Below are 271161 nucleotides of genomic sequence, written 5' to 3'. Positions count from 1 at the left end.
GTAAATGAATAATGTTACTAGTGATATGGTATTTGACGATGATATTTCTATCAATAGATAGTGGATTTTGTGTCCAATATTGGGTATAGGATCGTCTGCTGTTTCGGTTTATTAATCCTTAAGCATCTGTTGAGGAGTGAGGACGTTACTGATTGTCTACTTATTCTTTTTGCAGGCGCATATTCGTGTTCTTGAAACCACACAAGAGACTATAGCTGCATTGCTGATGGGTCTTGAATATCTTATAAACATCTCATATGTGGATGACACCGAAGTTTTTAAGGTATGATTAATTGTGATGTGCTCTCTCTCTCTCTCTCTCTCTCTCTCGCTCTCTACCCATTTGAACAGATGATTTTAAGATTTGACTTGGACTTGTTTGTTTTGACCAGGTTTGCTTAGACTATTGGAATGCTTTGGTTTTGGAACTGTTTGAGGCACATCATAATCTGGATAACCCTGCAGCATCTGCCAATATGATGGGGTTGCAGGTATTTGAATACTTCCATATTTATACTATTTGTTGCTTTGAGTTTCCGTTTTATTCCTACATAAGTGTATTCTAGTTCAATTGCAAATTTGTCATTTTTTTTTTATGTTCTACTTTGTAGATTTCCTTTTAATTCCATTGCAAGAATAACTCGTCTCGTACATAGATGCAGATGAATTTGCTTCCTAGTATGGTTGATGGCATTGGCTCACAACTTTTGCAAAGGCGGCAAATATATGTTGGTATTATGTCAAAGTTGAGGTTGCTCATGATCTGTCGTATGGCTAAGCCAGAAGAGGTTATCATTGTTGAAGATGAGAATGGCAACATTGTTCGTGAGACCTTGAAGGACAACGATGTTCTAGTTCAATATAAGGTGATAAATCTTATATTGCTGATATAGTTGTAATTTTCTAAGCTATCAAGCTCATGGTAAGGTGATAAATCTTATTGGGAGCAGCCTCTCCATAAATGGGGGTAAGGCTAGCCGACATTCACCTCTCCCAGACCCTGCGTAAAGCGGGAGCCTTGTGCACTGGGTACGACCTTTTTTTATCAAGCTCATGGTAAACTTTTCTTGTTATGAAATTATGGGTGCTAGTATATTCTAGATGAAGTTTATTTGTTTTTCTGAATATAAAGAAGTAATAGAATATTTGATGACATGGTGGGCGATGCGAAAGAATTAGATAGCTTCTTTTTAGGTGTCATTGTCAAAACATTGTAGAGGTGTTCCTGTAATTTTGATTCGGCATGATACAATGGGCGCTTTACCTTAGTGCATTTGATTTGATTTTGGCACGAACTCAGTTTCTATGATATGCTTCTTTGTCTTAATAATAGAAAACTTGTGAATTATTTTTTGTTTTCTCCCTTCAGTTTTTTCATATTTAATTCTGTTATTGGTATTATTCTGGTGTTGCAGATCATGAGAGAGACTCTGATATATTTGTCACATCTTGACCACGATGATACCGAGAAGCAGGTAAAGGGTAGTTTTTTCTTTGAAGTAAAATTAAACAATAACCAAGCTTCATTCTACTCGTTCGATTCCTTTGATGCATAACCCTGCAAGATGATGCTTGTAGCATTACGTTTATCTTGCCTTGATAATTTTTCATATAATTTGAAATAGTCTTCTTTCATATGTGACCTAACTCATCATGCACCGATAATATTCCTTTTAGTATAATCTCTGTTGTATGGAACCTCTAAAGTGGGCTAATATTTCCTATATAGATTTCTACTGATCTTTCTCTTTTCACTGACATTGGAAACAGATGCTAAAGAAATTAAACAAACAACTGACTGGTGAGGATTGGGCATGGAACAACTTAAACACATTATGTTGGGCAATAGGGTCTATATCTGGTTCCATGATGGAAGAACAGGTATGCTTTGTCTTATTATTTGAAGAATTGACGGAAGACATGTTTTTTTATGATGATTTCATTATGACTTCTGCTTTTTCTACAGTTATTGTCCCAGAATGTGTTTTGATGCCTATTACCCTTTGCTCTTCGCAGGAAAATAGATTTTTGGTGATGGTCATTCGTGACTTGCTGAACTTGTGTGAAATCATAAAAGGGAAAGATAATAAAGCAGTTATTGCAAGCAATATCATGTAAGTATTTGTGGTCCTACATGTTGTTTTGGCTTAAGCTATAGGTTCGCTGCCCTAAATGTGTTACCAATAGGTTTCACTGACCTCTATTTTTATACTATAAATATCCTTATAATTTAAGCTTTGCTTTGTTTTCAGGTATGTTGTCGGACAGTACCCAAGGTTCTTAAGAGCTCATTGGAAGTTCCTAAAGACTGTTGTCAATAAGTTGTTTGAGTTTATGCACGAAACACATCCTGGAGTCCAGGTGAATTCTTTTATAATCATGTTTAAGGTTGCTTTTGAAATTTTAAACATAAAATGTACATGTTAACTGTTGCAAATTTTTTTATGATATTGCTAGTGTTATTTAAATATGTATTTATTTAAATATGTATGCTACTCTGGGACTGTCTTTTTCATTGGGGTGGTCTGGGGTATTCAGTTATATGCGCATATTTTTTTAATATTAGTCTTCTATAACTGTTGTTGCATATGTTTCAGGACATGGCCTGCGACACATTCTTGAAAATTGTTCAAAAGTGCAAGCGTAAATTTGTTATTGTACAGGTATTCTCTCTTATAAGTTGGCATTTTAGAATTGTTCTTGTCATCGAAGTTGAAATTGTGTATTTTGAGACCAAGAAGAAAAGTAATTTTGTATTGTGTGTTTCATTGACTGCTTTTGTGATTATCAGGTTGGAGAAAATGAACCATTTGTGTCTGAACTCCTGACAAGCCTGCCGAATACTGTTGGCGATCTTCAGCCTCACCAGATTCATACTTTCTATGAAGCTGTATGCCTTTCTTATGTCCCTTTTTCTACTTAGTTATATATAAAAATTTGTTATGAACAATTGCATTTTTGTTTATCATAGGTTGGTCATATGATTCAAGCAGAGTCTGATCCCAAGAAGAGAGAAGAATATCTACAGAGATTGATGAGTCTCCCAAATCAGGTATATTTGGATATACATACAATGTGCATGACTACTTGCAAGTCCTCAAAATAGCTTGTAGCTTATTATATTTGCTTGTTCACCAGAAATGGGCCGAGATCATAGGGCAAGCACGCTTAAGTGTTGATTTCCTGAAGGATCAGGAGGTAATTCGGACCGTGCTTAATATATTACAGGTATGATTTTTCAAATTCTGTTATCTAGGTATTCTATAGTTGTTAAACCATATCATGGATAATGGAGATGATGTTGATAAGATTATTGACGTAGCTTTATTGTATCTTGTTTTCTCCTCTCTTTTTTCTGACGGTTGTTGTCAGTTGATCTTGTTTATGTTAGATTCTGCAGTCTCTGTTAGGTGAGCTGTTGTCTTTGTAGACAGCATCTTTCTGTGAACTTTACTGCATCCTAAGTGGGCCTCATATGTGGTCCTTTTATCCTTTCCTTTACATACTTGGTGAAATCTTTACTTCTATTTTGCAATGATTGTTCATCCTACTGTGTCATATCAATATCAAATGTGATTGTTCTTGTGGCTTTAGCCACACTGAGTACCGGGTGTAATTCTGTTGTTGATTTACAGACAAATACTAGCGTTGCGAGCTCCCTTGGGACGTTTTTCCTGTCTCAGATCTCAATGATCTTTCTGGACATGCTTAATGTGTACAGGTATGGCCAATGTTTTCAGACGTAGAAAGAATTTCAGATGTTTAATTTGGTTTCTTTCTTCACTAATATAGTTATGCTCGGCTCTATTTGTTTTGAACAGGATGTACAGTGAGCTTGTATCTAGTAACATTGCGGAAGGGGGTCCCTTTGCTTCTAAAACATCCTATGTGAAACTTCTACGGTAGGACCTTTTGTACAAATTCCTTTTCAGTTTAGCAATTAAACCTCAAGTACCATGTTTGATTTATTTCTCAACAGGTCGGTGAAGAGGGAGACTCTCAAGTTGATTGAGACATTCTTGGACAAGGCTGAAGACCAACCACAGATTGGAAAACAAATTGTGCCTCCCATGTTGGATCCAGTCCTAGGCGACTATGCTAGGAATTTGCCTGATGCTAGAGAGTCAGAGGTTTTGTCACTTTTTGCCACTATCATAAATAAGTATGTTACCTTTTTTTTCATTACCTTGTATATTTTGCTTTTATTACTTGCTAGATATGATACCGTCTGGCTAAAAACCACAGCCAACTAAAACAACTTGTAAGCTGCTGCCTACATCTTTCTTCTGGCTAAGGAATTTGTTATTTTTTTCTTTACTCTCTTCCAATTGCTTATGTTTGTATCCCTTGTTTATAGGTACAAGGGTGCAATGATAGATGATGTGCCAAGGATATTTGAAGCTGTTTTCCAGTGCACATTGGAGGTAAGGATGTGGCCTGTTTGGCAATGGTCCAGAAAAAATTTGATTTTTTTTTTATTAGTGTTCAAAGCAATATTAATAAAACTGCCATACATATAGATGCCACATGCATTTGATTTGGCTGAACATGTTAGTATTCTTCCCAAGTTCTTATTCGGTATCCCTTTCTCCATAATGCATTGCTGAAGAGGGATTTTTGCATCTTCTTGTTGGTGTTATGTTTGTGTTGCATCCCCTGAGGTCTGAATCTGATACCTAAGAACCTCTGGAGTGATGGTTAAAATTAGAAAGTTTTATTTGTACCTTAGTTGTTTTCTTTACATGTCTTTATTCTTTGCCCCTGCAGATGATCACAAAAAATTTTGAAGATTACCCAGAGCATCGTTTGAAGTTCTTTTCTTTACTTCGTGCCATTGCTGCACACTGCTTTGCTGCATTGATTCGATTGTCGAGTCCGGTACATGTTTAAATATTTCCCACTTGTTTGTCTTCCATTACTGTCAATGTGAGCTGGTTAGATATGAGTGATTATTGGCTTCTGCTTAAATTTTTATAATTGTCACAAACAGACGATCAAATGTTTGCATATTTTTTGTTTACTTCAGCAACTAAAGCTTGTCATGGATTCAATTATATGGGCGTTTCGGCACACCGAAAGAAATATTGCTGAAACTGGGCTGAACCTGTTGTTGGAAATGCTGAGAAACTTTCAGGTGTGATGTCGTGCGTATTTTTGTTAGTCATATTGTAATGCCATTTAAGCTCACACTGTCTTGGTTGATTTGACAGAAATCAGAGTTCTGTAATCAGTTTTACCGTACATACTTTCTGACAATCGAGCAAGAAATATTTGCTGTCTTAACTGATACATTTCATAAGCCTGGGTTCAAGTTGCATGTCTTGGTTCTCCAACATTTGTTCAGCCTGGTATTGTATCTTGTCAAACCTTCTAGTTATTTTCTTGATTTCATAAGCTTGCATAAATTAAAAGTTAAATATTTACTGGTTACAGGTGGGAAGTGATCTATTGAAGGAGCCTTTGTGGGATGTTGCAGCTGTTCCATATCCATATCCTAATAATGGAATGTTTGTTCGTGAATATACAATAAAGCTTTTGAGTACTTCATTCCCGAACATGACTGGGGCGGAGGTATATAACTATGGATACTATTATGTTTTTTTTGTCAAATGATAGATTTTGTTAGATTAGCCACCGATGGGGTTCAAACCCACGCCGTCCTGCAAGGACTCAACTTCTTTTCACTAGTGTGGTAAAGGGCCACTTGCATGGATACTATTATGTTTGTCTTACTCTTTCTTTTCTATGTATATCACTTACCTGAAGGTTTTCTTGCCAGGTTACTCAATTTGTGAATGGACTATTTGAATCAACTGCTGACGTACCCACTTTTAAAAATCACATCCGAGACTTCCTAGTGCAATCCAAAGAATTTTCAGCACAGGTAGGATACCATAAGCATCCGTTTAGACTCCCAATTCAGAGATGCGCATTTTTTATTTGTTGCCCATTCAGTCATGGAAGATTTGGTATTCACTTACGTTGACTAATTTTTTATGTTGATGTTAAATGTTGCATCTTCTGTTCCCGTAGAACCCCAACGTCTCTTCCAATTTTTCTTTTGCTGGGATGTGGGTAATCTGGATGTTAAACGGAATGTTGTGATTGTGCAGGACAACAAAGATCTTTATGCAGAGGAGGCTGCTGCTCAGAGAGAGAAAGATCGGCAACGAATGCTTTCTATTCCTGGGCTTATTGCCCCCAACGAAATACAGGACGAAATGGTTGATTCCTAGGAGGCTAAGTTTAATGATGAAGCTAATTTTGAGGACAATTGATGGAGATGCAAATGGGCGTGTTGATTCAATCCTCAGATTCTTCCAGCGCAAATACAGCATTTTTTCCCTAATTAGTTTCCGTTTTGTTTCTTAGTTCAAAATTAGTTGAATCACAAAGGCGCCTTTAGTGTGCTGTTTGCACCGTTGCCTTTGAAGTCTATTGGGATATGGTTGTAGAGTATTTAGGTGCTGCTGATTTAGGGAGGAAGATATTGAGAAAGGTTTTGCTGGATCAAAATTAATCTTTTGTAGTTCGAACTCGCCAGGCGGGGTTCTTTAAAAGAAAAGACATTTATGTTATTTGTCTTAGGTGTAATATACACTAACCTCGCTGTGCTGTGCAGAAGTTCCTCATATTTTTTGTTTGTTTGTTCTAGTTTTCAATAGAACGTGGCTGCCTCGTCGATTTCATGAGGTTTAGCGCAGATATTTTTGTTACATGTTAAGGAGGGAAATCTGTGTAATTCGATTGTGTTTAATGTATGTTTCTATTTGATTTAGAAATCCTCTCTCAAGTGTTTGTTTCATGTGATGTTTCTTTCGTTTCTTCTTGGTTGCTTTTGTAGCTGAATGAGTAATCCACTTGTACTTCCCGCTAGACCTGTAAACGGGTCGGGTTTATTGGGTTTGGGTCGGGTTCAACCCGACCCGTTAAGTTAACGGGTCACCCGAACCCAACCCGTTAAGCTAATGGGTCACCCGAACCCGACCCGTTAAGCTAACGGGTCACCCGTTTCACCCGTTAACACCCGTTAACAATTATTATTATTATTATTTTTGCATAAAGTTGATTTTTTGTTATTAAGACTTTACTAAAATTACTAAAATATCCTCAACTAATGGGTGCTAACGGGTGTTAACGGGTGCTAACGGGTCCAACGGGTTGACCCAAAGTGACCCGTTATTTAACGGGTTGTTAACGGGTTCACCCGTTAGCGACCCGACCCGTTAAGCATCCACCCAAATACAAATATTAACGGGTTGGGTTGGGTCGGGTTAACGGGTTGGGTCCAAAATGCCAGGCCTACTTCCCGCGAACTACTCTCACTTGCAGCATCTCAGACCCAAAGTTTCAACCCAATCAAACTTGTTGACGGGCAAAGCTCAATTGGCCTATACTCTATAAACACAAACGAGATATGTCAGTGACCAGTTTATTTACTTGAAACGAGGAAAGTCACGAATTTGGAGAACACTCTTAGACCCCATGTGTTATAACCGCAGGTGAAGGCGGTGTAGTAATAAATGTAGGAAAAACATTGGTAGCTTGATTTCGATACTCGTAGGGTAGATCGTAGCGTGCTACATTATTATTGAGCAACGAACAGCTATTGCAGCTGGTGTGTATTTTTAGTGCTACATATTTATGGTCCCCGTACTATACTTGATAATTGGATCCTGATACGATGTCCAACAGCGATTTGAAGTTCCGAGTGGAGCTCCCTTGTGGTCCAACCGCCTCTACTGCCAGTTGTTTGACCCTCTTTATATTGTCTCTGAATTTCCTCCCACTTTCAGGCGACAAAACCACTTCCAAGCTTTTTACCAGCCCCTCCCTGGTAAAAACTCCATCCTCCACGGTTACCCCGATCTCAAACACCTCCTCCACCATCCTTGCATTAAGCCTCTGGTCTGCAAAATATGGCCTACAAATCATGGGCACCCCTCCTGCTATAGTCTCCATTATCGAGTTCCAGCCGCAATGCGACACGAAGGCTCCGACCGAATCGTGGGCCAGAACATGCGGCTGTGGAGCCCACGGCACCACCATCCCGTTCAGCTTTGACAATGTTTTTGTCAAGAACTCGTTCAGCAACGGTGTCTTGCAGCTGTCCTTGATAGACCACAAGAAGGGTGCTCCGGTGGCTTCCAGGGCCTCCGCTATTGCCATCTGCTCCTTCTCCGCTGGGCTCGCCACTGTCCCGAAGCTGATGTACACGACGGAGGATGGAGCCTCTTGCTTGTCTAGCCACGACAAGCAAGCATCTGATGGCGGCAGCGGTGGCAGCGGGGATGCTACGTTGGAAGGTCCTACGTTGAGGAGTTTGTTGACTTTGGACTTTAGGTCGTTTGGTACGGGGAGTTCCAATTCTTCGAAGCCGTTCATGAAAACTGCGGTGGCACGGGGGAGGAGCCGTCCCATCTGAAGTAGCATGCCGGAAATTACCGAGTCCAAGTTTCCGAAAATGACTCCTTCCGCTAAGTCTTTGATTCGTACATTGGAGAGACCTTGGATGTTGACATTTTTGTCGACGATGAGGTCGTTTTCACGACCTGTAATGCCTGAATGCACAAAATTTGATACTAAAACCTAAAATTGAAATCATTCGATACTTAAAACTTGAAATCCAAGTAATAAATAACCATTATGTATGTTGATAAATGAGAGAAATATTTAAAAAGGAAAAGTGAAGCACCTATTTGTGACTGGAAAGTGCTTTTCCAATAAACACTTGAAAGAAAAATGCTTTCTCGATAAGTACTACCAAACGAACAAGGATTCTCAATGCTTCAACTTTAAAGACAGGATAAGTAAGTGTTAAGTATAACGTACGCACCTTGAGTTCCAATAGTGTCGCGGATGAGATCAGTATGCACATGAACAGAGAGGGATTTGAGTCCGGAGATCCAGAAAGTGACCCAAGGCGCTCCCAACTCGTCAGCCAAGTGGACTCCAAACCAAAGGAAGGCGTCGGTGATCAAGCAGCTGATCTGCTTCCCGATGTCCGCCACGGAAGCGTCTAAGCTCCTCCGGATGTTTTCCGGTGCCGCGTTCATGAAGAGCTCTATGTCCTCCTGCGGCTTGCCCACGAAAACGTACCCCTCCGGCACTCCGTCAGCCACATCGTACACCCTTATGTTACGCGGCATGTTATTAATGCTGTTGTTGGAAAAGAGAGAGCTGTTGGATTTTGAAGTGCTGAAGAACGAGAAGAGAGTGTTTGGAAGGGCGGAGGCTAGGCGGCGCACGGTCTCAAGCAAGGCGCTTGCATGGCTAGAGAAAGGGAAGGCTACGACAGCCACGTGACGGTTGTAGGCGTCGGCGAGATGGGGTTGACCATTAGTTGATGATGGTTCGATTTCGATGGGCAGCGGCGGTGCCATTACAGCTTACAAGGCTAATTAGAAAGGGAGTTGAATAGCAGTAGCAGTACTGATGGAATAATGGAGTTAGCTAAGGTTGGATTGGACTGAACTGGAGTGGACAGGACTTCATATAGTCGTTGCTTTGTCGTTAACAAGAAATGCATGCGCTACTCACCAGTCACCACCTGCAATAACAGAGGGGAAGGTAGTCAGCACGAGGTGACCGACCGGTTGCTATGGTTATCGTTAGATGTCACATCCCAGTCTTGGCTCCGTCGTAGCACGATATTGTCTGATTTGGGCTCCGGCCACGCCCTTACGGTTTTTTTTTCTGAGAACTCAGACAAGAACTTCCCAATGGGTCACCCATCCTAGGAATGCTCAACCCGAACTTGTGTAACTTCAAAGTTACGACGGAACCCGAAATCAGTGAGTTCCCAAAAAGCCTTGTACTATATGGAGGTGGGCATGTACATATAAGGCACATATTCCCCTCTCTGTTTATCGATGTGGGATGTTACATTAGATATTAGCAAATAACAATGCACGTTACAACCCCCGGGGAGCCCACCGAATTATTATTAGGAAAATTAATGAAAAAGGTTTGAAAACTTTAAGTTTTAAAGATAAAGATAAAATAAATGGTAAAGTGAATAGTACCATGATTGACATTTTAGTGTAAAAATGTGGTTCTCCGTTAAAGTGAACAGTACTGAGAGCTTTTCGTTAAAATTCTCATTATTATTTGACTGGGGCCTAGGGATGGCAATATGTTATTGCATTATAGTCGGAGCCTGCTCAAAGGAGATAAATTTTTCGTTGTGATCAGAACACGGAGGGTACATCACGTGTTTTTATATAAGTGGTGAAAATTTTTATTTTTTAAGTTATTACTTTTTAACGTACATATCCGACAATTTGTATAATGACATGTGGTGTACCACCTCGTGTATCGGTCATATTGAAAAATTTATCCTCAAAATAACGAGACATGTGTTTTAAGGTTCACTTTGAACCAGACTTTATATGTTTTTTCATCCTTTATTTTAGGTTTATCTGTAAAAGAAAACTTCTCATTTATTCTACTTTCGAAATGAGAAGGAAATAAAATTTCCTTATTCTTCTAATTATAATAGAGTAAACTGTCGATTTGCCCCCTGAACTATCACCCAACTTTCGATTTGCCCCCTGAACTTTTTAATTGGAAAATTAAGGACTTAAACTAATTTTTTTGGCCGATTTGCCCCCTGCTGTTAATTTTTCATTCATTCCATCCAAATTTCTGTTAAATGGAAGCATATGCACAACATGTGTGGGTAGTTCGGTCACTTCATTCTTTAAAATAATTGAAAACCTTAGATTTCTAAAATATAAACCTATGCAAATATGTGTGATTCTATAGCTTTTATGTCTGAAGGTCTAGTGAAATGACGCTTTTGTCCACAAATGAGAGTTACGTGGTTTGCACATGATAAGAGTTAACGTTAATTTGGATGAAATTTATGAAAAACTAACGGTAGGGGGGAAATCGGCCAAAAAAATTAGTTTAAGTCCTTAATTTTCCAATTAAAAAGTTCAGGGGGCAAATCGAAAGTTGGGTGATAGTTCAGGGGGCAAATCGACAGTTTAAATTGAAAATTTCCTAATTTTATACGGTTGCATAGATGATTGGTAAACTAGATTACAAAATTTCCTAATTCTACTAGTTTAAATTGAAAATTTTATTAAGGTACTACGGAAGGAGATTCGAGCCTCTACATTTATACATCTTGCAATTACCCGCATTTCATCTTTCATTTTTTTCACATTCATTGATACTCAGAATGTGCAAATATAGATATTCGAGATCCGTAGGTAGGAGAGACTTTCTCTAGTATACACCAAAAGTGACACATTTAAGTTATATATCTAAATAAGAGCTATTAGATTATTTAACCTAACGAGATCTAACAACTCTTATTCAAATGTGTAAATTAAATGTTCATTGGAGAGTTGCAGCACATCTACAATTTTCTGCCTGTCTCTTTATGCAATTCGTTAAATTCAACTTTTAACAAGGGTAACAAATAATCACTTTTAGAGATACAAAATATGTACTAAGGGCATAATATTAGACTTGAAAATAAATAGATTTTGGCCTAAAAAAATTGTCGAACAACAAAGTGGCAATACAATAACCATATCATACCAATTAAATTATTTGTCACATCAAAATATGATATACTAAAAATTTAGTACGATAATAATAATCAATTTCGCGGTATCAAAAGTTAGATGTGGCAATTGATAGGAAAGTTTTGGTACAATAACCGTACCAAACCCACCCTACAACTATGTAGCAATTAGCAAAAGAAAAACGGCCGTTCTCACAACACTTGTCTTTCCTTCTTTCAGTGATTCAGAGGAGGAGAAATGGACGGAATATTCTAATTTACCATCATTGTATTTGCATTTTTGTTTCAACATAAAATAAATATTTAAATTTAAATGTAAAAGTTGGATGCGGTCTTTCTTTTTTTGCATCCAATCAATCCAGAAAATAAAGAGCACGCTGTTGTAAAATCGATGGTATGTGCAGTAGAATAAACAAGACACAAAATTTACGAAGTTCCTCTACAGTGAGTGTGACTGAATTACATCCTCGGAGCAGCAGTGATACTTTCATTATAATCTGAAATAATAAAAGTACAAAAATTTTCATTAGTTTTTCTTTTATTTTATAGAAAAAAGTTAATGTAGTAATATTATTCACTTTATAAAATTTTCACAAATAAATAGTAAAAATACTGTATATAAATAGTAACAGACTATTATTCACATATGATTCACAACACACGCGACCTTTCTTTGTTGGATGCGGTCTTTTTCTTTACCATCATTTTATTTTATTTTTCTTTTATTTCAGCAAATTTCTCTGCCAGGCAGGCCAAGGCTCACGTCACGCGGGTGTTGTTTCTCTCTCTCTCTCTAAAAATCGATCGAATCCCCTACTGATTTCTCTCTCTCTCTCGTCGACGATGAGCTCCCGATCAACTTCGTCCAACACCCACGCAGACGAATAGAGAGAGAGGTCGAACTTTCCCTTTTTCTTCGAGTATTGTGTTGATTGTTTCGTGGCCATGGGTCAAGCTTTTCGCAAGCTCTTCGACACCTTCTTCGGCAACACGGAGATGCGAGTACTCCCTCTCTCTTTCGCTATTTCACTCTTTTTTCTCATTTCATTTTATATATTCTTTTGTATTTCGTCCGATTTTTGTAGCTTTTTTTGTTCTGTTTTCCTACCGTTTTTTTGGTAGTTTGATAATTATATCTGTGCAGGGATTAGGGATATCTAGGGTTCATACAGTAATGGTTTTCTTGTTTGCTAGGTCAATTCTTCGATCGGAGGAGTTGATGCCGTCATTAATTAGATAAACATATTCAGTTAGGAATTTATTTGGCGCTATATTTCTAAAATTATTCATGATTAGATAATATTCTACGATCACATTAATACCATACCCTCGCCTGATTAATTGTACATTTTTTTTTGATCAAACGATAAATTTTGTTAGATTAGATATTAGATTAGCTACCAACGGGTTTGAATCCACGCCGTCATGCAATGGCTCAACACCTTTCCACCACTGCATGCAACGGCTCAACACCTTTCCACCACTGTGGTAAAGGGCCACTTGCTTAATTGTACATGTTTGTATTCCTATAAAGGTGCATCAATTACGGCTTGTGTAAGTGTGCGTTCATTGCGTTCATTGTATGCTAAATCATCAATTTCGGGTTTGATTTTCATTGCCTCCATTTGATTATGTTTAGTCGGTGATTAGCATTACGCTGACCCGCTTTTCATATTTGCGCGGTGGCATAGGTTGTAATGCTCGGCCTCGACGCAGCTGGTAAAACAACCATCCTTTACAAGCTGCACATTGGAGAAGTTTTGTCAACTGTTCCTACAATAGGTGGGTTTTGTTTCTCTGATCGCTAGTATCGGACTTCTTGATACATCGGGCTTTTGATGTTGGGGAGTTCTCACCTATGTAATATACATCAGCGGTTGTGATTTAGATTTTTCGGTTAAGGAATTTCTTTCTTTGTCTCAACAGGTTTCAATGTGGAGAAAGTTCAATACAAGAATGTGATGTTCACTGTTTGGGATGTCGGTGGACAAGAGAAACTAAGGCCACTCTGGAGGCATTACTTTAATAACACGGACGGACTGGTAATGGAGCTTTCTCTGGTCTTCTTCTACTGGATCATGGTTCTTGAATATTGCTAGTCAGTTGTCCCGGTTCACCTTTCTCAGCTTTGTAATAGGTCAATGGATAGAAGGTTCTAGATATCCTTAACATGTTTATTTTCCATGTACAGATTTACGTTGTTGATTCCTTGGACAGAGAGAGAATTGGAAGAGCAAAGGCAGAATTTCAGGTTGTATGCTCTGCGATGCGGTACAGTTTAAATACAAGTGCGCCTATTTGTTTCTCACTTATCTTTCTTCTTTTCAGGCCATCATCAGTGATCCATTTATGCGCAACAGTGTCATCTTGGTGTTTGCTAATAAACAGGATATGGTATGTCGTAGTGTTCGTTTATCTGCATATTGCATGATGATGTAAAGTTCATGATTTCAACGAACATAAGAATGTGCAAGTTATTTGTACAAGGGGTGTGACTATTTGGTCTCCAAGTTAGAGATGGGACAGTGGATTATGGCGTTTCTTCTGTATTCTACAATTATTTGTGCTAGGAATTTGGGATTTGGGCTACAATTATTCTAGATGCATGAGATGTTAACCTCAAGTATTGAGGTCCCAAATTAGAGTGCTTAAATTACAATCTACCTATTGAAAAAACAATAATATTTACATCCAGCCTTTTTCATTTGCTTTTGGAGGTGGCCAAAACTTTCGGTCACAAGGGTAACTAAACCCCAGACCTACCTCTTCGTTCCATCCCACTCACGCGACTTGAAACTCACGGGTGATAATGCTTTGCTTTTCATAGTAGTTTAATCAGCTTACGTACCAACATAACAAACGTAATTTAGACTCTGGGCAGTAGGCTTACTGATCCTGTCAGAGGTCATGTACTTATTTCTTGTCCGCAAGTTAGCAGTCCAGAGTGCACATGATTCTGAATTGTTGGTTCCTTCTTGGAAACTTGGTTTGAGTTATTTAATTGTTGTTTTCCTATCCAGAAAGGAGCCATGTCGCCAATGGAAGTGTGTGAAGGACTAGGCCTCTATGATCTCAAGAACAGAAAATGGCACATACAAGGGACTTGTGCCCTTAGAGGTGATGGCCTTTACGAAGGCTTGGATTGGTTATCTAGCACGCTGAAAGAGATGAGAGCTGCTGGATACTCTTCAGTGGGCACCTCGTCATTCTAACAGTTGAGGTTGGTGCTTTGCTTATTAATGTTTTACCAGCTTAGTTGGCAAGCCAAGTCCTCAACAAGTCCTCAATTAAATGTTTATTCCTTGTATTTCCGCAGGTTTATTAGGATTCTTGGGTCTGTCAATCAAAATCGACGACGAGCTGGAGAGTTGGTCATTGGTTCATCCAAAAGTCCCTGGAGTGTAATCAACTTTTCCCCCCTTCTTTTTGAGAGTTTAGTCAGTGCTTCCTCCTGGACTTGCTTTGACATTCAGACATGTAACCTATTCCGATGTATATTCCAAATCGCCAGGTTGTGCAATCGATGAGTATTTGCTGCTACTATGTAAGATTTGGATTTTGCCCCTTGAAAAATATTGTTTTGCATATTTGTAGATGATTGATGATGCTCGACCTCAAGTCCGCAGGTGCCTACTTTTTTGATGGATTAATGGGTATGATTGCTCGTGTTACGTCATTTGTCCGTCCAAGAAGCACGCTAGCGTCCCTTTGCATTCGCGTCCCACACAGGCCTATTCAGTAACAAAATGTTATCGGGCAAACCCGCTATTTGAATCGTGTTGATTTTTCCATTTTTCACTTCCAAAAGGCTCAAAGACATGTTTCTAAATGCGCGCACAAACAATTTTCACGAAAAATTACGTTAAATCAATAGTTAAAGATAATTCTCTTTGCCTTTCCGCATGCATGTCTCAACAGCGAAGGCATTGCACAAGTGGGCAATATAAAGTTGCTGAACAAATGCGTTAAAACAAAGCATCAGAAAAACTGTTACTGCTGCTAACTACATCAGGTAAAGCCGGAACTGATGAGCTCTCAACTACATCGCTGGAAAACTAAGAATCATAGGTCTGCACTGAATTTGCGTCTGATGATCCCACTATATCTTCAAAAGCTTCCATCGCGATGGTCATGTCATTATCGATATCAGCTTGCACTACCTCTGACATAACTTCATCCCTATCGCCGCTTACCATAGGTTCCACCCCATTTTCCGCTACTGAATCAGAGTGAATTTTAGCTTCTTCAATTGCTTTGTCTGGTTCAATTGAATTTTGCACCGTGGATTGTGGATATGGATCCGTTGAGGCTGTCAGCATAGATGTCACCAATAGATTCTACAAGCAAGAGGATGCTAGTTGTAACGCCACAAATCAAAAGTTTCAAGAAAACTAATACGCAAGTTGTAGCTTTTATATCCTTCAATATTAGTTAAATTAAGGTGGCAAGGATTAACTTAAAAGAGAGAAATTGTCAGATAAAAAGAATATCAGAAATCAAGGAAAACATTTCCATCAGGTTTTTGAATAATATACCTTTTCTAATGCAAGAGCAAGCTTTGAGAGATTTGGATAGATTCTTTTTGCATCCAATAGGATCTGTTTGAAAAAAAATCACCGAAAAAAAAAAGATCTGGTAAAGAGATGTATATTGTAACATAGCAAAGGAATGGTAGTATGTTAAACATATCAAACACAAAAATATGTGCAAGCACTTGCTAAAGGTAGGCTAACAGCGCAGTAGAGTGAAAAGAGGGGCGAGAGAGTAGTAGCAGTTTTAGAAAAGATCAGACAAATTCAACCCAACTAATTCAATAATCCCGGAGCTCGAAAAGTGTCAAACAAAGAGATGAAAGACACAATCATGAAGAATTAACACAGAGATGTAAGAATGCACACCTCGCAAAGCCTCTGAAGGGTAAACGGAGGACCTTCGGTAAAATTATGAAGAGCTGCAATGAAGAAGCAAACTATAAGCAATTATCATTGAAAAAAGGAACTGAAAATTCTATAAAATTATAACTGTAACACCATAGACTAGTCCAAGTACATCATCCCACCCATTTTTCATCAAAACTTGGTTCTAGATCACACTGATCTCACCGAATACCAAAAGGCAGTAACACATATAATGACCCACCAATCAAGTTACATGATCGGGCAAATGAGAATACCTTCATCCAACCTCTTCACCAGCTCAGGATAGGTTTCTCCTAAAGAAGCAATTTGCTGCTCACTTGTCATTTCTTCCTCAGGATACTCCAATAGAACCTTCACAAATCAAAGAATAAGAGCGATAGAGAGGTGGAAAGAGAGAGAAAGATACATATATCATAAATGGGGAACCAGAAAGCAATCATGCACATCCACTAAGTCTAAGAGTGTGTGTGTGTGTGTGCATGTGCAAACATGCATACAGTGACAACCATATATAGCTGAAGGCCCCACATGCTGGCATACCTTCCCATACCTGCTTCAGTTGAAAGGATAGCATGCTCTTTAATTTGTCCCAATCCTGCCTGTAACACATGAATAACAAGAACGGTTAACTACCAAGCAGAATTTTTGTTTTTTGTGCATCATACCAGAGAGCAAACACAATCAAATACACATACATGACATGCACCAAAACTAATATACCAATACACTAAACACAGACGAGGGAGTTACAAATTGAAGATGACACAGCTTACCAAAATTTCCCAGTGGATGCAATAACTTGTAGTACGCCTCTAACTTCAGAAACCTCCAGCTTCGACTCTTTACATCTAAAATATCAAGTTCAACAATACTTTCTTAATATGAATCAAAAACAAAACAAATGAGTAACATAAATTGCGGAAGGAAGACTTTTGAGCCCTTAATATGACGTGAAAAAGTAAATTTTCTTAACATCGTCTCAATTATAGGGGAAAACAATTACTGATCCCGAAATGATGGAAGTTACTAAAAATGCATACTGACTAGATCTCTTAACAATTGAATTTCTACTAGGCTGGATAAATATACTATGATGTCTATATGAAAAGTAGCATGATCCCTCACTCCGTGAATGTGAAAGTTCTCTGATCCTTAAAACGTCCCTCGGGGTCAATAGCACATTGTATTCTGTTATAAACGAAGAGCATCAATAAGGCCCTGTAGTGTATAGAAAACATACAACGTGTGCTTTCGCTGTGGTATAATATGTTAAGCTACAAGCGCCTTGCAAACCAACTTGAAATTCAAAATTAGATAAGAAGTATGTATTAAAATGTATAGGGAAAGAAGAATTTACAGCTTATCTACGCCGTCGGGAAGCATGGCCTCCTGTTGATGATCAGCATCACCGGTAGAATTCATTGAGGGCTGTGAATTTTCATTTGATGGCATCTCCATTTAGAGCCCTCTTAACCTACAATTCATGAAAAAAATAAAAATAAAAACCATTTCTCAGCTGAAAAATAACATTCACTTAAATTTCTCAATTTTAACACAAAATTTGAATTCCAGTAACTTGAAACTTGTAATAACTTGCACAAGGAAAAATAAAAATGCTACATCAAGTAAATTTTGAAACTTTATGCTCTCGCACTCTGTTTGGTTGCCGAGAAAAATCGAGCAAGGCTTGGCCAGGTAAATCAGAAAACACTTACTCGCACAAATTCTGTAGTTTACAGCACCTAAAAATAAAAAACAAAAAAGAGGACTGAAGTCTTACATCTTTTCACGGCGGGGCGTTTTCCCGGCAACCAAACAGGAAAGAAAAGATTGAGATAGAGATGAGCAGGACTTACCAAGCTTTGGGTTTTGCTAAGAGCCCAACCGAACCGGATCAAATCGAATCGCCGTTTAGAGAAAGAGAGAGTAGGAGGGGAGACAGAGTGGTGGTAGCAAGTCCGATGTGTTGAACGGGAATGGTCCCTGCGAGGTTGCCAGTAGTGTTGTCACGTGACCAACAACTGCGGCTGCGGCTGGGCAATGCTCATGGAGGCCTATGGTGACTTGGGCCTGACATACCAATTACTGTGACGATATTTTAAGTTAATTACGTAATGTTATAAGTAATTCGATCAAAATGATATTTTAAGTTAATTACGTAATGTTATAAGTAATTCGATCAAAATGTTAAGAAATGACTAATTTAAAATAGTGTTATTATAAAATTAAGTTTTGTAACTTTGAAAATTAATTAGGTGTACTCTCTCCATGGAATTGTTGGGTTGGTGCCAAATGTAGTGGGTGACGCATAATATATGGATTAAAGAATCCATATGAAAAAAAAATACCATATCTTGCAGTAATTTAAGATACCTCAAAAACCTTTTTCTTAAAAGGTAGTGTTTTCCCCCCTAAACTGTAGGAAAAGAGATTTGAACTTGAATGCAGAAGTTAGAGCACACTGTTTTATTTAACTTGAATAAGGCAAGTTTGTCATGCGATAGCGATTAATAGAATGACGAGCATGTATTTGAAGAGCTCTCAAAAGCCCTTCTCTACAAAACCTTAAAAGTGCATTCCTTTCCAACGTTTAATGAAGTCCAAGTTCAAATATATATATATATATATATAAATTATACTATTAAGGGGTAAATAAAACTAGCTAAAACTGCCGGAAGGCAAATTGGCCTTTTCATGGTGTCTTCCAACACATTGTGACGACAACAATATACAGAGATTCACTTCCCCTACAACTTCATTCGACAAAACAAACATAAAAGATATACATACAATAATAAGCAGCCGTTATCCAAAGCTATGGCTCGAATTAACAAAAAAATTGGAAAAGATACTAACTAAAATCCCTGAAAATGCACCACGAAGTTTCTTCTGTCGACTCTTAGTCTCGGCGAAACGTTTCTTTGGTGACAGTTTCATCGATGTCACCATCACCGGGAAGGATGTTCAGATGCTTGACCGCTAGGAGAAGGATTTGACGAATTGGAAGGGCCATTCTCTAGAGGGGGCGCCCCACCCCACTTCAGCTCTACATCAGACGGTTCAACTACATGCACTGAGCCGTCAGTCATGCCAAGTGCAATCTGATTCGGCTCAGATGGATGAGCTGCTATAACCAAAGGGTAGCTGGGGTTTCCGCTGCAGATGATTTTCCATCAGCAAATAGCAAGTGAATTTACAAATAAAAGAACAAAGGTTTCGATTCAACAAACAGCGTAATACTATTTTTGGCTCACCTGAGAGAAAATGATGGTATATAAGCAGTAGGTGCTACTCGACATCTGAGTCTTAAGGTATCAGCATCAAAAACTCCAACAGCACCGTCACAAAATGAAGCATAAACCAGTAGACCATCACATGAATATATTGCACTTGATATGGGAGCAGCGAGTGCATCTTTCGGAGACCACTATCATCAAAGAGGTGAAGAAAAGTCAAATTACAATAAAGGAAGGAAAAGTCAATTAAAAAATGGAAATCAAGTTTCTTGCATATTGATCTGCAAAGCAGAAAAATTAATGAGAAACTATGACACAAGGACTGCCAGGTGAAAACTTACCGAGCGCAAACATTCAAGCTTGCAATCGTACACAGCAATTTGGCTTTCATGGGCAACCAACAGGTGTGTGTGATCATTATGAAACTGAACTTTTGTTTCTCCAACCATCGGGGGTTGACGACCAGCTGGTGCTTGTATGAACCTTGTTTTCTTTTTCTCCCATCCATCAATGCTCCACACACATAACTGTAATCGTGGTACAAATAAAACTCTCATGCAATTAGAATCTATGGACTCAAAAATAAAATAATTGCAATTAAATAAGAGAATTAATAGTGTGCCTAATATTTTCCAGTTAGAGCAGTGGCTCATCATAATGATCCAAACGTTGTATTCAGTCGTCGGATACCAATACTCTATCTGTAAGTGTGTGAAACACCTCCATCCATATTTATCCTTGCCCCTTAATTAAGGCGTAACATTCACCTCCCCCCACCCCACAAAAAAGCCAACTAGTCACACGAAAACAAATAAATGAGCAGCAACCTCAATGTTCCTCTTGATGTTCGGAAATAACTGCCATGCTTGTCATAGAAATAAAAACTTTAACCAGTCACTCACCTGGGTATCAGCACCTGAAGATACCAGTACATTAAGAATTTGGGAAAATGCAAGGCCTGTAATCCGATTCTGGTGACCTTTCAGTTTGGTTTTGACCTGAAAATCTCATCCAAGGTTTAGCTTTTCAGATAACCGGACAACCGAGCTAAAGCTAAAAGCCATCAAGCAACAATTCCAAAGAAAACCAAGGAAGATGCTTTACCTCATCAACCCTAACATTATAAATTAATATAGTAGAATCCTCCATGCCAATTGCAATTATATTATTGTCTTGAGGATGAAATGCCAAAAAAGTGGCAGCGGGAGGGGGAGATACAAATGTTGTCATGACCTGTAAAGCAGTTACCAGGTGGATTCAGTCAACAAGATAAATTAAACAGATTGTGATATGTTAGAATGGCTATGTCAGTAAGGGAATCGGCCCTGTATGTGAAGCCAGACTAAAAATCAATAGAACGAGAAGGCACAAACACAAAAATGTGGTGTAAACCTTTGTACATGGTTCTAAAAGACGGCATCAATAACGTACCTTAAATGTCATCATGTTGAACAAAGAGACCTTTCCACCAGATGCAGACATGACGTAAGAATCATTTTTGGATAAAGCAATGCACGCAATAGATTCCTCAGCTGGTTTATTGTCATTTACATCATTAGTCATAAGAGTTCCATTGGGTGGCTGCCACAACTGTGGTGCAACATATGCACTAGCCTGAAATTTTTTTAATAGAAAAGCATAAACAAAACAAAACTGCATGAAAGAAATCTATAAGAAACACATAAGATACACAAAAGGTACAGATTCACTTGAGGAAAAAAAAGAAGCCAGACCTTCCCGGATGGATTCCTTTCATTCCGCTGCCATTTCCAGAGCTTGTGAACAGCATTGGAGGCAAGGGCTAACAGAGCCAGGCCATTGTTGGTGTACATTAGCCTCACAATCTGCAACTATAAAATAATTTCTTCAATTATGGTATTGTGGAATCTACCTAGTAAAAGTAAACAATCTAGCTCACGACAGTACATAGTATCTGTTGATTAATTGGCACCAGTTTTAGAGACAAAACGAACAAAAGTATGTTCACTAACCAGATAAAATCTGCTTTATTTTGGGTTTTAAAATCGTAAAATTAGGGTTTTCTGTTAATCAGAATTGGCAAGATCCTCTCTTGTTATTGCTGCTAGGTTTTATACTCCCCCACAGACACGAGACATATAAACTCATCCAAGGTCCATCCTCTATACCTTTCCAGCAGTTGTAGAGTCAGGCAGTCGCAGAGCTTTCATTTGAGAGGGATCCGCAACATCAGAAAATTTCCAGCTCTTAATTTTGTCTATATCATCAGAAATCCGTGGTTTAACATCAACAAGCCTGCTGTTCTCCATAGTGCCCTGCAGTGAAAAACCAACATAAACCAACAAACATAAAGAGCTTAAATAATTCCATATAACTTAAACTTACTAGATTACTGATAGACACAACTGGTTGTATTCTATCAGGGCGTTCCAGGGATGGAACAACAGCGTTGGGAACATTCACAATGGCACCTATTGCATTAACCATCAGAGGCTGCTAGAAGAAAATTAACAAAAGGCAAGCAATAAAACTTGACATGAGAATCTCGATGGCAAAGTAGAAATATAACTATTGATAACTAATCAGACAAAAAACAAATAATGTCAGCAAGCATTTTTCAAATATGGACTTAAGCACCACAGAAGAAAACCTACCTTAGAGTTGATGGGCTCAGAAGTGCCTCGATTTTTCTCCATAGCCCTTCCCTCTAACATTCTAATCAAGCGCAAGCCATCATTATTTGCTAAAATCTTAATACCACTGTCATTCGTTGTTACAGCCAACAGCGACCCTTCTTTATTGAATCTCAGCCTAGGACTAGCCTGCAAAAATTAGAAGGGCAAAACATTTAATGTGACTTATTCACTCTTCAAGTTGAATGGTATTGATGAAATGTATAGAGAGTGCTACTGACAGGCAAACCGCCATCTGCATCCACAGCTGCCAACACATTGGTATTGTCCATATCCCAGAACTTAATTTGAAATTCATCACCAGCAGCTAAGAATCGGTTCCTTGTTGTGTCAAACTGAACAACATCTAAACAGCGTTTTCTAAAACCAGAATATGTCCGTTTGATAGCCCCTTCACTCTCATTCCACTCCACCAGATGGGATTCACCGTCTTTACTTGTTCCACAGGAAAAGAGTCTGCATGCACCATATGTATCTTCATTATGTATACGTATGCATTTGGTACATATAATTAATGGCTTACAATTTAAATTGAAATTTCCAGAAAAGAAAAAAAAAGACGAGGAGGGCTGAAGGGGGGAGCTGGGAAAATAGCTGTATTTTTCATCCAATAAAGCTCACATCATTAGTAATGAAAAAGCTTCCGTGCAGATACATTAATCCAATAATTTAATGTCAAACTATAATCTGCAACAGACAAATATACAATGGAGCACAAATTTTACCTGGTTCCATCTGCACTATACGACATCATAGTGCACCAAAGTCCAGGAGCATCATAGTCCACTCGTGATCCCAAGCAATCATATAGCCAAGCTTTAATCTTCCCGTCAATGGCAGTTGAAAAAATGAACTGCCACAACGAAAAATGGCAATGTTCTATACTAGGTCAGGAGGATGGGAGCTTATCTGAAAAGACAAATTAGAACAAACCCCCTAATGAGCTTATAAAGATACTTAGATACATACCTGGATATTTTCTTTGTAGTGAGGGCACACTGAATACACAGGAGCTTCATGGCCTTCAAATGTATACTGTCTGCGTCCGGCTACAGCATCCCATACCTGTTGCACAGATGGTTATAACCAGGGACCCCAAATCTCTTCCAAGTATGAAACCACATCAAGTCTTACAGCTCACCTTAATCACTCTATCATCTCCACACGTGACAATACACAGTTGCTTGTTGGGATGAGCAAATGCAATGTCATTAACACCGCCGACATGAGCATCAATCTAAAAGATGAGACAAATAATCAATAACTTGAACCTTGTCATTGCCCCTAGGAAAAAATTATATGAAGTACAAGCTTACCTCCAAATGTTGTCTCAGTTCTCCAGTTGGATTGTAATTATATATCTGAACAATGTGCTTCGAGAATGCAACACCTGGGAAATGTAAAAGGCAGGTCATCAATGTTATCTCACAAAAAAAAGCTAACTATTTGTCTCCTTCCATCAGGAGTGTACATACCCAACATAAGTCCATCTGGTGCCCATACACAACGATTCACTGATATTGCAGCATCATTCACCAGAGCTGTCTGAATCAGGAAATGATTTTAAAGTACAATCAGTTGATCTTCTAGATCAATATACTTATTGTACCAAAGTTTAGTTCAAGGTGTCAACTACCCTGGTCTTGGTGAAAATATCATAAGAATAAGACTCAAAATTATATCTTCCTTGAACAATGGTTATGAGTTTCTGATAGACCCAACCCCATCGTGTAACTCATTACTGACGATATAGATAACAGGAAAGCAAGTAACAAATCCTATAAAACCATAACATATATTACCTGCAATGGTGTTGACGCAGTTTGTATATCCCAAACCTTGAAAGGCCTATGTACCAACCTCTCCCGGGACCCTACTTCCCAGAGGCTGATATCACCAACATTTGTTCCGACTACAAACAAAATAATTGAAAACTTCAGAAAAATGAACCAAAAAAACAACTGGTGATCAAACTATATCCAAGTACAAACCTAGAAGAATAGTTTGCTGTTGTGGATGGAAGTCCATGCTCATCACATTAGATCCTTGACTAAGGGTACGGACAACAGCCCTAGGAAGATCATCTTGCGAATAGACATTGGAATTATGCATCACACCAGAAAAGGACACCTGAAAGACCATGGTGAGCGTAGGTATTTTCATCATTATTTGTACTAGAAGAAGGGGGAGCAAGATCTTAGTGCTTATTACAAGTAAAACATGGTAATTGAGCTTGCATAAAACATTGTTTCTTGTCACACCTCATCAGCTTGGCCAGTGCGAATGCGCTTCATCAAGTGCTCTGAATCAGCTGATTGATAATCAATCCCTGTAACACCTGTAGGGGTCCTTGGGTGCTTCAAGAAAGCAGCTGCACTAGAAGGCTGCATACCAGGAGGAGCTGCTGGAACAGCAGGGTGGGGCAAAGAAGGATTAGTGCTTGACATCCACCCAGCAATGGCACCAGGAGATGGGGAGACAACGGGTTGAAATGGCTGCACAATGATAAATAGTCAATCCCAAGTACTGTTAGAAATTGTTGCACTCTCTTATGGAGATAATTAGGTGCAACTTACACCATGGGCACCAATAGGAGGAAATGCGCCAGCCTTTGGAATTGGTCCTACAAGGGGACTATTTGTGGGTGGTGGACGAGATCCGTTAGCAGTTGGAGTGCAAGAATGATCCATAAATAGTGTTTTAATATCAGGGTTTGGACGGGGATTCTTGCAAAGCTGGTGCTGCCAATTGAGACTGAAAATTCAAATATGGAAATGAGCTTCAAAAGTTCTCTCATCAGAAGTGAAAGAAAATATCAGGAAATCAGTTCCTTATTAATAAATGTGAAATAACTGTGGACATCCAACATTGGCATTGGCAAAATGTTATTGATCAGATCACTCAGTAATTATCTATCAATTAGCAATTGCAAATGTATCCTACAATCCAAAAGAGGACACTCGCTACAGGATTATCAGGCATCTAGTGGCATAACCAAAACCCTGTATAAAAAGAGGTGATCACAGGTTAATGACAAACTTGCACAAAATAAGTTAACAGGAGATGTGAGAATGACCTCTGGTTTATTAACGTTCGAAGACGCGAACTTTTGAAGGCTGGGAATGCAAGCTTATCACGAAATAATGGGTTCGCCTCAATGAGCTTTTTAAGTTCTATAAGCATGATATTTCGAGCCGATTTTGTGTCTCCATACTTGGAAAGCTGCTCGTTTTGCCTGATGATGTGATACCAATAGAAAGAATCAGGGCCAAATACAAGGCAGACCTCCAGGTTAACAAAGAAGCAACAGAGGAAAACAAGAATACCTAAAATTATCAAGACTAAGCAACTGGGTGATCTCCTTGAAAAGTTCCTCATTAAATGATGAAAAAACCTTAAGGTCCTTCACAAGAATCTCAACAGCCCTTGCCCTATCCTGCCTGAAAGGAGGAAACGAAAATTAAGTTAACTAATCAAATAGCTACGTAAAGGATTATTGAGATCAAATTCTACAGCACTACAAACCGACACGGCTCAGCATTATTTCTATCCTTTGATTAAACAACCACCAGAAACCCATAACCGTTTTAATTGCATTTATCACATCAATTTGGTATGAAATTTGGCACAGTCAATCAATCACAAATTCAGCTCTTTGCATCAACTTCCACACGTTCACCAATGTCAACAGCGATAGTTATGAACCTCACCTGTCAAGAGCTTCCAAATACTTCTGCTTCCTAATTTCAAAAAAAATCTTCATTGAATACCGGTTGTCTTCAACTTTAGTGAAGCCACACAAATAGCGCTCAACTTCATCCCACTCTCCAGCCTGGACTTGGTCCTCGAAATGCTTCATATTGAAGAAAAAACCAGACTCTTGCTCAAGCCTAAATGTCAAAAAGAAGCACATTACATACAAGGACATGGCATTAATATTGCGTTTAAACCCAATTTATCTTGCTCCATTTTTCTGCTGAGGAACGCGGGGAAGAAAAAGACAAATGCAAACCATAGAGCAAGCCACCACTCTGCAACATGTAAGGCTGGCTTCAAACCGGCATTTTTGTTTGGTACGCTTCGTATAGGCCATAATACTCAAAACAACACAAAAACCCGAGAGTAGACAGGTACGTTTTCCAATCTTCTCTTCCCCAAATTTTCCTCAGCAGAACAAACAGGAAATGAGGCAGAACAAAACAGTACTGCGGAACCACACTTACCTATGAACTGTTTCCTTGAACTTCTCCTCATCTAAGAACTGTAAGATCAGGAATACTAGCTCCCTGCTTAACGAAGACATTGCCCCCGGTAATCCTAACCGCTCCAGCGCAAAGATCGGAAAGTAAAATCAACTGCAATTTATTTGGGTTCAACCCGAACCACTACCGGGATCCAAACAGACAATGAGAAGCCTTTAACTCCCAGAGTCTATTTCTTCGTCTTCACCTCACTTCTGGTGCAAAGTAAGAAGCTTTATCTCAAACCACCAAGTTATGCAGAGAGAGAACCCACAATCATCTAAATTTCTAAATACCTCGATCTCCAGAAAAACATCCAGAAAAATTCCACAAGTAAAAGGCACAAAATACCCAAATAAAAAACAAGGCCAGAATATCACTCCTTCAAGCAACCCAGTTGAGATAAACCCCCCAATAAGCCTTAAATTTCAGCTTCTACAATAAAGATCCAACATTTAGCACAAACTCACATGTGGCAGCATAAATTAAACACAAAGAACAAATATGGAGCTGGGATTTCACAAATTACAGTGGAAATCTGTCTTCCTTCACATGGCATGTAAATCAAAGCTGAGAGAAAAATAACAGAGCCTGACTGGGTCACCAGAAGGAAGCAAAATGAAACATTTTTCTAGGGTTAGGGTTTATTTCTGAAGCTCTTTTGTTCTTCCTTCTCCTCTCTCTCTCCTCTCTCTATGTGCGTGCTGTGCCTACTAAACTCTGCAACAACCCTTTACTTTCTCTCTCTAAAAATATTTACTTTGTATCTGTCTCTTTCTCTTTCTATATCTTTATATACTTTTTTCTCTTTGTAGGACAAAGACAGAGGCTGTGCTGTTTTGTGCTTTTTCTGGGGCATTCTCTCTCTCTCCTCTCTCCTCTCTCCTCTCTCCTCTCTCTCACTCACAGTCTTTTCCATCATTTTTTTTAATGTTTTCCATTTATGTTTATATACAACACGTAATCCCTCTGTCTCTCTCCCATTATCTCTCTATGTGCTCTCTCTTTCTCTTTCTCTCTCTACCTGGCTTTCTCACTGATCTATATTGGACTGTAGTGACTAGAGCCGGTACACGACAGGAAACCCTAGGCGAGGCGGAAATGATGGAATGCAGGAGGGTCCACCGTTGCACTGCCTGAGCTCGTCTTCTGATTGGTCATATGGCTGACAAACCATCGGAAAATGTTTGACGTTTGGTTTTAACTTTTGTGTGGCTACCAACGAGCATTCCAACGGTAACATTTGATACGTGGAAGTGATGGATTTAATTGTTTTATTGTTCCAAAGCGCAGAAAGAGAGAGAGAGAGGCCTCATTCAGGTCGGCAGTCTTCATTTGGTTTCCCTTCCAATTTTGCCACTTTAATTCAAACAACTTCAATTTCAACACTTCTAATCCGGTTTTGGCTCACATGTACGAGAGTGTGCTGTCCACACTATTTGTTTTACTTTTCATATATTTTTCTTAAATTTTTAATCGTTAAGTTAAATGAATTAAAAAATATTGAATTATAGATTTTGATCAAGAGTGTTTAAGAAGTAAATATGAGCGTACGTGTAGCAACGTCCTTTATATAGATATATATATATATATCTAATAGTGGATGGCTAGTGAGTTTAAGTTCATATAAAATTTCATAGTATGTGTGTATTAGTTCAGTGTTTTATAGCTTGCATTTGAGTTTGAATCTTCATTTCAATATCTACTTGTGAGGAGTACCCTACCAACTTGTGATTGATTTGTCGTGGTTGCATAATTCTATTGTACCTTAATCATAAAAAATTTAAGCAACCAAGTAAACTTTCATGACAAAAAGTAAGTTAAATTAGTTGATTAGGACAATTTATATGTCTACTTGCGCTTAAATTCAAATATTTTTTGTCCACTTATTATAGTATATTTATTGATGAAAGAAAATATGTGCATACCTTCAACCATAAACATCACATCCACTTTGCATAATGTAAAGGCCATATTAAATTTGAATCCTTTTTGTGATTGAAAATGATGAAAGGTGACCTTCAAAGTTACGTGGGAATTCGTCTTTCCCATCGTATATCTTTAAGCAGAAAACGAAAGGGATGGAAGAAAGAAGTTCGATTAAATTATTTGATCGAGACTAATAGTTGGCAACGAACGATACGTTAAAAATAATGCAATTTACAACATATATCCTATTGCTAGCCATCCATAGTGGATCAAACACACAAGCTTTCATTAGTCAACCTCAACAAAAAATAAAACCAAAGCAATATATGGTCATTTTTTAATTAATTAAATTTGCTTTCCCTCGTCAGTATGCCTTAGTTCATTTTAATATATAATTTTATGTATACAAATCAATTGAAAATCATGAGAATGACGGATGAACAAAATGATTGAGAGATCTTAGTAGTATAAATTGAACTATAAGATTGTTTAAATACAAATCTCAGTAGTGTAAAATTGTAAATAAAGCTAGCTTGTCGTTATATAATAGCAATTGATAATGTAATATCATGGAAAATTAGTATTGCCTAGTTATTAATATTTATTAACTAAGATCTTATTAATTTTCATATTTATTAATATACGGTCTCTACCTATATTGAAATACATTATTAATGTCTATCTGACCGCATTCAAAGTCTTTCTGATATAAACTTTTGCGATCTCTACCAAACATGAAGAAAAAGGAAGTGTACATATGCATGCATGTGTGCATGAGAGAGAGAGAGAGAGAGAGAGAGAGAGACTTTGTGTCCGCAATCCATGTGATTGCTTTAAGTAATAGCAATTGACAATTGACAATTGCATTGATCGGTGAGGATTGAGAGGTAATATCATCAGGTTCTTAGTTATTAATATTTATTAACTAAGATCTTATTAATTTTCAAATTTATTAATATACGATTTCTACTTACATAGAAATACATTATTAATGTCTATCTGATCGCATTCCAAGTCTCCCTAATATAAGTTTTTGTGCTCTTTACCGATCATAAAGAAAAAGAAGTGTACACCTACATGCATGTGTGCATGAGAAAGAGAGAGAGAGAGAGAGACTTTGTGTCCGCAATCCATGTGATTGCTTTTTTGTCGCAATTGCATCATTGTCTATTGGGACCTTTGTACTGTCCTTCATTACCACCTACAACCATCGTACTCAATGACCAATATAATACGTCGATTTTTGTGACTAAGTTTGAATTTATATTTGTTAGTAGTGTTCGTGAGAATGCATCGTGTTGTTTCAGATCATAACATCAAGAGATTTTATACATAGAATCTCAATTGAGACTTTAGGCTACTTTCATTATTGTTAATTAATTTTATCATTAAACGCATGTCTCGTCACTATCAATTGATTTTATCACTGAGGCATGTCTCGCTACTGTCAGTTAATATTTAATTGGACCTTATGTAGATTATCCGTGTGAAGCTCAACAGTCTTAGTATTTCACGCTACCCAATATATTCACTCAATCTTAACGCGACCTCAAGCCAAACACAATTTTTTTCGGTGTTATAAATGCCATATAATTTGCGAAAGTATCTCATTGTTAAGATAGCATGAATATAGATGTCCATTTTTGTGTAGAAAGTATTTGGGTGATAAGATAGCGTGAATATAGATGTCGCCTTGCATAAATTATCCTTGGAAAACATACAAAACCATGTGTCACATGTTGCTCCCTCGCCACTTTAAGCACAATGCGATTACCCTTTTTATTTTTTCTTCTTTTTCTTCGGAATATAAGGCCACCCATAAAATTAAAATAAAAAAATTATTTCAGACAAAAAAACGTGAGAAATGAAAAAGGACCACCATTTTTTTATGGAAGGTAGCGATGGAAATCACAGTTTACAAATTTAACTACTAAACATTTAACTCACAATTATGCGAGGACAATTTATTCAAACTTCAAATTTTCGAGAACAAGAGTAGCTCGTAGAAAATTCTGAACAAAAATGTGAAACTCATGAAGTAATTTTCCCTACTTTGGGAGATTTAAAAAAAAAAAATATATATATATATATATATATATATATATATTTTAAATTATGTGGACTATATCATGTGAGTACACCACCCTTAAATATTAATAAACTAAATACATGCCAACACAAATATATTTTTATTTTATTAAACCCGGGGTGCCAAGTACTCGTTCTTGCACTCACTTCTATTTTATTAGAGTACTTTGTGATTTTTCTTGAGTGGTACTATTTACATACTCTTTTTACTTATTATACATCATTTTAATTCTTAACCGTCAAATCAAATAAGAAGATTAAAATATAAAAATTAACAAAATTATGTAAAAAATAAAAATGAGTGTAAATATCACCACCTGTATTTTACGTCTTGTTAACAATATTTACTATAGTAAATTTTTACAAATAGTATGAGGAATATTTGCCAACAGGATCCTTCCGGATCCTTTTGGTGAGAATTCTAGGGATCTCTAAATCGTATTCGTTTATCGTACATCCTGCGGTTAATTTTTGTTAAGTATTGTTTGTATTTAATTTTAAATAAAAATATTTAAAATAATTTATAACTTCATGATATATAATGAATGGATATTATTCACGAATCCTTATAATCCTCACAAAGATAATCAGACGAGAATTCGGATTCGAATATTTGGAAAAATCCGACTCAAGCCCGCCACGTTACCCTACCCTACCTCGTACTTTATTACTAAATTTACTTCCCACTATTTTCTTCTTTTTCTTTTTTCGCATTTCAGTTGTGGTCCCACTACTTTCCACTTTTCCCATCAATAAATAATTTTGTATTTCAAAGCTATCGAGAATCTAATTTATTATCTACCAGTCAATCTGTCAATGTCTTCCCCAGTGCGGAGTAGCTGTCTGCTATAGGATGATAAGTACGAGTGCTTATCAGATCCGATCTTCGAATTGTGTTCCCACTTTTCTGACGCTTAAATATTTACTCTTTTTTTTACTGCATTCCTAGAAGAAATTTTTAGTTGTAACAGGAATACAAGTGATATACCACGTGTTTTAATAAGAATGGTGAAAATTTTGGGTTAATCTCAGTTTACTACCTGAAGTTTCGTGATTTTCAACATTTGGTACATGAAGTTTTTTTCATCCCAGAGTCATACCTCAAGTCTTAATTTTGGGACAGTTTCATATATCCGTTAAGTTTTCCGTTAAAAGTTCTGTTAAATGATGAAGTGGTGTACACGTGGACAATAACTAAGCGTCACGTGTCAATATGAGTCCCACGTGGATATTAAAAATAATTTAAAAAATACAAAATCACAAAAAATAAAAAATGGGCGTCTTCTTGAACCCCAGACCTCTGCACTTCCGATACCCCAACCCCCAGAAACTCCCACCCACCCCAAAAACTCCCGACAACACCCCTCCAACCATATCACCCCAACCAAATCATGTACTGGAGTATACAAATTATTTTTTAAAAGGCTCAAACCTTTTTTTAGAGAGTTCATCAAGCATCCTCTTCTTTTCGGCCTCTGCCCTCGAAACCTCCAACATTCTGGCCTTCAAATCCTTCCTCTGTCTTTTTACAATGTTCCTCAATTTCTCCACCTCCTTTACCGCCAAGTCCCTCTCTTGCAGCGCGACCTCCCTGGTCTCTGCCGCACTAGCAGCCTCCCTAAGTTTCTCCTTCTGAAGCCATTGCAATATCACTTCCGGCTGAGCCGCAGAGCTCTGCGACGATGCCTGCATTCTTCCGTATAAAACCTAGTCTCTCACGTCTCATCACCATCTGCGGCGAACATCCAAAAACCCTAATTCGTGCAGTGGTGAACTGAAATTGGAGCTAAATTACTTCAAAAGCCTCACACTGACACCGCTATCAGCGTCGGGAAAGTGCGAAGCAGAGCGGATTGAGGGCAATGGAGGTCTCTGCGACGGTTTATGAGAATTAGGGTCTGGAATTTGGGGGGAAATGTTGGAGAGGGAGAAGTAGATCTGAGACTTCGCCGACAAAGAGGTATAGGTTCAACGGTAATTTGATGTATTTAAACAACTGAAACGAGTAGTGTAAATTTTGTTTGGGGGGTGGTGAAGGAAGATTGGGGGAGAGGGTGCGGGTTGCAGAGGGAAGAAGGAATGGAAGGGGTTGGTGCGAGGCAGAAGACGGGTTGGGTTTTTTTTTTTTTTTTTTTTTGTTGTTGTGTTGTTTTTTTTTTATAATTATTTTTAATATCCACGTGGAACTCATATTGACACGTGACGCTACATGTACACCACATCATCAGTTAACAGAAAACTTAACGGATGTATGAAACTGTCCCAAAATTAAGACTTGAGGTATGACTCTGGGATGAAAAAAATTTCATGTTGAAAACCATAAAACTTCAAAGTAGTAAACTGAGATTAACCCAAAAATTTTATTTTTAAGTTATTAACTTTTTAGCACACATATCCTACTATTTATATAGTAACATGTGGTGTATCATCCTATGTACCAATCACACTGCAAAATCTCTCCATTCCTAAAAGAGACTCTTCACTCCTTTTTTCCTCTCCCCTCTCTCTTCTCCTCTCACAGTTATTTTACTTTTTTTTTCTCTCTCTCTACAAGGATGCAAAAACAAGATGAAATCTTGAGGGTGGGTGAGAACAAGAGAAGAAAAAAAGAGGAGAGAATCCTAGTATCTTCCATAGATCAAACCGTCAGAGATTGTTGTATGTAAAACATCAAGAATCCTAGTCTCTTCTTCAAATCTTTTTCCCTCACTGTCCTTCTCTCCTCTTTCATTTTCCTCTTTGTTTTTTTCTCTCTAAAGAAGTTAACACAAGATGCTGACGTGACTTAATCGTGACCTTCAAATAAGAAAGAAGAGGAGAAAAGGAGAATATGAAGAAGAGAGAATCCTACCCCCAAAATTCCCTTTAAGAAAAAAAAAACAAGCTACACTAGCAACTTCCAAACTCTATTTAATTACGAAAGGTCTCAAGTTCGATATAAACATAATTTTGTATGCATGAGATATCAAACTATGCTAAGCATATGTTTTGCTCGTCAAATGATAGTTTAGAGATGTGATTTCAGGCAGCGCATTATTTTAAATTCATACACAAACTTTCTTATTTTAACATATCGAATGAATTAAAAGAAAATTAACAAACACTATATAGAATGACAAAAAAATATGTACAAATTATTTTTCGTATTTTATCTTTATTAAAAAAAATATTGATAGCCAAAGAAATTTGGTACGCCTAACGTCTTGCAATATTGAATGAGAACTATAGTGGTAAATAATGTGGGGACCACTTCAAACAGCTGAAATAGAGATTTTTCTATATGGTTGAAACATGTGATTGAACACAATATGTTAATATACAATGAAAAAAATTATTTTTAGTGTCATTCAAATTGTATAATGATATAAGTTATTTCACTCTGTATTCTAAGCACATCGAAAAATCTCCTCTATTGAAGTGGATTTGACTCAAAATGTGACGTTCTGCTCAGCGGCCTATAACGAGCTTAAATGTTTTCTTGGCCAAGCGACCAAGAAATAATCATTATCCTTAGACTTGAAATCAAATATTTTTTTATTTTTTTTTGAACAAACGATATTAACAATATCAAAAAGAAGGGCGTTGGTTTAGTCTTACAAAGAGTTAGCAATAATGTAATTCAAATTCACATTTGGCGATGATTAAACCTAAGACATCTCACTTACAAGTGAAGAGAAATATCACTAACCGTAGTATTAAGTAGCAAATATTTCTTTATTAAATATGTATTTTTAATGTTTAATCGTAATTTTATATATCAAATTTAATGGCAAGCGACCACCAATTTTTTTTTTTTTATGAAAAACCATGAATTTTTAATAACTAACGAACGAGATTGAAATAGAAATGTTCATGTCACTTGTATTTCTTTTAACAGATTATCTATACTAAGAAGTAAGAGAGTGGTAGACTAAGGAGAGTGATTTAAGCCTTACAATGAGCTAGTAATAACATAGTTCAAATTTACCTTAAGCAAAAATCGAGATCTTTCATTTACAAATAATAAAAAATACCATTAAACCATAATACTAAAAATAGTCACGTTATTTACATTTTAGTTTAACTGACCGTCTTCTATCCTAAAACTATCAAAATCAAAGAGACTTGTCCAAGTTTTTCTCTTAAAAAAATGGAAGCAGATTCTCTATCCTCCCACTTCTCATGCCCTTCTGTTTGTATGATCACAGTTAAATCACGTCAACATTTTATATTACTATTCCTTTTTGTCTTATTATCTCTATAGAAAAATAATATAAAATGTTAACGTGGCTTAACCGTGACCACACAAAACAGGAGGGCACGAAAAATAGGAGGGCAGAGAATCTGCCTCCTAAAAAAATACACCAGCACGTACACACATGGCCCCCACTTTCCCACGAATTTGAAGTCCAACATATTAAAAAAAAAGAAAAAAAAAAGAAAGAATTTTACCATAAAAATAAAAATAAAAAAGAAAGAAGAAAAAGAATGCAACGCGTCTCTCAGGAGCTCGAAAGTTGTACGATGGCCATGTACTCTCTCGACCGCTCAATTCGGGACGCGGCATTTGAGACGTTATCTTATCAACCACACCACCTAACCGTACGGGAAACCCACAAGAGTCGCTCTCACTTTGAGTAACTTACATAAGACGCATTATTTTTCACTATCATATTTCAATTTAATAAAGTAATATTACTTCTGAAAAAACTACTACATAACGCATTATTGAACAAATAATACGTTAATAGTGCAATCCGTTGTATGTAAGTTTTTATTCTTTTCGTTTCTATGAAATACTAAAATAAGATTTAATTATACTAAGGTCAGATTTTTTTTGGTAAATAGGTCGGGAAGAAATCGGTTCGTTAATTGACCCAATTACCATCCTTCCCTTTCCCCTGTTATAAACTCAAATTCAGATACCTTATCAAAATTAAATCATTAGTTGCCACCTAACCGTGGTGAGGACCTAAACCCAAAATCCATGCTTCTAGACTCGACAAATTCAAAATTACGTTTTACTCTTCAAAATCCATCTATGGATTATATGGTATGCCCTCTTTCTGAGCCAAAGCCTTAAAGACATACGAGATACCTTTTTTGTTTGACAATATTCTAAACTAATCTAACTCACGGTTTAGAATTCAATCTCGGTGGAAGAACTACACAATGTATGTATGTATGGGTGTGAAGGCGTGCAAGGAAAACTAACCAGAAACATAATTTAGGAAACAGAACAGAATGATGAATTAAACAAAGATCCATATACAAGCATACATACGTACAAAGGATTAATGTGACAGCATCTTACCTCAAAATCTGCAAACCTTCTTGCATTTGAATGCCCCATTTTCGAAATTCTCTGGTGAAGGCGACGGCTGATTAGTGGTAATAAGCCTCATTTTGTATCAGGAATCAGCAACTTTGGCGAATATCAGGGAGGCGTGATTGGCAATTGTTGATTCCGGAGACTGCCGAAGGCGTCCGATCACAGTGAACAACGGTGATGAACCGAGGAATTGTCTGCAGGGCTGATGCGAACACATATTTGCCAATGCAATCAGAGCTATTTTAAGAGGTGACTCGTTTGCTGAGTCTTTTCTACTCGGCGGGTTCAGTGCTACCACCGAACAATCAGCCACCAACTTCAGTAAAGACTGCAACACAAAAGTGAGGGAGTTCATGATTCTATCCTGGCAATGTATATAGAAACAAAGCTTGAAAAGAGGTTTGATTTCGAAAAGCATAGTTAGTGTGATTATCTAAAGACAGAGACATCAATTAAGACCACAAACCTGCATGGCTCCTTTGGATACAATGTCTTCACAAAGCTGATCGGAGTGGCGGACAAGATTGCTTAGTGCACCTGCTGCATTTGCTTTAGTCTTGTCTTCTTCGGACGAAACCAACAAATTCACAAGAGAGGGTATGGATCTTCGTAGCTCTTCATATAACATCTTGTCATGGTAGGCAGCATTCCCAATCTGCAGGGAGAAATTAAGTTCAACAGTTAAGGAAGACACATAATCTTCATAGGATGGTGAAGAACAAAACCTAATTGATCTACTGCAACAGACAGCTCAATGTAACATAAGAATTTTAATTCACGGGAAGAGAACTTACAGCAAAGCAAGCAAATTTTCGTGTCCGTTTATCAGGATCAGCACATCGATCAATAAGGAGATCAATGATTTGATTCCTTGCCTGAGATTATCATATTCCATTGTAAGATATAAATAAGTAATCCAATCTCCTCATATGTCTATGTGTGTGCTTGCAGATGATGACTAGGATCGCTTTGATCATCAAGACAGTGTATTCGCAAAACCTTAAAACAATATATCCTTCACTATTTACCAGGGAACTATAAAAGTAGGAGCTGTGCCGGCACATATTTCCTAGAGCACTACAAGCCTTGGAGCGCATATTAGGATTTTCATGGGTGAGAAATTCCTTGAAGAGCTCCAATACAGATGCTCCATTAATGTATTCGTAGAATCCCTAAACACCAAAAGGAGGAAGAATATTAAGAATTAAAATGTTTCTTTTTTACTTTCCTATTACTTAGATGACAAGGATTCCCCTAAACAATTCGATGTTCTTTCCACGGCTCAGACACCAACATTAAAAAGACGAACGTGTATTGAACAACAATATTACATCCAGCAAGAACTATATCCAATCAAAAACCAAATCTGACCTTGTCCATGCGAGCCAAATCAGAAACAATCATTAGAACATCCAGCATCACCTCTCTTGGACTAGAACAGTCCAGCAATCTTCTCATCGTTTTAGGATCCAACAAGCCTTTACCCACAATTTGAACTGCCAATGGTCGGTAACCAATCATTTTAGCAAGAAAGGCCACTGGTCTTCCCATATCCTTTAAATCCAAGTGTTCTAAACACCAAAGAACGATGCCTGGCACTCCTACCTGTAAACTTCAGAAGAAATTGAATTAGAAACACAGATCAAGATTCAGCTTATCAATTCATTCTGCTATCTAATATAATAATGATCTATATGCTGTGTATCCTCCAAACAAGAACGTCAAAGTATCTAATGAATACCATCCTGGAAGACGATTCTAAACGAACTCCACCCCTGTCTTCACAAAGAGGAAAAATAAAGGAACGAAAATCGAACCTCCAAAAGGTTTTTAATAAACTTCCCAAGGTCTTCTTCAATTACTTTCACCATGTCTTTGTCTTTCATGCAAACTCTACCCCCTGGTGAACCCAGGTTGAGAAGGGCCCCGCTATTAACTGAAGCAGTGGCTGATGGCAATCCTGAAGCATTCTGTACAGCCACAAAAGGAAATGCCAAGACGTCAATTACTGCATTTGTTATATCTCTTACACCATCTTTCCCTCCACCGGGCCCAACCCAAGATTTTACAAGCTTGAGATGCATATTAGCTATCAAGTCGGAGATGAGCTTGATATGATTACATCTAAGCAGGATCTGACGAAAAGTTAAGGCTCCACCTGAAAGGCAGTGACATATTGACGATATTGTCCATATGACTCCTATAGGGGTAAGCCCAACTTGATCATTGTTGCTACCAACTTCTGGTTGGTTGTTGGCTAACAAATCCACTAGAAGCAGAGGCATATTGCTTGCACACAGCTGTTTAACAGCTAAGGGTCCTCCCCACCTCAGTCTAGACTCCAGCAAGCCAACACATCCATCCCTTAGACCATGCCAATATGAGAGAGTACCACTAGGACCATTCGAATGCAATCCAATTCCATTGCCTGATGAAAGCTTCAGGTATTCACATAGTGTGGCACTTCTAGGAATCAAGGGCACTGCTACCTCGAGGATAGAAGACTCAACAGAACTGCCAGGTTCAAGGTACAAAATGGAAGCCAGTGCCAGCATGGCCGATGCAGCATGAGCTTGAATGGAGGCGTTTTTGCTCTCATCAGAAGAAAAATGATGAGCAAGAACAGAGAGTCGAGAAAGCTGCTTCTTTGGAGATGTTGTTAGCATAAATAGTGCAGAATTTCTTCCAGTTGCCTTCAAACATTGTGCAACTGTTGCAAGGATGAGGCATGAATGCAGAACCAAGGTAGTGGGATTGGTTAATTTGTTCTTGAAGGTGGCTGTCTCAATTGCTTGGGGATCTTTATTTTGAGATGAAATGCACAAAGACAACAAAGAGAATATCTCTGAAATAATGGTTCCATCACCTCCACCACTAACAACAGTAGTTACAGGTAGGGAACTAGGCAGGCCACAGAGAACACCAGGAACAATTCCATTATGCAAGCAGCACCTCAACAATAACTGAAACATGGAAAAATTTGTGATCATGAAAGCTAGATCCAAACACAAATGTAATTAAAAACAAAATTTCTCAAGAAAGTTTCCTTCCTACTTTACAGTGTAAAAAAAAAACCCTGTTTACAGGTGGATTTCTTGAGAAATTTTAGGTGTTGTCTTTTGGCGTGCATGTAAATAGGATGAGAAAAACACCTGAATGCCAGCATATAGCGAAGCTTCAAGTCGTTGATGAAGGCAATAATGGATAGCAACTTGTACTGCTTTTGATCTAAGGAATGCTCTCGTAATTACAGCAACAAGTTTTGCTGCTTCTGTCCCAATCAAAGAACCTTGATCTTGATCCCTAATGTCAAGTTGGGGTGAAGGCCGGCGCAAAGTGTTTAGGGGGAATAAATAGGCATTTCTTTTCATAGAAAGATTTTCTGATGCATCTATCAGAAACCAAATTGCCGTACATGCCTCACAAGCCGCACACAGCATATTTGAAGAGCCTGAAATAAGACTTGACCCTGCAGTTACTAAGCAGAGACAAAGTTGGTCCACTAAACCAGATGTTTTAGTGTGATCCAGAATCTGTTTCAGTGCTTCATTAGGATCAGAAGCTGCCTCAGGAACTGAAGTTGAGGAAAAAGCTTTAAGGCCCTGTGTGACTCTTCTTAACATGACAGTAATGCAAGCAATGGACTCATACAAAACTCTTCCAGATGCATCTTCACGACAACCAACAACCTACACATTCAACGAGACAAGAAGTTGAGAACTAGAAGCAGGAACTTAAATTGTAGCAACCAAGCAATATGCACTATAAAAAGAATCATACCTGTGAAAAAATATCTGATAAGACAACCCAGTGCCTGAAATATGAGCCACCAATGCTGCTTCCAGCATTGTCAACCAAAATTTTAATTATTGAGAAACTCTGCAAAAGTTAAAAAACAATGTTTTTATCAGACACCTTGATCATCAAACAGAAAGGGGAAAGACCTATCTCCATACTTAATGATCTGTTCAACTTAAAATTTCTTAAGATGCTAAGTTTAAAAAAACATAGAAGGGATAGAAAACACATTGCAGAAGTGTAAGATGACATGGTGGGGGATGGAGAACATAAAATGCTAGAACTTTTTTTTTTCTTTTCAAAAAGTTACCAGCAAACAACGCATTAATTTTACTAACCGTCAATCATCTCCAAGTGAAAACCAAATTCAAGCAAAGGCCATGGGGATGTGGCAAAATTCAAGATGCAATAATCAGAGGTAAGAAACTTATAAATGATGCACTTATACCTTCGCTTTTAACTCATTTACTTCAGAAGATTTCATGCTCACAATGATAGCAGAGTAAGCAAGAAATTCATGTATTATTTCATCAAACAGCTCGCTGGAATGGAAGGCACCAGCTGCAACTAAGTTTGAAAGAATTCTCAAAGACTGTTTTGAATTAAGAATATCTTCATCCCTGTAAATATTTTAAAACAATCAACTCTTACAGATAAAAAAAAAATGTAGGTTTCTGGATATATCATTGTCCAATAAATATAGGAATGCAATGCAGCTTTACCTGCATGAATCTGGGGGTCCATTGGAGCATCTTTTTAGTGGCAACAAAACATGTGCTAATGCTTCATTATCTTGACTTATTATTTGTGCACCCTTGACTGTACGAGAGTTATTTTCCAATCTGTCCAAAATTTGGCAACCTGAAGCAAAATGTTACTAGGAAGTAATAATTGCAATAATTATGCTTCCGTTATAAAACATAAAGCCAGGGCCTCAATCATAATATATTAAATTTTATTTTATTGAAGAAAATAGAGACAGACTATTTTTCCTCAAAATGAACTTTAACTACCTGACTGTTTGACTTCACTAGGATTTGTTAATCCTGGGAACTCATTTGGGGAAGAATTGACTGTTGTGGATTCAGGAGTATTTGCTTGAGCATCATTCTGAAAACTTATCCCACTGTTGTTCTCTGAAGAAGCTGAAGAGTGGACTTTACCAATGACAGTGGAAGTATTTTAATAACAATTCAAAGAAAACCATTTGAAACTTTGAAGTAAAGAAAAATGTAACTACCAGGAGATGAAACAGCCAGACCATCTGATGTTTGAACTTTGTTTCCTTCACTCCTCCATGCCGCAACACATCCCCTTTCTGCAGCAGTTGCAGAACGCATTTCCTGGAAAGATATAATAATTGCTATAGTTATGTAATTCTACAATTGACATTTAAGATGTTACCGTAAGTACAGGACAAAGATGTCTGGACCTCATGTATAGTGAAACATTGTAAAATAACATAAAGGTCTTTTTAGCAGAAGTGTAAAATTTCTATACTTCTGCTAACTTTTCAAAAGTAAATATAGAAAATGCAGATAAGATGAGATATCAGTACCCTAGCCTCCAGTTCGGGAGGCGTCTCTTTGACAAATGGGTGTTCCAGAAGAGCTGGCCAAGTCAATCGATTTTGAGGCACCTGTTTCCCAAAAATAATACACCTGTTAACACTGGAGGCTAGCAGAAATAACTTTTGAAACAATTCAACTGTAAAAGCCATTAGTTCAAATTGTATAGCAAACCTTATTAAGCAATCCCTTAAGAAAGTTTTTAAAACTTGGACTTATGTTGTCAGGATATTTAACTGGATCCTGAAACATTCAATGTAGCATAGATTATACCTTTTATTGACATACCTAACAAAACTCACATAAAATTTGTTGACATGTACCTTAACAATGTGCCTGATGAGTGCATATACAGAGTTTGTATAAAATGGAGGCTGGCCTACAAATAATTCATATCTGTTGTGTACACAAAAATAATATTTGTCAACAAATATGGAAAAAGAAGAGAAATAAAGATGAGACAGAAAAAATGGCCCAACCCAAACAGACTGGAACTTGCTATTCCAACTATATTTATTTTGATTGTGATATATGGTAAACTGGGATGAGTTACAGAAGTGAAAGAATATACTATGACCTGCACGAAATGTCACATGACAGCAATACTAAACAGAAATAAGGAAAGAAAGCGTCTGACATGAAGGAATATATTAAATTAGAGCACTCTTGAACTAAGTTAGAGAAGTAAAAGTATCGCATGGGTCAAAATCTAACAAATCAGAAGCAGAACAGTTTAATCGAAACTCAAGGAAATTATCTTGATTGAAAGATAAAAGAAGGGATGCAGCATACAATATTACTCCTAGAGACCACAGATCTGCAGTGTGGTTGTAGGGTTGTTCCCGTACTAGTTCAGGCGCCATGTACAGAGGAGTACCTAATGCACATTAATGAAAACTTCACCGAATAAGCAAACACAATAACATAGTTCTTCAGGATCTTTGGGGAGTTTCCTATAAGTTAATCAAGAATTGTAAGCTAACCTTTAATGGATCGCAAAACAACAGTGTTTGTGGACATTGCACGTGCAAAACCAAAATCACAGAGCTGTGACAAACAAGAAAAGTTATCTGTACTGGACATACACTTATAAGAAACACCAGATGTATAAAACAGAAAGAGGGGGAAAAGTAAGAATATGAATTAATTTGATAAGTTGTTCCAATGTTTATATTAAACATACAGAGGTTATCAGCAGAATCAACCTTAACAATAGAACCAGCACCAATGAGAATGTTTTGTGGTTTCATGTCACGATGGATGATACGGTTGGAATGCAGATAATGCAATGCTCTCACCTGTAAAATTCAATACAGGAGAAATTTAACAATATATTTTATGGATAATAAAAGAAAAAGTATAAACAACAACCGGAAAAACTAAACTGTCAAATACGATAAATAATTGGGATCGACCCTAAAATTCGTAATAAATAAAGTACCAGCTGCTTTGCAATAGCTTGAACTTGTTCTTCAGGAAGGCACTTATCATCCTCAAGAATTTCAAATAGTTCACCCTGCATACCAAGAAATTCCTTGATAGTTAATGCGTCTGAACACATTCCACAAAAGCTAGATATCCTTGTACATCTGGAAGAGTTTCCAAAATAACAAGCTAGTGTAGATAAATTAATGCAGTCATATTGAAGAAAGGGATCGGTACTTGTGCAAATTCTGTAACAACACAAAACTCTTGTGGGCTTTCAAATGAATCAAGCATTTCAATGATGTTTTCGTGCTTCAACTTTCTTAGGATCTGCACATTTAGGAACATTGGATATCAACTAACTAAACACTGAAGAGGAAAATGTCAATCATAAATGCTAAACGAAATCAAGGATGTCACATCCCGGCCCGGGGTCCACCACATCCCGTGCCCGCTCCACCACCATAGCACGATATTGTCCGCTTTGAGCCCCGACTACGCCCTCACGGTTTTGTTTTTGGGAACTCACACGAGAACTTCCCAGTGGGTCACCCATCATGGAATTGCTCTTGCTCGCTACTCACTTAACTTCGGAGTTCCAATGGAACTCGAAGCCAACATCCTAGCCCGGGGTCCACCACATCCTGGGCCCACTCCACCACAGTAGCACGATATTGTCCGCTTTGGGCCCCGACTACACCCTCACAGTTTTGTTTCTAGGAACTCACACGAGAACTTCCCAGTGGGTCACCCATCATGGGATTGCTCTCGCGCGCTACTTGCTTAACTTCGGAGTTCCGATGGAACCCGAAGCCAATGAGCTCCCAAAAGGCCTCGTGCTAGATAGGAATGAGAATATACATATAAGGATCACTCCCCTGGGCGATGTGGGATCTTACAAAGGAAGTTTTAAATGTAAACTACGTTTGATTTGAGATAAAAAATTAGTCCAATACCTCAATTTCTTGTCTTAAATTGTGGATATCTTTGTCACTTTTGCCGTGCTTCATAATGAATTTCATCGCAACAGTCTGAAACAGTGACAAAAAGACGTCACCGGCATAAACATTAAACATTAAACACAAAGAAGAAGAAAGATTGAAAACAATTACCTGGCCCGTGTGCTTTCGCCTTCCCTTGTATACCTTCCCAAAGGAACCTTCGCCTACAAGCTCAATCACGTGGTAGTTCTCGACACCCATCTTTTGAACCCACCTCTCTATATCTCTACTCTTTTCAGTCCTGTAAGATAAACAAATACGCAAGAAGTACTAAAATCAATCCGGTGCGGCTACCATTAGACTAATTCATGAGATTAAAATTTGAAAACTAATGTTTGATTACCAGTTAACTCCGGAAGCCCCTTCGAGCTGGTTTAGTAAAAAATTGATGCAACTCCCAAATACAAACTCAACCAAACCTAAATTGACATAAATATTTACAAACATAACCAATTTGTGTTTTGAAATTCAAATAATACCCAATTAAACTGGACCCTTTTTCAGCTTAAATGAAATAATAATTTCTTCTACTTGTAGATCCTGAAATCAAAATAAAACGAATACCCTAATCATCCTAATGGATTTTTGGACTGCCATCGGCATTTAAAATCCAACCGAAAAACAAGAGGGAAACAATTGTGTTCGGTACCAAAGCGAAATGAAGTGAAATAAATGAATCGTCGAATAATTTACCGAGCAACTAAATGAAAAAGGTAAGCATATTAGGAAAATGAACAGATGAACAAAAATGCATACAAAACCCTGAAATTTAATCTGAAATTTGACTATATAAGGAAATTATAGATCGTTTTTGGAAACAGGATCGAAGCGTACCTGGAACTCAGAGAGAGATTTGAAAATTGGTATAGACTGGACTGAGAGATGTCAGGTTTTTGTGGATTTTTCCCGCTCATCTTTTATTTTCATTTTTCAAGTTTTAATTGACAGTGTGTGAGCGATGGAAGAGGGTTGGGCCGCGGGCCTTGTTGTAGGATTCTCTAACATCTTGTGTCGACTTCTTATGAACGGCTTTGATTAAATTATGTCAAGATTTTGTGTAACTTTTTTTTATAGAGAGAGGAAAAGAGAAACTGAAGAGTGGAGGGGAGATGAGGAGAAGGAACTTGGAGGGTAGAGAATCATACTCTTATGAAAATATTGGAAATTTTAACTTTGACCTTGATACAATATGCTTGAAACAACACTTTTTTTATTTTGGATAAAGGCGATAGATATATTGATGAGAGAAAGAGGATGACATCAAAGGGAACAATTAGAGCTCCGATACACAATCTTCAAATAAAACATCTAAGATAATGTTCGGAGATTCTTCAAACCAAAAAGCAGGCGTAGTGGACGAGAGACTGTAACGGGCAAGTCTATGAGCCACCTCGTTTGCTTGACGTTTGATATGGGTAAAGCTAACTTCAATGATCTCCAAAGAAATCGCTTTGGAATCCTCAACAATGAGACCAATAGGGGAGAGGTCCAGTGAGGAAGCACAGAGAGCTTGGATAATCTGGAGCGAATCACTCTCAATAATAATGTTTTGAAAGTCCCAAGATGCCAAAGCAAGGCCCTCCCTAACCGCTAAAGCTTATGCAAGGAGGGAGAGGGGATGTGAGGATGACTTAGATAAACCCGCCAAAAAATTCCTTGTCGAGTCACGAATGACCGCCCCTATACCACCAATGAGGCAAGTGGCATCCCAGGCACCATCACTATGAGACTCTCATTCTACATTCTCCCTTCTTTTTTCGATCTTGAATCGTTGCTTGATAATGAAACCCATTTATCCTAAATCATTTAACAATTTTATTCACATTGTCATAATTTCAATATTTAACTAAAAGTATGGTTCGTTATAATCTACTAAATAACAATATCATATGATCGCTAAAATGCGACAAAGAAAATAGACCGTTCGAATCAAGTAGCAATGCAAGTTTAGAAGGGAAAAAGAGGAGGTTTAACGACTAGAAAATTTCCAAAAATCCAATTTGATATGAAAATCTCCCGGTACAATTGCCCACAATTATTCAAAAGTAATCTCAAGGAGGCAAAAATTAAGGAGGCAAAAATCATCATGTAAAATGACTATTCCATCCCTTCACTCAGTCTGTGGTTCTGTTTCAGTTCCCACTGCCTGCCATTTGGTTCTCTGGTACTTCCTGCAATGCAGTTCTTGGCTTCTCTACCGTCTTATCTTCTGTCTTGATCTTTAATTGACTTTTCAGCATTTTCCTTAACTGCCTTAGACTCTTGGCCTCCAATTCACTCTCCCCGCTATCCTTGCCAGTGGCATCCGCGTCTCTCTTGATCTCAACTCCTCCATTGTCATTGCCATCATCAATGTTCTCCTCATTGTCATCAAAGATGCAGCTCGTGACTTCCGATCGCTTCTTGCTTGGAGACTTCCCGGGTTTTGAGAAAGTTGGACGGGGAAACTGAAGCGAAAGCTGCTCAGCTTCCAAGGGTGGCAGTGTTGGAGCCTTGTCCAAAGCTGGAGCCCCTTTTACACAAACATCAACTTCAGAGTTATTGATCTCTTGCACATTTGCCACGGCAACGACTTCTGCGACTTCATTCCCATTGTTAGCATCAACCAAACTTCCATCACCAAATTCTTCTCCTTCCTCAGTGATGTCATCATCAGAACCTTCTTCGGTCATGGATTCCGTTTCCGAAGATTCAAATTCCTCACACTCAACTAAGTTTTCATCCGTGGCTTCATCTTCACTAAATACTCCTTCAGTGGAGTCTGATTTAATATCTCCATCCTTGACAGAGTCTGATTCAAAATCGAATTTCTCGTTATAATCAGCCTCTGGCACCGAGTCCCTGCCACTAAGCATAGGCTGCTGTTCACCAGACAAGCTCAGAGTCAATGCCTTAGGCTTAGCAGCTTCTTCTACATTAGCCACATCCTTAACTACTTCTTCAGTCTCCCCAGCAGCAGATTTCGAGTCAGAACCGTCATTCTCAAGATTTTGATCCTCCACCGTAGTGATATTATCTTCCGGGTTCTCAGCAGCAATAAAATGGTCCATGTCCTCAGCAGAAACATCATCAGAAACTTTAGCAGCCAAACAATTTTCAGTTCCTTCATCATTAGGTTCTGCAGCAACCACAAGCAGATTCAAATAAGTAAAACGACATGGAACCCTGAATTTTGAATTGAGAACCATAAAGTCAAATGCACAAATATCTTGGCCATAACAAAATGTCATTAAACTTACTCTTGTCATATGCTGCATCCATTACTTCTGAAACCACAATGTCATCTGAGGTTGACTTTGATTCATATACCTCAGATTCCGCTTCGGATTTCTGCTCGAAATCATCTACTTCAATCACATCAGCCTTGCTATTTTCCTCCACATCACCTTTCAACTGCCCTTCATTCTCCAGTGAAACTTCAGAAACATCAACTCTCTCTGAGCTCGTCTCCGATACCGTCTGCATACTAGACCCTGTTCCATGCCAACAAACTATGTCAGATAACATGATTTTCCATCCAACTATATTTCTGAGAAACAATACGTTTAGTTGACAAAAATGACAAATTACAAGTAACGAAAACTTGATATGCAAATGAGGAATGGACTTACCCTCATCAACTGAGCCATCATCAGTCTTCTCCGAATCATTGTTCATTTCTGTGGAAAGTTCATTCATCTTAAGAGGCATAGTGTTTTCATACCTCAAGCTCAAGCTAGCCATGGTCTTTTCCAGCAGCCTCACGGATCGCCTGGTGTTATACACGCTCTTCTGCACCGAAGATGTCTCCTTCTGGGTCTCCATCTTCTGGCAAGCGGAAGTGGCAGGAGCCCTTCTCCGGGTGCTTGGTGCAGCGGGAGTCTTAGGCACCACCTCAGTCTTTTCCTGGTCCACCACCTCTTCAGCAACTTCTCGCCTTGTCCCACGGCGACTGCGGGTAAATGTCTGTGAGCTTTCTGGCTCTTCAATGATCGGCTTTCTTCGAACGGAGGTTCTTCCAGCAGTACGAGGGATACTTAATGAACCGTTCATTGTTTTCTGTGGAGATTGATTCAGCAACTCTTCAATTCCTTCCACCTGACATTTTAATTAGCACAACAGTCAGATTGAATGAGAGAGAGAATTTCAGCCATTCTGTTTGGCTGCAAAGAAAATACTTGAATATAAAATCAAATATTTAGACGTTGTTTTCTGATTGGAAATAGGATCAAATCAGCTGTACATTGATTTACATAAAAAACAAGCCTGTGATTCCCAGCTAAGAAACAGAACAGGATTTCGTAGATTGATTCCCCAATTTAATTTTCCTATAAAATTACGATTCAGCTCAAGATGATTATATAGAATTGAATCAGAGGAAAAAGTAGTCAATATCGCTTCCCATTTCCCCTTTCCGGTCATTTTCTCACCAACCAAACACAAAATAATGTAGAAAATGCTATCTACAATCCAAATTAAATCGAACAGCAATCTCCAGCAGATTTGAATCTGGAAATGTACCGATCTCAGAGATTTCACTTTTCACATATCAATTTTCTCCGGATCCAAACGGATACAAACTTAAAACATATTTTCTATCAAATTGGGAAAAGAAAATGGGGGATAAGAGCATTACGAGTTCGAGATTCTTGAGAGAATCAGCCATGGCAACATTGGTGAGGTTGGCTGGGAGTTTGTTCCTCTTGCACAGAGTCTGGAGCTCTCTTCTGGAAAGGGTGGAGAAATCCATGGCGGTACGGAAACCCTAGATGATCAAAACAAGCTGTTTTGGTCTTTGAAAGAGAGACGGCTACAAGATTGAGAGTGAAGGATGTAGAAGCGTTGGAGAAAACAAGTGAGCAATTGGGGATATTTATACAATGAGAGACGTTTGGACAACCCTAGAAATTGTGACCGTTAGAGCGCGGATTTGAAATTTGAAAATTTTTTATTATATTTTTTATTAGGTATGTGAATCGTATCCTTGCGCCGCATAGAGAGTGTAAGTTTTCACGTAGTGACGGGAAAATGGTCAAAACTTAAGTATGATAAATTCGACCAATGAAAGAAAAAATTATGACAAATTCATATTTGGTAAATATATCGTTGTATGAAAAAAAGAATTAACATGGTAAATGAATTGTGTTCATATTACATTGACACTAATTTAAATATGAATTCATATTAGAATTAATAATCGATTTACAATATCGTATCTTTGAAAAAAATTATTGTCGAATTTCTTCAAAGACGTAGAAAAAACATAATTAAGTCGGAAATAATCACATCGTAATAACTTTTTTGTTAAGTTAACGAATCATCTAATTATAAAATTCAGTGCATCAATTCATCGTCTATTGATCATATTAGGTTGGATCAAAATTCGATGTTTAAATGTGTAGAATTAACAAAATGATAAAATTCCACCTAATCAATAATTAATCGAGTGTTTATTTTTTATACAAATAAAAACGTCACTCATCTCATGTATCATGACAAATAAACAATTTTCTAAATTTATTATTATAAAGAGGAGATGGAGAGTTCGAAACTATTATAATAATTTAGAAGAGGGGTGAAGTAAGTTCGAACTCAAGACGCATAGATAGAAACCCAACACCCTATCTACTAGGATATTGGACCACATGCACACACAAACTTATAACATTGTGCAATAGTGTGACATAGGTCAAATTTTATCCATTCCAAAATCTTCACTATGTTATTTTTTCCTTACTTATTAAACATCGACATCCAATCAAAGCAACTCATCCAGAAACACATAATATTTCTTGAGCAATAATAATGAGGTTCCTTGGGTGACATGCTCAAGAAGAATTTTTTGTTTGGGTCAGTTGGGCCTAGAATGTTATTGGGCTTAGAAGTTGTAAAAATAGAAGCCCACACATCTAACCGTCCACGTCTTCGAGATAAAATAGCTTTTGGCACCACGGGACCAAAACTCGTCCGATTTCCGCGTGGTAATTATTTGGCATATTTGTCGATAAGCCCTAAACTTTAGCTAATTTTCACCATAACTTTAATTTTAACTTAATTAATTTTTCTCTTGAACTTTAATTGTAACCAATTATCCAATTGAACTTTAATAAATAGCCATCTCCCTCTGCGGTTAGATTTTAAAAAATTTCATCTAATTTTCTATCAATTTTGATTACAAAAACAACATATGAGAACTGTATGACAGCGAAAAAGATAAAAAATTGAATGAAAAATTTTAAAATATAACAAGGAGAAATTGATTATTTATAAAAATTCAGGAGAGTAATTAGTTAAAAGTTAAATTCATATAAAAATTGACTAATTATAAAAATTTAGAGATAATCAGTTAAAATTAAAATTCAGTAAAAAAATTAACAATTATGTACAAATTTAGAGGATAAACCGACAAATATGCCTGATTATTTATCCTCCCCCACCCCCACCCCCACCACCCCACAGACTGAGACCACAACGACACAGACCCACTGTTTGCTTGCTTAAGCCAGCCCACCTTCTTCAACCGAACCATCCAATATTATAATATTTTTTTTATATAATTTTTCCAATTTTATATAATTTTTTATTTTTTACAGAGAGAAAAGAAACAAGAAGGCCGGAAAAAACAAATAAAATAAGACACAGAAATGAAAAATCCCCAATTCTGAATGGAAACCCTAGCCCTAGCCCTAACCCGAATCCCTCAAATTGGACCCTCCACTTTCGTAATTCTTCGGATCTTCCTTCCCCCACTGCTCTTTGCTGGAGGCTGAGCTCAGCTCCGACTTCCTCCATTGTTCGCCGACCGAGAGAACTACAGAGAGAAAGGAGAGAGTGTGTGGTGCATGCGTTTATGTGTGTTATGGATAGTACGGATTCAGGTGCGGGCGAGTTCAGTGTAGGATCGATCGTCTGGGTGAGGCGGAGGAACGGGTCGTGGTGGCCGGGGAAGATAGTGGGCCCGGAAGAGCTCTCCACTTCGCATCTCACGTCGCCTCGCTCTGGGACCCCCGTCAAGCTCCTAGGCAGAGAGGACGCCAGTGTGTATGTCTCTCATTTTTTCCCCTTTTCAGTATGTACTTGTTAGTTTTAGCACTTTGGGTTGTGGTTAGATGTTTATCCAGAAATTAGAAAAATAATAAAGTTTAGTGAGTATATTATCATGTTTTGTTGTATGAATGAGCCGAAAAATTGCGCTTTTATCTGTTTTACTTGAACAAATCACAACATATTGGAGCAGAAGTAGAAATCCATATCAGAGAAATACTGCAACTTTGTGGCCAACCAAGTTTTTAGGGATAAAAGACACTGAAGATGAGATATGTATGGAAAATATTTGGTTAGACTACTCTTCTTGATCAAATGCAATGTTAAATGCCAGGACTGAAACCCTATTCTATGCATACCTTTAGATACACCTTGTCATGAAATACTTTGGTTATTTCTCTAAGGATAAAGAACCAAGCCCCGAAAATTCTGTATCTTTCATATTTTCATGATGATGTTGTTGTTGTTGTTAAGGTATATCTTTATGTTGAGAATTTATTTGTTAGTCGGTGAGTGTTTGGAGAACGGTAAAATCATGAGAGCAGTGGAATTCTCAGAGACTTTGTACTAGTACCATGGAGTCCCCTGTCATTATTTCCATGCCAACTTAATGAGTGTTCAATGTACATACAATTGGATGTCATGTAGAACTATTTTGCAGAATCCTTCAAATGGTTCTGGCCTCCAGAGAATGATTACATACTGCTGACTCTTTTGGCCTTATCTACCTAGCGGAAAATTTCGTTACAAATTAGTTAAGATGGATTTCATTAACTATGTTATTCTCGCAGAATAGTCTAATTCAAACTGGAGTCTGTTCATACTTGCTGGTTCTTGTACTCTCATGCCTTCTTTGGTTTTATGGTTTTACCTACTGTTTTAGTAATGATATTCAGTGGTATTTCTTTTCAGTGACTGGTACAATTTGGAAAAATCGAAGCGTGTCAAGGCATTTCGATGCGGTGAGTTTGATGATTGTATTGAGAAGGCTGAATCAGCGCAGGGTATGCCTATAAAGAAAAGAGAGAAATATGCACGTCGAGAAGATGCTATTCTTCATGCGCTTGAACTTGAGAAGCAGCTATTGAAGAAACAAGGAAAGTTAGGTATAAATTCTGAACGCTTGAACAGTAAGTTATCTGGTGTTGTGAAAAAGGAGTTAGTTATATCTTCCGAGAGTTTGGGAATTGACAATGTAAAACTTGGAAATTCCAAGTCACATACATCTCATAGAAACGACATTATAGGCAGTCCTATGTCTTTTGAAAGAGTCAAAGAGGGGATTCAACCGAGTGGTGATGATGATCATTCTGAAGTCATGCCTCGGATGAGAGGCTTGCAAGACTTTGGTCTCCAAATTGCCCCTACGAAGCGAAAAATTTCTTCTCTTGCTTCAAATGGTTCTTGGAAATCCACATTTAATGGTACCGATCCAGCTCTTAGTCGCGGTGGTCTTAGCATGGGAAGAACAAGTCATGTGAATGGTAAACATTCTTTAGAGAAACGGAGAAGGTCACATGATGGATTGAGTGATGAAATTTTGGTCAAGAGACCTGATAAACGTCGTCCTCTTGTTCAAGTTTTGCAGAATAGTGCAAAATTAGCAGTCCCACAGTGCTTGCATCCTGACAGTACTACTCTTTCTACTTCTATTTCAGGAGTGGAGTCGACTGGAGTTATTTGCAAGGCAAAGAGGAGTAAAATTGTATATTTGCCAGCTGAGTCTGGTGAATCCTTGGAGTACGAAGCGTCTCCTTCAAACCATGTAGCGAGCTCAGCCTCCCCAGTTGGCACTCGTCCTCATGCTGAATCCATGATTTCAGAGAACACTTCTGGCTTTACAGAGGATGACTGTGATTCTTCTGAAACTGATACTTCCGAGTCCGAGTCGGATTCATCTGAGACCGAACCAGAAATGGATGAAGACATGCCTTTACTTTCAGGTTCAGCTTTTTACTACCTTTATATTTTGAAATTCCATGGTTTATGAGTTGCTAGATTGTCTGATGTAAAATAGCCCTACTCTTCATATTTGTTGGGAAGTTCAGCTCTATTGTTCTTATTTATAATACATATGCTACATGCAATATTTTGAGTTCTTTTTGCATGTACCTCCTTTAACGTTTGGTATGCATATTTTGATCTTCTATGGAAGATTCGATCTGTAGCATGTTTCTCATCTTAATGTGCAGATTGTGATTCGGCAATTATGCTTTTAAATGTTTGCACTTGAACTACGGTCTATTGTTTTAACGTAAATGAAGTCTATCCTTCCTAATTCTACCTTATTTTATTGTTTATATTTGGAAGTATGTGTTGTTATAACTTGTGGAGTATGCACTTTATGCTATTGAGTTGGTTTTACTGGCTTTGGCCTCAATTGTTCATGATGGCTTCGCCACTTCTTTGTGAACACCCTCTAAATTTTGTCTGTACATCAATCTGCAGAACCAGAAGTGGGAAGATATGAAGCACAAGAACACAAAATCATGGTTGATGAGGACCCTGATGAATTCTTGCATTCCGGTGATATGTCTCACCTCTATAGTCATGACTCTTTATTTGCTAGTGAAGCTGTTTCCAAATGGCAGTTGAAAGGGAAAAGGAATATCCGCAATCTTACGAAAAAGTCAGTGGATGCAACTTACGGCAAAGGCTATAATTATGGACCATATTCTGAAGAAAAGGTATGTGCTTTTACCTATATTATTCTTGAATCTCAAGTTTCCATTGATACATCAATGGTTTAAAAAACGATCCTTGAGGTGCGCCTAGGCAGCTTTGGAGGCTGGGCGGTGATGTAACGCCTCTGCCCAGCTGGAATAGGCTTAAACTTGCCTAGACACGGTCGAGGTGCGCCTGAGGCATTCGACTGGGCGTTTTTTCTTTTTCTCAGAAACTGCCCAAGTTCAAGTTCAAGTTCAAGTTCAACTAGACTATATGACACACCCTCTAAGTTCAACTAGACTATGACATACCCTCCGACTAGACTATATATTAATAATTTTAGGTCCCGTGAGACTATCGCCTCATGCCTCAAGGCTTTCCCCTAGCCAGGGCTATCCATGAAACGCCTTGGCATCGCCTTCGCCTTTTAAAACATTGTGATACATTGCTTTTAGTGATTATCCTCATAGGGTTAATGTCGATAGTAATGATTTTCAGACTGAGTTTATTGGACTGGAAGATGAATACTCCATGGCATCAAGAGCTGCAACAAGAAGTCGAAACAGTGTTGGTCAGAATATGATTGATTGGGAGGACTGGACCTGGGAGGATAGGTCTGCTAGGAACGAGTACTGGGACATCAAAAGAGAACGCTTTCACCCGGTATATGATGGCCGTCATCGTTATCGCAGGAGGCCAAAATACTTGATAGATGTTGACTTGAAGGTCCAGGCAAGTTACCAAAAGGAGCCTGTTCCAATTGTTTCTCTGATGAGCAAGTTAAATGGGAAGGCAATAATAGGGCACCCAATCCAAATTGAAGCCTTGGAAGATGGGTCATCCAACTCGCTTCTTTCAACAGTTGATGAATTTGGTGAAGCAATTGACAATAATGGGGTTGTAACTCTTCCACATGCATGGAGGACAGCAAGGAGAACAGCAAATGTTCGAGTCCCACGCCCTCATTTATCATCCGCATTGGATGGTGATGAAACTGCTGACTACCTTCGCTTTTCAGATGAAGAAAGCAGACCACCATTTAAGAAATTAAATATAGGGAGCTTCAGTAACAAGGCAAGCCAGGGCAAAAGGAGCCTTCCTAACAGCTCTCGGCTTCCCACTGACAGAAAGTTCTCAAAAAAAGCGGCCAAGAAAGTGATCCTATCGTCAAGCCAGAAAACGAGGACTATATCTTCAATACCCGTTGAACAGAATTTTAGTAACAAGCCTATACACCATGACAGCAGTAGTTATCAAAGGGATGGGCTGATCAAGCCGGAGTCTTCTGGGGCTGCTAAGACCGTAGCTTGCATACCCGTGAAATTAGTATTCAGTAGGTTACTTGAGAAGATCAATAGGCCGCCATCAAAAGCAGTTATTTTATTGAATAGCGAAAAGGAGAGAAATTCATGATAGATTTACATGTACATTGTTATATGAGTACAATAAGTTCAAACTTCTAGCACAGTATTTTACTGCTATTCTCTTATTTCTGGACGAGACTACCCACAAGGACACTAGAAGACCGTCTTTTTTCTGCCGTCTTTTGGAATAATCGGATGAAGCGGGTTACCGGCCCGAGGAAGCAGCCATGGAAGCAAACAGAGGGGTTGTCAACTGCACTGCATATTTGCTGGATATGGAATTCTGAGGATTTGAAGGAACTAGGCTTATGTAGGGAGGAAGTAGGTATAGATAGAATTCATAGGGAAATGTACATGTGATTCCATACAAGGCTGTTAATTTGTATCTTGGCTGTCTTTCATTAACTAATTTAAGTAACATATAGCTATAAAAGGTGGGGAGTATGTTCGTGAATTTGTAGTTGCTGATATTTCATTCCTTCTACACACTTTTTATTTTCGCACTTTAATTTTCCATGTATATATTTACAAGTAAATTGGATTACTAGTCCATATGCATTAGAAAAATGGGACAACTGATAGCAAATTACGGTTTTTCACCATTTCTAGGATCGGATGAGGCTAATTGGGAATTGCATCCTATTCGTGACAATGATCAAGCAAATTCATAGCTTACAAAGTACCAAACCTAAGACCTTCTGTTATTTTCTTTAGAGAGTTGTTGTTTGCGCTTTTCAACTAGGCCACTTGTCTGTTAGTCCATACACGTCAACTCTACGAAAATTTCCTAAATTATAAATTGCAGTGATTTGTAGTTTTAGTTATCGAATTAAAAAATTATTAAAATTGACAAAATGTTTACGTCAATTCTCCAAAAAAGTTCATAAAAATTGTGCACGTACCTAAAAAGATGAAATTTTTTAATACCAACGAAAGTCCTACTCTAAACTAACACTATTGGGACGAAAACAAATTTAAACATAGAACACATTGAATTAAAGAAAACCACCAGAACAATTCACCTATTGCTTAGAGGAATTTATTTCTTTTTCAATGGCAATTTCCTGTGCTAATTATGCACGTGTCAAAATGTAGTGCAATTTTCCAATTTCCTCCTTTAAAAATTCACATGGCCCTACATTGCTGGGACTAGCCCAACCCATTTAAAGTTGGGTTGATTTAGATGTTAGGCACCCAAATTACCATACTGGGCCAGCCCAGCTTTTGTGGTATATAAGTGACAGTTGACATAGCCCGGTCCAATACCACAGTGAATCCAAACCCTTCGAGAAACTTTTTCGGTCATTGTCTCTTTTCGTTCACAGAGAGAGATAGAGCGGGGAAAGCTTTGGAACCTCATCGGAGAGAGCGAGCGAGCGAGCGAGAACTGCACTGGTGAGTTCGTCTTCCTCCATACTGTAAACAAACAAGAATTTTGTGTTTCTTGGTAACATTTTGACGATGATCAAATTCTATTGCGATCAAATGTGACCTGCGTTCTTCGATTGTTTCGGTTTTTTCTAAATTGAATTTTGGTTTCTTGCACAAGACGCTAGGGGATCAACAGTTTCATTTTTTTTTTCTTTTGGTAATTTCATGGAAAACAATCGATGGAAAATAAAAACTAGAGCTTCAGAAAGCTTACTGAAGCATTGGAATTAATTGTGATTTTTAGCTTAATTTCATGGAAATATTCTTTAATTTCTGTTAATTCTGTTTGTTTTTTTTATTATAATTATGAAGCATTGGAATTCATTGTATTTTTAGCTTAGTTTCTTTGCTTTGGCTTAATTTCATGGAAAGACTCTTTAGTTTCTGTTAATTATGTTTGTTTTTATAATAATTATGATTCCGTAATCTGCATACACAGATTTATGCTTTCGGGTTTGATCAGTTCAAGAAATTGTAATATATTATAGATGAATTGGACAAGGTTTTCCACCAAGGTTTACAAAACTTGTGCGGCAAAATCCAAATGTGGATCCTCATTCTGTCATATCAGAAAACCCCATCAGAATGCTACTGAAGACACCAAAAGCATTTGGGTCCACTGTGGTTTTCAGTCTCAAAGAGGAAGTCTACCTGCTACTTCATGCCCTCAGGATGGATCCTGTGTTGCTACTGTAGCTAAAGATTTTGAGCAGCGGTTGATTGGAGCAAGAAATGTAATTTCAAAGTTTAAAGGAAGTTCTATGTGGTCTGAACAGAGACCGGTATCTTTGTCTCGTCAGTTTGGACACAAGGCTGGTACTGGCGGTGATCCTGAATTGACTAGGGACTTACTTGTACAGCTCTGGGTTGCAGATAGGAAAATGGAACAGTCTAAAAGAAAGAGAAGAGGGAAAGCTGTTAAGTATATTAAAAAATCACCGTACCATTATTCATCCTATGGATGGTATCCAAGTGCACCTTTCAGTCAAGCAGTCTCTTATGATGAGGATGAACCCAATATGACACAACCGCCCCCAAGCCAATCCATCTCAGGATATCTGAAGCCAGAATCTCCAGAAGAAGTAAATTTTTGGCTCCCTGTTTCTTTTCCGCCCTTAGGATTACAGCTCTTAAGTTATTCACATAGATGCAATCACCTAATTTCCATGGCCCCCTGGTAATATTTTGTAGTTAGTATCATTGTTGAAACTTAACTACGGTATGCTCTTAAAGAGTAGCAACTCAAATGTAATTTTTACTGCTGATAGAGACATTCTCTTATATTACTATGCTAAAATTATTTGCCACAGTTTTTCACTTATGCTCATCTTTCCAAGCTTCTAGTATCCAAGCCATTCCTTGTTATGCCTAGTTTGAGTAACATAAAATGTCTTACTTGCCATTCGTTTTATTTTTTTAGGCCCAGGTGATGCCTCTTCTTGCTAGATCAAATCTGCTGATTACTAGGGATATAGAGTGGGCAAATCTTGCTTTTGGATTTGAGCAGGTGATTCTTTTCCCTAATATTGTTCTTCCATGCACTAATTTGCATGTACATATTGTCAGGGCCGGAAGCATCAGATTATGTGCTTTGGTGCTTGCCATATTTGCTGGTTCTAAAACTGTCAACTTAACTTCTTTTAAAAGTCCTTGGTTTTCTTTCTGTTTGTCCCCCTCCCCCTCAAATTGTTTGCCTTGAATGTTCAGAAAAATGTTTTATAAATATAATAGGTCTGATGTTTCTATTCCAAATATATTTTGAGAACTAAGTCACGTGTAAAAGTTTGTAGAATTCTCCATCTCAGTAACTCTCTCTCTCTCTCTCTCTCTCTCTCTGAATATGTTATTTTCACGCAATCTAACATTTATTGGGCATCTCTTTCAGTTCGTCTTCTTGCTAGTGGTACTCTAGTTACTAATTGTATTTGACATAATTCCAGGAAAATCGGTATGGAATAGTGGATGTGTGCTACCCAGAGTCAGTGAGTAATCATTCTAGTTCATGTCACTCTCTTGACGTTTCCCATATAAGAAGTTTAGGTTTTAAACTAATGGACCATATCCTGTTACTCAATGGCTTTTTTTTTTTTTGTAGCCTGTTGGTTTGATTCGTGAGCAGAGTCATGTTATTGCTAGACAGGTACTTTCTAACTCAATCTTTAAATTTTTTTGCTGATATTCTGTCATGTACAGTTATGCAGTTTGAGCATGACGTTGTTAATAAGTTACTTCATTTTGAATGTTAATTTTGTTAAAGTTGATTGCTGATTCTACTATAAAATTACCTCCATTTGACCACTGATTGCTTCTTGTGTTTTATGTTATCTTATAGAGGTTTTCCTGTGCTGATGTTTGCATTTCATTTTGCAGTTGCTTCGTCTCAGGCGCCCTTTTGTTGCTCTTGTAACTGATGCCATGGGTAATGAGCTCTTTAGGGTGAGGAGGATATAGAGCATTTATTTTTTATTTTTTGTGGAAAAAAAAGGAAAACTACTGAAAAAGGCTTGAAAACTTTGAGTTTTAACGATAAGGACAAAATAAAGGGTAAAGTGAATAGTACCAGGATTGACTTTTTAGTGTAAAAATATGGTTTTTCGTTAAAGTAAACAGTACGAGGAGCTTTTCAATAAAGTTCCCAAAAAAAAAAGCATTTTGAATTATACTGACATTTCAGTTTGAGCCCTTATTTTTCTTATTTAGGTTCGCAGGCCTTTTTGGTGGATAACCAGCTCAATTTATGTAGAGATCAATGGTAAGGTAGGACAACTTCACATAATTTATCTGTTGGTCGCCAAGCAGTTATAGAGATTGTTGAGCATGTAAATTAGCATTCAGATTGTTGATAGTGTTGGTTATCTGTTATTTCTAGGAAATCGGTGTGGTTCACAGACGATGGCATCTTTGGAGGAGGGTGTATGATTTGTACCTAGGGTAATTTCCAAATGCTATTTTATTTTAATGCAGTGTTTATTTGAATTCAGAATGTGTCACCTCATATAATCAAGATTAGTGCCCCATACTGCACATTGTTGCCTTATGCTACATGGTTGTTGTAGGGATAAACAGTTTGCAGTTGTAGAAAATCCTGGCTTCTGGCATTGGACTTTTACTTTGAAGGACATTGATGGGGGAGTTTTGGGTGAGATAGATCGTGAGTGGAGGGGTTTTGGCTTTGAGGTCTGTTTTCTTATCTTCAACAACATTACAATATCCTATGAAGAAATTATTTTATGTTTCGGAATATGCATTTAGGGACCTAGATATCTTGTGATTAGCAATTAATGGTAAACTTAGATCTTATGAAATCATGAATTTTTAATTTTAGTTCAGTCTTTATGCGCATATTTGGACTTTTTTTTTTCCGTTAGTTTCTTAAACTTTAAAACATAAAGTATCATATTTGATCCTGAACGGATGTGTACACTCCTGTGGGCCACCTCCGTTTGTTTGTGCCAGCCATCCAGATTGGAGAGTGTGCATATGCCCTTGGGAATTATTTAGTTGGATTGAAGACCCAGATACCCCCAAGCTATGAAAAAAATGCATATTGGGTTTGAGATAGTTCTCTGACTCAACAACATTCACAAGAGATTAATGCTCTATATATTCTTTTACCAAAGATCTTATATATTTTTTTATTTTTCAGTTAAGATATTAGATTTTATGTGGCATTGTTTGCAGATTATGTTGTAGATATACCAACTAACTTCCATATCATACAGATTTTCACTGATGCAGGGCAATATGTGATTCGGTTTGGGAGCTCTGATCCCAGCTCTATTACTGGTCCTTCTAGAATTGAAGAGTTGGAAGTTGTTCGACCACTGACTCTGTTAGAGAGAGCTGTAACTGTTGCTCTTGCCATATCGTTGGACAATGACTATTTCTCAAGACACGGTGGATGGTAAGCCAAAATCCGAATGACTATTTCTTAAGACACCATGGCTAGAATGTTCATTGAATGTTTATTGTAAGCTCTGACCTTTGTATGTAGAAAATGTTCCATAAAAATTTAGAAAATGTTCGGATCTATAGAGTATAGACTCAGGCAAACCAATTTCTGTCATCTTCACATTGTTTGCGTATTCCCATCTAAGAAATCTATGGGAAATTTGGAAAAATAGCCAAATTTTGGCTTTGTCTATAATTTTAGCCTACTGTTTTAGTTTATCATAATTCTAACCAAAAGTTTGCTTGAAAGTACTCGCATACTCTTAATGATTAGATTAATGATTAGAAACTTGATTTCTTTCTGTCATTTCCCCTTCCCCGCCCCTCTATACTCTATTCAGTTCAGAGCCTTCTCTTTCATAGCATACTTGTCTCATAATTCCCAGTGCCGATTAACTTCCATTTTCATGATCTACTTATGGAAACTCCGCCATAACTGGTACCATACTTCCCAACATACTCCTCCGAACTCTTCCAATCCTTTTTCGGTTTTATTGAAAGAGAAAACGAATTAACAATCAGCATAGCTTTGATACTTAAAAGTCTATAACAACGGGAACGTAGGACACCCAATTAACTTGCAGTAGTGTTTGTATAAAAACAAGAAACTAAGTGGGTTGGTAGTAAGGCAAAGGATCTAGAAAACTCAGGGTTTAAACTTTGGTATTCGGGCACAAATAGAACGAGAAATGGTGTTGGCATCATTGTGGACAAGACCTTGGTACAAGATGTTGTAGATGTCAAGAGGGTAGGAGATAGAATCATGGCAATCAAGATTGTAATAGGACAAGAACTTATCAATGTGATTAGTGCGTACGCACCTCAAGTAGGGTTGGATACGAGTTCGAAGGAGAAATTTTGGGAAGATCTTGGAGACTTGGTGCAAGGAATTGCTCAGACGGAGAAGTTATTTATAGGAGGAGATTTAAATGGACACGTGGGCAGGGAGACAGGCAACTATGGAGGTTTTCATGGTGGCCATGGTTTTGGGGAGAGAAACGAGGATGGGGAAGCTATCTTGGATTTTGCAATGGCATATGATCTCTTCTTAGCCAACACCTTCTTTAAAAAGAGAGAAGAACATGTGATCACCTACAAGAGTGGGTCGTCAAAAACACAAATAGATTTTCTTCTAATGAGGAAAGGGGATCGTATAACTTGTAAGGATTGCAAAGTTATACCAGGAGAGAGCGTGGCTAATCAACATCGCTTGTTGGTGATGGATGTACATATCAAAAGAGTAAGACAAAAGAACAAGACTTGGAAGTGCCCAAGGACTAGATGGTGGAATCTAAAAGAAGAAAAACAAGCCATTTTCAAAGAGAAGGTAATCACCCAATGTGTGTGGGATAGAGAGGGGGAAGCTAGCCAAATGTGGGATTCCATGGCTAGTTGTATCTGAAAAGTAGCAAAGGAGGTATTAGGAGAGTCCAAGGGCTTTGCCCCACACCAAAAGGAATCTTGGTGGTGGAATGAGGAGGTACAAACAAAGGTGAAGGCTAAGAAGGAATGTTGTAAAGCCTTATACAAGGAGAGGACCGATGAAAATGGTGAAAGGTATAGAAAAGCGAAGCAAGAGGCGAAGAAAGCTGTCAGAGAAGCTAAGTTAGCGGCTTACGACGATATGTATAAACGACTAGATACCAAAGAAGGAGAGTTGGATATCTATAAACTATCTAGAGCAAGGGAAAAGAAGACAAGGGACCTAAACCAAGTGAGGTGCATCAAGGATGAGGATGGAAAGGTTCTTGCTACAGAGAACGCGGTTAAAGACAGATGGAGAGGTTATTTTCATAATCTTTTCAATGAAGGACATGAAATGAGTGCTTCTTTAGGGGAGTTGAGTAACTCAGAAGAGTGTAGAAACTACTCTTTTTATCGTCGAATCCGGAAGGAAGAAGTGGTTGTAGCTTTGAAGAAGATGAAGCATAAAAAAGCAATAGGCCCAGACGATATACCAATCGAAGTGTGGAAACTTTTGGGAGAGACAGGTATAACATGGCTCACTGACCTTTTCAATAGGATTTTGAAAACGAAGAAGATGCCAAATGAGTGGCGAACGAGCACTTTGGTGCCTATCTACAAGAATAAGGGCGACGTACAAAATTGCATGAACTATAGGGGTATTAAGCTAATGAGTCATACAATGAAGCTCTGGGAGAGAGTCATTGAGCATAGATTGAGGCAAGAGACACGGGTTTCGGACAACCAATTTGGGTTCATGCCAGGGCGCTCAACCATGGAGGCAATCTATCTCTTACGAAGATTGATGGAAAGATATAGAGATGGGAAAAAGGATTTACACATGGTCTTTATAGATTTGGAAAAAGCGTATGATAGGGTCCCAAGAGACATTCTTTGGAGGATTTTAGAGAAGAAAGGAGTACGAGTAGCATATATCCAAGCTATAAAGGATATGTATGAAGGAGCAAAGACTGCCGTAAGAACTCATGAAGGACAAACCGAAAGCTTTCCCATAACTGTAGGATTACATCAAGGCTCATCCTTAAGTCCTTACCTTTTTGCGTTGGTAATGGATGAGTTAACAGGACATATTCAAGATGATATTCCTTGGTGTATGCTTTTCGCAGACGATATAGTGTTGATAGATGAAACTCAGGAAGGGGTAAATGCAAAGCTTAACCTTTGGAGAGAAGTGTTGGAATCTAAAGGTCTTCGCCTAAGCCGATCAAAGACAGAATATATGGAGTGCAAGTTCAGTGCAAATGGAGGCCAAAACGAGTTAGGGGTGAGGATCGGAGATCAAGAAATACCAAAGAGCGATCGTTTTCGTTACCTAGGATCTATCTTGCAAAAGAACGGAGAATTAGATGGAGATCTCAACCATAGAATACAAGCTGGATGGATGAAGTGGAAGAGTGCATCCGGCGTGTTGTGTGACCGCCGTATGCCACTGAAGCTCAAGGGAAAATTTTATAGGACGGCAATAAGGCCGGCGATGCTGTATGGCACAGAATGTTGGGCGGTGAAACATCAACACGTACACAAAATGGGTGTAGCGGAGATGAGGATGCTTCGTTGGATGTGTGGGCACACGAGAAAGGATAAGATTAGGAATGAGGATATCCGGGGTAAAGTAGGAGTAGCCGAAATTGAAGGAAAGATGAGAGAAAATCGGTTACGGTGGTTTGGACATGTGCAAAGAAGGCCTACTGACGCTCCGATTAGAAGATGCGACTATGGGACAGAGGTTCAGGGCCGAAGGGGTAGAGGAAGACCTAGGAAAACTTTGGAAGAGACTCTAAGAAAAGACTTAGAGTACTTGGATCTAACGAAGGACATGACACAGGATCGAGCACAATGGCGTTCTAAGATTCATATAGCCGATCCCAATCAGTGACTTGGATTTTCCAAGTCTCCAACCGAGAAGTTTTCCTCACTCGGAAAATTAAGGGAACACTACCCCAACCTACATGCTCCACTCAGAAAGCTTCAACATACAAGCTTCAACAAAAGAAAATTCAAAGAACTTAACGAAGAAGGCTTTGGTGTATTTAACACAATACGTTGAAATGAAGGAAAGCTTATTTATTGATATCCCCGATAAGCTACAAATATGTACATATACATGAGTCAAAATAAACACACAAGAGGGAGCCTTCACAAAGGTTGCTTAGGAGAAGTCTCAGCAGTCGGTAGAGCCCCAGAAAGAGAAGGCACCGGAGGGGGATCATTTGGAGCCTCAGTACTGGACAGAACCCTAGAAGGAGGAGGCATCAGAGGTTGATCATTTGGAGCTTCATTACGCGGTACAGCCCCAGAAGACGAAGGCAATAAATGCCTTTGGAACAAACCCACAAATCTCTGATGATCAAGTAAAACCTGACCATCAGTTTCCTTCATCTGGTCAAGCTTCCTCTTCATGTTTGTAGCATAGTCATGTGCGAGCCGGTGCAATTGTTTATTCTCATGCTTGAGCCCTCTAATCTCCTGTTTGAGACTCATCACTTCAGCCGCCAATGATTCAACTTGGCGGGTTCGAGCAAATAGGCGTTGGGCCATATTAGACACAGAACCTGCACACTGAACACTGAGAGCCAGCGAATCCTTAACAGCTAACTCGTCAGACCGTTTGGAAAGTAGTCTGTTATCTTTGGGAGTGAGAAGGTTTCTGGCCACCACCGCAGCGGTCATATCATTCTTCATCACGGAATCCCCAACGGTAAGAGGACCAGTTGGGGAGACGAAGGATGGGCGCCATATGTTGTCTGGAGAAGGCGGGGCTGCCTCTTCAACAAGGTTCAAGTCAAAACGACGGTCGGAGGGGCCAGACATTTTCAAAGGTGTTGAAGAGAGAAGAGGTCGGACAAATCAAGATCTTAGAAGTGCAAGAATGAAGCTTCTACTGGTGGAGATTCAAGTGTGCTTTGGAACTTAATGCCAGCCCCTATAAAAATCTGCACTCGACGGAGCTTCAGAAATCGAAGAGGCGCCTGCTCAGAAATCGAAGAGGCGTTTGCTTTCTCAAAAGTTGGGCTGCTTAGAGATCACGAGGGTTGATCTCAGAAATCGAAGAGGCGTTTGCTTTCTGAAAAGTTGGGCTGCTCAAAGACCACGAAGGCCGATCTCAGAAATCGAAGAGGCGCTCGCTTTCTCAAAAGCTGGGCTCCCCAGAGACCACGAGGGCCGATCTCAGAAATCGAAGAGGCACCTACTTTTCCAGCCTTGTCAGCACCTGTCACACGCACACTCAGCTTTGCGGAAATTATGGGCATTCTGTCAAAGACTTCTGGGGAAGTAGAAAACACATGAATCTTACTGTTCAATCACCCACTTCCCACACGCAACAATAGCTCATGGGTACCACAGATAACTTTGCCAAAGTTCTCTGCCAAAGTTGAGCACGTGAAGCTTGCAGCTCCCACTACATCGCTCTGACCAAGAAGGGTAAAAGAATAGCAAAGAAACAACACTAACAAAGTTTAGACCCATAAATTTTGAAGGTCTAGCTACCATATTATTACCCACAAGGGTAAAGGAACAGTACCACTGCTGGATAATTGGAAAGTCCCTGTGTGTCAACCTCTGTGCTTCGTGGCAAGGTAGACTAGCAAACATGCCCAACCTTTACTCACATTCGAGAAAACACTCCCAATAAGATTGCTTGCTCCAAAATCGAAGAGGCACCGTCCTCCGAATCTAAAGAGCCAGACTCCCAACATGACTACTTTCTTAAAAATCGAAGAGAGGGTAAAGGAACAGTACCATTGCTGGATAATTGGAAAGTCTCTGTGTGTCAACCTCTGTGCTTCGTGGCAAGGTAGACTAGCAAACATGCCCAACCTTTACTCACATTCGAGAAAACACTCCCAACAAGATTGCTTGCTCCAAAATCGAAGAGGCACCGCCCTCCGAATCTCGAGAGCCACTATCCCAACATGATTACTTTCTCAAAAATCGAAGACACTGCTCCCCGAATCTCGAGAGCCAGACCCCCAGCATGATTGCTTTCTCAAAAATCGATGAGGCATCGTTCTCCGAATCAATCGAAGAGGCGCTCGCTTTCTCAAAAGCTGGGCTGCTCAGAGACCACGAGGGCCGATCTCAGAAATCGAAGAGGCACCTACTTTTCTAGCCTTGTCAGCACCTGTCACACGCACACTCAGCTTTGCAGAAATTATGGGCATTCTGTCGAAGACTTCTGGTGAAGTAGAAAGCACATGAATCTTACTGTTCAATCACCCACTTCCCACACGCAACAATAACTCATGGGTACCACAGATAACTTTGCCAAAGTTCTCTGCCAAAGTTGAGCACGTGAAGCTTGCAGCTCCCACTACATCGCTCTGACCAAGAAAGGTAAAAGAATAGCAAAGAAACAGCACTAACAAAGTTTAGACACATAAATTTTGAAGGTCTAGCTACCATATTATTACCCACAAGGGTAAAGGAACAGTACCACTGCTGGATAATTGGAAAGTCCCTGTGTGTCAACCTCTGTGCTTTGTGGCAAGGTAGACTAGCAAACATGCCCAACCTTTACTCACATTCGAGAAAACACTCCCAACAAGATTGCTTGCTCCAAAATCGAAGAGGCACCGCCCTCCGAATCTCGAGAGCCAGACTCCCAACATGATTACTTCCTCAAAAATCGAAAAGACACTGCTCTCCGAATCTCGAGAGTCAGACCCCTATCATGATTGCTTTCTCAAAAATCGAAGAGGCATCGTTCTCCGAATCTCGGGAGCCAGATACCACAGACCACTTTTTCAAAGTGCTCTGACAGAGTTAAAACATGTGAAACTGGCAGCTCCCACTACCGTGCTATGACCAAGCAGGGTAAAGGAATAGCATTACTACTTGTTGTTAGGGAGACTCCTATATATGTCGACCTCCATCCCCAACGGACAGGCAGACCTGCAAAAATGCTCAACCCTTCATCATATCTGAGAGGGCACTCCCAACGAAGCCTTTCGAAATATTCAGCTTTCTTTCCCCCCGATAATACCTCTGCAAACAAGCTATACTAGAGCAAGAATATCTCATATCATCAGGGTTAAAAGCAAGAGTATCCCATATCATGCTTTTTCCCTGTCTTTTCTTTTGGCCTTGTTTTTACCTGCAAGACAAGGAGAAAGAGAGCAATCAGTCAGCACTTGGAATCAAGCTTCCAGCCAGGAACTGACTGCCTGGAACCCCTTACCTGATTACTTACCTGGCATTGCTCTCGAGTACTCATCTTCAACATCTTATGTTTCCAGGGAAGATTCCGCATCTGCTTGAGGAACAAATAGGGCAAGTGCGAAGGATACAAGGAAGCATGTGGAGACAAGTGTAACAGCACACGTGCCGATACATCCATTACTCTGTCAAAAGCAAAAGTATCCCATATCAGCAGGGTGGAACGTACTCTAGATTTGATGGACTTGTTTTGACCCTCAAATTCTTCAGTCGGCCTTATACTCTGGAGGAAACCAGAAAACCCTCCAGCTCAGTTCAAGAATAAGCCTGTGGAAAGTGACTTCTTCAAAAGCAAAAGTATCTCATATCATCTCTTCTCATTTTTCTTCTCTTTATCCTTCATGCTGCTGCAAGATGGGGAGAAGGTGAACAATCAGTCGGAGCTCTGATTGCTTACCTTGTCTGTCACCTCTTTCAGCAGACCCCCTAGCTCGGCGACTTGGGGGACTCCTACTACATGGTTTGTATCGCGCTTGACCAAGCCTGAAACTACAAGTAAGCTTCAAGTGAAATTGATACATTACCTTGTGCATCTCCACCAGTTAAAGATACCACCCCTGGATGGAGGAAGAGTACTTCCAGAGAAGATGCCACATCTACCTATGAGACAGATAAGGCAAGTCAAGACGACACCACACTCCGATACTTAGAAGTTTCGTGATTACGAGATCATTCTCCCACAATATTTCCTAATGTCATTTGTACTAAATCATTCACTTGTACTCACTAAAGGAGAGCTTGAACCTATGTACTTGTGTAAACCCTTCACAATTAATGAGAACTCTTCTATTCCGTGGACGTAGCCAATCTGGGTGAACCACGTACATCTTGTGTTTGCTTTCCTATCTCTATCCATTTATATACTTATCCACACTAATGACCGGAGCAATCTAGCGAAGATCACAAAAAGCGACCGTTTTCGCTACCTAGGATCTATCTTGCAAGAGAACGGAGAATTAGATGGAGATCTCAACCATAGAATACGAGCTGGATGGAAAGAGTGTATCCGGCGTGTTGTGTGACCGTCGTAGGCCACTGAAGCTCAAGGGAAAATTTTATAGGACGGCAATAAGGCCAGCGATGTTGTATGGCACAGAATGTTGGGTGGTGAAGCATCAACACGTACACAAAATGGGTGTAGCGGAGATGAGGATGCTTCGTGGGATGTGTGGGCACACGAGAAAGGATAAGATTGGGAATGAGGATATCCGAGGTAAAGTAGGAGTAGCCGAAATTGTAGGAAAGATGAGAGAAAATCGGCTCCGGTGATTTGGACATGTGCAAAGAAGGCCGACTGACGCTCCGGTTCGAAGATGTGACTACGGGACAGAGGTTCAGGGCCGAAGGGGTAGAGGAAGACCTAGGAAAACTTTGGAAGAGACTCTAAGAAAAGACTTAGAGTACTTGGATCTAACGGAGGACATGACACAAAACCGAGCGCAATGGCGTTCTAGGATTCATATAGCCGACCCCACTTAGTGGGAAAAGGCTTTGTTGTTGTTGTTGTTGTTGTAGTGTTTGTATAAAACTTCGGATATTTCTAATTTTTGATCATTGATTGCTCGATAAAGATGAGAAGGAAAAGAGATACTTGAGATGATGAGAACTGGGAAGATGAGAAGGAAAGGGGAAGAGAGATGTGGTTAGGCTGGGGTTTAGGCTAAGATTATCACAAGTCAAAAGAGATGGCTAAAATTCTATATGGGACCTAAATTATGACTATTTTCTAAACTTCCTGAAAACTATGTTCTTTTACTTCTTTATATCCTGTATGTCTTGTAGACTGTTTCAGTACTATTGCTGCCTCTGTCCTTGTTGCCTATTGAGCGAGAGTTAAAATTCTATATGCACGCTAATTTTGTTTGTATGTGTGTGTGCGTGCGTGCGGTTCTTGTTTCGGTTCCAGGGGATTGCCATTTTATGAAGTAGGAGAATAGGCCTGGCTGGCTGTATGCAGAAAGAAACCAAAATCCATATGGTAATGTGTTCGTTCTTAATTGGCGATAGCTCTCAAAGACAAGGCCTTTCCGGCTGTGTTTAGACGTGCGATTCTAGTGGATGATATGATACGCTATTTTTCTTGTTTATTTGTGAATACATTATTGTACTTTTTAAGTCATGAAGTGCCCATCTTGGATGATGAATGAGGATGAATTGTAAAATTGCCATATCTTGGTGTTGAAGGCGGATCAGTCTTCTAATCCTCGATTACAAACTTCTCATTAACTTCAAATTTCGACATCATATCCTTAACTTGTACAAACATGGCTTGATTATCCCGTTTAACTCAGTTTGGAATTTGGAATTTGCATAATATCAACTGGCAACCATGATAACACCACAATTTTAATTTGAATCATGGTTCGTGAGATTGTTATAACTCTTCACTTTGTTTCCTGAGATTTAAAATTGATAGAAGTGATTCTTGAGATTGTCTACCATCAATTATTTTGGTCATTCTGTAAAAAAAATCTTTGTGGTGGAGGGATTGATGTAACAAAATGGTTGACAGTAGACAATCTAGAGACTACTTTATCGATTTTAAGTCTCGGAAGATTAAAATGACTTGTTATGTCAATTTCAAAAATCATTTTATCAAAAAATCTTCCTGTAAATTAGAAATATAAGAGGGACGAATGTGAAAATAAACCATAGAGGGCGAGTGTAAAATACAATTCAACCAAATGCGTGGTTTATGATAAGAGGGACGAATGTGAAAATAAACCATAGAGGGAGAGTGTAAAATCTAATTCAACCAAACCAAACCAAATGCGTGGTTATGATTCGTGATGTCAAAATTGTCAACCTTTATGCTCGTTACCAAACATTTCCATAGCTGGCATGATATCATCGCTCCAAATATCTCATCAGCACCATTTTTCACGTGTAAATTCACCCGACCTCTACCAGCATATGATTCATGAAGCTTGAAGAGGAAGAAGAAAAAGCAGCATTCTTTGCAGATCCATTTGATCGGTGAGCGCGACGAACATGGCTGCAGCTCTCGGAGGAGGTATTGCTTTGCTTTTGGCTGAATTTAAAAGAGAAGTTGGAGAATTTCATATCTGTGTTTGTTTGCGTCTCGTGAAATTGATTGGTTGTGAATTGTACAGGGATAGCTGTTGTGATCATGGGAGTCAGTGGTGCTGGCAAATCGTAAGCCCTTGATCTCAGCTTTTGTTATTTTTCGTTTCTCTGTAAATATATATGTAACACGGTAGCACTGATGAGTTCATCATATCAAACTGGCATTTACATGCGCCCGAGCGAGGTCCTGAGTTCGATTCCCGCTCCCTCCCCAATATTGCTTGTACATGGAAAAAAAAACTAACAATCTTCAGAAGCACCACCACACTGGATGCCAATGACTTTCTCAAATGCCTTGGTGTGATTGGATTTAGATATAAATAGCATCACTTAGGAAAGTTGCAGTTTCTTATGTTCGATCTTCGAATGTTGTAGTTTCTGCTTCTTATGCATTCCGTTATGTGGTTCAACAGCACAATAGGCGAGATGCTGGCGAGAGAGACAAATTCTAGCTTTATAGATGCAGATGATTTCCACCCTCAATCAAACAAAGGTAGATGCTGGTGTGTAATTTACATTCGATGTTGCCAACTTTTCTAGTTTCTAATCAATCTTTTGTCTTCCTGTAATCAGAAAAGATGCGTAAAGGGATCCCTCTCACCGAAGAAGACCGGATGCCTTGGCTTGAAAAACTTCGAAATGGTGTAAGAGACAAGTTGCTCGGTGGAGGAACTGTGATTCTTGGGTGTTCGGCTCTGCAGAAGCGATACAGAGAAATTTTAAGATCTGCCGACCCTAATTATAAACCGGGAAGTTGTGTCAGTCTGGTGAAGTTCGTCTTGTTGGATGCTCAGGCAGAGGTGTTGGCTGCTAGATTAGAAAAACGAATTACAGAAGGGAAGCATTTCATGTCACCTGCACTTTTGCAGTCTCAGTTAGGGTTGCTTCAGATTGATGATTCGGAAGGAATACTTAAAGTTGATGCCACTCTAACTCCTCAAGAAATTGTAAAGACCATTCGAAGATTGATTTTCGATTTAAGAGTTCAGAATTGTAATCCTTAGGCCTGTTCAGTAGCAGCCTCGCACGAAACTGTAGATTTCTTCCGGTTCATAACGTTCTACCAGACGAAACCGTAATTTTCCACATTTTTTATGCAAGTTTGATATTAAGATGCATTCATATTCCCGCCTCTTTCGAATGACAGAACCACAAGTGCTGTGAAAAAAACCTGTATTAATCGCCGGAATGTAGCATAACTATAAGTATCCCACTTGAAGGTAAGGTAAAGAGAGAGAGAGAGAGAGAGAGCAGAAACACACAAAAGTTGCGTGGTTCGGCAATGTGCCTACATCCACGGGAAGCGAGACTGAAAATCCATTACTAAATAATTACAAGGATATGTACAAAGAATGTGGACTGAGATTGCCCTGTGATGCAGTCTGCAACTTTTGATGAATTAAATCTGATGCACCTTTTCATGTTTAACTTCTCATGTTCTTGAATCTTGATCAGCGATGCATCTCAGAGAAAGAATACTACAGCTCCATCTGATGTAAATGTGCAAAGGCGACTGAACGGAACCCTAAACCCTTTATCACGTTCTTGATCAGCGAATACGGTTCAGATGAGCAAAGGGCTCAGGGTTAGCTTTGGGAGCAGGTTTAGCAACCTCGGGGACCCCAAAAACGTTCCAGAATCTGAGTGTTTCATCACCAGCTGCTGATGCGACCGTGCAACCATCGGGGCTCTGCAGTTAATTCACAATATAAAAGGATGAGGATTTAGTGTTCTGTCAAAAAAACCAGAAAAAAAAAGCTTATATACCAAAAAAACCAGATTCATTACCTGAGCCATATAAAGAACTCTAGAAGTATGGCCTGTGAGCTCGGCAATTTTAGCCATCGAAGGGTATTTCCAAAGGGTGAGCTGATTCTGAGTAAACCCATGTGAGCTAAGCAGTTCCCTTTCATTCTTGTTCCACAGCAAAGCGCAGACCTGAGAGCCAGTGTCGACCGAGTTCAAGCATGCACCTGTATGAGTGTTCCAAAACTTTATGCACTGGTCACCCCCGCCTCCACCAGAAGCCAATAAATTGCCCTGGAAAGGACACCAAGCAAGGGCTTTCACTGCAGCTGTGTGATCTTCAAGCCTGTGAAGCCACTGAGTTGGTGAATTTGAAGATGCCACTGATCTGTCCCATATATGGAGGAGGTTGTCGTTCCCTCCGCTAGCCAATTGCTGGCCCGAGGCTGACCACTTCAGTCCACAAACCTCTTGCTCATGTCCTCTGTATGTCTCAACAATGTGTGATCTAATTCTTACATCATTGTTAACAATGCAACCGTCCATCCCTCCAGTTGTAAGAATGTGGTTGTTCCACGCCAAAGAGCCTACTCGTGATCTGTGGCAACCTCTCAAAGTTCTCAGCTACAGAAAGAAACAACATGACAAGAACTGTTAGCAAAAATGGCCACAATGTAATATAAAACAGAAGAGGAATATTATGACCGGTCCAAGGATAAATGACAACCAAACAAACCAACCTGCTTTTTAGCAACCGAATCCCATAACTGTACTTCAGAATTGTCCAGTCCAATGGCAATGTGGCGCCCATCAGGAGCCCAACTGACGCTGGTAACAGATCCTACTCCATCCTCAAATGTGACCAGTTCCGAAGTAGAACCATCGGAAGCATCCCACAAATAAACTGTGCTTGCAAGAGCTATTGCGAGGACATTGCAGCTTCCCCAATCCAACAAATTGAGGTAGTAATCATCCACAAGGTCTGGAGCATCCAATGTCTTCTCTGAAGTCTGCATATTGCATAAAATCATTAGTAGTCAGTTAAACACCACAACAATTTTTCAGGATAACCAATCAAGTTTAAGCAAATATATTCATGCGATCAGAATATAAAAAATGTACGCACTTGAGGAATGTGCCTTCGGGGCTTTGTGGGTTTATCCTGTTGCAGAGAAGAGAACTCGCGTGGGAACATCTCAACAGGGGCAGGTGGCTTGTTCTTGAATGCAAGAATTCTACTCCGGTTCATGTTCATTGCCTCTGCCAACTGCTTCCGATAGGCCTCTCTGGATGGGGAAGAGACAGCTGGGTTTTCCTTACCTTTCCTACCTTCAGTTAACATCATGTTTGCGAAATCAAAATCCATTGCTGACCTGTTTGGTATGAACCTGTCCAACTGGGAATTACAAACGATGCACATCAGAACGTCGGTCAATTATAGAACCCTTAATTCCAGAAATCAATTCGACATCAGAAAAATGGGTAAAACCCCAAACCCCTAACATACAAAATAACATAATAAGAAAAATTAATGAAAAGGGTATGAAAACTTTGAGTTTTAACGATAAGAACAAAATAAAGGGTAAAGTGAATAGTATCATGATTGACTTTTTAGTGTAAAAATGTGGTTTTTTTATAAAGTGAACAGTACTGGGAGCTTTTCGTTAAAGTTCCCTAATTAACAGGGTAATGAGATTCAGAAATGAAATTCCAACCAATAAAAACAATCCAAATCAAAGTACAACAGAACCCTAATTTCCAAAATCAAATTGATTGAGCCCTAATAAAGAACACAAAACCTAATTTCCGAAATCAAATCGATTAAACCCTAATAACGATCTATCGGTATAAAATTAACAACTCACATTTTCCCGAGAATTCTTTCTCTGAAGAAACTGTTCTTGAAGAGGGCACCTAGACTGCGACTTCAGGTTAGATGGAGAACTCATTGATCCTGCATCCATTACGTAAAATACCCACACAAAAAAAATATATGTATATATGCGAAAAATTGAAAGAGCAAAATTTAAAAATCCTGCAAAAAGATTAGTTAGTTTGCAAAATCAATCCTGCAAAAGAGGGTTAGGTTCAAGAAATCCCAAATCGAAAAATTGGACGGCGCGTGATGTGATAGATCTCTTAGCGTTGCAAAGAACTGCAATTTCAGAGAGAGAGAGAGAGAGAGAGAGAGAGAGAGAGAGAGAGAGAGAGAGGGAGAGAGAGCGTAACTGAATAATGATGGGTTGAATCAGTGGGTTCATATAGCGATGAGATGAAGGGGATGGCTTTAGGGTTTAGGAAAATGAGGTTCTGTATTCAGAAGAGTATCTCGGGCTACGGAAAACTTGCAACGGCTATGTATCCCAGAGAGCCGTTGAAAACTTGTGTGACGGAAATGCCCCTGCGTTTGCTTAGAGATACACTGCGCCGTTTGAGTTGGAACGCCTAATCTAGTAATTTTATTTTTATTTTTAATGAAAAATCCCTATATCACGATTATTATGGATATCAACAATTATTCAAGTATGTCTCATTCATTGAAATAATGCTAGATCAAGCATTAATTTTTGGGTGAATAAATTTTACACTTCCAAGTTTGTATGTAGTAATTTTATACAGATATACGATAAATTTTTTGAGATGTCAATAACGGATTCTTTAAATTTATAGCTTTGCATTTCTTTTCAATTTTATAATTTTCCTATCAGTTCACAAGTTTTGAATCATCTTAGCCCCTTTTCTTTATTTTTACAGATGGCCAACACGAGAGATTGCTGGCAGCAAGACTATAACCTAGGTCTTATTCTAGCGAAGAGAACGATTCTTACCAACTCAACCAACCATCGTTAACATTTATTTATTATTTTGCAAAGAAAGAGAGTACATGAATCAAAATATCTCATTTGCTCCATTTCTGCCAAAATCAATGAAAAAATGAGAGCTTATGAATCAAGACATAGTCCATCCATGTAAAATTCGAAAATCTTATATAATCCATCCAGCTAGTATTCATCCACATTGGGTTGGCGGGATCCGAGGTTGCCCCATAGCTATTGCCCCTTTAGGGATAGAACCGCCGCATGACATATCACTGTTCTTTGCTGAGTTTAAGTTGACATAGTAGACAATTCCGAGTACCGCACTTGCAAATGACAAGAGGGCACCTCCAGCAAACACTCCGGGTTTCACAACGTAACAGTCGTAGTTGCCAGCGTACATGCTTCCTACACCATGCCGGTGATTGAGTGCGGCACCAGCAAGCAGCAGAAAAAACGCTATAACGAATACGAACCTGCCCAGTGGAGATCAGAGTAAAACACAGGCATTGTTAATCCAGCCGAAACAGATAGACAAGTTGCAAAACCCAGCTCGAACTGTACAGACAGACAAGTTTCCTTTTTCTTGCAAAAGGATAAAAAAAAATGCACATCTTCTAACCAGAGAAACAACAGCAGCAACAAGAATAGTAAAAAACTGGCAAGATAACAAAACGATGAACTCAACAATCTTGTTTAACATTTCCGCCTGTCGGAGGGCCAAACCATCCAAACCAGTCATGCTTTTGTATTAGCTGCCTTAGTTATTTTCTTCATGAATGATACAACAAGTTGTAGTTGAGAATTACCTGGAAAAAACAATGTATAACCGTGCTACCGTCGAGTTAGAGTTGGAAGGCTGGGGCCTCCTTTTGCAACAATTGCCCCCGGTTGAAACATTTATAATTATTTGAGCTAACATAAGAGCCACCGCAGCAGTTACACCAAGTCCAAAAGCCGGAGTGTCAGGGTATTCACATTGAGTAGTCGAGACAAACTTAACCTGAGAACGCTGCGGGTAGAAAATAAAAGTCACACAACATTTCAGCATCGATTCCACAATTCAAACTGGATGCCAACAAAACAGGAAAAAGCGCGGAGAAGAAAGAAAAGAAAAAAAAAACTAAACTTAGCATCAAGAGGCACTTGCTTAAAAGTTCTAAACAATCACTCCATACTGAAAGCTAACGACTTGTAAGCATATTCTAAACAGATTAAGGTCCATCGACAATAACTTTCAAATGGAGAGGAAGGCGTAAATCTTTCAGTCTCTCCGTTAACTTCCATTTCAGATTCTTATACAAACGCAACTCTTTAGACGTTAAAGTTTCAAATGAGCTATTATCATTATGTGCAACAAAAGAAAGACAAAAAAAAAAATGAAAGGATAGAACCTAAAAATGACAGTTCTGAGTTAAGATTCAAGATTTTTAATTGCATTTGCAAACATTTAACAAGCTTACAAACCGCGCTTTAGTTTATTGAAAAAATAGGCAAATCTTCGTCGATCGGCAAACTACATTAGTGAGTTTCCGAAAGGTCATTTTGGAAACCCGAAAGTTAAAGAATTGAAATCAAATAAAGAATTGAAATTTGGAAGTTGAATTATAGACATCAAAGTTGTCACATTCCGGCCGGGCCCCACCACATCTCGAGCTCGACTCCGTCGTAGCACGATATTGTCTGCTTTAGGCCCCGACCAAGCCCTCATGTTTCTGGGAACTCAGATGAGAACTTTCCAGTGGGTCACCCATCATAGAACAACTTCCCAGTGGGTCACCTATTATGGGATTGCTCTCGCGCGAACTCGCTTAACTTCGGAGTTCCGATAAAACCTGAAGCCAGTGAGCTCCCAAAATGCCTCGTTGCTAGGTAGAGATAAGAATATACATATAAGGCTTACAAGATTCATACTCCTGGACAACGAGGGATCTTACAAAAGTTAGACTGAAAATGATATTAGTTTCAAGTCTTCCCGAAAGGATGGAGAAGTCAGCTAAAACAAGAGCCATTTTATTGATTAAGCTAATCCAAATAGAAGGGCTGGGTCTGGCCCGTCTGAGGTACCAAATAACAATATGACAAGTGCCTCAGATTTCGGACAGGAACTTCGAACAGACACTGTGCAACCCATGTGAAGAAAGAAGATCTAAGCAAAACCCATATGAGCTTAGCTTTTACCTTGATTCTTGTGCTCTCGGCGCCGAAACCCGCAGCCGCAGATAGCAGCCCCAGGAGTCCCACAGCGCAGCAAACCAGAAGCACTTTTCTCTCCATGTCTGGCTTCTGCGTTCAGCCAAAAGCAGCTTCCCACTCACTCTTTTCTGTTTCTGGCTATTGGGCGTAGATTTTGGTGATTTGCCTGAAGATTTAAGAAGAAGAGAAGACGTACAGTTTGTTCTGCGTGAATTATGATGTCCTGTATAGGAAGCTCAGGGACGTCCGCAACGAACCGGACAAGTAAAATGGCGGCAAAACAGAGGAAAACAATAAATGTTAAAACAATAATTTTCCTCGATTAAGCTAGCATTAGCCTCTGTTTGGTTGAAGGGTATTTTAAATGTATTTATATGTGTAAATTGATAAAAAAGAAAGTTAAATATTTGAAGTAAATGAATAATCTTAGATTATGGTAGAAGAAACCCCTCAAAACCAATTAAAGTAATTCACATAATAAAATTGGTCTTTATTTACTTTATATTAAGAATAAAGAAAATATTTAATAAACAACTTATTGAATCGTATTATTGTTAACCTATTGTAAGGTTAAGCTCACCTCCCTTAGTGTAAATAATATCGCTTATTAAAAAAAAACAATCATTTGACGACTAATTTGATCACATTATTATCTGCATGCGAAAATCATTTTTTATAACCAGCATTACACGCCTCTTAAGATGTTTTAAACGTGTTTAAAAATAGAGAAAATAATATTTAATGAACAACTGATTGGATCACATTATTACTAACCTATTGTGAGATACTAATTATTATAAAAAAATTGTACAAAAAAATTAATTATTAAAAAAAAACTGTTAAAATGATGAAAATACCCCTGTCACATTTGATGCTTTTTTTTTGTTGCTTGCTTTTGAAATTTTTTGTTTGAGGGGCATTTTGTCCAATTTTTATTGATGAAGCTTGTGACACTAAAAAACACTATTTATTGAGCTCTTGGCTTTATATATAAAGATTTCTTAATTTGCTGATTTGGTTGTTCACAGCTTTTGTCATCTTGTAAAGCAATTTTGTGATGAACGAAATTGTGCGGGAACTTTGTAGCAGCTTGTTGAGATCCTCGCAAATAACTTTCATAAGTTTTGCCAAATTACGCTACACTAACATCTAATCTAACAAAAATGATTGTTTGACAAAAAAAATTAAAAAAATATAACACAACCAACTTACAACTCATGTAAGAAATTACCACATCTAAATAAGATCTCGGATTATGGAATAACTTGAAGCGGCTAGAGAGCCGTTGAAAACTTGTGTGACGGAAATGGCCCTGCGTTTGGTTAGATGCGGGAGACCGTTTCAGTTGGAACCCCCATCTAGCAATTTTTATTTTGGTTTTATGAAAAATCCCTATATCACAATTATAAATAATTATTCAATTACGTCTCATTCACTAAAATAATACTATATCTTAGGCCCATTTTTGATTTTTACAGATCGCTCACCAAAAGGGAGATTCGAACTTACCCTACATACTCAACCAACCTCCTCTGACATTTTTTTTTAATTTTGTAAAGGAAGAAAGTACATGAACCAAAATATCTCATTTGGTCCATTTCTGCCAAAATCAATGGAAAAACCCGAGCTTATGAATCAAGACTTAGTAGTGTTGATGTGATCCGATTTACGTTGTTCCAAGATGGATCTGATTTTGTGCATTAATAAGTAGTATTCCGCGGTGGGATCCGAGGTTGCCCCATAGCTATTGCCCCTTGATTAGTTGTTTGCTGAATATAAGTTGAGATAGTAGACAATTCCTAGTATCACACTTGCAAATGACAAAAGGGCACCTCCAGCAAACACTCCGGGTTTCACAAGGTAACAGCGGTAGTAGCTGATTCCGCCATTGACTGCGGCAGCAGCGAGCAGCAGAAGAAGCGCTATAACAAATGCGATGTGTAACAGTGCTACCGTCAAGTTAGAGCCGCTGCAGCAGTTACACCAAGTCCAAAAGCCGAAGTGGTTGAGTAGGCGTGACAAACTTAACCTGAGAAAGCTGCGGGTAGAAAATAAAAGTAACAGAACATTTCAGCATCGATTCCACAATTCAAACTGAATGAATGCCAACAAAACTGGAAAAAGCCGGAGAAGCATGAACAGGCACTTGCTTAAAAGTTCTAAACAATCACTCCATTCTGAAAGCTAATGACTTGTGAGGATATTCCAAACAGATTGAGGTCCATCGGCAATAACTTTCAAATGGAGAAGAAGGCGTAAATCTTTCAGTCTCTCCGTTATCCTCCATCGCAGATTCTTACACAAACGCAACTCTTTTGACATTAAAGTTCAAAATGAGCTATTAGAACCTAAAAATGACTCTTGTGAGTTCAAATTTAAGATTTTTAATCGCATTTATAAACATATAACACACTTACAAACCGCGTTTTAGTTTACTGAAAAAATACGCAAATCTTCTTTGACAAACTACGCTAGTTTCCGCACGGTCATTTTGGAAGCCCGAAAGTTAAAGCATTGAAATCAAATAAGAAATTAAAGCTTCAAGCTTTGGAATTTGCACCCTTCAAGGATGAACAAAACCGAATAGTTAGCTTTTACGTCGATTCTCATGCGCTCGTTGCCGTAACATGTAGCTGCAGATTGCATCCCCAGGAGTCCCACAGCCCAGCAAACCGGAAGCACTTTTCTCTCCATCTCTGGCTTCTGCGTTACGCCAAAAGCAGCTTCCAATTCACTCTTCTGTTTCTGGCTATTGGGCGTAGATTTTGGTGATTTGCCTGAAGGGCCAAGCAGAAGGGAAGAAGTAAAGTATGTTGTGCGTGAATTATGATGTCCTAGATAGGGAAGCTCAGGGGCGTCAGCAACGAACCGGACAAGTAAAAAGGCGGCAAAACAGAAGAAAACAAAAGATTGTAACTATAATTTTCCTCGATTACAATTTACAAGGTTGTTTAGATAAAAAGTCCAAGTAAAATTCGTAAATTTTAAATAATCCATCAATCTAGTATTCAATTCATACGCATTGGGTTTCTTGGACAGTACGGCATGCACAGAATTAAATACAACCATAAGAAATCTACTGACGAAACGAATACAGGGATTATACAGAAAACAACCCATTTCCTAGAATTCCAACCATTACATCTTCAGAGACTGATCATAGGCTCATACCATAAACTCTAGTGATGTATCCCCCGTATCATGTGAATTGCCGTCTCATATACGTATCTTCATGGACAAATACTGGTTCTTGGGTCGTAGTACTCTGCGGTGGGATCTGGAGTTGTTGCCCCATAGCTATTGTCCCTTGAGTTGGCGCAGAACCGCCCCATGATGTATCACCGTTCTTTGCTGAATTTAAGATTACATAGTAGACAATTCCGAGTGCCACGCATGCAAATGACAAAAGGGCACCTCCGGCAAACACTCCCGGTTTCACAACGTAACAGTAGTAGCTGCCAAAGTACATGCTTTCTACACCATGTCGGTCATTGAGTGCGGCACCAGTGAGCAGCAGAAGAAACGCTATAACAAATGTGAACCTGCACCAGTGTGGAGATTGGAGTAAAACACATGCATTGTTAATCCAGTTGAAACGGATAGACAAATTGCTAAAGCCAACTCAAATCGTTCAAACAGACATGTTTCCTTTTTCTTGTGGGAAAAATAATGTGCATGTGCTTTTAAACCAGAAAAAAGAAAACAGCAGCAACAAGAAAAGTAAGAAACTGTCAAGATAACAAAAAGATGAAATAACGAATCGTGCTTAGCATTTACGCCTATCAGAGAGCCAAATAGTCCAAACCAATCATGCTTTTGGATTACCCGCCTTAGTCATTTTCCTCGTGAATGATACAAGAAGTTGTAGTTGAGAATTACCAGGAAAAAACAAAGCAGAACAGAGCTACCGTCCAGTTAGAGTTGGTAGGATGGGGGCTCCTTTTGCAACAAATGCACCCGGTTGAAACATTTACAATTATGTGAGCTAACATAAGAGCCACTGCAGCAGTTACACCAAGTCCAAGAGCCGGACTCCGAGGGTATTCGCATTGAGTATTCGAGACAAATTGAACCTGAGAACCCTGCGGGTTAGAAATAAAAGTAACACAACATTCAGCATAAACAACGCCAACAAAACTGGAAAAAGCCGGAGAAGAAAAGGAAAAAAACAAAACAAAACTTAGCATGAAGAGGCACTTGCTTAAATATTCTAAACAATCACTCCGTACTGAAAGCTGACGACTTGTGAGCATATTCTAAACAGATTGAGGTCCATCGACAATAACTTCCAAATGGATAGGAAGGCGTAAATCTTTCAGTCTCCCCGTTAATCTCCATCTCGGATTCTTGCACAAACGCAACTCTTTTGACATTAAAGTTCAAACGAGCTATTATCATTATGTGCAACAAAAGAAGGACAAAAAATGAAAGCACAGAATTCAAGATTTTTAGCCGCATTGGTAAACATTTAACACACTTCCAAACCACGTTTTAATTTACTGCAAATCTTCATTAACAAACTACACTAGTGAGCTTCCGCACGGTCATTTTGGACGCCCGAAAGTTAAAGCATTGAAATCAAATAAAGAATTGAAGTTTGGACGTTGAGCTATAAACAATCGAAAGTCTTCCCGAAAGGGAGAAATGTAGAAGTCAGCTAAACAAAAAGCCATTTTATCAATTAAGCTAATCCAAATAGAAGGGCCGTGTCTGGCCCGTCTGAGGTACCAAATAACAATATAAAAGGTGCCTCAGATTTCGGAGTGGAACTTCGAACACGCAAAGTGGAACTGTGGAAACAACAAAACTCCGTTTCGTCAAAGCAAATAAGAAATTAAAGCATCAAGCTTTGGACTTTGCACCCTTCAAGGATGAACAAAACAGAATAGTTAGTAATAATATGAAATCCCTCTTCTACTTTTCTTAACTTCCCAACTTTTCCCAGCAACCAAACAGAGGGGTGGAGTATAACTAAGCAGAAAGCAAGCAAATTTAGACGAGCCCATGTGAAGAAAAGAAGATCTAAGCAAAACCCAGATGAGCTTTTTAGCTTTTACCTTGATTCTCGTGCCCTCGGCGGCGAAACCTGTAGCCGCAGATAGCAGCCCCAGGAGTCCCACAGCGGAGCAAACCAGAAGAACTTTTCTCTCCATCTGTGGCTTCTGGGTTCAGCCAAAAGTAGCTTTTGGTGACTTGCCTTAAGTGTTAAGAAGAAGAGATGACGTAAAGTTTGCGGTGCGTGAATTATGATGTCCTATATAGGGAAGCTCAGGGGGTCAGCACCGAACCGGACAAGTAAAAAGCGCCTAAAAGAGGTAAACAAAAGGCTAAAAATGTAATTTTAGTCTATTACAATTCACAAGGTCGTTTAAATACAAGAGGCCCAATGTGAAATGCCAGCCCAAGAAAAGGCCCAAAGCGAAAAAATACATTGGTAAACCAAACCGGGAATAAATTTAGGATTGTTTTTCACACGTTCATTTTTATCTTTCACATACTCTTATTAATTTTTGTCGTTAATTTTCTTCAATTCATGTGATTCACAGCTGAATATTAAGAAAGATGTGTGAGAAGTAAAAATGAATATGTGGATAGCACTAACATTATTGTAGTCATGACATGTTCGATTTTCGATTTTTCCACTTAATACCGAACCGGTTTAGCTTATATAATTTTGTATTTGTCTTTACACGTTTTTTTTTTGGGTCTCGTCATCACTTTCACCCTTTTCTCCAAGCCAAACAAAAATAAGCAGCCCAACCAAAACGGCAAAACGTATTGTTCTTGTAAATTGCTTGTTTTATAATTTCAAGTCAAACCAAACATTAAGCAGTATTTTTTTTTTCTTGAGATATATTTAGAATAAATTTATAAGAAATTGTTCTTGAATCTCCAAATAAGGTCATATTGATATTGCGCATAGATCCGCAATTTCATTCAATCGGATACTAACATTACTCTCCAAGAAAGAAAATACTACCCTTCTTGAATATATCTTTTAAATCTCAAAAACTCCATGTTGTTTTAAATGTGTGTTCATTGAAGACCATATACAAGCAAAGCTCCAACACCGGCGAGACCAGCCACCAGGCCAATGATAACGCCGATCGGAGGCAAACTGCCACCAATGGCTTTCCCGGTGTTAATATCGTATCATGCAAACCGCTTCTTTGGTGCTAGACATTGAGGGCATGCGTACGCATCCGGCTGCAAATGAAATAGTATTATGCATTGCTTACCATGCACGTCAAAATCACGTAGTACACTGCTTGTCTAACCTAATTCGTAATTGGGGGAAATGAAGCTAATCAAATACCTGCTCATCAAAGGGCTTCTGTAATGTGTATATGAATCCACAGTCGAGGCATATGTGAGTAGCTCTAGCCTGAAAATTGTTCATGGTCCAATCAATCAATTAGTATTATTTATAGGGCGCGGAAAGTAAAAGATTACGGAATAAATAAAACACTGTCACATCAGTTGATGTCTTAAAAGTTGAATTTAAGTTATACGGACAACAAAATTGACTCTTGCCTTTTGAGTCTCGGTTAGTTTCCATCCAAATCAAGGTGGAGCCAGTCACTTTGGCAGGCGTTTAACGTCTACAGTAGCACCACCTCTGCATTAAAAATGATCACAGCTAACTTCATTTTTCCAATCTAAAACAGTGTTATTAATTAAATCAAAACCAATTTATCTGCTAAGAGGAAATAAGAAATAGATAAGCAACCTGTTAACAACGAAGTAAACAGAGTCTGGCTTGGCATTGATGGCAGTTTTTGTAAACCCTAGTTTATCTGCTGGCCATACTTCATCACCAAAGACGCTGCTAGTGTAGAGGACTTGGTCCCCTGCCTTAAGCCCTGCCTTTGCTGCATTCCCACCTCCATCCACAGCCTAAACACAGTATCAATATATACATATACGTGTGTGTGTGTGTGTATATATATAATATAAGCTGCCAATTGTAAGTGATCATATCCATACGGGAATAGGTATTAGCATTCCAAAATACTCTTTCCTTTTTTATTTTTACCTGTAGGGCGAAGTGCAAATAACCCTTTTGGAGTGCGACTAATTTCAATCTCCCAACTTCATACAATAACATGGGATCGTTGGGACTTTTCTGTGGGAAGAACTTACGTTCAAAAGCACTTTCATTAGCAGTGTTTCTCTAGAAAGTGCTTATACGACTCAAAAACGCTTTTAAGTTTTTATACCAAAAGTAAACGGAATCACTTTTGATAGTCATAGAACACTTATAACTAGCTCTTCAAAAGCAATCTCAACCAGTCCTAAATGGTGCAATGAAGTTAGAAAATGGAAGCTATTGATGTTAACTCACTGTGATGGTAACAGGACCTCCGGGCTTTTGACCCAAAGTGAGGCCTAATGGATTGTCCACCTCAGCCTCAATCGACTTGGGAGCCCCTGCAGTTCTTGCTGTAACCCTAAGCCCTCTTCCTCTCCCTACGTTGTTGTTGCCTAAACCACTCCTGTTATTCTCAGCAGCTACCAGCAAAGAATCAAACACTCCCCTTTTGGCTTCTCCAAGCGACAATCCTTGGAAGCTAGTTTTCTTTACACAGCAAGAAAAAATACAGAATCATAAGGATTGTGTAATGGCGTAGCTCATGACACTTACTTTAATTGGAATGCCGCTATAACACTATCTCAAGTTATAACACGCACTGCAATGCGTTTTAACTTTTTCATATTAGTTGACATCTCCATTGCAGAAAAGTTCTTCTTGTGCTTTGGGCATTGGATTAGAGTAGGTACCTACCTGGCATTGGATTGGTGCCAATTGTTTTGGAGCTGTGAACTGTGGAGTTCTTGTCGAGTGGTGCCTTTTGAATGCGGCGGAGCAAGAGGAGGAGGAGGAGGAAGCAGCGGCAAGCACCGCCTGTGACATGTTTAATTTGGACACACTACAGTGCGACTAGACAAAGAAGCTAGTGTGAGTCAGGCACACACTCTACGGTCTGTCTTGTGTCTGGATGAAATTGTTGTGCCCAGAATTGCAGGGCCAGATAAACTTTGATTAGCCACGATTTGATTCAATGGCCAGCCACAAATTACAAGCACCAATTTTCTCTAGAATTAATTTTTATTTGTTCATTAGTTTTGAGCAAACTCCGTCCGTGTAAGTTTATCTTACATTGCCGGTCCTAAGCCCGGATAAAGGAGGAGGGGGAGGGCGTCAGGTAGTCGACAGCTGACACTCCTCGATTACGTCGAAGCCTTATGAAAATGAATCCAGAACGAAAGCGCAATGAAGTTCTAGGATTCATATAGCCGATCCCACTTAATAAGAAAAGGCTTTGTTGTTGTTTTGTTGTTGTTGTTCATTAGTTTTGAGCAGCAGGAGCATTCTTCAAAGGGTTGGCTCAACAAAGGGGATAAAGTTGGGCCGGCACCACGTTATAAGGGTTAAATGCTAACCAAGACTGGCCTACCACGTACTCAGCCCATCCAATTCCAAAGCCCAAGGTAACGATAAGTGATTATTAAATTTGCAAATCAATATTGATAAAATTATTTAGACACATAAACGGCCTTGATATCTAATAGAGATGAAGCTTATCATGAAGAGGATGTGTTAATAAAGAGTAAACTGCCGATTTGCCCCCTGAACTATCACCCAACTTTCGATTTGCCCCCTAAACTTTTTAATTGGAAAATTAAGGACTTAAACTAATTTTTTTGGCCAATTTGCCCCCTGCTGTTAATTTTTCATTCATTCCATCCAAATTTCTGTTAAATGGAAGCATATGCACAACATGTGTGGGTAGTTCGGTCACTTCATTCTTTAAAATAATTGAAAACCTTAGATTTCTAAAATATAAACCTATGCAAATATGTGTGATTCTATAGCTTTTCTGTCTGAAGGTCTAGTGAAATGACGCTTTTGTCCACAAATGAGAGTTACGTGGTTTGCACATGATAAGAGTTAACGTTAATTTGGATGAAATTTATGAAAAACTAACGGTAGGGAGGAAATTGGCCAAAAAAATTAGTTTAAGTCCTTAATTTTCTAATCAAAAAGTTCAGGGGGCAAATCGAAAGTTGGGTGATAGTTCAGGGGGCAAATCGGCAGTTTACTCGTTAATAAAAGTGTCGGTTTTGTGTGTCTAAATTAGGCGTGAGCAAATAAGGCCAAGACTCGCGGGTCATGATGGGTCAAAAGTTTATAAATCCAAAACGTGGAGGAGTGGGGGCGGGTCCACATATCTCTCAGTCACTCAGTCTCTCTCTATATCATCTATTAGACCATGAGCTCAAGCAGTCAACCCTCGAATTTCATTCTCTTGGTCTCTCCTCTTGAGCCATCTCCTCTCTCTCAAACCTTGATCTCTCCTCTTTTTCCAGACCTCGATCTCTCCTCCTGACTCACTCCTGCTGTCACAATCATCATTAGACCTCGATCTCTCCTCAAGACTCGCTCCCACCATCCCTGCCCTGTCCGCCGCCACCATCATCATTAGACCTCGACCCAGGATAGCTGAAATCCTCTAGCCCTTTTTTCTGTCTACTTATAGGGAACTCCTTCATTTTTTGTGGCTTTAATTTATGAATGCATGCAAGAAATTGAAATAGTGAATGCAATTGTGGTTGAAATTCTGCAAAGTTTTCATTTTCTTTATTTTTCTTTTTCTATTATCCGACCCGGCCCGCTCCATTTTATTTTCAAACAAATTCGGTCCGATCCCTCAGATTTTGGGCCCAGCCCAAGCGATGCCCACCCCTTTCTAAACAGTTTCACTCGAGAATATCTTATCAAAAAACGAGCTAATCACCAAAGGCCACCGCATAACAAACGCCGCCAATAATGTCGCTACGGCATTAAAACGAGAACATTCCAAGAAGTCCGCGTCACGGACGCGTAAAACGAACCCAACCGCCAAAACTAGAAACGACGTCGCTTGGTACTACCGAAGAGTACGGGGCCGTGTAGGTGGCGGTACGAACTGCAAAGAAGCGAGTCCGCTGCTGGGGTAGGTGGATGTAAAATATCAGACACCACCTTCCACTATATAAAACTGACCCATCGTCCAAATCATTTTAACACCAAAAGGCCAACCATCGCTCATTCCCTCTCTCTCACTCCAAACTCTCTCTCTCTCTCTACACGCACACACACACTCACTCTCTCTCTACACCAGTCTTTTACTGTATGGCCGCCAATTCGAGCAGTCGAGGTATCGCGAGCTTGGGGAAGCGACTTATCAACGAGATCCGAGCGCGCGATTCAGCTCAGCTCTCCGCTCTCACTCTCAGGTATCGATTTTGCATTTGATTCGAGCTTTTTCGCGTATTTGCGTTCAATTTCTGATCTATTAATTATGTGATGATCAATTTAAGTAGTTAATAATTTCATGTTAGAGGAGCTGCGATCTGATCATCTGAGTTGCTTCGGTGGTTTCTCGGTTGGAAATTTTGCTTTAATTTCTGGAAGAAAAAAAAAGTTGAAATTTATTGAACAGAAATAAATGATTAGTTAAGAGTGACTTTTGGAATCTATCCCTTCCTTTTGTGTGATCGTGGTGTGAGATTTTTCGCTGCCACACCTGATGCATAATATCGTTGACATTTTGATGCAGAGCTTATCAAATTTTGTAATTCCATTTTGGGATTTTGTAGTGTACTCCGTTAGATTCGTCAAAGATACAATGACCAAGATCTAACCGTTAAAAATTCCGAAAAATAGAATACTCGGGAGCATAGGATTTTCGTTTCATTTCAGTCAGCTTCGTTTTAATCGATATTTTGCTCTTTATGACTTTATCTTTTTAAGGGAAGGAAAGATAAAATTTAGAAACAAAATTAAATAATATATATATAGGCATTTTCGTACCAACAACCAAGGGCCTGTTAGCCGTGGTACTCGCTGGGTGCGGGGTTCGGATAAGGACATGCTGCCACTGACTAGGATCCTCATTGGACAATTGTTCACCATAGCATGAATATAATAAATAAATAAATAAATAAATAAGAGAATTGACGAAGAAAAAATAGAGAGAAAGGAGGTTACTTTTGGTAATTAGGCAACATAATTACTTTTATGGTTTTGTTTCTGGAGTAAACCATGGTGATGATCATATTTCGGAATCCTTAGATCTTTTGCGGATATTTATCTTAGGGTGGTTTTGTTTTTTCAGACATATATATGGCAGTAAACCTTTCAATAGCGATAGATGTGGATGTGGATGTGCATGTGCCTAAAATCTAGTGTCATTTTCTTGGCAAGATTCCTTTAGTGAAATATCAACTTCAGATAAGAACTAGATAAATTTTTAGGTGCCTTGCATTTGCAGCTTCAGATTTATAATCTTGGAATGGTCCGTCTAATAGCATGGTTTCAGTTCGTTTTTATTTCGTTTTCTTGAGATGTATCCAATTGTATGACGGTAATCTGTTTTTGTTTTTGTTTCTGGGTTTGATTATCTTTTGTTTTCTACTCATGTTCATAGATACATACATGTTTTGGACCGAGTGTTTTTGGTATAACAATAACGGAACTGTGAGACTCCACCGTCCACAGTACCATACTTGTCGCCTATTAACATTAATACTAGTAATCCGCTTACTTTGACTGAAGATTCTTTATTTCTTTGGTCAGATATTTTATTTATAATTAGTCGTATTACTTAATTCGGATGAATGACCATATACACACTTGCCTGCTTCAGGACAATAGGCCGGCGAAGTTCTGTGTGAGAAATGCCATACCATACAGTATTAGTTTTGGAATATAAAAATTGTTGGGTCAGTCTAGTAATTATCTACTATTAGATAACATGTTGGGTGACACTATCTGGTGTAAAGTCACATGGTTGGCATCGATACCTACCCTTAAACAAATCCTTTTATGCTTTGGCCATTAGGGAATCTATTTAAGATAAAACCGATGCCCAACTTGTTTGGAAAGCAGGTAAAGAGTACAAAAGTTGAAAATAACTAGCTAGATAGGGCATTTGCGGTATAGTTTGTTCCCATGCTTGATGGGAATGTGTTGTCTGTCCCCATCTTTTAAACATGGCTAGCTTAAGCTGCACTATTTGTGGTAAAGTTGTCCTCATGCTTAAGCTGCATATTCCTAATTGCTTCCTTCATCCTTTCTTAAGTTGCCTTTTGTTTACTATTGGGAAGAATTAGTATCTTAAGACATTTTTAGGAAGAGCGGGAAATAAGTGCTTTTACTTTTAGTTTTCTTTTTTCGTAGAAATATTAGCCGCTAGGCGGACTCAACTACCATCTCAATTAAGTTTGGCCTAACTAAATTTAAATACCCTCTTGTATGTATATATATTTGATCGTGTCCTTTGTATGTATTGATATTCAGGAGGGCTGCTCACACCTCGACCTATGACAAGAACCCAGAGGAACAAACTCGACCCAGCTTTGTTCCAGATGATGTGATCCCGCCCCAACCGGACAAGTACTGGGCTCCACACCCCCACACGGGGGTGTTCGGGCCTGAAGCTGAACACACATCTTCCGCAGGCAGGGAGGACGGCTCCTCCCCGGGCGATGGTGGGGAGGGATCTTCGGTGCTGGAGCAGGAGGCGTGGTTTCGTCCTACCAGCATCGAGGACTTGGAGAAGCCTCACCTTCCCTAACTCCGAGGCAACATATGAACTATATATATTATAGATAAATAATGTATAGGCGTGCTGCAGCGGAGGCTGCCTATATATGTGCTGTAGTGCTAAAAGTAGTAGTATTCTGTGTGCAAATACCGGTTGGTAGCAGAGCTGGAGTTGACTGTGTTACATATTATATGCAACTTAATGGTTACCGACCCTATGCCTATGGCTGTGTATTTCTAATTTTCTACGGTATCTTTTCCGTGAATAGAGGGATATGCCTTGTGAATCAATCAATGGTTAAGATGCCAATCAGTTAGTGCCACGTGAAATTTGGCAAAACTCAATTTCCTTCATCATGACAAAATTGCTTTACAATGCGTGTAAAGTTTCAGCTATATTAATGAACGTGTTCTTTCTTATCTGTAAGAACATGTTTATATATGATTATCGTCCTATTTCATACTAATTTCTAAAAAAATAATTTTAGGCTATGGGGTCTACTCAATCCTCAGAATGAGCAGATAACCGTGACTTACCACTCATTGCCCCTAAAAAAAACAAATAAACAAGAAACGCAAAATGTTCATTTCAATGCATCTCCAATCTCCAAAGCAACTTTCCATATTGCTCACAGATAATAAATACTTTAATAAATATTAAAATTATATACAAGAGCTGTAAGTGCGTGCCAAGAGGTATTCAAAACTTGAAACAAACAATGATTACATGGGTGTGTGGTGGAGATAATAATAGTCAGGACTCAGGGGGACAATATAATGTCGGTAAAGTTATATATCTCATTGCTCAAATCGCGGGAGGACCGAAAACTGGCACTTCGAAACGCCAACTTTTCCAAATTCATTCCATGTACGGAACGGAATACTGTTTGAGTTGCAGCACTTCGAAAGCCCAATTCTTCCAAGCCAATGGCTGCACAGGAACCAAGTTGGTAGCTCATGAAAGCGACTCGTCCTCTCAAGTCCGAAGCGAGTGCTTTCGTGTTGCACGTCCCCGGTGTTGTCCACCTTTCCAACGGCTAAACCTGAAGCATGTTTCATCATCTATACAACATATGCGCTCTTGCTGCCCGTTGCGATTATCAGTTGTGCAGTATAATGTGGCAAAATCAACACCCCATCTGGCTTCAAGTGTTTACGCTAGCATCATCCCGTAAGGCCTGAGGAAGCATTTGATAAACCAAAATCAAGGTCAATCTGGTACAAACCCATACGAGTAGGAGTCTAGGAGTCTGAAACGTAAAGTGAACAAGAAAAGAAACGAAAGAGAAGATAAAAAGGCTCACCCTAGTTGGACTGCTGAAAGGATCATAGGCCGTGTCCATACCAGACTGCCCTAGCACATTGCATCACAAACCAATCCATTCACTATTACTCACAATACCTCTGTTGAAGGACCATTAAAGCAACTTGTAACACCTGTCTAGCCTTTCTATCCGGAGTGCATCCGGCACGTTCCATTTCCTTGTATATCTCCAGGACCTGATCAAGAAACCGCTTGCAATTTGAGAGATTTAGAAAAGAAAACAAGCTTCCTACTCTCTCTTGAGATGAGAGTTGGAGTGGAGACTAGAGAATTTAAAAGTTCAATATATAGCACCTTATCAAACTTCCTTGCCCGACTAAACGCCTTCATAAGTGTAGTATAAGTAACCACATCAGGGCTAAAACCCTTCAAAGAAAACAAAAGCAGCACCATTAGAAACTTAGCTGAAAAGTATCACGAAAACTGAATTGGTTGAAAAAATTCAAGATATTTGACATCGCAACTAGAGAAAATTTAGGCAAAAACAAGACTTACACTTTCTTTTATATAGTGATAAATGGATAACGCCTCTAAATATCTACCAGCAACACCGAATGCATTGATCAGCACATTCAGCATTATGACGTTCGGTTCGATTCCCTCAGCTTCCATAAGCTGGAGTACCTTAACTGTCTGATGACATAATCCCTGCATTAAAAAGAATAAAGACATTGTGATATGCACAAGATATGGATATGTTTCGAGATATAATGAAATTCAATGAAAACAATGTAAGAGAATCGGAAAACCTGCTGAGCGTAGGCATTTGCTAAGACACAAAACATGCTAGCTGAAGGAATAAGACCTTCAGCTTTTAGGGCAGATATACACTCTTCAGCATCCTGAAATTTTCCATACTGCCCATAAATATCAACCAAAACAGCATAAATTATCCCACTTTTCTTATGCCCTCGGCGTTTCATATTCTCAAAAGTCTTCTGGATCACATCCCACTTCCCCTGCTCCCCCAATCGGCTGATAACGGTGACAAAGATCTTTGGATCAGGATACAACCCCTGTTCCTGCATCTCTGTAAACAACTCAAGTGCCTTGCTTATATTCCCTGCCTTACAATGCCACCTTATCAATGAATTAAATGTCGTTATATCAGGCTTCACACCTTCTTGTTTCATCTTATCAAATACTTCCAAAGCTTCGTCCAATTCACCATATTTCCCAAACGTATCAATAATGCTGTTGAAAATCTGTTTATCCAATGCCATCCCCATCTCCCTTATCTCTCCCACAATGTCCATTGCCTTCTTCCACATCCCATTGTCCCTGTAAAGTCCTATAACCTTGCTATACACAAACGAGCTCAACCGAAACCGCTTCCGCTTCATCTCATTAATCGTTGACCAAGTATCTTCCAACCTCCCGGCACTGACATAGTAATCAAGAAGAATCTCATACGTCTCTTCATTTTTCTCCGCAACCAAATCGCCCATTACTGCCAAAACTCTAGTTGCAAGTTCTAAGAGGCCTTTCTTCAAACACCCTCTGAGCATAACATTGTAAACCCTGATTCTTGGCCTCAACCCAGAACATATCATTTCCTGAAGCAACACATCGGCCTCCAAAGTCCTGCCATTGCTCCCGAGGCCCTCAATCAAATGAGCGTAAGACATCGAATTGGGTCGGACGCCGAGAGCTTCCATTTCTGCAAGAACAGCCATTGCCTGGTCGATATGCCCTGCTCTGCAGAACCCACTTATCAAATTGTTGTATGATTCGCCGGAAAGTTCCTCTCCGGTGGTTTGAGCAATTAGGTAGTTCGGAATTGAAGTGTTTTCGTCACTGGGTGCTGTAAATTTGAAATCTTTCGCGTTCTTGGTACGATTCGAGTGAGTGAAAGAAGCGTGGAAATTGTACGTCTCGGAGTGTTTGAGGCATCTCGGACAGAAGAGAGAGAGTGGAGTGATTGCGAAGCTGCCTGCGGATGAAAGTGAAGGTGAGTTACGACACCAAATGGACTGCACCAGCATTGCCATGCTCTCATAGGCGCCAAAGATTTCAGTGTTTTTGTTTGCTTTTATAGGACCGCGGTTATATAGGAGGCTGACCCAACCTGGTGTCTTGGATCGAGTCCTAAACATATTCCAACAACGGAATCTTTTTAATAGGAGGGATCCCTATTTTTCTAAAAAAATAGGGACACCTTCTTAATCATTGGATTTGATTTTAATGAAATTATGTGGTCTGAGATTTAATCGTAACCACACAATTTCATTAAAGTCAATCCAACGGTCAGGGTGTCCCCATTTAAAAAAAAAAATGGGGATCCCTCTTGTTAAATGACCTGTTCCAACTAGGGGTGGATTTTTTTGCCAAATTGCCATGCCAACCGAATTGCCAACCGTGCCATACCGATTTTGTGCCAAATTTTTTGTACCAATCAGTAATGGTACGGTATTGTACCGTACCAAAATATCATGGTATGGTATTGGTAATGGATACCATTACCACGGTATTACCGTACCATACCGAAAATACAATATAATTTATAATTTATAATTTATATAATACATAATTATATAACACATATTTATAATATTCCAATAATTTGAAAATAATACCCTACTTATATTAGCATTGTTGTTGGTGACTTTGATCTCTTAAAATTGTGGAAATCAAACACAAAAGAGTTCCTAATTCTTTCACAAATAGCCAAAATATCTTTGTAACCCCCACTTCTACTGTTGCTAGTGAAAATGCATTTAGTCTAGGGAGGAGGGTTGTGAACCCTTTTAGGGTATCCTTGACTCCTAAAATAATGGAGGCACTAGTGTGTACTAGTGGTTGGCTTAGGGCAGGTGAAGTAAACTTCTACAAGGACCAACGGAAGATATGCTTCAATTACAAGGAAATAGAAGAAGAGAAAACAAGAAAGATATGCTTTAATTTTTTTAGTAAATTTGTTATTAAATGGTTTTCAACTTTAATTCTTCTTGCTACTAATTAATATGTTTTCTTTATTTGTAATGTAGGCTTGACACAAACTCAATCATCTACAAGTTCAATGCCTCCTCCAAAAGCTTCGACATCTCAAACTTGAATAACTGATCAATGAATTCTCTTTTTTGAAGTTTACTTCCAATTTTCATTTGGTTTGAAACTTTAATTTCTATTTGGATTGTTAACTTCTATTTGTTTTGGTTCATAACTTCTATTTGGATTGTAAGCTTAATTTTCATGATGAATCTTGATGCTTCATTTGAATTATTATGTGTGTGAATTGTGAATGATGAATAATAGATGAATTTAATCTATAATGTATGAGATAAAGGTACAAAAACAAAAGTTTTGCCCTTGAATTAGGTTAAAAAAACAAAAACATATTTTGTCCCAAAACAAAATGGCAATTACCATTGCCATACCATGCCAACCAAACTTTTGGCAATACCGAACTTCGGTATACCGAAAGTTTGGTATGGTAATGGTAATAGATTTTACCAAACCGAAAGTTTGGTACGGTAATTGGTACAAGGGTTTTGGTACGGTAACCGTACCGAACCCACCCATAGTTCCAACAACATCTACTTTTGTTTGTCCAAAAATAAAAAACATCTATTGTGATTTGGAATAAAAAAGATTTATTTTGGACATGTGAGACTTAGCTAACTCCTCTACTCCTTTAATGTGGGTTTAAAAAAATATTAACGTTTAGATGAGAAAATTTAAGGTTGCTAGGGAATTTGAAATGACGGAATTTTTTTCCAAAAATTTGTAAATTTTCTTGTGACGAAAAGAACAATGACATTTAACTATGAAATTTTATGTGTATATTGTCATTAATATATAAATGAGGCATTGTAATTAGGAAATGCGTTAGTAGTAGTGGCAGCAGCGATGGTGATGATAGTAGCGACATGGGTATGTGGCAGTGATCATGTTGTGTTGTGGCAGAGAAGACGGCATCGAGTATGACGATTGTATGGCGATGACATGTGGTGGTGGTGATGGCCACTCATGGTTGTATTTTTTTATTTTTAAACTCTCACTCATGAAAATAACAACTATTTACGTCAAGGGTAATGCTAGAGAGACTAAATCTATAAATTTAATCTACCTAGTATTACTCTTATATAAAATTTAAACTTGAAAATTTGAGGTCTCAAATTTCAAGTTTTTATTCACACGAAAAATTCCAAGTCTCTATGTTTATGAATTCAAATGATGCATGTTAATTTATAAATTCTAATTTTTACCAAATTCCAAGTTTATTTTCTCGCATCTAAATATCATAGCGTGTGAGTATATTTGCAACATTCTTGATCATGATGAAGAATCTGTAAAAATATGAACGGTGAGAAGCTAAGAAGGCAGGTTTTTCACTATAATTGCTTGCCCTCAACGTTGTAGGGTGCAATCTATTTATAATGATTTCCATATTACATCAGGGTTTCAAAAACCCTATTTACAAGTGTACAATTCAAAATTCAAAAGTCAAACAAACCTAACATAATTCCCATTGGATAAGAGTTGTTGACTGAGTATACAAACTGAAGAGTTTGTATCTAAAGAGGAAACCTGACACGGTCTAACAGGGAATTGGATCCTCTCCTGAGCAGGAGATCAGGATCCTCCTGACCCACTAACATGGGTCATTGGATTTCAATCCAACGGTTACAATTATTAAAACTTTTAGAGGGGCACCTGTTTGTAGTTGTTGGATCAAAATCTAACAGTCCGTGTTGTTGGATCAGGAGGATCCTGCTCAGGAGAGGATCCAATTCCGTCTAACAGAATCAAGACTCAGAAGAAAAGAAAGAAGTAGCCTTGGAAATAAGAAAAGCAGCCTTGGAAGTAGTTCCATCATCAATTCTGGATGGGGAAGCAGCACTACTAGTACTACTACTATTTGTTGAATCTGCAAAACTATTCCCCACAGACCAAACCCTCACAGCCTGCTCGCTCACGCTCGTGCCTCTTTTGCAATAGCTGGCAAAGTCCTCGCAGTTGTTGTTAAGCAAATTGTATTCACCGAAACCCGTCCCATGAGTCGGATCCTTGTCGAAAATCTCTGAGGCACGACGAACCGTTTCGCCTCCCGGATAACAACTCTCAGTGCTGCAAGTCCCCCTGTTTTTGATATTGAAGCGATTGTGAGACACGTTGTATTCGAATCGAAAAAGGCCGTGACCTTTCAGGAAGCAATCGACGCAGGTTTTCACCACTCCGCGTGCCGTGTTTGGGTCGTTCTTGCAGTCGCTGCATCGAGGCTTTCTCTTACTACTTATTTTCCCTTTTCCCTTTGTTTTAAAAAAATGAATAACCCTACCTTCCCCCACGTATATACCTGCATGCATGCAACCATGCCATAAATTTATATGCACATATATGCTTAAAGTGGGATTTATGCATATATCTGTAAATTTTTGTTATTTGGATTGAATAAATCAAGCAAATTCAAGGCACATAAATAAATGAGAGCGTGCAAAAAGAGAAAAAGAATGCAAAATTACCATGGTGGGAGTATGTATGCAGTTTTCTATAAGTATAGATGTGATCTCCCGGCTGGAGCTCCTCCTTGGAAATCCTGTTTGACAATAGACTCATATCTCTCTCTCTCTCTCTCTCTCTCTCTCTCTCTCTCTCTCTCTCTCGGTTAGCATTCAGCACTCCAATTATCTTCTGCTAAATCGAAGATCCCCTCACTCAAGTTAACTTATATATATGCGCATCGTATCCACCCAGTCCACTGAGGTCGTTTTTAGAAGAAAACGAAATGGAACGACATCCCTTGAAGTGGAGAATATTCATCCTACTAGCTTTGTACAATTTTATTTTGATGAGTTTCATCTCAAACAATTGTATTATTTGGACTAGCTTTTTGTACAATTTTATTTTGACGAGTTTCATCTAAAACAATTGTATTTTGAATGACATCATTTGTCCTATTAGTTTTGTCATTAAAATTAGTTTTTGTTGGATATTGACGAAATGATTTGATATGATTCGTATATCCATATAAAGTTAGAATCATATGCTGATGGAAGATCAAGCTCGCATATTTTAATTACCAAAAAAGTTTGATTACACATATTTTGATTACCATAATCTCCAGCTAGTTACAGATCCTATTTATGATAAAAACTCCTTACATGATCATACAACAGTAAAGATCTAGGTCATGGAAGCTTACTATTAACCTATGAAGGCGTAATCGACATTGGGGTTTTAAGTTTATGTTTATGTTTTTTAAATTGGAATTAGTTGAGTCTGTTTGTATTAAAAAATGGGAGTTTAAAGTTTTAATAAAATATTTAAAAAGAAATGATATATATGGAAGTAAATAAGTAAAAGTAGGATTCTCTCACCCATTAATTAAAGCAAAAATAAAAAAAATAAAAAAAATAAGGCTTAACTAGATTTAGTGTGGATTATATATGGCAAGCATTGAAAGATGTGGTAAGCATACCCTATAGTTAGTGTGAGTGAGCAAAAATGCATCCAAAATAAAAGACATCTATTGTGATTTGGAATAAAAAAGATTTATTTTGGACATGTGAGACTTAGTCAACTCCTTTACTTTTGTTTTCTCTTCTATTATGCAACATTAATATTTCATTTTTTCGGTAGGAGACACAGTGAGTTGGAAAAATGCTTATATTTCTTATTTTTGGAACTCTTTATCTCATTGTTTCTTGAGTAGTTTTCTGGAAGTAAGAAAAGATGGGCATTTGTAAGTCCTATCAATTTTCAATTTTTATTTTTCTTGCTTTTATTTTAGCTTCTTATTACTAATTTTAATTTTGGGTGTATTTTTTACGATGGTTGTCAAACGATGTTGTTTTGACAGGTTTGATCATGTATACAAGCATTTGATAGTACATACATGCAGAGTGCTTCACAATTGAAATGAAGTACAATGGTATTTTCAGGTAATTGTCGAGATTTTTGTTGATCCCCTTTTGTCTTGATGCCAATTTACGGTTCTTATCATGTAAATTGGTTGATTAAAATGTTAGTGTATGCAAAAAGGCTGTTGATGCTGCCGGTTTTTTTCTGTAATCGATTTAAGAGTTGCTATTGTATTCTTAAGCATAACGTCTGACTGCCAATGACATATTCTATTGCTCTCTACAGCTGCCAGTGCCTAAACCTCCAACAAAATGGAAACTTTTGCCAAAACAAAAGGTAAATCGTTACTGCAAGAGCCGAACAGTACCTTTCCTTTGTTTTTTCTTTCTTTCTTCTACTCCCCCTTCAAGGCTTTGTTTTGGTTCTCATATGTGGCCATTTGGTCATTGAGAAATGTAGTTGGATTTAAGATTTTGAGAAATTGGAACATCTTTAGGAAAGTGACAGAATTTGGGATTGAACTTGTCAAGTTGTTATAAGAAAAGTCATTGGTATCCACGGACATGATTGCTATCCGTTTGAATTTTGTTACAATAATTTCCCTTGAGCATAATGGTTGCACTGAATTCGTTTTGTGATGATTCAATTTTGGGTTTGAAAAAATGCTCACTGTTTGAAATTTGAAATTCTGTTGATTTTCCATTCAGGGTGAACAAAAATATCTCTAGGATTCCCATTTTTTTAATGGCGTTGTTAAGGTAAATTTTCGTTATCCTTCTTGCAGATTAATTTTCGATGGATTATGTCTTCTGAGTAGTATACAAGCCGGACATTGTATCTTTGAGAAAGTTTATGGTGTATAGTTTATGCATAAGTTTATTTTGGGAGTGTTATATAACCGTATATGGAGCTTCGTGGTGCATGCACTGGAAATTTTCTGATTTAGGATATTTCGATTTCCTCCCTGTAGTTGTTTTATGTATGGTGGATGAATTGAATTTGGAAGGAAACCAACTCAATGGTTGTCTTTTTCTTTTTTATTTATTGCAAGAATGCTACTATAAGAATGGCATATTTTATCGTATGACTGTCATTGAAGATTTATCTTGAATCTGGACAGGTTTTTGTCAATTGTTATTTACGAAGGTTGTGACTGTTCGTGCTGGCACCAAAATAAAGTTTGTAGAAGGTTGCTGACTGACGATAACAGGTAGCTTGCAATTTTTATTTTAATGAATCTTATTAAATGCATTTGAGTACCACATAAATTTAATCAATTATTTTAGCAATTAGGAAAATCACTCTCTTCACTAAAACTGTTATTCATTTACATTAACAACTTTTATTTTTCCAAATTGTAACAGAGAAGCATGTATATCATGAAAAATAAAAGACGGAAGTTCTGAAGTGACGACCAAGAAAGTTTAGAAGTGTAATATAGTTGTAAACAGGAATGTAAACCAGGGATGAAAAATGTTAATATAATTCTAATTCTGTATGACTCATTTGCGAATTTTATCTAAATTTGAATAATCTTTTATCTACGTGTATAGTTACATTTGTGATTTGTTGTTTATGTGGTAAAAAAATAAGATGGCTTTATACTTTTTTATGAGACTTAATTTTGAGTTTTGAATTTGAGTTCTCATGCAAGAAGAAAGGTCACTTGAGTTTTGAGTTCCCATATATTTTCATTGTTTCATTTATACATCTGTTGGAAGATTGGAGGGGATTGGGAGGTAGATGAGTGAGACTTCTGAAGGTTACACAGAAATAAATGGGAATATTCTGTTATTAGAAGCAATAACATAGAGTTAGGCCAACTAAAATGGCTGGACAGAAAAAATGGTCCTAATTGTTCACTCTCTAATGATGTTGGCAAGTAACGTTGATTGTTCTAAACGCTGGCGGTGCTTCTGCTTTCCACAATGTAAGCCCAAGATTATGCAATGGTGCTCAATTTGGATTTGTTGCATAGCTAGAAAGATGATCTTGTAGGAATTGTTGAAGACAGTTATATGCCAAGGTATTGATTCTTTCCAATCCCAGTTTTAAAAAATAGTCAGATTTATATATATTTTGCATCATTATAATTAGTCTACTTGGGTTATCTTAAGAGTACAGAGAACAGCCAACTACATGGGGAATAAATCTTTCTTATAGCATGCATATCCATATATAGCAAGCAAAGTTTCACTTCGTTGGTTCTTAGGCACTAGTCCGTCTTTCCTCATGAATTCTTGGCATCTTATTTTCTTCTTCTTATTGGGGTGTTTTACAGCACTTCAAGGAGCTTCCTTAGTTTGTTGTCAAGGCTGGTTCAATTTTAAGTAATATTTATGGTGTAGATTTGGAAAATAAACTTGAGGTATTAATTTTTCAGAGATAGTTTATGCTTGAAATTAGCCGTGTTTTTATGTCTTCCAACATTCTGTTCGTGCATGTTTGGTCTCTGAGATTTTGTTTTTAGCCATTGTTGATTTATAGTTTATGTCTCCTTTGGCTACATATTGACACATGTTTATTCTCAGCATTTTTTTTGTTGGGCTAAGTGGTTTGGTGAGTTCTGTATTTATTATTTAATCTTAGGGGCTATTTTAAGTAAAAATGAAATGTTGGCATTGATATAGCATATGGCACACTTAATCCACACTCCTATATTCTGTCTTCTTGCTTCCATTGCAACACTCTGCATGTCCCACCCAATGGTTTTTTTAATAATGATGTAGTTAAAACGCAATTAGGTGCTCTATCAAGTATGTTTTGTTTATAGTAGTGGTAGTTGCAAGGAAATGAAATATTTGTGTAGATAATTGGTAGTTTAAATATACAGAAATAGAGAATAATTATAAATGGAGCACCTAGGATATTTAACATTGATTTCTTTTCCATGTAATTTTTCTCATGTTTAACATCTGCTTTTGTTTAAGCATTTGATTCAAGTGCTATTTTTATTAGTGTTAATTTCGGGTTGCATATCCACAAACTAACCTAGTTTATTTTGCTTAGTGCTGATGTATAAGTAGAACTCTCATTGCATCAACTTGAACAAACATTCTTCTGCTTAGTTGCTAAGCCTGTTAATTTTTATGCTCTATTTGCCTTCTCCATTTCCAGTTGAATGAATTGGTTAAAGTGTCTTACTATATAACTTTCTTTTGTATGATCCTATACTATATATCTCTGTTGTTGCACTAGATTTAACCTTGGTTTTTGACTAATGTCTAATGGTGAACCATGCAGTGCTTTTATTGAGGAGTTTCAGAACTGGGACATGGCATGGGCTTTGCCTGCATTATATGTCACACTTATGAGATTAGGGTTCTAGCTGTGAGGGTAAGACCAATAATTTAGTTTTGTTTAAATAACGAGATATATGCTTTATTTCGTAATTGGTTGTTGATATCTTGGGAAGACAGATCAACTAAGGTTGTTATGCGTAGTTTTGTAGACTGGTTTTTTCTTTATTGAACATTAGCATGTAAATATATAGTGATATGGATGAGAATATATTTTTATATATTTCACGCATTTAACACAATTTTAAAACCTGCGGCATCGCGCGGGCTCAATTTCTAATAATTCCTATTGGATAAGAGTTGTTGATTGAGTATACAAACTGAAGAGTTTGTATCTAAAGAGGAAACATGACACGGTCTAACAGAATTATGACACAGAAGAAAAGAAAGAAGTAGCCTTGGAAATAAGAAAAGCAGTCTTGGAATTATTATCAGCATCATCAATTCCGGATGGTGAAGCAGCACTACTAGTACTACTACTACTTGATGAATCTGCAAAACTGTTCCCCACAGACATAGCCCTCACAACCTGCTCGCTCACGCTCGTGCCTCTTTTGCAATAGCTGGCAAAGTCCTCGCAGTTTTTTTTAAGCAAATCGTATTCACCGAAACCCGTCCCATGAGTCGGATCCTTGTTGAAAATCTCTGAGGCACGACGAACCGTTTCGCCTCTCGGATCACAACTCTCAGTGCTGCAAGTCCCCTTGTGTTTGAATTTGAAGCGATCGTGAGACACGTTGTATTCGAATCGAAGAAGGCCGTGACCTTTCAGGAAGCAATCGACGCAGGTTTTCAGCACGCCGCGTGCCGTGTTTGGGTCGTTCTTGCAGTCGCTGCATTGAGGCTCTCTCGTACTTCTTGTTTTTTCCTTTGTTGCAACAAAATGAATAACCCTACCTTCCCCCACGTATATACCTGCATCCATGCAACCATGCCTTAAATATATATACACATATATGCTTAAAGTGGGATTTATGCATATATCTGTAAATTTTTGTTATTTGGATTGAATAAATTAAGCAAATTCAAGGCACATAAATAAACGAGAGCGTGTAAAACGAGAAAAAGAATGCAAAATTTTTATTTTTTTTGTAATTAAATAATCACCATGGTGGGAGTATGCATGCGCTTTTCTATAAGCATATATGTGATCTCCCGGCTGGAGCTCCTCCCTGGAAATCCTGTTTGACAATAGACTCATCTCTCTCTCTCTCTCTAGGCTAGCATTCAGCACTCCAATTATCTTCTGTTAAATTGAAGATCCCCTCACTCAAGTTAACATATATATATGCGCATCGTAGCCACCCACCGCAGTCTTTTTAGAAGAAAAGGAAATGGCTTCATTTCTCTCTCAGTGAAGTTTCTCACAACTTGCCACTTCAACCTCGACTTAGCCCTTGTTATTACCAGGAACTCACCCAAGACTTGGTCTTTACTAGACTTTTACACTTGGTTGAAATATTCCACTACGCGTTGTTTGGCAAATTTGGTGTTTGGTGTGATTATGTACAATTTAATCACCCGATCTATAAGGGTAGCTAGCCTGTTTTTATATAGTTTTAATAGACTCAAGACCAAAAAAAAGATTGGGCCGAATTTAATTTCAATTCAATTAAGAGAACTAACAGTAAGTAATTACTGGATTACAGAGTATCCATTGCTTCGAATTCGAATTTGATCTCCTTCCATACTTCACAAGCAGCAGCTTCCGAACTCCATTTACTAGCCTCACGAATAATTTCATTACCCTAAAAAAAAATCAACTTTTGACCAACATATTACTTTCTTTTGTGGACTGTAACTGATCCTAACTGTTAAAAATGAATCACACATTAATGAGGAGAGAGACCTTGTTGGGGCTTATAAGTAAGTTGGGCTCATTCCTATATTGCCAATTAATTTTAGGGAGTTTTAACAAAATACTCCCGATACTGTTTACTTTTAACGAAAAACCACATTTTTACCTTTAACTGTCACTATTCACTATACCTTTAAAAAGAGCTTTTCATTAAAATAGAAGTTTTTTTTGGACTTTTCGTTAGTTTTCCTTTAATTTTATGGTGGAACCCCAAACCCCAACTTTCTTCAATAACTATAAAGCCTAAATTTTAGACTCAGCAATTTTTTGCACAACCCATTAACACACGACATAACATTGCACGACCCATTAACACTCGGCATAGCATAACACGAAAATAACAGACTTTGAGTCAACTCGTTAACGAGTCAGGTCGTGATTGGGTCACCCTTTAATAACTCAATAAAATATTATTTGTCAGACCTAGACATTAGGCATGACAACTTCTTACATAACTCATTAACCTAACACAAAAGGACACAACCGTTAACAAATTGGGTGGTTATCAGGTCACCTATTAAGAACCAGTTAAGATAACAAATTTGATACAACACGACTTGTTAAGATAACGAGTATAATATGAAAATGATATGAGTTCGGTTTGGGTGCTCCAGGCTAATCAATTTCTTTTTTATGCTTCTCATCTCTTCAACTTCTTTTAAACTTAAGATTTTTTGATTGTTGAATGTTAACACATAATGGAAATTTATAATCATGTTGCACATGTTGTAGAGTCTTATTGGGTATTGGGTCCCACATATGTTTTAGGATGCGACCTATAAGTTTTAAGAAGAAAAAAGAGTCTACAAATGAAATTGAAACACATTTTGAGTTTCAGGGACTAAGGTGATGACTTTTGAGTTATAGAGGCAAAATGAGATCAAAATCAAGTTCCAAATGACAAAATGAGATAAAAAATTGTCGTAACTAAAAATAAGCCAAGAATAAACAAGCCGTATGATATGCTGGGCCTACAGCGGCCAAGTTGAACTAAGAACGAAGCACAGGGTGGGAGAAGACGAGGCCCAAAACTTCCGACCCAATACGAAAGACACACTCGGGTTTTCTCCTATCTATCATAAACCCTAGCTCTCACAGTCGTTGTTGAGGCCTGATAAGGACCAGATCCGGATCCAGATCTCAAACCTGCAAGTAGCTCAGATAGAGAGGGAAACAATGGTGGAAGAAGATAGAGAGAGGAGAGGGAAGCCGAAGCCAATATTTCTAAATTGATAGTTTTTAATTCCAAATACAAAATCCGTCTCCCACAAGCTCCATATGAGCCTTTAATACATTATTTCAATTCAACTCATGCCACCTGTCACTACTTAACTACTAATCACCCACTTAAGGACTAACCCTGATATTACTTCTACTAAGTGAATTAACCTATCACTTATTATATTCATATCATTACCCTTCCCTTAGAGAACAACCTTGTCCTCAAGGTTTAAAAAACAAAGTTGGGAAATCTGGCAGTGAATTCATCATAGTCTTCCCAGGTAGCTTCCTTGTCCGACAAACCCTCCCACAACACCAAGACTTGGACTCCCGCAACATCACCCTTCTTGTACATACGCCTCTGCAGCACACTCTGTGGTTTCTTCACGTCCAAACCATCCGTGACTTGCTCTGGTAAAGCAGCTAGAGGAGTGATCTGAGAACCCACATTTTTCTTCAAACAACTCACATGGAATACAGGATGGATTTTGGTACCCTCAGGAAGCTTAAGTTTGTAAGCTACTTTGCCAATTCGTTCCATCACTTCAAATGGCCCATAGAACTTAGGGTGTAACTTGTGGAAGGTATGAGAGTTTAATGACTGCAGCTGATAAGGTATCAACCGCAAGAACACCCAATCTCCCACTGTAAACTCTCTCTCAGTGCGATGTTTATCAGCTTGATTCTTCATTCGAGTTTGAGCCCATACCAGATTAGATTTCAACAATGCAAGCATCTGATCTCGCTCCAATAGAGCGTGCTCCACAACTTCCAGTTTAGCCGTGCCCCGTTCATAGGTGATAACAAGTGGATGAGGAATACCATACACAATCTCAAATGGAGTGAGCTTGGCAGATGTGTGGTATGAGGTATTATAACTCCATTCAGCCCACGAAAGCCAATTCACCCACTTCTTTGGTTGATAGCCCACAAAACACCTCAAGTATGTTTCTAAGCACCGGTTCATGACTTCGGTTTGCCCGTCACTTTGGGGATGATATCCAGAACTCATGCGCAATTTAGAGCCCTGCAACTTGAAGAATTCTTGCCAAAATTGACTGAGGAACACAGAGTCTCGATCACTAACTATATTAGAGGGCATGCCATGAAGCTTAAACACATGATCCACAAATAGGTGGGCTACACTAGCTGTAGTGAATGGATGAGAGAGTGCAATGAAATGAGCAAACTTAGACAACCTGTCAACAACCACCATTATCACAGTCTTGCCCTTGCAGTTCGGTAAACCGACAATGAAATCCATGCTGATGCTAGTCCATATTTTCTCTGGAATAGGAAGAGGTTGAAGTAAATCTGGTGGAGCTATTGTTTCGTATTTTTTTTGTTGGCAAACAACACATTCTGACACAAAGGCCTTAATATCTTGCTTCATGCCCTGCCAATAAAAACACCGTTTAAGCCGTTGGTAGGTTTTAAGCACCCCTTGATGTCCGGCAGTGGGCGTGCAATGATGTTCCTCCAGCACTTTGGGCTTCCAACTCGAAGTAGGACTAAGAACAATGCATCCCTTGTACTTCAGGAATCCATTATCCAAGTGAAACGCATGATGGGCACCCGTCGAAAGGTCGGCCGATAAGTGAGCCACTTCCTGTGATTTATTCTTAATCCAGGGATCAAGCTCCAACTCTCTCCTTAATTCATCTAATCACCCAAAATAGGGATAGGTGATAGCCCTACATTCCAACATTTTAATTGACACTTCCACAGGTACATCGGAGCTATCCTTGGGCAGGGGAATTCTTGATAAGGCTTCAGCCACCACATTTTCCTTGCCATGTTTGTACTGAATTTCATAGTCATAACCAAGCAACTTGGAAACCCACTTTTGCTGGAAAGCAGTGTTGGCTCGATGATGCAGGAAATATTTAAGGCTGTTGTGATCAGTCTTAATGATGAAGTGTCTACCCTGCAAGTAGTTCTGCCACTTTTTAATTGCATATACTATAGCAATAAGCTCCCTCTCGTAGGTTGAAAGGGCTTGATTTTTTGGTTGTATTTTTTTATTTTTAAACTCTCACTCATGAACATAACAACTATTTACGTCAAGGGTAATGCTAGAGAGACTAAATCTATAAATTTAATCTACCTAGTATTACTCCTATATAAAATTTGAACTTGGAAATTTGAGGTCTCAAATTTCAAGTTTTTATTCACACGAAAAATTCTAAGTCTCTATGCTTATGAATTCAAATGATGCATGTTAATTTATGAATTCTAATTTTTACCAAATTTCAAGTTTATTTTCTCACATCTAAATATCATAGTGTGTGTTAGTATATATGCCACATTCCTGATCATGATGAAGAATCTGTAAAAATATGAACGGTGAGAAGTTAAAGAACAGAAGGCAGGTTTTTCACTATAATTGCTTGCCCTCAACGTTGTAGGGTGCAATCTATTTATAATGATTTCCATATTACATCAGGGTTTCAAAAACCCTATTTACAAGTGTACAATTCAAAATTCAAACAAACCTAACATAATTCCCATTGGAGAAGAATCTATTTATAATGATTTCCATATTACATCAGGGTTTCAAAAACCCTATTTACAAGTGTGTAATTCAAAATTCAAAAGTCAAACAAACCTAACATAATTCCCATTGGATAAGAGTTGTTGACTGAGTATACAAACTGAAGAGTTTGTATCTAAAGAGGAAACATGACATGGTCTAACAGGGAATTGGATCCTCTCCTGAGCAGGATCCTCTTGACCCACTAACACGGGTCATTGGATTTTGATCCAACGGCTACAATTACTATAATTTTTAGAGGGCGCCTGTTTGTAGCCGTTTGATCAAAATCCAATGGTTCGTATTGTTGGGTCAGGAGGATCCTAATCTCCTGCTCAAGAGAGGATCCAATTCCGTCTAACATAATCAAGACTCAGAAGAAAAGAAAGAAGTAGCCATGGAAATAAGAAAAGCAGTCTTGGAAGTAGTACCATCATCAATTCTGGATGGGGAAGCAGCACTACTAGTACTACTACTATTTGTTGAATCTGCAAAACTATTCCCCACAGACGTAGCCCTCACAACCTGCTCGCTCACGCTCGTGCCTCTTTTGCAATAGCTGGCAAAGTCCTCGCAGTTGTTTTTAAGCAAATTGTATTCACCGAAACCCGTCCCAAGAGTCGGATCCTTGTCGAAAATCTCTGAGGCACGACGAACCGTTTCGCCTCCCGGATAACAACTCTCAGTGCTGCAAGTCCCCTTGTTTTTGATATTGAAGCGATCGTGAGACACGTTGTATTCGAATCGAAAAAGGCCGTGACCTTTCAGGAAGCAATCGACGCAGGTTTTCACCACTCCGCGTGCCGTGTTTGGGTCGTTCTTGCATTCGCTGCATCGAGGCTTTCTCTTACTACTTGTTTTCCCTTTTCCCTTTGTTTTAACAAAATGAATAACCCTACCTTCCCCCACGTATATACCTGCATGCATGCAACCATGCCATAAATATATATACACAATATGCTTAAAGTGGGATTTATGCATATATCTGTAAATTTTTGTTATATGGATTGAAAATAAAAGGAAAACTAATAAAAATGGCTTGAAAACTTTAAGTTTTAACGATAAGGACAAAATAAGGGTAGAGTGAATAGTATCAGGATTGATTTTTTAGTGTAAAAATGTGGTTTTTCGTTAAAGTGAACAGTACTGGAAGCTTTTCGTTAAAGTTCCCGTAAATAAATGAGAGCATGCAAAAAGAGAAAAAAAATGCAAAATTTTTAAATTTTTTGTAATTAAATAATCACCATGGTGGGAGTATGTATGCAGTTTTCTATAAGTATAGATGTGATCTCCCGGCTGGAGCTCCTCCTTGGAAATCCTGTTTGACAATAGACTCATATCTCTCTCTCTCTCTCTCTCTAGGTTGGCATTCAGCACTCCAAAGGTTGGCATTCAGCACTCCAATTATCTTCTGTTAAATTGAAGATCCCCTCACTCAAGATAACATATATATATATGAGCATCGTATCCACCCACTGAAGTCTTTTTTAGAAGAAAACGAAATGGTTCATGTCTCTCTCGGTGAAGTTTCTCACAGCTTGCCACCTTCAACCTCGACTTAGTCCTAGGTCTTCATTAGACTTTCACAGTTGGTTGGATTATTCAACTTCGCGTTGTTTGACATCATGTCGGATTCGGTGTTTAGTGTTATTATGTACAATTTAATCACCCGATCGATAAGGGTACGTAGCTAGCCTGTTTTTATGTAGTTTTAATACACTCAAGACCCAAAAAAAAAAAAAAATCAACTTTTGACCAACATATTACTTTCTTTTGTGGGCTGTAACTGATTCTAACTGTTAATAATGAATCTTACATTGATGAGAAGAGAGATATTGTTGGGGCTTATAAGTAAGTTGGGCTCATTCCCATTGTGAAATCTCGTTCTCGGATTTCACTGTTATAATCTACGTATTTGTACTATTGAGATTTTATATTATTTCTCGATAATTTATTTTAAATCGTTTGGATTATATTTTAATTAAACTAGTGACGAAGAGTGAAGTTTGGAAAATAATTATTTAAAATTCGTTGACCTTTTGAGGTCACAAGTAACATTTTCGAATAAGTCTCGAAGCCACGAGCGTACAGGCGAAAGCCGTTTGTGAGTTCGAGTTATAACAGTATAGTTACGGACGTTTGAAGTTGTGAAACTATAAATTGTGGGAATTATTTTAATTTCCACTTATGGCTAAAAGGCCCAAACATTTATTGGGATTAAAGGGACCGGATATTATAAGTGGAATTGGGCAAAAAAATTAAAAAGAGGAGAGGAAGAGAAAAAAAAACAAAAAAAAACAAAAAAAAAACAAAAAGGGGGAAGACTCTAGAGCATTCTGTCGTCCCTCTGTATCTCATTTTTTTTAGTGGGGGGTTGGAGAGGGAAGGAGGTCGTCACTTCCCACCACCTCCCCCAAATTCATCGCGTTGTTGATCACCATGACATCTTGCTTTCCTCCATCTATCAACCCCATCTCCCTATGGTATAAATCAACTCTACCACCCCAGCTTAAATCCAATTGTATAAGTGGAGACACAGGACAACAAGAACTGAAGGGAAGGAGAGAGGGTAAGAGAGAAGGCAGGGATGAGAAAAGAAAGAAGAGGGTCGCAGAAGGTGGGTTTGAATCATGAAATAAACATGATTTCGTATGTTGTTATCCAATGGGTGGAAAGCTTTGGTAATTATTCTCTGATTCTCTAAATTTCTTTTATGGTCATTATTGGATGCTATTATGGGAAATTAGTTTTATATGTAGTTGTTGTATGTGCAAGTTTTTATATGATATATGTTACAAAAGCTAGTTTTATACAAAAATACCTAAACCCTATTTTGGTATAATACCTGAAAGGGATATTTGTATAACATAATTAATTGGGTGGAGTCAATTGCATGTCATATATTAGCCACGTTTTTTTTCAAGACTAGTATTATGCAGATGCTTGCTTTTATCTATTATATACACAAAAGCTAAATGGGCTGCTTTGGTATAAAAGTTGAAATGACTATGCCATTTGTTGATTCACAAAACCGGAGGTCTTGGAACAACGTAAATCCGACTGTGAATCTGCATGAAATGTAAATAACACAAGATGTATCGTGGTTCACCCCAAGATTTGGGCTACGTCCACACTGATTGTATTTTGTGATAACTGAGAAGTGAGGGAGAGAGAGAGATCTGAGAGTGAGAGCGTTGAGAGGGTGAGGAGCCTTAGGAATTGGCCTCTCCTAATTGTGAGGGTGAGGGGTCATTTTATAGAATAAAGACTCATCACTTATTACATATTTGCCCATTCCTTTATCACATAATTACATTTAAGTTCCTCGAGTATTTGTACGAGATCTAAATACGATGCCCTAAATATGGTATAAACACTATTCTTGATTCAAAGATTGTTTTCACAACGTTCACATTGATACCTATGAACTCGTTTATTGTGTAGTAAAATATGACATAGGTATGCTCTGAAAACAACACTTAAGGAATGTCAAAATTTGCTTTTGAGCAAAAGTAAGCATATAATAGATGATATGGAAATAATTTGAGTCAAATTTGATCAATTACTCATAATTCGGTTCATTTGTGATCACTTGGTATTCTTCTTCCCATTACCTAGTGATGTGATTGGAAATTCCAATAATTTTGGTTGGAATTTTAGAACTTGATTTATCAATTTTAATATTTAGGCAACAAGACTTATGGCTTAAGGTTGATATTATTTTGAAAGGGAATGTGTCTAGAAATTTTGAGAAAAAATCGTAGTTACTACTATGTATAGCCAATGATGGTGGATGGTTTACCAATTATTGTAATTATTATGTTAGTATCTGTCTAACCAATAGTAAATGTGATTTGATAATTTAAAAAAAAAAGACACATTGAAATATGAAGGAAGCTTAAAAAAAAAACAATAATAAAAAAAAAACTAGTAGTATGCTTCAATAAAAAAAAAAGAAAAAAAAAAGAAAACTAGCCGTATACTTCAATTAAAAAAATACTTATTTTTAACTACATCTCCTAGAACTTAATTTTAATTTCACTTTGCTTTTTATAAAAGTCACCACTTTATTATTTGAAATTCAAAATTCGCTCCACTTTGCCACTTAGAACTCGATTTTAGTCCAATTTTGCCATCTAGAACTCAATTTTGATCTCATTTTGCCCATGAAACTTGAAAATTGTCATTATAAAACTCAAAAGTCGCTCCACATTGCCTTAAACCTGTTAATTTCTTATTTGAGTTCGGTTTGGGTGCTACAAGCTAATCAATTTCTTTTTTATGTTTCTCATCTCTTCAACTTCTTTTAAATTTAAGATTTTCTTATTGTTGAATGTTAACATATAATGGAAATTTATAATCATGTTGCACGTGTGGTACAGTCTTATTAGGTGTTGGGTCCCACATATGTTTCAGGATGCGACCTATAAGTTTTAAGAAGAAAATAGAGTCTACAAATCAAATTGAAACAAATTTTGAGTTTCAGGAACTAAAGTAGTGACTTTTGAGTTACTGAAGTAAAATGAGATTAAAATAGAGTTTCAATGGACATAGATAAAAATAAGCCAAGAATAAAAAGCCGTATGATGTGCTGGGCCTACAGGGGCCCAGTTGAAGAAACAAAGGGTGGGGGAAGACGAGGCCCAAAGCTTCCGGCCCAATACGAAAGACGGGTTTTCTGCTATCTATCATAAACCCTAGCTCGCACAGTCGTTGTTAAGGCGCGCGAGTGGAGGGAGTAAGAAAGCATTTCATCGCGAACTCAGATTTCAGGTTTTCCTCACTTTCCCTTTCCCTCTCTGTTTGTCCGTAGAAATCTTCGATTAATGTTTCTCATTTCATTGTTTTCTTCGTCTCACTTTTTTTGGGTCTCCAAAACCGAAGATTTTGGCGTTTAAATTTGCTTATGCTTAGATTTCTAGGGTTTTATTGCTTCTGATATGGTGTGGATTTTTCTTCATCTTGTTTTTGTATCCTTTTGGTCGCTGAGTTTTTTATCGGATTGGAATAATTATCGTGTGCTGGATTCTGTTTCTGCTAGCAATGTATTGCGTTTTCTGAACTTTATGATTTTTTTTTTTTTTTGAGAAAGATGAACTGTATGATTCTTATTTTTGAGGTTTAATGGGAGTTTTAACGAAAAGCCCGTAGTACTGTTCACTTTAACGAAAAACTATATTTTTACACCAAAAAGTCAATCATGTACAAACTCCAAGTTTTCAAGCCCTTTTCATTACTTGTGATTGATCCAGGGAGATGATTGTCTTTGTGTTTTTCGTTGGATATTCGGTTTTTGTTGTGTTATTTGTGCATTTGGAATTCGGTATTTGTTGTGTTATTTGTGCATTTGGAATTCTGAATTATGCGATTTGAGTACCTCGTAGGTAAGCCATGGTGAAGCACAACAACGTTATCCCGAGCTCTCACTTCAGGAAGCATTGGCAGAACTATGTCAAGACCTGGTTTAACCAACCTGCTAGGAAGACCAGGAGGAGAACTGGTGAGTTAAAGTAATCGTTTTTATCACCTTTTTTTCTTGTTTCTTAGCTTTTCATGCACTCTTTTTTGTGTGCCGTACTAAACATTCTCGCTCGTGTTATTTCACAAACGATAATTTGTAGTTTGACTGACTCGACTGTTTTGAAATATCATCAGCTCGCCAGAAGAAGGCTGTGAAAATCTTCCCTCGTCCAACCACTGGTCCCCTCCGTCCCATTGTTCACGGACAGACTCTGAAGTATAACATGAAAGTGAGAGCTGGTAGAGGCTTTACTCTTGAAGAATTGAAGGCAAGTTGAGTCGTTTTTCTTCAATGGTTAAACTTTTTGGAATTAGTGTTATTTACTCATAGATTCTGATTATGGTATTGCGTGTTTTACGTAAATCTTTGACATAGTGCTTCATTTCCTTCATTTATATTTTTGCTTCGGAATTAGAGTTGGAACTCATCCAGCTTGTATTTTCAGTTTTGAGCAGTTCGCCAGATTCCATAAAAATATAAACATGGTCTTAAAATTGGAATTGTTGATCAGCTTTATTTTGCTTCTGGCTTCCACCCATGCACTTTTATGTGACGATTTTAACAAGTTGTCTACCTTGTTTGCTTACCAGTCTGCTGGAATTCCAAAGAAACTTGCACCTACCATTGGAATTTCTGTTGATCATCGTAGGAAGAATCGTTCTCTGGAGGGTCTTCAAGCTAATGTTCAGCGTCTGAAGACATACAAGGCCAAATTAGTGGTCTTCCCAAGACGCGCTAAGCATACCAAGGTGATGTTAAGTGGTTGATGTAGAGTGGTTTAAGAAATTTGATTCTCTGTGGGCATGGTATCTTATCTGCACAAGTACCTTTTTTTTTTTGGCTACAGGCTGGTGATTCTTCCGCAGAGGAGCTTGCCAACGCCACCCAGCTCCAAGCTCCCTACCTTCCAATTGCACGTGAGAAGCCTACGGTTGAGCTTGTGAAGATTACTGATGAGCTGAAATCATTCAAGGCTTATGACAAACTCCGTGTGGAGAGGATGAACCAACGCCATGTTGGTGCCCGGCTCAAGAAAGCAGCAGAGGCCGAGAAGGAAGAGAAGAAGTAGAGAGAGAGAGCTTGGTTTTGGAAGGATTTTTGTTTAGGTTTTGATCTGTTTCCTGCCGGACTTGTTTCATGAACACATGAATTTCAGAGTATGTAAACCTAATTAATCCAAGTTAGGGAGATGCTGCCATGGCTCTTTGTTTTTGTATCCCTTTGGGTTTTGTGATTTGCAGAATCATTTTGTGTTTAAACCAGGCATTTTGGACCTGACCCGATCCTGATCCATTAATATTAGTATTTGGATGGATGCTTAATGGGTTGGGTGGATGATTAATGGGTCGGGTCGTTAATGGGTGAATCCGTTAACAATCCGTTAAATAATGGGTTACTTTGGATCAACCCGTTAGCATTCTTTAGTTGATGATGTTTTAGTAATTTCAATAAAATCTTAACAAAAAAAAAAAAAAAAGCTCTATGCAAAAAAATAAAATAAAATAATTGTTAACAGATGAAACGAATGATCTATTAAGCTAATGGATTGGATTCGGATGATCCGTTAGCTTAACGGGTCAAGTTCAAGTGACCTGTTAACTTAACAGGTCGGATTGAACCCGATCAAAATCCGATAAATCCGATCCGTTTACATGTCTAATTATGTTTTATGATGCATTTGATTTCGAATGATGCGGACTCACTAAGGGCTGGTTTGGTATTGCTGTGCTTTGAAAAAAAACTGCTGTGAGAATAGGCGGCTGTGCTGTGAGAATAAGCGGTTGTGAAATAAATCAGCAGAGTGTTTGGTAAACTTTTTTGTAAAAGTGCTTTTAGAAAAAAAAAGCAGTCTAATAGTAGGTCTTTTCATTAAAGGAGGACTGTAACTCCGTGTGCTTTGAAAAAAAAGCCAGTTTTCCAAAGCTGCAAATAGCAGCTTCAGCTTTTTCCTTTGATTTCAGCTTATTCTCACAACAGCTTCCAAAATAAGTTTTTTTTTTTTTTTCAGTTTACCAAACCCCTAAAACTCTCATAACTTTTTTTCACGGATGCTTTTTTTTTTTTTTTTTTTTTTTTAAGCACCTCACTCCCAAATCCCAAACCTGGCTTAATGTAGAATCGCTTGCGAAGGGTTTTTACATTCCCTTAACGCGCAAGCAAAACCGCGCGCAAAAACTCAACAGTCTCATTCTGTACAAACTAGAAACGAGAAATGACTTGGATAATTTACTGTCAAAAAACATAACGCTAGTACAAAAGAAAAAATGGTTTCCAAAGGTTGAGATTGGATCATTTCCTAACCACTTCTCTCTTAACAAGGGCTAAGCTTTCAAGACGAGGGAACCATCTCATTAAAATCACGTCCAACGACTGCGGAGTCTACTACCAGACGTGCCAAGAACTCCACAAAAATGTACACCACCTCCTCATGTATTGCTTTCGGCGATGACCAGAGATCAGTGCTTCAATGCCTGAAAAAATTCGTCGTTAGCAAGCCTAATTCATAGAAATATGATGTAAAATTAGTTCACCCCCTCTACAATAGTTACGACTGCCAAAAAGCTCGGTGAAACGTGGAAAGGAAGAAGATATAGCACGATTTAGTTCATAGTTGCCACAACAACCTAGTTCCTGATACACCGGCAGTCACAGGACTAACTGTAATGAAATAATCTAGCTTTGATTTAGTTTCAACCGCGGAATAGGTTTAAACAAATTTGCAGTTCATATCGAAACAATCTAAATATTTTGACTAACAGATGGTAAGGTCCTAAAGGGAAGATCTTCAGACGAAGAAACATGCTTTAACATTGCATCAACGAAAGCGAGTGTTTAGAAGTTATACCTGAGAAGCCATAACCCATGTTCTATCTATCCAATCCTGGCGTGGCCTCAAATCAGAGTGCTGAAGCAGCAGTTCGTCGTCTGTACCCTTGAAGTAAACTTTGTACCTTCGGCCGTGAAGGACCTTGCGTATGACACCTTCCCACCAGCCATCATTATAGAAGGCATCAACCTCTTCCGTCAGACTGAAATTTCCAGCCACAACAACTTTTGGAGGACGAGGCCTTACCTGCTTTGCGTCGACCTCTTCCGTCAACAACTCTCTGTTATCATCTGTTTTTATTGCCTTGTATCGAACGAGAAACTTGTCCTTTTCCATTACTTTGACAACATTTGCAGCAAACCAAGCACCTTGAAATCCATCTTCGTCAGTGCAAACCTCAACCGCTGTTCCTTCGATCAATTCCTCTTTCGTCGGAATCTTTGGTTCTTTGGCATCTGAGACATCCTGCAGCACATTGGGAAAAAGCATGTACTAGGAAGATGTCACTACAAATTGTACTGGGATTAAGAAATCATCCTAGATCATTGGAAAAAGAACATAAAAACAAAGATTCTCAAAACCCTAACCGGCAACAATCAAACACCAAGAAGATGTTACTTACGCCTTGTTGAAGAGGTGGGATCCAGGACCCCTTGACCCACTCCCGGTGAAGGCGTAGCTCCTCCGGCTCGAACTCAAACTTCTCCTTGGCGAACCGGAAGTAAACCCCGAACGTGTTGTTGTCCACCAAAACGTCAGTGACCACGACGCCCTCCCACCACCCGCCGCAAAAGAAGGCGTCAACCACGTCGCCTAATTTGAACCGGTAGTCGCTCTCCCGAGGCGGCGGCGGACGGAGGAGCACAGCGTCGACCTCTTCCCTCAAGGCTGCATCGCCACCCTTGTGGCCGGCGCCGATCTTGCGATCGATCCGAGCCTTCGCTCTGTTGTATTCGACTTTGAATTTCGATTTGGTTCTCGACTTGGCGACGATTTTCGCCGGGAATGTGGTGCCGCGCATGTTGTGGATTGGGGATGTGACCTCCACCTCGTCGCCTACCTCGAAGTGGGCGTCCGCCATGGCCGTCGCCTGTAAAGCTCTCTGTCTTTGTCTACTGGAGGGCTTTTAGGGCCTTTTGCCTCGAGGGTTTCGAGCCTTCGATCACTGTGGCGGGAGATGAAGTTGAAGAAGCGCCAAGACGGGGATTCGTTGGACGAAAATACCCTTACTTCAACCGCTGGAGGGGGTTCCATCTTCGCTAAAATTTTCACTTTTTTTTCCTATTTTCTTTTGTCCAGTTGTGGGCCGGCGCATGTTAGTTTGGGCTCTGGCAGCCCATTGACCCCGCTTCGAAGGGTGAATCACTCTAATGAAGGATCTTATGTAGACTTATTTGAACTTGATCCAAATTGCATGTGAATATTTTCAATTTGTATTTCAATGATTTAAACTAGACTTAATAATTTCTTGCACGACTCGTTAATTTGACATGAAATGATATAAATATAACAGGTTTTGAATCAACATGTTAACTAATTGGGTGACCCGTTAATATAATGGATCAGAGCGGATCTAGAAAAGAGAGTGTTTAAAATCAAGACACAGTAGGTTGAAGAAAGAGACCGTAACCACTAGGACAATACACCCAAAAAAAATAAAGCTATCAAATGATCAACGTGACATAGAATGCAATGCAACATCTGCAATATGAAACAATCGTTGGACATGGGCACCCAGCTACTGCCATCAAGTTTTGCACCATACAACCCTACTGCCAAACTAATTGCAGATAAATTCAATCTAAGTTAAGTAGCAACTTCTTCTACCTAGAGCTTTTGCCGCCTTTCCTCGAGTAATTTAGGCCGTCTCCAATCAAGAGCTGGGCAGAGGGCTTGTTTTAACCCTCTGGTCCTCCAAGAAATTAATATTTTAATGAACAGTGCATGACTATATTTTCCTCCGTCTCCAACCGAGGGCCAAAGGGCCATAGGGCTTGTTTTAGCCCTATCACAAAAAATTGTCTCCAAACGAGGACCAAACATTTTGTTTAATGTTGTTTCATGTTACTTAATTTAATTTAATGTTGTATAATGGCTTAGGAAGTTATAGGAAAAAAAAATAGAATTTCAAAAAAATATGAAACAAATTTTGTAAAATAGAAGTTATAGGAAAAAAAATAGAATGAAGTGAGATAGTAGGGAATGGTGAAAATTATGTGAGAAATGGTGTAGGAATGACTTAGGTATTTATAAGAAAAAAAAGTTTAAATTCATTAAAAAAATTGAATACAACAACTAGTCAGCTAGCCGTTGGATTCAAATTTTTGTTTAAGTATTCATGTCGGTTATAGGATTGCTGCAATTTATGGCCCCTTTGGCCCTTTCAGATTCCGTGGGACCCACGAGCCCTCTGGCCTAGCCCTCAGTTGGAGACGGTTTTCGGGCAATTTTCGGCCCTCTGGACCCTTTGGTTAGAGATGGCCTTATATCCTAGTTTTTCTATACCATGCCAATTAGGCATCTGTCTGCCCAAAAACGTATAACATTTCTTCCCCTTATAAGTTACACACTGGCAAACAAGTCCTTGAGAGAGTAACATGAGACATTGAGGAAGGGCATCCTATAAGAACAGTATCAAAAGATACACTCTTCAGATTACCATGGAACCTAATCAGAAGATTCGCTTTCAAGAGCTGGAATTCTGTGGAAACGTGCAAAATATCGAGAGTAGGACGACACATCAACGTTATTTGACGCCGCCGATCTCTTCTGCCTTGCCGAAAACCACTTACCAGAAAGTGAATCGTATAAGTCACCCAAGTCCATCAAATATAAGCACTTACTTGGCAGGTAAACCTGTAACAGATAGCAGAGACAGCTTTCTCAGGGTCTGGAAATAAAAGGGAATAAAGATACATGCATCGAAACCTAGCTTTAATAAACCCTGAACGTAAAGTCCATAAAACTATTACGTTCATGCATGTTTTATTTCATGGTTTTGTGAAATGATCAAAATAATATAGTTCGTCAGGGTCTCATAAAACTTTACGTCCATGCATGTAAGAAACCCTGAACGTAAAGTTGATAAAACTGTTACATGGAACAGGTGCTGTAGACATTTCTGACTGAAATGATCAAAATCTGCATACGCAGACACTAATTCTTGTTCGTAGCCTAGCTCTCCCCGCCAAAGTTTCAAGCTCTCACAGGTACGCCTAGGGGAGAGCAGACTGAGGCACCGAGCAGTGTGCTGGAGTGTTTGCACCTAAAATGTGCACCATTTTACTTATTTGGGCTATTCGGGTAAAATATGGCATTTGGAGGATTAATGTGCAAGAGGGCTAACTTTGAAGATATTTGGCTGCATCAAGTGGGATAGTTTGACACCAAAATAATGTGTTTTCCATTTGTTTGCGGTGGTGGAGGTGTGCCAAGAGCTTTGTTTAATCAAGACAAATGCATGCTTTTTCATCACAAGTGGATGGGAAGACACTCAAACAAACAATCAATCAATCAACTCTACTCAAATCAGCAGTATTGATCCCTTGTAGTTTTATCTTTAGCCAAGCGCCCTTTACTTTCCTTGTTTATTAGCTCTGCTGCTCACTCAGCAGTATTGATCTCCCTTGTAGTTTTATTTACAACCTTCAAAGCCATTCCCCAAACCATCAGAAATTACCACAAGACTATAGCAACTTGCTTGATCCCTCGGAAACAAGCTCGAACCTTGTATTTAGCATCCCTTTGTACTTAAAATGCTTTGTACTTTAAATAAATACATTTATGTACAACTCATTTCCAGTCATTTAGTTTACAAGCAATCTACAATACCAATCATTTACTTTCTTCTATCATTTACACTTCCAGCAACCTTGTCATTTACATATTGTTACATTTCTCCACATAAGTAAAGTCCTTATCTTTAAGGCAAAAAAAAAAACCTTGATTCGAGCCACTCTCACTCAATGACATAATCTCTTAGTTAGAAGTCGAACTCAAGCGTAATCTCAATAATTCAAATCCCGTCCACTAACGATATCTAGTAGTGGCACGCTCGCATCCGTCAATTTCATGTTCGAGTAAATTCTCAGCATGCCCACGACGGCCATGACGAATTTAGGGAGTGAACAACACGTTAACATAAATAGTTAGAAACTAAACGAGACAACGTGTGTTTTGTTAGCTCGTTACAAATAAACGACATGTCGTTAAGTGTGGAGGTGAAGTGCTCGCTCAGCTAAACCGCTTATCAATACAGTTGAGAAACTCTCTCTCATATCTCTAATGGCGACGACGCTTCGGTGCCCGCAAGCAGCGGTACCGCTTCCGTGGAGGGGGAGAAGGCCCAACGGCGGCAGAGGCCCCCGCCACTGCCAGGTGCCGAACATCCAGGCGTTCCGGCGCAGCGACATAGGAAGTTTCGCGAAGGACGCGTGGCGGAGCGCCAACGACGGATTCGAGCGGTTCCTTTTCGAGGCGAAGAAGACCGCCGAGCGCCTCGACCGTCAGTACGCCCTCTCCCGCCGCTTTGACACAATCGCTCGCTCCGCCGTCGATCGCGCCAGAGAAATCGACAGAGAACTCGAGATTGGAACGCGCTGGCGCGCCTTCAGCGTGGATTTCAGCAGAAATTGGCCTAGGGTTTGTTATTCTCTCGCTCTTACTCTTCTGCTTTCAGTATGCATGTACGCGACATGTTGTTATGTTTGCTGAATTTTCTGGTTTGTTTCGGTGTTTGGCAACCGTGCAGTACAGGAAGCAGCTTTCTGAATTCATGGAGGCCCCATTGGGAAGAAGCCTTGCGGTAAGCGTATGAGCTCACATTCCGAAATTATGCAAAGATTTTGTCTTGTCTTGTTAATCATTTCGTTTTCGACTAATTCGCATTTTTGTTTCATTATTTTGAATGATTTTGAAGACAATTTTCTTCCTGTGGTTTGCATTATCCGGATGGCTTTTTCGGATATTGATTTTCGCTACTTGGGTTCTGCCGTTTGCTGCTCCTCTTCTCATCGGAGCGGTTGCCAACAGCCTTGTTATTAAGGTATTACTAGTTGCATATGTTTGTTGTGTTAATGTTAGCGATCTGCTAGTCTTCAACTAAATTGAGTGCGTTGTATGGAACACAATCAATTGGATCGCTATTCGGATGGCTAAGTGTGTTTGTTGTGCGAAATTTGGACAGGGCGCTTGTCCGGCTTGTAAGAGGCAATTTGTTGGTTACAAGAACCAAGTAATCCGTTGTGGAGGCTGTGGAAACACCGTGTGGCAGCCAAAATCAGACTTCTTTTCAAGAGACGGTAGAGGAGGCCCTTCTTCGTCGTCAAAGTCAGAGCCGGAGATTATTGATGTTGAATTTGAGGAGAAATGAAGAGAAACCCAAGATGTGGGGGAAGATCGCGTATGGTAAGACTTTTAGATTACATACATAGAGTAATGAGAAGGCATACAAGCTTTTACCTTGCATTTACTTCGATATAAAGTCTTGTTCTTTGCTTTCGTGTCTGTAAATTGTGCCTCCTGTATTTTTCTCTACTAGGAAGATCGCGTACTCTCGATCGTTGCATATGTTTCTTGTGAGAATTGTGCAATCATGCCGTTTTGGTGATCGATCAGCTATTTTGGTGCTTCTGTTAGCTCTAATCTAGAGAACGGATAAATTGTCGCGTTTTTACAAGAAATCTCCCTTTGTGTCGGAGACTCTAGCTTGTATCATCATCTGAATTTTGTGAAGAATGTCTCGTTTGATGGACCAATCTTAAGAGCAATACGAATGACATAATGCAAGCGCCGGCATCACACGATGAGTTTGAATATTTAGAAACTATATAGCTTTTGCAGGTTTGGTAAAGATCCAACTACGCATCTGTAAGAGATTAGAAATGCTTGATGTCCAGACCAAAGTTTGCTTTTCGTCTTTAAACAAGGGCTTGATATCTCCGTTGTTGCTCCTTCTGCAAATCCGACCAATACGAGTGTTTTCAGTAGTAAACTTGTTTACTACTGGAAAGACAAAATTCGGCAATCTTGATGCTAACCAAGGGAATACAAAAAGACGGTACTGATACTGATATCGCGTTACAAAAATACGGTTGCAGAAGGCCAAAACCACGCAATTGCTTTAAACCTATACATGAACCATAACCGGTATTCTGCCGCAGAAAGGCTTAAAGCCCGCAGATGTCCAATAACGATATGATAGCGATACAATCTCTTTTTCTTTTTCTTCGTTGCAGACAACGCCAAGACAGGCAGGTCATTCATTTCGGATAGAAACGTACTTGTCACCGAGCGCCGGAGATTTTATAATTTCATTCATAAGGTTCTTGAACTTAAGGCTGCAATCTCCGCCACTGCAGGATAACAACATATAACAAAAGCATTACAAGGTTCATTCAACGTCATAAGTTCAAAACAAACCCATACGCAAAGAGCAAGGAAAGGAGAACAAACATGAATTTTGTTATGGACTAGAATATAAAGCAAGGGCGAAACCTTATACGGTGCAAGGACGCAATAGCTCTCAGGGCGCTGCGAATCATGTCTTCATTGCGGTCTACTTCTTGCTTGACAGCATCTTGCTTTGGCTTAAAGTTGATAGTTTTTTGGAGAGGATCCACCAACGAGTCCAGCACTGAAGGATAGAAATATTTAGATTGCAAATAAACTGCAGAACTTCTGAATCTCAGGGAAGAAAAATCGATGAATTAACCGACCTGCCAGTACCGCAGATGGACACTTGTCCGCAAGCTTTGAGAGGATAAGATGGCAAGGCATCTTAACATCATAATGATCTGGAAAAGCAAATCCAATTCAGTTTAAAAGGCAATAAATTTAACGATTCATCTTCAAAAATGCATGAACAAAAACGAAACTCACCATCCAGACCAGATCTAAGATGTGGAACAATAAAAGACGAAGGGTTCACTTGATCAAGACAGCTATCCAGCAATGTGTCCACACATTCAAATGCAGCCTTCCTTAACTCAAGCCCATCATCTACAATGTGCTTAAAAGGGCCGAGATCAACTGTCCTGATCAACTCTTTCTGCATCCAGGATTTTCAAGCAAAATAAGAGACCAACCCATGGCTAACACAAGGTTAAACAAATGAATGAATGATAGATGGTGCTGTTACATATAAGATGGAGCATCCATGATCGACTGATGCAAACCAAATGACAGCAGAAGAAAAGGAACTCGGACTTCTACGCAAGACAGATAATAATGCTAGAAATGTAGTAATACCATGGATGTCCTATATTCTGCAAAGGCAGTCTATCAACCACATAACACAGGGACAAAGTTCAGAACACTCAACCAACCTTGATGACAGTTTGATCATAAAGAAGCGGCAACAACTCTGGCAGGAGCCCCTTGATCAGATTTGGCTTATTGTGGGCAAATGTACTTAAAACCAACACAGCCGCACGCCTCACATGCTGCATTAGGCCATACCAAATCAGTCACCACAAAGTCTAAAAGTCCAAACCAACCAAGAACATAACAGCCAACACAATACTGAAAACAGCAACAATCAAGGGAAATGAAAAAACTAAAAGATGGTTTAAAACCCAAGCACTTTATTTAGCATATCAAGCATCAGAAATCTAAGACTTACCCGGTCATGATCCTTAATAAGCATCAGGAATGATGAGATTTCAGGGTATAAGACCTCATCTATCCTCTCCGGCCTCTCAACTATCGAATATTTAACTGCAATGACAACAGTAGCTCTTGTGAAAGCAGCTGGACTGGTTGTTCGTTCCTATAGAAACTTAGGATTAGAAACCATAGATATGAAACTCCAGCTCATCAAATATTTTAATCATAAAGATTATGCAGAGGGCACAGGGTCATTTGATCAAATACCTTAAGTGCAGGAACAAGTTTTGTGGGTTCGATAAGTGCAATTTTACCGAGACACTCAGCTACTACGTTGCGAACACCCTCTTCCTCGCTTTCACAGTGATTAAAAAGTAAATTAAGTATCTTCTCAACACTGGAATCCAGAAACTCTGCTTTATCTACAGACTGCCTTACTATGACCTGTAAAATGGATGAATACAAACTTAAATACGACAAAACAGACAATACAGTAACAAAATCAGGCTTTAAAGTTCAGAAGAATGCACCTCCTTCAGAGAATGAAGCAAGAGATACTGTTTTTTCTGCTGATTGTCAATCTGGTCCAAAATAAAAGGCAAATACTTGAGTAGGTTACCAACAGCAATATTGCCAAGAGCATAGGAGGCGGCAGATTTGATCTCTTCGAAAGGAGATTGAAAGGACTCAATGACAATATTCTCTATATGGTCGTGGGAGCCTAGATCTTTCCGCCTCCCAATCTCCCCGAGACACAGCAAAGCAAGGTGCTGCTTAGCCTATATCATAAGAAAAAGAAAGCAATTATACTGTGGGCTCAAAAATAATTATAGTAATAAATAATAATAAATCAACTAAATCCCATCATTCTACCCCAAACCACCGCCATATTTACAAGGATCTCTACAATCAATCACCAAAGATGACCGAATACTAATAAATTGTCTAAAATCTATTAGTTTACCTCAACTTTACAATGACATTTTGCTTACAACCACCAAATCACCGTCATCTGTGAATATAACCTTAACTGAATAAATTTCCTCTTTTTTTCCCGAATAGGACTTACTGAATTTGTAGTGCTGTCATCTTTGAGAATTTCAGTGAGCATTTTCACAGTAGATGAACATTGCTGGTCACCAGCAGCAAGGCAAAGGACGGCCACACATTGAGCTATTGAATACAAAGCTTGCTTTGCAACCCCACCCGACTGAGGAGAGGGCTTAGCACTCAAAAGAAGAGAGTCTAGTAAGGCATCAAAACTTGTATTTGCAGAATACACCAAGGAAGCAAAAAAGTTTTGCAATGCCTGCATAATTCAGCGAAGAATGTTTTCAAACATGTGCAAAGTTTCTATATCATAACACCAGATAGAATTTTTTTTACCAAAAGGGCTTGCCCCTGCAGCAATGAGCTTCTAATTAACGTTAGTGCTTGCAGAAGAACTTTGCTTCTAACAGCCAAACCAACAACTGGGCTTGACCTGTCCGCCATCAAGGTGCAGCAGAGTTCCAGGGCAAGGGCCGTCATGTGCAAGTCCGAATCACTGTAAAGGGGTAATGAAACTAGGGTTCAGAAACTAAATCACCCAGCTAATGATCACATGATATTATAAAAAGAACAAAAAGAAACAAAATGGTGAAGTAGCAACAGAACCTTATCAGTGTAGCAAGTTCTACAATAATAACTTCATAAGCTGCTGCACCAATTTTGTCGCCGTAAGCAACAATTAGGGAGTTCAAGGTCCCTAATGTTGCCTGTCTTAAAGGCCGATTAGCCTGATTTCCACAATAGCACAAAATGTCAGAAAAAATTCCATACACCTTTGGGGGGTTCTAAAGCAAATGTCATAAAAATTATTTGTAAAAAGATTATCAATTCAACATCAAATTAAACAAATTACCGCACCTTTCTTAAGAATGCAGTCAATTCTGCAATCACTTGCTCCAACACACAAGATAGATCTATTTTCAGTGGAGAAGCAGCAATGACAGCAAATGCCTGGAAGAAAAGCACTTACGACCTTAATAACTAAACACAAACATTGAAATATAGGACCCCGTATGTATGTCTTGAGAGAAGAAAGCCTGAAAATGAACATGCACATAATCACAAAAGTGAGCAAACAAATTACCTTCACTGCTGTAAGTCGAGTAATCTCATTTCCCATTCGATCAACAAGAACAGGAAGACATACAGGTAATCCAGCATCAAGGTTATCACCAAATGTTGACACAACTAGACCCATGCAAGATATAGCACATTCCTTGACCTCCTGAATAAGAACAGACATAAGCAACAATATAGACAAAAACATTTAAGATGAATTATTTGTAAAGTACAATCCACGAGAAATTATACTGACTTGATCTTGATCTTGGTTTGTCAAGCGTGACATTATGGCATTATATATTGGATGAACATAAGGTTTGAAGTCAAAACCAATTCCCTACATGAAAAATCCAAATAATATAAGCAGAGTGGTTTGACAATGCATCAAGCCTCCTAAGGGTGCCAATTAATTCACCTCAATATTTGGGCGAACAACACGGACAAGTTCCCCACACACTCTTAATGCCTCAGCTGTGACTTTGTAATAACGCTCCCCCACAGCAGATAAAACAGGACTAGAAAGAGCCTGCAATAATATCAGTTTATAAATGATAATGTCACCATACCTACACAAAGTGCACCTTGTGGTCTATTTCTCACTATCATAATGTATCATATCAGCATATTCATAGCATATCATAATTGTAAGAATTACTGTACTTACCTTGATGTACGAATTACTGTACTTACCTTGATGTAAGGATGGAAAACAGAAGGATTGTGTGATGCCAACACCAATCTTGTAAATATAAGAGCTTCAATCTTCAAATTGGAGGTAGAGGACTTATCCTAAAACAAAATTAAAGAGAACAAATATCAGCATTAGAGAAACTTATATTAAACTTTAGGGAGTAAGCTTCCAGTTTCAGAGAATAGGATACTTACATTTAATGCTTTTTCAATTCCAGGAATGAGTGAGCCAATGTGATCCGCCAGGCAATCTGGCAAGACCACCACAAGTTCTTTCAAAACGGAAAACGCGCCAACCTGTAAGTAGATAAATGTTATATAGTTCACTTCATAATATGACCATAATGAATCCATCCGAAAGGGGCATCAGAAATTCCTACCTTTGTCTTGATAGATTTCTCACGTAGCTGCCTATTTATAGATCTGATGATCTTTGGCACTTCTTGCTTCAGTAGCCATCTTGGACTGCAAAATATGCCAATAATTTAGCCATTATTACATCATATATTCTTGATAACCAGAAAAACCATGCAACTCAAGCAATGGGAAAAATGAAATAGAGAGCCCAAGGAGTTGCTGACAGGTCTCCCTAAAGTTGTGGAAGGAGTAAAATAAAGCAGTAATGAGAACTATACACAACCTTTTTAATAATCAATTCCCCAGTTAAGAATAAAAAATTTCTAAAATCATACTCATCCAAGAAAACACTAGAGAAGAGGTAAGAATGAAAACAAACTGCATGTGATTTGACAATAGGATAACACACAAGTATACAACTAAGTTACCTCTGTTCATTTATATCATTTTGTCCTTTAGTAACATTTCCAGTTTGCTGCAACAGTTCAATGAATGTATTGAAAACGTCCATCTGCAGAGATATAATATCAGACAACCAGCCCCATGAATCTCAAGGGAAAACTAACAGATGTTCATTCTGGCATACCTTGACATTTTCCTCCCTCTCTTTAAATCTGTCAATTAATTTTGGACAAGCCTGCAGAAAAGCAGAAACCCACATATTAATAATATCATGGAGAAAACCAAAATCATGCAAGCAACTACTTTTGTGTGAAAGAAAAATTAACATAATTGAGCTATTTCAAAGATACCTCCCCATACAGCTTTGAAAGCATCTCAGGACGAGATACAATTATTGCCGATAAGCATTTCGCTGCTGCTCTTCGAACTTTCCAGCTGACATCTTCATCATCTGTATATTCTGTCGCACTCCCACTACAACATAATAAAGAAGCCAGCATAAGTAGAAATTTTATTGTATAGCTGTTGCTCTGTGACTATGAATCAAATATAACCTCAAACACACATACTCATCTTCCTCCTCCTCGTGAGATTCATCATCAGTATCTTCCTCCATGTTATCAGTGAAGTTCGGGTCATAACTTAGATATTCCAAGTTAAGATGAAGAATTTCATCACAATAGGGGGAAATGTCCCTGGGGCACCTAAGCAGAAAACTCTCCAATGCCTGCAGTCAAAAGCATATATGAGTATAAACCAAATTTATAAATATAGTATAAATAAAATCAGTTTATTATGCACACACCTTTTATATAATCCTGGAAATAAAATGAAAAATACCAAAACAATAAAGAACCAATATACAGTACCTGCAAGCTGTATTCACGAAGCTCCTCATCATTCTCTGATGCACTTGTGCAGTAATTAATTAACACTGGGACAGTGTCAGCAAGATGGGGTCCAAAACGATATCCAACAGCACGACTGCACACAGTGATATAAACTAGTTACCAAAAGTAAGTTAACTCTAATACTAAAAGCAGATACTTGTATATCCATGGGAACAGTCGTGTACCCCAATTTTTGGCCATACATTGCTCCCCACTTGAAAGTGAATAACATCAGCCTCTATTACCTCAACTATAAACAGGGAAATGGAACCAAAGGCATTTCATTAAAACCCACAAAGCTCACCTTAAAGCACCAATCATCTGAATATTTGTACGAGTCATTTCTGATTTTGTGCCTTTATTTCTCAATTTCTGGACAACTTCAGCGGTTGCCTTTGCTAACAGATCATCTGACAAGCTCGAAGCAAGAGATGCTGAAGGCAAAACAATTTGTACGGTTTAATCAACAATTTTATTTATGGAACATAAAAATACAAAGCTGCATCTAACTTGTTAATACCAACTTCCACAAGAATGAACTATTGTAGCATGGTAGCACCAAATCAAACAGGTTTCTCAATACATGGTATTTTGTACATGTTTACTTGGAAAGGATGATTAGTTAAGCTTGGACAACTTTTAGATTTCAGAAATAAATAATAAGAACCCAAAATAGTATAAACAGACTAGTTGTGACTGGTCGCAACAGTCAATAGATTTTCCAAAGGGCCTTCAGATCTTCCAAAGAACTTGTACTTGTTTCAGGCAAAGCAAAATAAAGTTGAGGTAATCAAGGAAACGACCCTCTTGAACTAGTATTATAAGTATAAGGGAGTACAACAGAACCAGTGAATCTTACCAATGCATGACACAGTTTTCTTCCTCACGCTGGCCTGATTGTAGCTCAACTGAGACAAGAGAGCACTTAATAGCAGCTCATGGTCGGTTGCCATTAGATTGCCAAACTTATGAAGAACGTCACATAAGTTATCAAGACATTCACATTTTATCTCATGGTTCATTCCCTGGGATTACCGCACAACAAATCAGAAATTAAAACCAAAGTTGGCATCTGGGAATAGTAAAGCAAAAATGGCAAAACAGATGACAACAGATGAAATGAAAGATAGCATAGCAGGAATAATCCCTTTTTTATTGAATTAAACCCTAGTTTATGAGCCTTTATTCAAACGAGATTACAGATCAATTAACTAGAGGATATTAATCACTCATTTCCTTTCCCTTTCAGGTATTACCCCAATTTTCACTCTGTAATTCCATTTCTTCATAGGCATAGCCTGCAGAACCAATTCCCCTTCTACTAACACAGTTGCTAAAAAGAAAATAAAATACCAAGATAAACACACATCAATTCTTTGTGATAGTAAAACTGCAAAGTTATAAAACCTTATCATTGTTTAGACAGCCTTCACACTTTCCAAAGTGTGGCTACTTACAAATTTCAAATTTATCTAAGGTCACCATGGATGTGAATTTGTAGAATGCATGTGCAAATCATCAATCTCGTTAGTTACTTCATCTCCAAGTTAGTAGTGCAGAACTTATTAACTAATAGAAAGAGTAAGTACCCAAAAGGGAAAATTATCTATGATAAAGTAAAAAGTATGAGATCTATTAACTCACTGGATCAGTAATTCCTTTAACCAACTGTGGCAAAATAGATGATAGAATAGACTGCGCAAGAGACTGAGTAGAAATTTCAGCAATAATAGTCTTCAAAGCTATGCTTGCTATATCACGATGCTCCTTGTCCTTTAGCAATTTCTCACAAAGCTTATTTGTCATCTCCACAACTCGTGGCTCACTGACCCTCTTAACTAAGGGAACGAGACTGCAGTATCACATAAAAATAACAAACAAAGAATCAAATTAAATGTTGCATAAACCTTCTACTGCAGCATTTCTGTATCATAAAATTTTATTCCAGATATTCCAATTATAGACATTATACACCAAAACAAGATAAGACGTCAAAGAAAGATCATGACTAGTTTTTTATGATTACTAGGACACTTCAATTTGGAGACGTGAGTCAGACAATTGAGGACATGATACTTGAAAGCATCCGTGCCTGAAACTTCTTCAGACTTCCAGAACATTCTATTAATCAACCTACAAACTGTGCCAATATATCTAAAATTTAAACAAGTTTACTTTACTAGCAAAGAACTAAGAAAGCATTATAATTTTGTATGATTTTTATTACAATTCACCAACAACATTTAAATAACAACTACTTGCACAACAATGAATGGTGAACCGAATTAAAGGAAGCATGGTGTGTAACCAACAGATAAGAGCAAAAACAACTGTTTGTGTAATAGGTCATACCATTTCACAGCCAACCCTGATACATCACCAGCAACATCATCAAGTTGCTGTATAATAATACTTGTCAACTTTATCTCAAGATCAGAATCAGCTTTAAAATTATCCTTGTTTAATTCGTTCAGCAAATCAGAAGTAGCCATATATCTGAAATCCTTATCCTTGCCGGTCATCTGTAAAACAAACTCAAACAAGTCAAAACATACATAAACACGTACATCATAGCTGAAATAACGGGTAAGAATTCATCTTCCTTTCACCAACAAACATGCTCCCACAAACAAATTAGTGCATATCATGTAAACACAATCTTAAAAGTGACATACCTTCTCCAGTATACCGGTCATTGCTAAGTTCGCCATCTTGGCGATGCTATATGAAGGGGTGCTGTCCGCAGCGAACTTGAAAAATGTCACTGCCTACTTATATCCAAATCTAACAGGAAACCAAAATGAAATTTCAAAGATTATACAATAAAAAATTACAAAACCCAGTACACATTATATACAACACAAAAGAAATTAAACAAATACATCGTGCAACCCAAAAGAAAAGAAACCCTAGCTGCATAATCAGTAATCAATAACAGAAACAACTGAATCCATGATAAACACTAACCCTAGCGACATTGCCAAACTAAACGATATCGGTTAACAAAACTATGAACAATCTACAATATATCGTTCCTCAAACGCTTCTCGAATATTGTATCACAAACAAATAGAGGAAGAAAATGAAAACGAGAAAAAAAAAAAGAAAATTGAACAGGAGAAAATTGAAACGAGTTGAATCGCATGGGAAGAAAAACAAAAGACGAAAGCAAAGCTCACCGGCGGTTTTCGGCGGCCGGAGACGACGGAGCTCAGTGAGTCAGTGTGGTGGGTGGGTATTTTGGGCAGGGTGGAGGAGGGAGTGCGAGGAAACGGAGGGGTTTTGATATACTTGGACAATTAAAGCACTCGACTTGTATCCCGAGATCCGCAATCCCCTCTGTTAAGAGTATCAATCGCACTGAGTAAAGGAGAGACCACAATCTCAACTTTCTTCGTAATATCAATGCAGGTTGTCTTGCGGGTGAAGTTCAAGTGCCCCGCTTTGTTCACTACATTAATGAAAAGAGATGGCCTTTGTACGAGCTTATAATTAAGCTGTGATGTTTCTCATGTTAGGTTTGAAAAATCGCAGCAAGTGGAGTGGGTTGAGAGTCGAAAAAATGAGGATTCTTATATGTGCTTGTAAGTAATTTGAATACTTATCATATTGTTAAATAATTTTATAGTTGAACTTAAATTTTTTTCATCCTTTCACCTAGAATAATTTGGTATTAGGTGACAATTTTTGAAATGTATATGAACTTATACATACTTTTAAATTCGTCATATGAAATACAATTTTAAGCAATTTTTCTTATGATTTGTTTGAAATCATTAATTTCTCAACTCATTCTAAATTTGGTAAGTTTTTTTCTTTCTAAAAGAATGTTATTTTGTACAAAGATATATGTACTACAGTACTAGGGGTCAGTGATAAATTGGTTTTCAACTTTTGACTTTCTTTTTACAAGTTTTCTACTTATCTATTAGTACGAAAAAACTGTTACATTTTCATAAACTTATGGTGATTCAGTGAACTAGTAAAAAGTACGTTTGGCTTACTGACATGGTGTTTAACTAATTACAGGCTTTGAAAATACATGTTAACGCTCGAAATTGGGAGATTAACAAAAACCAATGTGGTCAGCCATTGATGGTATCTACGTCCCACGTGGATTAAAAAACTCACGTTACGGTCCAATACACAACAATGAATAGTATCCATGTCCATTCTATTCATAGACCCATGGGCCTTTTCCCGTTGAAGCTTAATGGGCCTTAAATCCAAAACCACATGCCCAACCCAAATAGAGATAAGGTTCGATTTCGCCGACTGTTTGTTTGATGTGGGGGACTAGTGAACGGTCTCGTGTCGTTAAGAGGCTCGAATAAGCGAAAACGACATCACACCGGACCAGACAGCGATCCACTGCGTCGCGCTCACAACTACGTAGCCTGAATCTCCCGCAATGCCGGCCTTTAATTTGAAATAAAAGGTCAAAATGGCGACACTTCAATGGGCAACTTTAATCGGACGGCCCAAACGCCATCGATCGTCAAACGGAGAAAAAATTTGAAAAGTAAAACTGGAGTAAAATTGGAACGGCAGCCTCGTAACGCTTCTGCCGTCTAAATAGGAAAGGATTCTCACCGGCTACGTTTCATCAAGTCCAGCGAGTTCACGTAAGAGAGTTGAAATTTGATCAAACGACTATAAATAAGAACTCTTAACGGTCCGGACAGTGGACTTGGTGGACTTATTGGAAGGAATCAGAGAGATCCCTTTCCGTCTAAATAAAGCCAAACAGCAACAGCGGGTCATTTTCTCTTTCTCTCAATCCAGACCGTTGAAATTTGATCAAATGATTAATTTCGATCCGGATAGTGGAGTTGGCGGAAGGAATCGGAGAGATCCCTTTCCGTCTAAATAAAGCCAAACAGCAACAGTGCGTCATTTTCTCTCTCTCCTCGATTGGGCGCTCCCTCTTTCTCTCTCTTGCTCTACACTCTATGGTTACAATCTCTTTTTAGGTTTTGTTCTTCGAATTGCTTTTTCAAAAATTCTGGATCCCGATCTGGCCCTGCGCGCTCTGCATTTGCATTTGGGCGGATCAGATTGTTTGGGCACGGAGATTTTTCGGTTTTTTGATTTGAGAAATGTCGGAGGAGGAGAAGTTGTTGAAGGAGGCGAAGAAACTGCCGTGGGATGATCGGCTCTTCCACAAGAACTGGAAGGTGAGGAACGAGGCCAACATTGACTTGGCCGCTCTCTGCGACTCCGTTGCCGATCCCAAAGACTCTCGCCTCCGTGAATTTGGTGAGATATTACACTCGGGGGGTAGTGGGGTTTGTGTGTTTTTAATTTTGTTTTAATTTAATTTTTAATTACTGGTTGTGAACAATCTTGGTCTGCATTATTTTGGAGTGGTTATAATTTTGTTTGTGTGTGTGTTGTTTTGGTTAGGTCCGCTTTTTCGGAAGACTTTGGCGGATTCCAATTCGCCTGTGCAAGAGAAGGCCCTCGATGCATTGATTGCATTTTTACGAGCTGCGGATGCTGATGCCGGAAGGTTTATTTTTTTCTTAATTTTTTTTTGAACTTGTTTTGTTAGAAGTCTTTGTTCGAATTGCTAATTTTAAAGTTCGCGTGCTTGCAGATTTGCCAAGGAAGTTTGTGATGCCATTGTGGCGAAATGCCTCACTGGTAGGCCGAAGACGGTGGAAAAGGCTCAAGCTGCATTTATGCTTTGGGTTGAATTGGAGGCCGTGGACGCTTTCTTGGTAAGTTATGCTTTTTGGGTTGGTTGTTTGCATGGTAATACGCTTCAGTGTGGACTCGAATTTTTTTTTATAGTTGCAATAGTTTACAACTGAACTCTCATAGATTGTAGTATTAGTAGTAGCGGCAGTAAGTTGTGAAGAGTTGGTGGCTGTTTCCGTTAATTTGGTTAGTCCCGGTAGCTGTTTCTTAGTTTTGGTCTTGGCATGAAGGACTTGTCGAATGTAAACATATGAGCTAAATGTAAATTATTAAAATTTAGAAGCAGAGGGCTTTCTGCATGTAACATAATGAGGGCATTGGTATTCCAGTTTTGTGGTTGGAAGTTTTGCTTACTCCTGGTCCGTATGTAGGCATGCACGGACTGTAGGTGAGAGAAATGAAGGGAGAGAGGGAGTGTGTCTTGTTGGGTTGGAGCCATGCTAAGTAAGCTAAGTCAAGATTAGTGCCTTAGGTTATAATTGTTTTGTTGATTTCCGTGTACTGTGTTTGGCATGATAGTGAAATCTTAGAATAATCATATTTTTCTTTGCTGTGGTTGATGAAGCAAGTTTTTGGACATTTACAATGGTTGCGGTTTATTGTAGGATGCTATGGAGAAGGCAATAAAAAACAAAGTTTCCAAAGCTGTTGTGCCTGCAATTGATGTCATGTTTCAGGCCTTAAGGTTTTTTCACAAGATTTCTTTTCTGAAAACTATTTGTCTAGTCTTTTACTTGTTCTTCTAACTGGTGTATATTATTACTCGCTGTTATAGTGAATTTGGCGCAAAAGTTGTTCCTCCAAAAAGGATTTTGAAGATGCTCCCCGAATTATTTGACCATCAAGATCAGAATGTTCGTGCATGTTCCAAAGGGCTTACTCTTGAGCTCTGCCGTTGGATAGGAAAGGACCCTGTTAAATCAATATTGTTTGAGAAGATGAGGGATACAATGGTATGATAAATTTTTATATGTTGCATGCACCTTTTTGTTAATTTTTTCTTAGCAAAATGAATAACTCTATTGCTCCCTTTTTCCTTGAAGAAAAAAGAGTTGGAGGCTGAGCTTGTAAATGTTAAAGGGACAGCCAGGCCATCTCGCAAAATCAGGTGAAAAGTCTGCTGTTAAATGTGTTTTTAACTGTAGGCAGGACACATCTATGTAGCTATAACTTATGTTGGATTATCTTAATTCTATTTATTAGATCGGAGCAAGACAAGGAGCCAGAAAAGGAAGCTGTTTCTGAAGCAGTTGGCCCTGGTCCTTTGGAGGAATCTGCAGCAGATGGTATGTGATTGACTCTTGCTACTTCTAGATGCTTTACCATTTCGCAAATGATATTTTGGTAGATTATGTAGATCTTCTTGCAGTGAGAGAATAATTTTATATGTTTGGCTTTAGACATTCTAGTGCCACTATTTTATCTGTTGTGCTTATATATTTTATCAATCTTATCTGAACGTATCTTGATTGTCAGCTCCTCAGGAAATAGATGAATATGAGCTTGTTGATCCGGTTGATATATTGACTCCTCTGGAGAAGTCTGGTTTTTGGGACGGAGTGGTCAGTGTTATCTCTCTATTTTAAAATGCAGTTTATTTTTTATTTTTGTTTTCAATAATGAACGTGAATTATTTGTTTTCATAGTGGATGTGAATTTAATATTACATTCATCAGAAAAGGTGATCTAAGTTATGCATGCTTTCTTCTAGCTGCTTATTGCTATCAATATTGTCACTGTGTTCTAGAAAGCTACAAAGTGGTCAGAGCGAAAGGAGGCTGTTGCAGAGCTAACCAAGCTTGCTTCAACTAAAAGAATTGCCCCTGGCGATTTTACAGAAATCTGTCGGACATTAAAGAAGGTATTTTTGTGTATTTTAGTTGAAACAAGTATTTTTCTGCTCGCTTCAACATTGTTCTTTTTACATTGCCTATGGGTACGGATGTTTTATTTTTACAAGAACAGTACAGATGATTTAGTACGTAAGTGATTTATCTCTGCCCAATTCATTTCTCTCAATGAACTATATTTCTCCTGCAGCTTGTAACAGATGTGAACATAGCTGTTGCAGTTGAAGCTATTCAAGCTATTGGTAATCTTGCTAAGGGTCTAAGGACTCATTTTTCTGGAAGTTCACGATTTCTATTGCCAGGTTTACTTGTAAGTTTATTCCTATACCGTTTTGAAGGTTCATTGTTAGTTTAATGTTGAAATGTGTTTAAAGAAAATCTGACTATGGCTCTTATGAGGTATCCCAGAGCTCAGTTACTTCTACTGCCATGCCTATTGTCTATATTCGTTTTATTTGATTATTTTTCAGTTTTTAAGTTGAAGCTTTGCATTTCAAGTGGTTTTTTATATCTTGCACTCTTGATATTGCCATGCCTGCTTTGATGTTTCGAAGTGGAAAGCTTTTATTCTGCTTGTTGGCATGCTTCATTACCTTTTCCCTTTACTTCTCATGGTCATGTATTATGATGGTTTTGGTCCAACAATATTTTGTCTTGATTAATTTATTTCACTGAGGCTATGTTTGGACGAATGATTTGCAAGTATGAAGGGGTTTTGGGTAAATTTGTCTGAGATGAACTACTAAACTTTAGATAGAGGGATTTAAACTGCACTGCATGAGGGTTTAGCTATGTTTGGATGAAGATTCACAAGTACCAAGGGGTTTTGGATAAACACATTACAAAGACTTAAACAAGGGATTTACAAATGACTTCTTTCAAGTAGTCCTTTGCAAATCCATCTTAAAGCATTATATCTACAAGCACTGCAAATCCCTTGGTACTTGCAAATCTCTCCTCCAAACACAGCCTGAGGATTTAGCTCATGAAGTTTATTTTATTCTACATCATCTGTGATGATTAGAAGATATTTATGATTCAATACTTACCTTTCTTTATTGTTTGGTATAGGAAAAATTGAAAGAAAAAAAGCCAACTATGACTGAGGCACTCTCTCAAACTCTTCAAGCAATGCATACTGCTGGCTGCTTAAATCTCATTGACATTGCTGAAGGCGGGTTTTATGTTTTAGTCTGTAATTTATGCATCATTTTCACGTTGTGTATTTTATTTGTATGCTCTGACATCATCTATCACTTCTTGGTATTGATTGTTGTCTTAATTTACTGTTTATGCAGTTTTTGAGGTTAATGTTTGATGAATGCTTTTCATTGCAGATATTAAGACAGCAGTAAAAAATAAAGTACCCCTTGTGCGTTCATTGACTCTGAACTGGGTGACATTTTGTATTGAAACAAGCAACAAGGCTGTTGTTTTAAAGTTACACAAGGACTACGTTCCTATATTTATGGAGGTCAGTGTGCACTTGCCTTTGTTGTCTGCTGGTTTTTTTTCTTGTTTTCTTTTTTAATATTTTCGTAATGTTTTGAAATATGAATATTATGTGCTCAATGCTTCCATATATGTTAAAAAAAAAAAAGTAAGAAAAAACTCTATATTTATTGCATGGGGGGTTGGAATTTCATGTCTTATGATTTGTTTGGTCAGTTTAAGCCAATCCAGAACAGTCCACAAAACCAATCCTCTGGGATACATTACTAAAATATAAAAATGAGTATAGGTGGAAACCTTTTAGAACAATTTCATTTAGCAGGGTTTAAACTATACATTGCTATTTTTTTTCATTTAGCCGACCCCACTTAGTGGGAAAAGGCTTTGTTGTTGTTGTTGTTGTTGTTGTTTGTAATTGTATGCAATGGCTGAAACAAAACAATCTGGACCTTGTAGTGCCTCAATGATGGAACCCCAGAAGTGAGGGATGCATCCTTTTCAGCTTTGACAGCAATAGCTAAGGTAGTATGTTCAATGCATTAAACCGGTTTATGTTTTGTGTTTTATGCTTGGATAGCAAATACTGACATTAATTTCATATCTCCCATGTCCATTTTCTTTAGATGGTTGGTATGAGGCCCTTGGAAAGGTCACTTGAGAAACTTGATGATGTCAGAAGAAAGAAGCTCTCTGAAATGATTATGGGTTCTGAAGGTGGTGCATCCACTACTGCAAACTCAGGTTCATTTTCCTTTTTTGGCACTTCTAATGACTACTTCTCTCTAAATTTCCAATTTCTCACTCTGCTCTACACCTCATGATATGCCAACTACAGCCCAAAGCTCTGGTGTGACTGCACCCTCTTTGGAGGTAGGTTTCTTCTTGTCTGTCAATTTAGGTTTCACATTACATACTACAGTTTGGTTGTCGGAATGCCTTCTATTGTCTATTGTCTTTCTGCTCTTATTTAAATAAATATATCCTGTTACATCTTTTGCATTGTTAGATTACCATAACCATTCTGGACACCAGACTAACTTTGATCCTAAAGGTTTTTGTGTTGACTAAACTGTATGCAGACTACGGACAGTGCGTTTGTTCGAAGGTCAGCTGCAAGCATGCTTAGTGGGAGGAGGCCTGTTCAAGCAGCTGTGAGTTCATTTTCACTCTAACTTGTTAATCTGTGTTTACCTTTTTTGAAATTATGTGGGATAAATTATCATCATTATGTTTCATGGTTGACACATTGATATTTTCATTAGCCTGCAAAACAAAAAGCGGGATCTGTTAAATTGGGTGGCAGTAAGAAAGGAGATGCAACTGTGCAGCCAAAAGCTTCTAAGTTAGTTGAAACCCCTGAAGATGTTGAGGTACTTACTTTTTTATTAACATGCTCTTTGATTCTTTTCCTAGAACATTAATAAAGATGTTTTCTTTACTGCACCTTTGGTCTGTGAAATGTTACAGCCAGGAGAAATGAGTCTTGAAGAGATTGAAACCAGATTAGGCTCTCTTATACAAGAAGAAACTGTCTCTCAATTAAAAAGTAGCGCATGGAAAGAGCGGCTTGAAGGTTGGTGATGAGCTTATTCATTAATGTTATTGATTATGACATTAAAAGCTTATGCCTCTTGTTTCTAAAAAATTTCATGTGTAGATATGGTTATATTTACACTAAAATATTTATTTTAGGCCAGCATTGATTGTTTAAGATCTGCTCATCAATGCATTCTGGATACATGCATGTCAAAATGTATAGTATGTATTCCTAGTATTAGATTAAGTAATTTTTTGACCTTCTTGCATTTTCTTCTGGTAGTAGGAATTGACATCATGATCTAGGTACCAAAGCTACGTGTTTTCCCCATTTTAGCCTTTTGAAGTTATGTTATGATGATGAGTTATATTGCTAGTAGGAAAGCTACCATGACCAGTACCAATGACTCAATTATTTTTTGTTTAGATTTTTCTTCATTGATGCTAGGACACATTTCTTATTAAGTAGCATAAATTGATATGATACTTTAAATTCAGAAATTCCATGAACTTTTTTTCATTGTATTGTGTGTATATTTAGTATTTTCTTCAATGGTAAAATACTTTTGATTGTGTCCTGTTGTTGATTAATGTGTTTGCCTTTTGTCTTTGGTGGTCAATTGACACGGTTGATGTTCCCATGTTTTCCATGCAATATTCGGGTTGAATTTATTATAATCATGATTTGATTTTGTTGCAGCCATATCCTCATTTAGACAGCAAGTCGAAGGTTTACAGGACATTGACCTGTCAATTGAGATGTTAGTTCGTTTACTTTGTGCTGTCCCTGGTTGGAGTGAAAAAAATGTTCAGGTAGTTTATGGTTGAATAGTTTGTTAGGCAAATTTAATAATCTCTTGCTTGCTTTTATTTTTTATTAGTGTTTTGGTGTAAAATTTATTAAGACACGTATTTTGAGTAATGCAGGTTCAGCAACAGGTTATTGAAGTTATTACCTATATTGCGTCCACTGCAAAGAAGTTTCCTAAGAAATGTGTAGTACTTTGTCTTCTGGGTGAGCTTTCTTTAATTTAGATTAGACATCAGGATTGGCGCTTGTTTGCTTTCTGTCTCTCCTTGGTTTTTTTGTGGATGAGCGATACGGTTGTCAAATCTACCTTCTAATGGTGTTGTGCACTTTAACAGGTATTAGTGAACGGGTTGCAGATATCAAGACTCGGACTCATGCCATGAAGTGCCTCACTGCTTTTTCTGAAGCCATAGGTCCAGGATTAGTTTTTGAAAGAGTAAGCTCAGATTTGATTCTTCTAATAGCCATCGTTTTTCTGGATGCCTTCTGTTTTTCCTGAAGCAAGGATGCTTAATCGTATACCCATGAGCATGCACTATATTTTGCTTGTTCTCCAATGATTGATTGGTATTTCTGCCTATTGTAGCTTTATAAAATTATGAAAGAGCACAAGAACCCTAAGGTTCTCAGCGAGGGAGTACTGTGGATGGTTTCGGCAGTTGAGGACTTTGGTGTCTCACATGTGAAACTTAAGGTTTTTAGATTCCGTTCCGATTTAGCTGATTTTGTTTTCTTCCATCAGTTCCAGTCATCAATAGTAATTTATTTACATAAAGGGGATATTATGTTTTACAGGATTTGATTGATTTTTGTAAAGAAACTGGACTTCAGTCCAGTGTTGCCGCCACTAGGAACTCTACTATTAAGCTTTTGGGTGCTATACATAAATTTGTTGGTCCAGGTGACTTGTCTTTTTAGTTAGAATTCTCCATATACGTCATCTTCATTTTGGCACTTCTAAGATTATCTTTATGTTTCAGATATTAAAGGGTTTCTTACTGATGTTAAACCTGCACTACTCAGTGCACTGGACACGGAGTATGAAAAGAATCCATTTGAGGTATTTCTTATGATAGTCAAAGTTGCGTACATCAGTCTTTCTTGTTTATTGGCAACTCATGTCTTTTATTATTTTCCAGGGTGCTTCTGTGGTTCTGAAGAGAAGTGTTAGGGCAACGGAATCTACTTCATCTGTCTCTGTAGGCGGGTTAGATGGCCTTCCACGTGAAGATATTAGTGGAAAGGTCACACCTACTCTGCTGAAGAGCTTGGAGAGTCCTGATTGGAAGGTCTTGTTTTTTGAATTATGTTGTTTCTTTATGCTGTGTATAATGGTTGTTTTAAGAAAGTTGTCATTTGTTAGAAGCTATATTGAGTGTGTGTTTTTTTGGGTCTTCCAGGTTCGCTTGGAGTCAATAGAAGCCGTCGATAAGATTTTAGAAGAGGCTAATAAGCGCATCCAGCCAACTGGAACTGGTACAAACCATATATATATTTTATGTATTGTTATGTACAGAATAGTTGCCTTTCAGTTTCTTGAGAACTTGTTTATTGTTTGACTGCCAGCGGAGTTGTTTGGTGCCTTAAGGGGGCGCTTATATGATAGCAATAAGAACTTGGTCGCTGCAACCTTAACAGTTGTTGGTCATATTGCTTCTGCAATGGGCGCACCAGTTGAAAAGTTCAGCAAGGTTTGTTTATAACCAAATTGACAACTACTTCCATGACGCATCTGTTTTGTTGTTTTTAATACAGTTGAACTTTTGCATTAATTGGTTACTTGCAGGGCATTCTGTCGGATGTTTTGAAATGTCTAGGAGACAATAAGAAGCATATGAGAGAATGCACTTTAACTGCTTTAGACTCGTGGCTCTCTGCTGTTCATCTTGATAAAATGGTGACTCTTTTATCTCTATTCGTGTTTTGGAATTTGAGTCTCATGTCAGGTAGTGTAACAGTATGTTGTTGTAGGTTCCTTATATTACAGCAGCTATATCAGATGCCAAACTTGGTGCAGAAGGGCGGAAAGATCTTTTCGAGTGGTTGACAAGACAGCTTTCTGGGTTAAGTGAATTCTCTGATGCTGCTCATCTTTTGAAACCAGCTTCCTCTGCTTTGACGGTAAATTGTAATTGAGAATGAGTTATTTATCATAAGAAATTCTTGTCTTATTTATTTTAACCCTGTCCATCCATCAAAGCACACATTGAAAACATCTTACAATGATGTAAAAAATTTAAGTTAAACAGACACTCTCTGTGTGACACGGACACACAAATGTGTATATATACATATACATACATGCACATAAGATAATACATTTATATAAGCTTAAGTGCTTTCACATATTACTCGCTGCTGAAATCACTTGAATGTCTGGAATCTTTTATAGGATAAATCCTCAGATGTTCGTAAAGCAGCAGAGACATGTGTTTCTGAAATTTTGAGAGTTAGTGGGCAAGAAACGGTAAGCGTGCTGGACAACTATGGTCAACGTTTTTTTCCTTTTCACATTTCCATTGATTGATATCTTCTCATTTATTTGTTTATATTACTGTTTAGGTTGAGAAGATTTTGAGAGATATTCATGGGCCAACTTTAGCTCTTGTTGAACGATTGAAGCCTAATGGATCTTTTCAAGGTGTGATTGTCAAATTCTTGGCTCTGTTGTTTTTGCTTGTAATGCATTGAACTAATTTGAATGGTTTCCGCTTAGAATCTTTTGAGTCAGCCAAAGCAATATCGATGGCCCCAACTTCCAAAAGCATTACAAAGGCTGGAAAGCCTGCTTCCAATGGAGTTTTGAAGCATGGAGCCAAAGCTACTTCAGTACGTCCCTCTGATGTAGTTGATAGCATTTATTCTTTTATTTCTCGTTATTCTTATGATCATATTAATTGATTGTCCTTTGAATTGCAAAGAGGACCATTCCCACAAAGGGATTAAATTCAATGATGTCCGTCCAAGATATAGCTGTGCAGTCACAGGCCTTGATAAATGTTAAAGATTCAATTAAGGTACATATGGTGGTAGCATGGAATTTGAACTTGTATACTAATCTTGAGTCTACTGATGAATGGGTATTTGAACTGCAGGACGATAGAGAGCGATTGGTAGCTAAGAAGTTTAAGTTTGAAGAGCCTCGGATAGAACAGATTCAAGATCTTGAGGTTTGTACTTGTGCAGATTTCACCTAACTTCTTGTGTTTTCCATTGTCATTGCATTTATGAAAGAATTTTACTCATGCATTTTCTGCAGAATGATATGACGAAGTGCTTTAGAGAGGATGTGCATAGGCGGCTTCTTTCTACTGATTTTAAGAAGCAAGTTGATGGCCTTGAGATACTACAGAAGGTATTTTTCTGCTATTCCTAATATCCCAATTTGTATCAAATACACCTGCTTAGTTTGACCAATGTTCTGTGTATGCATTCCAGGCACTTCCAACCATTAAAAAGGAAATTATTGAAGTATTGGATATACTGCTAAGGTGGTTTGTTTTACAATTTTGTAAATCGAACACAACATGCCTGTTAAAGGTATGGTCTATTTATTTTCGTTCAATCTTCTTTCCTTGCTGCTTTTTAAGTGCTACGGTTTTCTAGGTGTGTTATCCTAACCACATATGTTCTGATTTACAGGTGTTGGAATTTCTTCCAGAACTTTTTGATACATTTAGGGATGAGGCATACATGTTGACTGAATCAGAAGCAGCCATATTTTTTCCATGCTTGATAGAGAAGGTTTCTATTTTAATTGCCAGACTTTGGAAGATTTGAATATTTTTGTATTTAATAGAAGGCTTGAATGGAATTTCACTGACAGAAATGCTGAATCTTGTGCTGCAGCTCGGGCATAACATTGAGAAAGTGCGAGAAAAAATGCGGGAGTTGACCAAACAAATTGTGCAGGCATATACCGCTGCAAAAAGTTTCCCTTATATTTTGGAGGGATTGCGTTCTAAGAACAACCGTACTCGAATTGAGTGTGCTGATCTTGTTGGATATTTGATTGATCACCATGTAGCTGAGGTAGGCCTTTGCATACTTGTCTGTTTTATATCCAATCATGTATACACTACATTTTTCTTAGTTGTGTTAGAGGATACTTACATCTACATCTTTCTGACAGATTAGTGGACAACTGAAGTCCTTGCAAATTGTTGCGAGCTTGACAGCAGAAAGAGATGGTGAAATTAGGAAAGCTGCTTTAAATACGCTAGCTACTGGTTATAAGATTCTTGGTATGTCATGATGCAACATAATGAGCTAAAGTTGTCGGTCGTAATTCTAAACTAATAGTTAATATGTGCCCAAGGTTATTTACTGACATGATATGTTCTCTCATCAAGCAATTTTTTTTATCCTTTCCTTAGGTGAGGACATATGGAGATATGTCGGAAAGTTAACAGATGCTCAGAAAAGCATGCTAGATGATCGATTTAAGTGGAAGGTCAGTATATTTTTATGCTCTCAATTTTTTTTTTTTGCCGAACTTTATGTTCTCAATTAAGTCTAGGTACTGTGATTTATTTCTTCTTCCTTTAATTAGAATTTTTTTTATAGGTTCGAGAAATGGAGAAAAGGAAGGAAGGAAAGCCTGGCGAAGCTAGGGCTTCTCTGAGGCGTTCTGTCAGGGAAATTGGGTATATGCTTTTGCTTTGACTTTTGCACACTAATAGAAGATAGAGAAGTTACATAGTTCCTTTAAGAGAACGTATAAATCACTTATCTGTTCAGTTAGAAATATGGAACACAGCAGACTAGGAATCCTTCGTTTTGGATAGGAAACTTTAACTAAATTGCATGAACTGCTACTGCTATAAATTGTACTGTTAGGTTTTAGGGTTATTACAAGTAATGTACTAGTCCAGGGTCTGGTCCAAGGTACACATTTTGCTCACTTTTTATATCATTGGACTTGAAGACTTTGGATGGTTGAGATTGCATCATCTTAACTGTGCATCTATTTTATTGTTTCAAGAAAGTTTAATGTCTCTTGGAATTTTAAGCACCTCCTCTCTCTCTCTCTCTCTCTTTCTCATCCAAAGTCCAAAGGAAATGAAGACTGGCAGATTGATGTGAGATGAGAACCTCAACCTGAGGGTTAAGCTGAGAACCTCAACCGGATGGTTAATGTCATATGTTCTAAATTTTCTGTTTGCTCTTTCAAATCCGATGGCAAAGATTACCGAAAAGCAAAAAAGCATTTTAATTTTTGGTAAAGTACCCAAATAAAGAACCTAAAGCTTCTTTATACGACAAATCAGTATTCATATCAGCTTTTCTAAAGATTGCAGGTCTGAAGCTGATTTTGGATATCATATTGTTTTAATGAAAAATCACTATAAATAATGTTTTTCCAACTTTCCTGAAGCGTTAATGGCTGCTTGTATTCTCTGAAATCGTACCCAAATAAACTTTAGGTACCGAAAGATCTCAGTCAAAAGAAAATTTCAGGTTGAGAATCAGAAAATTCTCTTCCTTCAGAAGATAACCATCTTATAAGTGTTTTGAATTGTGAAAAAATTTGTCCCATGACCTGACCCCAGTCTATTGCTTGATAAAAGTTATGTAAACTTAAATCTTTCTGTATTTGTCAATAGGCTGGATGTAGCAGAGCAAAGCGGGGAGGTTGCACGATCTGTTTCTGGTCCAACGCTTTCTAGGTATACCCAAAATTTTCAGTTTTTTATATACTATATCTCGTACAAGTACATCTAGTTTTCCAGTGTGATTACTTCTCTAATTTGTGGGATATGTTGATATTTTTCTTCTAGGAGAAACTATGGCCATCCTGAGCCTCACATGGAGAGGCAGCTGGTGCCACCCAATGTACTCAGTAGTGCCAATGGCCCCACAGACTGGAATGAAGCTTTGGATATCATTTCTTTTGGTTCTCCTGAGCAGGTATGCAACTTATCTCGTTTAGTTTGGATGTGATAACAATCTATTACTTATAATCAAAGGGACGTAGACTGTGGTCAAGGTTTTCATATCTTAATTTAGTTGTTTCTTTCTTGTGCATATTTCCTTGTTACCACCTTTCACTTTTTCCTTTGTTTCTGTTTTCTGGTACTGCAGTCAGTTGAAGGAATGAAAGTTGTGTGTCATGAGTTGGCACAGGCGACTAATGATCCAGAAGGCAGTGCTATGGATGAACTAGTGCGGGATTCTGATAGACTTGTTTCTTGCTTGGCAAATAAGGCAAGTACAGTAACAGTTCATTATAGATGCTTCTCCATTTGGACTTGTCGAACTCTGGTGTTTATTGAAGTTTCTCCGTCCTTTTATTCTTCAAATAGGTAGCAAAGACTTTTGACTTCAGTTTGACGGGAGCTTCGTCTAGGTCATGTAAATATGTCTTGAACACTCTTATGCAGGTAAACATACCATCAAATTCTTGCCTTGGTTTTCATTCATGCTCATGTGATCCAAATGTACTATGTAAAAGATTATTACCTTTTACGAACTTATTTCCTAACATTCTGATTTTTTGGACTTCTTTGCAGACATTTCAAAATAAAAGACTTGCTTATGCTGTCAAGGAAAGTACTCTTGACAGTCTAATCACTGAGCTCCTACTGTGGCTTTTGGATGAAAGGGTTCCCCATATGGATGATGGCAGCCAACTCCTGAAAGCCTTGAATGTTTTGATGCTAAAGATTCTGGTTAATATCTAACTGTTTTTGCATTTGCTTCCCCATGTTAATTTTTGGTATTACATCAGTTATAACTGTCATTTGTATTCTTGCAGGATAATGCAGATCGGACTTCGTCCTTTGTTGTTCTCATCAACCTCTTACGCCCTTTAGATCCCTCAAGATGGCCATCACCTGCATCCAATGAATCATTTGCTTCCAGAAACCAGAAGTTCTCCGATTTGGTTGTCAAATGTTTAATAAAACTTACAAAGGTATTGCCGAATTCGTGGCCGTCTATTCAGCTTCTTTTTTCATGAGCTGTGTTGTCTGTGAAAAAAGTATCCCACATGCACCTGCATACGTCAAGTATTTCTTTCTTTGTTGCCATTTCATAATCTTTGTGTTCGATAATCTTTAGGTTTCTCTTAAATCAGCATTTCTCTGCCGCAGGTTCTTCAAAGCACAATATATGATGTCGATCTGGATCGTATCCTTCAAAGCATCCATTTATACCTACAAGACTTAGGGATGGAAGAGATTAGGAGAAGGTATTGTTTAAAAAGATTCCTGAAATCCAACCCCCGCCTCATCCTCTCCTGGTCATTTTCATGCAATGTTATTCTCTCCTGACTTGTGAAAAATAAATTCATTACAGAGCTGGTGCTGATGACAAACCACTGCGTATGGTGAAGACTGTTCTACATGAGCTTGTGAAGCTTCGTGGAGCTGCAATTAAAGGTCACCTTTCCATGGTTCCTATAGACGTAAAACCGCAGCCAATCATTCTTGCCTACATTGATCTTAATCTTGAGGTAATAACTGAATTCTGCAGTCCTATTTCTAATTATACAGGGACTTCGATTTATCCTTAATTTCCTTTTTTTGCTACAACCTGGCAGACTTTAGCTGCGACAAGGATGCTGACATCAACTGGGTCTGGTGGCCAAACTCACTGGGGTGATTCAGCAGCAAACAATCCTTCATCTGCCACACATTCTGCTGATGCACAGTTAAAGGTAAATATTGTAACCTAGTTTATCTTTATCAAACTTAACGGTAAATTCTTTTGTGGTTCCTCACAATTTCAGTCTGTTTACGAGTCTCTAAAATGGTTAAATTTTTTTATGCTCATTCTTTGGTTCTGTTTCTCTTTCAGCAAGAACTTGCTGCCATATTCAAGAAGATTGGCGACAAGCAAACCTGCACCATTGGTCTGTATGAACTATACCGCATAACCCAACTATACCCAAGAGTAAGTAATGTGTGTCAATGGTCTTTAGGAGTTATTGACGTGATTTAGGTTTTTGCCCCCTGCATGGCATGCAATTGATTTCTGTGCATGAATCTACTGTTTCTTAAGTTTGTAATACTTATTTCAGGTTGATATATTCTCTCAACTCCAAAATGCTAGCGAGGCTTTTCGGACATATATTAGAGATGGTTTGGCGCAGGTCAGTATCATCGTTATCACCGGCAAAATGTTCCCTCTGGCACACACTTAATGATTCCTGAAAAAGTAAATTAGGTTTCCTTGCCATAGAAATAAATTATCATTTTCTTTGTCACAGATGGAAAAGAATGCCGCAGCTGGAAGGACGCCTTCAAGTTTGCCAATGCCGACTCCTCCCCCAGCTACTCTAAATGCTTCTTCTCCTGAATTTGCACCCCTGTCCCCTGTACACACAAACTCCTTGCTTGATTCAAAATCATTAAATGTGAAATCTGAACCAACTAGCTTTAATCTACCGCCATCATATGATGAAGAAAACAGGCTTAATAATGCCATTACTTCTAGAGGTCTCACCGAAAACTCATTGGTAGACCAAAGGAATGAGAGATATATTGGTGGAGGTAATTGTATTTTGTTTTTTACGTTGTTTCCTTCTGCATTGTCAATTCTTGTTTCTTTGTTGACCTTAATGACCTTACACTAGAACTCATCTTGGAAAATGCAGTGACCAACGGAACCTTAGATTCGATTAGAGAGAGGATGAAGAGCATGCAATTGACAGCGGCTGCTGGGAACCCGGATCAAGAAACTAGGCCATTAATGTATGTGAATGACAACGTAAACCAGAGCCTCTCCGGTCAGATTCCTCGTGCATCAGAGATTCCCCTCCAGGGCGGGGTTCTCCCTATGGATGAGAGGGCATTATCCGGGCTTCAGGCTCGGATGGAGAGACTAAAAAGTGGGACAATCGAACCCCTTTAAGAGGAAGAGTTAATGCGAATAGGAAGCGGATTTCTTGTCACGCCTCTGTTCTTGTAAATGGCCGGGAGGTGGTGCAGTGCAAGTTCAGTTGCAGCTTCGGTACTGGCGTCTCATTGCAACCTTCGATGTTGTGGCAGAGTTTTGGGGGAGCATGTGTTCGAGCAATTTGGCATTTGTATATTGTAGAACAAGCTTTTAATCGGGGAAATGGGCGGCTGCGTCGTCGACGATTTAATTTAGTACCAGTTCAGTACAGACCATTTCCTAGATCCTGAAATTTTTGGCCAAGGTTTTTTTCATGGGATGTAGCACTGTCTCTGCTTTTGGCTTATTTTTTTCACTGCAATTATTTGTCAATTTGGCGTTGTATATTATTGTTTCAGAAGCATTGAGTTAGTCCTTAACAGTTATGCCACCTTCCTTTTTATTTAGGGTGGTACTGTTCACACTCCTTTTTACTTCTCACACTTATTAATTTTTGTCCACTGATCTTCAATTCATTCGATCTGATGGCTGGAAATTGAGAGGATGTGAGAATTAAAAATTGGTGTTTGGATAGCACAACCAGTTATTTAATACAAAGTACAAAAAACTGATTGTTGCATTCCGATGTTGATTTTTGTTTTGTTAATTGAGAAAAAAAAAATATCGTCAATCATTCTAATTTCTGAGAATGTCTTTGTTTACTCGCAGAGGAATGAATATATATCAATTTAATTATCATTTTTCTGTTATTTCATATCACTCGTTCTCAAAATGTAAGTAAACGGGCCTTGATTCTCTGTAATTTATGGGACACTTTGGAAGTGGTCTCTAGTCAACTCAAACTTTGTATTCTATGTTTTTTATTCTCGTCCTAAACTCTTAATACACTTTTTATTCTCGTCCTAAACTCTTAATACACCATGCCACGTGTATTTTTTATTTTAGAATTGTTTTTTATATCATTTAAGCAATTAAATCTTGCAAAAATTGTTATGAAAAATCCAACATAATATGAAACTTAAAATTAATTCCACAATTTAAGGGGATTTGAAGTCCCTTTGTGGCATGTAAAAGCCTCCCAAGAGATAAAAACGTTAGAAACAATGTATAGTTGCATTTCAAAAGAATGTATATCTATAGATTCCATACATACATAATATGGATACATATAATCAATTAATGTACCCATATTAGTATGTGTATAATAATACGGGTATATTCTGAATGATTGACGACTTATGGGTACATAAGCTACAAGTAAAAAAATAAATATTGTATTCATTACATAGTACATGAAGAACATTGAGGGAGAGGGGGGAGCGCAAGATACAAATTATTTATTTGAATTTGAAAAAAATAAAACAGCTGACGTGGAAATACATTAATAGTGAAATAGTGATGTGTACAAAGTTTAGGAACTTCTATAAAAAATTGAAAACCAACAAAGTTTCAGTCATAGAATATTGGTATTAGGACGAGAGGATGAATTGTAGGAGAGAAATGAAGTGCGAAAATCACTTTCTGGACAAAAAAAAAAAATAGCATTTAACCTAACTGCATCAGACACAAATATCATGCTACAACCTATACATGTCTTAAAAAATCGACGTTGAAAACCAGGAACTGGTTACTCTCGTCCGCTATATAATTCGGAAACGTCTATAAGACCAAACCTAGTACAGTAAAATCCTCCAAAAACAGACTTTGCCAGCCAAATACAAATATCCGTTGGATATGCTTTCGGATTAACTTAATTACTAGTTAATTCTCAATCAAATACATATGAATATTAAACAATGTCACCATCTTAACTTAACCTACTTATCCAGATTCTAGCTGATACAAGGCAAACAAATTAAACAAATCCGACTTTGATCCGTTCGATCGTCAGCCTCCAGTTCCGGTTGTTTTCGATGCCTCAGATTAAGAATATTGGTAACTGTTAATTCATTGATAACAATTTCGTTTTCAGATGAACGTTCGAAAATCGTTAAATAATGATTCAGGAGTTAGCAGGGTTTAACTTATATACAAATCATTAACTTCTTGCCATGCAGTATCTTTGTTTCCCTCTGCATTTTCTATGCACGTCGTAGGAATCGAAGACTAAGATGCAGCCAAGAAGAAGAGAAACCAGGACGTTTTTTTACTTGGTTTTCGACGTGGAATATTCCGAGATATACCTTCTGAGCATCTGTATACACGTATTGTTTTCATAAATTTTGAATAATTTAAGCAGTCTAGTGATCGGCATGCAGCCAAGCTGAAGCAGACCTCTTTCAATTTTATTGCAACGATTGTAAACATATATAACGAAACACGCAGGCATGCAAATGGTGAAACTTTAACTAACTCAAGTGCCCGAAAACGTGAAAAGCTGATGCAGATGGGGAAAAAGAAAGGAGCAACCGTGGAGGACGAGAAGGCGGAGCTTGTCATAGCCGAGACTGTGGGATTCAGCAAGCTGCTGAGCTATGCAGACGCGCTGGATTGGACTATGATGCTATTGGGGACGTTGGGTTCTGTTGTCCATGGTATGGCTTTTCCAGTTGGATATCTTTTGCTCGGAAAAGCTCTCAATGCGTTTGGAAGCAATATCAACGACACTGAAGGCATGGTTAAAGCCCTGAAGAAGGTATAAATATGTAATTAAAAACTAATCAATTCATTAATCATGTGCTTGAAGCAGCTTCCATGCTAAAACAGCAAATTTTCAAACGCAGAAAAGTAGAAAAACCATGCTTCTCATGAGTTTGTTCACGTTGTTTGTTCTTCAGGTTATTCCGTACGTGTGGTACATGGCCTTCGCCACATTTCCAGCTGGAATAGTTGGTAAACTTCGTATTCTTTATCTGCAATTTATATTCCATGCATATATGGGTGACTACTCTAAGGGAGATCGGGGCGATGAAACCATATTTACCAAAATGGTTTGATCGGGATCACTTTCCTAGAGTTTACCATGATGATCTATGTAGCGGAAACATAATAAAAGCCGATAATCTGTTTAATTAGTTACTTTACCTGCTGCTTGGAGTTTGCAGAAATCGGGTGCTGGATGTACTCGAGTGAAAGGCAAGTGGCACGGTTAAGATTGGCGTATCTTCGAGCTGTCCTTAGCCAGGAGATTGGAGCTTTTGATACAGATTTAACCAGTGGAAAAATCATCAGCGGAATCAGTAACCACATGAGTATCATACAAGATGCAATTGGAGAGAAGGTATACAAAAATGCCACTGCCCTCGCTCATAAATGTGTGTGTGTGTACGTGAGCGCGTGTTTGACAAATTAAATTCATGACAAAATATATGCTAATTAGTTAACTATGAATTTCGGGTCACTCACAGATGGGGCATTTTCTGTCATGCTTGGCAACTTTCTTTTCTGGAATTTTGATTGCTGCCATATGCTGTTGGGAAGTGGCACTGCTGACCTTGGTGGTTGTTCCTTTGATTCTTGTAATCGGAGGCACTTACACAAAGAAAATGAACTCCATCTCCGCCACTAGAGTGCTTTACCAGTCAGACGCTACGGCTATGGTAGAACAGGTAACTTGAGCCAAAGAACAAATCTAATTCAAGGAAAAAAAACGATCCAAATGAACTAAGTTACTGATCATATTCCTGCATCACAGACAATATCTCAAATCAAAACCGTATATGCATTTGTTGGAGAAAGTTCTGCGATCAAGTCCTTTTCGGATTGCATGGCAAAACAGTATTTGCTAAGCAAAGGAGAGGCTCTGATAAAGGGAGTTGGAACAGGAATGCTTCAATCTGTGTCTTTCGGTTCTTGGGCTTTCATCATTTGGGTTGGTGCTGTTGTAGTCACAGCCAAGAGAGCAAGCGGGGGAGACGTTCTAGCAGCAGTGATGTGCATTCTATTTGGAGCTATGTAAGTAAGCAGAGTAAAAAAAATCCATGACTGGCGGAAAGTTCTTTGAAAGAACTAACCCAACTTGGTTTGAATTTCAGATCACTGACTTATGCTGCACCAGACATGCAAATCTTCAATCAGGCAACAGCTGCAGGAACTGCAGTTTTCCAAGTGATCAATAGAAAGCCGGTTATAAGCTACAATTCAGAAGGGAAGATACTTGAGGAGATTCATGGCAACATTGACATCCATGAAGTGCACTTTTCCTACCCGTCCAGGCCGGACAGAGCCATCCTTCAAGGGTTTTCATTGTCGATTCCAGCAGGAAAGACAGTAGCCTTTGTTGGGAGCAGTGGGTGTGGAAAGAGTACTATCATCTCCCTAGTTGCAAGATTCTATGATCCCTTAAAAGGTCTGTTACCTCTCCTCAAATTAAATGTTTGAAAATGGTTGCTTGATTTACTAACACTGAATCACTGATCATCGAGTGCAACCCTCAGGAGAGATTCTGATCGACAACCATAACATCAAGGATCTTGACCTGAAGTTCCTGAGGAAAAACGTAGGAGCAGTTTCGCAAGAACCGGCACTGTTTGCAGGATCCATCAGTGGCAACATGAAAGTAGGTAAGATGGATGCAGAAGATGAAGAGATCCAGAAAGCAGCAGTCATGGCTAATGCACATACTTTCATATCCCAACTTCCAGACCAATACTCAACAGAGGTTCGCTACTCTAACCATATATCCGAATTAACTGAAAACTTGGATTATGGACGATATTACGGTAACTCATACATTTTGACTGAAATGGGGTACAGGTGGGACAAAGGGGAGTCCAGTTATCAGGAGGGCAAAAACAGAGAATCGCCATAGCAAGAGCAATTCTAAAAAATCCTCCAATTCTTCTGCTTGACGAGGCCACGAGTGCTCTTGATTCGGAGTCAGAAAAGGTGGTTCAAGATGCCCTTGACAAGGCTATGCAGGGAAGGACAGTCATCTTGATCGCACACAGGCTCTCAACTATTATCAATGCAGATATGATTGCTGTGGTAGAAAATGGACGAGTTTCAGAAACGGGGACGCACCACAGCTTGCTTGACAGCAGCAAATTCTACAATAACTTGTTTTCTATGCAGAACATCAACCCAGTTCGCGACTCGAGGTTATTAATTCACACCTTAAAATCCCCCTTGATTAATTGTTACTCATGTAATCTGCATAAGACAAAAAAAACATATCTAACCATACTACAACGTTAACTGAATGACAGAGAAACTAGTACCTCTGAAGAACCTACAAACACGCAACAACAGATTTCACTTGAAGAGATGGAACAAGACAAGGAAACTTGGGAGCCTGACAGCAATCTTAAGGAGTCTCCCAAGCATGAAGAACAGGAAAAAAGCAAAAGAGCTATATTCTTCAGGATCTGGTATGGCTTGCAAAAGGAGGACCTCGGAAGGATTGCTCTCGGTTCCTTCGCAGCAGCTTTCTCAGGCATATCAAAGCCTGTCTTTGGGTATTTCATTATAACTATTGGAGTAAAATACGTTAAGCCAGACGCTAAGAGGCACGTTGAAATATATTCAATCATCTTCTCTCTAATAGGATTTCTTTCGTTGTTCTCTCACACCGTGCAACATTACTTGTTTGGAATAATTGGAGAGAAGGCCATGACAAACCTAAGACTCGCTCTCTATTCAGGTATAATACACTACCAACACAATCATCTCATGTTTTCCATATCAGTAAGTGGAATCTTTCTGCTTTAATTATGTATCAGAAAGCTGAAAAATTTAACCCGTTCCTTTGAAATCATGCAGGTGTACTACGCAATGAAATCGGATGGTATGAGAAACCTGAGAACGGCATTGGTTCGCTTACTTCACGGATCATCAATGACACCTCGATGGTGAAGACTATAATTGCTGATCGTATGTCTGTCATCGTTCAGTGCATCTCCTCCATACTGATTGCAACAGGTGTCAGCATGTATGTTAACTGGAGAATGGGATTGGTAGCTTGGGCCGTGATGCCTTGCCACTTCATTGGTGGTTTGGTTCAAGCCAAGTCTGCCAAAGGGTTTTCGGGTGATGCAGCTGCTGCACATGCTGAACTTGTTACTCTTGCTTCTGAGTCTGCAACCAACATAAGAACTGTGGCATCCTTCTGTCACGAAGATCATATACTCAGAAAAGCCAGAATATCTCTAGAAAACCCCAAGAAGAGGTGCAGGAGAGAAAGTATCAAGTACGGCATAATTCAGGGTATTTCCCTTTGCTTATGGAACATTGCGCATGCTGTTGCGTTGTGGTATACGACAGTTTTGGTTGATAAAAATCAAGCAAGCTTTGAGAATGGCATAAGAGCCTACCAGATTTTTTCTCTCACAGTACCTTCAATTACAGAGCTATGGACATTGATTCCCACGGTCATCTCTGCCATCGGTGTGCTAACTCCTGCATTCCAAACCCTTGACCGCAAAACTGAAATCGAACCAGATACACCAGAAAGTTCAAATCCTGACAGAATTAAAGGGGATATTGAATTTCAGAATGTCAAGTTCAATTACCCTTTAAGACCGGAAGTAACTGTCCTGAACGATTTCAGTTTACAAATTGAAGCTGGAAGAAAGGTTGCTTTTGTCGGCCCAAGTGGAGCTGGAAAATCTTCCGTACTGGCCCTTCTGCTCCGATTTTATGATCCAATGGAAGGAAGAATACTCATCGACGGAAAGGAGATAAGGGAATACAATTTGAGGTGGCTGAGGAGACAAATAGGACTAGTGCAACAAGAGCCTCTTCTTTTTAGCTCCTCAATTAAAGCCAACATCTGCTATGGGACCGAGGAGGCTTCTGAAGCTGAAATTGTGGAGGTATCTAGAGAAGCAAACATAAATGAATTTATATGTAACTTGCCTGACGGATATGAAACTGTTGTTGGGGAGAAGGGCTGCCAACTTTCAGGAGGACAAAAGCAAAGAATGGCCATAGCTAGGACACTGCTAAAGAGGCCTGCAATTCTGCTCCTCGATGAAGCAACCAGTGCCCTTGATGCTGAATCTGAGCAGTCCGTGGTGAGTGCATTGGAAGCAATAAACTTGAGAAGTCTGTCAAAAACCACACAAATTACAATTGCACATAGGCTTTCCACAATAATACACTCCGATACCATTGTCGTCATGGATAAAGGCAAGATTGTGGAGACAGGTTCACACTCAGCCCTGATAGTAGCATCAGAAGGAGTTTACTCAAGATTATATCAGCTGCAGAACTTGGGAGAAGAGTAACACATACATGCATCGAGGGTTCTTAGGAAATATTTAGGGCTAATATATATCTAAAGGAGCTTCAAGTTTAAGCCTTTTTTTATGACAATAAATGTTGAATAGAGAAGCACAAATGTAGCAGTACATCATATACATTGATAAATGAGTAAATTTGTTCTCAGGGGGTACAATGTATGTATACAAGAGAATACACTCGCAAACCAAGTGGAGGGCACAAGCAGTCCTTCCATCCAAAAACACTAACAAAGAGTAAAAGTCTGTGCTCTTGAGCTCCAGCAAGCTTTATTCCTCACCCTCAAAGGTATGTTTTACACCGGAAAGCAAGCATAAGTGCTTTCCAAGCTACATGATTGTGTCGGCCGCCAAATCTTCCAGGCATCTCTGACCTCTCTAGCACTCTTTCCATGCTGCCTGATTGTGTAAGCCACCAAATAACCAATACGTCCCAGATTAAGAGCTGGCCAAACAGCACAGCTCCCTGGCCACTGAATAGTAAAAAAATCTGGATCCCTGATTCTTTAACACTCTTGGCACATAAAAAATCCATTAACAGCAACGCATTTACTCAAAACCAACCAATCATTCTAGATCACTTGTACATCAGAGGTCAACAAAAAAACTGCAACCGCAATATCTTCAGAAATCAAAATTTTCTTTTGAAGGGTGGGGGTAAACCTTCAATTTTCTCTTTCAGGGTGCATTGATCCCAAACGTATCTCATCTGTCTCTTTCCTGTCTCATTGTATACACGCGAACTATTTGTTCCTTTAGCCAAAAACAACTGGAAAAGTTTCTGCCCGGGTGTCAAATGTACAACAGGTTCCTCTAGAATTCAAGAAAGACACTTTCCATTGCCTTAAGCAACCCCTTTTCCTCCCCGCTTGCAACTCCAGGATCGATATAGCACAACTGAAACAAAACCGTTACATCAGATCCAGTCCTAGAGAGTAATCAAAACCAAAGGCAAATTTAAGATTGAAATAGTCATTACCTGGTATTGTGCCTTTTTCAGTGTCTGAACCCCTCGTTTTACAAACTTCTGCCATCCTACCTTTTCTCTTAGTGATCTTTCCAGATCTGCCGTTCTCTGCAATTATGTGTCACAACTCACAAGAGTGAAAATCCAAATGTATTCGATGGTGAATTGTAAGATAAAGGATGATAAGCCTAAGATGCACCACGGAATCATAAAAACAGGCGGCAACTTACATGGCCAGGGTCTAATATTAAGAGATTGTGTTGCTGCACACCATTACGTTGACCCTTGACTTGAATCCCAACAATCATTCTCGAATGTCCATCGTGTTGGAATTACAAGGGTCTGCTCAAAAAACCTCTCTACAAATTAGACCAAATTATAAAACGTACTGGTTTTATGCATATTGCACTCTTGGTACTATAGCTACTCATCAAAACAGAAACTTACGTTTTGTCACTGACAATGACCTGATGATTGCCAGATTTGGTGGAATTATTATCAGAAAAGTAGTTCCAGATCCAATCAATGAGAACCTGATGACCCTTTGCTTTTCCTTGTAAACTTATTTCCTGAATTCTCATCACTAGGGCTACCCATAGAGTCACCAAGCTGGATACTAGAACATCCCGACTTTTCAAGTCCACTGGAACTTGCTTGAGTAGTATCATGATTCCTTACCAACAAATACATATCCAATGAGCCACGAACCTGGATTGCTTTCCTCTTTCCGCCATTATGTATTCTCTTGAGTCTTCATCTCTTTCCCAAGACTTGAACGAGGAAGAGAAGGATAAAATGATTCAAGTTCCTTGGGATCAAAATCCACTACCCTTCCTCGAAGTCCAAAAGAACGGAAAAGGGCAGCACATTCAGTAGCTCCAATCCATTTTCTCGAGCCATAAACGTTCTCAGCAAAATGATCCGAACCAAGTGTATCAAAACCCTTTCCCCAAGCAATCTCAAGCCACCTTTAAAGTGATGGGATATCAGGAACAAAACCTGAACCACGAAACAAAACCTCCCGAGCTTCTTGCCTTTGCACAAGCAAGTGGGAGCTAAGCATTTGGATGTTATGCCACCCGCAACCCCACCCCTTGTCCTCGGATTGAATGCTCTGAAAATGATCAATATAACCGGACAAAATGGTGGTTGCATTTCCATGTTCTAACTCCAAACAGCCTCTAAGCAATGCCATTAAGCCACCTTCAATCTTGTGGAAAGTAGTCCTAGTCTGTAAAGCAATCAAGCAAGAAACTTTTTCCTCCATACTAATTTCTGCATCACATCTCCAAAATGGCAATTCACCGATTGAACAAGAACATAACAAACAAAAAATAATAACATATTTTCTGAGAAAAACGAATAAAAATCTGTTCTTTTATCCTATATGCTTTCAATGAGCAAGGAATAAGGGCTTGTTTGGGACTGCTTCTGTAGGAATCACTTCTGCTCAAAAGTGTTTCTGCTATAAGTGTTTCTATGAGTCTACGGTTTTTCTTTTCCATTATAAGCGCTTTTGATTGTCAGAAAACACTTTCAGCGCTTCGAAAGCAATTCCGAAAAGAGTAAGGGGAGAAAGTAAAAGAGTAACTACCATGGCTGGTGGAGGTGAAGAAGGAGCGAGAGCAAGCTGTTGGGCAAACTCCAAATCCCTCGCCAGTTGCTTATCGACCTCATCATCCTCAACCTCCTCGGAGTGACCGTTGGCACGCCTGCAATTCGAATTCATACAATCACAATTTTAAACACATCAAAAATCCACCAATAAAAAGGATTATCAACCCGATACACTATTTTCACAGCGGCGGAGCTGCTGAAGAACGCCGAGGGCCTCCGCCGGTGCGCGCGCTTTGCTTTGCTCTTGCTCGAACAGCGCGGTTACTCTTTCTTTTTCAACCACGCACGTGTGTTTGTACACCTCACGTGAGAGTGAATATTCGGCGGCGCAAAGATACCGCAGCCGAAAGAGTCAATTATACCCTTACTATTTTGTACTAATTTTACCTTATTCTCGTACCGACCTCTGGGTCATTTGTCGTATTTTGAATTCTGATGTATTTGCCAATTGGGGTCCAAAATTATTTCTTTGGCCCATCTTCTTTGTCAATTTGTCAATTTAAATAGCTCAGCAAATTAAGAGTTCAATTTAGACCTAGCAAACGGTTGTGCTTATCATGTTCATGTTGTTTTCGTGTTATACTCTTTAACTCTTTATCTTAACAGATAGCCCGATAACGACCCGATTCGTTAACTAGCCGTGTCGTTTTGTGTCGAGTTACCAGGTAATGCAAGAAATTGTCATCTTAATGTCTAGATCTTACAAATGATATCTTATTTGTTTCTTAACAGATGATCCGATAACGACCCGACTCATTAACAAGTAGATCCGAAACCTGTTATTTTCGTGTCAGGTTAACAGATCGTACAAGAAATTGTCAGGCCTAATTCGGTTCCTTCAAGTTCCATTTTCTTTTTCAATATCTAATTTGTTATTGATTCTAATTTTGTTGCTTTCAAAATCATTGTTTAAGCAAAAGCCTGCAGCTGCATGATTCCATTATTTTTTTTCCATCGTCAAAAAGATTATCCAAATGTGTCAAATTCTAAGTTTTTGCACGGATGCTCTGTGTGTGTGTGTGTGTGTGTGTCTGTGTGAGAGAGAGAGAGAGAGAGAGAGATCAACGTAAGGTATAAACACTTTCTAAACATTAACGGCCATTAAAATCGCAGTAAACAGATTTAACGACAATAACTAAGTTTTGGGTCATGATATATACAGGCTGTTAGTCCTCCATTCATTCTATTCACATGAAAATGTATGTTTTTTCTTCTAAGACGTTGAAACTATAGCGCGGCAATGGCGCTCAACTCAGGCAATACTAGCAGCAACTCTGACTCTTTATGATTCCTCTTTGGCAAGCACCCTCATTCCGCTTTTAGAGAGAAGAAGGTCTTTCATTTCTCGGTAACTTCTGAGCTCCTCCAGTGCATCAGATGTCTTCCGAGGCATAAAGAAACCAGAAGCCGTAGCAACTCCTCCCTCATGCTCATTCTTCCCGGACTGGGATGAGTAACAACTTGAATCTTGGCGCAGAGGCGGAGCTGTCCTCAGCATCTGAACCAGAACGCCGACAGCAGCATCTTGTGATTTTCTACCCATTGGCAGTGACTGAGATGTGAACTCTGAAGGCCTTTTGCAGTCACTGTTCACCCAAAATGTGAAAAGAGAAATATAAGATGATACGGAGCAAGCTATGCATCTTTGCAGCAAGCAATATCCCAAATGTACATTCAGATCAAGTGTATACGTTAAGGTTAGAAAAAAGAAACGTCAATTCAAGTCATTAAAAGTAATTAACCCGTCAATTATAGTAATCATATGTTTCCATTTCTTACGTTTTTCAACATACCATAGCACATTACCATAAAAAATTCTAGTTAAGGAAACTACAGTAACAATCTCTAATGGAGCTGAAAGTAATAGAACCGAGTATATCAGATTTTGGGTGCAGTGCTTGCAGACAAAGTGAATTCCGTTACAAGAGATGAACCAGGCAAATGATAGATCATGTACACAAACACACTGGTTTTAACTTAATCACAGGGATCCGGGTAGAAATAGACCAAACCATATTCTCTTTTATGCTTCTTTTATCCATCATAAAACCCAGCAATTTAAGAAGCCGAAAGCAAATAAACATTAAGGTGAGAAGCATAAAAAATGCATGTAGTAAAGTAGTCACAACAATGGTGGTGGAATTAATATAATACAATTGCTGGAAGATTCGATCAAAAAAGGGCCATGACTACATATATAGATATAGCATAAAGATTCGACCAGAATAAAAAGTATACACCATAAAAATTATTAAGTACCTGGTTTGAGAATCTGATGTATCAACATCATCCACGTCGAAAGGACATGAGAACTCAACATCATCCAAATCGTCCTGGAAAGACAGTCTACTCGAGCTTCTAGAAAATCCAACACGTGGTGAGCCACTAGACGACAACAATCCTGAGAAACGCCCTGAATCATCTTTGCTGTCTTTCGTCATCTATGAAACAAACAAAAACTGGTGTTACTAGAAACCATGAGAAACAATTAACTTCAAGACCAGAGGTTGCTTAATCGGGAAACAAGGACTACCTTCTGACCAATGTAATGATTCGAATTTCCAGGGTGAGTCTCTCCAGCCCTTGAAACCTCCAATTTTCTGATTGCCCTGATTCCTGATGGAGACTCTTGAGAGGAATGATCATTTCTTGTGCTTCTGGATGATAAAGGAGGAAGAGAATTTCTACTTGGATCAGACAAATTGGGGGATAAGTATCTAGGGCTTCTGCCCCCCCTTGGAAGGGGGATGCTTACAGGGGCAGTTCCTGAACGAATTCGAGTTTGCATAGGACTGAAATTACCACTGGATAGGTATGTTGGGGGAGATGGCGATGGGGATGCCGAAAATGGAGGTGAAAGCTGATACTCATCAGAATTCATATTTCTTTGATGACTTAGAGGTCTAAAGTTTTGACCTCTGTTAGCAAATGTATCAATAGGAGGAGATCCAACATCATATGACATAGGAGATGCACGATATGCTGGTGGAGATCCAACTAAGGGTTTATTGTGCACAAAGGAAGGTGATCTGTGGAAGCCACTTGTCCAGCTGTGTGGGCGTTGGTGTGGCGCACCAGATGGCGGTCGTGCTCCTCCCACCGGAAAGGAAGTTGCACTAAAACCCTTCTCTGATGAGGGGAAAAACCTCATGGGGTCCGTGGCAGGACTACCAACATAATCAGTAATTATCCTCGGTGGCATTGGTAATGAAGGCTCGAGATTGAAATCAGCTAGTGTTGAACGGTAAGTCACAGATAAAGAAAGGCAGCCAGGATGAGCCTCTACGGGAGCAAAACTGTGCTCCTCCATTAGTTCCTCCTCCGCCCTTGAGAATGGATCTCTAAGTGAAGACACCTTGTAGATGATATCAAAATTGTAAGTCTGACTAGATGTACTTAGCTGTTTAAAGATCCTATAAGCTGGAAGAAGCCTCATATACGAATAAAGGGTACGTAAAAGTATGATGGACTTCTTGTATGTCTTCTTGTAAGAGGCCGAAGTGTCACCAGTTTGAGGAGCCACAACCCGTGGAGTTTCATACTGGACAACCCACCTCTCTATGATCGTCTCAACAGATGTCCCCTCCACAGAATTCACATACAGATTGTCAACAGAAGAAGAACTAGGTCCTCCATGAACAAGTATTATGTCAATTATCATCGGATCCATTACACTTCTGTGCCAAGAATTCAAATTCTCAAGAGCTGCAGGGCGGTCCCCTAGTATTAAGTTAAACCACTTGTCACTCCTTCTCACTCGAGTAGCAGATGACAGGTCACCGCTGCGATCATGCGGGTGAAGAGAAGGAATCCTAGAGTCCAAAACAATATGCAAGCTCTTCAACAGAAATTGGGAAACTATCTGTTCCATTTTCCCCGATTCTAGCTGAGAATTATTCTGAAAGTCCATAATTCCTCAAAATTAAATCGTTAACTAGAGTCCCACTCCCTCTTTACAGCATTTCACTCAGAAGCAACCGGTACCCAAAAAAACCACTCCTTGCCCAAATCACTCAAAAACAACAACATGAATTCGGATAAAGTCTCGATCCTGCATTAAACTATAGAATTATTTGATGTGCACCAATGCAATTATCGGATTAAACGAACAGACGAAAGCAGTGAAAATTAAACACCCACTTCAAGAAACCTTTTTCAACCAAAGGTTAGTACTTCAGAAGTGCCAGAACAAAATTAAATCAACAACTGACCGAGATGATAATGCAAGAAACAAAAATGGAGCAGAATCAGATGACCCAAATAAAACCCACATCCAAAATTCAACATGCAAAGCATTCAATGACCCATTAAGCATCTGAAAGTAACGGATCAAGCATATCGGGTAAATGGGTCCTCGGATGATCCAACATGAAGATGACGAAATTCGTAATAAATTAACAATCTTAATGAAACTATAAATAATCAGATTACGTTAAAAACGAGAGATCTAATCTTCCCAGATGATATTGAAAACGTAATCAGAAAAATAAATGATGCGGAAACAGGAAACTTACTGAAAGGGAAGAGTGATGGTAAATTTGGAGTTTTCTTCTGCAATGCAAGAGAGAGAGAGAGAGCCCACGTATTCCCCTTCTTCTTCTTCTTGTTGCTCAATTTGTTTGATTGTTTTGAATTTTAAGTAAACATTTCAAGTTTTGATGAATAAAAAAATGGCTCAATCATTTGATTTGAGTTATGTCATTGCAAGTGGTCTGACTACTGTAGGCGGAGGGGGAAAAGGGGGATGAACTCGAAAGATGATGGTCGATTTATTACGAGGCTTTAACAATAAAAACTCCCGAGAATGTTCACCGTAACGAAAAATTATATTTTTATTCTAAAAAATTATATTTTTATCTTAAAAAATCAACTCTGTTATTATTTACTTTATCTTTTATTTTATTTTTATTATTAAAATTCAAAATTTTCAAGTCATTTTCATTAATTTTTCTATATTAAAATTAAGGTTTTTTTTTAGCCAAAATGGTACTTAAAATTAGTATAACTCCTTACTTTGAGTTTTAAGATTTAAAATCGATAGAAGTAGTGATGTATGAGTTTGTCCACTATCAATCATTTTGATCTTTCAGTGAAATACATATAAGGACTAAATGATAAAAATGCATTCAATTTATTAAATAGAGATTTTATCTTTATTTAATAGAAACACTAAATGACTAAAATGAAAAATTATATTAATCTGACTATTTGAGTTAAAAATCCTTTAAATTTTAAGGAAAATTAATGAAAATGGTTTGAAAACTTTGAATTTTAATTATAAGGACAAAATAAAGGGTAAAGTGAATAGTATCATATTTGACTTTTTAGTGTAAAAATGTGGTTTTTCGTTAAAGTAAACAGTACCGTAGGCTTTTCGTTAAAACTTTCCAAACTTTAAGCTCAAGATGAGGACAAAAAAGAGAATAATATTGGGCATTTGGGGAGTCGAACTCGTAAGCCCAATCCATCAAATTCATAAACTGCACGGGAGTTTAATCTCGTATCGTCTTTTCGGCCCAACGTCCGTTAACCATTTCAAAATTAACATTTTTAGAGCGATAATTATTTTATATTTACTCTTTGTATTTGAAATATATGAAAAGGAAAATGCTTTGAACAACTTAAAATAATCTGTGCTCCTTTAGTTTTAAGACTTGTTTGGAAGTGTTTTTGAAATAACTAAAATCGAGTTTAGAGAAAATGTTTTTGGATTCCAAAAATACTTAAAGTGCTTTCTGTAAAAAGGCATTTTAAGTGTTTTTTTCAAGATTTACTTACATTTTTATTAAGAATTTGTTCTAAAAATATTTTCACCGAAAACTTTTTCAAACGAGCTTCTAGTTTTAATTATTACACGGGGCCCATCGGGCTTTAAAAAGCAAGAGTTGACAATAGCACATGATGGCAAGTTGTGTTTATTGGGTGGAGGGCATGTCATAATCCATAAAATCATACATGGTAAAGGGAAGATTAGAATGATTAATCGTCAGGGTGCCAAATATTCATTTTAATTTTATCTCTTACCGACACCAACTAATTCTATTAACGGTCAGAAATATAGGTTAGTATACAAAGTGTCATAATACAAGTGATTAAATTATTTTTTATTTTTTTAGTATCCAACCACTTTTATTATAAAATTTTGTGTCTTGAAGACTAGGTTTCCGTGACATCGAAAATTTTCTTTCATAAATTGTATGCTAGCTCTATGAGCGTGGTTTTAGTTTAATTGCTCATAAATTTGGTCTTTCTTTAAGCCGCTAGTGTGATTAGATGGGTTGGCCAAAATAATATACTTAGCAACTAAGCACTCGAGGTCAATCGTTATTTTCGTAATTTTTAAAGTAATTAATTTAAAAAAATGATTTGACAAACAAAAGTTGGCACTGGATGTTGGTCCAATTCGAAATACCACTTATGTCACAATTAAAAGGACGACAATGGTACGAATGGCCACAAACCTTCCACGGACCCGCGTTGAGACGGAATAATACTATCCACACAACTTTTTTTATTTCTCACGCATCATTCTAAATTTTTAATTATCATATCAAATAAATTGAACAAGATCAATGAAAAAAATTAACAACAGTATGAGGGAGGTAAAAATAAGCGTGTGATACTGTGAATAGCACTACTCGTTAAGATAATATAGCGAAAAATAATCAGCTTTTAGAAAGACGTACTCATTTGTTTACCATTTATGTTCATATTACATCCACATAAATAAAAGTAAACATGGAATAAATCGTCGGTAAATATTGGAGATCTAATGTTTTAGATTACATTTGTTCACATTTGCAAAGTAATTTGATCTGAAACTTTCTTTTTTTGTCTAAATTATGGACAGAAGATGGAATATACCTTTATTCAACTTAATAAACTCATGAAGTACAATGCTCATAAGGGCGGATGGACATTGAAACCAAGTGGTCCTACGACCAACTGTATTTTTGGTACATGCCCTTTCATGCCTACTAAATGTTTGATTGTTCGTAATGAATCATGAGGTTTTTTGGCTGTTAAATGTGAGAAGTTTTCTGATATCTTCTCACCCCTCCAAGCAGAGGCTGTGACGGTCCGGGTTGGCTTGATTTGGGCATTTGAAAGGGGATTTACAAACTTATTATGTGAGAGTGATTCGCTTTTGTGGAGATTGTCTGTGATTCTTCTGTCAATCTGTCTTCCATTAGACAAGTGATAGAAGACATCAAGGCCATTGTTTCTACAGTCACTAAAGTTTCTTTTACCCACACTCGCCGGCAAGATAATGGGGTTGCTCATAGGCTAGCTCGTATTGGTTTATCTGTGGATCAATTTTGTGAGTGGTTGGGATCTCCTCCTAGTATTATCATGGATGCTGGTTGAGGATTGTTCCTTTCCCTAATTTTCCTTTGATTCATTGTAATGCTTTATTATTGAAATACAACTGCTATCGTTTCCTTAAAAAAAAAAATGTTTGACAATACTCGACAAATGGATAGAACAAATTAAATAACTCTATTTCTTTACACAAAATTTTGAAACACTACATATCTAGTATGTATCGAAAAATTAATAACATTTATTCGTTCACTCGGAATATTCATCGTGTCGCAGCATGCTTACTGCGTAGCCCAACTTTATGAAGATAAGGACGGCCCGCCCACTAGTATGTCAATCAAGTGTCTTATGCAACCACGAAAGGCCACGATGCTCCTTTAAAAAAAAAAAAAATCCATTTTTTACACAGAGGGTTAATACTAATACAATTTATTTAAAAGTGTTTTTAAAATAATTGAAAGCGTTTTTAATGAAAGTGTTTTTATGTTTCAAAAGTGTTTTTTTTTTATGATTTACTTACATTTTTACTAAGAATTTGTTTCAAAAATACTCTAATCTAAAATATTTTCAGTCATTTTAAAAACACTTAAAACGTCAATATTAATAATGTGAGATGACAATGAAAAATTTGGTCAGCTATATTGACGTTAACCAAATGAATCTTCTTTGTTATTTGTTTGTATTTACATATAATTTGGTAGGGATGTGATATCCACATATCATTTTTTACTTCTCTCACACCTTTTTAATTTTCGGCCGTCGGATCGGATGAATTGAAGAAGATCAAATGATAGAAATTAACAATAAGTGTGAGAGAAGTAAAAAGAGGTGTGTGGATAGCATATCCCAATTTGGTAACAAAAAACGTTACTAAATATCTAAGTGAGGAGATGATTAGTTAATCGGATATAACCACATACAAATTCTATTATGCTTGTGGTATCTTATATTTCAAAGTTTTTAATCGTAACAATTTTAATTAAAAATTAATAATCAAGATTTGTCGGCTAAAAACATTAAAATACATTATGAGCTCATATGGTGGTCATCGATTTTTGGGCCAAGACTTGAACGTGCTCGATGACTCATCTCTAAGGCTATCTCCAACCGACTCGATCAAAGGGTCATAATGTTAAAAATAGCTAAGAATAACACGAAAATCGTCTCCAACCGAGGGTTAGGCCAAAAGGCTTGTGGGCCCCACCGGGCCCAAACCCCCAAATCAGGCCAGCGGACTAGCCATTTCTAGCCAGCCAGCCAGTCCTCTAGCCCAGCCCCCCAGTGCTAGAATGTCAAGCTTGACATTTTGCCAGGCCTCCAGCACCAAAATGTCAAGCTCGATATTTTGCCAGGCCTCCTGCTCCACAATGTCAAGCTTGACATTCTACCAGTCCTCTAGCTCAGCCTATTTGAATACCAACGGCTACTTGGCGTCAGTATGACGCCAGCTAGAAACGATTAGCTAACATCACGTTGTCATCAGGTTACCGTTTAACGACGTATCATTCCATTAAAGTTGGTCCATGCACGTAATAGACATGGAATTACACTAACTTTTAAGTCCAATTCAATATAATAAAAGTTAGTAATGGCATACGAACGCATCTCAAATAAAATAGAATTTTGGCACTACAAAGAGTTAGGATGACAGATGCAAATGCGTAAGCAGAGTCACAAATTCGAAACCAAAGCATTTCCATTGAACCTGGACACCTGTTGTTGGCCTTTATAAACGTACTCTGCGCACCGCTACTCACAAAACACTTTGTATTTTCCATAAACGTACTCTGCGCACCACAACTCACAAAACACTTTGTATTTTCGTTAGCTGAGACCTGTGAGCTTCTTCGAGTCTAACAAAAATGGCGGTAACGAAGCAACTGCAGGCGGCGGAAGAAGAGAAGCTGCTGAGGCAGAGGAACGAGGAATTGGAGAGGGAGTTGAGGAAGAGCCAGGAGAGGGAGGAGCGGATGAAGGCGGAGCTCCAGAGGGCCCGCGAAAGGCTCCGAGTCGCCGAGGAGGCGGAGGAGCGCCTCTGCTCGCAGCTCGGTGAGCTCGAAGCCGAGGCAGTCGATCAGGCGCGTATGGATCATGCCCGGATTCTGGCCCTCGTGGACAAGCTCTCGCAGGCCCAGCGCCTCCTCCAGGCTTCCGCCGTCGCCCTGCCGCCGGGACTCGCTTCCAAATGACAGCCTGGTTAAGTCTTCTCGTGAAAAAGTAGACGAGTTTTTCGTTGTAATTTGGGCGTGTACGTGTTGTATTATTATGTTGTTTGACGATTTGAATCATTTGATTCATTTTCTTGCCCTTCAAGGAAAACAAATATATAGGGAAGAAGAGATCAATATTGCTTTGCAATTCTTGTTCTTGGTGTTTGCAATTTCTCCGTCCGGTTGATAGTCTTAAAATGCTCATTGAGTGTCGATTATATCATATTGGATTGGATAACTCGTCAGGTTTAATGCATATTGAATTAAAATTTGATGTCTATTTTGTTTAAGCTGAAATGGGATATCTTCATTAACTTACACTGAATTTAGTGAGGAGGCCACAATAGTTTGTGGCTGAGATTTTTCAATGTGTTCAGAATACGAGCACATACATCATGTATTATTATATAAATGGATGAAACTTTAAGAAAAGAAGAAGAAGAAAGGAAGGTTTACTCCACTTTTATAATAACATTGACATACCGGTCTGTTTTTCCGACACATTAAGAATATGTCACTTTTAAGGTTGTAAACAGAAGAGAATAATTAATTTTGTAGGGTAATTAACTGATTATGATTAGTAATTGAATTAATTAGAGCAAAGGAGAGCAAATGGTGGGGTAGATTGGTTGGTGCATGGAATGGTACCACCAGATTTTGGTTGGTTAGTCGATGATCTCGGTGAAGATTAAAGAATTAGGTGAAAGGTGAATAGTTTTTGTGGACAAACTTGCGACTTTCTTTTTCTCCCACCGAAATGAACATGGGGAAGAAAAAAATATCTCTAGGGTGACATCACAATCACAATAAAATAAGTAATTTTCTTGTACTTCACAATTTAACATTATTTTTTATGTCAATATTATAAAGTAATGTGCTAAGATATGAGATGACAGATAGTTCATGAAGAGTTATACTTTTGAGCGTCTCCTTATCATTTCTCATGCAAAAAATGATGAAAGTCTAATAATTGTTTGTTCCGTTTGACCAACTCTATCTCTCTATATGCTTTCCGAAATAGTTACAATAAACGGAAATATCAAGATGACAATGTCAAATACACCATGCAACGTCATATAAAAAACCCAAAACATGTACCGACATGTGAATTGTTTTAAACATTACCATAAAAAACGTTTTCGTGTAATGTAAATGTCTCTCATACTCCCTGAAGAATGCAATGAATAAAAGAGGGTATTTCGGTAATGGCATGACAGAAGACACATCAATGATCTCTTGACGTGCTCATAACAATTCAAAAGAGGGTATTTCGGTCTTATGACCGTAGGTGCTGACACTGAACGGTGGAAACGAAGCCGGAGGAAAGCCATAGATGGTGCCACATGGGTCCACACTCCATTCCAATTTACGTCCTCTTGCCTAATCCTCTCTTTTTTTTCCTATTTACTTGCATAAAATAGATTCACCGTCAAATAATATCACAGTTCAATAATATATTACTACGTGTAAATTTTTCTTCACATGACAATGTATTATTGAATCGATACGTTATGTAGTGGTGAACCTGTTTCATATAAGTTGCTCTTCATATTTCAATTTTTATGTAATTGAGACATTATTGTGATTATATCTCAATTTAATTAAACACTATCATATGAAATAAGTACAATATAAAACAATACTCTATTGGAATAGAATATGGTTATAGCAAACACTAGTTGGGTTAAAATACCATTATAGTGACAGTGACAGTAACGTTCCGATTGCAAGTAACGTTCCGATTGCAAGTAAGTTTCTCTTATGCCATATGAACGTTGTACAAGTAACGTTTTTGATACAATATAAGAACACTACGTTCGTCTGTCATACGTGATCGTATGACATCTTGCAATTCAGACTCTGTTCATAAGTCATACGTGTTTGTGTAACATAATTGCTACGCATTTCTCCGCATTCCGCTTCTTACTTCATGTGCGTTCAGTTTCCACCTTTATCCGATTCAGAAAAGGACGGGACAACGGCGATGCGAAGCTACACGTACAGTGCAAGCAATTACCTACGCAAGAAAAGATCACGAAGAAGACAATGGTGTCCATGTGAAACCGCATCTGCCATCTCCAACGCCCATGTGTAATGTCGTACGAGTGCATATTACTACACATGTTCCTGTAAACAATAAGATACGCTCACTTCATGCATCCAGCGCGATCAAAGAGTACGATTTTATGAACGACTCCATTGAAATGTTTAATTCAAAATACGCAAATCCAATCATCCACTAAACCGGTGGAAGACGCATTGTAAAACTTTGGATTGATCAACTTGCCTGTTGGAACTCGGGATTTTTTAAGATACCCCGAGTATGGGATACTCTCGATGTTTTAACCATTATATCTTGGTGTTTGTATCTGGTCTGTAAATAGAAAAATTATGCAATCATTTAATTTAATCTAAGCAAATTGTAGCAGTTGAATATTTAAGGGCAGTCAGACAACAAAATCACACTATCTCAACTCAAAACATATCTCACTTCTCAGTCCAAGGTTTAGATCTGGAGATGGAAGGGCTCTCCTTTAGGATGGCGATGCAGACTAAATCGACAAATACGCACTTCAACTATTCTGTCCTCGCTTCTCTTTTATCTCCGGGTCCCTGAAACCAAAAATTTAGTCATAATCCAAACCAACTCACAAGTTTGCGAGTGCGATATAAGTATTTATGGAGCATGACTGGTACCTCTGAATGTGATCAAGAATGAGAAGCCTGGGTCCGGGAGGGATTTTCACGTCTCTAAGAGCACTGAAACGAAATGGCAGGACAAACGGAATGGCGTTAATTGAAGTGGTTTATAAATACGGACATACAAAGTAACTTTTATGATGGTAAGGAATGATAAAGAATTTGAAAGTCCTGCTACTTGCCTATCGTTGAGCAGAGGCAAAGTGTTGTCGGATAATAGGCCTTTCTTGAAATTCTTCTCGTAACTCTGGAGGCCAAGGTTGTTCAACATGCTTCTTGTTTTAGTGTAGTAGATATCTTCAGTAGGTGGTTGAGAAAATTTTTGTCCCAACTGCATAACCATGTGAAAAGTGCCTTCAGTGCGTATAAGTACAAGACCCCGATACAAACAAATGTGCATGCAATGCAAGCAGTACTAACTCATACAGGTCGCATAGTATTAGAACTATGAAATTGGAATAGCATGCAACCGCATACACCTTCATTTACATTTGGTATTTTCGAAAGAAAAGAAGAAGTGAGTTCCAGATTTTCAGCTGCTTCATTGCGTTTCAAATGACATGTTTGTTTTACTAATGTCTCCCAAAACCGCAATGCAATCATGTAGCTAAGGACTAGAAAATGAAAACACTTCACTTTCCAGCTATTACCAAACTGATAAATCATATCTTGTGGGAGTCTCACCTTGAAAAGTCCACCTTGAACAAGTGCAAAGAAGAGTCCAGAAGTAACTGCATTTGCTGCTTGATTGGGGCCACCCATGCCACTCACCAGTGAAAACAGGGCTCCCGAACCAAAAGCAGCCACCATGCTGCAGTACATAGAAACAAAAATAGGGTTTTCACAAAACAAAGAAACGAAGGCCACTTGGAACAGAAACACATGAAATCTATAATAGCGGCACATTGAAGTAGTTATATAAATGAAGAACAATTTGATAGATGATCCATTTCTAGATAAAGAAACACTTTTTCACGGGAAAGAAAAAGGAGTGGTGGGGTGGAAGAAATAAATCGACAGGAGATCTCCTAGGGACTTGCTGAAAATCTAGGCAGTGGTGGCACGCCCTTGGCTTATACAGGGGCAAAGAACCCAGAATTCGCATCTCACCCTCACAGTAAGTTTCAATTTTACCAAATGAACCAATCCATTAAAGTCTGTTCCTTACTCCACATGACCTAAATACAGCCTAAAAGGCAGCAAGGCAGCATCCACATAGGACAGGAGTTAAGATAAATTTTAAAAGAAAGGTTACCCTAATATTATTTCACAATTCATATGGTTTTGGCTAAGTCACAAAACAGAATAAATATGGCCATATGAGACCAGGTATCCACACCGACTTCAATGTTGTTAACCACTGCCTATAATTCTTCATCAAAGCAATCATAATCTCAATTGAATGTGACCGGAAATTTATAAACACCAAACAGTGTGGACAAATGAATACGCTCACCTAGACTGGACATCCTCCTTGCCTCTCACTCTTTTCATGACACAGGATATGCCGGCATTGACACCAGTCATTACAGCAAAGTTGCGAGCTTGGACCAACGGACCACCAGCAAGGGCCTATAATCAAAGCAAACAATTTGTGTATATCAGCGGAACAGCTCCACCAAGTAAGAGCAACTGCTCAAACTAATTCAAACGGTAGCCATGTTTCAAAATTTATCTGTTACAATTGAGAACCTTAAAGAATGTTTGGGGTTCATACTAAAATACACGACTACAAGAACAAGTTTCAACTTCTACAAATGTTTAACAGAACTACCAAATAATAGTAAATTAGAAAAACACCCTGACAACTATAAGTTTCATAGAACAAATACTTCAGTTGATTCTTAGTTGCGAAACTTCTTCAGTGTCCTCCCATTGCAATGTAAGCAAGGTTGGGTTTAAGTGTTTTTCTTTGAAGTGTAATATTTTAAAGGGTTATATGTGAAAAGCCGAATAATTAAAGTACTAACGCATGTAAAGTGAAAAGAATCAAATTTTAGATACGTAGTCTCCGAGAGGAAGAAAAAGATGTAGCATTTTCCGGCACCGACAGCAATCACAGTAAGCAAACACACAGAACAAAGCAATAACTTTTCCCCAATAAATTAACTTTCTCTGTGTTTAATTACTGAAAATTACTACAAACAAGAAACAAAATATTGGGATTAATCATCAAATCAAAATGCCAAATGGGGTGCGCAAAAGTTTCAATCTTTCTCCAAATTCTCCGCGCAGTTCCCAATAGAAATCCAATCCAAACAAAGGGCAATTCGTAGTTTAAGCGAAAATAGAGTGAAATTTGAGAGAGAGAGAGACCTGAGCTTGCTTGAAAGAGGCCATGGCTTGTGGGTTAAGGCCGGCCTGAGGAGGAGGAGTGGGAAGAGAGGAAGACACGTCATTGGTGAGAGTACCCATGAAGGCACCGATGGCGGCGCCCTGAGCGCCGCTGGTGAGGGTGACGACGGCGGCCTCGACGGGCAGAGACTGCTTGGCCAGCCAACCCCTGAAGCCAGCCTCCAGCTCCTTGAAGCGAGCCTGCAATTGCTCTATTGGGTTCTGAGGAGGCACCATTTTCGCCACCATAACTCCCTGTTTACCTTGTTCCATGCAAGATTTGACTCCCCACAATTCGCTTTCTGCTTTTTCTCCTTGTTCTGGTTCTGTAAATGCTAATGGAGCATACAGTCCCTCTCTATGGATGGATAACGAGGTTTCTTTGTTTTCCTCACTCTTTTATCTTTCCCTAAAACCCTGCCCTAAGCGCTGTGGCTTAGACCTGGCAAAAGTAAGCCCCCCAAAAGATAACTTCCACCGTCAAAACAGTTGTGTAAACCCTCGTTAGTTGCGGTAGATTATTAGATTTATCTTCTTTTCGGGTAGATAATATCGTTTGTTGAAAAAAAAAAATTTGCCTTAAAATTTCCATTTACTTTGGTAATTTACAATGTAATTTCACAGGTTCATTTTTTTTTTTAGAAATCTCACTTACAGATGATGTTAAAATATCTTTAATATTTAAAATTTAAAATACCAAAAAAAAAAAAAACAAAAATAAAAACCTACCACTCCCCCACCCCCACATTCTCTCTCCCTCTCTCCTTCTCATTTTTCTAAAAAAAAAAAATGTGTTCATACACACAAAGTGTATATGCAAATGCTAATATGAATGAATTCTTTCCGTTTTAACAAATTTGTCGTCGGAGAGTTTGTTTCTCTCCAAAACGCATTAGCAGTATTTATACGAGATACACGACTCCCTATTAGACTATCCTGAATTAGTTCAGAATCTTCTTACCTAAATCTAGCATGTAATATAGGAATGTAATTTTTAATAATTAGTGTAAAATTCATACCTAAATAGGGTTTAGTATAACCCTATATATTGCAATATTTTCTGAACATTAATACAAGGACTCATATTTCTACAAGTTTCATTCAGTTGACATTCAAACTTTGCTCTTCTGTTTCGTACTTAATTTTCCAATGGTTATCTCCTCTTCTTCCACTGCTTGTGATCTTCCGAACGTCTCTCACGTTACCAGCGTCAAACTCGACTGCAACAATTACCCTGTTTGGCTGGCCCAAATTGTTCCGGTGCTTAAGAGTCACAAACTCATGCCCTTTGTCGATGGTTCTTCTCCATGTCCACCTCAGTTTCTCCCCGACGACGATGATAGAATCAAAACCGACGACACTGTCAACCCCGATTTTGAAGATTGGGTCCAAAAGGACCAGCTTGCTCTTTCCTTGATCGATAGCACCTTAAGCGCTTATGTGCTTGGCTGCATCGCTCAGCAGGACCGTACAGCTCACAAAACTTGGCTAACTTTGGAAGAACGGTTTGCCTCAGCCAGTCAGACACATGTATCGCGGCTCCGCCGTGATCTTCGTCGTACTACTCATGTGGACGGGTCGATTGCTGAATTTCTTTCTCGCGTCAATGCCATTGCCCGCGAACTAGCGTTAGCTGGTTCTCCTGTTCCTGAGACCGAAATCGTTGATGTGATCATGGAAAATGTCGACAGTTACTATAAGAATGAAGTGATCCGTTCTGCTCAGTCTCGCCGCGAGCCCATTACTTACAGAAACTTGGAGGCTCTACTCCTCGCGGCTGAAGCTAGTTAAGAGAGTTGCCGGAAAAAGACGCGTGGGGCGGTAGCTGGAGTGTTTGTTATCATATTTTTCGTCGGATTTTGTATCTTAACTGTCAAATCTGGAGCGGCATAGTTTAGTCCATAATTTTCTTGTCATGGGGTTTTATTCTTGAACAATACTTAGCTACTTAAAGATTAGTAAGAACTTCTGTTTAAAAAAATTTAAAATTGTTCGTTGTCAATTAATAGAACTTCGTCTTTATAATCAAAACCGTTTATATTATAAATCATCCTATAAAGATCGCATCTGAAAAAAAAATTAAAATAAAGGTCGTTTAAGCATCAAACTATTTAAAAACAAACGAACGGTATTGGTAAAAGCATTATGAACCGTCTATGTATTTGCTACGATAGATTGACTAAACGACCTTTAGTTTTAATTTATTTTTTGCAAAGGTCGCACTTGGTGCGATGGCAAGTGCTTTCGCCCATGAGCAGTAGGTCTCGGGTTCGAGACTTGGGAGCAACCTCTTCATAAATGAGGGTAAAGTTAGCCGACATTCACCTCTCCCAGACCCTGCGTAAAGCGGGAGCCTTGTGCACTGGGTACGATCTTTACAGTGTGATTCATAGTATGAACGGTTCTGATCATAAGCACAAAGCTATGTGATTAAAACACTAAGTGTTTTAAGTAGGAGTTCCTACTCATCTTTGAGAAGTCTAAGTATTGTTCTTTATTCTTAGGCTTCAGGTTTGGTTTCGTTTGTATTTGCTTTTAGTTTTAGTTTTTATTGTTTCTTCTGTTTATGGTTGTTTCTTGCCCTTGGACAAGTCCGATCAAATTTAATATATCAATACCATCATCACAAAGTATATATAACATATAGCAATACAACTATAACATTACTTTATTCCAGTTGCATTTTATTCAATACATGTAATCAAGATGTCCATCCATGGTTGTTTGTGCTTCTCTCTCAATTCTCTCAATTTCCATACTTTATTTCTTGATGATCATAAAGTTACGTGACTTAATCGGCACTTTCTGTGGTTTTTTTTTCTCGTTGATTGGAATGTTTATGCTATTTTGTTAACTGCGTTTCAATGATATAATCCACATGCGAATGTATAGGGGAGGCTATGGAGGCTTATCTCCTGGATTCTCTGAAAATGCATTTGTTGTCACCTGCATTCTCGTTAATTGGATTGTTTATGCTATTTGGTTAACTTAGGTTAGAGCAATAGGATTGTAAATTCCGGTATTGTTCATCTTAACGAAAAATCATATTTTTACATTAAAAAGTCAATTATGATACTATTCACTTTACTCTTTATTTTATCATTATCGTTAAAGAAAACATCAGCAGCTGACCTAGTTCTGTGACACTAGGCAAGCAAGTAAATTCAACCTGCGAACGGTCTTCTTTATATTTATAAGAGAAGGGATGCTTCAGCCATCAAACATAGTATGCCTGACCTGGTTGAAGATTGGGTGAAGGTTCCGTGCCAAAGGAATGAATCTTCGGAAAGAAGGCATAAAGGAGTGGATGTGTAGAGGTCTTTCTTTTCTTTGCCCGTTAGAAGCCCCTTTAAGGCCTGTTACTCTGATTGAGACTGTAATGTAAAAGGTGGGAAACTACAGATTTTGATATTTCAATGATATAATCCACATGCGAATGTATTGGGGAGGCTATGGAGGCTTATCTCCTGGATTCTCTGAAAATGCATTTGTTGTCATCTGCATTCTCGTTAATTGGATTGTTTATGCTATTTGGTTAACTTAGGTTAGAGCAATAGGATTGTAAATTCCGGTATTGTTCATCTTAACGAAAAATCATATTTTTACATTAAAAAGTCAATTATGATACTATTCACTTTACTCTTTATTTTATCATTATCGTTAAAGGAAACATCAGCAGTTGACCTAGTTGTGTGACACTAGGCAAGCAAGTAAATTCAACCTTCGAATGGTCTTCTTTATATTTATAAGAGAAGGGATGCTTCAGCCATCAAACATAGTATGCCTAACATGGTTGAAGATTGGGTGAAGGTTCCGTGCCAAAAGAATGAATCTTCGGAAAGAAGGCTTAAGGGAGTGGATGTGTAGAGGTCTTTCTTTTCTTTGCCTGTTAGAAACCCCTTTAAAGCTTGTTACTTTGATTGAGATTGTAATGTAAAAGGTGGGAAACTACAGATTTTGATATTTCAATGATATAATCAACATGCGAATGTATAGGGGAGGCTATGGAGGCTTATCTCCTGGATTCTCTGAAAATGCATTTGTTGTCATCTGCATTCTCGTTAATTGGATTGTTTATGCTATTTAGTTAACTTAGGTTAGAGCAATAGGATTGTAAATTCCGGTATTGTTCATCTTAACGAAAAATCATATTTTTACACTAAAAAGTCAATTATGATACTATTCACTTTACTCTTTATTTTATCATTATCGTTAAAGGTAACATCAGCAGCTGACCTAGTTGTGTGACACTAGGCAAGCAAGTAAATTCAACATTCGAACGATCTTCTTTATATTTATAAGAGAAGGGATGCTTCAGCCATCAAACATAGTACGCCTGACCTGGTTGAAGACTGGGTGAAGGTTCCGTGCCAAAAGAATGAATCTTCGGAAAGAAGGCTTAAGAGAGTGGATGTGTAAAGGTCTTTCTTTTCTTTGCCCGTTAGAAGCCCCTTTAAAGCCTGTTACTTTGATTGAGATTGTAATGTAAAAGGTGGGAAACTACAGATTTTGATATTGGACAAATTTCTTTTCATTAGTTTTCTTTTAATTTATTAAGGAACTCTTAATTGTTAATTATATTGTTTATAAGTAAACATAATATTTTGTTACGTAAATTTGTTAATGTGCAATTTTCTTTTAAAGAGACTATCGGTGACATTGACCTCAAATGAAATTACATCAAATTTTAGATACTTTTGGCGCAAATCGAATCACGCTCCGGTGGCTAGCAGCCGTCTGATTCACTCTTGCGCCGCCGGCGTCTCATCGTGGTACCTTCTTCCTTTCACTTCCAGATACTTGTATTATTTGCTTCACAAATGTAGTTCGATATCAATTTTATGCCCAGTTTCTGGTTTGTGGTGTTGGCATTTTCACAAACACTTTGTGAGCATGGCTGCTGCTGATTCTTTAGCTTCACATTTATGCATACGGATTCTCTCCCTGCAATATTCTACCGAATCAGCTTATCTTATATGTTAATTTTGTATTACATTGTCTTTTTCCTGTATGGTAATCGTTTGATGAAATGCTTTAACAAATTTCATGCAAGAAGGTGGAAAGGAGGAGGAGGAGGAATCAAAGTTTAGTGCTTTCGAGGAGCCGGAATGAGCTCGTCGAGGGAGGAGTCGCCAGATTGGCTGCGCTCTTTCCAGGTGAAGACTCATTTTCATTCATCCTCTTTAGGGTTAAAAGTTGAAGCTTTCATGCCCTGATGGGTATATCTTGTTCATGTTACTGGTTAAAGTTGCTTAGCAGATTTACCGGATTTGGGATTTGATTGGATTTTTATATCTCTCTCTACTTTTATATTTTTCGTAAATTTCATTTTTTTTTTGGGGTGTTAAGTGCAAGGTTTTCTTTGTTTTCAGGTACCGGAAACTCATTCATCGGTGGAATTATCCTCAGATTCCGAGGCTTCACTGAATGGCGTTCCTTCGGGGGAGGATAAAACTGATTCCCCAGAATTGTCTCCACATAAATCTTCTAAACTTTCTGATGAAGATGAGAATTCGGGTAAAGTTCTTGGGGAAAGTGCTGCAGAGTCTCCATCCGATAAGAAGTTAAAACGAAACTCTCCAAAACAAAGGAAAAAAGTAGAAGATCAGAAACCCCTGAAAAAGAAGAAACTTGAGATATCCAAGGAAGGAGAAGGTAATGCGGAGGGTTTGGTTGAAAGTTTTAGCACCCTGATCATGAGGTTTATAGACTTTTAAGAGAGAAATTTTGGTTCAGGAAACAGTGATGATGTGGAAGTTGCAGAGGAAGAAGCATCTGGCAAGCACATTGAGCCTCATGTAAGAGCATATAAGCAACAATGATTTCCTATAGAATCTTTTTATAGCTAGTGAGTTGCTTCGGTTATATGTAATTTGCAGGTCTCCACCTCAAGGTTGCCTTTGGTGCTCTCTGAAAAAGTCCAACGCTCAAAGGTACATTAGGACATTGTTCTTCTCACTTGGTTATAGGTTGTACCTATAGTCAGCAAGATAGCGCTCTTATCGAAAGTAGAAACTAATGTTGAAGAGATATTGTTCTATAGCTTGGTGTTTTACCTCCCCAATTACTTTCCCTTGTAAAAGAAATGCTTTTTTTTTTCTTTTTGTATAGGCACTTGTTGAGTGTGAAGGAGAATCCATAGATTTGAGTGGTGATATGGGTGCTGTAGGACGGGTAATTATTTCAGATTCCAAATCTGCGGATCCTGAAATGTACCTGGATTTGAAAGGTGTGTCTTGTTTATATAGATAAACAAATGGGTGGTTGTTCAGCCTTGTCAGTGCAACTTATTGTGCCGCATGTGTCTTCATTAGCTGCCTACATCTGATTAGTTTATCTTTGGTTTAACGTTACAGGAACCATATACAAAACAACAATAGTTCCTTCCAGGACATTTTGTGTTGTAAGTTCTTGTCTCTACATAGTCCCTTGCAGAAATCAATTATCTTTCCGATTAATGAAATCAGATGCACTATAACAGTGATGTGATATGGCACATTTTTTTTTGTTCAGGTTAGCTTTGGTCAGTCGGAGGCAAAGGTTAGTTAAAGCATAAACTGGATAACTCAATGAAAAAGGAATCGTTTAACTCTGAATTGTATATTCCTTGAGCAGATTGAAGCTATCATGAATGACTTCATTCAGTTGAAACCACAATCAAATGTTGATGAAGCTGAAACAATGGTTGAAGGTTGGTTTTCGTTGTGGTGGCTGTTTCTTTATTTCCATTTTCTCTTTAAAAGTTTTGAAACAGTAATTTCCTCAACATCTCATCATTTTGAATGAGTAGGAACCCTAGATGGTTTCTCGTTTGATTCAGAAGATGAGGGTGACAAACTTCCTAAAGCCACTCCTCAACAAGCTGATCAAAACGAGGATGCTGAAGAACAAACTAAGGGGGCAACCACTTCGAAGGCTAAGAAAGCATCGGTCTGTTTAAGAAACTTAATTTTTCTAATTCGTTTGGGTAAATGCAATGAATTTTTTGATGATATGAAGTTTTCTGTCGACAGACTGTTGTAAGGAAGAGAGCTAAACCTGCCGGAGGGAAGCCACAACCAGCGAAGAAACCAAGAAAGAAACCTCAAGTTTCCAAGAAAGCTAAGGGGAAGAAATGAGGGACACAATTTTTTTTATCATTTATTCTGCCGCAAAATCGGGATATTAGTTCTCATAGTCGACAGGAGTAGATTGGTGATGTAGAATACCTAGCGGATCAGATTATGTAGCAGCTCAACAGACGTAATCACAAGAATAACAAGGTTTGAGTTCTATGAAGTGGCGGCCCACCGTGTCTGATTTAGGCCGATAATATGCCATTTCGAAGGGATTGATAATACGCGGATGTATCGTATTACTGTCATTGTTTTAAGTTGGTTCATGGAGTATTTAGTGACCATTGCTGTATAACAATGCCGATTGGTGGCCTATATTCCTTTGAAAAGTTTACATGTAGGATCCATTGTTCATGATTAGATACAAGTATTGTATTGCAACGATTGATCTACTACATTTCAATGCAATTTGGTGTTCCTGAATGAATGATCTAAGACTCAAAAGTAAGTTGTCAAAGTCTCTGTTTGTCGAAGCCCTCCGATCCCATGTACTCGATCATAGACGAGGGAGGTTCTCGTCTACAATGTTGCTTCAACACTCCCGGCTTCACAGTTGCTTTCAAACGATCAAGATAATATGTAGACGATGAGAAGAAGGATTAGCAGCGGAACTGGTAAGAGCCTGTTTGAAGAAGAATAAACCATCGACACAACCTTCCTACTGCCAAGCACTTCATATCTCGGAGGAGCTAGCGCATCATCTGAATTTCTAATCCTGCATCAGGGATGTATTTTCGTGTGAAAGCCGAGAGTTGAAAAGAAAATAAGCAGTTGTTGAATTTATGCGAAAGATGATGATGAGGAGAAAAAATGTACCCGTTGCCGTTGGGGCAGAAGAAAATGGCGTAATCAAAAGCCTTGCATGTAAAAGTGCTTGTGCCATCATCAAAAGCATAACTGTAAGCTCTTGGACAAGCTCTTTTGAAAATGGTGGAATAATTGGAAGGCTGGCATGTCGTCGGGTGAGCAAACTGGCCGCTGCAGCAGTACTGGTCCAAGCCAAATGCCTCGCAGGCGCTCTTGCATCCGACCACGCTCCCTTCGCTTCCTCCTCCCACCACCTGAAGCTCTTTCGGGCAACCTGCATGCATGTTGCATTTACGCCTTCAAAATTTTAACCATTTGGCGCCCGAAAAATTACGAAACTAAAACTTGATCAAGAACTTAATTTACCTGTGTTGATATCTGAAACGCAGCCGGTGGCATTACATGCACCAAACACTCCGCGTGGGGCGGCAATGAGGGGCAGATTGTAGCCGTCCACAATGCTGACATCGTAGAAATCTAAACCATTGCCGTTGCCAAGAGTTATCTCAAATAGCGAGGCAGGTGGAGTGGCACCACTGCCACCACATTCCAGCCTGCCTCCGCAGTCGCCGGTTTGACATGTGCCAGCTCCCAGCTCATCGAATGTGCAACCTGTCCTAGCCCATATACGCCCTGACCATCCTGGAGTAGAAGGAAGTTTCACACTCTGGCCGGGGTCCAACCGAAACCCTGTTGTTGGGAGCTGAGGGGTGCCAGAAGCCGCTAATGTACCGGGCCAGATGGTTTCCGGGCAGTTGTTTGTTATAGTGAATGTGGCTGAGTACGATAAAGAGATGAAAAAAGGAACGAGGATGTAAGAGAAGCGAAGAAAAGTTTGAGGTCTCGTCGTAAATGGCATTGTCTAGGCTTATAGGTTTTGGTTTAGTGTTCGGCTTTGCAGGTGGAATGGGATTTATGGAAGGATGGGAAGAATCTGTGAGGGAAGGAGACGTGCAATCTCAGCCGCAAGATGACCTTTTCGGGTTTAGGATTTCTTTTATCTTGGATGGCCTCTTCAGGAAGCGATTCCTTTTCTTTCTACCAAGAAGAAACTTGGATTAATCAAACTCCAAATCATATAATCTTCCTCGAGGAAAATAAACGATATTCTTTCGAAGATGTCTTAGAGAACAAGCAACATCTGTTTCAACACTTGGATTGAATTCGATCTCTCTACATGTATACAGGCAGTGTCTGATCTATAAGCTCGAGCCAAAGTAAAGAACAAGAAGACGGAAACACTGACCATGAACATGTAATTCCTTGCTCATAAATTGTGTCGGTTACAAACTCGCAATGTTTTTACAAACTGACGATGCCAACTTAATAAAAACATCTTGGCATCACTAGAAAATTTACAAGCAATGAGAGGACTTTCCTCCGTTCGTCTAGAATAAAAGGACTTCGAAGTTAACAGTAACCTAAAAGATAACAAGTAGCCTAGAAATGGTTCAGTGAAAGCTAAAAAAAGGCTGGAGGCAACACTTCTGCCTGGTTACAACTTTCGATACACTTTCTACCTTATCAGCACAGTTACTTTCAAACATGCCGGTGCAGAGGGATTTGCCTTACATGGAAACATTGACGACCCAAATAGGCATGGGCCAGATCTAACACAATTTATGTCGAACCACAAGCACAAGATAAGATGGATGTAATGCGACTCAAAAGTAGTTCAAGGTGGCTACCAGGTGCTTTGATGGCTGAGCAGACAGTGCTGTATTGTACTTCACCAACAAGGCAAATCGAAGGGATTGATAAATTACCATATTCTGGAAGTTTTACCATATTTCTGCACGTGGTAGCTTTGCCTGTGTAAGTTACAACTTCATTCAACTCTCCAGCATCACCAGGTGTAGCTTTGTCCTCCAAGAAATTATACAATTACCTACACGAGAAAACAAAACAAAATTCATAAGAAGCCATATCAAAAAATTTCTAAATAAAAAAAGACATTATTCATTATTAACAAGCATATCTAATATCTCCTCGATAGCACATGCTTCAAGTCCTGCAAAATTGACCAATTTCAGATACATTCGATCAAATAACCAGAGCAAAGAACAATGTAGATGATGCAAACATATAAAACAAGTGAAATACGGATTACTCCTTCATAACCTGTACTAAACTAGGGAAAAGTAGCCCAACAACAATCTATACTGCCTGCAATCGTAGCGAACAAGAACCAATAATATTACAGATCCAAATTAATACAAATAATTGCCTTTCGACGACATAAACATCATAAATTAAAAGAAGTCAAAGCTAAATCATGACAAAAGTCGTAAAAACGACCTGAAAGCACCCTGCAGCAAATAGAGCCAAAATTCCTGACCAGTAAGGCTGGCAAGAATAAGAATTGAATCCAAGATTCTTAAGCAGTTAAACATACCCTGATCACCCCTAAATAACATTCTTTTAAAGTCAAGAGCTTATGGAGGAGTTAAATTGCAGTAAACAGGACAACAAATATAGATTGTTCCTACAGACGGGTAGGACACATTAGGTCCGCCACTTAAAGTACTCATCAAGTTCATCGTCCATATCCGTTCCACGAAATGAAAATAGGGAAAAGTTTAAAAGGAACAAGATTAAGATAAGCAATAAAGGTCTTTCATTTATCTTATATAAGCCTAGCTCATATCCATGCCATCTCCAACTTTGCTGCAGATCAGACTGGCAGTAGTGAAGGATCGCTCGAAGGGAGAAGGATGGAGCTGGGCATCCCGTCTGCGCTTAGAAGAGCAACTGTCCGCAGAAGAGTTCTCCGACTCATGCTTCCTCCGGACCCCTCTCACAGCCTGTTCCTCTACTTGTGTAAGGGGGAAAATCTTTCCGCTTGCCCGGCAAAGGGAGCTATGGTTATCATACAGGATCCTCTGATCACAGTTTTTGTCACAGATGTGAGTGGCTCCAGTTAGCTTGCAGAGGTACATATTCGCGCAGACGTGCTCGTTCTGACATTTCCAGTCACATTTGTGCACAGGATTTGACCCATCACGGCCCAAAATTGTCGACAGATAAACAACATTCGTTGGTCCTGCCACCACAGAATTGCCATCCACCTCCATTGCAACTGCGAATTGATGAGTTTCGGAACGTCAATTCAACAGATTCCACCAGCAAACATGGTCCCACGTAAACCTTGTTTGCATTTCTTAATGTTTTAAGAATCAAGCTACTCAAAACATTTGTTTTAATTAAGGAAAAAAAAAACATGGTACTTTGTTAATTAAGGGGAAAAAAAAACAAGGTACTATGTACAAGATCACAGAAACATGACAGAAACACCGATCATGTTCCATATGAAGCCAACAACTCACTTTCTTCATCAGATCTGATGCATGCATCAATGTGGGATGTAAAGTTACACAATTTAATTTACTGCCCCTAAAATTTACAGAAAAAAAATGTACTTACTTTTTGTTTTACTCGATTAATCAATCATAAAACATAATTATATACAAGCAATTATCTCAAACAAAGCTAATAAATTCCAGGAAAAAATAGAAAACAAAGAAGAAAATGACTCACTTGCGCTGTTCTTCAACGCTAACCCAGCAACCCAGCACCACCACCACCTACTCCCCACAAATCTCTCTCTCTCTCTCTCTCTCTCTCTCTCTCTCTCAAAGACTCAGACTTTCTCTCTCGTTATCCAAAATGCCTAGCAAGCTAACAAAGAAATTGTGAGTGTGGGGGTTGATTTATAGAAAAGTAGAGAGAGAAAGGGAGGAGAGAGAGAGAGAGAAAGTGGGGTGGAGTAGTTGACGTTGTAGGTACTGTAGAGAGAGGAGAGGACAAAAATCCAAAAACTCCAACCCAACTAACCCAAACTGATAAAGCGCCAAATTCCCAAATGAAATACGAGTGAAATTTCGGGTAAATTGCGGTTGAAATTCACTTTGTGCCCCCTTTTTTCCTGTTTAAAGTACGACCCAATTTCTCTCAAGTGGACTTGACTTTTCAAAGGGTTCACCTATAAAAGAGGATAATCCAAGCATGTTATCTATTTTCTTTAAACAAATACTAGATCCACCTTCTATTATTGCATAATATTATAAATCAACGATACTGCAACACATGTCTTTTTTTATTATCAAATTTATCGATATTCGAATTTAAAATATCCCACTCCTAAAAAAATAAGAAATACATTAAATCGTAGTACTATGTAGCAAGTATTTGATGTTTTTAAATAGTTTTAAAAATACAATCCAAAAAATTATATATATATATATATATATATATATTAAAATGTGAAGCTCGAGGTCGGAGTGTCATGTGTTCCCGGTCCCGCCTCCAACGGTCTCTCTCTCTTCTTCGTAAAGATTCAAACGCTCTCCCTCTTTTTCAAAAGATTTTTCAATTTGATCGTCACATACACCACGTGTCGCTATATAAATAGTGAGATGCGTGTTAAAAATTTAATAATTTAAAAAATAAAATTTCTCATCACTTACATAAAAACATATGGTGTATTAATCATATTCCCGTCACAACTAAAATTTTCTCTTTCTCTCTCTCCCTCTATGACTTTTTACACGAACCACCATTCGCCACGTCTATTTCTCCCCGTCTTCCTCGCTGGGCTGTTCCGAACTCCCACGGGCCCAAATTCACAATTCGGGACCTCGGTCCCCCGGCCCTTTTGGGTTTAAGCTGTGGATCTTGACCCGAAAACCATTTTTCAACCCGGCTAAGCTCCGTTGCTCTTCGCTCCTCACCCTGTCTACACTGTTTGCTAGGGTTACGGTCTCGGAATCGCCACGCTTGCTCCTCCCTGCGCTCGGATACCAGTTTCAGACTCGAATTTTAGGTCTGCCTATATCTCTTCTGCTTAAAATGATTCAAATTTTGTTTAAATTCGTCACCTTTCTGAAGAATTGGTTTGGAAATTATTGGCTTTGTCATTGACTGTGTTTTTTTCCCCTCAATGTTTATTTTTAATCAAATTGATAGAAGTATGATACTTCAATTGATGTTAATCATGGTATAGATGTTTCATGTGTATAATCTTTGCATGTATTATCATGATTTAAATTCTTAAAATAAAGAGCGACCTCAAGACAATAAAGCTGTCCGTTTTGTGAGTGGTTGGGAACGTACGCAGCCTTATCCCTGTTTTGCAAAGAGACTGTTTTAATGGCTCGAACCGTGACCTTTTGGTCACAAAGAAATAACCTTTCCGTGAAAGTATGCAATTTCAGGATTCTGGAAAGAAAAAAAACCAATAGTTTCTGTTTTGATAATTCAAGATTTTTTAGGTTTCTAGCATGTGTTTTCGATCTCTATCTTTCATATTCGATCAAAAAGTTAATTGCTTGAACATATTTTCGCTGTGAAGTTACTTGTTTGTTGAATTTGAGATTTGAAATTACAGTTTAAGTTAGCTACTAAGTTTTTCGTATGATATTTTTATCTAATATTCTTATTAGATTTGATATATCAGATGTGGTTTTGTTGTAAGCAGGTAAAGGATCATGGTGGGATTTAAGAACAGGTATATGGTAGTGGAGGTTATCTTGGATCCTAATAGAGAACTGGTGAGAAAAGATCCTGTTATCATTACCTCGTACAATGTCATGAAAGCTATCCGAGACAGCATTCTGGTAAATTTTGGGGAGTGCGGTCTGGCTTCATCACTTGGATCATTCCAAGGTAAGTAGTATGCGCTTTTGCAGTTAATTTTCCGTAAAATGGCCTCTCTCAATTTCTCCTTGTAATTTTGTGCAGTGAAGTATGTGAATGACATTACGAGAATGTGTATCATTAGAGCTTCAAGGGATGAGTATCAGAAAGTGTGGGCTGCAATTACCATGGTCAGGAGTATTGCAGATTGCCCGGTTCTATTTAATTTGTTGGACCTAAGCGGTGAGTTGAGTTGCAACAGATTAAGTCTTGTGGTTGGCTGATATTTTTCGAAAATGCACAATACCTTACAACTAAGTTATTCATTTGACTCTTGAATTCAGTTACTGTGCTCGGTTAAGAGGTCACATTTAATCTCGTAGTGTTCGTTCTTTAAGCTAATCTGAAGTTACTGTCATCACAAAGACACAACATAGTTGTCTTCTTTCCCATCTGTTAAAGAAAGTTAAATACCAATGTTTTCTTTTGTTTTCTTTGTATCAGGAAGTATCAAAGCTTGTAAAGAAACCGCATTGAAGTGTGATGAATCAAAATTTGAACAGCACAAGCTGCTTGTTGGATCTAATCTGTCGGCTCAAGATACTCAAAAAATGCAGTACTATCTCGACAAGATCAAAGGCCTGGAGCACTAAAGTTCTACTCCATCTATGGTGACATTCCGTGTTCAAATGCCACTCCGATCAATCAGCTCTTCCGATCCAAAATGAATACAGTAGAAATTAACGTCGAATTTAATTCATATAACCAAATGAGCACCAGATTACAGATATCACATAGCTACCAAAGTGGTATTTTTAAACTCCTCCTATAGGCTTCTTGGCCTGGTGTAAATTTTGTCTGTGCTGGTGAAGTAATAGAGGATGATAAGCTTTCGGCGGATACAACATCCATTCACTCTTTTGAGGGATCAGGTTGAAGAGAGAAATGATTGAATGAATTTGTACTATATTTATACTTTAAATGGATGAAGCATATCGAATCGTGTTACTTGTCAAATAATTGTGTGAACTTGGTAAATGCTAAATCCGCTTCTAAATCGCTTATAATATTTTTCTTAACGCATGCAGACGTAAATTCTCATCTGCATTTTTCACATAAAGTATGAGCATATTTTCATTTCAACGAAGGAGGGACGAATGTTTAATGAAAATCCAAGCTAACTTGGCTAATTTTTGTATTTATTTTTCTTTAAATAGCCGTTAATTCGATTTTCTTGCATGTACAAATACAAATGATCAAAACGTAAGCACAAACTTGTAGCCGTATATATCCTCCTCTATAAATCAAAGAATCTTCAGTAAGAGAGGCCGTTACCATATCAAGGATAACCTAATCAAGAAAAAATTAATTAAAATACAAAAAGATCAAGAATTTCTTGCACAACACGCATGTCCTCATGTCCTTTGTATGTCTCTATGTTGCTGATCACAATTGAAAGATATGGTCTCTGCATTGCAAGAAATTAAAAAGATTAAAGCTTTCTTGACAACCAAGAAACCAGCAAAATCATCATCGTCAACTAGGTCGTCTTTGTCGACTCAGAAAAGCCCGAAAAGAACCGAGAAGCCGAGGACGATCAGCCAAACAATGTGAACCAAAAGCAGCGCCTGAGCAGAGAGAGGGCCGGCAGAACCCCCGCTGCCAACTTCACAAAACCCTAATTTCGCCACTTTGACACCGGCACATTGTGCCTCTTGGCACCCACACCAGTAGGTCACCCCGTCCACCCCACACACCGGGTCCGGCCTAAAGCAGTTTACCGGACACATGGGGCGGGACAAGGGTGACTCCAGTTGTGCGCTGCATCCATCCGCGGACGTGGCATCTGAGGGCAATCGGAGATTAATGATCGTTGATGATTCGTGGTCGGATTGAACCGTGGAAAAGGAACAGAAGACAAAGATTGGGAAGAGGCTTAGGAGGATGAGGGGAACTGGTACCGATTTTGCGAAATGGGTTTCCATTAGATCAATCTACCCCGCAAAGGCGAGCTTTTTCCTTTCTTTCGATGAATTCCGAAAGAAAAGCAAAGTCAAGCTCGCCTTTATATTTCGCAAAGAAAATGATCTTTGCAAAACCTTTCTTCCCAGAAAATCATCTCACCTCAGCTCCCCAAAAATCCTTGTTGATCTTCTTCTTGCTCCCTGAACCTTCCCCAAATTTGAGAGATGTGATTCTCCAAATCAGGTCAGGTTAGGTTTTGCGGTTTAATTATGAAGTTCCCGAATCTGAGTTTACCATGGGAATGTTTCTTCCCTTTTGACTACTTACTCAATATATCCCCTCCATTTTCTGGTATAATTAGGGAGATGATTAGCTTAACTTCCAGTTCGATCCCTAATTTTTCGGTGTTTAATGAAGGGAACAAAGATCGGACGCGTAATGTGCCTCCTAATTTTGAGTTTGATTTGTGCATCTACGGTGTCGTCTTTGCTGCTGACGGATTTGGACACTGAACGCTGATATCGGCCGGATTTTTGGGACAGCCATTGTCCCCGCTTCTTGATTACAACTTTTACGTGTAATGATAGAGGATTTTGGCGCGTATGCCATTTCTTTTTACCAAGTATACTATTTTTTCTTTTTAGTTTTCCAAAAACTCGAAGGAATTATGGTCTAAGAGATTTTAAGTTCGATAACTGATTATTACGATTGATGTATTGTGTGACTTAACCTAATTTTTTCTTTTAGTATAAACATGTCGTTATATTAACGAGAAACGAAGAAAACACACTGCTTTATAGATTGCTAATATTATGTTTATGTACGAGCTAAGTCAGCTAATTAGATAAGTGTATCCCTTTAATCAAACGATCATATTTCTAATACTAAATTAAGCACCGAGATCAATTATGCATTTGACTAATTCTTAAATTTCTCATTCTTTTAATTAAACGGTCATATGTATATTTACAAATATTTTTTTCAATATGATGAGACCAAATTTACACATTTACATCCTCAAGTAGACATTCTTCCGGTAAAGACAAAACATGTTTATACATATCTTTATTAGAGATGTATATATATCAAGTAATTTTCTTAATAATTTCAGTTTAGTGGTTAATTGGTTTTGTTTTTGGAGGCGTCGTTGATCTAAAATGTTGGAACAAGGGACACTTGGTGAAGGGGGCAGCCGCACAAAATTGGAAAACAACCAACGGTATTAACGAACTGGAAGACCACCATCCTCTAATTTCCCAGCAAGAAAATCGGAGAAGACAGAGAAATGGAGTTGTCGGGTTTGAAAAAGTCATGGAATATTTATATAGAAGAGAATGTTGGTACCAAGTTGCAGGTAATTGCCAGGCTGATGACCAACGATTTCTCCTAAACATAAGACCCATCTTCCACTATATGAACCCTTTCTGTCCTAAAACATTTTCCCTCAGCCTCAAACACCACCCTCCTCTCCTTTGATAAATACCTAATCCAGGACCCCGGCGTCCAACTCCAGAGACTCGCTCACTCATCCCATCGACCCAATCAAATCATGGGAGGCTGTGCGAGCAAGCCAAAGGAGTTCGACACCCCTCGCCCAGAGACCCTCCCCAGCGAGACCACCAGCCCCAAGAAGGCTGATGGTGCTCAGGAGGGTGAGGCCACTACTACTACCACCACTGCCACTACCACCGAGGCTGCAAAACAAGAGGAGACCACCAATGAAGCACCATTGATAGACCTCTCAAAGCCAAAGGAAGAGGAAGCTGAGGCTGCGGCTGCACCTGCTGTTGTCCCTGCTGTTGCGGCAGAGGCTGAGGTGGTAGCAACCGAGAAGCCAAAAGAGGAAGCGGAAGTTGCTGTCAAGCAATTAGCAGAGATCAATCTCGTTGAGGCTGTGAAGGAGACCAAGGAGAAAGAGCTGGTGGAGGAGCCTGCACCGAAGGCAAAAGAAGAGAAGCCAGCGGCGGATATCAAACCAAAGGCAACAGAGGGGGATGTAGCAAAGGCAGCATCTCCTGTCGCCTCAGAGGACAAGGCTAAAATCTAAAGATGCACCTCTTGTCACTGTTTAATCGCATCGCACGCGTTTCCAATCCAGCTATGCATTAATTAATGTATCCCAAAAAACAAGAACCCTAAAGCCATGAAGTGCAACAACACAGTGTTGACGATGGATATTGGCGCACTTTGTATCTGATGAATTTTTGGGACTCCAAAAGTAGTGAAAATCCTGTATTTTAATTAATCTATATGTATATGCCAGAATCATATATTAACCATCTATGTTTTAAGAATAAAATTTGTCGCAGATAATGTTAATTACAACCACCATTTCCTTTCTATGAAGAGTCGGATTCAAACTCAGGGTGCAACTGGGCAACTGACCTATGCCAATATTCATTCCCTTAGCCTTAGGAGCCCGAGCCTGTTTGAAAACTGGAGATCATTGAATTTCTAAGCATGAAAGAAGCAAGCCTGTGGTCAGGAACTAATCATTCCAACATTTTATCAAAACGTGAACTTTGATTACTCAGTAAAATACTTGACAATTTGAACATGGTACATAATTTACACTAATTCGTGAAGATTCGATTGTATGAATGTAATTAAATCAAATATTCAGATGGCTTATGACTAATTTGATCTGCTAATTAGGCCGACGATCATTATGATCACTTCTCTGAGGCTGCAGGCTCAGCAACCTTCTCCTTGGTAAATTCCTCCACATCAGCCTTACCTTCATCCTTCACAGCCAGCAAGATCAGAACCAGCAGCAGCGGATAACTGACGGTGTTGAGCGCGAAATTGGTAACCAATTGGGAGAGGAAGGATGCCTTGCGTGTATCGACTTGCCAAGCAACTGCTGCCCCTGCACTCTGTATTCCCTTGTAGAATCCAACATACCTGTACAAAACATGAACAAAAATATGAGTTTTTAGCATCACACTTTGTTCTGTGACTGTAACTAAGGCCACATTTCATGCGCATGATTGGATTGGATTGGATTGTCCACGCCTGCGCACGAAAAATTGCCTAAACGCACGAAGATCATTGAGAAATGAAAAAGTTGAGAAGCAAGGAATATCCTGTTACCTGCTTAGAATTTCAGAGTTATCAGCCAAGGCTCCAATGACCCAGTAAACCATGCTCTGGAACATGGCATCAAGCAGTCCGAAACTAAAATACAACACGAAGGGTCCTGCAAAAGCAGAGCCGGAGTCCTTAAAATCCAACTTCTCAGGCAAATCACTGCGAGAGTAGTTGAGCTGGTTGACAAGTCCGCCAATCCATATTGTAGTCCCGAGAACACCAACTACTGAAATGCCAGCGAAACCCCTCGTCCTCCTGCTCTTGAAGCTGAAATCCATAACGTATCCAATCCCGACGGACCCCAACATCTGCGCTCCCCAGTAGAACACATTGTTCAATCCTCTAGTCCTCAGATTAAACATAATTTGATTGACGTTGTTGAATTGGTAGGTGTAGAAAAAATTGCTCGACCAAGAAGCCGGGATTATAAGAAGCATTTTCCAATTTGTAAACAGCTTGGCAATCTCAATGGCCTCAGTCGTAACATTTGAGTACTGAATGTCCGTACATTTAGTCCCGTCGTCCCGGACAACTTTGCTGGGGGGCAGGATAGCGAGGGATAAAAGAGTCCCAATGGACATGAAAATCATGAACCCAATGTAAGTTGCATCGTTGACGGAAGCCGCTTCACTCCGGTGGTAATTAAGAACGAAGGGAATTAGTCCACCGATGACGCCACCCATGTTGAAAATGCTCCAGAAAATCGAGATGTATGTCCCCTTTCGGTTTGGGGGAGGGTATGACGTCATGATGGCACCTTGGCCGGCCCAGAGGAGGCCGGCGCCGATTCCGAGGATTGCTCCGGCGACAATAGCGAAAGCCTGGTGTTTGTGGTGGTTGTAGTAGAGGAATGAGCCGGCGTAGAGAACGTAGGTGGAGCAGGCGGAGAGGAGAGTGAGGCGGGGGCCGAGGATGTTGTAGATGCCGCCACCGAGGATACCGAAGACGGCGAAGGTGGTATAGAGGGCGGTGGAGGCGTTGTTAGCGGCGGTCGGATCGACCTGGCCTCCGCCGCCCATGCCGGAGAGGGCGTTGAACATGCCAGGGCAGCAGAAACAGACCAATCCGATCAAACTCACTTGGACAAACGGCGAGTTGTACCTGAATTTCGACTGGGGCACCTCCGTGCCTCCCGATTCTTCCACTCCTTCGGAAACCATCGAATCCCAGGTGATAAATTTTACGACTTTTGTGTGATTTTAATGACAAAGTTCCTCCCTTTGAATGCCAAATGGAACTGGGATCCGAACTTTTTCTCGAGCGATATTCTAAACTAATCTAATTTATGGGAAGGATGAACTGACATATGTGGTTGTGATTAGCAGAAGGATTTAGCTCGGGACGATATAGTCCGCGACTAATTGCAAGGGTCAAAACGGACAAGGACCCTTGGATTGGACAAAGAATGCAAAGCAAATGACAATTTCTGGAGGCAGGCTTTGTCTGGGTTTTCAGAGTCCAGCGGGGCGTGCGAGAATGATGCTGAGAAAAGTCGGATTATAAATCCTTAATCCCGACGGGACGGGATATGAATACGCATAAAAAAAATAAAAAAAAACTGGATTTGGCTGCTGCAGATTCAGCAGCTGCTCACATCCAATTTCGACTGAACACGTGTTCAAATTTTAATTTTTTTAATCAAAACTGGTACACATCCAATTGAAATTGGATGAAAGCCGCAGCGAAGTTAAATCCATAAAAAATTCAGTCAATTTCAAAATTTCAATCATTCGTTAGATAATAGGTGGAAAGGAATCTTGTATTTTAATTCCCTAGTGGGATGGGTATATGAGTATACTGTATATGTCCATGCCAAACTGTCCTTGATTCATGGTCCACGGAAAGAGAGACAAAGAGTGAAGAGCGAAAACAACTTAGATGGTATAACCAAGGAGGAAAAAATCAATAATATCGGCGAAATATCACCGATATTATCGTTTTTTTGAAATTCCGATATTTTTGTAACTATCTAACCTATTTTCGTCAAAATATCACTATATTATCGATAATATCACAATATTTTCAAAATTATTGATAATATCGCGATATTTTATTAAAAACATACTTAAATATGTTGAGAAAACTCAACACATAGTTAACTTGATCATGGCCCAAAAGCCAAACAAGTTTTGGTTATCTCATCAGGGGAGTGTGAGTTTTATAGGAAAAATTCATTGCTCACTTCCTTGCATGGGCGATGTGGGACTCGCCCAATGGGGGAAAAAATCAAAATTTCGGCCGAAATTTTACACCCACTTTAAACGGCCATAACTTTGTCAAAACTCAACGAAATCAAGCAAGAAAAAAACAAAAGTTGTATCCCTCGAAGAGACGAAGAGAATGGTACCTCACATGATGTCTGAATCGTAGTGGTTTGGCCGGAAAATTCCTCGAAAGTCACTGAGGTCGCTGAGGTCGTCGGAAACTGGGTAAGATTCAAATGAGTATAACTTTTTCAATACGCAACGAAATTGAGTGAAACAAAAAGAAAAGTTGTAGCCCTCGAAGAGACTAAGAGAATGGTACCTCACACGATGTCTGAATCGTAGTGGTTTGGCCGGAAAATTCCTCGAAAGTCACTGAGGTCGCTGAGGTCGTCGGAAACTGGGTAAGATTCAAATGAGTATAACTTTTTCAATACGCAACGAAATTGAGTGAAACAAAAAGGAAAGTTGTAGCCCTCGAAGAGACGAAGAGAATGGTACCTCACACGACGTCTGACTCGTTGTGTTTTGGCCGGAAATTGCCTCGAAATCTACTGAGGTCGCCGGAAACTGGGTAAGATTCAAATGAGTATAACTTTTTCAATACGCAACGAAATTGAGTGAAACAAAAAGGAAAGTTGTAGCCCTCGAAGAGACGAAGAGATTGATACCTTGCACGTCAGCCAAAATTCAATTGACACACTCCTAGCTTCCAAAATTCAATACTTTTACTTTATATCAAGTTGAAAAAACATAATCGGCATCCAAATTAAAGTTTAATCTTATTCAATGTATTGATTTTCAATCGTTAATTGATATACTATAATTTGGAACTTCAACGCCTAGACGCATGCTTATGTGTAAGAAATTTAAATTGTCAAATTCGGCACATTATTCTTCATCATTTTATTCACTTCCCTTTTTTTTTTTTTAATATCCTAAATAAAACCTCCAAATATTGTACTAATTAATTATATATAAATGATTATGGTGTGTTTAAACTTCTTTCATTAATTACTACATATTTTCTACACTCACAATGTTTGCCAGCTCGCTATATAATCAACTTAAATAAGTTAAATCCATCATGCAATGCATTTCCTTCCAATTTTTTGTGATAAACTAATAGATAATTGACTAAATAAACATCCTACAAAGTTTCATTAAAAATTTCCAAGTTTTTCTTACAATTTCCGTGGTTTCCATGTAATTTTTATCGATATCGATATTATCCCGATATTTCCATCGATATTTCCGTGTTTTCGGACTACCGATATTTCCGATATTACCGATATTTTCTTCCTTGGGTATAACTATAAGCGTTAAAGAAATAAAGACGCGCGGATAAAATATTACATATACTTCTAACTTATTGGGACGTTATGCTAAAGTGGCGGTAAATTTTTCAATGTATTTGGAACACGTTCGGTACACAAGTGTAATAATATAATTGGTTATAATATAATTGGTTGAAAATTTATTTTCAATTTTTAACTAATTATATTATTATATTTGGTGTACCAGGCCGGATTTTCGACGTACTGAAAAAATCTTCCCACAATAACGGTGTATTATTTATTAGGGTAAATTACATAGTTACCCCTCAAGTTTAAAGTCTATTACAACTCTATACAACATCTTTAAAACATTTCACTTTCATACCTCATCTACTATTTTATTTCAATATAGTACCTCGTCCATTGCAACATTTACTCAGTAAAATACTTGACAATTTGAACATGGTACATAATTTACACTAATTCGTGAAGATTCGATTGTATGAACGTAATTAATAAATCAAATATTCAGAGCTTATGACTAATTTGATCTGCTAATTAAGCCGACGATCATTATGATCACTTCTCTGAGGCTGCAGGCTCAGCAACCTTCTCCTTGGTAAATTCCTCCACATCAGCCTTACCTTCATCCTTCACAGCCAGCAAGATCAGAACCAGCAGCAGCGGATAACTGACGGTGTTGAGCGCGAAATTGGTAACCAATTGGGAGAGGAAGGATGCCTTGAGCGTATCGACTTGCCAAGCAACTGCTGCCCCTGCACTCTGTATTCCTTTGTAGAATCCAACATACCTGTACAAAACATGCACAAAAATATGAGTTTTTAGCATCACTCTTTGTTCTGTGACTGTAACTAAGGCCACATTTCGTGCGCATGATTGGATTGGATTGTCCACGCCTGCGCACGAAAAATTGCCTAAACGCACGAAGATCATTGAGAAATGAAAAAGTTGAGAAGCAAGGAATATCCTGTTACCTGCTTAGAATTTCAGAGTTATCAGCCAAGGCTCCAATGACCCAGTAAATCATGCTCTGGAACATGGCATCAAGCAGTCCGAAACTAAAATACAACACGAAGGGTCCTGCGAAAGCAGAGCCGGAGTCCTTAAAATCCAACTTCTCAGGCAAATCACTGCGAGAGTAGTTGAGCTGGTTGACAAGTCCGCCAATCCAAATTGTAGTCCCGAGAACACCAACTACTGAAATGCCAGCGAAACCCCTCGTCCTCCTGCTCTTGAAGCTGAAATCCATAACGTATCCAATCCCGATGGACCCCAACATCTGCGCTCCCCAGTAGAACACATTGTTCAATCCTCTCGTCCTCAGATTAAACATAATTTGGTTGACGTTGTTGAACTGGTAGGTGTAGAAAAAATTGCCCGACCAAGCAGCCGGGATTATAAGAAGCATTTTCCAATTCGTAAACAGCTTGGCAATCTCAATGGCCTCAGTTGTGACATTTGAGTACTGAATGTCCGTACATTTAGTCCCGTCGTCCCGGACAACTTTGCTGGCGGGCAGGATAGAGAGGGATAAAAGAGTCCCGATGGACATGAAAATCATTATCCCAATGTAAGTTGCATCGTTGACGGAAGCCGCTTCGCTCCGGTGGTAATTAAGAACGAAGGGAATTAGTCCACCGATGACGCCACCCATGTTGAAAATGCTCCAGAAAATCGAGATGTATGTCCCCTTTCGGTTCGGGGGAGGGTATGACGTCATGATGGCGCCTTGGCATGCCCAGAGGAGGCCGGCGCCGATTCCGAGGATTACTCCGGCGACAATAGCGAAAGCCTGGTGCTTGTGGTGGTTGTAGTAGAGGAATGAGCCGGCGTAGAGGACGTAGGTGGGGCAGGCGGAGAGGAGAGTGAGGCGGGGGCCGAGGATGTTGTAGATGCCGCCGCCGAGAATTCCGAAGACGGCGAAGGTGGTATAGAGGGCGGTGGAGGCGTTGTTGGAGGCAGTCGGGTCGACCTGGCCTCCGCCGCCCATGCCAGCGAGGGCCATGAACATGCCAGGGCAGCAGAAACAGACCAATCCGATCAAACTCACTTGGACAAACGGCGAGTTGTACCTGAATTTCGACTGGGGCACCTCCGTGCCTCCCGATTCTTCCACTCCTTCGGAAACCATCGAATCCCAGGTGATAAATTTTACGACTTCTGTGTGATTTTAATCACAAAGTTCCTCCCTTTGAATGCCAAATGGAACTGGGATCCGAACTTTTTCTCGAGCGATATTCTAAACTAATCTAATTTACGGGGATTTGAGTGGAGAATAGAAAGGATGAACTGACATATGTGGTTGTGATTAGCAGAAGGATTTAGCTCGGGACGATATAGTCCGGGACCAATTGCAAGGGCCAAAACGGACAAGGACCCTTGGATTGGACAAAGAATGCATAGCAAATGACAATTTATGGAGTCCAGGCTTTGTCTGGGTTTTCAGAGTCCAGCGGGGCGTGTGAGAATGATGCTGAGAAAAGTCAGATTATAAATCCCTAATCCTGACGGGATGGGATATGAATATGCATAAAAAAATCACAGTTTCAAATTTTTAATCATTCGTTAGATTAGGGGTGGAAGGGAATCTTGTATTTCAATTCCCAAGTTGGAATGGGCATATGAGTATATGTCCATGCCAAACCGTCCTTGATTCAGGGTCCAAGAAAAGAGAGATAAAGTGTGAAGATCGAAAACAACTTCGATGGTATGAGCGTTAAAGAAATAAAGACGTACGGATAAAATATTAGGTACAATTTTATTTTATTAGTGTACCAGGTCGTGTTTCCGACAACTGAAAAATCTCCCCATAATAACGATGTATTGTTTATTATTAAGAGCATGACTTGAAGTTGAGTAAAAAATGGAAACAATATGTTAACCAACTTAAGCTCACGTCTACAACGTATAATCTTCTGTTTTCCGTAACATCAAATAATTCAGTAACTAATTAAACTTGGTTTGTCTAATATGATTATGCAGGCGCAGATAATCAAGTAATTGTATTTTCCTTCCCAAGCGTGAGGGAGAAATTGTAAATTAAGAGTGGCTATATGTTGTTTTCAACTTGTTTGGCATACTTCACAGAAAAGTCTAAGTTTGCTGTTGACATCGACAAACTCTTCAAACGCAAGCGCACCAAGTGACGTTAAAGCATTTTGGCATTATTAGCTCATTAAACGGCAAGTCGGGCGGCTGCAATTCCTGATCGACCAAAAACTCATTTCAATATATTCTGTGGATTTTTTCGGTCTATAAAAAAGTAAATTGTCATGACGAAACCACTAATTAGTCTCATTTTAAAGAAAATAAAAGGATTAAAAACTCATTTCAATAGGAAGTTATCGAGCGTTCTTGAGAGGAAGATATTGTTTTTGTTGGTTTGTGGAAAAAAAAAAAACATTCGACAATTGTAAACTCGGTCTCCTAAATGAATGAGTTTTTGTTTAATAAGTTCATTACTCAAGCAACTTTTATAATCTTGTTCAGAGTTCAATTATTACTGTTGTGCGACTGACTTAAGATACAGACACAATATCATGATGACTTAAACGTTACATATGCCGAGAATATCACTATATTAATATTCCAAATCAATTGTGAAAATTTTAACAAGACGTGATTGACTTTTCATCGGTACTTATGGTGGTCCAAGAACGGACCACCAGCAATAGGGTTGTGGAAAGGATAAAGGGATGACCTACGTTTCAAGATTATAGACTTTGGCTCTACACCATTTTCTACTGTAGTTTTTGGAAGTAGATCCTAATCTGCAACAAGATCCAACGAACACATCAAGTATCAAATCGAAATCTCGGACCATGTATCCGAAAGTCAAACACATTATTGCTCCACGATTACGACGCTTCCTTACTAAAAGACGTTTAACAATATGACGAAAACCCGTCAAGATAATCTAGAGCAATGCTTGAGTCCTGTCGAGGCCCCTTCAAGCGGTACTCGGACCCCCACCGAGGCCTCACAAGGACTGCTCGAGCCTTGCTCGAGTGGTTAAAACTCCAGAAGGCTTTTAACATGTCATAAAAAACACTAATTAGGATTTAGACAGCCCAACTCAATCACATACCAGCAAATACACACTACGAGTAGGGTGGCCACCGAAATCCAACGGGCCAAAGGAAACCTGATCTACTGCTCATATTGTGTGGACACGTCTTACCTTCTGGCTAAAACAACAACGAAAACATCATCCGATGAAAAATGTCTGGTGCGAAAGAACCCAATAACTGATTGAATTGGCAAACAACTATGAGATATCAAACTCTATGCTCCTTTCTTGCGGTTCTGAAGCAAAAACCATGATTCCTTTGCATTATCTTGCTTAGTTGTTTCCTCGATCATTCAAACACCATGATGAGATCCTTCTGAGGAAGCATCATCACTGTGCGTGCCTCCAGTTGGTCCAAGGGTGGAAGGATTGTTAACCAAGCATTTGTAAATACTCAAGGCTCGAGAGATCATAGGAAAATCACGTCAAATATCATCTGGCTCTATCACTAGCTAGGGTTTGACATGAAGGTTCCTCGATGAGTAGAAGACTCTCTCAGTATTCCTTCCAAGCATGCATGAATATAATGGACAATCGTGGTCAAGAACTAGTCATTCAGACATTTTATCAAAACATGAACTTTGATTACTCTTGTTTGGGCCCAAAATAGCAGTTTGGGCCGAGGGAGGTATCACTTTCGGCCCGGGAAGACTACGGCGAGAAAGTCATGGGGGCTTCAGCTCATGGGCTTCTAGGCCTAGATCGGTTAAATCAGAGTGCAAGTCGAGTCCTAATACAATAGGGACCCTCGACGAGATCAGTAAAACTAGAAGGCGAATCCGGCTCAGTTAAGGACTAGATTCGTAGTCCTAGCAGAGGTAGGACTGATTGAGGTAACGTTAATCCGGAGAAGGAAACCTAGTTCGAATAGGATTAGAACTCGGGCTCGGTGTTCTGCTTCTATAAATACAAGACATTCAGCAATGGAAAAGCCCCACAAAAATCAATACAAAATTGCCCTGCGCAAACTCTCACAACTTGAGATCTTTTTCTTTTCCTTTTTCGCTGACACATCTTCCGTTGGCATCAACAGCACTGTGGAAGCAACCGGTGACATCTTAAGTCGGCATAGATAGCTCTGTCACCGTAGAGTCGGTCGGTCTCGCAGTATCTTCCGTTGGCATCAACAGCACTGCGGCGAGAACGGTCGACTGCCTATCCAAGTCTCGGTCGAGAAGGGTTTTCGAATCCTTGTTGGTCGAGGTCATCTCCTTAGCCTTCTCGGCGAGGTGAGGTGTTACAGTTATTACATTCGGCACATTGTAAGCCGAATTCGGTTCGTGAACTTTGTAAGAAATAGCAGCCTTGTCTTCAGGCTCGAGAACCCAAGAGGCCGAGACGCGTTCCTTTCTCGGCCGCAATCGCAAGACGCAGAAGTCAGTAGCGCGACCCAACGCAGCATCATCAAATTTACTCCTCGGCCGAGCCTCGGCCGACGAGTTGGCACGCCCCGCAATCACCAAAGGACGTAGTTAGCTTAGAATATATTCGGCCTGCGCGCCACGTAGGCTTTGTAATTTCTAGGGTCAACATTTTGGCACGCCCAGTGGGACCCAGTGCTAAACTACGAAGTTCATGCCAATTGAAACACGATCGGTAAAAAAAAAAACAGCTATGGGAAAGTCGACAGCCGATTTACCGAGTCAGAGCATAGGACAGAGTGTGCCACAGGCGCAGAATCCCCTTAGCGTTGGGACACCTGAGTCCACGAGCGCGACTCGCCGAGAGAGAGAACTTAATCTCGGCGGTCAACTCCGTGGTTTAGAGATCCCAAACAGAAACACATGCGTTCTCAATGAAGGGATAATAGAGGAATGTGATGAGGATGGTGGTGAAGGAACAGACCCACCAACGAGGTCATTCATCCGAAAGCGACTGGACGAGCAGTCTCGGTCAGTCGAGCAGACGTTCAGTCGAGGCATTGACAAGCTGCAGGACGCGATACTCAGTGCCAATGATCGGCAAACCAAACTGCTCGAAATGCTGGTTAGCCAAGTTGGTGGCAGCAGGCCTTTCGATCTTCGCCAAACTTGCTTACCAGAAAACAATCCGGCACCGATTGTACCGGCCGGGCCTATTCTTGCCCCGCTCAAAACAATTAACTTAGAGAAGGGAGGAGGGTCGAACAGTAGGTCAGACGGGACCGACCAAAGGGTCGAAGCAGCATCTGTTGATATGACCGAAGTTCAGCGGATGATCGACTCCGCTATGAAGAAAGGGCCGAAGTTTCCCAAGTTTATTCATCCATACCCAGCTTACGTTGAGACGTTTGGATACCCGAAGGGCTTCAAGATCCCAGATTTTAGTCTTTTTGCTGGTGAATCGTCCCTGTCTTCGTTGGAGCACGTGGCTCGTTTCACCGCGCAATGTGGAGATGTGAATAGTGATTTCCACAAGTTACGGCTGTTCAATTTTTCATTGACCGGCTCGGCATTTGCCTGGTACATCAATCTCCCGCCTAATTCCGTCCAAAACTGGGAGGAGTTGGTCGAGAAGTTCCACGAGCAATTTTATCGGCCGGGGATGGAGATGTCAGTTTCTTCATTGGCACGGATGGCTCAAGCGTCTGATGAGTCACCAATGGATTATCTTACTAGGTTTAAATCGGCTAGGAATTGGTGCCGAGTGCCCTTACCCGAAGTCGAATTTGTCAGACTTGCTTTGAATGGTCTTGACGTCGAATACAAAAAGAAATTCTTGGGGGCAAATTTTCGGGACATGTACGAATTGGCCCAGCATGTCGAGCAGTACGATTATTTGCTCCGCGAGGAAAAGACTTCGAAGACTCCAACTCGGGGAACGATTTACAAGAACCCTACTGTCAATTATGCATCAACCGAGGATGAATGTGTTAGTGTGGATGCGGCTGAGATAGTAATAGATAAACCATACATTTGCAAGGCATTAACTCAGGTTGATTCTAGAGAAGCCAAAAGTCGCTCGGCCACTGAAGGAACATCGAAACCGTCAAAGGTTTATACTTTTGATATTACCAAGGCTGACGCAATTTTTGACCAACTGTTATCAGCAAGAATCATTAAGCTTCGGCCTGGTCATAACATTCCTAAGGCCGAGGAGCTTAAAGGAAAGGTGTATTGCAAATACCACAATTCGAGCAAACACACGACAAACAATTGCGTCGTATTTCGTGATAACGTCCAAAGCTGGATTGATAATGGCAAACTGAAGTTCCCCGAGAAGAGGATGAGTGTTGATACTGATCCGTTCCCCACGGCAACAGTAAATATGGTCGACGCATACCTACCCAAGGACAAAGGGAAAGGCAAGGCTGAAGTGGTTGAGACACAACGCCCGCGGAGTCAGAATGTTCGGCCACGGTTCATGGTCGATTCGCGTTCAAATAAACTATCTGCGGCCTTAACGGGGCCCGCTATTGTCAAATCTTTGACGGAGTATAGCGCCGATGAAGATAGTGGGACAGCGGTTCTGTGCAGGAAATGTAAAGCGAAGGTCGACAGTGAACCAGAAGAGAAACCTTCTTCGCAACCCGTGGCCGTAACTCGGCAAAAGGTAGCCAATGAAGACCAACATCATGGGGTTTTTGGGAGGCTCGGTCCTAAAGTACGGATGGAAGAGACACCCCCGGTCAGGCGGCGCCTCGATTTTGATGCTTCATTTTATGACGATGATTACTATAAGCGTAATTCTAGCAGTTCAGGATCATCACGGAGTCAAAAGACCTTCAAGCCTCCTGAGCCTAGAGATCAACGTTGGTATACGTACCATTCTTCGAAGGGCGTCTATACCGCGTTGTCCAAATCTCAGAAACGCCGGCATCAACGGATGGATTGCATGGCTCGCCGACAAGCAGCCCAAGAAACTTCGGCCCCTAAGTGGCGACCGAAGGATACAGTTGCCACTAATGAAAAGCGACCACCTCCACCAATTATGACAGAGTTGGCTCAGGGAAAACGGCTGGTCGGTCAAGACGTCGAGACCATGTTTGAAGAAGCCGATAAGCGGATCAAACTTCTCATTCGACCAGGGGAAATGAAGGCACGTGTTGAACATTTCAGGCAAAAGGCCGAAAGTAAATTATCCCCGATAGCTATCCAAGAGCCTTTGGTCAAAATTCGACGGAATTTGCACCCCCCGTTCCTTGGGGAGTCTTTGGAATATATGCGAGAATTTCATAAGGAACATTCGGCCAACGATTTGTATGGTTTGCCGAAGGCATGTCAGGACACCATTGATCTTGTCTTGGCTTGTCCGGATGCTGAGCGGATCATCCAGAAGACCTCAGATCCAGGATTGAAAGCAAGGTTCCAGCACATACGAGAAGCTCGTGTCTTTGGATTTGAAGTTGACCCGTATACCGATATCGATGTCGCTGACCTTCCTTTCTCGCTAGAGGACCTTCAGTATTTACGGTATCACTTTGAAGTATTTTCAGCAGTTTCTCTCTTCGGCCTTACGACCGATGAAATCGCCCGTATTGCCCGTCTTGATGCTTATCTCGACACTAGGGATGCTCGGCTACACTACCAGGAGCAGGTTCAGGACTTGACCCCAAGCTCATTGTCAATCTCGACCTTACCTGAGGCGGTCACGCGGAGCCAACAAGTGGCCGAAGCAGCTCCGCCGGGTGACATTGTTGAAGGGACGGAAGAATCTCGTTGTCCGACTCTGACGACAACCAAGTCCGTAGTCGCTAACCAACCGAACGAGGAGGGTCTCGACCAGATAGGCCCGTCCGTCCTGGATAATATGGAAATTAGTATGGTTCATGTATTACCTGCCGATTTTCAATCAAGCACGGCTCAACCAAATTTCCTCGATGGAGATGTGGTTGTCGAGGAACCTGGTCATGTTGATTTTATATCGATTGCTGAAGGCGAGTCAACAGCAAGAAATGATAGCCTAAAGGCCGCTTTGGCCGAATTGTTCCCTCGTTTATCATCGGCCAAGCTTCACCATTTAAAGCCATTGTATGTAACGGCACACATCGAGGGATATCCGGTTTCTAAGGTTTTTGTCGATTGTGGAGCTACTATCAATATCATGCCCCTGAACATCATGAAGGCCTTACGCCGTTCCAATGACGAACTTATTCCGTCAGGGATCACAATGAGCAGTTTTGTCGGCGACAAGTCCCACACCAAAGGTGTGCTTCCGTTAACTGTGAATATTGCCGGTCGCACCCATATGACCGCCTTTTTTGTGGTTGATTCCAAAACCGAGTATAATGCATTGCTCGGCCGAGATTGGATTCATCAAACCAGCTGTATTCCTTCCTCATTGTACCAAGTGCTTGTCTTTTGGGACGGCAAATCGGTCACTGTTCATCCGGCCGATAGCCAGCCCTTCGAAGCCAACATGATTCAAGCACGGTATTATGACGATCACGTCGGCTATATTACGTTGCAAGGCTTCAATGAAGAAGGACGGCCGACTCGGATTTCCGTTCAGAAAGCTATCGAGGTTGGCGCCGAGACTGTCCAGCAGGATTCGGCGAGACTCGGATTAGCTAACTTTCTCCCCGAACCCGATGTTTGACGCCGATCGGGAAGCACGTAGGGCCGCGGTTTCATCTACTATGGAACGACTGCTGGCCCATTGGTATACGATATCCAAACAACCAAATTCGGGTGTCAACCTCGTCGAGTTCCTTGCTGAGGGAGATAATGGGCCTGTATTATCTTTTGATAAAATTCGAGCCGCCCCGGCCAAACTCGAAGATCATCGGCCCCTTGTCAAGGACCCTTTGGAAGAAATTAATGTTGGGACGGCCGATGACCCACGACTTTTGTTTATTAGTGCGTTACTTCCTCAACAAATGAAGGACGAGTTGCGGGCTTTGCTTACGGAATTCAAAGATTGTTTTGCTTGGAGTTATCATGAAATGCCCGGCTTAGATCGTGCTTTGGTCGAGCATGAATTACGTATTAAGCCCGGATTCAAGCCTTTCCGTCAGCCACCTCGTCGATTCTCGACCGAAGTACAACTCAGTGTTAAGGACGAATTAGTTCGGCTTTTGAAAGCCGGGTTCATTCGGACAGCTCGATATGTCGAATGGTTGGCGAATATTGTTCCTGTATTAAAGAAAAGTGGTGCACTGCGCATCTGTACCAATTTTCGCAATCTGAATCTGGCAACGCCCAAAGATGAGTATACAATGCCGATTTCAGATCTGTTAATCGATGCCGCGGCGAATCATGCGATCTTATCTTTTCTGGATGGACATGCCGGCTATAACCAAATATTTATTGCCGAAGCCGATGTGCACAAAACTGCTTTCCGGTGCCCGGGGGCACTCGGCACTTACGAATGGGTTGTCATGCCATTCGGCCTCAAGAATGCCGGCGCCACGTACCAACGGGCGATGAACACCATCTTCCATGATTTAATTGGCACCATCGTCGAAGTTTATATCGACGATGTTGTCGTCAAATCTAAACGCCGACAGACACATCTGGACGATCTCCGACAGGCTTTTCTCCGTATGCGTCAGCACAACCTCAAGATGAATCCTGCCAAGTGTGCCTTCGGTGTATCGGCCGGGAATTTTCTTGGTTTCCTCGTACATCATCGTGGGATTGAAGTCGATGAGAACAAGGCACGCGCAATCATCACCGCCCCACCCCCAACAACGAAGAAACAATTACAGTCCTTACTCGGCCAGATCAATTTTTTACGCCGATTTATTGCTAATTCGGCAGGTAAAATGAAAGCCTTTTCCACACTTTTGAAGCTTAAGGACTCCGATAAGTTCATGTGGAATGAGGAGTACCAGGCGGCGTTCACACAGATCAAGGTTTCCCTTACAAACCCACCTGTCCTGGTCCCTCCTCAGCGCGGTAAGCCTCTCAAGCTGTACATCTCGGCGGCCGCCGAGTCCATCGGTTGCCTCCTCGCGCAAGACAATGATGCCGGCCGGGAACAGGCTATCTTCTACCTCAGCCGTAATCTGAGTCCTCCGGAGATCAATTATTCCGCCGTTGAGAAGCTCTGTCTCGCCGTGTTCTTCGCTGCATCCAAGCTTAGGCATTACATGCTCCCGTCGGTCACCCAAGTCATTGCCCAGACCGACGTTATCCGGTACATGCTTACCCGGCCAATTGTGAAGGGCCGAATTGGGAAATGGACGATGGCGTTGTCCGAGTTTAGTTTGCAATACGTGCCGCAAAAAGCTGTGAAGGGACAGGCGTTGGCCGATTTCCTTGCTCAGCACCCTTCGCCTTATGATTTCGGGGGTGCTGATGTTGAGATTGGCATGGTGGTGACCCGCGACAACTATTGGACGATGTATTTCGATGGTTCCAGTACTTCGTCCTCGGCCGGTGCAGGCATCGTCATTCAGTCTCCTCACAACGATCGTTGGTATTTTTCGCTCAAATTGGATTTTGACTGTACCAATAATCAGGCCGAGTACGAGGCTCTGGTCATTGGTCTAGGCCTCCTTCTTGACCTACATGCCACTCGTGTCCTCGTCCGCGGGGATTCTGAATTAGTAATTAACCAAATTAATGGGTCTTTTCGCTGCATGAGTTGTACTCTGGCGCCTTACCACATGATCGCCAGCTATTTGGCCGAGTCCTTTGACGGCATTACATTCGAGCATATTTCTCGGGTTCATAATACCGACGCAGACGAGTTGGCTCAAATCGCCTCCGGTGCACAACTCCTGGGGGGCAAGCTAGGCCGGGAGATACCAATATTACAACAATTATACCCGGCCTTGGTTGATCAGCAAATCCTCCGTCGAGACAATGTGATACGCACCAGGGTCATGTCCTTGCCTTCGTTGGTGGATCGGCAGGACCAGGACTCTATAGAAATTTGCGCGGCCGAGGCAGTACCAGATGATTGGAGAAAGCTCATTATGCAGTACCTTGATAATCCTAACGGAAAACACAGTCGCAGGACACGGGCTCACGCCACGAACTATGTCACGTACCAGAGCGAGTTGTACCGAAAGGGTGAAGATGGTTTGTTATTGCTATGCCTCGGCCCTCAAGAGAGTGCTCGAGCGATCGCAGAGGTTCATGAAGGGGTATGCGGAGCTCACCAGTCTGGACGAAAAATGCGATGGCTACTCCGACGACACGGTTATTTTTGGCCGAGAATACTGAAAGATTGTATCGAGTTTGCACGAGGATGCGTGCAGTGCCAAATCCATGGGCCTATACAAAGGGTCCCGGCCGAATCGCTACATTCGGTCATTAAGCCGTGGCCGTTTAGAGGATGGGCCATGGACGTAATCGGCAAAATCACGCCGACTTCTGGAGCTGCTAAGCATGCATGGATAATAGTCGCAACTGATTACTTTACTAAGTGGGTCGAAGCAAAATCATATGCCGAATTAACGTCTAAAGAAGTTTGCGATTTCGTGGAGGAACACATTGTGACCCGGTTCGGTGTGCCAGAAACGATCATAACCGACAATGGAACAATCTTCACAGCCGAAAGGTTTAAGGAATACACGGCCAATTTGAAAATTCGGCTGGAACAGTCCACACCGTATTATCCACAGGCGAATGGGCAGGCCGAGGCAAGTAATAAAGTGTTGATTGGCATCCTCGAAAAAATAATAAAAGAGAGGCCTGGCATGTGGCATTTGAAGTTGAACGAGGCATTATGGGCATACCGAACGTCGTCCCGATCGGCGACTGCAACAACCCCGTACGCATTGACTTACGGACACGATGCGGTGCTACCAGTCGAGTTGAGCATAAATTCGTTGCGATTAATTGAACAAAGTAGTTTGTTTAGCGCCGAATATAATCAGTCCATGAGACAGGAACTAGAAGATTTGGAAGAAGCGCGACTTGACGCTTATAACTTACTGGTGGCACAGAAACAGATTGCCGAGCGAGCCTATAACCAAAGGGTACGACAGAAAACGTTCGGCGAGGGTGAATTGGTGTGGCAAACGGTGTTGCCCGTAGGAATAAAAGATCCTAGGTTCGGCAAGTGGTCGCCGAATTGGGAAGGGCCGTTCATTGTGCATAAGGTATACGGTAAAGGGGCGTATCATCTTAAAGACCGGACTGGAGTAGTTCACAAATTACCAATTAATGGGAAGTTCTTGAAGAAATACTATCCGGTCACATGGGAAATGCGTGAATAAAAAGTTTGTTGTAGGAAAAGTCATTCCATTAAAATTGACAGGTATTACAAAAATGAGTAGGTCTAAATACATTCAAGGAGACGAGGGAAGAAGAGTGCTGAGCAGAGCTTTCAATTCCAACCACCGCACGTCGGCCATGATGACTTCGGCTTGTCGATTCTTTTTGTCTAGCCTCAGGCGCTCGACCCATTTTTTGGCCGCCGCATACTCAGTTAGGCGATCCTTCCCGCCTGACTCGAAGTCCCTCGCAAGTTCAGAAGCAATGACCGACCGGCGTTTTGCTAGTTCGGCCATCTGACGGTCGAGCTCGGCTAACGCTTCTCCTTTTGCCCGTAGATCGTCAATCTTCGGACGGAGGGTGTCTTGAACGGCCGTGGCGGCTTGCAGGTCCTGTTCGGCCTTCAGAGCAGTCTGGAAGATGCCAAATGTCTCCCGAACGCGCTCCAAAGCAGACGATGCCCGAACAATGGCATCTCCGCTTAGGCGACCGTCGGCCCCAAGGTCGTTCAGACACACGCCGAGCAGATCAAGACCGTTGCGCTCAAGTACTTGCGATGAAGAGAGCGACAGGACTTCTCGCAACTGGGTTAGGGCGCTTGGGTCGGCAGCCTCAGTTGGAGCGGCCGAAGGGCCAGACTCTGCAGTCGTACTGGAGAGGAGAGCTTTGAATTCAACCTCCCATGAAGCCTGCACGAATAAACAAGGTTAAGCTTAAAGGAAGTCATGACAAGAATAGCAAGAGGGTGTCGTTTTTTAACCTGCTGAGAGGAGACTTCGGCCATGTCCCCAGGGTCGTTGCTCGAACCTAAAGAACTCAATGGCCGAGCCCAGTGTCTCAGATTGCTTCTCACTTCACGAGGCCGATGGAGGTTATCTACGTTTGATGGCCACTGAGGCGGCCAGGAAATATAGATAACGCCCTTCGGCGCATAGAATTGACGGTGAAAAGAATGTACAGGCACCTGACATTTAGTTTTTCCTTGTTTAGAATTCTAAAGCAGAAAAGCAATCAGGAGGAAAATCGAAGGTACTTACAAAAGCCGAGGTAACCTCTTGTGGAGGGATGTGGAAGCCTTGGTCTTGAGGATGGATCGGCGATTCCGCCGTGGCCTCGGGTTCCTCGAGCAGGCGTTTGCCACGGTCGGCTGCCGATGGGCCGATTGGCGCAGCTGCTTCAGTGGAGGCAGGGACGTCCTGGTCTTGAGAAGGAACGAGAGGTTCGGCCGCCGGGGTCGGTTCCTCGACCGTGTGCTTGCCACGATTAGCCGAGGAGGGGCCGGGTTGAACCGCCATCTCGGATACTGGAGGAGTTCGTTGACGAGTAGGAGGACGACGCGCCAGCGGGACCTCGTCGCTCCCCTCACTCTCTTCCAGCACGAAGACCGTGGGCTTTGGATTCTTGGGAGAGGTTTCCTCGGTCGTAGGAACCGCCTGGTGTGAGACAGGTGCCTTCTCGACAGAGGGAGGTACGACTGATTCGCCGGCCACAGAAGCAGGCCGCGCTGGGATCGTCTCTATGGCTGAAGCCGGCTGTTTCTTGACCCCAGAATGGCCGGCGGCGGGAGAAGGGGAAGCACTGGGAGTCGTCGTGTGGCTGGAAATAACGTGGATCTCCCGTGCACCTTTCTTCGCCAGTTGCTTTACCCGCTTGGCAGGCGGGGAAGGCTTGATAGCCGGCCCGGCCTCTTGGCGAGGCCGTTTGGTCAGCCCGGCCCTACCAGCAGGTTTGTCCTTTTTGGCCACGACCGATTTTTTCCCGGCCATAGCAGCGGCAACTACCTCTGTCTTTCTCAAAGGCCGACTACCTAAAAGGATAAAGACAATTCAGTAAGGCGTACAACAGGCAAGGTTGAAGAAAAAGGGGGAATTGAACAACTACCTTGAGAATGGGGGGCCGGGGCTTTCTTAGGTCGGTTACCGAAGAGCCTGTTTAGTACATCCTCGACCGGCGCACCGAAGAACTCTTGAGTGTAATTTTCCCACCACTCACCGAAGGTGTCAGTGCAATGGGTTTCTGGGGTGGCCGGTCGTAGACGAAATCTTTGGCAGTACTCTTGAAACTCCTTCGCAGCAGTCCTGCACTCGTTCTCTGAAGAGCGAGGCTCGCGTCCGCGGCTCAATACTGTGCGGGAAGAGAGAAGGGGGACGGGACAGCCCTGAAGATAGCCGAGCTGACGGGCAAGGAAGTTCGGATGGTACACTTCCCACCCCGACCGTTTCCCGTCGCAGCCGAGAGGAAGGTCGCGAGCAAGCACGAACGACCCCCAGGTTCGGCGAAGAGCGGCGTCCTCATCTGCCGCCCACGTAGAGGTAGGCAGTTTGATGGAGGGGGGGTAATCACGACGACGACAAATCAGGAATTCGTCGCTTGTGAGATCGTCAATGGCAAAGAGGTACCTAAACACCTCTTCGGCCTGATGAGGAGGCGTTGGTCGGGAGGCTAGCTGAGGACCAAGAGCCTCTGTTGCTGAGAAATCAGCTATAGCCGGCCGAAGGGAGGCGAAGTACACCTGCAACCAGAGCTGGAAGACCCAGAGAGGGTCATTCTGGTGGGGGTCCACCGTGTGGAGAGTCGCCTCGGCCAGGCAACGGAAGAGGTGGGCAAGAATATTAGAACTCAGCGCCAGGACGCGACCACTGGCCAGGGCTTCGGCCACTGGCATATTCTCGACCAAACATTTGTTTGATTTGGTACAACAAATGTATTTATTGTACCAGTAGAAGAGGAAGGCTTCATGCTCTCCTTCTCGCAGGTCCTCTTCCCCTCGACCGGCGAAGTGAAGGTAGAGGGTGTTGTAGTTAAGAAAGTTCTTGTGGAGCTTCTGTATTTCATCCCTCGACGGGATGTGACCGTCACTATTCAGGGTCTCGAAGGCTCGACGGTCGAAGAGCGTCTTCAGATCGATATTCGACGGGTGCCCGGAGAGGGTCGCGTCGATAGGGATCCCGGTGGCCGAGGTCCCCAAAATGGCGGTGATGTCCAGGATGGTGGGACCAATGGGACCAAGGGGAAGGACCATTGTGTTGGTGGCTGAGCACCAGAAGCATAGAGCGGCTAGGAGCAGCTCCTTGTCAGGGATAATGTCCATCGACGAAAGGAGGATGGCGTCGTAGATGCCCAGGATTTTCCATTTTTCGCCGAAGAGCCGTTCCATTCGGACAACCCAGGTCGCCCAGGTGGTGGTCGTCGAGGGCCAGGAGCCTTGGGGCTTTGCCGCCTCCCATCTCGACCATTCAAACCCTTGGAGCAAGGGTGTAAGGCAGTGTTCCTGGAGAAGACCAGTGATGGTCGGCGGGATTGTTGCCTTGAAGAGAGGACCCAGGATTTGGTGGACGGTGCTCATGTCGTTCTCGAACCGTATATTCTTGATCGAGCTCCGATCAAGGATCTTCTGATGCTGGTCGCATTCCCGGGAAAGCTTGGAGATGAAGGAGGCCATTGTAAAAGCACAGCGTAAGGAGGTTTTTTGGGTTGGGGATTTGAGGACGAAAGCTTGGAATGGAGGAATGCACTTGAGAGCAAGAGTAGGGGATTTCAGGAAGTTTGAGAACGTAAAGAACAAATGAGGAAATTTCGGTATTTATAGAGTAATGGGAGGAAGAGCAATCGTTCGAAATTCAAAACAAAGGGCAAAATCGACCGGAGGAATCGTTGATCATGATGAGCATTTGGGGAATGCGGTTGAGAAGACCGACGGTTTTAGGTTTTGGGGGCGCACGATCGCGTGTGACGGCGAAGTTAATGACGAAAGACGGTTCGACGCCTGCACGATGACAGGAGGACTTACGGACTGATGAAATGGCTCGCGGATTGAGATAGTGGTCATAATGACGAGACGGTTCGGGCAGGCGCACGCTTCAGACGTCATTATCGGGGATTGGCCATGTTAGGGGATGCCACGTGGCGAGTGGTTTAGCAGGATCAAGATCGTGCGAACATGTTCAATAAATACGCCTTGGAACTCGGGTATTGGGATCCTGAGTGGTAGATTCGCTTCTTCAAGGCCGAAACTCGGCCGAAGGTTTCAGGCCGAGGACCTCAAAAGCGAGGGGGCAATGTTTGGGCCCAAAATAGCAGTTTGGGCCGAGGGAGGTATCACTTTCGGCCCGGGAAGACTACGGCGAGAAAGTCATGGGGGCTTCAGCTCATGGGCTTCTAGGCCTAGATCGGTTAAATCAGAGTGCAAGTCGAGTCCTAATACAATAGGGACCCTCGACGAGATCAGTAAAACTAGAAGGCGAATCCGGCTCAGTTAAGGACTAGATTCGTAGTCCTAGCAGAGGTAGGACTGATTGAGGTAACGTTAATCCGGAGAAGGAAACCTAGTTCGAATAGGATTAGAACTCGGGCTCGGTGTTCTGCTTCTATAAATACAAGACATTCAGCAATGGAAAAGCCCCACAAAAATCAATACAAAATTGCCCTGCGCAAACTCTCACAACTTAAGATCTTTTTCTTTTCCTTTTTCGCTGACACATCTTCCGTTGGCATCAACAGCACTGTGGAAGCAACCGGTGACATCTTAAGTCGGCATAGATAGCTCTGTCACCGTAGAGTCGGTCGGTCTCGCAGTATCTTCCGTTGGCATCAACAGCACTGCGGCGAGAACGGTCGACTGCCTATCCAAGTCTCGGTCGAGAAGGGTTTTCGAATCCTTGTTGGTCGAGGTCATCTCCTTAGCCTTCTCGGCGAGGTGAGGTGTTACAGTTATTACATTCGGCACATTGTAAGCCGAATTCGGTTCGTGAACTTTGTAAGAAATAGCAGCCTTGTCTTCAGGCTCGAGAACCCAAGAGGCCGAGACGCGTTCCTTTCTCGGCCGCAATCGCAAGACGCAGAAGTCAGTAGCGCGACCCAACGCAGCATCATCAAATTTACTCCTCGGCCGAGCCTCGGCCGACGAGTTGGCACGCCCCGCAATCACCAAAGGACGTAGTTAGCTTAGAATATATTCGGCCTGCGCGCCACGTAGGCTTTGTAATTTCTAGGGTCAACAACTCTGTAAAATACTTGACAATATGAACGCGCTACATCATTTACACTAGCATTTCCATTACACTAATTCGTGAAGATTCGATTGTATGGACGTAATTAAGACAAACATTCGGATGGCTTATGACTAATTTGATCTGCTAATTAAGCCGACGATCATTACGACCACTTCTCTGAGGCTGCAGGCTCAGCAACTTCTCCTCGGTAAATTCAGCAACCTTCCCCTTGGTAAATTCCTCCACATCAGCCTTACCTTCATCCTTCACGGCCAGCAAGATCAGAACCACCAGCAGCGGATAACTCACGGTGTAAAGCGTGAAATTCGTAACCAATTGGGAGAGGAAGGATGCCTTGTGCGCATCGACTTGCCAAGCTACTGCTGACCCTGCACTCTGTATTCCCATGTAGAATCCAACATACCTGTACAAAACATGCACAAAATTAAATAAATTTTTAGAATCACACATTGTTCTGTGAATGTCACTAAGTCCACATTTCGTGCGCAGGATTGGATTGGATTGTCCAGTCCTGCGCACGAAAAATTGCCCAAACGCACAAAGATCATTGAAAGGTTAAAGACTTGGGAAGCAAGGAATATTCTATTACCTGCTTAGAATTTCAGAGTTATCAGCCAAGGCTCCAATGACCCAGAAAACCATGCTCTGGAATATGGCATCAAGCAACCCGAAACTAAAATACAACACGAACGGTCCTGCGAAAGCAGAGCCGGAGTCCTTAAAATCCAACTTCTCAGGCAAATCGCTTCAAGAGTAGTTGAGTTGGTTGGCAAGTCCGCCAATCCAAATTGCAGTCCCGAGGACACCAACAACCGAAATGCCCACGAAACCCCTAGTCCTCCTGCTCTTGAAGCTGAAATCCATAACGTATCCAATCCCAATGGACCCGAAAATCTCCGCTCCCCAGTAGAACACATTGTTCAATCCTCTAGTCCTCATATTAAACATAACTTTATTGACGTTGTTGAATAGGTAGGTGTAGAAAAAAATGCTCGACCAAGCAGCCGGGATTATAAGAAGCATTTTCCAGTTTGTGAACAGCTTGGCAATCTCAATGGCCTCAGTTGTGACGTTTGAGTACTGAATGTCCGTACATTTAGTCCCGTCATCCCGGACAATTTTGCTGGGGGGCAGGATAGCGAGGGATAAAAGAGTCCCGATGGACATGAAAATCATGAACCCAATGTAAGTTGCATCGTTGACGGAAGCCGCTGGGCTCCGGTGGTAGTTAAGAACAAACGGAATTAGTCCTCCGATGACGCCACCCATATTGTAAATGCTCCAGAAAATCGAGATGTATGTCCCCTTTCGATTCGAGGGAGGGTACGACGTCATGATGGAACCTTGGCCTGCCCAGAGGAGGCCGGCGCCGACTCCGAGGATTGCTCCGGCGACAATAGCGAAGGCCTGGTGCTTGTGGTGGTTGTAGTAGAGGAATGAGCCGGCGTAGAGGACGTAGGTGGAGCAGGCGGAGAGGAGTGCAAGGCGGGGGCCGAGGATGTTGTAGATGCCGCCGCCGAGGATGCCGAAGATGGCGAAGGTGGTGAAGAGGGCAGTGGAGGCGTTGTTGGAGGCAGTCGGATCGACCTGGCCTCCACCGCCCATGCCGGAGAGGGCGTTGAACATGCCAGGGCAGCAGAAACAGACCAATCCGATGAGACTCGCTTGAACAAACGGCGAGTTGTACCTGAATTTTAATAGGGGCACCCCCGTGCCTCCCGATTCTTCCACTCCTTCGATACCCATATAATCCTTATCCCAGATGATAAATTTAACGACTTTTTGAGAATTTGATTATAAAGTTCTTCCTTTATGGATGCCAAAGCCAAAAGGACTTTGGGAACTCGGCTTTTTTTTTTTTGTTTAAGCGATATTTTAAACTAAACTAATTTACTAAAAGAGGGATTTGAGTGGAGAGTGGAAAGCAATGAAATTACGGATAAAGAGTGTGATGAAGGACCAGTTTGGCACAGTTGAAATTATAAAAAAAGCAGCTATGAAAAAAAAGTTGGAGTGTAAAATGTGTTTGGTAAATGTAAAAATAAGTGCTTCTTTTCAAAGCTTCAGCCAAAATAAGCAGAAAAATGGAAGCAGCATTTTGCTGCTTCTCAAAACCTGATTTTTTCGAAGCAAGTGGATGAACAGTAAAGTTTAATGAAACCTTCTTAAACCCAATCATACCCTTTTCGTTTCTCCTTTTCGCTTCCTTCATCGTATCAGATCTTCGAATCCAATTGTTCAAGAGGACGAGTCGAGTCCGGCTTTGCGAGGAATTTAAGGCCACTAGCGATTATGTTATTGGGGAGGATGAACTTCTGGAGATTTCTGCTTTATGGGAACTATTCTAGGGACGAAACGCTTGCGATCCAGAGGGCTAGAGCATAGGCTAAGCTACAGAATGATAGGAGGGGCGGCGCACCCTTCCCTTCGTCGGAAATGAAGCCCAGGTGCCCCTCTGGTCTCGTCGAATAATCTACCCCTTTTGAATCAACCACAAAATCGGAAAGCAGGATGCGTGGGCGGGACTAGGAAGGACTAGGCGGAGGTATGCGAGTCCGGGCAGGGGCTAGGCGGGCGTACATGAAGACGTCAAAATCGGATTTTTTTTTTTTTTTTCTTTTGTAAAGTCGGGCACGAGGAAGAAGGTGGCTTTGGTTTCATTTTAATTGCACAATTCCATTTGAGATGGAGATGGAAGATAACAATATAAATAAATATAAAACAAAGATAAACGAGAGAGATTGAAGCTAAAATTATAAATAAATAAACAAAATCAAGATAAATGATGAAGATTGAAGATGAAATTATAAATAAAAATAAAATAAATTATTATGTCACATTTAACATTATACCATTTTAATCATTTAACATAGTCATATCAAGTTTACATAAAAGTTTACCAAACACTTAAACACTGCTACAAAAAAACATTTTTACAATAAAAGTTTGCTAAACACTAAACTGTTTTATTTTACAACTAATTATTTTTACAGCACAACATTAAAAAAAAAAAAACACAGCAATATCAAACTAACCCGAATTGACGTGTGGTCGTGTTTAGCAGATGGATTTAGCTCGGGATGATATTTGTCCGGGACTAATTGCAAAGGTCAAATCGGACAAGGACCCTGGGATTGGACGAAGTGCATAGCAAATGACAATTTCTGGAGTCAAAGGCATTTTCTGGGTTTTCAGAAACCAACCCGGTGTGTGAGAAAGGTCGGATTATAAAACCTTAATCCCGGCGGGACGGGATTTGAATATGCATAAAAAATAATATATTTTACTTCAATTTGAATTTTATTTAAATCATTTGTTAGAATCCTATATTGGTGGAAAGGAATCTTGATTCATGGTGTAAGAAAAGAGAGACAAAGTATGAAGGACAAAAAAAACTTAGATGGTACAAGTACTACTAAAATAAAAACACAGAAATTTTTTAATGTGACATAAACACGTATCAGTAAGTCAAATGTAATAATTTTTTTATCTTCAAATTTATGACTAATTGTATAATTACACTTAGTGTACTAAACCGTGTTCCCAACATATTGAAAAATCTCTTTACAAAAGCGGTGTATTCTTTATTACTAAGAGCATGACTCGAAGTTGGGTAAAAAACAAAAACAATATCGTAACTAACTTAAGCTCACGTCAGCAAGATATAATCCTCATTTTCATAACATCAAATGATTCAATAATTAATTAAACTTCGTTTATGTCTAATTTGCAAGCACAGATAATCGAGTAAGAATAATGCTAGGAAGATTAAATTTTTAAATCAAATGTCTCCCTAGCATTACCCATCGAATAATTGTATTTTTTTTCCTAAACCTAAAGGCGTAATTGTTAAGCAAGAGTGGCTTGTTGTTTTGAACTTGTTTGGCATATGGCTCAGAAAAGTCTTAATTTTCTGTTGACATAACGAGACTGAGATCATCTTCGGATCCCAGCCTGCGGAGTCAACTAACCAAAAGATCTCATCCTTCCATTTTTTATCCTGTGACCAGGAATCAATTTAAATATAAAAAAAAATTCACGCAAAACAAGGTAAGATGAAATTGAAATGTTGAGATCGTTTGGTCAGTTGGCTCTTCAAGCTGGGATCCGGAGGTGATCCCAGTCCGACATAACCTTCAAACGCAAACGCACGTGCCAGATGGTGATGTTAAACACCATTTTCTACCGTAGTTTTTGAAGTAGATGCTAATCTAAGACAAGATCCGACCAACACACAAGTAGTAGGGGGTGGGCTCCGGAACCCAACGGCCCAAAGGAAAACCTGATCCACCTTAAACGTTCACCATTGAACTAGGTGAAAGGACAATATGCAAAATAATGAGTTCCAACCCAAAAATTTTCAGTTCCTTTATACGATTTGGCATCTGTCATTAATATCATTGCAAACATTTAGACACCCTTTTAGTTAATCACAGCTCAAATTAAGTGGACACGTCCTACCTTCCAGCTAAAACAACAACGAAGCATCCTACAAGAAAAATGTCTGGTGTGAAAGAACCTAGTAACTGGTTGAATTGGCAAACAACTGAGAGAAGTCAAACTCTATGCTCATTTCTTGCGGTTCTGAAGCGAAAACCCTGATTCCTTCGCATTATCTTGATTCTTTGTCTCCTCGATCATTCGAACACTGTGATCAGATCCTTCTGAGGAAGCATCATCACTGTGCGTGCCTCCAGTTGATCCAAGGGTGGAAGGATTGTTAACCAAGCTTTTGTAGATACTTAATGTTAAAGATCAACACTAGCCCATTAAGATCAGTCGGTACAAATGAACTAGATTGGTCTAGTTCAAACATGCATGGTTTTCTCTAGAAGATTCTATAATGGGAATATGCTATTAAACTCTAGCAAAGAAGATTGTTCCTTAAGTTGGTGGAAGATTATAGAAGAATGGTGAGATTTCCACCAACATGCAAGATTAGTGTAGATAATTCTAGCTTGGGAAGTTAGTAGAATTATCTAGATAACTCTAGCATAATGTTTCCATGCTTCTCCAAGGTTCCATCCATGCCTATAAAAGGAGAAGGCATTCACACCATTTGTATCAATCAAGCAACCAATCAACCAACCAACCAAGTGAGAGTGAGAAGTAAGAGTAGTCTTGTGAGGAGTGTGAGTGATCTAGAGTTTGTCTCTAGAAAGTGAGTGAGTGTCATAGCTTCTCAAGTGTGTTCTTGAGAGTTTGAGTGTTGTAATATTTTGTGAGTGTAATACAAGTAATTTATTTACTTGTTTTGTCTCTCCAACACTTGTGTTAGAGTTGTGTACTCTAAGTTTTTCCCCAACACTTAAGGCTTGAGATATCATGCCAGCAGGATTATTTGAGCGTGCTACATCAATTACACTAGCATTTCCTTCCAAGCATGCATGACTATAATGGACAATCGTGATCAAGAACTAATCGTTCAGACATTTTATCAAAACATGAACTTTGATTACGCCTAAAAATACTTGACAATTTGAACGTGCTACATCAATTACACTAGCATTTCCATTACACTAACTCGTGAAGATTCGATTGTATGGACGTAATTAAGACAAATATTCGGATGGCTTATGACTAATTTCATCTGCTAATTCAGCAACCTTCCGCTTGGTAAATTCCTCCACATCAGCCTCACATTCATCCTTCATGGCCAGCAAGATCAGAACCACCAGCAGCGGATAACTCACGGTGTAAAGCGCGAAATTTGTAACCAATTGGGAGAGGAAGGATGCCTTGCACGTATCGATTTGCCAAGCTACTGCTGCCCCTGCACTCTGTATTCCCTTGTAGAATCCAGCATACCTGTACAAAACATGCACAAAATTAAATAAGTTTTTTATAGCATCACACTTCGTTCTGCGACTGTCACTAAGGCCACATTTCGTGCATAGGATTGGATTGGATTGTCCAGTCCAGCGCACGAAAAATTGTCTAAACGCACAAAGATCATTGAGAGATTAAAAACTTGAGAAGCAAGGAATATCCTGTTACCTGCTTAGAATTTCAGAGTTATCAGCCAAGGCTCCAATGACCCAGAAAACCATACTCTGGAACATGGCATCAAGCAACCCGAAACTAAAATACAACACGAACGGTCCCGCGAAAGCAGAGCCGGAGTCCTTAAAATCCAACTTCTCAGGCAAATCGCTTCGAAAGTAGTTGAGCTGGTTGGCAAGTCCGCCAATCCAAATTGCGGTCCCGAGGACACCAACAACCGAAATGCCCACGAAACCCCTAGTCCTCCTGCTCTTGGAGCTGAAATCCATAACGTATCCAATCCCAAGGAACCCGAAAATCTCCGCTCCCCAGTAGAACACATTGTTCAATCCTCTAGTCCTCAGATTAAACATAACTTTATTGACGTTGTTGAATAGGTAGGTGTAGAAAAAAATGCTCGACCAAGCAGCCGGGATTATAAGAAGCATTTTCCAGTTTGTGAACAGCTTGGCAATCTCAATGGCTTCAGTTGTGACGTTTGAGTACTGAATGTCCGTACATTTAGTCCTGTCGTCCCGGACAATTTTGCTAGGGGGCAGGATAGCGAGGGATAAAGAGTCCCGATGGACATGAAAATCATTATCCCAATGTAAGTTGCATCGTTGACGGAAGCCGCTTCGCTCCAGTTGTAATTAAGAACAAACGGAATCAGTCATCCGATGACGCCACCCATGTTGAAAATGCTCCAGAAAATCGAGATGTATGTCCCCTTTCGATTCGGGGGAGGGTACGACGTCATGATGGAACCTTGGCCTGCCCAGAGGATGCCGGCGCCGATTCCGAGGATTGCTCCGGCGACAATAGCGAAAGCCTGGTGGTTGTGGTGGTTGTAGTAGAGGAATGAGCCGGCGTAGAGGACGTAGGTGGAGCAGGCGGAGGGGAGGGTAAGGTGGGGGCCGAAGATGTTGTAGATGCCGCCGCCGAGGATGCTGAAGATGGCAAAGGTGGTGAAGAGGGCAGTGGAGGCGTTGTTGGAGGCAGTCGGATCGACCTGGCCTCCGCCGCCCATGCCGGAGAGGGCGTTGAACATGCCAGGGCAGCAGAAACAGACCAATCCGATGAGACTTGTTAAAGGTGTTAAAGGTGCTCCACTACATCACAAACTGGACAGCAGGAATATTATCATTCCTTGACAGCTAGGTTAGCATGTGTAGATGTACCATTATCTGGACAGCAAGGACACATGCATCATGGACAGCAAGGCCACTGCATGTGGTTTCTGACTGCTGCAACAAGGACAGCATGGATGCCACTTCCAGTCCTTTTGTTTATTGCATGCGTGTGTAACAAAGATGTATATAAACTCTGCTGCAATTGCAGCAGAAGATTCATTCAAAAATATATATTGGATCCAAATATTAAGATGGTATCAGAGCACCGATCTTGGTGACTCTAGAAGGCTCATCTTTGCTTCCACCACAAACACAACCAGTTCCTCTTCATCAAACCCAGCCACCATGGGCGACGAGATGATACCTCATGTATCTGATCCTCTCATTCTGCATCATTCAGACTCACCAAGTCTTGTTTTAGTCTCACAACTTCTCGATGGACACAACTATGGACAATGAAGCCGCTCTATGCGAATTGCTCTCAGCGCAAAAAACAAACTAGGGTTCGTTGATGGATCAATCAAGAACCCTGCAACCACTGATGCTAAATATTTAATTTGGCAGAGATGCAACGACATGGTCTTATCTTGGATTTGGCAATCTGTGCAAGGCAACATTGCTCACAGTATACTCTACTGCAAAACTGCGACAACGCATGGAGGGACCTTGAGGATCGATTCTCACAAGGCAACGATTCCAGGATCTATCAAATTCGACAAGAGATTGTCGAACACCGACAAGGACAGCTATCTGTTTCAGATTATTACACAAAATTAAAAGCTCTTTGGGATGAATTAGCATTATACCATGAGCCCATTGCTTGTGAATGCGAAGGATCCAAGGCACATGCAGACAGGGAAGAGAAAGAGATAGTCATGCAGTTCTTAATGGGACTGAACGAGAACTACTTCACCATACGAGGCTCTATATTGATGATGAGCCCACTCCCGGATACACGACGAGTCCATGGATTGGTCATCCAACACGAACGCCAATTGGATGTGGTGAATCGTCGTGAACCCACTGCCCATGCAATGCAAGCCAGTCGTTCAACAGCACCAAAAGGAGGCTATGGCGCCCACAACCCTAGTTCACGAAAGACTTTCAAATGCAGCTACTGTGACAGAGGACATCCAGTTGAACGTTGTTTTTTTCTTATTGGCTTCCCTGAAGGACAAAAATGGCACGGAAAGAATGTGCAGCCCAGAAATAGGCGTACACCTCCAGCCTCCAACAATGTTGAGACACTACCATTGACAACTGCTCAGATTGACACAACCAAAGCACCCATCTCCAGCAATCAACCAACGTTCACAACCGAGGAATATCATCAACTCATGGCCCTTCTTCGCAATAAGAATGGTACCAATCTGCCACTTGTACATGCAACAGGTATCTATACGCCCAACTGGAACTTTACACAACATTCTCCGCATTCAACATTGTATTGGATCGTGGATAGCGGGGCCACATATCATATTTCTCACTCATCACCCATCCATAATCACACTAGACCCCAACATGATTTTGTTGGGTTACCAAATGGTGGACAGGCTACGATTGAATCCATTGGGTTTATTAAACTGTCACCCAAGATAACCCTTGATAGAGTTTTGCATGTACCACAATTTCGTGTGAACCTATTGTCTGTGAGTAAGTTAACTTGGGCATTGAAGTGTGTTGTGATTTTCTACCCCGGTTTTTGTGTTGTGCAGGACATGGCTACGAAGAAGATGATTGGCTTGGGTAAGCAGTTTAATGGACTCTACTACCTCACTCCAACACAAAACCCTCATCTCGCCAACCATGTCAACCACACCTCGACACTGTGGCACCAACGTCTTGGGCACCCATCCTCGGCTCCTCTTCACTCTTTATCCCAGACCATTCCAGAAATCATTTTTGATTCTACACATGTTTGTGATATTTGTCCTTTAGCAAAGCAAACTCGTTCATCTTTTGTTTCCAGTTCAATAAAATCAATTGCACCTTTTGATTTGATCCACTATGATATTTGGGGGCCGCACCAAACACATACACCCTCTGGGGCACGTTACTTCCTCACCATTGTAGACGACTTCACTCGATTCACATGGGTTCATCTCATGCGATTTAAATCCGACACACAAACCATAATCCACTCGTTCTTTTCTTGGGTGAAAACACAGTTTAATCGTGACATTAAAACCCTTCGTACAGACAATGGGGGGGAATTCATATCTCTGCGATCCTTCTTAGACACTCATGGCACCTTTTTTCAACACACCTGTGCCCACACCCCTTAACAGAACGGAGTCGTTGAACGCAAACACTGTCACCTTTTAAATGTTGCCCGAGCCTTACGCTTTCAAGCTAACCTACCCTTAAAGTTCTGGGGGGAGAGTGTACAAACTGCCTGTTACCTTATCAATTGCCTTCCAACACCCCTGCTTTCCCTTCAATCTCCCTATAAACTCTTGCATGAGACACTACCTGTCTACACTCATCTTCGAGTTTTTGGGTGTTTATGCTATGCTACCAACCTTACTCCCTCACACAAATTTGATGCTCGTGCTCGTCGCTGCCTTTTCCTGGGATATCCCCTTGGTCAGAAGGGCTATCACGTTTATGACCTTGATAGCAAGCGCATTTTTACCTCTCGCGATGTCACCTTCCATGAACATCTTTTCCCTCTTGCTAACTTACCACCAGAACCTGACCACAATACCCCAGTCTTACCTGTTCCCCATGACGACCCCACTCCTGCACCTTCAGACCTCCTTCCCACTATTGATCTACCTGCCTCATTCACTCCCTCCCTTCCTCCTGACATACCTCCTCCAACCCCAGACACTACTACCTCGCCAACTCCTGCACCATCGTCTCCTTCGCTGCCCCTCATTCCCCTTCGTCGCTCCGAACGCATTAAACAACCACCTGCCCACCTTCGTGACTATCAAACCCATCATGCTGCTTTGCTTCAGCCCAACGCCATCTCTTCCACCATGTCCGGCACACGATATCCTCTTCACCGGTATGTTTCTTATGCTCGTCTCTCTCCTGCTCATCGCTCTTTTGTTCACAATGTCTCTCACTTAGTTGAACCAGCCTCTTATGAGCAGGCACGCCATGACCCTCACTGGCTTGCAGCTATGAATTCTGAGCTTGAAGCCCTTGAAGCCAATCACACCTGGACTTTGGTTCCTTTACCCCTCCACCAAAGCCCCATTGGATGTAAATGGGTCTTCAAAATCAAGTATCATTCCGACGGTACCATCGAACGCTACAAGGCTCGCCTTGTCGCCAAAGGGTTCACGCAGCGCGAAGGTATTGATTACAAAGAGACGTTCGCCCCCGTTGTTAAGCTCATTACTGTCCGCTGTCTCTTGACCATTGCTGCTGTTCGCAGCTGGTCTCTTCACCAAATGGATGTCCAAAACGCTTTCCTTCACGGTGCACTCCATGAGGAAGTCTATATGTTACCACCTCCTGGTTATCGTCGACAGGGGGAGACTATGGTTTGTCGACTTCACAAGTCATTATACGGACTCAAGTAGGCATCTCGCAGCTGGTTCCAACGTTTTTCATCAACCATTCAAGAAATTGGCTTTCAACAGTCTCATGCGGACTACTCATTATTCACTAAGGTTTGTGGACACTCCATTACTATAGTATTGCTCTACGTCGATGACATGATCATTGCAGGAAATAATGAGGAAGCCATTAGTCAACTCAAGCAATTTCTTAGTGGATGTTTTCGAATTAAGGACCTCAGACCATTAAAATATTTTCTGGGTGTCGAAGTTGCACGGTCCAAAGCTGGGATCTCCATTTGCCAACGAAAGTATACTCTGGACATATTGGAGGAAGCTGGCTTGCTTGGCGTAAGACCTGCCAAGGTACCTATGGAACCAGATTTAGTGTTGACAACAACAGGTGGTGATGCCCTCAAGGACCCGACTCGATATCGACGTTTGGTTGGAAAATTAATATACCTTACCATTACAAGGCCAGATATTACGTATGCAGTGAATAATCTCAGTCAATTCATGCAAGAACCAACACTCCATCACCTTAAAGCAGCACATCGTCTCCTCCAATATCTGAAAAAAGCACCAGGACAAGGGTTACTATTTCCTACGGAGAACCAACTTAATTTGATTGGCTACTGTGATGCGGATTGGGCTAGATGTCCGATCACACGTCGATCAGTGACAGGTTTTTGTATCTTCCTTGGTAAATCACTTGTATCGTGGAAAAGTAAAAAGCAAGTCACGGTGGCAAGATCTTCAGCAGAAGCCGAGTATCGCTCCATGGCTGCAACCACTTGTGAGCTTACTTGGCTGAGGAATTTGTTGAATGATTTGCGTGTAAACCATCCTGAGCCAGCAAGGTTGTTTTGCGACAATCAAGCTGCTCTACATATTGCAGCGAACCCTGTGTATCATGAACGAACCAAACACATAGAGCTGGATTGTCATACTGTTCGTGAAAGGATTTAGAGGGGAGAGATCAAGACCTCTCATGTGCAGACGGGACGTCAAATAGCAGACATGTTTACAAAGCCACTGAGAGCACCTACCTTCCATTCACATCTTGGCAAGTTGGGTGTTATTGATATCCACACTCCAACTTGAGGGGGAGTGTTAAAGGTGTTAAAGGTGCTCCACTACATCACAAACTGGACAGCAGGAATATTATCATTCCTTGACAGCTAGGTTAGCATGTGTAGATGTACCATTATCTGGACAGCAAGGACACATGCATCATGGACAGCAAGGCCACTGCATGTGGTTTCTGACTGCTGCAACAAGGACAGCATGGATGCCACTTCCAGTCCTTTTGTTTATTGCATGCGTGTGTAACAAAGATGTATATAAACTCTGCTGCAATTGCAGCAGAAGATTCATTCAAAAATATATATTGGATCCAAATATTAAGAAGACTCACTTGAACAAACGGCGAGTTGTACCTGAATTTCGATAGGGGCACCTCCGTGCCTCCCGATTCTTCCACTCCGATACCCATATAATCCTTATCCCAGATGATAAATTTAACGACTTTTTGAGAATTTGATTATAAAGTTCTTCCTTTTGGATGCCAAAGCCAAATGGAATTTGGGAATTCGGTTTTTTTTTTAACGATATTTTAAACTAATCTAATTTACTTGAAGCCGGATTTGAGTGGAGAGTAGAAATCAATAAAATAAAATTATCGATAAATGGTGTGATGAACTGACATGTGGTTGTGATTAGCAGATGGATTTAGCTCGGGATGATATTTGTTCGGGACAAATCGGACAAGGACCCTTGGATTGGACAAAGTGCATATAGCAAATGACAATTTCTGGAGTCGAGTCATTTTCTGGGTTTTCAGAAACCAACCCGGTGTGGGAGAAAGGTCGGATTATAAAACCTTAATCCCGGCGGGACGGGATTTGAATATGCATAAAAAATAATATATTACTTCAATTTGAATTTTATTTAAATTCAGGGAATCAGTATCATTTGTTAGAATCCTATATTGGTGGAAAGGAATCTTGTATGTTTAATTCCCATGTGGGAAAAACGTCCATGCCACACTGTCCTTAATTCATGGTGTAAGAAAAGAGAGCCAAGTTCTGAAGAACAGAAACAACATAGATGGTACGAGTGCTACTAAAATAAAGACATCAATGAGAAATTTTCTTAGAGTAACAGAAACACGGTTCGATACATCAAATGTAATTTTTTTTTCTTCAAGTTTCTGACTAATTGTATTATTGCACTTATACTTAGTGTATATGTGTTTCTAACATACGGAAAAATCTCTTTACAAAAGCGGTTATTATTTATTATTAAGAGCATGACTCTAAGTTGGGTAAAAAGCAGAAACAATATCGTAATTAACTCAAGCTCACGTCAACAACGTATAATCCTCACCTCTTGTCTTTCATAACATCAAATGATTCAATAATTAATTACACTTTGTTTATGTCTAATTTGCAGGCGCAGATAATCAAGTAAAAATAATGCTAGGATGACTAAATTTTTAAACCAAATGTCTCCCTAGCATTATCCTTTGTAATTTTTTTTCCCCCAAACCTAAAGGAGTAATTGTTAAACAAGAGTGGCTTGTTTTTTTTGAACTTGTTTGACATATGGCACATAAAATTCTTAATTTGCTATTGACATAACCGGACTGAGATCACCTCTGAATCCTAGCCTGCGGAGGCAACTGATCAAAAGATCTCATCCTTTCATTTTTTATCCTGTCGCTAGGAATCAATTTAAATATAAAAAATATTAATGCAAAACAAGGTAAGATGAAATTGAAAGGTTGAGACCGTTTGATCAGTTGGCTCTGCAAGCTGGGATCAGAAGGTGATCCCAGCCCGACATAACCTTCAAACGCAAACGCGCATGCCAGGTGGTGATGTTAAATACCATTTTCTACCGTAGTTTCTGGAAGTAGATGCTAATCTACGACAAGATCCCACAAACACATCAAGTATCGAGTCGAAATCTAGGACCACGTACCCGAAAGTTAAACCCAAATGCTTGAACCCTCTCGATGCCCTCAAGCGGCACTCAGACCCCCGACGAAGAATTGAAGTGTCACTTTGAGTGATTAAAGACTAATTTGAAATTACTTTTAAAACCACTGAAACCGTTTTTGGTAAAAATATTTTTGAAATCAATCCTTAGTATAAATCTAAATGGATCTTGGAAAAATATTTAAGTACTTATTGCAAGAAACACATGTCTGGTGTTTGTTCTAAATAACACATTTGGTGCTTTTGTAACGCATCAATTTGTACCGAAAACAATTTCAATAATTTTGAAAGCATTTTCAAACTGGCCCTGAAACTCTCCAAGTCTTTTAACATGTTATAAAAATCCAATAACTAGGATTTAGACAACCCAACCTAGGGCTGGGTTCGATTCAAATTGGTTCGTTTTTTGTCAAAACTGAAATCGAACCGAAATTTCGGTTCGGTTCATTTTTTTTCGGTTCGGTTTCGGGTTTTTTTTTCTTTTAAAAGAAAAATGAAAAAATTTTAAATTTTAAATTTTAACATCTCCAACACAATCATAACATAAGCATTCCAACTAAATCAACACATTTTTATTGATGAGTAAATTAATTAAGGGGCATCACATGCTGCCTTTAGCTTAGTTTACTTGCAAAATAGATGTTTGTTTTATGGTCTTCTGTAAGAAAAAATGTGAGAGTTTATAACCAAATGTACATTTTTTGAGACCAATCCATACAGCGCTTGATGAATTAAGCATTCCAGTTACTGAAGCTGTGTGCCTTTTCTGTCTCGCGCTTCTTTATGCACTGTTCATGCAGGTACTGCTACCGCAACCCAAGTTTCTTCCTTCTCTTGTCTATTTGTATCTCAAATAAAAACTAGCATACATGATCAAGAACTCAAATTCTATCCCACACCTCCTAAACTTAGAACAGAAAACAAGAACCAAAAGAATTCGATTCGGTTCAGTTCGGTTATTTCAATCACCTACCAGCAAAAACACACTACTGAGTAGGGGGGCCTCCGGAACCCAACGGCCCAAAGGAAAATCTGGTCCACCTTAAACGTTCACCATTGAACTAGGTGAAAGAACAATAAGACAATATGCAAAATAACGAGTTCCAACCCAAAAAATTTCAGTTCCTTTATATGATTTGGCATCTGTCATTCTCATTGCAAACATTTAGACACCCTTTTAGTTAATCACAGCTCATATTAAGTGGGCGCGTCCTACCTTCCGGCTAAAACAACAACGAAGCATCCTACGATGAAAAATGTCTGGTGTGAAAGAACCCAATAACTGGTTGAATTGGCAAACAACTGAGAGAAGTCAAACTCTATGCTCCTTTATTGCGGTTCTGAAGCGAAAACCCTGATTCCTTTGCATTATCTTGATTCTTTGTCTCCTCGATCATTCGAACACCATGATCAGATCCTTCTGAGGAAGCATCACTGTGCGTGCCTCCAGTTGATCCAAGGGTGGAAGGATTGTTAACCAAGCTTTTGTAGATACTTAAGGCTTGAGATATCATGCCAGCAGGATTATTTGAAGCACTAGGAAGCAACACTGTTGTGCCCTGCAAAACCGTTCACGGAAAAAGAAGGCAGAATACTTAAGCAATCACTTGAAGCAGCACATATGTTGCCCAAAGTTAGAAGGTTTGGTTTTCACCTGTTTCGCGATATTACCAAAGGCATCAACATACTGCTCAGCAATTTTCAAAGCAGCTGCCTGCAAATCAGACCTTAATATTAGTTGCATTCCTCCACAGGTACAAAGCACGCAACAGGGAGTTTCTAAAATCTATGCACCACATGATCCTTGCTTGTAAGGAAAAACTCTTGGCTCTAGAAGAGGCGATGCAGAAAGGTTTTACGGGGGATGAGCAAAAACAGTAGATTATAGTGAACAAGGAGAAACAGCGAGCAGTTAAAGAGCCAAGAGTTTTTCCTTATAAGAATGAACAAACAAACGGGTTGAACAGAATAAAGTATTGGCAAAAAGAATGCATCATCTCCCCCAAAATTTCAATAACTAAGATGAAGAGCCCAAGTTTAGCAATATTCTTCCCAACTAATAGTAGGCCTATTTGACAAGATGCAGGAGAGGAAACCATATGATGTTACATATTTTTATATGAAACATAAGCAAAATAACAGTGTAATCATTGTAGTGGCTGACAAGTGTAATGTGTTGGACATGCAAAGTATATTGCTAACAGCCATGGAGGGTTAAAAGGTCTGCAAAGGTGGGAATGTGAATGTGTAATACATACAAAAGTTTGTAGTTTTGCAATTGCTGCATTAAGATGTCAAAAGTTTCTCATGAAGAAAAATGAATTTTCCAATTATACACCTTTTAACAAACATTAACACTACTTGTAGCTGAAGGTGAAGTATCCCAGCTTGAATATTCAAATGGATTGATGGCTTCATATTTCTAACAACCAAAGGAAGGCCGCTGTACCCTGAATGGAATAAGAAAACAAGTGCCAACCAACTGCATGCCTCTTTCAAAACAAGCACAATGAAGGGAATTGAAGAACCTCACCTCTGCACCCCCACTTTCCTTGAGAGTCTTTGACACAAGGGAAATTCCTCGAGATGTTGCATTCGCTTTAGCAAGAATGGATTGCGCTTCTCCTGTAAAATGAGAATGGGGAATTCAGTGGAAGAATGTTTGTGTCAAATCTATGCGACTAAGGGACCATGAACATCAAATTAGTCCACAATATTGTATACTACTGGGACTAAATTATTTCAGAGAACTGTATCTACCTTCTGCTGCTAAAATTATAGAACTCTTCTTTCCATCTGCAATATTTATGTTGGCCTGCCTTTCTCCTGTGAAAGATTAGAAAACATTAGTCTCTGCCAGCGCATATTTCTACTTTATAAAGTGACTGAAAATACTTCAGGTAAAGGAAATCCAGAAATTAAAAGAGAATGCCATCATCTGTTTGCAATCATTGCGCTTAACTATAGCATTTCACTTACATGTATAATTGAAATATCAAATAGACATGAAGTTCCTTACCCTCAGACTCAAGAATTTGAGCTCTCTTTTTGCGTTCGGCTTCTGCTTGCATCTCCATAGATTCCCTCACCGCACGAGGAGGAGTTATGTCCTCTAACCAAGTATGAACAGTCAGGCATTTAGAAAGATTTTGGAAGAAGTTAACAAAGAGTATCAGAAGAAAAACTTGCAAAAGGGATCTCTTACTTATTTCATAGCGGAGGCACTCCAACCCCCATGCTGATGCAGCCTTGTTGAGAACTGTCTGCAAAATGATGCCACTCATATTATTTCTTAACCTAAAATGTTAGCTCACAGAGAAAATGAGGTTTCATTAAAGCTGCTGAAACAATATTTAAAAAGACTCGTGTTAAGGCATGCCACCCATTGACATTTTCTTGTTACCAGAAAATTATCACAGAAATATCATAAAAATATAGGACAAAACGCTTGCCAGAGGCCCAAACCAAAATTATTACTCCAAACAAGAAGAATGATTCATTTCCAGAGTATTCATCTTTACAGTTATTAGAAGCAAAAAGAGGAGATAAACATACCACTATCTCATCATTGAGGGATTCCCTTTCCTCAAATGTCTTGTCAAGGGTGATTTTCCCGATAGCAATACGCATGGTAGTCTGTGCAAGCTGAATAGCTGCATTAATAGGATCGTCAACTCCATAGGAGGCCAGCATAGGATCCACAATCTGCACCGGCACAAGAAATAATCGAAAAGAAGCTCTCAGGAACCCAGTAAAGAAACATACACACAAACCCAATTCGAGAATGTGATATTACCCTAACGTAAAGCACACCATCAATCATAAGGGCGACATTGTCTTTGGTAATGGCAGACTGGTCAGGAACATTGATGACCTCTTCTTTCAGTGAATGCACATAAGCGATTCTATCCACAAAAGGAATTAAGAAATGGATTCCAGAAGGCAGAGTCTTGACATACTTTCCGAACCGCTCAATCACAAAGGCCTTCTTCTCAGGCACAATCCGAATGCCCCAATTCTTGGGAGGCGTAATCCCATAGTTTCTACACATACACCCCGAAATAACTCACTCAGACGCACAAACTCCACGAACCCATGATTTAAAAAACCACAAAAACGCAAATCCCAAATCAAATCTGCAAGTCATTTCAGATTACCAATAACCCACCAACCCAATACACACAGGAGAGCAAATTACCTGAGATCGCGGCTGCTCCGGTAGTTCCGAATGGCGAGCAGATTGTGCGACGGTGCGAAGGGAAACGGCGACGGAGATGGGGAGAGAAGTGGGTTCGACTGTTTGAGGATTAATGACGAACAGGTGGTGAGCGCTCCGACGCCGGCAGATTGGGAAGCGTGGAGGTGCCTCAGAGCTCGCAGCGAGCTGAGGGAATTGAGCTTGAACATACTCATCTTCTTGGCTCTTGGGCGGACTTCTGTGGCGGAAGTAAGAATTTCAATGGAGGGTTTTACAGAGGCGAAGACGAAGACGAAGACGAAGGCGAAGGGTTTTATAAAGCCCTTGTCTTGTTGGAGAATCAAATCTAACTACTCTCTCCCAGCTTTCTTATTTTCCTGCCCTCCAAGAACAATTCCGCTATTTTCTTCTCATTTTATTTTGTTTACTTTTCGTTTGGACATGTAATTAATTGCGGTATTTACCTGAAAATTTGCTTCGCCAACAGTATGACTATTAACAACACGATTAATCCTAATCTAATGTTTTGTCCAAGAGAAATGTTACCGATTCTTTCAAAGTAATACTTTTTATATATTTTTTATCATATCATGTTTTTGGTAGAGTATTTTATTGACACAGAAGTAACGTTAAACTGTGATGTGATAGATAATTCATAAAAAGTCTTAAAAGAAGAATGTCATTAGTACTTCTCCTTGTTTAATCATCATTATTAGGCTGGTTTTGTTGGACGGGTCTTCCACACGAAGCTCTCAATCACCGCTTGCAGCAAAGCCTAAATCGTGTAAGAGCGTTGATTGAGAGCTTCTTAAGGAGTAAGCTTTGTTACTTCAATAATTATACAATACAACTGATTGCAGCAAAAAATTTAGATCAACAAGCAAAACCTAGTCTGCAAAAATAGAGATAGAATGTTTGTTAATGATCTAGACAGGGAAAGTGGAGAGCCGATGAAAGGTGTTGGAGCATTGATTCAGAACTTTGAGGGGAAGACTGTAACTGTTAAAGGTTGGGGGAACGAAGGAGGAGGGAGGAGGGAGAAAGGAGAATGAGAGGACTAGTAAAATATACAACGGTGATGGTATCTTAAACCAATCATATGCTTTCACGCTGGCGGTATCTCTCCCAATTACGGTATCATCGTAGCAACATTATTGCTCAAGATTGGCAATTGGCATAGATGTGGTTGCACATTGCAGCTCAACTCTTCCAAACTCAAAAATCTAATTAGCACATCTTATCACATCCATACTAATAGACCAGCAATTATAATAACAACAACCAAGTTTTATTCCACTAAATACAGTCGGCTGTATGAATCCTAGAACGTCAATGTGCTCGATTTTGCGCCTATTGCAATTGTGTGTGCCTTACAAAACATATTGACTACATATAGGAATGAAGCACATAATATTGCTAATTGGTTTCACATTTGCAATTTCATTTGAAAGAAGCACATGAATAACCAGTGCAAAGGGCGCCGGTGCTGCTGTAAGGGAAGAGAGAAACCGGCCGACTCGGCGGCAACTCGGGGATTTGTCTCTCCATGCAAAGAAACTCCACCACTTCCTCCATGCAAGGCCTACCTTTGGTCGCATTCAGAGTGCAGAGCAACCCTATTTGCATAACCCTAATTGCTTGCTCCAAATTTATCACAGTGCCCATCCTCTTATCCACTACCCTCACCATCTCATTAATCTCATGCATTCTCCATGCAAAATCCAACAGATCCCTCTCCTCCAATGGCCCCGAATCCGCCTCCAATCGCGGCCTCCCACCGACCACTTCCAACACAAACAGACCAAACTCGAAAACATCCGCACTTTGGCTCACTGCGGACTCAAACCTTCTTGATTCTGCACCACTTAGCACAAACCCGAAATCGCCTAAAACAGCCCGGAAACTGACGTCAAGAAAGACACTAGTTGTCTTCAAGTTCTTGTGGGATAATTGCTTGGAGTGCAGGAAACTGAGGGCGTCAGCCACATCTTTCACAACCTTGAACCGCCGCGTCCACGGAAGCACCCCCACCCCAAACAACCATTTATCAAGGCTTCCATTGGGGAAAAACTCATACACAACCATGGTTTCCTTCTTGTCTTGACACCACCCTCTGATTGGAACCAGATTCGGATGCCTAACCCGGCTAATCCCCTTTATTTCCTTGAAAAGTCTCCGCCTATCTAGCCCTTCCGAGCTCAAAAACAGAGAAGAAAACCGCTTCACAGCCACTTGACAACCATTTAAAAGCTTCCCTCTATAGTACACGCCTCTTTCGCCGCTACCAAGAATTTCGTACTCGCTGAAGGACTGAGTAGCCAAGGAAATTTCGGAGATTGTGAAGTATCGAGGCTTGTTCGGAGGCCTCGGCCTCTGCGTCTTCTCCGGCAACACAACGGGAGTGTCTGATATTCCGGTGGTTTTGCGCCTGCCGCTATAGTACAGACTAACCACCACAGCCAGAGCCAAAACCACCACAGCAATGAAGATTAAGAAAGTGCCGCGAGGCTCAGCGCTCGCGGCACTACTTCCTCTGCCAGCCACAATTATGTTACTCTCGCACGCTTCCATCGACGGCATCCAGAGAAAAGCTTGACTAGTGGAGGTGAAGTTCCACGAGAGGACGCTGTGGATTTGCGTGTGGTTTCCCGTTGAAGCAGAGAATCCGACAAACATGTACTCATTGAGAAATGGTGAGAGATCCAGAGGGCCAGAGAAGATTGGTTTTCGTGGCGGGTGATTAGTACTGTCTTCTGATCCTAAACGAATTTCCATCCAACGGTTCGGACCATCGTAGCTAATCCACGCTCGGTGGACTGAGCCGTCGTTGAGAAATACACCAACGTCGGATGCGTTGATTGTTTCGGTGGAGACAATTGTTCCCAAGTTGATTCCAACATGGTTGTCATTCGGGTCTCCGAATTCAGGATTGAGACGGGTGTCAAACTCGACTGCAACCGCCTTGTAATCATCCTCGCAAGCGTCGTTAAGCATGGCGAGCCACGGGCCAGGCCTTCCGACAGTGAACTCATCAGGGACAATGATGAAGGTGAGGCCACTACCACCATGATCAGAAGCGTTTAAATTGGAACCGTTGTGGAATTGGAAAGAAAATGTTGTTTGAAAAGAAGCAGGAGACTGAGTGTGAGGGTCGAGGAGTCGGATGGGAGAGGAGTAGAGGGCTCGGCCTGCTCGCTGCCTTAGATGATGGATATCATCGCCGCCGTTGACGTCGGAGTACTGATCATGATCATCGGGGATTTGTATGGCTGACGATGAGCTTGAGATTTTGGCACTGCCTAGGAGCCTTACATCTTCCAAAACTCTGGGGTTTTTGACAAAGTTAAAATCTTGGAAATTGAGATGCTTCGTCACGTTAACAACGGGTCCATTAAAATGGTGCTTCTTCTCACTACCTTGAACGAGAACCAGATAAGCCAAGCATGTCAACCACAGGAAGTAGCACTTGTAGGTGCAGCAACCCATTTCCGCGGCGGCAAAGAAGAATTCCGATCAGGTTTCCACCGTGCAGAACGTCGCCGGAAATCGTCTCACGAAGTTGGAATCTTCGGTCGAGCACGTCTCTCTTAACAAGTGAGTGAAACATTTGGGTGGACAAGCTTGTAGTAGCACTTATTGTGATAAGTACGTAAGGACATTGGAGGCCTACATGGGTGGCTTTTTCATTTGTTTAATTATTGACTGATCATCGACAGATACTGACAAATATGCGGGTACGATACACAAGCAAACAAGTTAATCTAATTGATTAGGACGCATCGTGGTGCATTTTTGCGGTGATGATCATTCCCATTAATTATCGTAAGATACGTTTAAATTTCGAAATTATGCCTTAATCTATTAAACTACCAAATTAATCTAAAGCAATCAACGGGTGGTGGGATTATGATAGCTATTATATATATCACATCCTTTTCTATAAATGGACTCGTTTGAAAATACTTTTAAAATAGCTGAAAATGTTTTTAGAACCAATTTTTAGTAAAAATGAAAGTGAATTTTGAAAAAACACTTTAGGGCTTCATGTAAGAAGCAAATAACTGATGTTTCTTTTAAGAAGTACATTATGTGCTTTTGAAACTAAAACATTTTTTTCTAAAAGCAATTGTAATCATTTTAATTGCAATTTCGAACAAACCTATATATTTCTAGAGTTGTCTTTGGCTAAATGGAGAAGGATTATGATAGTTAATCAAGTGGATCTATGAGAATATAAAAAAAATTATTCTTTTTATCGCGGTGAGACATTTCTATCTAGAATTTTTCAGCTACGATGGAGATGGCTTTTGGGTCCATGGATGTGATGTGCTTAATTATGTTCTTTTCCCTCTACTCAGACTTCCTTCCACAGCCACCAATTTTTCTTTCATTTTTTTTTGGACGGTGTCATTCGCACTCTCATTTTATCTTCAGTATACCTCTTAATTCTTGGTGCTTAATTATGTTTTTTTCCCTCTACTCAGACTTCCTTCCACGGCCACCAATTTTTCTTTCATTTCTATTTGGGTGGTGTTATTCACACGCTCTTTGTATCTTCTGCATGCCTCTTAATTCTCGGTCATCAGATCCAATAAATCGAAAATAATCAAATGACAAAAATTAACAAAGTGTGAGTTAAAATAAGGTGTATGAGCAGCACCACCCTTCTTTTTTAGTTCTTTGTCGCGTTGTTGTAGACCGCCAAACCATATAAACAATAAAACAAAGGAAATATCATCAACGAGATATTGGCAGGGGCACATATCGCATATACGTATATTAAATAATAGCACCAACAATTCATCTAAATATTTTGATTAGGCATAACTAATTAGCGCATGCTTTCGTTTTTTGGCATCAAGAGGAAGGGTGAAGTCCTTCAAATATTTCGATTTTGGGACACTCTTTTGTGAAGAGTTGCTTATACGGAATAAATTCATCGTCACATGTGTCTCGATCTAACCCTAATTTAACTAATATAGGATACTACAGTAGTTGTGAACTCGTTCTATACAAGTCATTCTCAACTTAATAGTAAGACATCGTCGGTAATAATTCATCAATGATTTTCGAATCTTGTAAAACAGCTGGTCTTCTCGACCGATGGCCATTAGTACTCATTAGTTTCAAAAACAAAAATTTAGAATCAAGAAGTTTTATCAAACCTAAATTTACCAAATGAACAAGTGATGGTCGGGTGGTGTATATGGGGCGGTCCCGTGATTGGAAACTTGCAGAGAGCTCGGTTCTGTGAGCTCGTCAACAGGTTCATGCTTTGTGAAGTAGTAGGAACAAAAGTTATCACCCAATATATTTAGGTCCAACAGAAAACCAAAACCTAATGAAATATTACTTTTCAACACAAAATTATCGAATCCAAAGTCAACCAAACTTATATAGTCGTCCACACGAACTCTCGAACAAAAGGAATAACTAGCCAATTCGATGAAGAAATTAAACTACATCAGAAAGTACGCAAAAACAAACACCCTTCATTCATCCGTAAGGATGGTTCCCCTCTCGCTCACATAGATACCATCAAGAAACTTCCTGATATCCTTGTTCTTGACATGGCATTTCTGTCGAAACAAATACAATATTATCAGCAAGTGAGCATAGCATTATACATGATAAATATTGTGTCTGCATAGAGAGAGAGAGAGAGAGAGAGAGAGAGAGAGAGATAAAAACTAGATCAATAGAGTGGGGAGAGAGAGAGAGGGGGGGGGGGGACCTGGTTGATCAGGGCACAAGACCGAGAAACAAGCTCGATATCATTTCCATCCAAGATCAGCTCATCCTTGACCTTCTCAGATCGGGTGATGGAAACACCATCAAGCATATCCACCTTTCTCACCTGATTGAGCAAGCACACAAATCATCAAGACAAATACACTAGAAAGCACAACGTTACCAAATACTAAAAGTTGTTTCACGTTTAAAAGGTAAAAACAGTTTAACCTAACCTATGACATATTCATTAATAATATACAACCGCAATCTGCATTCAGAACTTTTCATTTCTCATAACCATGTCATTCGGCTCTTTATATTCCCATGAAATATTGCCAACACCTTATTGCATTCAAAGAGGGCAAAAATCACCAAAGTCTAGCAGAAAAATGAATGTAAATGGTATAATCCTAATTGGACCTAAATTAAGAATACGGGCTACTACCCCTTGGACTTAACATAAAACACGAATCAAGCAATAACCAGAAACGGACACATTTCTACAACAACAATAGGAAAGATTCATTCTTTTGGTGTCAATTGCCATGGAAAATGTCGATATGCTATATTCAGGGACTACATTACATATGCCATCTTCAAGAACTAAATTACACCGATGACAGTGAGGACTACAATATCTAAAGTTGCCTTATGCATAACACGTAACCAAGTATTCAGTCGAACAAAACTTAAGTAATCACGACAAGCATGCCCAATCTAAACCCAAACCCGAAATAAAAAGCCTACCGTCACCACAGTTAGTGCAATTCGACAACATCAACAGGAAAATAATCATAAATCTCAGCCTACAATCGCAATGAAATCTCACATACAAAATCGACTTTCACAAATCAAACAGTTGCAACAAATCATTGAGCAAACAAAACCCCAAAATGCACAACAAACAATCACACTCCAATAACCACAAAAACAAATCAAACCCAGTTAAAATCTGGCAAACGGGTGCAAAAAGGTACCTTCTTTTCACCCAAAAAGTTACGGATCTCGATCGCCTTGGCCTCATTAGTGATGGAGGCATTGATGGGAAAATGAGCATACACGAAACGCATCTTGTAGCGGTACCCCTTGGTGACCCCGGTGATTAGATTTCCGACGTGGGAGAGGGCGGTGCGGATGGCGGCGCTGGTTTTGCGGGTGCCGAACCAGGCCTCGACCTTCAGCTTCCGCTTTCCGGTCTCCTCGTCGGTGACGAGCTGAAAGTCCAAGTTCAAGTGCTTGAAGTTGCGGATGAGCTTCCCGCGAGGACCTTCGACCTCGATCATCTTAGCGTGGACCTTGATCTTGACACCGTCGGGGATGTCCATGGTCTCGGAGGAGAGGATGGTCTTCATCTCCGCTGCTCTGGTTGTTTATCTCTCTCTCTCGCTCTGCGGCTCCGGTTGGTGTGTGAGTGTGATTTGGGCGAGGCAGGAAACCCTAACCTCTTGTCAAATGTATATATAAGAATGTTAAACCCTAGGACTTATTCTTGTAATGGGCCGGGCCGATCGTAGCTCAAAGAATGAAGGTGATATGGACTTGGGCTTGATTTTTAAATTACAGTACAAGATGGGCCTGTCAAGTTAAGAAAGTTGGTGTGTCTATTGATTAGGTTCAAGTGGTAAAGGTTTTGGGCTCTTCCAAAATAGTAAAATTATTTACGGCCCATTTGGGATTGGCTTCTCGAAACTTTTACTTGCGAAAAAAGAAAATTATTGAAACTTTCTTGAAAAAGAACAAATGCTTCCCTGATTCATTAGCAGTTTCATGTTTTTCTGTGAAACACAATAAATTTTTTAGCGAGAGCTCATTATATCTCATTAGAAATTTAAATTAAGAGAAATTTTAACGATATTTGCACTAATATTTGTATTTGGACATTTTCACTTCTTCACATGACTCGTGTTATTTTTTTTTTTACACAAGCTGACCTTCACCATTAATTTATAGCCAAAAACATGAAAGGTATCCTTTTTTGGAAAGGGATCATCTCTGGATCCATTTCCACCAAATCCATCTAGTTGGATCCGGACCGTTGAAATTTGATCCAACTGCTACAAACAGGGGGCCATTTAAAAGTTATAATAACTGTTGCCGTTAGATCAAAATTCAATGGCCTGGATTCCATACTAAGTGAATTTGGTGGAAACTTTCCTCGTTTTTTATGTAAAAGAATTGATATGTGTCATTTAAAGAACTAAAAATATTTAAATACAAAAGTTGCAAGCACTCCCGTTTAATTAAATGACAACGCAATTTGTTTTCTGTTGGGAGTGTGTCATTTGAATTAAATTAAAATAGTGTTCATGAAAAATTAGTGAATGAGTTTGTTTGAATAAATTAGAGGTTTTAGGGACTAAGTGCATATCAATTTTTTTTTTCTCATCGTATTAAATAAATTATAAATGAATTAAGAAACACAAATAAAATGAATTTAGAGCTAAAAATATGAGAGTGCAAATATCACCGCTCTAGAAAACTGATACGAAAATCTTCTGAAAAATCGAAGAGTTTACAATGGCTCATATTAAATACATACTCTAAGTGGGTCCCAACCAGAATGATCATTTCATATAAGAAATTAAGAATTGCACATATGAAGAGACATTCGTGATTCAATCGAAACTAGTTATGTAATTTCCAAGATATCTAGCAGTTTGACCAACTTATGAGATTGAATTTGTGGAACTTTTTTTTTTTTTTTTTTTTTTTTTGGAGAACCTCGGCGGTACGAGGGAAATTTATTGATAAGAAAAAAGAAGATACACCTAGACAGGGGGGACATGAACCTAACCCCTCATAGAACAAGAGAATTGTGGAACTTTTTTGTTTTGGTTTTTTTTTCTATGTTTCCCACGAACATGTTTGGTTGTGTTCTTTTTTCCAAGTATTTCTTTAATTTTTTAGGGACTGGCTATCAAATTCAAATTAATTAAAAGAAGAAAATAAGGAATACAAGTGTTATGTTTTGATTTTCAATAAAGGCTACCTGGACGATATCTCATAGTAGCTTTAGCTCTATACAATGTGTTTGAACTTTCCCACATAATAACGTGTCGCCAACTAAAAAACAACGTCATGATCGTGTCTTAGTTGCATAGTTCTTCTCGAGAAGTGTTGGATTTATTGATTAAGCATCAAAGCTGATATGTTTTATCATAGTTTGGTATTCGATATTCTTGTTGCATGATTAACAACACACACTGTCAGAAAAGGGCAGGGCACTGATAAGAGCCATCGACGTACAAAGGCTGAGAGCGTAGTAGCATTGGCTGTGACTGATTGACACAGAGAGGTTCCTAACGACGAATATCTATATGGCATCTGTACCCATCTGTGAGGGACACAGACTGACCTAATTCGATTTTCCATTTCCTATGTGCATTTCCATTCATTTCTTTCCTTCTTTCTCTCTTTGGAACAATGTGTTTTGGGAACCATCGCACCGTACAAATAGTCAATCGTACTCTCACTTCATGCATTGTCGTTTGGTTCTTCTCTCCATACATTGATATCATCAATCAAATACAAAGTGAGTCATTGAGACCAGTTGATTAAGGTAGTGTATCCAACGCTTTGCAACTTAGTTTGGTCCATCACGTACATAGAGTTCATCAGGTTTAGGCACTATTTTAAAAATTTCCGCCTAACACTGCCTAGGCGTCAGGCGGCTAGCCATTGCCCTGATTAATGCCTAGACGTTTGAAAATTAAGAAAATACGCATTGACCTGCTGAGGTGCTCGCCTAGACCGACTAGAGACCTGCCTAGGTCACAACTCACTTAGACAGAAAATATATCACTTTCATTTTGCATTTTATTATTTTAATAAATTGTAAGAGACTTGTTACATACTTAAATGAACACACATTATATTATTGTTCCTCATGTTTTCATTATGTTTCAATACTTCATAATTTTTATGTCATTTTATTTTGTAGTTTATGATGAAGTTATATATACCGAGCAGTGTTTTCGGCCTTTTGCACTCTAGTTCGACATCATCAGATATATAGAGAGCTGTTAAGGTATTGGCCCGTTGGTAAGGCCGCGTGTCTGACTTATCGCCTTCTAAATACGAGAGAGCTATCAAGAGACTAGAGAGACAGGCATGGAAATGGGGTTTGTGAAAAAATGGTTCAAGTGGTCACAGCTAGTGTTGGCCATGTTGATGGTGCAGATATTTGTGACAGGGATGCAATTGCTTTCCAAAGTTATACTGAGTGAAGGAACCTTCATTTTGGCACTCATCACGTACCGGCACATATTTGCCGCCATTTGTGTCGCCCCTTTCGCCTTCTTTCTTGAAAGGTTTTTGTTCTTTGCTAGCCCACATTCTTCCTGTGATTTCTCGTGTCTTTTTCTTTGCATATTCTGAGTGTTTTTTGTGGCATTTTTGTGCAGAAAGAAAGAAAAAAAGTTTGGTTGGTGTGTTTGGTTCTGGCTCTTTGTCAATGCCTTAACTGGGTAAGCCTTGTTTGGTATTGTTTGATTTTGCATGGAGTTTGGTATTGTTTGATTTTGCATAGAGTTTCGTATTTGTTATTTCAAATCACTTGAAAAGTGGAAATTCAAAGATTAAATGCATTCCTTAGAAGTATGGCAAAGAACCTAATCACAACAAATGTAAATTGCACAAAAGTAGTCTACTTCTTCATTTGTATTGATCGAACTGCAGTATCACAATAGCAATGGGATTGTATTACTACGGCCTTCGGGATACCGCGCCTGCATATGCCACCAACTTCCTCAACTTAATTCCGGTAGCTACTTTCGTGCTCTCCATCGTAACCCGGTAGATATCTACATATTGTGATGGAAACTCCATAATCGAAGTTATTTCTGCGTGTCCCTTTTTCATTAGCAATGTGTTTAAAAAGATGTTTCTATTTTTATGTTTGAATGGTTGTAGCATGGAGAAACTGAACCTGCAAACTAGGGCAGGCAAGATCAAGACTCTTGGGGTAATTGTATGCGTGGGAGGGGCCATAACTGCGAGCCTTTACAAGGGAAAGGCGTTGTATATGTGCCAGCACAGTAATCACCCTCATCGATACACTGTCAATACATCTGATGCTCATTGGACTCGCGGCACTTTCATGCTCGCAGGTAGCTGCCTGTCCTATTCTGCGTGGTTCATAGTCCAAGTATGTATTCGAAATTGACACCAAGTTCTTTTTTGTCACGGTGATTAGCGACATTGCAAACCTGTTTGATATTTGTATCTTTCTCAACAGGCTAGGTTTCTGAAATTATTCCCCCTGAAATATTGGGCAACAATGTTAATGTGCCTCATGGCAGCCGTGCAATCAACAGTCATAGGCTTATGTATGGACAGACGGGCAGCTTCATGGCGGTTAGGGTGGAATTTGCAACTCGGTACTATAATTTATTCGGTAAGCTGAATTGGTTTGTTCTCTTGGTTGAAATATAGGATAAGTTGTAGGCTAGCTGCATACTAAACGAAGCAAATTAAATTGCATAGGGAGCACTAAACACAGCTGCAACATTCTGCTTACTTTCATGGGCCATCTCAGTCCAAGGACCTCTGTATCCTCCCATGTTCAACCCATTGTCTCTAATTTTGGTTGCCTTATCGTCAGCTCTCATACTCGGCGAAGAGATCAGAACCGGAACGTATGGTTCATATGGTTTGTTAAGTATTTTTTGTATGTCAAAATTTTGTTACATTACGCCAAAAATGTCAATCAAATACTTTGCTTGAACTCAAATTTGTGCAGCTTGTTGGGGATGGTTATGATCATAGTTGGGCTGTACTCATTTTTGTGGGGTAAAAGAAAGGAGAGGAAAGCCTCAGCTTTGCCAGACTCACAAGCTCAGCCAGAACCGGCAAAAACAAACGATGAGCCGGCCGCCACAGGGTCACAGTTGACAGCTGTTGTAATGCCGACTACTTCACCAGTTCACTATCACGGAGGTGGCGTTTGAGAGATGTTGGAGGAAGTGGTGATAAACACAGAAGAAAAAGCCTAGGGATCTCAGGATTCTGTTTCAAATGAGATCGATTCCCATAACTAATTTTAAATAAAATGGTAAGTATACTAAATTTATGTCAAGATTTAAGAGAGACAGACATCTGACGCCATTAAGAGTGGAACAATTCGTTATATATCGTAATTTATCTTGTCAGTTCACGGGCGTAGGATTTTGTATTCTTAAACTATTTATGCATCTCAAAACATTATGTAAGGAATCAACATACAAGAAAATAAAATTAATTAGTACATAAACTTAGGAAAGCATCTCTAACAATTTCATGAACTTCTGATGAGTTAAGAGCAATATAACAGTAAACTAACTCCTCCATATCATTCCAATCACAAACGCCCTCGGACTGAATCATCTCCCGTATCGATTCTCTTATATCAAAAATGGGGTCTTTACTGTGCTTGACCACACACACACTACCTGCAAAAACACCACAAACATCTTCAGGCAAGCTTGCTGAAAGACTGATTCTGTTATTCCATCTCTGCTTCTCTTTCTTTTCTCTCTTCTCATTGTGTTCTTCGGTGACATACATGGCTCCTGTATAAAAATTCTTGGAACGAAGCTATTGAGTAGCCAGCAAGAAGTTGACAATTTGTAGTGGCATTCAGTCACTGCGAGATATGAGTTAATGCAGCTGCTGCTACTTGTGAATATAGAGCAGGCGCCAAATGACAAATCATGTGAAGATTTTAATGGATTGGCAGCAAGGCACAAATATTCAAATTTCAAACACCTGTATGATAAAACTGAGTGCAAACTTTTGAGCTTCAAGCATCTCCTAAATCCAACATGCTCAATCGTAAAACTAACAAACGACCTTGTTCTGCAACTTACGGAGTGTAATAACTAACGTCTTCAAGACCAGCGCATTAAGTAGTAAACTCTTTATTGCACGTTGTGTCTCATGAATCATGATCTCCGTCAAATTCAATAACTTCAACCACCTTTAGATGCGACAAGAAACAGTGAGGCACAAGTCTATATCATCTTGATCTAACGGAAGATGAAATCCCTGATTATCACCATAACAAGATAAATTAATTTGACTTTTAAACACGATAACAGACGCTAGAATAACCAATACTACAAGCTTGTATATTTTTGCAGAGCTTGAAGGCAATGAGAGCTTTGTAATCAATGTTTTCTGTGACATCTAATGAAGAAGGAGAAATTATGCAAGCCAATGTTTGGATTGAGCTGCCATATGTATTGATAGGAATAGTACCTGCACAAAGAGGGTTAAAAAATCACACAAAATACTTGCAAGAGAACAAGGTAGTTGTAGTAAAAATATTCAAGTAAAGTATTGTGCTTAGTGTGGATGCAAATTTCTTCCTCCTTGATCTTGGACAATTTTGCACCTACAAAACAATTAACACCTTAGGTTAAGGCCAAGAGCCTTACGCGCCCACGATGAATGGGGGGGCTTTGGCTGAAGAACCTCCGATGCCAAAGTTAGAATTTAGAGAGAAAGAGTGTTTAGAGAATTTTGGGATTTTTGCCAAAGTGTTGGAATTAGCTTTTTGGTGAGAATGGGAGTATATTTATAGGGATAGGAGGTGGCTAGGGTTTTTAGGTTTAATTTAGGTTTAATTAGCCAATTTATTTGGCTATTAAACATAAGATGAATGTTTTGGTGGTTTTTGAATTTATTGGGTAATAAAAAGGAAGAAATGGTGAAAAAGGTAGAAAAAAGTGATGGATTAGGTTTTGAAATGGGGATAGCCGGCCATGTGGTGTTTTAGGGTTGAATTGGATGTATTTTGTAGTTATTTGGATATAATGGATGGTTTAATTGACAATTAATGGGTTAATTAGGCAATAAACCCATTAATTAGCCAATTAACATAATTTAAAAGGAATGTGTTTGGGAATTACCTTGTAGAAAGGATTTGATGAGATGGACTTTGAATTGTTACCTATTTTGGGCACTTCTATCTTGGTTGAAAGAGGGTTGCCCGCTGCTTGCGCGTAGGAACCTCGTTGTACTGCAAGGGTATTTTTGTCATTTTTGTCCAAAAATCCACGTGTCGCCTTGTGAATATTTTTGGCTCCACAAATGCCCCCACACCTGTTGGGCTGCTCGCAGAAAAGGGCAGCAGGTGTAGAGATCTTCTTGCTTTAGGAAACTTAGGACTGCTTCCTATTTTGATGTAGATTCTCTCTTTAATAGGAAATTAGATCCTTCTAGGAAAGGGAAATAAATTTCTCTCAAAGCCTATTTAAATCCACCTTAAGTGGGTTATTAAATCAACTTTGGAGAGCGATTTATTCTACCCTATAAGAGAGAGATAGCTTAGAAGATATTTGTTCCCCCTCCTCTAGCAATCTTCTACATCTTGCCCGTGCAAAGGACCGTCTTTCGTTGCTTTCTTCGTCTTCTTCGTGCCGCACCAATGTAAGAAAAATTTAATTTTTCTTGCCTTATTCTTGGATAGTGCTATTGCGGGGTAGCCGTCGGGGTGGTGCGGCACGTCGGCTGGCAGGGGCCAGGAGCTGGCTCGGCATGAGCTGAGGAGATGTCATGGCAGGGACTACTGCTTGGGCAGCTTGGCTTGGCCTGAGCCAAGGGCAGCTTATGCAGCTGGGGTCGAGGATTGTGGCGCTAGGGCACAGTGTTAGGCGAGCCGCATAGCTCATGTCCTTTGGGCTCTTGGACCTGACTCGGGCCAGGCTGGCGATTGAGAGAAATAAAGAGATTGCGGGTCTCATGGGCTGCTGGAATGTTGGGCATGCAGGCCTTCTGCCTGCTGGAATGCTGGGTTGAGCTCCCCTGCTGAGTACCATGAATGTCGTTGGCTGCTTAGTCTTCTTTGCTGAAAGAAAGGTGGGCTGCTCCAGAAAGATGAGGTAAAGAGGATCAAGGCGGATGCATTGGCTCGTCTGATCGCTGTCGTGGAGCTTACTATGAATGAAGATGGAAAGAAGAGATCTTCCCCGCCTGCTCATGAGATGCCTAGTTAAGAAAAAACTGAAGACTTCTTCTGCTGCTCATGAGGGTCCGCTTGCTACCGAGAGGTATGTGATTGACATGACTTCTTCTAATGGGAAGAAAAATAAGGCTGCTAGATCTGAGCATGTGGCGTCTTCCATGTTGAGAATGGCTAGTACAATTGTGGATAAGATTGCTCAGCGTAAAGGTTTTATCATGCCCCCAGTGCCGAAGTCTGTACCAGGACGTTCTTTGGGAGCCAAGTCCGGTTCACCTTTGTAGAGACTTGCTATTATGAAGAGTGGTAAGGTGGACTCTGCTACTAAAGTGGTGCCAAAGCCTGCTCCCTTTGCTGCTGAGATTGATTCGCCTCAGATTCAAGATCTTAAGCTTGCAATTTCTGAGCTTCGTTTCACTGCTTATGCTAAGAAGGGAGTGGATGAGCTGCAGCGCGTCTGTGTTAGTCTGCTTAAGAAGAATGAGCAGCTGAAGGGTGAGAATGATGGGCTTGAGGTTTTAAGACCTTCTCTATTTCTCCGAAAGACTTGCTTTCTTTTACTTTTAAGGCTTCCATTGGTGAAGTAGTTGGAGAAGTTAGTGCCCAGACTGGGGCAGCCGGGGGTGAAGCGCCGGATGATGCCGTTGCTAAAAGTGTTACGGCTGTTGAAGGTGTGGCGACCGAGTAGTCGTGGGATGTCCAAACTGCTGTAGTGTAGTATTTTAGGTAGCCTTTAGGATTTTCTTTGTTTTTCCTTGTAGCTTTTGTTTTGCTTGAACTCCTTCGGCCTTTGCTAGTTGTTTATAAACATGTTTTCCTTCGTTTTTCTTCATCTTCACTTCTTTTGTTCATGCCCTAACCTTTACACTTGATAGACCAGTGGCAGGCATGCTACTTTTTTATAAGCAGACAAACTCGCGTAGCCTATGCAGCCGTAGGTGTTGGTGTAGAACTTTGCAAAGTTGTTAGCCATAGGGTTGGCAGCCGGATGCCTTACTTACAGAAGCAGACAAGTCCGCGTAACCACTAGGCTGTTAACCTTGACTTTCTTCAATTCCGTAGGTTGCGTAGCAAGTATCACAACACTTTAGGACTTGGTGTAGGTTGTTCCGCGCTTGGCAGAGGTGAAGCTTATCGACTACGTAGCATGTCGGCAGTGGATAAAAATTCGTATATGCACGCTAGCTTGTTTAACCTTTCACAAGAATGTGCGGTTGTATAAGTCTAGTGCGGCTTCACTGCTCGAAGGGCAAGCCGTAGGCAGTCTTCCGGAATCCGTAGGCTACCTTAGTGCACTCGGTAGCAGCTTTAGGATTCCAGGGCAGCCGTTCATCGGATGTACTACGTAATGTGCCCTCTCCGTCTCTAGGGCCCGGTTCCCTACGGATTAGGCCAAGAGACCCAAAATCCTTCAGTTAGCTAAGCCTTGAAAAAGACCATTGCGGCTACTTCTAGGAATCCCGGCGCAAGCCATCGTGCATCTAGTTATACTAGGGCAGCCAGGCTCATCCACGTCTGGATATTCGGAGTGTAAATTTTATCCTCCCGTCTTGGAGAGCTGACCTATATGGGTGTCGGAGAATTGGTTTACCCTCTCGCACTGGAGAGCATGGTTGGTCCCTCGGGGGGCGCAATTCCTGCGATGAGTCCCTAAGAAGGGCGCAGTCTTCTTTTGAAGTGCAGGAGTGATTAGTTGTTGTAAGCATGCAGCCAAGCCAAGTTGTGATTACTTTTAAATTCCTCATTGAAAAACGAGTGAAACGAACGAGAACTTTAACTGTAAGGTAGGAACTGCATAACAACTGGATAGTCCTCAGCTTGTGAGGTGGTGCCCGTCGAGCTTATTGAGTCTTCGGGTTTTGATGTAGCGGGAGGTCACACATGGTACTTCTTCAGATTGTAGGCCATCCATTTCTTTTCAATCTTTTTGCCGCTTCATGGTGGTGAGGGTGTAATTACTCTTGCCCCCTACTCTGCTGATCTTGTACGGACCTTCCCAGATGGGATCCATCTTTTTGGAGCCTTCTCTGCCGGCAGTGATGAAGGTTTTTCTGCGTCGTCGACATGCAAATGCCAGAAGTCTCCATCGGGTGGAGTAGGCGCAGCTAGAGTGTGCTCGGCTACTTCTGAGGCATCGTTGGGCCGCTTTGTTGCGTCACCTAGGCTCGGCGTGAAGACGCAGTAGGGAGCTGTGGAGATGGGGCCATGTCATACGCAACAGGAGATGCTCAACTGCCGGTATTGGGCCACTCTAGAGTTGAATCATTGAGCAAGGGTCGGCTAGGGCCGTGTGATGCGCAGCAAGAAATCGTACTCAACTGCCGGTACATGTTGCTCCTATGTAGAATCTTTTAGGGTGACGAGGATAAAACTTGCTTTCGAGTGTGTCCTTCCAGTGTTGCGTTCGTCAGAAAACTTTACATCCGCCAGGGTCTACGCCTTTATCGTCGCGCGTCTGGATTAGGCAGAATAGTACGTCATTAGGATAATTGCATGCGTTTGAAAGTAAAACTTGTGCTTCTGGGTTGCAACAACTATCGCCAAAGTTAGCTTTTGAATTTTTAATAACATCGATGAGAGCTTTTGAACTGTAGAATACAGGTAACTGTGGAATACAGGTAGTCGGGCCCCCATCTCTTCTCGCATGATGGTAGAGCTTATTGCTACTTTAGATACCGTCAAACATGTGAATAAGTCCTTCGCTGCTTCTAGGGAGGTGATGTCGGGTACTTCTTCAAGTCCTTGAATGTGCATTGGCGAGCCTCATCCCAAAGTGCATACTTCTCTGCCAAAGCAAAAGAGTCTGCCAGAGTTAGATCTTCTTTCATGATCAATTTTCCGAATAGCGGGTGGTCTGCTGGAAGTCCTTTTTGGAAGGCTGCTCTAGCTATCGAGTCGTTGCATCCGACTATTTTTGCCTTCTCTACTTTGAACCTCCTCACATAGTCGCGAAGTGACTCCTTTGGGTTCTTCTTGACGTTGAACAAATGATCAGATTTCTTTTTGATCGAGCGATAGGATGAATATTCTTTGGTGAAAACCAAAGAAAGTTCGTAGAAATTCCGGATGGATTGTGGCGGCAGGGTGTAGAACCAATCTTGCGCCTCGCCTTGTAGAGTGGTGGTGAATATCTTGCACATAAGCTCATCGTTGTTTCGATAAAGGATCATGGCGCTTCGGTAGCGCTTTAAGTGTCTCTCCGGGTCTTCATCCCCTTTGAAAGATGTGAAATGTGGCATGCTGAACTCGCGTGGAGGCTTTGCCTGCTCAATCTCGTCCGTGAAGGGTGACCTGCTTATGTTGGTCATGTTCCGTCGTAGTGCCTCGTCGGTGACCTCATTGCGTTAGAAATCATGCAATCGCTTGGTCAAGAGTCTCTCTACTTCTTCCTGAATTTGCCTTTGTTGGGGTAGCGGAGCTCTCGGCTGCCCCCAGCCATGACTTGCTGGTCTAGGCTGCTCTTCCATGTGTTTGGCTCGTCTATGTCGCAGATGCAGTGCATGTGGTGCGTTCCTAGCAGGTGAGCGAGTTCTTCGCAGGCTGCTGGTTGAACTTGAGCTGGATTGAGTGACTGATTCTCTCCGTCCGTCGTGCTGCCTACTCTGATGTGAGGTGGATGATGCTCCTTGTGGGCTTAGCCGCGAATGAACACTTTGTCCGGAAGGTTGCTCATGTTGACTATCGGAGTGTGACCCCAACCGTGAATGTATGCTCATCTGTGGGCCTAGTCGAGAGTACAAGCTCATCCGCGCGCTAAGACGGGAGTATACGCTATCTCGGGGGCCCAATCGGGAATGTACACTGCCTGAACGTTCAGCTCGTGGCTGGTCGAATGGCTGCTTGCCAGGACGCTGCTGGAAATGTTCGTCTGCCCTTGTCCTACTTCGGGATACCTCGTCTGGGGCACGTTGACTTGTCGAGACAAGTGTTGTTCGCCATTTGGATTGGAAGAGCTTGGAAGGAATGCGCCTCCTTGGGCAGTGGAAATGTGGTAGACTCCGGGCGCGAGATTTGAGTTGGGAAATGTCAAATCCGCGAAAAAATGTGGTGAGAATGCCCCCGGCTCGATGGTAGGTCCGGATGGTTGAGATAGTCTTGGGCCGACTTGGGCTGTTTGGAAAGCCACGGGAGCAGGCTGGGCCGTGAGAGTGGGCTGTTCGAAAGAAGCAGGCTGGACCAAGGGAGTGGGTTGCTCGTCGGGAGCAGGCTGGGTCACGAGAGCAGGCTGCTTGGCAGGAGCAGGCTGGGCCACGGGAGTGGGCTGCTTGGCAGGAACAGGTTGGGCCACCGGAGTGGGCTGCTCGACGAAAACAGGCTGGGCCACGGGAGTGGGTTGCTCGTCGGGAGTAGGCTGGGTCACGAGAGCAGGCTGCTTGGCAGGAGCAGGCTGGGCCGTGAGAGTGGGTTGCTTGACGGGAGCAGGCTGGATCACGGAAGCAGGCTGCTCAATGAGCGGTGCATGTGAATGCGAGGCTTGGGCTTGGGTCCACGTAAACTTGGATGGCACGGCTCGGGCCGTGGTGAAGGCTCCATGGACCTCGCCACGAGTGGCTACCGAAGTAGCCACCGCGGTGGTTCCCATGGTGGCCGTGGTGAAGGCACCATGGACCTCGCCGTGGGTGGCTACCGAGGTAGCCACCGCGGTGGTTCCCATGGTGGAAACTCGTGGTGGTGATGCCGCTCCCCTTATTGTCGCATTTTGCCTCACAGATCTCCGGGCCGTGGTGAAGGCTCCATGGACCTCGCCATGAGTGGCTACCGAAGTAGCCACCGCGGTGGTTCCCATGGTGGCCGTGGTGAAGGCACCATGGACCTCGCCGCGGGTGGCTACCGAGGTAGCCACCACGGTGGTTCCCATGGTGGAAGCTCGTGATGATGATGCCGCTCCCCTTATTGTCGCATTTAGCCTCACGGATCTCCGCAATCCCATTTCTTGAACATTAGAATTTTCACTTGTGGAATTTTCTAAATTTCTAGCCATTATATTTTGCTTATACGTTTTATCAAAGAACCTTTGCAAGTAAAAAATTCTAATAATAAGAACGTATGAAAAATATTCAAATGGACTAGAAAATAAAGAAAAAACCTTTTTGTGCGAGAGTCTTCTACGAGTATGGATTTCAACTCTCAATGAAAGCACCAATTTGTGGATGCAAATTTCTTCCTCCTTGATCTTGGACAATTTTGCACCTACAAAACAATTAACACCTTAGGTTAAGGCCAAGAGCCTCACGCGCCCACGATGAATGGGGGGGGCTTTGGCCGAAGAACCTCCGATGCCAAAGTTAGAATTTAGAGAGAAAGAGTGTTTAGAGAATTTTGGGATTTTTGCCAAAGTGTTGGAATTAGCTTTTTGGTGAGAATGGGAGTATATTTATAGGGATAGGAGGTGGCTAGGGTTTTTAGGTTTAATTTAGGTTTAATTAGCCAATTTATTTGGCTATTAAACATAAGATGAATGTTTTGGTGGTTTTTGAATTTATTGGGTAATAAAAAGGAAGAAATGGTGAAAAAGGTAGAAAAAAGTGATGGATTAGGTTTTGAAATGGGGATAGCCGGCCATGTGGTGTTTTAGGGTTGAATTGGATGTATTTTGTAGTTATTTGGATATAATGGATGATTTAATTGACAATTAATGGGTTAATTAGGCAATAAACCCATTAATTAGCCAATTAACATAATTTAAAAGGAATGTGTTTGGGAATTACCTTGTAGAAAGGATTTGATGAGATGGACTTTGAATTGTTACCTATTTTGGGTACTTCTGTCTTGGTTGAAAGAGGGTTGCCCGCTGCTTGCGCGTAGGAACCTCGTTGTACTGCAAGGGTATTTTTGTCATTTTTGTCCAAAAATCCACGTGTCGCCTTGTGAATATTTTTTGCTCCACACTTAGGATTAGAATGGGTTGGAGGAAGTTAAGCAAATTTCTAGGCCCTATTATTTTGTGAAGATCACGTATTGTAACGTCTCAATTCTTAACTTTAGAGCAGTTCCACCGAGGAACTGATAGGCCAACACCCAACCAAAAAACCAGCCCGTCTGTTACACCCACCCCCAATTTAAAATCGTATTTTCACTAAGTTTGAGGTTATCTTACTTTTAAAATTGTTTTTGGGTCTTAAATGGTGTGCCCAAGGGGCCCACCCCCTGTTTTGTACCCGTTCTCTTTCCCTTTCTTTTATTTATTTTCTTCTTTCTTCTGAAAAGTCTCTCTCTCTCTTCTCTTTCTTTCCCTCTTCTTATTCTCTCCCTTATTTCTCCCGTGCCCTCTCCCTCTGCAACTCTTCATCCCCTCTCTGAAAATCACACCCAGCTACCATCCCAACCACCAACCTCGAAACCACAAGCAAAACTAGGAACTACACCGTGACAGTCACGGTGCTCACTCTGCAGATGAAACCAACGCCTTTCGAGGCCATTTCTGGCCAAACCACAATGATTTGGCCGGCGTGCAAGGTATCAATCTCTTCGTCTCGTCGAGTACTACAACTTTCCTTTTTATTTCACTCAATTTCGTTGAGTATTGAAGAAGTTATACTCATTTGAATCTTACCCAGTTTCCGGCGAGTCCGACGGCTTTCGAGGCGTTTTCCGGTCAAACCACGGCGAGTTAGACGTCGTGTGAGGTACCATTCTCTTCGTCTCTTCAAGGGCTACAACTTTCGTTTTTGTCTCGCTTGATTTCGTTGAGTTTCGACAAAGTTATGGCCGTTTAAAGATTGTGCATTTTCCGGCCGAATTCCGGCTTTCTCTCCCATTGGGTCCGGCGACCCACCAAAACCAAGCCCTTTGGGCCTTCCCTGCTGAGCCCAACCCTTTTGGTTGTGAGGCCTTTGGGCCATGTGTGTGTGTGTTTTAGATTGTGTGGGTGTGTACCCGTGTGTGTGTGTATGTATATTTAGTGTGTGTGTGTGAGTTTGTGTGTGTGTGTTTAAGTGTGTGTGCGTGTGTGTATATGCATGCCATGCATGCATGTGCATGTCGTGCATGTGTATGTGTGTTTGTGGTGTGTATGTGTTTGGGCTTAGGCCCAAACCACATTTCTTCACCCAAAACCCTTTTAACCCAAAACCTTAGAATTCCAAAACCCAATAGATCCTAATCCTATTTAACCTAAACCTACCTTAATCCAGATTTCAAGCCTAAAACCCGTTAGACCTAATTTGACCGTTGACCCCGGTCAACGTTGACTTTAGGGTTGACTTTTCGGGTTTTTGTCCGGGACCCTTCTTAGGGTAATTCGACGTTCTGAATCCGTTTCCAACGTCTGTTTTCCCAAATTCAATTGTTAAAATAGAGTTTTATTAATTTGACCCTTTATGTGCTTAGGGGCAATTATTGGTGACGTTTTCTTGTTCGTTAGTTTGCGTGGCTCTTCGGCGGCTAAGTACTGTGAGTGGACCCCTTCTAAAATGCATGTTTTATAGTAGAAATGCATACATGAAAAGCATGATTTGATGATTACGTTTTATGAAACGTTTTGTGAGATAACATGCTTACTGAGGCTACTTTGAATTATTACTATTTTTCCTATAACCCGTGTTCTTATAGAATATCTGATGGATGACGATATGATATTTAGAACATGTTTCGAACACCTCTTTATAGTATAGATGATGAATGACTTTATACTATGAAGTTGTTTTTCAATATATATATGTTCAATGGTTTTGTACTTACCTAGTGGTCCTTTCCGCTACGGGACGTAGGGATAGATTCCGGTCCGTCCCGGGCGACGGTTTGGTGTTGGCATAGGGCCTGGAGTGTGTTTCCTCTGGCTATTTAGCACAGGGACGGGGAGCCGGCATGGGGCCTGAAGTGTATTTTCCTCTGACTGTCTGCTCAGAGACGGGGAGCCGGCATGGGGCCTGGGGGTTATCGGACAATTCACTAGTGATTATTATATATGAGTTATGATTTGAGATACTGCACATCATGCTAGAATTCGGAAAACCTATGTTTATCATTATATATGTGTTTTCATAAACCTGGGGGTTAGTATGTTGATAACTGTTTTATTATATTTATATCAAATTGATCCACTCATGTTTGTTTTGCGCCCCCTTCAGGATTTAGAATCGAGGCGTACAATCCCGACATCCAGGCACTTCCGCTTCGGTATCTTCGAGTCCTCTCGGTGTAGGACCCATTCCTTTGTTCATCTAATTTTATATTATTTCCTTTAGTGTTCTAGTTAGTTGTATGCTTTGAACACGTTCCTTAAATGCATATTCATTATTCTTTTATATTTATAAGTCTCAATTATTCCTTGTTTTCAGCAATTGCACTCAATAAATGGCTTTCGTCACCCTCGGGTGTCGGCCAACACGTGCCTATCCTGGTATTCGGGGAAATATCGGGGTCAGGGCGTGTCACCGGCACCCAGGCTATCCACCCCAGCTTAGCATTTTGACCGGCACCCAACCCAAGCCAGGCAAGAGATCGGCCTAAAATCTAAAAACCCACAGTCGGGTCATCTGACGTCAGTCGGGCCATCAACCTCCCGCACGATCAACGCGTCGTAGAGAGATCTTGGTGCAGAGCTCCTCAAGGCTGAGGTTTAGAGAGAAAGAGAGAGAGAGAGAGAGAGATCCCTTCCACTGTGTTCTTCCCATATCCCTTCATCTTGTTAATGGGTTTCTTTCTTCTGCACATTGGAGGGGAGCGGTATGGGAGCTTCTGAGGCAGAGACAGGGGAGGGGAGCAGAGATGCATTTGTTAAAAATTAAATTATTATTTTATAATAAAAATTAATAATATTTTAATAAAATTGACTAGGCTATTTGGTTTTAGGGGTAGAGATGTTTTGGCATATTACTGTTCACTGGAGTCTATTACTGTTCACTTGGATAAATGGGTTGTGTGCTGGTGCAAAGTCTTTAGGGGTGGAATTGCTTTCATGGTTTTTTGTTTTTGAGGATTATTCTGCACCATTTTCTCCGGCACACTTGAGACACTCCAACCCCATTTTTATTTAAAAATTGTTTTAAAGCCTTAATTGGTGAACCCGTGGGGTCCACCTTGTTTTATTTTATTTTATTTTTGTGTTTTCCGGTCTCCTTCTCTCCTCTCTTAGTTCTCTATCTTCCTCTCACCCAAGCTCTCTCTCCCTCGTCTTTCTCCTTCTCGTCCTCCCATGAGCTGATACCCATTACCACACCACCCTCTCCGACGTCAACGACGTCATCATCATCATCAGTTTGTTCTCTCTCTCTCGGTTGCTGCGAGGGCAGCAAAACCTGGACAGCTCCGACGCAGACCGCCACTTTCGAGGCAATTTCCAGCCAAACCACGGTGAGTTGGCAAGCGTGCAAGGTATCATTCTATTTGTCACCCTGAGTACTACAACTTTCCTTTTTGTTTCACTCAATTTCGTTGAGTATTGAAAACGTTATACTCATTTGAATCTTACCCAGTTTCCTGTGACCTCCGAGGCTTTCGAGGCATTTTCCGGCCAAACCACCGTGAGTTAGACGTCGTGTGAGGTACCATTCTCTTCGTCTCTTAGAGGGCTACAACTTTCGTTCTTGTTTCACTTGATTTCGTTGTTGTTTCACTTGATTTTGTTGAGTTTTGACAAAGTTATGGCCGTTTAAAGGTTGTGCAGTTTCCAACCGAATTTCCAGCCTTCTTCATCCTTGGGTCCGGCCACACACAAAACCCAAGGCCTTTGCTCCTTTTGGTTGTGAGGCCTTTGGGGCGTGAGTGTGTGTGTGTGTGTGTGTGTGTGTGTGTGTGTGTGTGTTGTGTGTGGGTTTGGGCCTAAGCCCAAACCACCCATTTTCACCATAAACCTTTTTAACCAAAAACCTTAGGATCCTAAAACCAAAACTCAATAGATCCTAACCTTATTTATACCTAAACCCTAATCCGTATTCAAGCCTAAAATCCGTTTGACCTAATTTGACTGTTGACCCCCAGTCAACGTTGACTTTAGGGTTGACTTTTCGGGTTTTCGTCCGGGACTCTTCTTAAGGTAATTCAACGTCCTGAACCCGTTTCCAATGTCCGTTTTCTCAAATTCAATTGCTATTATATAGTTTTATTTATTGGACTCTTTATGTGGTTAGGGGCAATTATTGTGACGTTTCCGTCTTCGCTAGTGGCGCAGTTTTTGGTGGCTAAGTACTGTAAGTGGACCCCTTTTAAAATTACATAATTTTATAGTTTAATTTCATAAATGATTAGCATACCTACGAGTTTATGATTTGATTTATGTTAAGCCTGATTACTGAATATATTGATTTTCGTCTCGTGTTTTTGGTGAGGAATTAATTGTTGGCCTATATTGAGCTATATTTTCATATATCGTATTTTCTATAAAAACCATGATCTGGTATACTATGTGATGGATGGCGATAGGATGCTAGAACATGTTTTAGAAACCCCTCTTTATAATATAGACGATGGATGACTTTATACTATGAAGTGGTTATTTATGAGAGACATAACTATCTGTGCATACCTAGAGGACACTATGCCGCCTGGGGCGAGGATCTGGTGTTGGCATTTAGGCCGGGAGAAATAATCCCTAGCTACGGGTTGAGGGACATGGAGCAGGCATTGGGTCGGAAGTTGGTAATCTCTTGCTACGGGCGCAGAGACCACGGAGCAGGTATTGGGCCGGAAGTTATATTTATTCATTGATCTTTTTAGCAGCACACCGCGCTTACGAGACGATCTATGATACGTTTACTATTTTGATTTCCGAGATGATATTCTGCGATATGACTTTTGAGATATATTTGGCATGCTAGGATTTTTATTAAATCCTTCATTTACTATGCTAGTAGTTTTCACTATTAAACTGTGGGGGTTAGTACATTGATAACTGTTTTATTATTATTGTATATATGAACTTGGTCCACTCATCTTTGTTTTGCGCCCCCATTCAGGACTTAGGATTAAGGCACATAATCCCAGCGTCAAGACACTTCCGCAGCAGCATCTTTGAATCCTCTCGATGCATGACCCACTTCTTTATTCATTCAATTTTATCTTAATTCTTTTTAGTGATTAGGTTTAGTTGTATGCTCTAAACACGCTCCTAAATTATTAATTCATTGTATTTAAATTCATAACCCTTATTTATTTCTTATTCTTAGCTTTTGCATCAATTAATGGCTTTCGTCACCCTCGGATGTCGGCCAGCACGTGTCTATCCTGGTATTCGGGGAATATCAGGGTCGGGGCGTGTCAACACTCGTGTTTTATATTTTCTCTCAAATTAAAGATATAAAAATTAATCAAAAGACGTAAATAAACAGATGCGTCCGAAGGAGAACAATATGTGCAAAAACAAGACAATTTTTCATTTTCTTTGTGCAGCCACCCATATGCATGGTATGTTGTTTGTTGCAATAAGTCTGAGGAGACTTAACCAGCACATGACAAGCTACAATGTCACACCGCACGCCATGGATGACCGAAAGCAACCTGATGGCGAAGTTCATCGCATGCAGTCGATCCAATTGTTTTTTTTTTTTTTTTTTATAACAAAATGTTTTAAGATAATGCCGTACTGTCCTGTATTTTGAGCACATTGAAAAATCTTTCTCTTCTTAGATCAGACATGCCACAAGTCTGTTTAATGACTTACAGAGGAGGTGTTAACCTATTTTTTTAGTTTTTAAAGATTACTTACCGAAAGAGATTGTCGTCAGTGGGACTGGTACCTATGCCTCAACCAACTCTCAGTGACCAATCTAATTGTTTATATGACTGACTTGCCAAATATATAAATAATAAAATGGATAATAAGTTTTTTTTTCCCAATGCTTCCAATGCCAATCGCCAAACATGTTGTCAATCCAATCCATTACTATATGTGTTCAATCACGTAGACATAGTTATGCCTCCCACCTCTTTTTGGGGCCATCAATTGTTCCAAGAACGCAATAATTTTATAAGATAGAAAACAAATCTCCATAGTTTGCCATAATAATAATTGTAATTTACACTTGAAAAAATAAGTATGCATTCTAAACATTCTGTATTTAGAAAAAAAAATATTCTTACATACCATGATAAGCTACATTTTTGGTAATCGTTTTGATTCTAAGATCTTAATTTAGCAGAATATTCGTAATTGGATACTAATTTAGGCACTCTCAATACACGTTGGCGATAGGGTTCAGTTGCCATCACATCAGATACTTGTTCCGAAAAAGATGATTATTCCCCTTCAACTATGCTCCAAACCTTGATTAATACGTGCTTAAAGGCAACAAAGCACTATCTAATTCGTAGTAGTCAACCAGAACAAATCTCAATCATGATAGTCATCCAACTTTCGGCTGATGGGAAACTAGAAAGATTAACATTCTGTGGAGCCCTTTTATCAACCTTGCCTACTTGTAATTACCCCCACATAACCTTGATTAATATTCCTCGAAGATGAACTACAACCTCACCTTTTATTTTTATTCCCTTAATCATAAGGGCTATTGTTCACGGAGAGTACTAAAATGTAATAATCAAGGACAAGTACTTCTCAGAAAGTTAGGGGTGTATTTAATTGAAATTTTGAGTGAATTCACTCAAATTTAACAAGAGAGGTCGAATTTGTCAAATTCTAATGTAGGGTATGAAATTTCCCTAAAACCATCAAATCATTCATTTTAAAATAAATATTGATAATACACTTGGACTCAGTGCTCTTTAAAAATCTTTAATTGATACACCCGAATTCATATATTTTATTACTCTTTTAAAATTTCCCAGAACTTTCATAGACCCAAAAAAGAAAATAATTAATATTAAATTTCTATTGTCACATTTTTTGAAAAAATAAAGAGAAAGGCTAAGGACATTATGTAGAACTTTTCATGAACTCTCTATGATCTTATGTTTTTAAGACATTATTTTATAATGTTAGCGTACAAATCATTGTAAAGTAACATATCGCCTTAACATTTCTCCAAAAAAAGGATAGTAACTTGAGGAAGAGGGCAAGCAAAGGAGGCAAGAGGGAAGAGGTCGCGTTGGTTACAAGCAAAACGAAAGAAGCTTCTGGGATCCTTCGGGGTTCAAATTGCAAAACGCGAATAATGCGCGCAAAGGTATTTATTTTTGGAGGGTGGAAATCGAATCCCCCAAAAGATACATGCTTTTTTAGGCCCCCCATCCATGGCCGTCCTCCTCCTCATCCTCCAACTCTAAATATATTCTCAGAGACGCATCACAAAATACATACACACGTTGTTTGTACTACGTAACTGACGCTTTCACAAAGACAACATATATGAGGTTGTCCCTTAAGCACAACCCACGACAAGTAATCCGAGGTGGTTGTGGTGGGGTCTTTGAGTCCGAGGATCACTCCCTCACTACCTGTAGTTCCGTTAACTTTTCCATCCATCCTCCTCCTCCTCCTCCTCCTCGTCCCGAATGCCAGCGCATCTTTCGAGAGTCCGGTCATTATTCTTTCAATCCAATCGACGTCAAGAAAAAGCAGTTTTGTTTTTTTGTGGCCTTGGTTTCCGGCAAAAGGCAGGCGGGCAGTTGTATAGCATTTTTAGATATTGTGGGTTGCTCTGCCTCCTCTGTCTGCTGTGGCGGCGGCGGCAGTGAAATTTTTACGTGTTTATTTAATGGTGGGAAAGTTGAGAGAACAATAAGACGATGACGATGACGAAGACGAAGGGAAGGATTTCGAGAATTGGAAGCTACGCAATTGCGTCTTCCAAACGAGACGGCCACCACCAACAGCCCTGCATTACCTGCACCACTTTCAACATCCTCGCTCCAATTTACAAGCGCCTCAACCATGACGTTAGCATTTCTCTCTCTCTCTCTCTCTCTCTCTCTCTCTCTCTCTCTCTCTCTCTCTATATATATATATATATGGTTGTAAAGCTTTGAGCTTTTTGGTGATGGGTTTTGTTGGTTTTGTATGAATGGTTGTTCATTTTTCATTTGTTTGGTCAAAAGCTTATGCCTTTTGAGTTTGTAGCCAATTATTTCTAATGGGAAATCTTAGTTTTTGAATTTCATGGTAAACCTTGGAAGTTTGATCCATTTTTCTACCATTTGGTAATGGTTAATCTTAAGCTTCTCCTTTGTGATGTTCAGGACCCCGATTGTCGGGAAAGCGATTACAGAGCCTATTGGCTGGCCAGGAATCAAAGGATATTGGATTCTTTGTTGGCTGAGAGATCCTCCATCATTTGTCTTCAGGTTTGCATTTCTTACGACCTTTTGAAAGCATTAGGGATGGGAGTTGGAGTTGCTACACATTTTTTTGTGGTGTTTATACCTCTCTCTGATTGCCACAGGAGTTCTGGGTCGGCAACGAAGAGCTTGTTAACATTTACGAGAAGAGACTTGGGGATGCTGGTTATATCAATCTCAAACTAGGACGAACCAACAACCGCGGCGACGGTACCATCATCAATTCCTTTAATCTAGATTCGAGAAAACGAATAAGAAAGAAAGCAGATGGGGAGATGGGGAAAGATTAACGAAATAAGTTAATTTGCGATTTTGAATGGAACGAAGAGTCTGTTTTGTTGGGGTATATGATGGAAACTGCTTATCCTGTTTTTATAGACACATTAAACACTGTCGTCATAAGGTGTTTCTCTTTCTGCCGGTGTTCAGGTTTGCTGACCGCGGTGCATAAAGACTACTTTAGAGTTGTAAACTATGTAGAGTTGCACTTCAATGATTGTGGTGATCGTGTTGCTCAGTTGTTACATGTGGAATTAGCTGCCCCAATTTCGCAGTTTCGAAACAATGATATTCGGCAGGAAATTCTCATTGTGAACACCCACTTGTTATTTCCTCATGACTCGAGTTTGTGTATAGTTCGACTGCATCAGGTAGCTTCACTCTCGATTTCATACTCTTCCCTTGTTTCTACACACTGATAACATTTTCTTAGTGATAACATTTTGTCGGTTTCTCCTTGTAGGTCTACAAAATCCTTCAACATGTAGAATCTTATCAGAAAGATAACAAGCTTAATCCCATGCCGATTATACTCTGCGGGTATTTCTAATGCCTTACATTTTATATTATTTTTCCCTAGTGTTCAAATTGCAGCCATTTGTAATATTTTGTTTCAATCTGTTCTTTCTCCAGTGACTGGAATGGAAGCAAAAGTGGACATGTTTACAAGTTTCTTCGGTCCCAGGGGTTCGTATCTTCTTACGATACTGCTCATCATTACACCGATGCAGATGCACATAAGGTCAGTATCTTCAACTTAAACACCTACAATTTCGTTTTTGTATGCTTGTAACTCATGTATTTCATATTTTTTTTATGCAGTGGGTTAGCCACAGAAATCATCGGGGAAACATATGCGGCGTTGATTTTATATGGCTTCTCAATCCTAATAGGTACCGTAAGCTACTAAAAACTAGTTGGACCGAAGCAGTATTTGGCATGTTCAAGGTTAGCAATACATGTTCATTGGCTGTATACTTTTTTCAGCCACATTGCTGTCTGTTATGTTTCTAATGGGATAAATTTTCACAATTCAGTACCAACTACGAAGAGCTTTGCTGACAGAGGCTGATGCCTTTGCCTTTCTAAAGGCTGATAATCCTGGTGATTACATAACCTATTCAGGTTTCTGTGAAGCACTTCGACAGGTTCGATATCAATTAAAACTGAGATTTTCTCCTAATCTTTTCTCTTGTTCTGAATCTTTGCCTCTTAGTAAATTTTCCAATTGGTCAATTTCTATGTTACACAGCTTAACATGACGGGTCATTGCCATGGACTTAGCCTCGAAGAGACAAAGGAGTTGTGGGTTCAAGCAGACATAGATGGGAACGGCCTTCTTGATAGTATAGAATTTCAGGTGAGTTATTTTCACCAACTATTTCTCATTGTTATTAGTCTAATATACACCACGGAGATTGATTAGTAGTACAGGGGGTTTAAGCTTTTATGTAGGAAAATGCTTTTGCTTTCCAGTGTCAATGGGCTTAGGTTGTTCGCGTTTGTGGATTGTTACCCCTGCAATTTGGTTTAGAAAACTTAGCAGTTCAAACTTTAAATCTGTTTTTCAGCACCATTAGACAGTTTTATAACGTTTATGCTACGACTAATGGCATTGCAGCAGCGAATTTGGTATCCTACGGGGTCAGAGCAGAAGGATGAAAGCGGTAGTGACTGTGACAGTGATTCCAAGGGTATTCAGGAACAAACAATTGGTTTCAGTGTAAAAAACGCGGTGTTCTTCCCTCCTGAAGTGGAGAAAGGAACGTGGCCCAAAGACTACTCTCTTTCCGATCATGCACGACTCACAGTGGTTTTCTCACCAATAAGAATGCCTTGCTCTCAGCTGATTCCCTGACAACCGCAAGCTCAGAAGAACTTTGGTTTGAGGCTTTGTTACATAACGAACCAAAAACTTGTAAACGGGAAATGGTCAAGGGTTACAGCCAGACCGTGCGGAATGGATGTAAACCAGTTTTCTTCAGCAAAGAGAGTGAAAATAACTTCGATCGGCATTCCTCCTTTTTAACTGTGCCTGTTCGAAGCTCAGTATTTCGTATCCAAGCGGACAAACATCAGGAAACTGGCCTTTGATCTACAAGTTTGCAACCGAATAACCGAACTAGCGTCCGGATTACACATTTGGCCTTTCCATTGTGCCCATTGATGTGGGGAAAAAAAGAAGGAAGCTAAGAAGGAAGAAAGAGATGTATAGCTGCGGTGCATGTGTAAAAATCCTAGAGTTCTATAGCTGTCTGTGCATATATATGTAGGCTTGCAACTATCCCCTACTTGTAATTTTGTAGCAATGGTGAGATGGACCAAATTAGAAGCCTTTTTGTAGCTAACTTTTTCTAATGTTCTGACAAAGCGATACTCTAACTTACTCTAACATGAAGAGGGATACGAGCTCAGGTATAATGAGGTGAATACACTGTCATAACCAACTGACCGAACTTACGTTTGCATGATAATCATAAAATAAAGGTAGATTAATTGTTTAACTTTATCGTTTGTGACCTTTTAGTATAGGCTTACTTTAGTTGGCTAAAGCAATACGCTACTTCCTCTAAACTTAAGTTCGAAACGTCATAATCAACTGGCCAAACTCATGTTTGCATGACAATCATAAAATAAGTGTGGATTAATTGTTCGACTTTACCGTTTGTGACCTTTTAGTATAGACATAGTCGAGTTGGCTAAAACAATATGTTATTACCTCTGAACTCAAATTCAAAACGTCTTGTTTTGGACTATGATTCTAGAACAAAAGTTACTTTTGTTTTGAAATTGCAATTTGAGTTGGTTTCTCTGTCTGTGTGTTCTGTGAATTTGTTTTGAGAACAAAAGTTACATTGGTTTTGAAATGGCATGCTTGATTCATTTAAAAGTAGGAAAAATTGGGATTTTTGCAGTGAATTTGTCCTGTTTTGGTTCAATGGTTTGGGCAATATGGAGAGCAATTTGGGAATTTGTTACCAAAACATTGATGGATAACATGTATATTATTATTATTTTTTTTTTACGTAAATGTTGAATGTCTAATGCCTTATCATTTTGGTTTTTAACATGCCATTGTTTATCTATATCCAAAATGAGTCTGAATCTTTTCAAATAAAAGTTACATTCTGATTTTAGAAACTGTAATTCACTTTTTATTGATCTTTTCCTATATATTTGATTTACAGAGCTCTTGGGTTGTCAATTTTGACTGGAAATTCTACTCCTCACATGGATCATAGGTAAAAAACACTATTTTCTTTTCTTATTACTTTTTCCTTCAAATGTGTTTTATTCTAATTGTCTCTTTATATATTGTAAATTTCCAGCACTTATGCAAACTTCATAGCATATAGGAAAGCAAATGTTTTTTATTTTAGGTACAAAGAGCCAAATATGTTATCTATGTCTTTAATGAAATGGTTTAGTATTATTGCTTTTAATTGTTTAGTTTTAACTGATGTTTGGATGCTTATATATTCTTCGTTTTGTCTTTTTGAACATGAACGGATAATCATATTGGAATAGATTATATTTTTTTAGTTCATTTTGCTCATCAGTTTATCTTCTTTGAACCAAATGCAAATTCCAATCTTTGCATTGTTAAGCTCTGAAATTACAACAAAAAAACTTGCATGAAATTGAAGTTTTCTCTGATTGAGAACTCATTTTTCTTCAACTTGATGTTTTCTCGGATTAATTTCTGAATAATTTAGAAATGGTTGTTAAATTGTGTTACGATTTCAAAACCTGCGGTGGAGCGCGGCCATTTTTTCTTTTATTTACTAAAATGGTGAGGAAATCATTATGTTGATGCACAAAATCAGTGGGGACTGTGGTACAACAGAAAGTGTCAAGGACCTTCGCTAGATTGCTTCAGTCACTAGTGTGGATAAGTATATAAATGGATAAAGACAGGGAAGCAAACACAAGATGTACGTGGTTCACCCAGATTGGCTACGTCCACGGAGTAGAGGAGTTCTCATTAATTGTGAAGGGTTTACACAAGTACATAGGTTCAAGCTCTCCTTTAGTGAGTACAAGTGAATGATTTAGTACAAATGACATTAGGAAATATTGTGAGAGAATGATCTTTATTTATAGAATAGAGTTTCTAGTTTCATTCTGACATTGACACGTGTCGTGTTGTGATTGGCTTCTGATGTTGACACGTGTCGCACTATGATTGGCTTCTGATTTCGACACGTGTCGCACTGTGATTGGCCTCATGATTGGAGGGAAACTCTTCTGGGTCCTTGACGGTATAATGTTGACTGGTGCTCAGTAGTTTCGGGATTGGTCAAGTATGGTACAAACAGTGCTCCCCTAAGTTCCCAAGTGAGGGAAGCTCCTCGGTTAGGGACTTGCAAGATCCAAGCCATTGAGTAATCACGAAACTTCTAAGTACCGAAGTGTGGTATCATTTTCACTTGCCTTATTTGTCTCATATGTAGATGTGGCATCTTCTCTGGAAGTACTTTTCCTCCATCGATGGGTGGTATCTTTAACCGATGAAGATGCACAAGGTAATGTATCAATTTCACTTGAAGCTTTACTTGTAGTTTCGGGCTTGGTCAAGTACGATACAAACCCTATAGTAGGAGTCCCCGAAGTCGCCGAGTTAGGAGATTTGGCGAATGAGGTAACAGACAAGGCAATCAGACTTCCAAGCAAGCAACCTGGATTGGAGGTTCGACTTCGACTTCCGGTTGATTGTTCTCTTTCTCCTTGTGTCGTAAACAGCAACAAGGATAAAGAGAAGTAAATGGAAAAAAGATGATATGAGATACTTTTGCTTTTGAATAAGTAACTTTCCACAAGCTTATTCTTGAACTGGGCTGGAGGGTTTTCTGGTTTCCTTCAGAGTACAAGGCCGACTTAAGAATTTGAGGGTCAAAACAAGTCCATCAAATCTAGAGTATGTTCGACCCTGATGATATAGGATACTTTTGCTGTTGACAAAGTAATGGATGTATCGGCACGTGTTCTGTTACGCTTATCTCCACATGCTTCCTTGTATCCTTCTCACTTGCCCTATCTGTTCCTTAGGTAGATGTGGTATCTTTTCTGGAAGCATAAGATGTTGAAGATGAGTACTCGAGAGTAATGTCAGGTAAGTAATCAGGCAAGGGGTTCTAGGCAGTCAATTCCTGACTGGAAGCTTGATTCCAAGTGCTGACTGATTGCTCTTTTTCTCCTTGTCTTGCGGTAAAAACAATGCCAAAGGAAAAGACAGGGAAAAAGCATGATATGGGATACTCTTGCTTTTAACCCTGATGATATGAGATACTCTTGCTTTGGTGTGGCTAGTTTGCAGAGGTATTATCGGGAGGAAAAGAAGCTAAGTATTTCGAGAGACTCTGCTGAGAGTGCCCTCTCGGATGTGAAGAAAAGTTGAGCAATTTTTTTTTTGCAGGTCTGCCTGGCTGTGGAGGATGGAGGTCGACATATATAGGAGTTTTTTTAACAACAAGTAATTCCTTTACCCTTCTTGGTCATAGCAATGTAGTGGGAACTGCAAGCTTCACGTGTTTTAACTTTGTCAAAGCACTTTGAAAAAGTGGTTTGTGGTATCTGGAAAGCTGATGTTGTGTGTGAAGATTGCAGACAAGCTTTATCCAAGGAAATTTGGCTCTCGAAGTTCGGAGAGCGGTGCCTCTTCATTTTTGAACAAGCAATCATGTCGGGGATCTGGCTCTCGAGATTCAGAGAACGGTGCCTCTTCGATTTTTGAGAAAGCAATCCTGTTGGGAGTCTAACTCGAGCAGTGTCTCTTCGATTTTTGAGAAAGTAATCATGTTGGGAGTGTTTTCTCGAATGTGAGTAAAGGTTTAGGCATTTTTGCCAGTCTGCCTTGCCATGGAGCACAGAGATTGACACACATTGGGACTTTCGAGTTATCAAGTAGTGGTGTTGTTCCTTTACCCTTGTGGGTAATAGTAGGGTAATTGGTCCTTCAAAATTTATGTGTCTAAACTTTGTCAGAGATCTTTGGCAAAATTATCTGTGGTACCCGATGAGCTGATGTTGTGTGTGGAAAATGGTGCATTTTCGGAATCCGGAGAGTGGTGTCTCTTCGATTTTTTAACCAACGACCCTGTTGCCTTTTCTTTTATAAAGGCACCAATTGTGTGCAAGAAGTACATTCAGAGAGTTATTGCTTGTAGGAATTTTCCTTTACTTCGGAAATTTATTGCCCCTCATTTCTCCTTCATCATTTCTGAGAATGTCTGGTCCATCCGACCGTCATTTTGACTTGAACTTTGGTGAAGAGGCAGCCATGCCTTCTTAAGACAACATATGACGCCCATCATTCTTATCCCCTACTGGTCCTCTTACCGATGGGGACTCTGTGATGAAGAATGATATGATCGCTACGATGGTGGTCAGGAACCTTTTTCACTCCCAAAGATAACAGACTACTTTCCAAACGGTCTGATGAGTTGGCTGTTAAGGATTCTCTGGCTCTCAGTGTTCAGTGTGCAGGCTCTGTGTCTAATATGGCCCAACGTCTATTTGATTGAACCCGCCAAGTTGAATCATTGACGGCTGAAGTGATATGTCTCAAACAGGAGATCAGATGGCTCAAGCATGAGAATAAACAGTTGCACATGCTCGTACATGACTATGTTATAAACATGAAGAGAAAGCTTGACCAGCTGCAGATGGTCAGATTTTACTTGATCATCAGAGGTTTGTGGGTTTGTTCTAAAGGCATTTATTGCCTTCATCTTCTAGGGTTGTACCACGTAATGAAGCTCCAAATGATCAACCTTCGGTGCCTCCTCCTTCTGGGGTTCTGCCTAGTACTGAGGCTCCGAATAATCACCTTCTGGTGCCTCCTATTTCTGGGGTTCTACCAACTGATGAGACTTCTCCTGAGTAACCTTTGTGAAGGCTCCCTCTTGTTTGTTTATTTTGATTCATGTATATGTACATATTTGTAACTTATCAGAGATATCAATAAACAAGCTTTGCTTCATTTCAACGTATTGTGTTAAATACACCAAGGCCTTCTTCACTAAGTTCTTTGAATTTTTCCTTTTGTTGAAGCTTGTATGTTAAAGCTTTGTGAGTGAAACATGTTGGTTGAGGTAGTGCTCCCTTAATTTCCCGAGTGAGGAAAACTTCTCGTTTGGAGACTTGAAAAATCCAAGTCACTGAGTGGTCGTGAGAATTCAGAGTATCAAGGTGCAGTGGCATATGGTAGGAGTCCCCCAAGTCTCCGGTCGAGGAAGTTGACGAATGAGACATTTCCTTTCTAAGTGGTAGCCCAAAACTCTTTCTTCATATATATTTGTTATGAAAGTTGTTAGGCCCAAAGAAGAGGAGGCCTAGGCTTTTTTTTTTTTTTTTTGAATTTTTGAATTTTTGAATTTTTGAATTTTTGAATTTTTGAATTTTTGAATTTTTGAATTTTTGAATTTCCGAAAAATATATATATATATTTCAAAGCTTTGTAGGTAAATCTTTGGTGTTGAAGCTTTGTAGGTGAAGCTTTGTTGGGCACCCTGAATTTATTTTGCTTCACACTATCTTGATCAAGATAGTGTGAAGCTTTTGTGTTGAAGCTTTGTAGGTGAATCTTTTGTGGTCAAACTTTTGTAGGTGAAGCTTTTGTGGGTCAAGCTTTTGTGGATCAAGCTTTTGTGGGTCAAGCTTTTGTAAGTGAAGCTTTTGTGGGTCAATCTTTTGTGGGTGAAGCTTTTGTAGATGAAGTTTTTGTGGGTGAAGCTTTTGTAGGTCAAGCTTTTGTGGGTCAAGCTTTTGTGGGTCAAGCTTTTGTAGGTGAAGCTTTTGTGGGTGAAGCTTTTGTGTTGAAGCTTTTATGGGTGAAGCTTTTGTGTTGAAGTTTTTGTAGGTGAAGATTTGGAGTTGAAGCTTTTGTTGGGTACCATGAATTGATTTTGCTTCACACTATGTTGATCAATATAGTGTGAAGCTTTTGAGATTTTGTAGTTGTCTTCCATTGATGAAGTTTTTGTTGGTGAAACTTTTGTGTTGAAGCTTTTGTAGGTGAAGCTTTGGAGTTGAAGCTTTTGTTGGGTACCATGAATTGATTTTGCTTCACACTATCTTGATTAAGATAATGTGAAGCTTTTGAGAATTTGTAGTTGTCCTCCATTGATGAAGCTTTTGTTGGTGAAGCTTTTGTTGGTGAAGCTTTTGTGTTGAAGCTTTTGAGTTGAAGCTTTTTTTTTGGTACTATGAATTGATTTTGCTTCACACTCTTGATCAAGATAGTGTGAAGCTTTTGAGAATTTGTAGTTGTCCTCCATTGATGAAGCTTTTGTTGGCACCATAAATTGGTTTTACTTCACACTGTCTTGATCAAGAGTGTGAAGCTTTTGAGATTTGTGGTTGCTCTCCATTGATGAAGTTATTATTGGCACCATAAATTGGTTTTGCTTCACACTGTCTTGATCAAGAGTGTGTGAAGCTTTTGAGAGTTGTGGTTGCTCTCCATTGATGAAGCTCTTATTGGCACCTTAAATTGGTTTTGCTTCACACTGTCTTGGTTAAGAGTGTGTGAAGCTTTTGAGAATTGTAGTTGTCATTCATTGATGAAGCTTTTGTTGGCACCATAAATTGGGTTTGCTTAACACTGTCTTGATCAAGAGTGTGTGAAGCTTTTGAGAGTTGTGGTTGAACTCCTTTGATGAAGCTCTTGTTGGCACCATAAATTGGTTTTGCTTCACACTATCTCTATCAAGAGTGTGTGAAGCTTTTGAGACTTGTGGTTGCCCTCCATTGATGATGCTCTTGTTGGCACCATAAATTGGTTTTGCTTCACACTGTCTTGATCAAGAGTGTGTGAAGCTTTTGAGAATTGTGGTTGAACTCTTTTGATGAAGCTTTTGTTGGCACCATAAATTAGTTTTGCTTCACACTGTCTTAATGAAGAATGTGTGAAGCTTTTGAGAATTGTGGTTGCCCTCCATTGATGAAACTCTTGTTGGCACCATAAATTGATGAAGCTAATGTGTTCACCTCCTCCCCCCATTTTTGTTTCAGATTTTTGTTTTAGGGGAAGATGGGGTGCTGCAAGTTTGAAATTTGAAAACTCCCTAGCTTGTGTGGAAGTTTGAAGACTTTCCATGTGGGGTTTTCTCATGGTTTGAATTTTGAATTTTGAATTTCTTTGGCCATGTTGAACCCTATAAGAATGAGAAGTTTCCACTCTTTTCATTGTCTTTATTTGCTTATTTTGTAGTGATTTTTGGAGATAGAGTGCTCTTATAGTTGAGAGAGATTTCGGCATTGCTTTGTGCCATCTTCAGGTTGGTAGTCTTCTCCACTATATCACATGCTTTCATTCTTGTTGAATTGTTTCAGTGTTCATGTATTTGGTTGAGAACATAATGAACTGATTGAGCATTTCTCCACACCCTAGGAACTTCCTTATGTTTCGATCTTTCATGTGGTGATAGAGTTTGTTTCTGTTTGTTGTAGATGTTAGAGTTTGGAAGTCCTAGTGATGGGGGCTCATCTAACACTAACTCTAGGTTTGAGCTTGCAATGTTGGAGTCTTCAGGGCCTTTGTTGGAGTCTTGTACAAAAAATTCAAGATTGGGTGATCTTTGTAATTGCCAAGCCTTAGCCAATATTGGTTCTTCCTCCTTCATATCAGTGGGTGAAGGGGTTGTTTGTGACGCCATACCCATATTTCGCTCTGAGTTCACAACAGACCATTTAGTGCAAAACTTGTTAGATAGCGAAAATCAGCTTGAGGCCCTAAGGCAGTCATGTAGTATCCCCCGTAGTGTAGGAATATGTTTGGTGCATCATGAAAAATTGTCCTCTGAACCACCCAAGGATCATGTTATGCTCTATACCCGGATATTATTGACTTTAGGGGTGAAGCTGCCTTTACACCCGTGGTTGCAACAGATGCTGTCTTTCATTGGCTATGCGCTTGGGTAACTCTACCCTGGTTTTTGGGATACCTTGATCGGGTTTAATATTATTTGGATGGAATGTGGGTTAGGTGAGCCTTCCTTTCATCAATGGCGCTACTGCTATAAGATGCGCTCGGTGAAAACATGCACTGGGTATGCCGAGTGTGCATGTCGTAATGAGAGAGAGCATATTGTCTTTGGTAAGAAAAAGGTGTACTGCACTTGGAAAAACCGTTGGTGCTTTCTTTATAATGATTAAGAGTATGCTAAAGGTGTCACACCTGAGCGACGTGTTCCTACTCACTTCCAGACTGTAGGTTGTAATGTATCTATTGTTTGCATTATTTGCTATTTGTTGTGATTTTCTCTTGCTTCTAACATTTTTTCTTCGTGCAGTGACGCAAGGGACCATCAAGCTGTCTGGACGGGAGCTAGCTGACGTAGAGAAGGTGTTGAGGGTGCCTAAAGAGGATAGACATTTGGGCAAGCTACGACCCTTATTTCGAAAATACGATTTCCAGCCCCTAGTGTTGGAATGCCAGAGACAAGCAAGTAATTTGTGTCTTTCATTTCGCCCTCTCTTTCTTTTACAAAGTTGCATTCCTTACTTTGATTTTTCTTGTTCAATGGAGAGAGTGGCCAAAAAAATGGAGACTAACGCCAAGAAAGGGAAAACACTTATGTTAGTTCCCATAGACGACATTTTGTTTCACAAGGGAACTCGTAAGCACCGGGTGAGGCCAACCCCTAAACCTAAGTCGCAAAAGGAGGTCATCAAGATTGCTACCTCAAAGAAGGATGAAGCTGAGGTCATTGGGTGTGCTGCTGCCATAGTTGCAGGGGAGGAGAGACGACTGTTGCCTCATCTTCCTACCATCAATCCCATATTTCCTCCAACCATGGAGTCTACTGACCAAGAAGGTGGCCCTAGCTGTAGCCGTAAGAGAAAGTACAAGGATGAGGTTGGCAGCATTTATTGGAATGACTTGAAGGTTGCCATGCAGCCAAGTAGTTTTAGGTATGTCAATAATTGCCTGGTAGGATGTCGATCCACTGTTGATGAGCTTGGCGAGCCACTAGATGAGAACGAATCAGATCGTGACCGGATGATGAGGCTATCTTCTTATGTAAGTGTTACTTTGTCATTTCTTTGCTTTCTCCCCTCTTTTTCCTGGTAGTGACGATTATATTGTCTTGTAGGTCTGGACCGAGTACTATGACAGATTACGAGAAGTCGAGCGGTACAAGGCAAAGTTTAAAGAGAATAAGCAGTTTGTGAATAACGCCAGAAAAACGAGCAAAGCTTTGGCTGATGTCATCCACCTTAAGGATGAAAACTTTGAGAGTTTAAAGAGGCGGAATGGTGAGAACGTGAGGCTCAAGAAACAATTGGAAGAGACTAAGAAACAATTGGAGACAACCATCATTGAGGTTTCCAAGGTTAAAGAGGAGTTGGATAGTGCCTTGGTTGAGGTTTCTGGGCTGAAGAGAAGTATCCCAACTGAGAGGGATGCTGCTGTGCAGGAGTTCTTAGGTTCCCAGGTTTTTCACGATGCTTTTAAACCTCACTGCATCCGAGCGGCTAATTTTGAGAAAAGGAAATGGATGGCCGTTCTTGATCGTTACTACAATTGAAGCATTATCTGAAAGTACTGTGATGAGATTGATGAGTACCGACAAAAGGGTAAAGCCTTCATCCTCGCAGTTGATCCTAGTAATGATGATGACTCTGATAATGAGGCTAGTATCAGTGAGCAGTCTCAGGAGAATGAGGATGGTCCTGGAGATACTGAGGAAGGTGGTGATGGCGATGGGGTTGAAACGCAAAGTGATATTGTCAGGGGTTCGGCCTCAGATAAGGATGACTCGTAGTGCCCACTTTTTCTGTATGTACTCTGGATGTATGAGTTTGTTGTTTGTATGGCATGTGCCATGTACTCTGGATGTACTAGTTTGTTGTTTGTGTGGCATGTGCCATGTACTCTGGATGTACTAGTTTGTTGTTTGTGTGGCTTGTGCCATGTACTCTAGATGTATTAGTTTGTTGTTTGTGTGGCATGTGCCATGTACTCTGGATATACTAGTTTGTTGTTAATTACCAAGTATTTGCACTATCATTGAGGAATGCCTGGCTATGTTTGAGCAAATCTTTTGTTTAGATATAACCCATAACTTGGATGTACTAGTTCTATCCAGTACTGTTTGTTTATTTGTAGTCTTGTTGACATATACTTAGACTTGATTTCCTGTTGAAAGCATTCATGTTGAAGCTTTGAACCCGAGTGTTTCATTGCTAGGAATGTAAGAGGATTAGGACCGAGTTGTCTAAATCACCTCTTTATTGAATTCATGCCAAATAGTCTTCGTTATATAGGATGCCGAACGGCTGAAGCTTAACACTTGTACAATGTGAGTTTACTTGTAACAACACTTCAAGTGATCAATGTTCCATGGATGGCCAATGGTCTTGCCATCAGAGCTTTTAAGCTTGTAGGAGCCAGGACGACTGATGCCAACAACTTCAAACGGTCCATCCCAGTTTGGACTAAGTGTTCCTTCACTCGGGACTCTGTCGCAGAGTAATATTTTCTTCAATACCCAGTCTCCTACTTTGAAAAAACGAGGTTTGACCCTGGAGTCATAGTAGTTGGAGATGAGCTGCTGGTAGGCGACATTCCTCAAGTGAGCCTGGTTTCTATGTTCCTCGACTAGATCTAAGTTGAGGGTAAGTTGTTTGTCATTTTCGCTTTGCACATAGTT

The 271161-nt window shown here is 39.8% G+C and overlaps 40 protein-coding genes, 3 long non-coding RNA genes and 5 pseudogenes across 67 annotated transcripts in view; 19 read left to right on the top strand and 29 right to left on the bottom strand.

Annotated features, from left to right (window-relative positions):
* The window catches only part of LOC126625762 (protein EXPORTIN 1A), a 10579-nt gene extending 3797 nt beyond the window's left edge, over window positions 1–6782 (top strand). Inside the window, exons 12-32 of one of the 2 annotated variants that reach the window (XM_050294827.1) lie at window positions 176–283; window positions 393–491; window positions 657–866; window positions 1416–1475; window positions 1771–1881; window positions 2017–2114; window positions 2253–2361; window positions 2598–2663; window positions 2792–2890; window positions 2972–3052; window positions 3139–3228; window positions 3636–3721; window positions 3822–3902; window positions 3980–4162; window positions 4358–4424; window positions 4768–4878; window positions 5027–5134; window positions 5211–5348; window positions 5434–5571; window positions 5780–5884; window positions 6114–6782. In XM_050294827.1, the coding sequence (XP_050150784.1) occupies window positions 176–283; window positions 393–491; window positions 657–866; window positions 1416–1475; window positions 1771–1881; window positions 2017–2114; window positions 2253–2361; window positions 2598–2663; window positions 2792–2890; window positions 2972–3052; window positions 3139–3228; window positions 3636–3721; window positions 3822–3902; window positions 3980–4162; window positions 4358–4424; window positions 4768–4878; window positions 5027–5134; window positions 5211–5348; window positions 5434–5571; window positions 5780–5884; window positions 6114–6236 (2271 nt within the window). In that variant the 3' untranslated portion in view covers window positions 6237–6782. The remainder of the gene's footprint in view (window positions 1–175; window positions 284–392; window positions 492–656; window positions 867–1415; window positions 1476–1770; window positions 1882–2016; window positions 2115–2252; window positions 2362–2597; window positions 2664–2791; window positions 2891–2971; window positions 3053–3138; window positions 3229–3635; window positions 3722–3821; window positions 3903–3979; window positions 4163–4357; window positions 4425–4767; window positions 4879–5026; window positions 5135–5210; window positions 5349–5433; window positions 5572–5779; window positions 5885–6113) is intronic. The other variant, XM_050294835.1, reaches the window with a different exon arrangement.
* Window positions 6783–7462: 680 nt separating this feature from the next.
* On the bottom strand, window positions 7463–9482 carry LOC126625777 (anthocyanidin 3-O-glucosyltransferase 2-like). Of its 2 annotated transcripts, none has more exons than XM_050294846.1 (2): window positions 8837–9482; window positions 7463–8582 (listed from the first exon to the last, which is right to left on the bottom strand). In XM_050294846.1, the coding sequence occupies exons 1-2, from the start codon at window positions 9381–9383 to the stop codon at window positions 7657–7659; spliced, it is 1473 nt and encodes a 490-aa protein (XP_050150803.1). In that variant the 5' UTR covers window positions 9384–9482; the 3' UTR covers window positions 7463–7656. The 2 variants fall into 2 exon arrangements, with proteins under 2 accessions (XP_050150803.1, XP_050150812.1); XM_050294855.1 differs by having other exon boundaries at window positions 7463–8561.
* Window positions 9483–12268: 2786 nt separating this feature from the next.
* Window positions 12269–15126, top strand: LOC126615674 (uncharacterized). Its single transcript, XM_050283546.1, has 7 exons — window positions 12269–12541; window positions 13231–13321; window positions 13466–13581; window positions 13731–13790; window positions 13868–13933; window positions 14560–14759; window positions 14856–15126. Exons 1-6 carry the CDS (start codon window positions 12485–12487, stop codon window positions 14749–14751), a joined length of 582 nt encoding a protein of 193 aa, XP_050139503.1. The 5' UTR covers window positions 12269–12484; the 3' UTR covers window positions 14752–14759; window positions 14856–15126.
* A 257-nt stretch (window positions 15127–15383) lies between these two features.
* LOC126615648 (uncharacterized) lies at window positions 15384–18551 on the bottom strand. Of its 4 annotated transcripts, XM_050283519.1 has the most exons (10): window positions 18315–18551; window positions 18174–18200; window positions 17816–17932; window positions 17584–17646; window positions 17232–17306; window positions 17009–17057; window positions 16713–16809; window positions 16438–16490; window positions 16075–16137; window positions 15384–15876 (listed from the first exon to the last, which is right to left on the bottom strand). In XM_050283519.1, exons 3-10 carry the CDS (start codon window positions 17914–17916, stop codon window positions 15595–15597), a joined length of 783 nt encoding a protein of 260 aa, XP_050139476.1. In that variant the 5' UTR covers window positions 17917–17932; window positions 18174–18200; window positions 18315–18551; the 3' UTR covers window positions 15384–15594. The 4 variants fall into 4 exon arrangements, with proteins under 4 accessions (XP_050139476.1, XP_050139469.1, XP_050139491.1 ...); XM_050283512.1 differs by lacking the exon at window positions 18174–18200 and having other exon boundaries at window positions 18315–18550; XM_050283534.1 differs by lacking the exon at window positions 17584–17646 and having other exon boundaries at window positions 18315–18548.
* A 566-nt stretch (window positions 18552–19117) lies between these two features.
* Window positions 19118–27452, bottom strand: LOC126615626 (protein TOPLESS-RELATED PROTEIN 2-like). Of its 3 annotated transcripts, none has more exons than XM_050283493.1 (24): window positions 26590–27452; window positions 26077–26256; window positions 25693–25806; window positions 25443–25601; window positions 24943–25120; window positions 24628–24861; window positions 24358–24496; window positions 24169–24278; window positions 23842–23911; window positions 23683–23756; window positions 23508–23603; window positions 23336–23431; window positions 23092–23219; window positions 22588–22822; window positions 22328–22495; window positions 22059–22169; window positions 21842–21988; window positions 21428–21538; window positions 21126–21308; window positions 20799–20927; window positions 20597–20692; window positions 20036–20221; window positions 19713–19885; window positions 19118–19614 (listed from the first exon to the last, which is right to left on the bottom strand). In XM_050283493.1, the coding sequence occupies exons 1-24, from the start codon at window positions 26667–26669 to the stop codon at window positions 19407–19409; spliced, it is 3405 nt and encodes a 1134-aa protein (XP_050139450.1). In that variant the 5' UTR covers window positions 26670–27452; the 3' UTR covers window positions 19118–19406. The 3 variants fall into 3 exon arrangements, with proteins under 3 accessions (XP_050139450.1, XP_050139444.1, XP_050139458.1); XM_050283487.1 differs by having other exon boundaries at window positions 21428–21544; window positions 26590–27450; XM_050283501.1 differs by having other exon boundaries at window positions 22059–22166; window positions 26590–27449.
* Window positions 27453–35829: 8377 nt separating this feature from the next.
* Window positions 35830–44730, bottom strand: LOC126633643 (serine/threonine-protein kinase TIO-like). 6 transcript variants are annotated; one of them, XM_050304267.1, is made up of 24 exons: window positions 44562–44691; window positions 44071–44146; window positions 43839–43968; window positions 43683–43757; window positions 42964–43056; window positions 42743–42817; window positions 42507–42599; window positions 42285–42348; window positions 42094–42178; window positions 41625–41697; window positions 41476–41544; window positions 41292–41372; window positions 40974–41076; window positions 40747–40890; window positions 40456–40594; window positions 40182–40353; window positions 39716–39814; window positions 39088–39624; window positions 37753–38898; window positions 37307–37540; window positions 36964–37107; window positions 36730–36810; window positions 36402–36590; window positions 35830–36263 (listed from the first exon to the last, which is right to left on the bottom strand). In XM_050304267.1, the coding sequence occupies exons 3-24, from the start codon at window positions 43926–43928 to the stop codon at window positions 36015–36017; spliced, it is 4035 nt and encodes a 1344-aa protein (XP_050160224.1). In that variant the 5' UTR covers window positions 43929–43968; window positions 44071–44146; window positions 44562–44691; the 3' UTR covers window positions 35830–36014. The 6 variants fall into 6 exon arrangements, with proteins under 6 accessions (XP_050160224.1, XP_050160213.1, XP_050160214.1 ...); XM_050304256.1 differs by lacking the exon at window positions 44071–44146 and having other exon boundaries at window positions 44562–44730; XM_050304257.1 differs by lacking the exon at window positions 44071–44146 and having other exon boundaries at window positions 40747–40878; window positions 44562–44730.
* A 965-nt stretch (window positions 44731–45695) lies between these two features.
* On the bottom strand, window positions 45696–48568 carry LOC126614944 (uncharacterized). Its single transcript, XM_050282681.1, has 4 exons — window positions 48343–48568; window positions 47339–47804; window positions 46967–47200; window positions 45696–46845 (listed from the first exon to the last, which is right to left on the bottom strand). Exons 1-4 carry the CDS (start codon window positions 48454–48456, stop codon window positions 45860–45862), a joined length of 1800 nt encoding a protein of 599 aa, XP_050138638.1. The 5' UTR covers window positions 48457–48568; the 3' UTR covers window positions 45696–45859.
* Window positions 48569–50247: 1679 nt separating this feature from the next.
* On the top strand, window positions 50248–55235 carry LOC126629726 (uncharacterized protein At1g51745-like). Of its 2 annotated transcripts, XM_050299841.1 has the most exons (5): window positions 50254–50747; window positions 51663–52234; window positions 52409–52693; window positions 53199–53437; window positions 53916–55235. In XM_050299841.1, exons 1-5 carry the CDS (start codon window positions 50557–50559, stop codon window positions 54828–54830), a joined length of 2202 nt encoding a protein of 733 aa, XP_050155798.1. In that variant the 5' UTR covers window positions 50254–50556; the 3' UTR covers window positions 54831–55235. The 2 variants fall into 2 exon arrangements, with proteins under 2 accessions (XP_050155790.1, XP_050155798.1); XM_050299833.1 differs by having other exon boundaries at window positions 50248–50747; window positions 51663–52693.
* An 813-nt stretch (window positions 55236–56048) lies between these two features.
* Window positions 56049–69109, top strand: LOC126632871 (altered inheritance rate of mitochondria protein 25-like). Of its 2 annotated transcripts, none has more exons than XM_050303404.1 (11): window positions 56049–56176; window positions 56652–57294; window positions 57633–57719; window positions 58153–58194; window positions 58308–58352; window positions 58583–58648; window positions 58913–58969; window positions 59082–59143; window positions 59269–59389; window positions 59935–60116; window positions 68772–69109. In XM_050303404.1, the coding sequence occupies exons 2-11, from the start codon at window positions 56701–56703 to the stop codon at window positions 68800–68802; spliced, it is 1287 nt and encodes a 428-aa protein (XP_050159361.1). In that variant the 5' UTR covers window positions 56049–56176; window positions 56652–56700; the 3' UTR covers window positions 68803–69109. The 2 variants fall into 2 exon arrangements, with proteins under 2 accessions (XP_050159361.1, XP_050159368.1); XM_050303411.1 differs by having other exon boundaries at window positions 56054–56176; window positions 56701–57294.
* A 533-nt stretch (window positions 69110–69642) lies between these two features.
* LOC126632957 (gluconokinase-like) lies at window positions 69643–71070 on the top strand. The gene is made up of 4 exons (XM_050303495.1): window positions 69643–69878; window positions 69979–70021; window positions 70366–70445; window positions 70526–71070. Exons 1-4 carry the CDS (start codon window positions 69857–69859, stop codon window positions 70954–70956), a joined length of 576 nt encoding a protein of 191 aa, XP_050159452.1. The 5' UTR covers window positions 69643–69856; the 3' UTR covers window positions 70957–71070.
* A 38-nt stretch (window positions 71071–71108) lies between these two features.
* Window positions 71109–74029, bottom strand: LOC126632863 (cell division cycle 20.1, cofactor of APC complex-like). Its single transcript, XM_050303394.1, has 5 exons — window positions 73564–74029; window positions 72825–73094; window positions 72439–72708; window positions 71741–72322; window positions 71109–71642 (listed from the first exon to the last, which is right to left on the bottom strand). Exons 1-5 carry the CDS (start codon window positions 73660–73662, stop codon window positions 71502–71504), a joined length of 1362 nt encoding a protein of 453 aa, XP_050159351.1. The 5' UTR covers window positions 73663–74029; the 3' UTR covers window positions 71109–71501.
* Window positions 74030–74541: 512 nt separating this feature from the next.
* LOC126632946 (protein MODIFYING WALL LIGNIN-1-like) lies at window positions 74542–76791 on the bottom strand. The gene is made up of 3 exons (XM_050303486.1): window positions 76696–76791; window positions 75324–75526; window positions 74542–74990 (listed from the first exon to the last, which is right to left on the bottom strand). Exons 1-3 carry the CDS (start codon window positions 76789–76791, stop codon window positions 74708–74710), a joined length of 582 nt encoding a protein of 193 aa, XP_050159443.1. The 3' UTR covers window positions 74542–74707.
* Window positions 76792–79692: 2901 nt separating this feature from the next.
* On the bottom strand, window positions 79693–81941 carry LOC126632928 (protein VASCULATURE COMPLEXITY AND CONNECTIVITY-like). 2 transcript variants are annotated; one of them, XM_050303474.1, is made up of 4 exons: window positions 81768–81908; window positions 80912–81073; window positions 80590–80792; window positions 79693–80252 (listed from the first exon to the last, which is right to left on the bottom strand). In XM_050303474.1, the coding sequence occupies exons 3-4, from the start codon at window positions 80700–80702 to the stop codon at window positions 79910–79912; spliced, it is 456 nt and encodes a 151-aa protein (XP_050159431.1). In that variant the 5' UTR covers window positions 80703–80792; window positions 80912–81073; window positions 81768–81908; the 3' UTR covers window positions 79693–79909. The 2 variants fall into 2 exon arrangements, with proteins under 2 accessions (XP_050159431.1, XP_050159424.1); XM_050303467.1 differs by lacking the exon at window positions 80912–81073 and having other exon boundaries at window positions 81768–81941.
* Window positions 81942–82621: 680 nt separating this feature from the next.
* On the bottom strand, window positions 82622–84693 carry LOC126632897 (uncharacterized; annotated as a pseudogene).
* A 2101-nt stretch (window positions 84694–86794) lies between these two features.
* LOC126632965 (late embryogenesis abundant protein At5g17165-like) lies at window positions 86795–89593 on the top strand. Its single transcript, XM_050303504.1, has 2 exons — window positions 86795–86991; window positions 89057–89593. The coding sequence occupies exons 1-2, from the start codon at window positions 86888–86890 to the stop codon at window positions 89331–89333; spliced, it is 381 nt and encodes a 126-aa protein (XP_050159461.1). The 5' UTR covers window positions 86795–86887; the 3' UTR covers window positions 89334–89593.
* A 334-nt stretch (window positions 89594–89927) lies between these two features.
* LOC126632856 (pentatricopeptide repeat-containing protein CRP1, chloroplastic-like) lies at window positions 89928–92871 on the bottom strand. 2 transcript variants are annotated; one of them, XM_050303372.1, is made up of 5 exons: window positions 91376–92871; window positions 91122–91274; window positions 90921–90992; window positions 90607–90802; window positions 89928–90480 (listed from the first exon to the last, which is right to left on the bottom strand). In XM_050303372.1, the coding sequence occupies exons 1-4, from the start codon at window positions 92720–92722 to the stop codon at window positions 90692–90694; spliced, it is 1683 nt and encodes a 560-aa protein (XP_050159329.1). In that variant the 5' UTR covers window positions 92723–92871; the 3' UTR covers window positions 89928–90480; window positions 90607–90691. The 2 variants fall into 2 exon arrangements, with proteins under 2 accessions (XP_050159329.1, XP_050159339.1); XM_050303382.1 differs by lacking the exon at window positions 90921–90992.
* Window positions 92872–94949: 2078 nt separating this feature from the next.
* LOC126632903 (protein LEAD-SENSITIVE 1-like) lies at window positions 94950–96339 on the bottom strand. Its single transcript, XM_050303439.1, has 2 exons — window positions 96092–96339; window positions 94950–95925 (listed from the first exon to the last, which is right to left on the bottom strand). The coding sequence occupies exons 1-2, from the start codon at window positions 96183–96185 to the stop codon at window positions 95375–95377; spliced, it is 645 nt and encodes a 214-aa protein (XP_050159396.1). The 5' UTR covers window positions 96186–96339; the 3' UTR covers window positions 94950–95374.
* A 4589-nt stretch (window positions 96340–100928) lies between these two features.
* Window positions 100929–101998, bottom strand: LOC126632918 (protein LEAD-SENSITIVE 1-like). The gene is made up of 2 exons (XM_050303457.1): window positions 101837–101998; window positions 100929–101644 (listed from the first exon to the last, which is right to left on the bottom strand). Exons 1-2 carry the CDS (start codon window positions 101928–101930, stop codon window positions 101097–101099), a joined length of 642 nt encoding a protein of 213 aa, XP_050159414.1. The 5' UTR covers window positions 101931–101998; the 3' UTR covers window positions 100929–101096.
* Window positions 101999–106647: 4649 nt separating this feature from the next.
* LOC126632910 (protein LEAD-SENSITIVE 1-like) lies at window positions 106648–107725 on the bottom strand. The gene is made up of 2 exons (XM_050303451.1): window positions 107586–107725; window positions 106648–107258 (listed from the first exon to the last, which is right to left on the bottom strand). The coding sequence occupies exons 1-2, from the start codon at window positions 107677–107679 to the stop codon at window positions 106708–106710; spliced, it is 645 nt and encodes a 214-aa protein (XP_050159408.1). The 5' UTR covers window positions 107680–107725; the 3' UTR covers window positions 106648–106707.
* Window positions 107726–110998: 3273 nt separating this feature from the next.
* On the top strand, window positions 110999–113078 carry LOC126632942 (60S ribosomal protein L13-3-like). Its single transcript, XM_050303485.1, has 5 exons — window positions 110999–111114; window positions 111726–111841; window positions 111997–112130; window positions 112453–112611; window positions 112710–113078. The coding sequence occupies exons 2-5, from the start codon at window positions 111733–111735 to the stop codon at window positions 112929–112931; spliced, it is 624 nt and encodes a 207-aa protein (XP_050159442.1). The 5' UTR covers window positions 110999–111114; window positions 111726–111732; the 3' UTR covers window positions 112932–113078.
* A 988-nt stretch (window positions 113079–114066) lies between these two features.
* Window positions 114067–115935, bottom strand: LOC126632885 (protein AGENET DOMAIN (AGD)-CONTAINING P1-like). The gene is made up of 3 exons (XM_050303419.1): window positions 115312–115935; window positions 114708–115154; window positions 114067–114333 (listed from the first exon to the last, which is right to left on the bottom strand). Exons 1-3 carry the CDS (start codon window positions 115768–115770, stop codon window positions 114319–114321), a joined length of 921 nt encoding a protein of 306 aa, XP_050159376.1. The 5' UTR covers window positions 115771–115935; the 3' UTR covers window positions 114067–114318.
* Window positions 115936–118936: 3001 nt separating this feature from the next.
* Window positions 118937–120445, top strand: LOC126619075 (uncharacterized). Of its 2 annotated transcripts, XM_050287349.1 has the most exons (5): window positions 118937–119330; window positions 119440–119493; window positions 119608–119733; window positions 119875–120095; window positions 120229–120445. In XM_050287349.1, the coding sequence occupies exons 1-4, from the start codon at window positions 118974–118976 to the stop codon at window positions 120058–120060; spliced, it is 723 nt and encodes a 240-aa protein (XP_050143306.1). In that variant the 5' UTR covers window positions 118937–118973; the 3' UTR covers window positions 120061–120095; window positions 120229–120445. The 2 variants fall into 2 exon arrangements, with proteins under 2 accessions (XP_050143306.1, XP_050143298.1); XM_050287341.1 differs by having other exon boundaries at window positions 119875–120445.
* Window positions 120446–120735: 290 nt separating this feature from the next.
* Window positions 120736–130214, bottom strand: LOC126619063 (cullin-associated NEDD8-dissociated protein 1-like). The gene is made up of 29 exons (XM_050287330.1): window positions 129925–130214; window positions 129421–129529; window positions 129098–129267; window positions 128390–128597; window positions 127605–127770; window positions 127050–127179; window positions 126725–126839; window positions 126425–126582; window positions 126206–126329; window positions 126040–126090; window positions 125882–125964; window positions 125477–125561; window positions 125292–125393; window positions 125097–125195; window positions 124822–124932; window positions 124660–124743; window positions 124429–124569; window positions 124203–124295; window positions 123951–124072; window positions 123681–123840; window positions 123364–123603; window positions 122825–123073; window positions 122562–122738; window positions 122311–122457; window positions 122015–122131; window positions 121569–121737; window positions 121406–121483; window positions 121185–121323; window positions 120736–121042 (listed from the first exon to the last, which is right to left on the bottom strand). Exons 2-29 carry the CDS (start codon window positions 129454–129456, stop codon window positions 120946–120948), a joined length of 3651 nt encoding a protein of 1216 aa, XP_050143287.1. The 5' UTR covers window positions 129457–129529; window positions 129925–130214; the 3' UTR covers window positions 120736–120945.
* A 1430-nt stretch (window positions 130215–131644) lies between these two features.
* Window positions 131645–147557, top strand: LOC126620607 (protein MOR1-like). Of its 3 annotated transcripts, none has more exons than XM_050288829.1 (54): window positions 131645–132004; window positions 132152–132257; window positions 132345–132468; window positions 133054–133133; window positions 133224–133401; window positions 133492–133556; window positions 133652–133734; window positions 133925–134010; window positions 134196–134309; window positions 134489–134608; window positions 135370–135472; window positions 135636–135772; window positions 136207–136272; window positions 136374–136491; window positions 136586–136620; window positions 136830–136901; window positions 137013–137120; window positions 137218–137323; window positions 137987–138099; window positions 138214–138301; window positions 138433–138533; window positions 138684–138791; window positions 138893–138998; window positions 139078–139157; window positions 139237–139386; window positions 139498–139573; window positions 139664–139788; window positions 139884–139994; window positions 140069–140218; window positions 140490–140564; window positions 140660–140738; window positions 140814–140926; window positions 141019–141114; window positions 141193–141267; window positions 141357–141452; window positions 141536–141637; window positions 141740–141841; window positions 141947–142129; window positions 142230–142341; window positions 142474–142550; window positions 142664–142743; window positions 143704–143734; window positions 143873–144007; window positions 144182–144304; window positions 144403–144480; window positions 144610–144768; window positions 144855–145013; window positions 145192–145289; window positions 145397–145553; window positions 145641–145757; window positions 145898–145993; window positions 146121–146192; window positions 146310–146592; window positions 146697–147557. In XM_050288829.1, the coding sequence occupies exons 1-54, from the start codon at window positions 131845–131847 to the stop codon at window positions 146951–146953; spliced, it is 6024 nt and encodes a 2007-aa protein (XP_050144786.1). In that variant the 5' UTR covers window positions 131645–131844; the 3' UTR covers window positions 146954–147557. The 3 variants fall into 3 exon arrangements, with proteins under 3 accessions (XP_050144786.1, XP_050144769.1, XP_050144777.1); XM_050288812.1 differs by having other exon boundaries at window positions 143704–143766; window positions 143878–144007; XM_050288820.1 differs by having other exon boundaries at window positions 143704–143766; window positions 143878–144007; window positions 144182–144308; window positions 144407–144480.
* A 1767-nt stretch (window positions 147558–149324) lies between these two features.
* Window positions 149325–154264, top strand: LOC126615510 (ABC transporter B family member 19-like; annotated as a pseudogene).
* On the bottom strand, window positions 154220–157028 carry LOC126627143 (uncharacterized; annotated as a pseudogene).
* Window positions 157029–157767: 739 nt separating this feature from the next.
* On the bottom strand, window positions 157768–161449 carry LOC126625607 (autophagy-related protein 13a-like). 2 transcript variants are annotated; one of them, XM_050294661.1, is made up of 4 exons: window positions 161215–161449; window positions 159234–160761; window positions 158960–159141; window positions 157768–158286 (listed from the first exon to the last, which is right to left on the bottom strand). In XM_050294661.1, the coding sequence occupies exons 2-4, from the start codon at window positions 160608–160610 to the stop codon at window positions 157983–157985; spliced, it is 1863 nt and encodes a 620-aa protein (XP_050150618.1). In that variant the 5' UTR covers window positions 160611–160761; window positions 161215–161449; the 3' UTR covers window positions 157768–157982. The 2 variants fall into 2 exon arrangements, with proteins under 2 accessions (XP_050150618.1, XP_050150615.1); XM_050294658.1 differs by having other exon boundaries at window positions 159234–160751.
* A 4323-nt stretch (window positions 161450–165772) lies between these two features.
* LOC126621819 (protein RESPONSE TO LOW SULFUR 3-like) lies at window positions 165773–166381 on the top strand. The gene has a single exon (XM_050290446.1). It carries the CDS (start codon window positions 165886–165888, stop codon window positions 166210–166212), a length of 327 nt encoding a protein of 108 aa, XP_050146403.1. The 5' UTR covers window positions 165773–165885; the 3' UTR covers window positions 166213–166381.
* Window positions 166382–168614: 2233 nt separating this feature from the next.
* On the bottom strand, window positions 168615–171689 carry LOC126631025 (chloroplastic import inner membrane translocase subunit HP30-2-like). Its single transcript, XM_050301187.1, has 6 exons — window positions 171250–171689; window positions 170390–170505; window positions 169618–169744; window positions 169116–169264; window positions 168931–168993; window positions 168615–168846 (listed from the first exon to the last, which is right to left on the bottom strand). Exons 1-6 carry the CDS (start codon window positions 171538–171540, stop codon window positions 168807–168809), a joined length of 786 nt encoding a protein of 261 aa, XP_050157144.1. The 5' UTR covers window positions 171541–171689; the 3' UTR covers window positions 168615–168806.
* Window positions 171690–175821: 4132 nt separating this feature from the next.
* LOC126615645 (DNA-binding protein BIN4-like) lies at window positions 175822–178805 on the top strand. 2 transcript variants are annotated; one of them, XM_050283615.1, is made up of 11 exons: window positions 175822–176039; window positions 176324–176423; window positions 176640–176922; window positions 177004–177065; window positions 177147–177200; window positions 177379–177496; window positions 177624–177670; window positions 177781–177807; window positions 177883–177958; window positions 178058–178197; window positions 178281–178805. In XM_050283615.1, exons 2-11 carry the CDS (start codon window positions 176376–176378, stop codon window positions 178383–178385), a joined length of 960 nt encoding a protein of 319 aa, XP_050139572.1. In that variant the 5' UTR covers window positions 175822–176039; window positions 176324–176375; the 3' UTR covers window positions 178386–178805. The 2 variants fall into 2 exon arrangements, with proteins under 2 accessions (XP_050139572.1, XP_050139498.1); XM_050283541.1 differs by having other exon boundaries at window positions 176321–176423.
* Window positions 178667–182872, bottom strand: LOC126615789 (pathogenesis-related thaumatin-like protein 3.5). 2 transcript variants are annotated; one of them, XM_050283784.1, is made up of 4 exons: window positions 182727–182872; window positions 179556–181077; window positions 179199–179463; window positions 178667–179097 (listed from the first exon to the last, which is right to left on the bottom strand). In XM_050283784.1, exons 2-4 carry the CDS (start codon window positions 180046–180048, stop codon window positions 178950–178952), a joined length of 906 nt encoding a protein of 301 aa, XP_050139741.1. In that variant the 5' UTR covers window positions 180049–181077; window positions 182727–182872; the 3' UTR covers window positions 178667–178949. The 2 variants fall into 2 exon arrangements, with proteins under 2 accessions (XP_050139741.1, XP_050139674.1); XM_050283717.1 differs by lacking the exon at window positions 182727–182872 and having other exon boundaries at window positions 179556–181164.
* LOC126616003 (uncharacterized) lies at window positions 181606–182892 on the bottom strand. Its single transcript, XM_050283986.1, has 2 exons — window positions 182727–182892; window positions 181606–182268 (listed from the first exon to the last, which is right to left on the bottom strand). Exon 2 carries the CDS (start codon window positions 182261–182263, stop codon window positions 181826–181828), a length of 438 nt encoding a protein of 145 aa, XP_050139943.1. The 5' UTR covers window positions 182264–182268; window positions 182727–182892; the 3' UTR covers window positions 181606–181825.
* A 951-nt stretch (window positions 182893–183843) lies between these two features.
* Window positions 183844–185843, top strand: LOC126615926 (probable ribonuclease P/MRP protein subunit POP5). Its single transcript, XM_050283884.1, has 4 exons — window positions 183844–184011; window positions 184666–184853; window positions 184929–185066; window positions 185328–185843. Exons 2-4 carry the CDS (start codon window positions 184676–184678, stop codon window positions 185474–185476), a joined length of 465 nt encoding a protein of 154 aa, XP_050139841.1. The 5' UTR covers window positions 183844–184011; window positions 184666–184675; the 3' UTR covers window positions 185477–185843.
* Window positions 185844–185871: 28 nt separating this feature from the next.
* Window positions 185872–187248, bottom strand: LOC126616077 (uncharacterized). Its single transcript, XM_050284097.1, has one exon. It carries the CDS (start codon window positions 186806–186808, stop codon window positions 186383–186385), a length of 426 nt encoding a protein of 141 aa, XP_050140054.1. The 5' UTR covers window positions 186809–187248; the 3' UTR covers window positions 185872–186382.
* An 825-nt stretch (window positions 187249–188073) lies between these two features.
* Window positions 188074–188835, top strand: LOC126615505 (uncharacterized). Its single transcript, XM_050283325.1, has 2 exons — window positions 188074–188142; window positions 188281–188835. Exons 1-2 carry the CDS (start codon window positions 188074–188076, stop codon window positions 188833–188835), a joined length of 624 nt encoding a protein of 207 aa, XP_050139282.1.
* A 456-nt stretch (window positions 188836–189291) lies between these two features.
* Window positions 189292–191411, bottom strand: LOC126615470 (UNC93-like protein 1). Its single transcript, XM_050283311.1, has 2 exons — window positions 189882–191411; window positions 189292–189692 (listed from the first exon to the last, which is right to left on the bottom strand). The coding sequence occupies exons 1-2, from the start codon at window positions 191036–191038 to the stop codon at window positions 189461–189463; spliced, it is 1389 nt and encodes a 462-aa protein (XP_050139268.1). The 5' UTR covers window positions 191039–191411; the 3' UTR covers window positions 189292–189460.
* Window positions 191412–192258: 847 nt separating this feature from the next.
* Window positions 192259–193384, bottom strand: LOC126616239 (uncharacterized). The gene is made up of 3 exons (XR_007621081.1): window positions 192584–193384; window positions 192405–192482; window positions 192259–192303 (listed from the first exon to the last, which is right to left on the bottom strand). It is a non-coding gene; the product is annotated as an uncharacterized LOC126616239 (long non-coding RNA).
* Window positions 193385–193634: 250 nt separating this feature from the next.
* On the bottom strand, window positions 193635–196016 carry LOC126615393 (UNC93-like protein 1). Its single transcript, XM_050283239.1, has 2 exons — window positions 194355–196016; window positions 193635–194170 (listed from the first exon to the last, which is right to left on the bottom strand). The coding sequence occupies exons 1-2, from the start codon at window positions 195509–195511 to the stop codon at window positions 193939–193941; spliced, it is 1389 nt and encodes a 462-aa protein (XP_050139196.1). The 5' UTR covers window positions 195512–196016; the 3' UTR covers window positions 193635–193938.
* A 15515-nt stretch (window positions 196017–211531) lies between these two features.
* On the bottom strand, window positions 211532–214201 carry LOC126615315 (UNC93-like protein 1; annotated as a pseudogene).
* A 1692-nt stretch (window positions 214202–215893) lies between these two features.
* LOC126615546 (uncharacterized) lies at window positions 215894–229792 on the bottom strand. 2 transcript variants are annotated; one of them, XR_007620871.1, is made up of 10 exons: window positions 229378–229792; window positions 228976–229222; window positions 228735–228884; window positions 228385–228442; window positions 228199–228291; window positions 227940–228005; window positions 227713–227804; window positions 226834–226893; window positions 226396–226738; window positions 215894–216011 (listed from the first exon to the last, which is right to left on the bottom strand). XR_007620871.1 is itself a non-coding variant. In XM_050283411.1 (9 exons), the coding sequence occupies exons 1-9, from the start codon at window positions 229590–229592 to the stop codon at window positions 226499–226501; spliced, it is 1221 nt and encodes a 406-aa protein (XP_050139368.1). In that variant the 5' UTR covers window positions 229593–229792; the 3' UTR covers window positions 226281–226498. The 2 variants fall into 2 exon arrangements, 1 of the variants encoding a protein (XP_050139368.1); XM_050283411.1 differs by lacking the exon at window positions 215894–216011 and having other exon boundaries at window positions 226281–226738.
* Window positions 216961–223777, bottom strand: LOC126616151 (UNC93-like protein 1; annotated as a pseudogene).
* Window positions 229793–230643: 851 nt separating the features above from the next.
* Window positions 230644–233022, bottom strand: LOC126626909 (L-type lectin-domain containing receptor kinase VIII.2-like). The gene has a single exon (XM_050296312.1). It carries the CDS (start codon window positions 232861–232863, stop codon window positions 230818–230820), a length of 2046 nt encoding a protein of 681 aa, XP_050152269.1. The 5' UTR covers window positions 232864–233022; the 3' UTR covers window positions 230644–230817.
* Window positions 233023–234716: 1694 nt separating this feature from the next.
* LOC126625655 (60S ribosomal protein L9) lies at window positions 234717–236555 on the bottom strand. The gene is made up of 3 exons (XM_050294686.1): window positions 236088–236555; window positions 235112–235234; window positions 234717–234956 (listed from the first exon to the last, which is right to left on the bottom strand). Exons 1-3 carry the CDS (start codon window positions 236460–236462, stop codon window positions 234870–234872), a joined length of 585 nt encoding a protein of 194 aa, XP_050150643.1. The 5' UTR covers window positions 236463–236555; the 3' UTR covers window positions 234717–234869.
* A 2578-nt stretch (window positions 236556–239133) lies between these two features.
* Window positions 239134–241262, top strand: LOC126587080 (WAT1-related protein At5g64700-like). The gene is made up of 7 exons (XM_050252086.1): window positions 239134–239420; window positions 239514–239576; window positions 239788–239904; window positions 240022–240256; window positions 240347–240505; window positions 240595–240746; window positions 240851–241262. Exons 1-7 carry the CDS (start codon window positions 239221–239223, stop codon window positions 241056–241058), a joined length of 1134 nt encoding a protein of 377 aa, XP_050108043.1. The 5' UTR covers window positions 239134–239220; the 3' UTR covers window positions 241059–241262.
* A 9002-nt stretch (window positions 241263–250264) lies between these two features.
* LOC126594796 (uncharacterized) lies at window positions 250265–252617 on the top strand. 2 transcript variants are annotated; one of them, XR_007613454.1, is made up of 5 exons: window positions 250265–250507; window positions 250609–250677; window positions 251381–251443; window positions 252121–252190; window positions 252331–252617. It is a non-coding gene; the product is annotated as an uncharacterized LOC126594796 (long non-coding RNA). The 2 variants fall into 2 exon arrangements; XR_007613446.1 differs by lacking the exon at window positions 252331–252617 and having other exon boundaries at window positions 252121–252297.
* Window positions 252618–254150: 1533 nt separating this feature from the next.
* Window positions 254151–255132, top strand: LOC126592440 (uncharacterized). The gene is made up of 2 exons (XR_007612754.1): window positions 254151–254666; window positions 254947–255132. It is a non-coding gene; the product is annotated as an uncharacterized LOC126592440 (long non-coding RNA).
* Window positions 255133–257025: 1893 nt separating this feature from the next.
* LOC126633955 (uncharacterized calcium-binding protein At1g02270-like) lies at window positions 257026–260850 on the top strand. Its single transcript, XM_050304470.1, has 10 exons — window positions 257026–257824; window positions 258125–258229; window positions 258328–258433; window positions 258653–258873; window positions 258966–259042; window positions 259136–259244; window positions 259325–259450; window positions 259540–259650; window positions 259755–259862; window positions 260124–260850. Exons 1-10 carry the CDS (start codon window positions 257675–257677, stop codon window positions 260358–260360), a joined length of 1350 nt encoding a protein of 449 aa, XP_050160427.1. The 5' UTR covers window positions 257026–257674; the 3' UTR covers window positions 260361–260850.
* Window positions 260851–261004: 154 nt separating this feature from the next.
* Window positions 261005–270428, top strand: LOC126633963 (uncharacterized). Its single transcript, XM_050304475.1, has 4 exons — window positions 261005–261744; window positions 268798–268953; window positions 269034–269528; window positions 269602–270428. The coding sequence occupies exons 3-4, from the start codon at window positions 269049–269051 to the stop codon at window positions 270034–270036; spliced, it is 915 nt and encodes a 304-aa protein (XP_050160432.1). The 5' UTR covers window positions 261005–261744; window positions 268798–268953; window positions 269034–269048; the 3' UTR covers window positions 270037–270428.
* The last annotated feature ends 733 nt before the right edge of the window (window positions 270429–271161 follow it).

Source organism: Malus sylvestris, chromosome 1 (genome assembly GCF_916048215.2).
Source record: "Malus sylvestris chromosome 1, drMalSylv7.2, whole genome shotgun sequence".
NCBI classification, from domain to species: domain Eukaryota; kingdom Viridiplantae; phylum Streptophyta; class Magnoliopsida; order Rosales; family Rosaceae; genus Malus; species Malus sylvestris.
This window is presented reverse-complemented; position numbering and strand designations above follow the sequence as displayed.

Bases quoted from the DNA above. Each gene is read 5' to 3' on its own strand.
- LOC126625777 (XM_050294846.1), bottom strand. From the start codon at position 9,383: ATGGCACCGCCGCTGCCCATCGAAATCGAACCATCATCAACTAATGGT. The intron at 8,583-8,836 runs GTGCGTACGTTA...TTTAGGTTTTAG, and splicing joins CGACACTATTGGAACTCAAG to TATCAAATTTTGTGCATTCA.
- LOC126615674 (XM_050283546.1), top strand. From the start codon at position 12,485: ATGGGTCAAGCTTTTCGCAAGCTCTTCGACACCTTCTTCGGCAACACG. The intron at 13,791-13,867 runs GTTGTATGCTCT...TCTTCTTTTCAG, and splicing joins GAGCAAAGGCAGAATTTCAG to GCCATCATCAGTGATCCATT. The intron at 13,934-14,559 runs GTATGTCGTAGT...TTTCCTATCCAG, and splicing joins TTGCTAATAAACAGGATATG to AAAGGAGCCATGTCGCCAAT.
- LOC126615648 (XM_050283519.1), bottom strand. From the start codon at position 17,916: ATGGAGATGCCATCAAATGAAAATTCACAGCCCTCAATGAATTCTACC. The intron at 17,307-17,583 runs GTGAGGGATCAT...TTGATATTTTAG, and splicing joins AGAACTTTCACATTCACGGA to ATGTAAAGAGTCGAAGCTGG. The intron at 16,491-16,712 runs GTATTCTCATTT...TCTTCATTGCAG, and splicing joins GGTGAAGAGGTTGGATGAAG to CTCTTCATAATTTTACCGAA.
- LOC126615626 (XM_050283487.1), bottom strand. From the start codon at position 26,669: ATGTCTTCGTTAAGCAGGGAGCTAGTATTCCTGATCTTACAGTTCTTA. The intron at 25,602-25,692 runs GTATTCTTGTTT...TCACATCATCAG, and splicing joins CTTAGTCTTGATAATTTTAG to GCAAAACGAGCAGCTTTCCA. The intron at 20,928-21,125 runs GTACGTTATTGA...ACTGCTTTACAG, and splicing joins TCAACATGATGACATTTAAG to GTCATGACAACATTTGTATC.
- LOC126633643 (XM_050304256.1), bottom strand. From the start codon at position 44,641: ATGAGCGGGAAAAATCCACAAAAACCTGACATCTCTCAGTCCAGTCTA. The intron at 42,818-42,963 runs GTACCGATCCCT...CTTGGTATGCAG, and splicing joins TTGTTACAGAATTTGCACAA to GGTGAACTATTTGAAATTCT. The intron at 42,349-42,506 runs GTTGATTCTGCT...TGTTTGTCACAG, and splicing joins GTGCTGGTTCTATTGTTAAG to CTCTGTGATTTTGGTTTTGC.
- LOC126614944 (XM_050282681.1), bottom strand. From the start codon at position 48,456: ATGGATTTCTCCACCCTTTCCAGAAGAGAGCTCCAGACTCTGTGCAAG. The intron at 47,805-48,342 runs GTAATGCTCTTA...TTAAAATGTCAG, and splicing joins CTCTCAAGAATCTCGAACTC to GTGGAAGGAATTGAAGAGTT. The intron at 46,846-46,966 runs GTAAGTTTAATG...TGGTTGCTGCAG, and splicing joins GGATGCAGCATATGACAAGA to AACCTAATGATGAAGGAACT.
- LOC126629726 (XM_050299833.1), top strand. From the start codon at position 50,557: ATGTGTGTTATGGATAGTACGGATTCAGGTGCGGGCGAGTTCAGTGTA. The intron at 50,748-51,662 runs GTATGTCTCTCA...ATTTCTTTTCAG, and splicing joins GGCAGAGAGGACGCCAGTGT to TGACTGGTACAATTTGGAAA. The intron at 53,438-53,915 runs GTATGTGCTTTT...AATGATTTTCAG, and splicing joins GACCATATTCTGAAGAAAAG to ACTGAGTTTATTGGACTGGA.
- LOC126632871 (XM_050303404.1), top strand. From the start codon at position 56,701: ATGAATTGGACAAGGTTTTCCACCAAGGTTTACAAAACTTGTGCGGCA. The intron at 57,295-57,632 runs GTAAATTTTTGG...TTATTTTTTTAG, and splicing joins AGCCAGAATCTCCAGAAGAA to GCCCAGGTGATGCCTCTTCT. The intron at 59,144-59,268 runs GTAATTTCCAAA...TGGTTGTTGTAG, and splicing joins GTGTATGATTTGTACCTAGG to GGATAAACAGTTTGCAGTTG.
- LOC126632957 (XM_050303495.1), top strand. From the start codon at position 69,857: ATGGCTGCAGCTCTCGGAGGAG. The intron at 69,879-69,978 runs GTATTGCTTTGC...TGAATTGTACAG, and splicing joins GGCTGCAGCTCTCGGAGGAG to GGATAGCTGTTGTGATCATG. The intron at 70,446-70,525 runs GTAGATGCTGGT...TCCTGTAATCAG, and splicing joins CCACCCTCAATCAAACAAAG to AAAAGATGCGTAAAGGGATC.
- LOC126632863 (XM_050303394.1), bottom strand. From the start codon at position 73,662: ATGGATGCAGGATCAATGAGTTCTCCATCTAACCTGAAGTCGCAGTCT. The intron at 73,095-73,563 runs GTGAGTTGTTAA...TGTAATTCCCAG, and splicing joins GAAAGAATTCTCGGGAAAAT to TTGGACAGGTTCATACCAAA. The intron at 71,643-71,740 runs GTAATGAATCTG...AATTAACTGCAG, and splicing joins GAGTTCTTTATATGGCTCAG to AGCCCCGATGGTTGCACGGT.
- LOC126632946 (XM_050303486.1), bottom strand. From the start codon at position 76,791: ATGGAGAGAAAAGTGCTTCTGGTTTGCTGCGCTGTGGGACTCCTGGGG. The intron at 75,527-76,695 runs GTAAAAGCTAAG...TTCTACCCGCAG, and splicing joins CCGAGAGCACAAGAATCAAG to CGTTCTCAGGTTAAGTTTGT. The intron at 74,991-75,323 runs GTAATTCTCAAC...TCCACTGGGCAG, and splicing joins TTATACATTGTTTTTTCCAG to GTTCGTATTCGTTATAGCGT.
- LOC126632928 (XM_050303467.1), bottom strand. From the start codon at position 81,863: ATGGAGAGAAAAGTTCTTCTGGTTTGCTCCGCTGTGGGACTCCTGGGG. The intron at 80,793-81,767 runs GTAAAAGCTAAA...TCTAACCCGCAG, and splicing joins CCGAGGGCACGAGAATCAAG to GGTTCTCAGGTTCAATTTGT. The intron at 80,253-80,589 runs GTAATTCTCAAC...ACACTGGTGCAG, and splicing joins TTCTGCTTTGTTTTTTCCTG to GTTCACATTTGTTATAGCGT.
- LOC126632965 (XM_050303504.1), top strand. From the start codon at position 86,888: ATGGCCGCCAATTCGAGCAGTCGAGGTATCGCGAGCTTGGGGAAGCGA. The intron at 86,992-89,056 runs GTATCGATTTTG...ATTGATATTCAG, and splicing joins CTCTCCGCTCTCACTCTCAG to GAGGGCTGCTCACACCTCGA.
- LOC126632856 (XM_050303372.1), bottom strand. From the start codon at position 92,722: ATGTTTAGGACTCGATCCAAGACACCAGGTTGGGTCAGCCTCCTATAT. The intron at 91,275-91,375 runs GTTTTCCGATTC...TTTTTAATGCAG, and splicing joins CAAATGCCTACGCTCAGCAG to GGATTATGTCATCAGACAGT. The intron at 90,803-90,920 runs GTGCTATATATT...TTTCTTGATCAG, and splicing joins GGGCAAGGAAGTTTGATAAG to GTCCTGGAGATATACAAGGA.
- LOC126632903 (XM_050303439.1), bottom strand. From the start codon at position 96,185: ATGAGTCTATTGTCAAACAGGATTTCCAAGGAGGAGCTCCAGCCGGGA. The intron at 95,926-96,091 runs GTAATTTTGCAT...GCATGCATGCAG, and splicing joins GCATACATACTCCCACCATG to GTATATACGTGGGGGAAGGT.
- LOC126632918 (XM_050303457.1), bottom strand. From the start codon at position 101,930: ATGAGTCTATTGTCAAACAGGATTTCCAGGGAGGAGCTCCAGCCGGGA. The intron at 101,645-101,836 runs GTGATTATTTAA...GCATGGATGCAG, and splicing joins GCATGCATACTCCCACCATG to GTATATACGTGGGGGAAGGT.
- LOC126632910 (XM_050303451.1), bottom strand. From the start codon at position 107,679: ATGAGTCTATTGTCAAACAGGATTTCCAAGGAGGAGCTCCAGCCGGGA. The intron at 107,259-107,585 runs GTGATTATTTAA...GCATGCATGCAG, and splicing joins GCATACATACTCCCACCATG to GTATATACGTGGGGGAAGGT.
- LOC126632942 (XM_050303485.1), top strand. From the start codon at position 111,733: ATGGTGAAGCACAACAACGTTATCCCGAGCTCTCACTTCAGGAAGCAT. The intron at 111,842-111,996 runs GTGAGTTAAAGT...AAATATCATCAG, and splicing joins GAAGACCAGGAGGAGAACTG to CTCGCCAGAAGAAGGCTGTG. The intron at 112,131-112,452 runs GCAAGTTGAGTC...TTTGCTTACCAG, and splicing joins TTACTCTTGAAGAATTGAAG to TCTGCTGGAATTCCAAAGAA.
- LOC126632885 (XM_050303419.1), bottom strand. From the start codon at position 115,770: ATGGCGGACGCCCACTTCGAGGTAGGCGACGAGGTGGAGGTCACATCC. The intron at 115,155-115,311 runs GTAAGTAACATC...AATGTGCTGCAG, and splicing joins TCCCACCTCTTCAACAAGGC to GATGTCTCAGATGCCAAAGA.
- LOC126619075 (XM_050287349.1), top strand. From the start codon at position 118,974: ATGGCGACGACGCTTCGGTGCCCGCAAGCAGCGGTACCGCTTCCGTGG. The intron at 119,331-119,439 runs GTTTGTTATTCT...GCAACCGTGCAG, and splicing joins TCAGCAGAAATTGGCCTAGG to TACAGGAAGCAGCTTTCTGA. The intron at 119,734-119,874 runs GTATTACTAGTT...AAATTTGGACAG, and splicing joins CCAACAGCCTTGTTATTAAG to GGCGCTTGTCCGGCTTGTAA.
- LOC126619063 (XM_050287330.1), bottom strand. From the start codon at position 129,456: ATGGCGAACTTAGCAATGACCGGTATACTGGAGAAG. The intron at 127,180-127,604 runs GTAAGATTCACT...TTTTGCCTTCAG, and splicing joins GAAAACTGTGTCATGCATTG to CATCTCTTGCTTCGAGCTTG. The intron at 121,738-122,014 runs GTTGGTTGAGTG...TCCTGGATGCAG, and splicing joins ATGATCAAACTGTCATCAAG to AAAGAGTTGATCAGGACAGT.
- LOC126620607 (XM_050288812.1), top strand. From the start codon at position 131,845: ATGTCGGAGGAGGAGAAGTTGTTGAAGGAGGCGAAGAAACTGCCGTGG. The intron at 134,609-135,369 runs GTAAGTTTATTC...TGTTTGGTATAG, and splicing joins TTCTATTGCCAGGTTTACTT to GAAAAATTGAAAGAAAAAAA. The intron at 142,342-142,473 runs GTATGTCATGAT...TCCTTTCCTTAG, and splicing joins TACTGGTTATAAGATTCTTG to GTGAGGACATATGGAGATAT.
- LOC126625607 (XM_050294661.1), bottom strand. From the start codon at position 160,610: ATGGACTTTCAGAATAATTCTCAGCTAGAATCGGGGAAAATGGAACAG. The intron at 159,142-159,233 runs GTAGTCCTTGTT...TTTGTTTCATAG, and splicing joins ATCATTACATTGGTCAGAAG to ATGACGAAAGACAGCAAAGA. The intron at 158,287-158,959 runs GTACTTAATAAT...TTGGGTGAACAG, and splicing joins ACATCAGATTCTCAAACCAG to TGACTGCAAAAGGCCTTCAG.
- LOC126621819 (XM_050290446.1), top strand. From the start codon at position 165,886: ATGGCGGTAACGAAGCAACTGCAGGCGGCGGAAGAAGAGAAGCTGCTG.
- LOC126631025 (XM_050301187.1), bottom strand. From the start codon at position 171,540: ATGGAACAAGGTAAACAGGGAGTTATGGTGGCGAAAATGGTGCCTCCT. The intron at 169,745-170,389 runs GTGAGCGTATTC...TATGTACTGCAG, and splicing joins AAGGAGGATGTCCAGTCTAG to CATGGTGGCTGCTTTTGGTT. The intron at 168,847-168,930 runs GTACCAGTCATG...TTTTGGTTTCAG, and splicing joins ATTCTTGATCACATTCAGAG to GGACCCGGAGATAAAAGAGA.
- LOC126615645 (XM_050283615.1), top strand. From the start codon at position 176,376: ATGAGCTCGTCGAGGGAGGAGTCGCCAGATTGGCTGCGCTCTTTCCAG. The intron at 176,424-176,639 runs GTGAAGACTCAT...CTTTGTTTTCAG, and splicing joins ATTGGCTGCGCTCTTTCCAG to GTACCGGAAACTCATTCATC. The intron at 177,808-177,882 runs GTTAGTTAAAGC...TTCCTTGAGCAG, and splicing joins TTGGTCAGTCGGAGGCAAAG to ATTGAAGCTATCATGAATGA.
- LOC126615789 (XM_050283784.1), bottom strand. From the start codon at position 180,048: ATGCCATTTACGACGAGACCTCAAACTTTTCTTCGCTTCTCTTACATC. The intron at 179,464-179,555 runs GTAAATTAAGTT...ACATGCATGCAG, and splicing joins CGTTTCAGATATCAACACAG to GTTGCCCGAAAGAGCTTCAG. The intron at 179,098-179,198 runs GTACATTTTTTC...TCCCTGATGCAG, and splicing joins TTCTGCCCCAACGGCAACGG to GATTAGAAATTCAGATGATG.
- LOC126616003 (XM_050283986.1), bottom strand. From the start codon at position 182,263: ATGGAGGTGGATGGCAATTCTGTGGTGGCAGGACCAACGAATGTTGTT.
- LOC126615926 (XM_050283884.1), top strand. From the start codon at position 184,676: ATGGTGGGATTTAAGAACAGGTATATGGTAGTGGAGGTTATCTTGGAT. The intron at 184,854-184,928 runs GTAAGTAGTATG...AATTTTGTGCAG, and splicing joins ATCACTTGGATCATTCCAAG to TGAAGTATGTGAATGACATT. The intron at 185,067-185,327 runs GTGAGTTGAGTT...TCTTTGTATCAG, and splicing joins TAATTTGTTGGACCTAAGCG to GAAGTATCAAAGCTTGTAAA.
- LOC126616077 (XM_050284097.1), bottom strand. From the start codon at position 186,808: ATGGAAACCCATTTCGCAAAATCGGTACCAGTTCCCCTCATCCTCCTA.
- LOC126615505 (XM_050283325.1), top strand. From the start codon at position 188,074: ATGGAGTTGTCGGGTTTGAAAAAGTCATGGAATATTTATATAGAAGAG. The intron at 188,143-188,280 runs GTAATTGCCAGG...TACCTAATCCAG, and splicing joins ATGTTGGTACCAAGTTGCAG to GACCCCGGCGTCCAACTCCA.
- LOC126615470 (XM_050283311.1), bottom strand. From the start codon at position 191,038: ATGGTTTCCGAAGGAGTGGAAGAATCGGGAGGCACGGAGGTGCCCCAG. The intron at 189,693-189,881 runs GTAACAGGATAT...TGTTTTGTACAG, and splicing joins AACTCTGAAATTCTAAGCAG to GTATGTTGGATTCTACAAGG.
- LOC126615393 (XM_050283239.1), bottom strand. From the start codon at position 195,511: ATGGTTTCCGAAGGAGTGGAAGAATCGGGAGGCACGGAGGTGCCCCAG. The intron at 194,171-194,354 runs GTAACAGGATAT...TGTTTTGTACAG, and splicing joins AACTCTGAAATTCTAAGCAG to GTATGTTGGATTCTACAAAG.
- LOC126615546 (XM_050283411.1), bottom strand. From the start codon at position 229,592: ATGAGTATGTTCAAGCTCAATTCCCTCAGCTCGCTGCGAGCTCTGAGG. The intron at 228,292-228,384 runs GTAAGAGATCCC...ATACTTGGTTAG, and splicing joins GTGCCTCCGCTATGAAATAA to AGGACATAACTCCTCCTCGT. The intron at 227,805-227,939 runs GTAGATACAGTT...CTCATTTTACAG, and splicing joins TATAATTTTAGCAGCAGAAG to GAGAAGCGCAATCCATTCTT.
- LOC126626909 (XM_050296312.1), bottom strand. From the start codon at position 232,863: ATGGGTTGCTGCACCTACAAGTGCTACTTCCTGTGGTTGACATGCTTG.
- LOC126625655 (XM_050294686.1), bottom strand. From the start codon at position 236,462: ATGAAGACCATCCTCTCCTCCGAGACCATGGACATCCCCGACGGTGTC. The intron at 235,235-236,087 runs GTACCTTTTTGC...TTGCTCAATCAG, and splicing joins ACTTTTTGGGTGAAAAGAAG to GTGAGAAAGGTGGATATGCT. The intron at 234,957-235,111 runs GTCCCCCCCCCC...TTGTTTCGACAG, and splicing joins CTTGTGCCCTGATCAACCAG to AAATGCCATGTCAAGAACAA.
- LOC126587080 (XM_050252086.1), top strand. From the start codon at position 239,221: ATGGAAATGGGGTTTGTGAAAAAATGGTTCAAGTGGTCACAGCTAGTG. The intron at 239,905-240,021 runs GTAGATATCTAC...GAATGGTTGTAG, and splicing joins GTGCTCTCCATCGTAACCCG to CATGGAGAAACTGAACCTGC. The intron at 240,747-240,850 runs GTATGGTTCATA...AAATTTGTGCAG, and splicing joins GAAGAGATCAGAACCGGAAC to CTTGTTGGGGATGGTTATGA.
- LOC126633955 (XM_050304470.1), top strand. From the start codon at position 257,675: ATGACGATGACGAAGACGAAGGGAAGGATTTCGAGAATTGGAAGCTAC. The intron at 258,434-258,652 runs GTACCATCATCA...GCCGGTGTTCAG, and splicing joins AACCAACAACCGCGGCGACG to GTTTGCTGACCGCGGTGCAT. The intron at 259,863-260,123 runs GTGAGTTATTTT...ATGGCATTGCAG, and splicing joins TTGATAGTATAGAATTTCAG to CAGCGAATTTGGTATCCTAC.
- LOC126633963 (XM_050304475.1), top strand. From the start codon at position 269,049: ATGGAGACTAACGCCAAGAAAGGGAAAACACTTATGTTAGTTCCCATA. The intron at 269,529-269,601 runs GTAAGTGTTACT...ATTGTCTTGTAG, and splicing joins TGATGAGGCTATCTTCTTAT to GTCTGGACCGAGTACTATGA.